Genomic DNA, 250,893 nt, shown 5'->3' with positions numbered 1-250,893 from the left:
TGGATCGCGGCCCGAGAAAATCCGACGACCCCGAGGCGAGGTTCGATCGCAGTCGCAGACCTCGCAGGTCTCGAGCAAACAGGGCGAGTCGAGGAACAACAACCCCTTGCAGCTCGGACACACCTTATCTCCGCTTTAATACCGTCGCGAGGAAACGCGATACACGAGCGGGCACGGCGGAGCTGCTTACACGGCAGAGGAAGAGGGCTCGTCTGTAAAAATCGCGTAATTCCGAGTGGTCGAACTGGGCGAGGGGACGTGAGAAGTCATCCGAGGGGCAAGGGGGTTGTCGTGGACCTGATGAAAAAATGGAAAAACTCCGAGGCAGACGTTGTTCTGCGGAAACCCTGTAGAACCGGTCGATCGCCGAGGAGAGAGAGCTCCTCCGGTCCCTCCTGACGCAGAAGATCCGAAAAGAAGAAGACCCTTAACGTCCCTCCGCGCTCTACGCGCTGGCGACTTCGCGAACCAACCCTCGAAGAGATCCGGAGATCCGCTCATCCGTTCGGAGAAATAAATTTGCACGCGAGTAAATATTACGAGCTTTGTCGCGGCTCGCCGCGATATTTCTATTTACCATTCACGCGTTTGTTCTAATAAAAGGGACGAATAAAATGGCGGTTACATAAAAGTGATTGTCGTTAGAAAGTCGAGCGCCCGTGGAGGCCTTGGCAATTCTCACTGCCTTCTTTTCCGCTCGCCCTACCCCGGCAGCCTAACGATCCGCGATTTGTTAGAGCTCCACTTTGTTCCACAATTTACACAGCGGGTTAGCATAGTACGCAATCATTCATACGAGGATCTTGCGTACATGTGGAGCACTTGTCGATCCTTAAATGGCCGGCTGCCATTTGTCGGACTGCTTCGAATTGGCAAATGCATCGGGACTTTTTCTTGCGATTTTAGATGAATTTTCTTCCGTTCGGGTTTTTCGATTGGCATTATAAATCGATGCTTGGCTCTTTAGGAGCGGAGATTTTCTAGAAATACCGAAAGCATGTTCCTCGGTGACCTAAAGTTCAATTAAATTTATATTTCTTTGTTGTAATAAATCAGCCATTGATATTTGAGCCGTTTATTTTGAAAGTGGCATAAGTCACTTTGTTTTTAAGTCGATATATTTAAGGGTTTGCGTTTGAACACGTTTAAAAATATGGATGCTAACTTTCGAGAAGATTTGTTATCTCAGGATACTGATATTTTTCTCAGTATAAATAATTTCGTATAAACATTAAAAAATCGCCACTTTTCATTACGGTAAAGTGACTTATGCCACTTTCAAAATAAACGGCTCATTTAGCGAGACGTAGAATAGCTAGGAGATGAAAAGAGGGAGATTGGAGGATTCAGCCTTGTTTTGAAATCTGCTTCGTCGTCTATCTAGATTCACATCCCTTCGCTACAATAAATAATCTGCCACTCGGTACGCTATAGAAGAAAATTGGATGATTTTAGCTGCGTCCGCATCGGAATTCGCTCGTGCATCGATGAAAGACACGGGCGACGGGGCGCGACGAAGCGTCGGCCATAAATCGTAGAATCGAAAAACGCGTGACTCGGCGGTTAGTTCAGGTTTACGATCATGCGCGCGTTCCAGGAGCTGGTTCGTTTAAGGTCGACGAAAAGGGGCTCGTTGCTCGTGCCGGCTCGGTCCACTTTCACGCGGACTACGCTCGCGAAACCGGGAATACTCCCGATACAATAATTTCACGGTGCTGCGTCGTTGCGCAAGCCTCTCCTTTTCTAAAGTTCATCGCGGCGATCCTCGCCCGCGATCTTACGAAAAAGCCGCGCTAATTAGCCGCGGGCCGCGTGCCGGCGACGATTGTGCAGCGGGAGGGTGAGAAAAATCGGCGGGACAAAGAGGTGCGTGCGTGATTCCGGTACGCGTCCGGATTCATTGTTCCGATATACCACGGATTCGCAGACTGTTTTCGCGGGTTCGTTAAAACGGTGGGTAAATGTTCTGGCACAATAGCAACGAATTAGACGAGTTTATAATCGAGTTTCGCAAACCGGAAGTTGGAGGGACGATTTGGCAAGATGCTACCTGCGGAACAGCTGCCGAATGTCATCGAGATATCTTCAACCGATCGACCTCTTTGACGCAGGATCGAGAGTCGATTAGATCATCGTGGACCATCGAAACTGCCCGAATGTCTTTATAATTTCACGCTTGAACTGTTCGCTTTTTTTAACGAATTGTTTTCCACTTTGCCTATCATCCTCGACTCGCGATTTTATACTCTTTTCTCCGACTACGAACATTCCTGCATCGTTCCTGTTCCCAAATCATGCGCGAATCCGTGATCCAACAACGGCAGATCTGCTCGCATTTCATATTGCAACAGCTTCGCATAAATTTCCAAGGAATCGTTTCGCACGAACATCGTCGAATAGGCGTGTAGAAATCGCCGAACGAAGCGAACGCGCGACGCATATTTATCGGAGTTGCACGGGGGACACACCTGCGGCTAGCAATTTGTTTCTTCGACGGCCGTGCTCGCTTTGTTGGTCGGCGTCACCCTGCACCGATTCCGTTCGTTCATTTTTTCTGTTTCGCGGCGCGGCGTTGCACCGGTGTCCTGCGTGCACCTTGCGCCGCGTCGCACTGCACCCAGGTGACCCGCAGGTATCCGACTATTCGATCGAAAACACGGGACGAGGTCGTCGACCGTTTACCGGGTTTCGTGCCGACGCGACGAGCAAGAGCTTTTGCTCGGATCGTCGACGGACCGCGGTGCCTTTCGTCGCTGCCGATCAGGTTCTCGCTTCTCGCGTTACGTCGATCGCGTCCTGCGCGCGGTTCCACGTCGTCGGGTGCGCAAGAAACGCGGGTAATCGAGTGACCGACCTTGATGGGCGCGGGTACTCGCAGAACAGGTACGACGAACAGTGCGTTTCGCGTTGCACCGGCCGTTCAGCTCTGAAAACGAAACGTTGTCGTACCACGGGATTTCAGATAAAGATACGATAATCGAGTCGTATCGATTACTTCGATTCGGCCTTCTTAATTTCTACGGACGTTGCACCGGATGTCGAGCATGCCGGAACAAAATTTCGAGTGCGCCGAGAAGCGCAGCGTTTCGAAGCGATCGTCGCGCAGTCGCGAGGTCGCGGGCAGCCTTGCAGGCGATGTCCGGCCGAAAGTAAAACGCGGCCGGGAAGCCTGGTCGAACGACGGCTAATCCGTAATACCATCGACGATCGTATTAGCCATAATCGGCGGTGGGGGCGAAGCGATTGCGACATCGGCGAGCGAAACGCAACGGTGGCAACGGAAACAGAATGTTCGCCGGCCCGTGGAAAAAGCCCCGTGCCCGGGCACACCGTGCTTTTAGAGTGTATCGATCCGGTGCATAAGCGACGCGATGCACTCCCTGAAATACGATACCACTGCAGCGGCACGCGATTCCAGCTTCGAGCGTCGTACAAACACCGGCGATTTACACGCGAGCTAAGAACCGACGAATTCATTCGACGCTAAGTTGTCGCAAGATTTATTCGCGACGGGGTAATGATCAACTTCGAATCGGAGTTTCGTTTGCAACGCGTTCGCGCCATCTGACGGCTCCGTGGTCTTTGCATTGCAGGCACGAGGATCCAGACACGCGTCGCCTATAGTGCATTCGCGTTGCATAGAGGACGGAGTTACTTGCAAGGTATCGGCACGGACGAGGTATACCTCGCCGACTGTTCCATTTAGGCGGAGAGTACAAGCATAAACGAAGTATCGGAATAGGCCGGACACCATAGGGGCACGAATATGGGGCTCCATGTCGCGTGTTCCGAAATACCGACGACGCTGGAAACCTTGCGAAGCTTCCTCGCGCCCTCTGCTGAAACAGAACAGAGAACCACGTAAGCCTGCAGCGCAGAAATTTCGTTTCTATTTTACAGCGGTGTTCGTTATAAAAATATGTACAATGTTGCAGCGCGAGCTCGAGACTCTCCGGGTCGCCGAATCGCCGACGGGGGCAAAGTTTCTAGCCGAAAATTCGGAAGAGATATCGCAGATCACGGAAGAGACTGCGCGACAGATATCGTATGTATAATTATTTGTAAAATAACAGTATGTTTTACATCTCGGAATCTCGTTCGAAAAGCAGAGCTATGCAATTTTGCATCGTTGTTCTCTGAAACCGTTTTCTTGCCGACTCTACTCCCATACCTCGTTCGCGAATTTAGCGTCGATCCTCGGCAACGTCGGTATCTCATCGAGGTACAGTCCAACATCGTCTACTTTATCCACGATATCGATCCTAAAAGATCGGAGATTTCTCTACCCTCCAGCGAGGGCGACACTGGCCACCTATACCGCAACTTTAAATTAAAAGGCCACCCTCGATCGAGAAAGCGGACATAATTTTTCTACGAAAACGTGCGCGATGATGTTTTCTAAAAAGTATCGAAATACGTAGCTCGGAGCTCGAAGAAAGCCGTTTCAATTTCTTTCGCGTTCGGCGCTTCTTTCTCGACCACCCCCGAATTCCACCCTCGTATGAATTTCGCAACTCCCTAATTTCCCAGCGAAATAATGCCGGCGTTGATTAATGCGGGGATTCCAGCGAGATTCTCCCGTCTAATTTCTGAATAACTCGCGCCAGACATTGTTTCCGCAGAGAGGAGATCGATCTACAAAGCCGGGGCCGGCTCTCCCGTTCGTCTTAGACGGTAATTAAACGGGGTAATTAACCAGCGTTTCCGGCGAAAAGAAAAGAGAGTCGAACTTCGTTCGATGCTCGTCGATCCGCAAGAACCTCGCGGTACAGTAAATTCTCCTTAATTCGCGCTCGGATCGCGGACAAAACTGGACAATTTGGGAAGAGAAGATGCGATTATTCGAGCCTCGCGACTCGTTATTACAGTTACCGATTGTCAATAATTATAAAAACGAGCCGCAAGGCTCGAACAATCGCGTCGCCTCTTCCCGAATTGAGAATTTACCGTACATTTTCCCCGGCCGTGGGGCACCGATGACGCGTTTCGGACGCATAACGATGGTCCGGAACTCCCCGCGCTCCACCGAAACCGCATAAATAACCGCTAGGTTCGCGTTGCATAAGCCGATGCATCGAGCACTGGAAGTCCGTGACGATGTCGCCCGGACTTCCGGCCGAGCGGGAAAGGGGCGACGCGACGGGACACCGGAAGCCACGGAAGACCGTCCCCGAAACGAAAATTACAAGCATACCTTTTATAAGCAGGTCCGACCGATATAGTGGGGGTGGCGCAATGCGGCTGGCCTGCCTCGCATCCCTAAGAGCCGGGCAAACACGTCGACGGAGAGAGATCTCTGTGACGGGGGACGGGACTTGTCGCGCGTCGCCGGGAATGCGTCCTCCGACATTCCTGCGAGACTGTCCCGGACATGTGTAAATATGCGCACATGCGCCAGCAATCGCGGCGATGCAATCGAAGCCAGCCGATCGGGGACCCGAAAGACACCCTCTGGCAACCCCCGCCCGACGCGGCTCCGCCGCGAACAATCCCTTGTCGGAGACGGATTTCCAGAAGTTCAACGAGAGATTTACAGCTTGGCATGCTTCTAACACGGCGACTCGTGGCTCAGCCGAGTTCTGAAGAACCGTGCATCCGCATCGTGCCGCCGTTAAAGCTACAGCGATGTCTCTCTAATCGACGCTCGGATCGTCCACAAGAATGGACAATTTGGGAAGAGGAGATACGATTATTCTATTATCCTCGCGGTTCATTTTTATAGTTACGAATTGTCGACAACTATAAAAATGAGCTGCGAGGCTCGAATAATATATAATATATACATACAAAAATAGTATAGTATAATATATATAATAATAGTATCTCCCCTTCCCAAATTGTCCATTATTCTGCACAATCCAAGGGTCAATTAGAGAGATATTACCTTATCGGAAGATTTCTCAAGAGAAGCTCGATAATTTCCTTTCGAATAATAATTTCCAAAAAGCTTGTCGGATTAACGTGGTTCTCGAATGATTTTTTTGTAAAATTCATAACCGTTGGTCTTCGATTCGAGAAGAACCATCGGGAAATCTTCTGGTAGACAGCGGACAGGGCCGGCGAGTCGAGCGCCGAAGAGGACGCTCGAAGTTAGCCGTCCTCGGGCGGAGGCGCGCGATGAAAGGGGCCGCGGGTATTCCGCCTCGGTGGGCCAGCCTTTCGGGGCCACTTCGACGCAGGCGAGGCTCGCTCGGAACGCGGAATCGTCTCCGCGTCCGCGAGCCTCTTCGGGGCTCGGTATCCACTCGACGTTGCATCTGGCCTCTTCTTCACGCTCCGGTATCGCGCGACTCGCTCGAGCCGCTCCGCTTTCCACTTGCACGTGCTTCCGCTTCTGCTTCTGCTTCTGCGAGCCACGAACGGCAACTCGCATTGATTTATCGCGGTCAACTCTTCCTGGAGGAATAACCTCGAGGGACTGTTGACAAGGCGTCCGGAACACCCCCGACTCCCGACCGATGTCAGCCCCTTGCCACGGTTAGACGACGTCCCAGAAACATCCCGGCGAATCTCGAATGCCAAACTCGATTATTTTCTAGCACATTTCGATAGACGATTACGATCCTAGAAATTCTCATATCGAACTCGTTCGATTCGTGTATAATCGAAACTAGAGAATTGAGATTAACATGGCAAGTATTAAGTTAACCCTTTTGAAATAAAAATGAATTAGAAAAACTATGTCACTATAGCGACGCTAATTAGAAATTAGCGTCACTCGGCATTGATTTCAAAGAAATAGGAAGGTCCAAAAATAGTCGGGGAAAATAGTATTGAAGGATTTAATCGAATGCAGCCATTGCTGCCATAAGATCGCCGATAGCATTCCATCAACCGAGGATAAAATTGCAAGGCAATGGGTTAAGCGGTCGGGAATCCCGTGAAAAATGACCAGCACGTCGGAGTCCTTGGGAGACGAAAGGGTGGAGAGAAGGGCGGCGAAGTTGGCCCTCGCGAGAACTCCTAAAAGGGGCTCATTTAGTCCTCAATCAACGGAGCCCGTGTGTATTTTGACCCCGGTTTGCAGAGCCTCGTCCGTTGCGCGGCTCATGGGGGCTAACTATAGCTGCCTGCTCCTTTGTGTGCTCCAGGGTTGCTAAGAAACATCTCCGAGGAGGTCGCATACGTCGCGTCGGCTCGCGCTTAGAAAATTGATGAAGAACAGTCTGAATGGAGTAGACGTCATCTTCTCTAGGTGGCTGGGTTAGGTCCATAGAAAGGTCTTTCGGCGCACTTTGATCGTCGCTGGCTCGATAACCGGTCTTACGAGAACCGCGTCTGCACGAGCATCGTTTTGCTCGAGATCGTTCGCAACGCCGGCAAGTCGTTTCCATCGTTGCAATTTAGCGCGGCGATGCTCCATTGTTCCATCCTCCTCTTTGTAACCGGCGAAGTCCTTTATCGCGCGATCTTTTTTTTCTGTTTTATTAACGTCGATTGTTTCGAACCCTTTTGAACGTCGCGCGTACGCATTTTATCGAGCGTCGAAGAAGAAACTGGGTTACGGAGGATTAGACAATAAAAATAGTGAAAAATCCCGGAAAGCCGAAGCGGCTGCGAAGTTTCGCGAAAGGCCGGCGACACCGAACATTCCAGAAAAGCTAAACACTGAAAATCGATGGAAGCTGCACATGGAAATCGGATCGGCGGATCCGTGGCAACCGAATAAAAGGCGGCAAGGCGGTGCTTTCGCGTTCGCAGGACGATCACCTGATTAATTGCGCGAGGCCGGGCCGAGCGCGGAGGCGGAGTCGGGGATCCCCGTTCCGAGGTTTATTTATAGCGGCGAAAAAGTGAGATTTTGATGTTTTATGGCGAAACTGAATGCCAAGTAGCCCCGGCGCGGCGGTGGGGCCAAAATACGTCAGCCTAGTTCTTTGATACAGGACGAGAGAGTGTGCTAGTGGCATTCACTTGCAACGGCGTGAAAAGTCTCTCGTTCCACGCTGCCTCCCTCTCTCCGTCGTTTCCACCCCCGCTGTCCCCGGCCCGCCCCGTAAACCCCTCGCCGACAAAGCCCCTCGAACCCCCTCGACCCCCTCGCCGAGCCGCGGCCGATGCTACAGAACCTCGTTCCACGTTTCCTCCCTGCCGGGGTCGTGCTCTTCTTTGCTCTCGTCTCTCGGTGAACCAGCCCCCACCACCGGATCGCGGTGTATCGAACGGGCTATGACGTCATTGAACTTTCTGTGACGTCATGCCAGTGACGCTCAGCCGACGGCGACCGGACGCGACGCGACGCGACGCGACCCACGAACCGTGTCATCGACCAACTTCTTCGAAAAGCCCTTCGAGGGTCACCGACGGATTCGCCTAATTCGGATCGCCCTGTCCCCTCGAAGCGAGGTCATTTTTCTCGAGATCCGTCCATCCTTTCGTCCTTCGTCAACCCCTTCAAAATCCGTGCCTATCGCGGTTCTAATAACTACCCTTGGTAGCATGATCGTTGATATTTCAGAACTGGGAACGTCTTGGGCTTCGAAATCATTTTTCAACATCTGTGTCAAGGATTCTGCTCTGGAATGAATTGCAGCATTTCGAATGTCCCGTGATCGGTAGGCCGTAGTTCCTCGGAGAATTGATAGCTGCGTATCGAAGCCAGCCGAATTAGATTTTCATGGGACGATCGAGATCTTGAACGACGAAGTTCGTAGTCAATTTCTAGGGGTAAATAAATCATCGCGACCGGTGCTCGCTCCGTTTAATAAACGCGACTAGCTACCCTGACCGATATCGCGCCTCGAATTATCATACTTTTCCGACGAAGAACAAACCGCGGATCGAGTAACTCGGACAAATAATTCGTCGCAGCCTCTTCCTACAACATCGAATATGTTCCCAGGATCATCCAGGACGTCCTAAACTTTTCGACCACCGCGAAAACACGTCCGGCCGAACGTGCGAAAAATCTCGAGATGCGACCGCGGCTGAAAGAACGCACGCGGCGAAAGAGGCGCGAGCAGTTCGACAAAGGAGCCGTTCCCGTTTCCGAGCGGTTGCCAACCAGCGTCTATTTTCCGTGCGTCGACGGCGAGTTAGCGAAGAGGCTGGCAGAGCCGTGGAAACTGATTAGAGCTTATCTCGAGGCGGCTGATGGAGCCATTGTACGGTTCGTGTCCTCGGTGATTAGATTGCGGTTGGTGTCCCGCCGACTCCGAGCCGGGATATTCGCGGAAGTCTCGAGGGTTTCTAGACCGGAGTCCGCAGTTGTTTTCGCGGGGGTGGTCGCGGTCGTTGCTGGTCGCTGGTTGCTGGTTGCTGGTGACTGGTGTGCGCACGTGCTCCAGCCGTTTGTACGTAGGGCAGTGTGCAGCCGGAGAGAAGGCAGCGTGCCGGCAACCCCCGGGGACCATTGATCTGACGTTCCCCGCGGTGACGTCACGACCGCCGGAACAGAAGCGGGTCAAACGTCACGAAAAATGGCTCTGCTCGGGGGTCTCTCTGCTGGCTGCGATTCAAGGATGTATTGTATTTCACTCTCATAAATCGATCGTTCAACGTCGTGCCGCCGGTAGACAGTCGGCGGTGGCATCGCGTTTGCATCCGAAATCACGGGAGCCGATCGATCCGCGAGACCAGTCACGGTCCTGCTCGCTGAAAAAAGACCCCGCGGGACTGTGCGGGAGCACGCGAACCCTTTAGCGTCGCGATAGCGAAGGTCCAACCCCCTTCGAACGTCGCCGAACCCTGGATCTCGGCGTTGCCAGGATTTCTGAAGCGCCGATTATAATCGATCCGTGCGTCGTGTTCCGACACGATCCCGCGATTTCGTCGACTTCGAACCGACGGAAACACGATCATCGTCACAGGCCGGTCGCGTTCGAGCCTGCGAAAGTTTCGCGAGCCGGCGTTGCTCGGGCTTCGATCGACGCCGCCGTTATCTATCGGATCCGTCGAATTGAAACTGTAAACGCGATGGGGATTGCGTTATTTACGTGAACGCAGGTCGATTCCGATGGAAAAGGTCGGAGCACGGACGACCGTCGGCCCTCGCGTGAACGGTCCGGTCATTCGATACCGTCGCAAATCGTTTCGGCATTTACCCCGGAACAGGCGAGATCGCGATCGCGGCCGACACGGATGTCGCGAGCCGTCCCCGCGGATCGACGAAAACCCGGCGCGGTTTAGACGAGAATCTGCGTGGGAAGGAAGAATCGAGCGACGGAATAATGAGCGGAAGATAATGGGCGCGTTACGAGCCGGCCAAGGATCCATCCGGGCCGGGCCGGGCCGCCGGAGCTGGCTTGTGTGTCGCCCGCGCGTTCAATGCATGCTTGTAACGAGTGCGAGTTTCTGAGGTCCCCTCGAAATAACGAGGCCTCCGAACAAAAGTGCAGAGCTTCTCGCGCGCCAGCATGGACCACGCGGCCGGGAGTGCGGCCGTTACGTAATAATATCTCGGAAAATTCAACGTGTTATTACTCCCTGGCACGAGGGCGCCAGAAACAGGCAATTGAATCCCCTCGAGCGCGAGGACCTCTCCACAGTGCATTCCTTCATCTTTCCGCTCTGTCTCTAGCCGCGGACCTAGGACCCTCCGTTGTCGCGATACTTTCGCGAGCTCGTTAACGGAGATGGCCCATTCGCGAGCGTTCTACCGGCTCCGAAAAGTATTTGCTCCAATCTCGCGGAACGGAATCGTGCAGCAGGTATCCGCCTTCGCGACCCATCGTTCGTTCTTTTCGGTTCGCACAACGATGCAGACAACGATAGCAGACGTCGCAGAACTTTCCGTTGTCACCGTCGTGTCCACTTAAAGACAAATCATGGACCGACGAGGCCAATCAAGACCGCCCAAGGACCACCCAAGGATCAAGTTCACAACTCGGACAATTTTCGAGAAAAAGAAAGGCGGCAGATCGGAGGCAGCGGAGGAGTCGAAGGAGATTGGAATCACAGCCTCCATTTAGCCGACGTCGTCCGCGCTCTGAAAGGAGACATCCGTTCATCCGTGTCGTCCTCGAAGTTCACTAACCCTAATATCGTCCCGGCCGGAGTCCCAGGAGAGACGAGAGACGGCGGTGCCTCGGGACGCGCGGATAGACCTAGGAGCAGATAGAGAGAGAGAGAGAGAGAGAGAGAGAGAGAGAGAGAGAGAGAGAGCCAGAAGCAGGTGGAGAAAGAGAGGGCGAGAAGAAAGGGTAAAAAAGGAACGAGGAGATAGGCGGAGAAAGAGGAAACGCGGGACGAGGTTCCAGGTGCGGAAGGGGAACCAGAGAATAGACCGGCATCAGCGGGATCCGCCAAACAGTCATGCGTTGCGGGCGAGAGAGGAGAGTGTGCCCAGAGAGGAAACGGGGGGAGGGAGGGAAGAGGGAGGAGGGAAAAGGGGTGAGTTGGAAGAGAGGGTGAGGGCGCGGATTCCCTCGTTTCTTCCCGGGTGGTTCTATCCCTCCTCCGTTTATCGATCGCGGTCCGGCCGCGGCGGCGGCGGCAGTAGCGCAGCATCGTCGGCAGAAATCACCAACGGTGGTCCGTACAAGCTCAGTGGGCACCCGGCCACAACGCCGGCAGAACTGCTTCGATCGGTGGTTGTACGATGCTTCTCCACGCATTGCGTCACGCAGTTACCGCCAGCTGCACGAGTGCAACCACGGATGATCAGTCCCGAGAGCCCTTCACGGCGATGCATGCCGCCCGAATGATTGACGTTTGCAGGAAACATTAACCTCCTGCGCTGCGAACTGTTTCGATCCCCGAAGCAGGACGCGCGCGGATCCTCGGAATGCGAGGACGTCGTTGTTCTCAGGCTCCTGTCGGAAACACGGTTCTCTTTTTCTGCTCTGGTAATTTTTAGAATCGAAATCGCAGGCGGTGCAGCAAATTCTCCCTAATCGACGCTCGGATCGTGCAGAAAAATGGACAATTTGGAAAGAGGAGATACGATTATTCGAGTCTTGCGGTTTATTTTTATAGCTGTCGACAATCGGTAACTATAATAAACGAGATGCAAAGCTCTAAAAATTGCATCTCCTCTTCCCAAATTGTCCATTTTTCTGCACAATCCGAGCGTCGGTTAGGGAGACATTACTGTAGTCTGAAAAATTAACGCTTTTCATAAATTAAGATACAAATTCGGTGGACCGTCGATTATTAAACAGCAAGAAACAGAGCATTTTCAGCAGTTGCCGAATGGCACAAGTATTTTGGCTACTTCGTCTGCCAAAGGTTGGCCTTCGTTTGCCACTTTCGGTAACGGGTGTACAGAAGATCCTGGGACATTTCACCTGTTTCTGCTCCAAACTTTGAAGCAACAGATTCCATGGAGAGCGTATGCCTACTCCGGTCCGAGGAACGTATACGATTTGTTTCGAACCGTGTCATGATACTTCTAAAACGACGAGCAGAGACCCTTCCTGACAGAACATATTCAACGGACAGCATGCTCGCCTCACCATCAGTTTTGATCCTCTGTCTACGATGTAATTCCAGGGCTAGGAAGTTTCAAAAATTTTGAAATATATCTTCCGGGATCAAAGGATCATCGCCTGCAAGGAGGATCGTCCGCCAACAGGAGCATCGATCAGGATCACAGCGAAGTGTATCTCCGCGACGAAGGGTTTATGGCATCGCGGCGGAATAAAATCGGAGGAAGATTTGGAACGTGAAACTTGGACCTACGAAGCGTCTAGCAGGGCTGGCGACTAATAGGTGCGATTTTTTTAAAGCCTTCGGGGCGGTCGGGTCCCTGAAGTAGGTGCAGGAGTATTGGACGGTTGAAATCAATGGTCCCTTCTGAATTGGATCGCTTCGACGCTGTCCGGTAAACGTACTTGCGCTTTCTACGGTCGATCGAGGTTGCTTTCGCGAGTCATTCGAGGGAAAACGATCGCCGGAACCTGGAAAATCGGGGAGCCATGGATTGACGAATTCTGTCCACCATGGATCCAAGAGGATCTTCTTGCCCGAAGAAGATCTCGTGAAGATCGTCTCGCGAACGGCTCGCCAGGAAATCGAACATTTCGGCCGACAGTGTCGCCGAATGAAATCCGAGGGCGAAGGGATGAAACTTCGGGGTCCTCTGGACGGGTCCCCTCGTAGCTACAACCCTGTCGGCGCGTGTGCGCGCTGGCTGGCGGCGCAGCAATCCCTAGCGAATGCTAGTCCTAGTCTGCGCCAATGGTGTGCGCGCCAGTGGCGTCCCGTATACCGCCAAAAAGCATCGAGGTCGAGCGGGTGGCGGCGATCGTGGTCGACAGGGGCCGGAGATAGTCGGCGACGGCCGAACAGCCGCGAATCAGGGCTCGTGCGCGGTTTGCCTAGCTGCAGGCGCGCAGTGCAGCCGCCGGTACTCCGCCAGGACAGTCGCGGCTCGGCGATGTTTCAGCCGAAGCTGAGCTGAGCACACGAGGGACGCTCGTGTCGCCGGCGCAGGCGGTTTTTCTTCGTAACTTTCTCTGTCGCCCTCGGTTACCCCCGGTTCTCTCTCTCTCTCTTTCTCTCTCCCTCTCTCTCTCTCTCTCTCGGTCGTGAATCTGTGGTTAGCTTGTCAGCGGGACCAGCACGCGACCACCGCTCCAACAGCTCCGCCAGCCAGCCAGCCAGCGACTACGTAAGTGCTCCGTGACGATCGTAGTATCGTTAGAACCTAGATCCGAGTGGCAGGTTTCAGGATCCACGGCTGAAACAGGTGGAAACCGTCGGAGACGTCGCGAACGCTTCACTGTGTCGATTAGGTTGGTCGCGTCGGTGCGACGAGACGCGACGCGACGTTCCGTTTGGCGTCTACGACGAGCTCTATCCTGCTCGGTGATATTCCGGAGGTACCGATCGGCTGTGCCCTATTTCGTGGAACCGTGATAGCGTGATCGGGAGAGCTGCACTGCAGCCTCAATATCATCTCCGACGTTCCCGCGGCGATTGATCAATGCGATGTCCGGTGGCACCGCGTCGAGAGCGGGTTAATTGCTTCGAGTTCTCCTGGAATCCAATAAAACGTCTCGATTTAAAATACGGAACGGCGGAATACGGTGACAACGCGCGATCCGCGACGTGCGACGACTGGTTCTTCGAAGAAATCGTTTGGAAATCTGTGACATCGATCCCGGGGGATCGAGCTGATTCGATCGCGATGCCTCCAATTTGATATCGCTCGGCGATATGTGTAATATTATTAGGCCTCGATTACAACGGTTTCATTATTCACGAGGTGCTCCTGGTCGATCCGTTGCTTCCTTGAATTTTTAAGCACAGTCCGTTTAAAGGTCTCGCTCGATTATTATTAAATCAGCCAATTAGCCGCTGGGATTTCGATCGGGCAGCTGACAGAGAGAGAGAGAGAGAGAGAGAGATCGACCGGGAGAAGGATTTTCAACGTAGACGCAATGCGGGGGCTTTTGTTTGTACAGGATACAGGATACCATGCACTCTTTCGACGCGTAAATCATCGAACGATTTTCTAAAAATACGGCAACGCCTGGAAAGGATTAAATTGTTTTAAATTAATTCGAGTACCACGGCGGTACCGTGCCGAATATATTCTCGTCGAAGCTAAGTTCGAAAATGACGGAATTACTTTTAGCTGTCCCGGGGACTATTTTAAAAGCTAATGGAACCGAACAAATTGCAGCGGAATTATTTCCGGTCGCTCGTACGTTGTTCGGACGATTCCTAGAGCCGGATTCCGTAAACAATCCGTAGAATTTGCGACCTGGATTCGAAATCTTTCGGAAGGATTCGCGATCGAAGCAACCGAGTTCGGGTTCGCCCGGACGTTCTATTGAAAATTTGAGCAGCGTGCTTTAGTTTGACGGCGGCGTCGGGTTTCGCGCGGCGTCACGTGAGGATGAGGAACGTGTGCGGCCAGATCGATCCTAATCGCGCAACACGGCAATCGAACGTTACTGAACAGCACAGAAAACAGAGCGTAAAAATAGAAGGCGACAGGACGTGTACTTGGCCGTAGCCTATCCGGCACGATGTTATCCTGCCGCGGCGCGGCTGGCGGGTGTCCTTGTTCTTGCGACCGCCATTGCGACATGTCAAGGCGAAACGCATACGTACGTGTAATATTAGATCGGTACGATAGCCCTTGCCGGCAACAACGTAATAATTTCTCCGAACACCCGACGACGTACGTTCGACCGTATTCTCTCTCTCTCTCTCTCTCTCTCTCTCTGTCTCTTTTGCTCTCTCGCCCTCTCGCTCTCTCTCTCTCTCTCTCTCTCTCTCTCTCTCTGTCTCTGTATCTATCTACTGGTCCAGTCTTATTGGCTGCGGTTCTCACGTGATTCCCTCTCGCTTTCCCACAGGACTCCGGAGCGTTATCCTTCCGCCACCTGTCCCAATTTCGCAGATGCGCCGCCCGCGTTTCTAGAATTTCAATGGATGCTGCGAGTTCGGTTCCGATGGAATGGTTCCACTGTCGATTGTTGGGCTATGTCCATTGAAAATCGTTGATCCTACCTGCGACGGTCCGAGGATCTTCGAGCAGCTAGTATCAATTTCTAGTCCGGTCGAAGTCTTGCGATTTAGATCGTTTGCTTTCGCTGTTCAAACATCGAGGATTCCTGATCAGTGTTCTCGTTTGAACTGGGTAGGAATAGGTTCCATAAATTGCATAGATTACGAGGAAACATTCGAGGACGCGTTATTTATGTATCCAGAATTCTTGTTGCAACGTGTTCCCGGTTGTAGATTAGCCACTGGTAAGACGAGGAAGCTAATTACAGTAATGTCTCTCTTACCGACGCTCAGATTGTCCACTAAAATGGATCATTTGGGAAGAGAAGATGCAATTTTTAGAGCTTCGCACCTCGTTTATCATAGTTACCGATTGTCGACAGCTGTAAAATCGAGCCGCGAGGCTCGAATAATCGTATCTCCTCTTCCCAAATTGTCCATTTTTGTGGCCAATCTCGGCGTCAATTAAAGAGACATTACTGTATTACGTTGTCTGTCTTACGCTGCCTGTCCGATTCTACTTTCTCGCACCTGTTTACGATGCTGTCGACAATGGCGCAACGCAAATTGCTTCTCCGTCTCTTTACCGTCTACAGAGAGAGCTACATGCTCGCCGCGTTTCTACGTTTCGTGGAAAAATAACTCGTTCGTGCCTGCGAGTGTACAGCATCTCCTCTAAAATTACCTTCGCGTTCAACATCCTGGTCCGCTATTAATATCCTCGATAGAATCGGATATCGCCTGTGTACCCAGCATCCGGTGCAGAAGAGTTCCCCGATCGAGTTGTCGAAAATGTGCAAGATCATGCGAACGCGTAACAAGCATGCAAATACGGGAGATCCGCGGCAGACGCGCGGCAAACGAGATCGAACAAAGGCCGATCGGGAAGAATCGTGTCCTTGGGGGACCGAGCCCGCGTATCCGCCTAATGAAAAGTACGACTGGTCCTGCTCGGTTCTCCGAAGAGTTCCGGAGAACCTAAAAGCGTGCAGCCGACCTTGCCCTTGCCGTGAACGCAACGAATCCCCGAGGTGGCGTACGTTTTCATAGCGTCGGCCACGGGCCGTGCAACAACCAGTCGATATATCGATTCATTTCCGATAATATATTACCTCCCAAGGTGATAACAAGTGCACGGGTCTGTGTGCGTATGCGTGCATCGTTCACGCACTGTGCCAGCCTACCGCCGATGTCTTCCAGGCTATCGGATTTTCCCGTTGATCGTCCGAACAAAGCCGTCGTTCCGACGCCGTTTCGAACCGACGAATCCGCTCGCCGACGGCAATTAAACGTTTCCCGAGACGTCCGATTCGACTGATCGGCTGCCACGAGCCCGACAGAGTCCTCCGGCAAGGAGAATTCCGAATCGTGTTAAGGGCTGCGGCATCGTCTTGACCGCGATCCGCGGTAATTACGCGACGAAAGAGTGAAATTTACAATGCAGATTCGATCGACGCGGATACAACGGCGCGAACAGCCGGGATGTTTGCTCTGCGAGACGATAGGCACATGGTGATAAGGACTCCTGCCCTTATTGTCGGCCCTGCCGGACTCCGCGGGCCAGCACGAACGAATCTCCATTCGGTTTCTTTGGCTCCAGGCGGCAACGGGATTATTGTTCGGCTCGTGATGTTTTCGGCATTGTTCCCTTGGCAAGCCAATCCTGCAGCCTAATTACCACACACCGCCGCCAGCTCGTCTCTATTCCGGGCAGCTCCGAGTTCCGGACACGCCCGAAGATCCTCCGCATTGTCCGACAATATTTTTAACAACGAATTTCGAGATGACTGCTATTCGTCGAACGAATCGCGAACAGTTGGTGTAAATATTCCGAAGTCGGTCCAGTCGAAAATTGCTGAAATCGCTCGGACAGAAATTCAGACGTTTCGCTTGCAAATTATTCTATCGTTTTCTTATTCCGTTATTGTCTCAAGATCTGCTGAATCGCTGACGTAATAACATCGACGAAATTTCTGTCGCTCGGCGAACGCCGAATCTAATTAATTTCGAAATCTCGTCCCTTGTCGTCGCGATAACGCGTACACCGATATCCAGGTTGACTCCATTTCTCGTTGAATCGATCTGTCGCTGAAACGATGGCGAATCGAAGGATCGTTCCTTGGATTTCAATCGGGGAACTAGGCTGTCGCCGTGTCCGCGAAAAACACGGGAAATTCCGCCGGTTTGACGGCAATTAACGATATTACATGGCCCCGGGAAGCGATACGCGTCCCGGCCGATCCATATCGCTGCAGACAGCGGCTGTAATCGGATCAAGCCTGTCACCGGTTTTGCAATGTGCAACGCGGTGGCGCGGCGCATCTCCGTGCGAACCGCGACGAGCGAAGGGTGCACGAACCCGGCCGCGATATAGAGCGGGCCGCGGGTATTTCTAGAGCAGCCCGGTTAAGAATAGAACGGCAAATAGACGGCTGAATTAAATATAGCCGGTGAACGACCCCCAAGTAGATTACGAAATTTCATTGAAGTCACGGAAGTCCGGAGTAGTAACCCGCCTCTGTCCGAGGTCTTCGTATCGGAGCCGATTCTGGCCACCGAGGGTTCAGCTGGCCTTATCCGACGACGATAAGCTCGGGGACCATCGGGTCCAATCGTCCCGAGTCCCCATCGAATTTTTCTTCTCCCTCGTTCTTCTCTCTCTCCTTCTTCTCCCTCGGATTGTCCATAGAAATAGACAATTTGGGGAGAGGAGATACGATTATTCGAGCCTTGCAGCTCGTTTTTATAGTTGTCGACAGTCGGTAATTAATTATAGTTATAAATTGTCCACAATTATAGAAACGAGCCGCAAGGCTCGAATAATCGTATCTCCTCTTCCCAAATTATCCAATTTAGTGGACAATCTGAGCGTCAGTAAGGGACAGTAATGTCTCTCTAATTGACGCTCAGATTGTCCACAGAAATAGACAATTTGGGAAGAAGAGATACGATTCTCAAATTTTTGTGCACAATTTCGGCGTCGATTAGGGAGACATTACTGTATGGCCTGGTTTATTTTTGCTACCAATGATTGGTAAAATAGATCGGTCGAGTAACTCTTCTCGTCGCGGCTAAAATACTCGAAATTGTGTACAATTTTCATTGGAAGCTCGGGTTTCAATTCGGTTTCCGAATAATAATCGTTCCCCAAGATAAACCGGTATTTCTCGATCTTCCAACGAAAGCTCTAAGTCTTGACCCAAGCTGCTAAATCGTTGATTCGTTCCTTTTCCTACAGAAAGACTGCCGATGACCCAGCATCTCCGGTTTCCCTGAAACGTAAAGAATGAAAAAAAGAAAGCAGAGCTCTCCGGGTCCTTTGACGAAAGCTGATTCCGACCGTAATCGCAGGTGTTAAATTGTAAATCTGAGGTTTCTCCGACCCAAAGCAGCGGACGATACGGTGGTCGCCGGTATCCGTGGAACGTAAAATTGCACAAAGACGGAGTTCTTGTCGGCTTTCGATCGAGAGCTCGGGTCCAAATTCTCAAAGGTGAAATCGGCGAATCTCGGCGGACCTCTGCGGCGGACTTCTGAAAAAGCGGAAGCTAAATCGGAACCTCCGCAGCCGGGGGTTCCGCGAGATAAAAAGCCGCGGTTGACCGTTGAATATTCTGATAACGAACCTACGTCCTTCCGACGCGTCGGGACGAAGAGAAAAATGAATTCCGTGGACTGAAAGGAGCGGGTTCCCCGAGGCCGGAGGTACCAGGCTCATCAGCTAAATGCGGTGTCCCCAGGTACGTTTGTCAGCCGGACGGCTCTACGCTCTTGCTCCGGAAGAGCCCGTATCTTTCATTTATGGGCAGCGGGTCGTCGCTGGCAGAAATATCCCGGAATAATTGGCAGCTGGTAAAAAGCCTCGCCGGTAGCGGGCCGAGTCATCTGCAACGGAAAGCCATTTCGTCGCAGACGTTTCCTCGGGTCGACGTTAACGAGGATTATAAATATCGAGAAAAACGAGGGGGGCCAAACGCTCGCGCGTCCGCGCGAGTCTTTCTTGCCCGCGAGTCGCGGGAACGAGGGAGGAGAGAGAGAAAAAAAAAGAAAACACGATTCGATGGAAATCCAATAGCCAATAGAGTCGTCCGACGGTGACCTAAAATTCGCTCGTTCACCTGAACTCCGTCAGAAAACGGGGAATCAAACGCGCGCCACCGAGCAAACGGCCGGCCACGTTTTCCGCGCGTATCCGCGCTACGCTCGCCTCGCGCTCGAGAACACCTGGAAAGCTCGTCGCTACGTCGACGATCGTTCAGCCGGCTGTGAACCAAGCCGACGAACGTTCGCGACACTCCTCGAACCGGTGAGCCGACGCATCGTCGACGTTTTTGCCGTTGCTTCGGATTTCGCCTTCTTCGCTCGCGAAATTCACTGTCGCCGCGCGCTCGAGTCGCGATCTTGGCGATAACTGGCCTGTGGGATATTAAGGAGGGTGCAGACTACAGACAGTGAACTTTTCGTCCGCAATCTGTAACCGAACGGACTTAAAATTGATCGATACAGTAATGTCTCCCTTACCGACGCTCAGATTGTCCACAAAAATGGACAATTTTGGAAGAGAAGATACGATTGTTCGAGCCTTATCTCCTCTTCCCAAATAGTCCATTTCTGTGCGCAACCTGAGCGTCGGTAAGGGAGACATTACTATACCTCGGATCCTACGAGGTGTATAGAATCGAATAGAAACTGAAATTTAATTCGGTGCTCGACGATGCTTATTAGGAACCCCTCGGTTACCAATTTTGAAAATCACGCGTTTATAGCAGCAATTTTCTCATTGCGTCTCATCGAGCAACTACAGATTCAATTTCTGTCGCTGCGAATCGAACAATTGGATAATTCGCGATGCTGGAACAGAGTCCAGCATTGTTCGTTGTAAAGCTGAAATTGTACAGGTTTTCCAGCAGCAATTTGGAAAGATCGGAAACGAATAATTCTCGCATTCCAAATGAAAATGGATCGACGCGTTCCGATTAAAATCCGATGCGATTAACGCTGCTCGATCGAATTAGAATCGCGCGTCGTCGCGCTGAATTCCGCGATGACGTTCGAACGGTGCCGCCGGTGCAGCAAATCCTTCGGCTTCGATTTTATTAGACAGGTTCGACGATCCAGGGTAGTCGGAAGTTTGAAAAATTAACAACCGACGGACACTCTCGTTCCGCCGGGGTCGTGAAAGCGACGTACGATAACGTGTGCTCGCCATTCAGCCGAACGGCTGCTCAATTATTTATTCTTTGAAAGAATCGTGGAAGATCCCCTCAATGCTGATTAAGTAATGACACCGTATCCGATTCTCGTCGGGCCAGACAATGGTCTATAGCTGTGCATTGTGCCTCGTTCGGAATATTGAAACAACCGGCGCTGTTGCAGTTCCTATTACTCGGGACGCGTCTCTGACATAGAAACGCGGCCGCGCCATGGATCATTTGTTCCTGACAATTAATCAACCGTTGCGCCGCGATGCCAGGACGCTCTGGTACTTTAGCTGCCGACTGATCTCCCTTACAACTAGGGACTGTCGCGAATCGTTATTGCATTACCATTTTATTATTATTGCATTATTATTTCATTATTATTTCATATTTGCTCATAATGTTCAAGTTATGACACTCGAGTAATGTTTCTTGCAATAAATCTCGCGAGTGAAACGTTCAAAAGACAAAAGAATAGAGAATTCGATTACTTTCCTACAACAGTAATCTCTCTCTAACTGACGCTCAGATTGGACAGAAAAATGGACAATTTGGGAAGCGAAGATACGATTATTCGAGCCTCGCAGCTCGTTTTTTTTATAATTGTTGACAATTGGTAACTATAAGAACGAGTTGCAAGGCTCGAATAATCGTCCCTTCTCTTCCTAAATTGTCTATTTCTGTGGACAATCTGTGCGTCAATTAGAGAGACATTACCGAATATACGAAACGAGAGCAAATAATTATTTCTAATCTCTGCACCACGTTGCATCGAATTTCGAATAATTTGAATATATTTATCGGTTACATTTTCACGGTATATTGAATTTCTGTCGCAGGTGATCGAAAATGCCGGCCGTACCAGCAGTGGCGGAGGCGGCAGGGCAGCTGGAGGACCTGGAGGAGCCTCCGGAGCCCCGGGTCCGCGGTGCCAGCGGTAGAGCGGGCCTGATGAGGCCCCTGGTCGTCCTGGCGCTTCCCGGCATGTACCTCTTCTACAAGTACAGCCAGTACAGGCGGGAGCAACGGGAGCTGTCCCGTAGAAGGGTCACCGAGAGGGAGCTCCAGCATCTTCGTCACAAGATCGTGAGTAGCAGTAGCCAGAGAGTCCAATAGCCGACGGCGATATCCGGCGTTCCGTGTCTGTTTGAGTTTCACGCGCGGCTCGGCTCGGCTCGGCTCGGCGCGGCGAGTCCCCCCGTTCTGGAAACTGGTGTTTGCGTTACTTGGCACCGAAGAGGCCATGACACCGCCGGCGATCTTGCTTGTCCCACCTGTTGTGCCCTTCCGGGCCGCTCTATATTTACGGACAGATCAGTCCGATTTATTCCGAACGGAATCCAATCGGAGCCCATTATAATTTCATCGGGCCGACCCGCGCGTCTTCGCTCCGATTCGAGAGAGCCGGTCGATCGTCGCTTCGCTTTCCAGGGAAAGTGGAAACCTGCCGAATGCTCGTAAACGGACCCCCGGTAACGAATCCGTTCGAAGACAGGACAGACTTCCGGATACGAGAAGTCGAATCGCGCTAATTCCGGCGCGACGATATTCGCGGGAGCGTTTCGTTTGCCGGTGTGCAGGGCGCAGGATCGGGGGCCGAGGGTCGGAGCCAGGGCGTCGAGAAGCGAGCGAGGGTGGGCTAAGAAGTTTAATCGGCGGCAGATTTTGAATGGCGGCCTTTTGTGCTCGAGGAACGAACGAGATCTTGTCGGATCGGTGCTCGCGAGCTCCTCGGGCGCGCCGATGACTACGATTATCTAGGGACGATAGCTAGGATGAGCCTTCAGACACGATATCCAGGGAGATGAGGAAGGATGAGGAAAGTTCGGGATGGAAAGACCTGCCGCGACGGCGGGGCTAGGAGGGGTTCGATTACCCGAGGTTAACGCGATCAACGCTCGTTGGGAAAGACGCTGCATCGCCTGCCGAAAGCTAACTCCATTTGCCAGTTTGCGTGCGCGACTTTGTCGTAGATCCACGCTCGAGGTTCGTTACCGGTCTATCTCCTTTTTGCCGAGAAATTGATTGTTCTTCGCACAGATTCGGGACGAGCCGGATCATCGATGTAGACGATGATCGATAAGAGATCCGCGCGCTCGACGATCAGAACGAAGAGAAATTTCTCCGGCGAATCGAAAGGTTTAGCTCCGCGGGTCGCGGTACAATGCAAATGTCACGATTTCGTATTTCATGAAGGAGTTCCAGAAACGGACGCGAAGCTCCACGGTCCACTCTCTAAACGTTGGTTAAAGGTAGGAAGCAATTGAAGATCGAATAAGTAGCTCGGCTTGCGATAATGTCAAGAGTCCATCGAATCGATTGTTCGAAATGGGATTATTTTACTCCGGTAACAAACTATTCATACTCGAGAAGGTCTTACCGTTGCTCCGCGGTAACAACGTTCGTTCTTGTTACTACGAAGTTGGGTGAAAATGTTTCCGAGACGAACACGAGGCGTGGATCCAGATTTTCACGGAAAGACTGTGATTAAACGTCGGTCGAACGCGGGAAGCGATTAAAGCGACCGGGGAGACCGTTCCCCGATAATGTCGGCGGCTAATTGAACCCGTTCTTTAAACCGGAATTATATGAACGACGGTACGTCTTTCCACGGAGTTGCCGGCGCCGAAGATTTATGTGCAGAGACTCTGAATGCCTATTGATTTCCGTGGCCCGGGACGATGTAGCAGCTGACTTAGCCCGGGCCCCATTAGCGAGACGCTCTCGAATCGTATATCGATGGCGTAGAAATTCAATATCGCTGGTCTGTCGGGGGAAATAAGGAACAATCGGTCGTTTCGCGTCGCCGTGGAGGTACCCACCGTTCCGCCATCCAATTTACAGCATCGCGTCGTTCCGATCCCCCGAAGCTCCGTCGATAAACAGCTCGGGAAACTTCGGAGACCTGTCCCACTATGCTTCGGAGTCTACGTCTGAAAACCGTTCGCTCGACGTTTTTACCAGCGTTTTCAGAGAGAGAGAAAAAGAGAAGCCGAAAGTACAAGTTTAGAAATTATCTCGGGGGCACAGAATTTTCATTTCGTGCAAATAGAGGAATCGAGACCAGTCTACGATCCTCCAAGACCATCTTCTCGAGTGCTAAATCGTTGAGAAACGTTCGGTCCGTGTCGCGAGTCTCGGTTCGGCGGCAAAACGGGACGATTAGCACAACCGACACGAGATGCAAATGCGACCGACGCGGACTCCGCAGCGGCAGAAGCGATTGCAGTGGCAGCGTAGGGTCACCTTGGACGGTTCAGTAGGTCAGCAGGCAGATTTGGCCGAGTCCGGGGAAAACGAAACCGAAAAAACAGCGGCTGTCAGGGCGTCTGCCAAGGAGCCAGTATTCACGGCCGTCGGATCGACGATCGGATAGCCGGGATACTCGGGAGAGCAGTTAGTATGACCAACATTCGCTTCCCGCCAACTGGAATCCCACCGATCCATTTAGCTTGTTGTCTCGCTCCTCTGATTTACGGTGCCGCCGCACCGAGCCGCGCCGACGAATCGAGGGCCCTATCGCCGACCGGCAACTAGGGATATCATAGGAATATCGTCGCTGTCCTGCCCGTTCGATCACCACTTACCGCGAATTCGATTCCGGCCGTCGTAATTCGCATGATTTAGGGGGCCGCGAAATGGGAGATCCTCCTTGCTCGATTACCCTAACTGGCTCGGCTCGCTGACCCCGGCCTAGGTTTTGCCTTTAAACAACCCCGGAAAATGGGATCCTTAAATGGAAGACCATCGTTTCCGTCGGAGGTTCGGTAAAAAGTACATTGGGAGAAGGAGGATCGTTTATTTTGATCGTTGGAACTGATAATTGGAAAAAGAGAGAGAGAGAGAAATAGAGAGCCGAACTTCGGCTCCGTGATTTGGAAGAAACGAAATCGATTTCAGGAACTTTTTGGTACGTTCGTTAGGCGTGCCTTCGATAGAAACTCGTTATTAATTAGCTGTGAATCGTGAAGGAACGGCCGGGAGAAAAGTGGGAATTTTTACTTGACAAAGAATCATTTCTTTCGGTTAGGATTGCAACATATTTTATAGGAAAATCGACACGCGACATAGTGAAATTTAGGGAAACTGTAGAACTGTGAGAATCGCGAAAGTGAGAAGAATTGGAAAAATTCTAAAAATTGAAGAAATTGTGTAGAATCGAATTGGACCACGCTGTCGAAACGTCTCCTAATGTACTGCACCGGGCGCAGCATTATACTCGTCGATCCGCGGGAGCATTCTCTAAGTCGTCGCTAAACGTATAGCTCTTTCTATAAAACTGCTGTTCTCTCTTTGATCTTCTTTGTGAAGCCTCTACAAGGATGCTTCGTGACCCGGCCGATAGAATCAGATTTCTGACGATAATGCTCTAACCTTTATCGGAATCCGTTTATCTAGTCCGTCACCCCAGCATTATGAATCAGCAATCGTTCCCAAGAGCCGCTAATCAAGCTCAATCAACATCGAACGATCGACGCTCGATGCTGCTTCATAATTTCCTTCCTTTGATCCCCTTTGTCAAATCCTTCGATTGCGTACTTCGTGGCATCTCGCGAGTGATCATATTCTAATTTACATCGGAATCAGATTGCCAAATCCGGAGCTCGAATGATCCGGTTAATTTCTCGCAGTTCCTCGAACATTTTTCAATAAAATCGGTAACAGAAAATTTCAGTCATTCATTGCTTGACCAAAGTGGACTATTCGATGATACGTAAAAGAAAGAATAAGGGTGTCCTTTCCTCGTGGATCTGGTAGCGAAAATTATTCATACGATAAATATGGAAACATTTTTATCAATATGTATTAGCGAAGCATTTAAATAGAAAGGCGGAATATTCATATTTTGCTTTATTATATCCTCGAGTTTTCATCCCCACGATCTCGCTTAATCACCGTTTTGAACACAGTTCCAAACGAAGTCATCGAAGAGATTATCGACGAATATCGAAGCATTTCCATCGATCTTTGCTGTTCGAACAGTTTATTGTGTCTTGAATTTCTTTTATCGTTCATTTTTATCTAAGCGCGGTCGTTTCGCGAATCGCGTTACGCCGATGGACCGTCGGAAAATCTACACCCGTCGAATCTCTGCGGATAAAATCCCTCGTCTCGCGAGAATCCGAACGTCGTCGATCAAACGATCGTTTCCAGGAGCCGTCTCTCGTCGAGGATTATTCCATCGGGTTCGCCGATCACGAAACTCGAGCGTCGAATCGGGAACCGTGGACCGTAGATTCGCGTGCCGTTAAACGTCAAGCAAAGCCTTGGAATTCGTCGACGTTATCGTGGCCCCCAGTCGATCGCGACCTTAATAACGAGCACGGGGCTCATTAACGACTGCAGCGGATCGCTGGATTATCGAGGATATCGTTAGCGATCCCGACTTCCTGCTTTCGAAAAATTTCATAAACGTTCTCGCGTGCCACTAAACGCTGTTTCAGAAAACGCCGTCTTTGTCGGATCGCAGCGCTCGACTTTGCTTTCAGGTGTCCGGCAATTTGCACTCGGCTTTTGATCGAATCCGCGATTTATTTACCGCACACTGGGAATATTTAACGTTCGTTATTCTTTAGGTTACTTTTTTCAGTTTTATTCTAGATCTTTATTCTATAGCAATCCTTTGCTCGAAGCGCTCAAGGTTAGATTTCACTGCGACGCTATTAATCATTTCGCTCGTGACTTTGTTCCTGAAGCAAGATATTCTCCGGACATAAATCTGAGATATTTCGAAAATGTTATCTTTCTCGTTGAATAATAATAGAGAAATATTTCCGAATATTCAGTTCCCACGGAAAAGCATCGGATACGAATGATCGTCTATGTAGGTGAGTTGCTTGGTCTCGAGTCTTGAGATCCTTTGTTTTCAACCCCTTAACCGGTCACGTACTGTCTATGAGACTGCTTCGTCGGTAAATTCTTCGGCAACTCTCGCGCGCCTTAAGAAAAATCAGCACCTCTTAACCCGTCGACTCGACAGAATAAATATTTCGCAACAGCTTGCACCGAACTCTGCCAGCGTTCCCGGTCGAACGTCGATTAAATTTCTCTCGCCTACAAATTACGGACAGGCTTTCTTCCCCGAATTGCTGGACAGCTTTCGTAGTTTTCTCGGATCCGTCGGTTTCAATTCCGATTCGATTCGCCCCGAACATTTCTGGGAGAAATTACCGTATTTTCCTTCGGCGACGGGGAAAAGCCAACCTTGGCGGCAAACGTGCGTGGAAAGGGTCGAGAGCTGCCACTGGGGAAAGTCGAGCCTTTTTTCTTGGCCGGCGCGAAGGACTCCGTGAGTTAACGTTACCGTAGACGTGGCCAATGTTAAGGTAGATAAGGTGCACGCCAACTCCGCGTTAAGATCGCGATCGGCCGGCGCGGCGTACGTGGACCTTAAGCGAGGCCCGTCTGGGCTCCCTCGAATGCCACCAGAAGGGATTCATCGACCCACGAACCTCGACGCCCCAAGGAAAATACGCTGCCCTTGCATCAACCCTTGCATCGAAGACTCGTTCGCTTCGAAATGCCGCGAGACATTCAATTCGACGTATAAAAGACATTGCAGCTTCCATCGAATTTCGTTTCGCACCTTCGTTCGATTAACTCTTGCGATTCTCATTACAATTCCTCCGATAATTATTCGAATCTTGAAAATTACTTACACATCGTTACGGCGACTTGTCCAAATCAAGTCGCTGTAATGTGAAACTGCCCTGTTGTGAGCGGCTCCTTAAAAAATAATGGAAGATAGGGTTGCCACGGAAGAGTGTTACCAATAGACAATCGAGGAGTCGATATCGGAAGGATCAACGTTTCAAATTCTAATATAATTGAATTGAGTTGTATTATAGTTTATATTCTTTATTGTAAATAAAATGCCGCGACGCGAGGGAAACAGAGTGATTCGCAAGAATATTTTCTTACGAACGAGCATCGAACGCGAGGTTCAAATCAAGGAAACACCGCAAAGTTGCAATTGCGATAGAGAAGCAAAAGATTTAAGCGCGCGGAGGTCAACGAATGGGTGAATTGTCTGCGAAGCGCGGTTCGCCGAAGTATGAACTTCTGTACAACTATTTCGGCGGACGGCGCGGGATTTAATGAAAGCCACGAGGCTCGGCGAAATATTCGAAACGGTGGAAATCTTAATTCCGGGTGTCCAACGCGAGGCTTTCGGGTTAAGAAGCCGTAATCCCTTCGTAAGTTTGATTCTTGCCCGAGAAAATTACGCTTCCGTTCGGTTTGCGTTTCCGGTCACGTCAGCCGTCCCCGACGCGATCTCCCCGAGCATTATTCTACTCCCCCCCGAAACCCGAGACCAGGGTGGAGAAAGTTTCTCTTTTTGATGGACGCCCGGATAGAGGGGAGACTCGATTGTGTCGGGGACTTAATAGGGTCACGTGAACTCGTTCAAGTATCGTCCGCCCGAGGCATTTCGGATGGACTTATCTCTTTGTTTCGGTTCCTTGCATAAATCCGATTTTTCTGTACGCTTTAAACAATTTCGCGACGGGCGATTCCGGTCGGAAGGAAATCGACGGGGAATTTTAGGGGCTGCGGAAGTAATCTTTGGGGTCTGACAGCTCTTATATTAATCGCGGAAACGAATACTGTAACAAAATATTCGCTTTATTCCATGCGGAACTTCTCTCGAATCGACGAGTAAAATTCCTGGTGAAATAAACGTTTGAAGAAAAATGTAACGATATAATATTCGATAATTGGCAGATCATCGACGTATTAAAAGCGTCATAGCACACTGGTAAAGTCCATTGATCGTCGCGTAACGTGTCGCAGAGAATTAGGAGAGATCGATCAAGACCGAAACATAGGGGATGAAATCGTAAAATAATTTTTGCGGCGACACATGGCAACGTTTCCAGCAAATTTGTTAGTTCTTTCGTCGGTTCGCGGGCTCGTGTCGGTGTTAATTGTCCGAAAGCCGCAGCCGCGCGGCCTCGTCGTCCATAATGGACACCACGTGGACGATGAACTCGCTTTATGACAATGAACCGACATAACCCGATACACACGGTCGCGACATGTTTAGCTCGCGTTTGCTTTAATATTCCTGAATGAAACGGAATTAATTAGGAGAAACGAAGTGGATCGCGTGGAACACAATGGCCGCGTCGAGTCTGGTCGCCGACCCCGCATCGGATCCGGCAATAAGGGTTGATAATGCCATTAGTTCAACCGCATCAACCCCCATATAATGCGCAGACCTTAGAAATGCCGATCGATGCGGCTTTCCGCGTTCGTTGGATTACGCGAAGCTTGTCCACTTCTCGGAGACATAGGCTCGCGAGGATTATCTGTATAATCGGTCGATGCCGCGGGTTCTTCTTTTTTTTTCTTGGGAAAAACGTTCTTCGCGGAATTTTTACCAACGAGGACTAAAATTTCTTTAAAATCTCGAGCCTTGCCGGCGGCGAATGCGTTTGCGATTTCTCTCGATCTTCTCGATCGTCTCGGCGGCGATCCTTGTACAGTTTCTTGAGAACTGCTCGTCTAGCTTGAAAATTAGAGTCCGACGTATGTTTTAGCATAGAAACGATTCGCATCGATAATAATTTTCATTCATGAAAAGTAGAAACAAGTTTAGACACGAGAATCCGATGTTTCCTATTTTGTAGACGTCAATGGTTCGCTTTAAATTATTTCTGTATACTTTCGCCCAACTATTTCAACGAGAAAAGTAGCGCAGTTCGAAGAGGAGAGTTCAAGCTATAATTTAACGTAAAAATTGTTCGAAAACAATTAATATCGTTGAGAATTTTCATTCTTGAAAATTTTCGAGTGAAAGGTTCGATCGGGAATTCGAATGTCCATTAAGAAAAATTATCCGTGAAACTGTAGACACTTCGGCACATCGGCAGAACTTTCGGAAGGTATCGATATCCTTGGAAAGACCTCGGCCGGAAATTGTCCCTTAGCGTCGCCCTTCGTCTCCTCGGTCGCCATTATTTCGAAGCGAGGATGAAGATCGATTCGCTTTTTCTCGCAGCCTCCTGCTCCCCGACAGAAGAACAGTAATATATAACGCTGGGAGATGATCGCAGCTGAAGCGAGAATCTTCGCCCGAACGAGCTCCCGATTCGCGAATAATGAAATTGATGATGATCGAGTCTCGCAATCTAAAACTCGACGGAACATCGAGGGACAAAATTATTTTTCGTTCGTTAGACACCACGTTCCACGTTCGCCGATCGCGATTGATCGATGCCTCTCACGTTCTGTAGAATTCAATTTACGAAAAGATTTCGATTCTCCCTTCGGCCAATTAGGGGCCGAACGTAACCTTGACATAACCTGGATTTCTGAATTTCTAGAATTTTTCGGTGCAAGTATCGTAAGAGAAAGAAGCGCGACAGCGAACGAATTTTGAACATAAAAATAATCCGAACGGCGAGCGGGGTTGATGCAACGAACGCTCGTTTATCAGGGTATTCGACGTTTGTGCAGGAAACGATAAGAGTGGTTTAGCGATCGTTGCTACCCATAATGGTCGTCAAAACGCCATTATTCCCGGTACCCGTAGCCATTGGATGCTGCGGGCTTCCCTTCCTCGCTCGCAGAAACATCCAGTTAACCGTTTAGATATTTAAATCGTACGGTCCCCGGCAAAGGGATGCCGAAGAAATTTCATTTTCAAGCCGGCCAGACCGCCATTTCGTACTTAATCAATGGAACGCTCAACCTAATTTCATTCCGAGAAGAACGTTCGGCTGAAGAGCAGCATTACTTCAACGGAGTGCTGTAAATGTCTGAGGATATTTGGGGCACTCGTTGAACCACTGTTTGGTGGTCTTTGTTGTTTAATTGGATAGGATCATTGTATCGGGGAAATAATTAGCTTGGACCGTGGCCAAGGATTTTCTAGCCGAACCGAGATATCGATGTTGTGTCGATGATATATTGGCTAGCATAGCAGAAGATTAAACGTTGAAACAAACGGAAATAAACGGGGAATTTCGAATGGATCGACCGTCTTACAGAACTCCGCAATAATTGCGTGTAGCAACCGATGCACTTTTTTTTCTCCCGATTGCAATTTTGTTTCTCACATTCCAAAGGAAGCTAGAAAACAAGTGTTTTAGATCCGGCGCGCTAATTAAAGGTTTCGTTGGTTTTTCTCGCCGATCTCCGTTCCTAATCGCGGAGTCGCCGACGAGGCGCAGCTCGTTTTACAATTTCCACGTGCATGGAAACGATCGCGAACCGCTTACGACGCCCACGAAATCGGATTATTAGGTTGAAAGCCTTGCTCGTTCCGAACGTACCGACAAACATTCCCACGCTTCTTGCGTAACAACGCGACCCGTTTAAAATAGTTTTCGTTGCACAACCTCCCGAGAACCGCCCCCTCCCGTCCTTGCTGCAGAATTTTTAACGCGGTCCAGGAACTGTTTTCGAACGCTTCGCGCGATAAACGTTCGGCACCGTAAACATCTAAATCGGATATATAAACGCGCGACGCGAGCAACGCGGAAGCCGAAAAAACCGCAACAGAATTCAAGCTTTGTCCATTGTTAAAGTTCGCAGTGGCTCGACGCGAACGTCGAGTCGCCGAGACCCTAAAAAAATTCTGGCACCAGAAAATAAAGTTCGGTTCAACCGTGGTCGATCCTCGAAAGTGACAATTTGCAGAGAAATCTGCGGTTTAATCGCCGCGCGTGCATTGTCAGCCGGTTTCAAACCGTCGACGGATAAATACGACGTCGGCCATTACGTCGGACGCATTCGCGCGGCCGGATCGCCGGAAGGGCTGAAGGAGCATCGCGGATTAGAATTTTTCCTCTTTCTTCGCGACCATTTGTTCGCGGTCGCGGCCGATTCCAGAGCGGCGCGACGCGTTCGTTCTCCCTCGTTTCGTTCCATTACGGGAAATTATACGCGCTACAGTTCTCATCCGCGACGTATAGCCGAGCCAGACAATGGTCTTCGCGGATCCGCTCTCCGGCTCGCTGATACCGGCGCGGCGAAGAGGGGACCGTTAATGGCGGCGCGGCTGCGAGAGCAGCGTCCCACGGAACCACCGAATTATGCCCTCCAGCCGGAATGAACCTCCATTGTGCGACGCGTTCCGCTTTATCGGGCCCCGCTTAAAATCTTCAGCTCCCGCTACCTCGATTTTTTTCTGTTCCGCAACTTCGTTTCGCCGGCATCCATTCGAATGGCATCGCGGCCACCGAAACTTCTGCGACTCGAACTATACTGCACCATTTATACGTAAAACTAAGTTCACGGACTTTTCGAAGTCATTCTTTGCGAACGCGAACCACGGCCTCTCGGCGAAGCGTCAACTTTCGGATCTTTTTCTACCGCAACCGGAAAAGGCACCCGAACGAATCTTACGTAGAACGATTCTGCAGACTCTCCGGAACACGGTGGTATATATTTTTACGATCGCGACCTTTTGAACGTGTTTAAAAAATTTTCGAAGGAAGAGATGCTGCCAACTCTCTTCGGAAATAAATTATTCATCCCTTCCACCGAGGGAATTATTCGGAACAGCGATAAATATCGCGAATTCTCGCTGCAAAAAATTGGTAAAAAATCGTCTAGAATTCCCGTTAAAGAAAACAATCGCGAAGGGCCATTTTATTTAGAGTATGACGACATCGGAGGCCGTCCAACGTCGAAGCCAGGCGGCGGACGTTGTCGTCGGGGTGCGCGAAGGCAAACAGTATCTGTTCGAGGCAAACATGTCAACGCTGAAGGATTAACCGCGGACGAAATCGATGCGCCGAGCGTTTGAAATCGAAGCTCCGCCGGTGTCGAATTTACTTCCTGTGTTCGACGGTTCTCGGTGTCCCGAAACGGGGGCAGAAGCGGAATGGGAAGAGCGCGGGGGCGTAGGACGTGTCGCGGGTCGCGACGGCCCGGCGAACAAAGGGCTTAATTACCTGGGGGCGAGATTCTAGACAAACTGCGGAATGCTGCAAAAATAGAATGGCCGTGATACTTCGGGGCTATCTTCGTGGCTTAATGAGGTTCCCGGCAGAATGAACGGCTGGGGAGACGCGGCTTTCGCGTACGGTCAGTGATGCTGGGTGTCCATCAATGGGCTGCCGTTTCGTGCCAGTCAATGCAACCGTTTTCAACCGCTTCTCGAAACGCACACTTTGTCTCGGCGATCTTTATTCACCGCTGCGCAAAACGAGTCGGCGGAAAAGTAATTGTTCCGCGCGTTTATTGTCGGTCGCGAGGTGAAATCGGTTTTTTTGGTATCGTTCTCTCGACGGAATCCGATCTGCAGCGTTAAAAAAGAAGGCTCTATATTATTTTAGTTGATTAGCAGTGGAACGCGACGTTGTTTTCGTTCTAAAAATTTATTTCTACTTTCATAGTTACTTTTCCATCGAATCCGAGGCACGGGGTGCGAATATAATCGTTTCGAGTTTCAGAAGGGCCTCCGTTTCGACTCGGTTCCATTCCGATTCGTTTCCATTTCTTTGGACTTTTATTCGATCCATAAAATCCGGAAAAATGTCGCGCGAAAGTTGAACACGACACCCGTTACATTCGAGAGCAGACGTCTCCCGTAAATACCCAGCATCGTATATTCCGGAACATTGTCCTTCGGCAAACGATCCCAATTTAAACCTTGCCGGCAGTTTGAAAGTTTCAGGAACGCGACCGTCTACCGGAGTAGACACCGCCGCTTAAACATATTTTACCACTTGCCTCGTGCGCCATAAATTTCGTCGGTCTAATGAAACCAGGAGCGAACGGATTCTTAATCGTTCTATCGTACAAACGAAACCGCGATCGAATATCCTTTCTCGTTTCTCGGAATTGCCATCGATGGAAGAAACTCTGCGGAAGCTGGTACATTCGAAGCTGTTTCTCGCTGAAATTAATTATGCGCGCGAGATTCGCGATTTCACGTAATCCGGAGACGGATCATTTTTGATCATTTCACGGAGCCGAGGTATTAGACTCGCGTAGAAGACCGTCGGCGCTGGTTTAATCTTCCGAAATTGCTGGAAGAAGCGTAGAAAAAGCCGTCGCGCGACTAAAAGCCGATTCAATCGAGGTTTCTTTGCGCGAAGCCCCGTTTTTTGCAGAAACGGACGCCCGGGAATTGAACGGTAATAGCAACCGCGACTCCCACGGACAGAGAATCGTCGTCGTCGTCGAATACGGTCTCCGGTGACGTCGCATGATTATCTCGACGAAGGGAAAAGCTCGCACGCGGCCCGAAGTGACGCTCGAGGCATTAACGCCTCATTAACGCTCTCCGCAAATGACGCGATCCTTCATCACGCGCCGCCACTCTCGTCTCCGCGTCCACCCCGCGCTCTTTAGTCTCTGTTTCTCTTGTCGTTATCCGGTCGCGGTCGGTTCCTTCTTCGTCTGTCCTCGGCGGTGCTTTCCGCGCCTTCGGAAACCTACGAACTCGCCTACGCGAACCTACGCGAACCTGTCCTCGAAAATTCACCGCCGGAGTCCATGCCCGATGCACGCTCGTACGAGCGAAATCAGCCTAACTCTGCTCGCCGCTGACATTTACTGGTACTCCGCACGCTAGAGGCCTTGGGGACTTGTTAAGGATCATCGGGGACCTGTTTTCCCCTCCTCGGAGACCATTACGCCCGGTTTTCTTCCGCGTCGGCTCGCCGAAAGCGAACCTCGAAAACTAATTTCGTATTTCATGGAGAAACCAACGGTTTTTCTTATTCCAATTTCGTGGGTTTATCCGTTGGATCTCTCTTATCGTCGACGCGCGTTCCTCTTTCATTTTTATCGCCCGTGCGATAAAATTGAAACATTTTCTTCGGGAAGAAATATACTTGAGATATTTCGTAGACGAAAGTAAGTAGCTTTTTTTTAAGATTAAATTTATGGCTGACGCGGGGTTGTAATATACTTTTAACGACTACAGAATTTACATAATCGACTGGGGTGACTCGGAGGAAATTTGAAACAGTTTACAGTTGTTACACATTGTTCATGGTGTCGAGGATTCGGTGTCGGTCGTAAAGTGCGTTCATTAATTATTTAAAGCGGTGGACCGCGTTCCGCAACCGCCCGGTTCTTCGTCTTCTAAACTGCCCCCGACGGTTCGAGTGTCCATTCCACCCCCGATGGCGTGCAACACGCCAGGTAACCGTTGCGAATCGAGCTGGAACAGGGGAGAACAACCCTTCGTCCCGACCTTTTCCAAGAACGACCCTGCACACGCACAAAATATCGTGCATACCTCTCTCCCCCAAAGGTCTGTGGCGTCGGTGCTCCGTCGGTTCGTAGTCTGCGCTGTTCGGAACTTTATTATTGGAACGGAGCTTACCTAAATTTGCCGTCGAAGTACCCTAATAAACGCGGCTAATTTTAACGTACGACATCCGAGCAACAGATTATTTTAAATTAACTCGCGCGAGTCGCACGATCCAATCGATAAAGCGGCGCAATAATCTCCATCCGAACTCCTCTCGCGCTTTCGAGTTCGTTGTTCCGTTTAATTGTTCCGCCCCTAATTTCGATTATCGCAAGATATTTTTTCAAACGTTAGAAACCCTACCCTCCGGCGTAAAAATTGCAGCAAGGTCGCGAAAGGTTGAAACAAAAGCAGCAGTCGGCGCTTTCGGCCGTGTGAAATTACAGCTTTCGTTATCTGATTCTATCCCGAAGCGAGCGTTCGGCTTCGCAATGTTTGAAGTTGCCGGGCGGTACACGCGCGCGGAACATTTTGTCGGAGTATAAACGATACACGGTTGACCCAACCCTAACGCAGACGGGTCTGCCGGTGGTTGAAAGGGAAGTTTAGGACACGAAGCCGTGGCCTGACGTGACCATAATAATCCGAGCCGGCTGGAACAAAGGGGAATCGATAAGCGGAGTCAAGCAGAAGGCTCGGCGAGTGTCGGACATTTCGTGTTTCGTTTCCTATTTCCGGCGGGGACAATGCACCGGCACCGGCACCGACACCGACACCGACACGGGATCGAAATTCTCGGTACGCGACTGCATTTGAATGCAACCGGCCCACCCCGGACCAGACGGTGCACGGTCCCATCGATTTTATCATCGACGACAACGATGATGCTGCTAATATCGCAACGGAGCATCATCTCGTCCACTATCTGTCGTCCCATTTCTCTCGCGATTCGTACCAGTCTCCCCTCTTCTTCCCGATTTTTGAGAAACTTCGAAATTAATTTCAAATTCGTCGAGCGTCTTTCATCGATCGTATTAAACCACTTTTATCGGTCTTGGTAATTGGAAGTTTCGTTCAACGATTTTTTGTTAACCTCGCCGGACGAGAACGAAGGACATAGATTTTTATTAGCGTTCCTGGAAACTTTAGACTCGATTAAAAATTTTTAATGGATCGGTACCGGTCCTGTTAGCCTCGTGTTTAATTTACAGCTTCGTCGAGCGATCTTTACCGGTCCCTCTAACTTTGCATTCAACTTTAGAAACAACAAAAAAAAGAAATTGTTTAATTTAACATTGTCTTTGTCCAGTTGAAAGGATGCGTACACGGACGTTTGTTTCTACGTTTCGTAGAATAATTATTTTAGTTCATCAGGGGGTTGGTTGCATACTTTTCAATCATTCTTTGATGAACACCCGGCGGACCTCTGGAGGCCTCTGTTAGTTTTCGAGGTAGCGGAAAAGTTCGATTGAAATTCCAGTAGGGTTCGGAGAGGGGAATTCGGAGGAAGGAGAGTTTGAACGGTGCGGGAGTCCGTTTCTCTGCTTTGAGATGGAACACGAGCCACCGATGATATTTATAGGAAGGTTTGACGGGTTAAACGTCGCTGGAATCAGAGCAAGGATCCTCCGGTGGTTTCCGTGCTCTCGGCTCACGCTTCATCACGATATGATACACTTCGTTTTCTCTTGGCCGAGGTATTCCCTCGGCGTGCAACCCGATGCACCCATTTGATTCACGTTTAATCTCGCGGCAATTTCATTTCCACCGTTTCGACGTCTCCCTTTGCGTCCTCCGCCTCTTTGTGTACCACTCTGGATCGGCTCTGACCCGTCCAGAAACGCTAACTTTTGCAATACCGCCGCAAACTATTCGACATTAAAAAATGCTACTAGAAACTTTTTGCGTTTGCTTTCAACCGCTAAAGTAGGTCGCAATGCGGTCAAAAAATTGTTAAAGATTCTTTGACAACCGTGCCGTGGCTGGAAGAAGCTCCATCATTTTTTCGCTAAATATTTATTCATAAAGAAATCATCGATCCCAGGGCTGCTCGAGACGTTTTTACAGTTTTCGTAATTCATGAAACGACGAGACAAATTATGTACGCGATTATTTTGTCGCGAATTTCTCGATCCGCTCGTCATTTTGCACGGACGGTCTCCGGATCTTGGCAAATCGATGAGTGGTTTTTTGTGGTCCAGCCTCCTTTGTTTTCTCGCGAAGAAGAATGTGTTATTCTCAGAGAACTGCTCGGGGTTGAAGCACAGCTCGGGCCACTCGAGCGCGTTTTAGACATCGCGACGCCGCGCCGGGCCAAGCAAAATGCCGGCAAAACCGGGCTTCGCGAAAACATAGCAGCCGTCTCGAGCCACCGAACACCTGATCGATCGAAGGAGAATGGAAATTTCGGAGGACGGAGAGAGAGAGGTTATCTCAAATAATGTTATCTCCGGGCGGATTTTCCTTTCCACAGACTCAAATTAGACTTTCAAAAATCTTCCCTCTATAAAACGTACCTTCGCGATTGTTTATACGAACTTCCGGTCGTTCGACGCAAAAATTGCCTAGAATTATCAACTAATTTTCCTTCGCAGCAATCCGAGACCACGCGGCCGTTCTTTTTAAAGTCTATAGAAATTCTAGGCGACGATTACACCAAGGAAAATGTAAATGCCGAACCGTTAACGATCCGCGGGCTTAATTGAGCCGCTATCGCGACTGTCGGAAAGGCCATTCGGCACGAGGAATTGCGTTCGGCGGGTTTTCAGTGCTGGTCACGACACCCGGTTGATTTTCTGGGGGTAAGAAAAATGTGGTCGAACGCGCGCGGCGTGGCGCGTACTACACGCTTAGGCCTTTAGAATCCCGCGGTCTTTCAAGACTAGGGTCATCTATAACCCCGGCCATAGGTCGTCGATCGTTATCGACCTGTCGCTGTTGAATTTTTTAGCGAAAGTGCCGAGTTGACTGACCGGGAGCCCCGAAGCTCTCTCGCCGAGATTGCGACAACCTCTGGCGAAAGCTCGTAAGCTTTCTCCTCTCCCAGTCGCGCGGCATCGATCATTCCCATCGCTCCGCGGAATTACGTTCCCAAGATTAAACGCACCGCGTGTCGAGAAATCTCGTTTCTTCCAAACTGCACGAACATCTTTCATCGGCGCACCGATCAAAAACGAAAAAATGAAACAGCGTGTGTCGCAAAGAAGCGTATTGAAGAATTCGATGCAAGGAGATTCAAGGGTTAGATCGCGTTCAGCAAACGCTGAAAAGCTCTTCTTTTTCAGAATCTTGCAAATAGCGCGACTCGTTGGAAAGTCGAATGGAAATTTGTCGATCTCCGAGCCTTCGTTGACACGACGAAAAAGAACGGCTCCCGAAAAAACGAACGGTGCTTCGCGCAACCGATTGACCGTCCTCCTCCGCACGGTCCATAATTAATCGGAGCCGAGGAAGGGCACGGGGAAACGCGTTTAACTCCTCGGGGATCCCCTATCGGCGCTCGGTCAGACGAACTTCGACGAGACAAGTTTTCACGGAGCTCCGAACGAATTATTCATCCGAGTTGCATCATACTTCCTGGCTTCTATTGCTATCGACTTCTCGAGGGTTCTCTAGCAGCCACTCGAGCCAGCCTCGGATTCTTTCCAAGATCTATCAGACGTTCATCGATTCCATGCATTCGCGTGCAAATATTGGAGGCAAACACTCATAACGCGAGTCTCGCAGCCTCGGAACAGTTGTTTTTCAAAGCCGATACAGAGAGAAGAGGGTGCGGGAGAACGGGAACGAGAACGAGGAGGATCGGAGTAGCGAGGGGAGGGTGGGGGAGATGGCTGTCGAGCTTTTTCGGATGAAATGGTGCACACGGTGTCTACGGAAATGCCGGATATGGAAAAAGCCAGCGAAGGAGACGAAGAAGACGGAGCAGGGGGATGGGCTGGCATTGTCTCGACTAGGATGCCCGTCCGAGCGTTATGGATTGGAAAGTATCCGCGGCAAAGGGAGACAAAAGGGACAAGGAAAATGGTAGCCCCGGCTTCGCGGATGTCTTTGTTGCCACGACGGATTGGAAACGCCACGGAGTTCGTTGCGGATCCGATCTTTCGAAATGTTTTCGCGATACGCGCGACAAATTCTCGACGATTCGTCCGGACCCCAACGATTTGGACGTACAGTCCATTTTTGTGGACAATCTGAGCGTCGATTAGAGAGACCATACTGTACTATTTTTGTATGAGAATGCCTGATGCTCTTCTTTATTCCTTAAAGTCAAAAGCCTTTGCACTCGAAGTCATTTTAAATCTAAATCCAAAATGAAAATTTTTAGAATTATGCGACGATTTGGTAATGAACGTTTGACGGTAAACATCTTGCTCGGCGCAGTGAATTTCGCAGTGAATACAGTGATCAGACTATAGCGATCAGATGCCATAAATATATTAATAAAATGCTTCCAAGTACTACCACATCGACGAAGCATATTAGCACAATCGAATGCCGAGCAGTGCGTAAAACACTGGCGGATTTAATTCTCTGAAAAACTTATCGCACGTTCGTCCGAACGGCCCTCCGTATAAAATTCACTGGCCAAAGTATTGTCCGATGTTCTTGACTATGCGTTTCGCGGTTCGAAAACAAAAGAATCACCCCGCCGAAGTAGAACGGTGCTTTGGATGAAATTCACGTCGAATTCAATGCTCCGATATGACCGGCCAAAAATGTTCTATTATTTCTGTGGGAACCGTGCATTTACGGGATAACAAAAGAAAAGAGAAATCCGGTTTTTCCGCATGAAATTTCAAGTGTCCCGGAACCTCGATTCCCGCCGTGCAAACACGCCGAGGAATTTGCCGAATTCACAACGAGCCGCCGTAAAATAAGAGCATCAGGAGCTATTGGAGATCGGCCAGCCTCGAACTCTTACATTTTTTACTCCCCGGCCTGAAAAATTTTCATTCTCGCCGGTGCCAGGCACCGGAGGCTTATAAATTGTTTAACCGGTCGTGCTCGGTTCGCTCTATGGAAAAATAACCCCGACGCATGCGAATTTTTCCCCTGGAAATTGACGGGTACTATTCCCTTTTTTTTAAAACTCGTAGCAGTTTTTTCGACGAGAAAGATCTGAAAATATCGCCGCGAAATTGTGGCAAAGCGTCGAACAATTTTGACAGTCTAGTTCGTCCGCTAATTGTCTATAAATCGGTAAACAAAATCGTTCGTTCGCACTCTTGAAACAATATTCTGGACCACTGGCAATTATTCCCACCGGTTTGTTTTCTCAAGGAATTTGCGTTCACCCTCGCGGCCAATGGTCCGTTCCGAAAGCAAACTGTGGAACCTGAATCCGGGGTGATTGCTTAGAAACCAGTTTGCTTTAGCAATAGATAGATGGATAGATAGAATTCTTCTTCGTTACTGCACGGTCAGCCCGATATTTCTGTGTCGAGAATTCATTCCTCCGTGGTACATTCTTTTATCGATACAGTAATTAGATTAACCAGAATATCTCGACGAATATTTTTAGGTTCACAGAATTGATTAATTCCCATTTTATTGAGTCGAATCCTAAGGTTCGAACGAAAGTCTAACGTGGACAGTAAACCCTTCGCATTCGTTTATACGTAAAATGGTCCGACTATATATCGATACAGTAATTAGATTAGCCAGAATATCTCGACGAATATTTTTAGGTTCACAGAATTAATGAATTCTCATTTTATCGAGTCGAATCCTAAGGTTTGAACGAAAATCTAACGTGGACGGTAGGCCCTTCGCATTCGTTTATACGTAAAATGGTCCGACTACAGTCTTGCTCTATTGCGGCTGTTAAAAGTTTCCACTTCGGTAATAAATATCCTGCTTCACGATTATTGGTCTCCTAGAAGTCGTCTAGGAGAAAGAGTACTGTGAAAACGAACTCCGAGCTCGAACTTTCTGCGTCTTCCACAAGGGAGAGCCAGGCGAAGCTCGGAGGGTTGGTTCTATGGTGGTTGGCGGTGAGATCGATGCTGCTGGTCTGGTTCATCCAAACTCAATCCCCCGATGATCACTTGAACCCATACCCGGTTGTGTTTCTAGCGAAAGGCGCGTCCGCGTTCGTTCTTAAGTAGAACTTTCCCCTGACCCGGGAGTTCACCGCGAATCCCATCAGGACGTCCGGTGTCCACATACAGTTCGCTCGAACCGTAGGATGCCATTTTGGACAGCTGCTCGCTGGGAAACCGAAAGGGTTCGTCACCGATTCCGCGTACAGCATCCAGGCTCGATTGTGGCCGCAGACGACTGGAAATGGAAACACGAATCTTTTACTGTTTTTGCAAAACGACCGAGTTGAATAATTAACCCTGGATACCCCGAAGTGCGAGCTAGAGACCACGATAAAAATTATCTACTGGCTCGCGTCGGATTGTAAATGCATTTATTCGTATTGTATAGAACAGTAAATAATATATTTAATTCTGAAATATTTTCGGAAATATTTTCTGCAAAAACGAAACATCGATTTAGAATTTTTTTAACAGCAGGCTCGAGAAGTTACATTTTTATCATGCGAGATATTAAATAATATTTTGGCAATTCGTCGATCGGGAAAGGAGCATCCCCAGCCGAGAGATTCGTAGCTTCGGGGAGCCCGCACTTCAGGAGTTCCAAGGTTAAACAACAAGGACCATACCGTACTCATTGATCAATCGTGATATGGTCCTGCGAATCACGCTGCGCAAATTGCAACCGGGTTGTATCGGTCTACCACCGTTTGGATAGAAGTCTACGTGACCCAGCGGTTGAGCAAACCCAAAGTTTCCACCATCCGTGTGGATCACGTCTACAAACATAGCGTCCGCTGCTGTTAGGTGTCCCTCGCTACCAGCATTCATGTACAGAGGATAGGCAGCGTCCAATCCTGTAATTCGTCCGACCTGGACAGACCGTTTCTACTAAAAATGCAAACCCTTTATTCTCGACACACTTGCCTACCAGAACACTGACAATCGAGTCTCTTCGTGACCTTCTTTCACTCGAGAATAGCCTGGCAATTTAAAAAAAAATGATATTCTTCGGTAACGGCTTCGAGCTTTTGTACCGCGTTAATCGATGATAAAATAATCGGTAACTCGATGAATCGATTAATATTTCAATCGTTGTTTAGAAATCGTTCGACAACTATTTCTCTCTAATTGACGCTCAGATTCTGCGCAAAACTGGACAATGTTGGAAGAGGAGATGCGATTATTCGATCCTTGCAGCTCATTTTTATAATTACGAATTGTCAACGACTATAAAAAACGAGCGACAAGGCTCGAACAATCGTATCTCCTCTCTCCAAATTGTCCATTTCTGTGCCCAATCCGAGCGTCGATTAGAGAGATATTACGATTGGAAAATATCGAAGGATCTTTCGAATTTGAAAATTGATAATACCGCTGCCGAAAAATCTATAAAGCGGTCACTGACAGGTAAGGAACGATAGCCAAAAAACTGTTCGAAAATTTACTTTCTGCGGCGACAGGGCTTTCCCCATAAAACCAGCGACCTCAGCACCCAGACTGAAACCAATCACATGCAAGCTAGCCACAGGCACCGCTCCCATGACGTGCAACCAGCGGACTAGTTTGGCAACCTGGGTCCCCACTATCTTAGTATTTCGGACCGCTGTCACGTACCATGGCAGGCCTGCCAATTTCGCCCATTCCACCAGGATCACGTTGTACTCGCCTCGCTTCAGGTAAACTGGAACGAAACGGGACTTCTATGAGTGCGGTCGAAGGATCGATTCGACAAAGTTTTTCTTCTGTTTTCGTTCGGCTAAAAAGTTTCCCGCCGACGCGGACCCCATTCTGCCAGCCAGTCCTCTTCCGAGTGTTTGCCGAGACTCCCGGGCGGAGGTTTCAATGATTTCGCCTCTCGCAATAAGCTTCCCCTCGATTTGTTGACACTCCCTGGAGCCGTTTAGCAAAATAATTCGGGGGCCACTTCTTTCTATTTGTTGTCATTGCCTCTTTGTTTCAAGCTTTCGCCGGCTTTGTCTTGTAGAAAAACATTTTGGAACTCGTTCTCTTTAGAAATTTCGATCTGTTCTACAGGTTTGTGTCTTCTTCTTTCCTTGTAAAATTTGCTACACAGATCGAACAATTGCCCTTGCAATTTTTGACGATAATGAAAAAAGTGGCATTTCTAACGTTCGTATTTTTTATACAAGATTAACGAACTCGTAGAGCATCTTATTTGCCCGGAAGTTATGACGCGAGCTTGAAAATCCCGAACCAAATAATGGTACAATTTCGACAGGGAAATTAAGAATGGGTGTCTAGGATGCCGAGTTATTGCAAATTCATCGAAGCCATCGGAGCCCGGAAACTGCTGTCCACGCGGCCGCGTTAACATTCCGCGAATCGACAGACCCTGGAACGCGTGTCGGATCCGAATATGGATCCCGCCTGAATGCCGAAGTTTCCACAGCGACGAGAAGTTCATGCAGGCCCGCGATTCGTCATACTGTCAGAATGTTTTAGACTAGCTTGGTGATTCTTGCGTCCGCCGATGTCCCCAGCCCCCAGTTCCATCAATTTCTGTCGGGTACCTCTTATAAATTGTAACCGGGAGCTCTGGGAATCACTGTCGTTCTCATAGAAACTTCGGAAAGCTCTCACAAATTTTTCGACGGCTGAACAAATTGATAGCGGAGGCCGCGAGGGGTTAGGGTTGCTCGAAATAGCGAACGTACCGTCTCTCATCGCGACGGCGCTTCCGGACGTCGAGCTCTCGCTGTAGCCGTGGATGTAGACGACTGTCGGGTAACGATCATCGAAATTGCTCGCACCCAATGACGACGTGTCCGCCGGGTCTAACTTCGTTCCGCATGTCGGGTTCCGCCTGCCGTGAAACCGCAAAGAAAAAGCGTATTTCAAGCACCGTTCGTCCAAGAATAACCTAATGAATATTACAGTAACGTCTCTCCAACCGACGCTCGGATTGTCCACAAAGAGGAGATACGATTATTTGAGCCTTGCGGCTCGTTTTTACAGTTATCGACACTCGGTAATTATACAAAACGAGCCGCGAGGCTCGAATAATCGCGTCTCCTCTTCCCAAATTGACTAATGCTACTTGAAACTGCAAAGCCTTGACAAAGCGACATGAAATTAAATTAAAAAAAAGAAATCGTGTCGCTATTGGACTTCCGATCCGAATCGCTCTCCATTTCGTGGAGGTTTCGGCAGCATCTTCCGAATCCTCCGAGAAAGGAGCGTCGATCGATGTCGCTCGACGTACCTGGTGTACAGCTGATACTCGATATCGCTGTCGACGTTGATGGGACAGCAATAAGCACAGGTACCTGCCGGCAGCGGCGTGACATGCAACGGATTCACACCTGCCGGCAGAAAGGAAACAGAGTTGGTCTCTCTCTTTCTCTCGATTCGCCGTCGAATGGCGACGTTCGTGGCCTCGGCCAATCGTCGCGGTCGTCGTCATTGAACCTGGGGGACCGACACGTGATATCGCGTGCGTGGCCGATCGACGTTCACCGCTAGACTGCCAGCGAGAGAGATACGCATCGTTCGTATCGGGTTATGCGTTTTTCCTGATCCGCGAGAAACGACCGCGAAATAAAACGCCGCGGCGCGCGTCGGCCGCCGCACTCGACCGCTTTTCCCAGACCTTTCTCCTCGGTCTTGGAACGATCTCTTGCGAGCGCCTGCGAGCGCCTCTATAGCAAATTATAGTAAATGTGGAGCAAGAGTTTTATCGGTCCAGGAGAATAGGCATGGTCGTTTTCGTGGAACGAAATTCGATCGTTCTCGGCGGAATTTAAATTGGGAAAGAGCCGCGATGATGAAATCGAGCCGCGCGGCGTGGTTTCGTTAGAGATCTTTGGCCAATTAGGCTGAAAAAGCGTGTCCGTCGAGCGATTTCTTCGGATGAATTTGAAACGATTGTTGAATTCAATGGGGACTCGTTTTGAACGGTTCTGGAACGACTTTCGAAAACTGTGAAGGATTTAATAAGATTAGGAAGACAAGACACTGGCACAAAATGGCACTGACATTAACATTTCTTCTATTTTTTGCCAAAGTATTGGACATTCTTCCAGCATTTGTATTGCGCGATTTAGAATTGATGCCCAAATTGCGCACAAAAATGGACAATTTGGGAAGAAGAGATACGATTGTTCGAGCCTTGCAGCTCGATTTTATAGCTGTCGACGATCGGTAACTATAATAAACGAGGTGCAAAGCTCTAAAAATTGCATCTTCTCTTCCCAAATTATCCATTTTAGTGGACAATCTGGCCGTCGGTAAGGGAGACATTACTGTACAGCAGAGCCGAAAGAGACTATCGTTCCCGAGGAATTTTTCAGGAGCGTCTAGAACCGTTTTAGCCGTCGCTGAAGTTTAAGACGGCTATCGATTGGTCGGCCGGCCGAAGCAGCGGGCGTAAGTTAGGGTTCGACTGGTGCTCGCATATCGATTCCGAAACGAGACACCGCCGGTTTATGTCCGAGCCGGGGGCAAACATGATCGGCCGGGTACATAGCTCCGCGACACAAAGCTCCCATAAAAGTTTAATCGCGAGGCGGGTCGTCGCGTATCTACGCGCGGATCACGCGACTCCGTTTTTCCCGGGAAAAAGAAAAAAACGGTGCCTCGTCGTCGTTGATCGTCGTGGTCGTGTACCGTCGGCCTCCCTTGGAAAATTACAAACTGCCGACGACGGTCAAATGGCACCCGGCGAAAATTTAGCAGGCCCATAAACGTTTCCCTCTGATTTACGTTACTCCGGCGCGTTCTATTCCGCTCCCGGACGCTTTGCGGAGGTCGCCGCGTTTACGGCCGCCTTTGAACTATTAAACCGCATTGCACCTGACACGTCCGCGTGGGCGGTGTCACGATTGCTACCTCCGACGTCCGGCGAAAGCCTGTACAGAACGTTACGGCCGACTCGGTGACAGGGAATGGCTATCGGCCCCGGAAAATGCAACTTTCGGACCCAAGAAATTTTGCATTTGCGCTCGTCCGCTAATAATTATCCTAGCGACGGCGAGCCGCGTTTACGGCACTCGTGGACCTCTCTAATTCGTCGTCGTTTCGCGTGCTCGTATTTTTCTGGCACTTCGATCGATTCTCCGTAATTACTAAGGATTTATTAAGCGAGGATTATTAAGCGATCATCGAGACTCGGTTTCCACGTAAATCGCGTTCAGCGACTATTTTTACAAATCTTGCCTCGAGTTTCGACGCGAGTCTTGGTCGACATGGTGCTTGATTCTCGATTGAAACATCGTCTGCCTCGCGTGACGCCCAAATGGAACCGTAATGGACCCCCGATAATCTCTGCCGAATCAGGACCATTAGCAATTCATTTCGAAAGCTCTGCGAAACCAGAAACTATTTGTTCCCAATTAGCTATTTCTCGGTCGAAGCGCCGTCTGTCTTTTAGTCCCCGATCGGGACCACGATTGTCCCGAAAATGGCCCCATCGATGGATCGTTGCGATCGCGCGAGGGAGAAAGAACGTTTCATTGGTGCAATTAGTTATTCGATCTCTGCCGCGGAACGACCGCGTTCGTCCGTCGATTCGGGGCACGGTGGGGGAAACACTGGAATCGGAGAAAGTGCAGGGTCGTTAGTTGTTGTTAATCAACCGAGCCGGGCACCGTTGTCGCGGGACCATGAGCGGAGGTGTGAAAAGGCGAGCGGAACAACCTCTGGTGCTCGGAACTCGGAACAGCCGGGCTCTCGCAATATCGATCAGCCGGACTGCTCTTAGCGTAATGTAACGGCTAGGCTGTGCTCGATCGCAGTGATTTCGCAGCAAGGTAATCATTCCTCGTGACCGTGAACGCATTCTATAATCGGCATTAATCTGCCCGAGGGTGGTTTTCGATCGCGGACGTCTCTGGCCGGCGCTGCGAACGTTCTAATGAGAATCTTAACGAACAATAAATTGCGCTTTAATGCGCCTCGCGGTAATCGGTAATTGCCTGCGATAGCAATTCCGTTACGACCGATTGTGTAATTTCAATTTTATTGGGCGAGGCGCGTAATCGGCATAATTCGCGAGAGAAACGACGAACCTTGTTGAAACAATTAGCTCTGCGAACAAAGGGAGAAAAGAGAAGAAGCATTGGATAACAAATTTGACGAATAAATGTAGAATCGTAATACGTGGAAGAAAAAGAATCGTCGCAAAATAAATAAATGTTAAATGGTCTGCCTTCGACGGGTTGAAACTGACTCGGCTTCAGCTATCTGTCGCTAGCTTAGCGAGAACAGCGCGATCGCGCCGCGAATTAAAGTGTAAAATGTTTAAATCGCTTTAATCCATTCGGTGTGCGAAAAATTGATTAGGCGATCGGAACGAGGAAAATCAATCGACGACTCATCGGACTCGTCTTCCTGCCAGCGAACTGTGTCTTTATGCAACGATTAAGTAGCACGTGGTCGAGGTTAATTAAACCGTGCCGCGAGAGGTGTATAAACAAGGTTTTTATCGGTCGCACTTGGGAAAGCTGGCATGCACCAATTAATGCGCTCGATTTATGGTAATGGATTTTGCGCTCCATACTATGCCGGCCCCGTTCACTCGGTCTCGCGCCGAAGTTTCCAGTGAAAGTATGACTACTATTCCGATGCTCGACTAGCCGCAACTTTAATCGCAGCTAACAACGCAGTCTGTTGCAGCAGACATCGGCGACGCGAACGAGCCTCCGTCGATGCACCGAAACCGACTGATTTATCCGAGCTCGAGCCCCCTCGATTTCGACGATTAAAATCGCCAGAAGGACAACGATTCTTCCAAGATTATCGGAAAGTTGACAATCGGTCCGCCGAAGTTCAAGCGACGCTGTTATTCTCTGCAACGCGTGCGCATGCACGAGCAACGCTTTTTAATTAACGAAAGAACATTCGGAAGCTTCCCTAGCCGCTTTGTCGCGCAATTTCGACCTCGCCCACTCGGGAATCGCGCTTAAAACAGTTGCTGCGGATTTACGCGATCGCGGAGAGATACCGATCGCGACGATTGTGATTTCTGTGCGGAAAATTGCGTGCACAGGTGCCGCGGTCGTCGTTAGGAAAGTCGATTACCCTCGCGAATATGCTGTAGATTTAATCCTTTCGCAGTCTCGCGACTCGAATGCTCGCGCCGTAGAATCTGCTGGATAATATTTTATCGGACACTCGCGCTGTACAGACGCGGCAGTGGAAACGATCTCGAGCCGCTCGTTATCCCCGAGAAATTCCGATAAGGCGTCCGAATTGATAGCCGAACGAATGGAACGTTGCACTTTTAGAAAATCCACTTTTACGATCGACGATTGTGCTACGTTACCTCTTCTGACGACGACTATGCGGCACAGCACCGAGACAAGAAACTGCGGCACGACCATCTCTCGCAAACAAAGCAGCAGAACGAAAGAACAGGATCCTTGGCAACGATAGGTGCGGGAGCAAACTGACAGAAATCGAGAGCGAGGGATCAGCATGCTCCAGGTTCGAGGATCTCGAGCATGACGCCAGGCGTTACCAGGCACTCTTTCCGCGAACCTGGGAATTGTCTACGGTGAAATGGTCCTCTGTCGTTGAAATCGACTGGTTCGAAACGGAAAGTGACCATTGACCGAGCATTGGGCGATCGAAGGAGAGACTCTCCTCGATCCTTCGCGATTCAGTCTGCTCGCTTTGGAATTCCTAACGACGAATGCCTTTTCACGAATCGTAATTCGAGATCGAATCTCTACCGTGATTTTAGTTTTTTAGTTCCATTTCTTCTTTAGTTCCATTTTTAGTTTCATTTCTTTAAATGGAACGTTACGCGTGGTCAATGATTTCCAAACATCGGAATCAATTTACTTGAAAAGCAGAAGATTAAAAATTAACATCGTTCTGTTAATTCCTTCGTTACGCAATTTTTTACAGGGAAATTAAGAATTGACTTTCACTCTCTCTCTCTCTCTCTCTCTCTCTCTCTCTCTCTCTCTCTCTCTCTCTCTCTCTCTTTGCGAAAACGGAAAGGAACAGTTTCAGCAGAGAGGGTTATAAATCGCGAATAAAAATCCGCGAATAATTCTCTCGGTCTAAAATCGATGGAGAAAGGCGCTGACATAAAAGAAAAAGATACATTTCCATAGATCGAATCGAAAAATGTTCTGCATCGTTGCTTCTCCGCCAAAAAGTAACGTTCGACCTCCGATCGAGAACTCCAATACTCCGAGAAACAAAGTTGCGGCGAAGACTGGTCGCGCCAAAAATTGAATCGCGTCGAGATCCTCTTTCTCTCGGTCGTTTTTGCCGGTCCGGAAGGGGATTGCGACACCCGGACATCCAGTGACGATCAAATCCTTCGTCCGGAAACAAGCTTTCTAAAAATGGAGAAGTCCGAGGCCCGGGGAGAGTACACGTAGACCGGTTCTCGTCGCGGCCGTCGGCCGTCTTCGCGGATCCTTCGCAGAGATTACGTTCCGATAACCGAATAAATGGAACGAAAGCTGCCGGATGGACCGTCAAATAGAAACTACAATTAGCCGGAGAATTGAACGGGCGCATCGACGGACTAATCGGGTGGCTGATGGGCTCCTTGGCATCGACAGGAACGTCGGCGGATTCATCGAATGGAAATTGCACAATTTCCACGCGGTAATTCCATTAATCCGTGGCGCGCGGGATTTTCAAGAGTTTATAATCGGCCACGGTTTTACACGGTGTACAACGCCGGGAATTATTCATGTCGCGCGCCGCAAATAGGGGAACAACGTCCGTTCCCATTATATCTATCTTCATAATACGTTCGCGGTGAACGTACTTGCCTCCGAGATCGTACGAAAAAGAAAATTGATAGTTTATGCTCCCATTTTCCTACCCGCTTCTATTCTCACGACCGTTTTATTATTCCACCGATTCCTCGACTATGCGGCCACGCTTTATGCTTACTTTGCTCGATTTTTCTTTCTCCAACGATATCGAACATTATGGTCGACGTCGGTGCGCAGAAGTTCCCATTTTTATTTAGCCGCAATTTTTGTTGCCACTTTATTTTCCGATCGTCGTCGTTCGACCGATGAAACGTAACTTCCATTCGATATCGTAAGATGGATTCAATTCGTTATTCGCATTATTTGCAAAATGCTTTCCTAAACGGCTGCGGTCGTTTAAGTATTATAGTTCGAATAACGGAAATGGACTTTCCGCTCGGTGTTAATTCATTTTTCCACAGCTCCGTGGCTCGTTGAAAATTCGAGACGAACGAACGTACACGGGTTCCGAGCCGCGACGCGATTGTTACGGCTGTTGTTTAAGGGATTCGGTTGAAGGCGAAAGTTATGGTTTCCTATTCGCTGCGTAAGGGACTGTAAAGTTGTTCGACCAGTTCGGAAAGTCGGCGGCGCGGCGTCGAGGGCGGTTTAATATTTCATGTAATTCTAAAGAGTGTGTTCTCTCTCGCGGCCATTGTTTTCGGGGAAATGAAACGCGAGTGTTGTCTAAGTGCGCGTGCACTCGTGTGCAGCCGTAGATGCTCGAGCAGCACTGTACTCGAGTGCACGCGCACTCGGCGAGTCGATACACAACTTCCATTTACGCGAAAACGAAGTCCTCCAGCGAAGTACGCTGCTGGCAAAAAATCTTTCTCCTGTTTTACGGTTAAACACGCTCCGCTGTCTACGATCCGGATGAAATACGAACGTGCCCATGATAGAGACCGTTTCTCAAAAACATTTTGACCAAAGCCTTGCACCAGGAACGATCTCCAAAAATGTTTCGATGGACGACCAGGCGATAATTACGATTGAAAAGGAGCGTACGACACGAATTTTTAAAAACGAGGCGAATAAGAGTGGCCAGTGATCAAGATAAGAAAATTATTTGCATCAAAGATGGACGACAGATAAGACGTGAAAAAAATATTATCTTGGAAATGGATAACTTAAAGCAGTCTAGAAAATGTGTACAATTTTATACTGGACAATAAAGAAAACTTGGAAGGAACGTTGCTGAAAAATTCATACTAAACTAGACGATAAAGCACGCGTGATCTTAAATAGGCCGCTAAACGATCTAAAAAGATACGTACATCGAGAATGAGCGATAAACAAGACAAAAGGGCGTGTGGAACTTGAAAATGGATCGCGATTAAGGTTAAAATAAAGAAATATTTGGCACCTGTTGAAACCAATCGCGACCAATGCGACGATTGATACGGACGGGAAAGGAGGTTGTTTGCGAGTTCGAGCGATCCCACCGCCATTTTGGTTCCCGGACATAAACCACGGCGAGAGATCAGGGTGACTTTCACATCCGCGGTTCCTCCCGCCGGCCGAGCGTCCGGTTTTCTGTTCCACGCGTACGCGTGTATCTGGGTCAGGGTGCTTTCCAGATATTAGGGGGATGATGCGCAAAATATCCCCACCACGGTGTGCGGTACCAGCAACTTTTGCACCCCCGACGTGACGCGACGCGAGACGAGGCGAGGCGACTCGACGCACAGTCCGTGGACCACGTCGAATCGCAGCCAGCCAATTTTCCATTTGCACTCGAGAACAACCACCGATCATCGTCCCTGCCCACCTCGAGTCGTCCATTGTCTCCTCGAGCCCGCGCCCCTGCCAAGAACGTGACGGGAAATTCGTTTCCCAACCCCCGAGAGCGAGAGGCGTCGCAATTTGGCGACGGTTCTCGACGGGACGTTTCGATTTAATGAATCGCGACGGGACACCCAGGAAAATCGTCGGGCAAACTCGCGTTAATTCTGCGGCCTCCCGGAAGAGATTTCGGGGGTGCTCGCCCCTTTGTCTTCGCGGGACGCGCCGCGAGGGGCCCTGAAACGGAGCCAGAAATCTGGCCTGGGAAAGTTCTTTGGCGACCTCGAGTTTAACTACCCTCCATTTTATCTTTCTTCAACGAGCAAGTTCCTACGCGGTTGTCGCGAGACCGTATTTCATGCACAGTTTCTTATCCCGGAAGGGGGTAGCATAATTCAGCATGATCAAAGAACGCCGGAGTTGATTTTCGCGACCGTATTCTCCTCGCGCGAATCCAGCTGGGCGTTTATTATTAATCTTCATGGACACCAGAATTTTTTTACAGAAATTATAGATATATCACGTCGGAAGCTCGAGAGAATTTTTATTTAAATAACGCATTTATTTATCGAACCCTTCGCCTCGTTCTAATTTAATCTCTGCGCGGTTTACGATTTTTATTTTATATGGTTTACGCGGTTTACAATTTATCCTGATCTTATAGGAAATTTTTATCAGCGAAAATATACAAATAATTTCGATTCAGTTGCTTCGTTCATCGAATTTTCCCTGCGAATCCACGATCGATTCGCTAAAAAGAAAAAAGTTCGAAGAAAAGAGCAATTCGCGTTTGCTTTCGGTGTATCCAAGCCGATGCCCCTCGTCGTTTGCTATACCAGGGGGTGTCGTGCGGGGGTGGATTCGAGTTGGCACGGCCGGAGATCGCGTGGCAACGGGCAAAAAGTGGCGAAAAACAACGGAACCGGCGGAAAGAAATAACATATCGATCGATCACGGGTGCGCTGACTACGTGTACACGCCGCGCCGCAAGAATACACGGCGGCGAAGTATATGTATTATTATATATCGCTATGATTCAGCCTTCCGCGAAAAAACGATCGAGCTTTAAACCCGAGCTACCCCGCGGAAAATGGGATCGATCGCTTCATCGCGTTTCGGAGAGATTGTTTGTAGGACGTTACCCGTTACGCAGCCGGTTTTCATGGGAGACGTGTTTCGCTGTTGCAGGATAAATTGCTGACGAAGCTGGAGGAGAACGAGCCTGAGCTGGCATCCTCGCAGGAGGACGAGGTGAGTGCCGTAATCTCACATTTTATATCTTGACGCTGCCCATTTGCGATCGGACGATCGTAATAAATACAAGAATTTCGGGGAGGGCGAGGCGAACCATTGGGAACGTAATTTAGAGTACAAACTGCGAAATGAGAAAAGTAGGCTTAAATATAAAAATTGAGAATTAACTGTTGCGAGCAAAATACAAGAAATTGAAGGAACAAACGATTGGAAACAGAATTAATGCCAAAAACAAAGGTGTAGAAGTTGAATGAAAAAATTACGAGCAATTGGTCCAAGCGTTTATTGTAAATTCGATTGTTGGAGCTCGCGGCAAAGTTGGGGCGGTCCCGATGAATAGTAACGCGGGGTAGGTTTCATCTAATCCCCGCAGCGGATGAAAGAAAATCCCTGGGGCAAGTTCGAGTGGCCTCCGATCCAATTAACACCGCGACGGGGCTGAGACTTTCTCCGGCGGGTAAGGTCAGCCGCATCCCCGCGGTGTGTCCTCCTCCATTTTTCTCCCCGAGGTTCCTCTCGAAGTAACCTCGTTACTTTCTCCTTCGTCGTGGTCAGGACAAGACGTAATCAAGCCTAATTCGTAATTTCACCGGGACAGGAGACCGACCAGAGGCGGGGGGAATGAGATTTCCAGCCCCGGAGCCGCGCCACCCCCCTGCAAAGTGCTTCGGAATAAAAGAAACCTCTTGACGTCATTGAAAGATTCCTCGAATCAATCGTGTTCGCTGGATCGGGAAAGTGTCTTGCGGGTTTCACCCTCGAGAAATTGTTTTTTAATGCCTCCGGCGACCTACCCCGTGCAAGCCTGCGAGGGCGGAAGATGGATCTTTTAGAAAACGACGCTGCGCGAAGTAGATTTCTTGCACGTTGTTTATTCGCTGAGCGGTATTACTCCATGCGCGGTAATGTTCGTTGGATATTTCGATCGAATATTTGTTGAATGCTTTTGGAAGGTATGTTTGAAAAATTCGGCACTATGCGATGGAGTAATAATACCGATCGGAATAATTGACAAAGTTAAGGAGAGGACAATTGTATAGTAATGTCTCTCCAATTGACGCCCAGATTGCGCACAAAAATGGACAATTTTGGAAGAGGAGATACGATTGTTCGAGCCTTGCGGTTTATTATGATAGTTATAAATTGTCCACAATTATAAAAATGAGTCGCGAGGCTCGAATAATCGTATCTCCTCTTCCCAAATTATATATCGACCAGTGGTCAGGAAATAAGACTTATCTCGTTAAGCCACGGGGAAATATTAATTGAAGCTCGCATTCTAAACGATATCAGGAAAGAAGTAGCTAACCAAAGACCGGGAAATTGAACGCGTGCTGCACGATCGTATATATAAAAAGGATGCACATTCCGGTTACAGAATTTTCCGCGAAGCATTTATTTCTTTGTTCGAAACCAGCAATTGCGTTATCATTAAAATCTCGTCGAGCAGTATTCCTCCTCCTCCTTTCACGGGGCACAAAGGTACAAAGCGATCGTCGCGACGGTTGTATCAGCGAAAGAATAATCTACGGAACGATGCTTCGAGTGTAATAAACCAGCTGTAAACAGATCTTTGGAACAGACCCCGGCGAATTAACGAAATTAACAAGTCTATTTCCATGTAGAGGGAGTATTTCGGTGACGAGAAATTCCCAAAAAAAGGAAGTCTCTCTCTGACCCAGAAAGTTGCGCCGGTGTTATTAATACAGGTTCCAGTGGGTGGCCACGGTTGCAGAGAAAATATTCAGCCGGACGTTGCATAGAGAGGACTGTGTCACGACGGAAAGACAGCCTGTCGTCCGGAAAAGTTGCAATTTCCGGTCGAGCGGCTCGCTCAATGGCTCACGAAAGTCGATTAACGAGCCTGACAAAGCGCTCGCCCGGCGACCCTGCGACTCCTGACGTGTTCGTCCACCGTTGAGCTATTAATATTTCGATCAAGCCGACGCCTAATTCGGTTAGATCAATTACGATCTCCTAAGGTTGCACGGTAAACAGACTCGTCAAACCGGCGCGGCATGGCGCAGCCGGCCGATCGTACGCGACAAGATCGACGATCTGCAACAACGACGACGGCTTCCGGATCGCGTCGTTAATGAGGTGGACGCTCTTCGTTAATCGTCGTATAGCCGGCATAAACTTTGCTTCGATTTGGCCTCGACGAATCGTCGCGTACAGACATCTTGCGCAAGAATAATTTTGGTTAATTCTTGAAAGATGGTTTCGATCGTTGCTGAATTGGACAAGGAGGGGAGATGATGGAACAAGAAGAATACCGCTGATTTTGATGGAGACGATAAATCGGAAACGTCTGATCATGGCTGACGGATTCAAAGTTGGACAATTTGGGAAGACGAGATACGATTATTCGAGCCTTGCAACTCATTTTTATAGTTACCGATTGTCAACAATTATAAAAGCTAGGTGCAGCGCTCGAACAATCGTATCTCCTCTTCCCAAATTGTCCATTTTTCTGCACAATCTGAGCGTCGGTTAGGGAGACAAAAAGGTTCCTAAAGACGATCCTATTGGAGACAAAGAGTCTCGTGGACGTTCATTTTCCTATGAAATTTTTATTCCGCAATCGCAGATACGACAACGATCGATTTCGAATAAATTTCACGAGATTTCCAGAGATTTGTGAAACAGATTTATTTATCAACTACAAATAGAGATCCTTAGTCAGGACAGCGTGTCTCTACTACCTCTAATTATGCCCTTTGGAAACAGTTCAACCTTCCTAAAATAAAATGGATCACAAGTACATCGCTATACTCGAGGTGCATCTCTTAGATAAATTGGTTTAGGTCGTAGAAATGATCATGTTCGAGACCTTTCCCATGTTGCCGTTGTGAAGCATCCATCCTGGTACACTCCCGACTGGTGGTATATCTTCGTCGTCCGGGCTGCCACCGACTATGTCTCCACCGGACGCTGGATTTTGCGCGAACCTCTTCTTCCTCTGGGTGCTCATGTCCGGTGGAGGACCGCAAGGAGGTGGTCCATTGGGTGGAGGTCCTGAGGGTGGAGGGCCGTCCGGAGGCGGGGGACAGTCCGCCGAGGAAGTTTGTGGACTGCGTTTCGCTCTGGGAGGCATCGTGGTCATGTCTCTTGGCTCGCCATGAGGACTGCGTTTTTCTCTGGGAACCATCGTGGTCGTCATGTCCCCTGGACCACCATGAGGACTGCGTTTTCCTCTGGGACCCATCGTGGTCATGTCCCTTGGGTCACCCTGAGGACTGCGCTTTTCTCTGTGCTCCCTTGGCTCGTCCCTTGGAGGTTCGTCCCTTGGAGGCTCCTCTTTTGGGGGCTCAGCCTTCGCGAGGGCCTTCGACGACACCCCAGTCACCTAGAATTCAGTAGGAACTTTGGTTAGCTGGCCTCCAATTAGGATGCAAATCCTTCGATCGTTCTCGAGAGGTGTCTCGCGGAATTTGCATAAAAGAATGTTACTGCATAAATTTCGGAAACATGCTTTCTATTTCATTTCGATCGTTTCCAATGCGTCGCTTTAAAAGGTAAATGGAAGATCGGATAAAATGTTATCTCATTCTTCGTCGACATTTCCAATTCCGCGAGTTGGAAATAAACAACAACTGCATCCGCGTTTTATTCGCTCTTGTGTATCGCGATTCTTTATAAGTTATCCGGTGCAAATGCGTGAAAATTCACAGCTCAATAATTCTCATATGTACAATGTTAAACCAGTCGCGCGTGTCTATGAACCGTGGAGTGTAATCAACCAACGAACCGTAATTGCTGTTAATCTTATTGCTGGTTATTTGTACCATACGTTCGCTTTTAATGGACGCGTACAAAAATTGGTTACGCAAAAGGACCTAATATTAGAGCAGCGGTCTAATAAAAATCCCCGAGACACCGGACCCTCTCGAATCCAACCGAAATACAGTAATGTCTCCCTAACTCACGCTCAGATTGTGCAGAAAAATGGACAATTTGGGAAGTGGAGATACGATTGTCCGAGCGCTGCACCTAGTTTTTATAATTGTTGATAATCGGTGACTATGAAAATGAGTCGCAAGACTCGAATAATCGTATCTCCTCTTCCCGAATTGTCCAATTTTGTGGACAATCCGAGCGTCGATTAGAGAGACATTACTGTACCCCGATACAAAATCGCTCTTACCGCTAGCACCAAAATGGCAGCTGCGGCAGCAACTACGAGATGCTTCATGGTGGCTGTTCCGCGACGCTCGACACTGTGCCACCTGTTCCCGAGACACGGCAATAAATAGCGTCCCGACAAGAACAGGAAAGAGGATCGAAACAAGGAAAAAGGCGAGACAGAGACGGGACAGTCACGCGCGAAAACTGTGTCGCCGTGGAAGAAAATGATCCTGGACGATCATTATCGGCCCGGCCATTGTTCAATCGCGTCGCGTTTGATTTCGTTGTCACGAACCGCGACGGAAATGACGGACTCTCCCGGAGACACCAGGCCACTCGAAAACATTCCCAGTGTTCGCGGCAAGAAAAACAAACTCGGCCTCGCCGTTGACGAGCGAGGTCCGCTGATTGCGCTGAATCTTATCGCCCTTCCGATCGTTCCTCTAATTTCAGTTTAATAATTGCGATGCTTGTCGCCGCGCGGAACCAATTTGCTCCGCGACAGTAATCCGCGGCGATTATGGAATTACATAATTTCCGACCGGCCCGATACATACTTTGTCCGGCATCAATTACCTTTATCAGCGGGCATTTCGTTCAATTATTTTGCGTTTTGCTGCGAGGCAGCTGCGCGTCAGTCTACTCGAGATTATATCGTATAATTAACACTCGCGGGAATCGGTTGCACAAGAGGATCACGGATCACGCGTCGATCGCGTTTTCTCCGTGCTTCGAATCAATGTCCCCTTGCGAAATTTTATGGCTTGTAGAAACAACGAGCTTTTTAGAGGCTGCGTCGATTAATTATTGGACGACAGAAGTTTCCGGGTGATTATGAGCGAAGCTCGTCCGTGGACTCTCTAAATCCGGAAACCTGCTGATCGTCCAAAAATCCCCAGAGCACAGAGCAAACGCAACTTTCTAGGAAATTCATCGGGAAGATGAAACTCCCTTGTAATCAGGACGAAAACTGAAGTACCGTTTTCTCGTTTACAGTGCGTGATATGTGTGAACGCCAGGGCCACGATGCAGACGGCTCCCTGCGGCCACCGTGTGGTTTGCAAGTAAAATACTAAGTTTTATTATCAGTAAATGCAATTGTTACTTAGAATTAGTCGACGAATAGTCGAAGCTTGTTCGATCGATAAGATATTCGCAATGTCGATTAAATCTCGATTCGCTCTCGTTGCAGACGCTGTTTCGTCAAGACGGTACAAATGGCAGTCTCGCAGAGGCTGTTGCCATTGCGCTGCGTCATTTGCAGAGCGAAGATCCTGCGTCTCAAGCAGACCCTAATCCCGCGGGACGTAAGTATCGCTGACTATCAAACGTATCGAATAATTAATAAACCGCAGCTCGTTTAAACTCAAAACTCTCGCACTCGAGTGTACAGTGAACCGGCTATAATTTCGTAAAAAAGAGTCGCAAGACGATAAACTTGGACTCGTTTTAAAGCTGGAAGCTCCTACTTTTGCTACGCTTTGTTCTTTTCTTTGTAACAAAGTCCTGAAGCATAATGTACCAGATGGAACAGTAGAGAGACGTGCACTTCCTTGAAAATGTTACGGCTTGAAACGTTTGTAAATATGTACATTGGAAAATTTTCTTCGCTACCAAGTCTGATACGTATTCGAAGAGCGAAGTCTCCTCTTTACAATGACCCCTTAAACTTTGGCGTACCATTTTTCTTAGTCGCTTTATCGCGCTCCGAAGTTAGCAGTAATCCAAGGTATGCGAGGGCTTCGCGCGATCGGACCTATGCCTCGTTTTCGTTCCATAACGCGACTAAAAAAAATCGTACGCCAAGTTTCGAGGAGTCGTTTCAAAGGAGAAGCTTCGATCTTCGAATCCACGGTAAACTCGTTCGCGAGAAAAATTTTCCTACGTTTTCGTGGACGTTGCAATTTGTAGTATATTTCGAGTCTTCGATCGTCCGACTGTTGGAGAGAAATGACCGAAGCAAACGGCGTGTTCCTTCGGTCGAATTCTCGCGCCCGAAAAATTCCTATGAAAAAGAAGTCGGGCCAGTGACGTCAAGGCTTTTTGTGCAGCCGCCGCTATCGTGTATATCACATGTCCGATCACAATTGCCCCAGAAATTCGTGTTTGTTTCGTATCGCGAGGCCGAGCCGGGCCGACGATTGGTCGATCCGATTCCGAGGCGGCGTAAAATCGCGGCTAATTGGAGCGGACTCGAAAAGCTCTCTCGTCGCCTTTCAGCGAGGCCGAATTCAGCGGGGGAGAAGGGAGAGGGCCGGCTACTCGCGACGTATGACCATTCCGTTCGGGAAGCTTTCCATAAATACCGACCGGCCTGAATGCTCGGCCCACCCTCTTCCCTTGCTCCCCCCTCTATTCTTCTCCTTCCTTTTTTTTTCATTTCGCTGCAATTAATCGAAATTTCCGGCGCGTACGCGAGAAACGAGCCGCGAGTAATTCGTTCGGGCCGAACGTTTCGTTTTTTTCGATAAATAAACGATCCCTTTCTCGCCGAAGGATCGAACTCGATATAACGACCGGTCGCGATATTTTTCTCGAATTTCCATTCACGTTGCTCGGTCCGTTATTCTTTGTCTTTTATTCCGCCAGGCTTCTCGTTTTTATTTGCCCCCCTATTCCTCTCGCTACCGCGCATTGTTACGCGGCGACTCTTTGAGAGATTCCGCGGATTTGCCGTCGAGGGCACTCGATTCGGCTCTCCTTTCATCGGGGAAATATTAATTAACCGCGGAATGTATACGCGGAGCACTGTTTTCGCTGTGCCGTTGGAACCGCGGGGACGTCGCCTCGATGCATTTCTCTCCGATATTTAATTCGTCGATCGGAACGGTGTTGGTCGATTGACGTTGTTCGATGTTTCGCGTTCCACAGTATTCGATGTCAGGAAAGTCCTGGGTCCTGCCACAGAGCTCGTCGGAGTACAATATGAGCACGGGAGGGGCCGGAGGGGTGACCGGACCTGGTGGCAGATGGGTGGCCGGCAGCGTGCCCGCCTCCGCGTCCCTCTACTCGATGGCCAGCGGCTCATCCTCTATTTCTGGTCAGTGGTAATCCTGAATAATTCTCCGGAACAGAACGAAAATCGTTTACACGTTGCGAAATTAATACTTAATCGAGCTCTTCGAGAAACTATTTCGGTCCGCGCTCGCGTCTTCGGAACCGACGTCCGGATATTAATTCCAGAGAAACGAGACGAAACCTGGCAATCCGAAATTTTGCTCGCGTGTTCGAGGCAACGGCTGAAATTCGTGTAAACCGTTCCATCGAGAATCGTAAGACTTATAACGATAAAATGAACCGATATCTTCTTTATCCGCAGGAGTGTCTTCCGTATCATCATCGAGCTCGTCTTCGGCGTGTAGCACAGGAAGCTCGAACCTGGGCAAACCGACGAGGGTGAGGCAACCTTCCGGCGAGATCCTGAGACGCTCGCAGACGCAGTCGATGAAGATGAGGATTCAGGTCAGTCCTGGACGCGCGAACGGGCCGGAGTACCGCGTTCCGCGTTTAATATCGAGCCCGGGCTAACTCTGTCCGTTTTACGGACGTGTCGCAGGAGTACCAGGATCCTGTTCCTCAAGTTAACGAGGAGGAAGAGGCCATGAGGGAGAACCGGGAACGTAGATTGCCGCCGATCAAGGAATTCCAGAGGGACTTTCGCGCGGGAAAGGCCTCCACTAGGATACGGTAAATCGATCCTGCGTTTTATTTTATTCCCTGTGCTCCTCCGGAAGTATAAACATTCGCGAAACTCTAAGATCGTATCGCTATGAAGCGGACCAAACGTTCAGGCTCCGAACTACTTTACTTGGTCGAGGTTAAATAACAAATTCGGCCCTTCTTCTCTATGAGAAGTTTATGAAAAGAATACGAAAGTTTCGATTCTCGGGACTCGCACATCCTCGGCCTCCAGGCCAAGAATCCAGCCCAGAATCCACCGATCCTTGCACCAGTCCAAAAGTTCGGATCCAGAAGCACCGAACCTTAGTCTCCGCGCCAAGACCAGATCCGCCGAACAAGAAGTCACAGATCCAAACCCAGACTCGTTGAAAGTAGCCAGCAGAAGTCCGCAACGCGTGTCGTTACCGTTTTGGTTCGCAGATGCGCGCAGAAGATCGTGACTCAGCTGGAGACATCGCCGAGTCCCAGGGTGTTGACGAGCGTTGTCGGCGTGACGCCGACGTCCTCGACGACCACGAGATCGATGACGAAGAGGCCGCCGACGGCGCCGAAATCCTCGATCGTGGTGCAGGAGGTGCAGAGGTCGAAGAAGGAGAAGGAGCGGGAGAAGGAGCGGGAGAAAGCGGAGAAAGCACGGCAGAAGGAGGAGGAGAAGGCGGAGAAGAGCAGGCAGAAGGAGGCGAAGAAGCTGGCGAAGGAGGAGAAGAAGAGGGCCAAGAAGGAGGCGAAGGCGAGGCGGAAGGAGGCGGAGGAGGCCCTGATCAGGGAGGAAAAGTAGTCTTCTGTCGATTAGAAAGAGGCGTGCAACCTTATTATAGATGCGTTTCGTTGCGCGGCGAGAGATCAGGTGTTCGAAAAGCCTGGACGACGAAGCTCTCGACGAAGGATTTTCTCGACGCTCGCGAGAAGGACACCCGAGATCTTTCGGGACACCCGTTCAAGGCGCCGCGAACGATCCTCGAATCGAAACCGCGTCTTTTGTAAGTCACCGTAGCGTTTTCTTCCCGTGGCAAACATCGTTTCTTCGTAGCCTTCGAGACCCGCTGACGTCCCCCTCGACGGCGGGTCGAGGCCTCGTCTCCTCGACGAGACTCGATTAGTCGAGGTGGACGAGTTTATTCGACGAGCCCGTACCGTCTATTCGAGTCGACGAACTTCGATCGAACGGGTATTCTAGCCTGGGGCGGTGTTCTTTAGATTTTCACATTTTTTTATAGACGAACCACGCAAGTTTTTGCTATCGTACTTCGACGGACGTTTTTGTAGCAGTTTCGAGGAGGCGCGCGAATTTCTTAAAGAGATCGAACGTCGAAATTTATAGCTGGCTGTGAGCGATCGGAGAGATCGCGAGAAGACGAGGGTGGAAATTGGGGTTACTCGGACTTTGGGATTTTTTATCGTGAAACCGGCGAACGCTTTCGTTGTTGGATTTTTTTGGACGGGTGTCGGGAATGTACAGGAATTGTTCGATCCGCGGGAGAATGAACATCGAGCGAGAATCCTGTTTCAGACTTTCCGCTGTAGAACGAGAAACGATGTTGGCATAATTGTCGCAGTGGAAAGTATAGTAACAGGTGTGCACCGAAAGTGCTGGTGAAAAATATCGTGGCAGCCGATCGTTCGAACGAGGGGACAAGGGGTTGATTTTGCTAGCTTCTGGAGCTGGAATATCGACTTTCGAGTTCGAGAATCGACGGTGCCTGTTCGCGGCGCATCTTGAACATTCTCTGATCCCGGGAGGGCAGGGGTATAGCGAGCGTTCTAGCGTCGGTAGAAGAAGTATACCTAAGAAAACCTAGAAGCGGCCAAACTTAGCAACCCGTCATATCGAGTTATCGTGGACTAATAATTACTAATCGATAGGAAGACTCGAGAGCGTAGCGCTGCGTTGCTATTATTTGATTAATCGCGTAATCTCTACCACGAAGAGAAAAGAAACCAACCAACATGAAACCATCGTCCCGAGCATCCACCGAACACCATATAGGACCCCGTGAAAACGAGAAAGACGATAAATTTCATTGGTCCCTTCTCATTGGTCCCGGAACGTTTCCGTTTTAGGGAGAGTTGACCGAACGCGGGACATCGTCGTTACTTTTTTACTAGCTCGTACGTCGTCCCCCCCTTCCCCTCCACCCATTGTGTGCCGGTTCGTCGGTGTGTCTGTCGTTTCAACGGTGAAGGAACGACGGCGATCCTTGAGTCCTATTTTTCAAGCTCTGCTTCACAGACAATATTCCGAGGACGTAGCTTGTCCCGCGCGAGCCGAGCTCTCGGCCGCTACGGATCCTCGCTTAGATCGCGATCGACGATCGCCTGTTCCTCCAGTCGACTCGAACTAGCCACATCCATCATCGATCCTACCTAACATCCTCCCTCATCGATCGTCGGACGATCGGGCGGAAACGAACGGAGTTCAACTTTTAATTGCTTACCCGACGACTCCGAGTCGGTCCAAGAAATCTCCGTTCGATCCTCGAATCGGAATCGCTTTTCTCAAATCGATCCGAACGACTCGAGCATTTCCGACGTGTCGAAAAAAGATAAATACGACCACGTTTTCTGAGAAAATTGCAGGTGCGGTGCGTCGAAATCGGTCGACGCGTAAATTAATTGAAAGTACTGACAAGAACCTTGCGAGAACCTTTGGACCGTTGAAAATCCGCAGGATATATTTTTCGAACCTCGATCGAAGGCCCAGGCTCGACTCGTTCGGAGGAATTCCGGAGAAGCTTTCGCGTCTGTAAAAGTTTAGACGGAGACTTCTTTGACGGACCGTCGATTTTAACCGCGAACGTGTACATAAGTAGAGAGAAGCCGAAGTCGGTGTGACGGACAACTGCATTCGTTTTTTATAAGCGAACCGTTCCGACCCGGTCGCCGACGTCCGTGCAATCAGGAAACGGGTCTGCCGCGTTGCGCTCGGTGCAGGAAGAACTGGGAAAAGAATGAAACACGATGTTCCCAGGGAGATCGTAGGGTGGTTCCGCCGAATGGACAACGCGGCGACGTTTCTTTTCGCTTTCATCCCTCCCGGCGTCACGATCGATCCTCCTTCCATCGATTGATTTCACCCATCTCGATATACACATAGAGTTCGTTCCACTCGGGGAGCCAACGGAAGTACACCGGAGTTAGCCTAATCGGAGAGACTGCATCGCGGAACCGCAACGCGTATGTGTTTCCCTTTCGACGAAGATAAAAAAAAACAGTTTTAAAGTCATAGTACAATACGATAGGTAAAATGACAATGCAGAGTTTCGAGTGCAGCGCGTGTCTCGTTACTGACCCCGTGATTTACCGTAGTTGCGTAGGGCGTTTCGCGAACCGATTCGTTTATATACCTTCTCTATATATCTAACTATCTATCTATCGCTCATCTCTCTCTCCTCTCTCTCTCTCTCTCTCTCTCTCTCTATCTCTTTTCTCTGTCTCCCTCTCTCGACGCTGCTCGAGACACTCGACTCACAGCAATCGACTACTTGCGAAGCTGTCGTTACTCTTGGGCAAAGCAGCGCAGATGAATCTCGAGAGCTGTTTTTCGTTGCTCGTTTCCTAGCTAATTAGGACTCGTTCGGCGCTCGTTTCTGTATTCGAGACGTTGCTTCATCGATCCACGCTCGATTCGGTTCGATCCTCGATAGTTTAGTACTCCATTGTGACCCGTTTGCTACACGTTCCGCATTCATTTATTCTCCGGCTTCGCTGTCTCCCTTACTGACGCTCAGATTGTCCACAGAAATGGACAATTTGGGAGGAGGAGACACGATTGTTCGAACCTCGCGACTCGTTTTTATAGTTGTTGACAATCGATAATCACAAAAAACGAGCAACAAGGCTCGTATCTTTTCTTCCAAAATTTATCCATTTTTGTGGACAACCTGAGCGTCAGTAAGGGAGACATTATTGTACTCGTTTGTTACTCGCTCTCGTAACTGTATTTCATTCGTTCTCCTCTGTGCATGTTCCTTGCGCTCGAGCATTTTCTTCTTATCGATCATCTTCCTATAACCGTACGTTCTCCATTGTCTACTTATACGTTCTAGTTCTTCTTCTATTAAAAAAGAATCTTTGTTCTCTATTCACGCTGTCTACTCACGGGTGCTGTTTTTCCTGTTGCATTCTCAAGATCGTCTACGTGTTCCGCTGCGTTCGAATGAATTTTTCCTCGAAACTATCTGCTCTGCTTTGCCATCGAACGCATTCTCCCTTTACCTGAGATACTGTTCAAGATACCGTGAGACCCCATGACTGGCCGAGTTAGTTCTATCTACACATTTCTCCGTAAACCGTTGAAAACTCTATAGAGAGTTTTTTTAGAGTGAGTTTTCTTTTTTAGATATAGTAGAGACGGCTCTGTGGCAGAGGCTGGGACCTCGGCTCCGACAGCGTGGCACGCAAATGATCACGTTCACGAGAAGAACGGTAACTGGACTGTGGATGTTCGCACGAGTTCCCATTCTTCATTAATTATTTTATAAAATAGAAATCAATGAAAAAATCATACTTCATCAGCCAAGACGTTCGCGAAGCCGCGACAGAAACGTCGACGAAACATTCGTCAATCTTTCTATTTCGTTTCAGAAATCCGCGAACAACATGAACGTATAAATGCATAAATGTCCACGGTCTAGATGACCTGAAATCATGATCTCGCATAATGTTTCCAAAGATACAAGCAACTAGATGTGCTCGAAAACCCAGAGACCAATGTTTCTACTAAAAACCGTGCGCTAATTACCCATGTAGCAATTTCTAATAATTCATCGAGGCCGAGTCGAGGCCGCTTCTCCCACTCCCAGCGTTGATCACGCCCGTTGGGAGACCACGCCTACGATTTCGAGACGGTAGAGAGAGGAACAGACTGCTGACAGAGCCGTTAGACCATAGAAATTTCGTTTGAACCAGTGATAGGGTCACGGTTGGCGACAAATGCGAGAGAAAACGCGTACAAGTGTATTAAATCTATGTATAGATATGCAATGGTCGCGCGAGCAAAGAGAGCTATTTAAAAAAAAAGAAGAAAAAAGAAGGCGAAGAAGGGAAGAAAGCAATTGGCTCGAATATCACGAGTATACGATTAACGATTACGAGATTAGTCCGCGGCTAGACCTCTTTGAAACAGTTCACCCTCCGCCCGCATCCCCTCCCCAACCCCTCCTTTGCGTCCCCTTTTCTTCGATGCTTCGGTGCCGTGAGCGACGCTGGATAAAATAATACTCGGTAGAATTAATAATGTTTGATCGATATTTTATATTATTAGACGGAACCGGCGATACTTCGCCTCTTTTTTCGAGGAACGGTTTCCTTTTCGATCGGCGCGGATAATAAGCGCGGTGCCCGAGTAGCCAAAAATCAAAAGCAATTTTTTTACAGCGCGACCGACGACGAACTACGGCGACGACGACGGCGACGACGACCTTAGAAACCGTAAAACAAAATGGCGCGATATCAAAATGGAGAACTATGGACGAGGAACGGGAGTTGCTGCAGGCGCGAAACGTGACATCGCGAGGCGAGCATCGTTCGGCGAACGACAATCTCGTATACGGAGAGCTAAATTTCTCGTTTCCCTTTCCCCGTTGATTGCGTTTACGTTCATTCCGTCGCTGCCCTACCTCCTTTGACGCCCCCTTCACCACGCTCTCGCCCCGTGCGTCTGTTACTTCGAACGTTACCGCCTTTTGCCATCCTTGAACTTGACCTAATTTACGCACTGCCGCTAACTTTATTTTTTATTCGAAGATACGAAGGGAGAGTTACGTCATCGAAGGGCGTCGCGTTTCCTCGCGGGCGATCCCTCGTTAGCAGCCAATCGAGATTCGCGACCCACCCTCGGTAATTGTCGCCCGGCGAGATTCTAACGAGGGCACGCTCCAAGTATCCAGCGGTCTGCGGTCCTGCTTCGCGCGATCGTTATCAACGCAGGAGACGTTCCGTTCGAACATTCCAACGGAGTAACTGTCGCTTGAATATTCGTGCGTATTCTCGAAGTCTCTTGGGAGATCTGGACAAAGTGATTATCAGGGTCGAGCAACAATTTGCTTCTTTCGACAGAGATCCGAAAATAAAGCAGCCGGTGTCCCAAGTTTCGTTGAAAAGTTCCATCGAATGTTCAAGATCGGGAATAAATTGTCGCGAGAGGATGTAGTTGGTATTTTGGCGAAGCATGGCTGTCGGACGGCGGAAGGTCTCTTCAAGTTCTCAGGCCTGTCGCGCCGCCATTTTCCGAGGATCCGTTTGCGGGGGTGGACGCTTCGATCGGACGGAACGCGACGAAGGAACTCGACAGGCGATCTCTGTCGTGTCCGAGGAGAGCCATCGCGCACATATCAGTAGTGATTAGTACGTTTTAATTAGCGTCGTCGCCTGAACTTGGTCCTCGCGGGACGATCGCGCCGAGAAGAAGCGGATTCTCGATCCCCCGATGGGATCGAGCGCGAGATCCGCGGCGGCGGCGACGACGACGACGAAGTTCAACCAACGATGCTGCCAATTAGCGAGTAATGTAGACTGTCAATTATTACCTGTTACATCAGTTTCATCTGTAACGAGTTCTCGGCGTTGTCGGCGTTTCGCGAGATCGGCGATCTTCGATGAACACTCGACGGAGAGAGTTTACGATTGTTTCGATAACGACAAAACAGAAAAACGAAGAATAATAATAAAACTACGATATACTGCATTACCATTGCATTCTCGACTTGTTCTGTCATCGTGCGAACACCGCGTTTTAGTAGCGAGAATCTGCGAAACATCTGCCTACTTGTACAGAGAATCAAGGAGAACGAGCTCGCGCGAAGAGGTTTCAGGCGCCTACGGACTTAGTCGACGGGGTGGTGTTCCGTGCTCGTTTCCGCCATGGAGACCCCCATGAAACGTCGAGAGATGCTTCGAGCTGCCACAGGGTTTCCAATCGACCACGGTGACTCGCGGATCGTTGTTCGAACGAAACCGTAAGCGCGATCGTCGAACGAATTTGTTTGCACGCGTTCGTTCGAGTAGGATCGTACCGTCGGTCGTACGAGTTTACACAAGACTGCTTTCGATTTTTTGGCTGTATTTGTATCTCATTATATTTATTTCCGATGAATCCGCAAAATCGCTCGATCGAGACCGGCGCACCTGAGACGCGGGCTCTGTAAATCATTTTTCTAGGTTGCCATTAACGCGGATCGACGAGTCACCGTGGATCAGAGCGTTCCGTAACCGAGCGAGGAGAGTTTTGCCGAGCGAGGAGAGTTTTGCCGAGCGGAGGATAGCTCGCCGAGAGCGTTTAGGGTGCGGGAAAGATGTCGAGTCGATTCTACGGCGTGTGCACTGGTGCGGATGGCCGGGAGAACTCGGCGAGAAGAGGGAAGGAAGAGCGGGTTGAGAAGGAAACGACAGGATTGTTCGGCGTCTCGTTTCGAGGCGTTCACGGCCGATGTAACTACCATTATCGCGGCCTGACAGCGAGGAACTGGCCGCGCAAGGTCTGCGTTCTGTTTAGCACACTTCCAATAGACTACCACGACCTACCGCAACTCTCGTCTCGTGCCATACGGCCGTGTGACACGCGCGGTGCACCGGCGAAGCCGCGTGTCCACTTCGGAGTCGCTTATCCGCCGCGATAATTGCTTTGTCCAGCAACTGCGACTATCTCGCATCGCTGTCCAGAAATGCCGAGGTTATTTCTGTTCGGTCGAATTCGAAGATTCGTTCCTATCGCGTCGCGACACGCGTCCGATCAAATTAATTACCGAATAAATTCTGCAGACTGTCGGAGGTGGAAATCGGCCACTGCCAAAACATGCCACGTTCCCGGATTTTTTTTCAGAGATAACGACCGAATGGAAGACTCTAACTTGTTCGAGATATCAAAATGCGACTCTTAGCTTCGTGTTAGAATTTTTGTTTGACACCCGGCAGCACGTTGGAAGTCCAAGTACGTGCGTCGTTCGAAGCGTACACGCGGCTAAAGGCGACGGACAGCGTTTGAAGCGCTACAGGCGGACTCCGGCGGCGAATTTCTCGCGACCTGGTTATAGTTTGCGCTTCCGGATGTTATTTGTGTCTGTGGGCAACGCTACGACCGCGTCCCGATGGCTCGCGGTTGGCGTCATCGGGGTTTAACGATGAGAACCGACACGTTGGCGTCTATGGCACCAGGTGTCTGACCAGTCAGGGATATTCTACTTCTTCACCAGGTCAGTTAAAAATAGGGAAACGGTCGGAAATTGGTCGGAATAGTTTCCTTTGAACGACGGACGACGCTTTAAAAGGTGTGCTGTGTCTGTTAGGCGAACTGTAAAGCGACAATTCAGGTGAACAAACCTTGAAACCCTCCGATCAATTCGTCTCGCGTTGGAAAGAGAAAAATAGTCCATATGGCAGCAAGGCTTTTCACAGTTCCGAATTTATCAATGAAGCATCTATTTGGTTTCTTGTACGACTCACACAAAGTGGAACTATAATTGAAAGGAGCATAATCGAGAGGGAGAAATAAAAAATTGAAAGATTTCGTTATTCTGTTCAGAGTTCAGAGCTCGCTGCAGCTTTCTCGATTTTGAGAAGTTTAGAGCGTTTCCGCAGGATGTTGCATGGAAGATTGGCAATTTTTCGAACGAGGAAAACCGACGAGGATGTAATTTGCACCGGAAGTGGCAGACAGGTAGCGGTGGTCGCGCGAAAACGGAGGAGTGTGCTGAAAAGCTCGGGCGATTCGGCGGAGAGGTTCGTCGCCGATGGGACGCGTATAAAACACGGTGAACTGTTGGCTATAATGCGCGACTTAGGCGACAAGAGTGTGAGTAGCTGAAGCGGGAGAACGATCGAGCGGCGTCTGTAATCGATACGGCGTGTTATATCGCGTGTATCGTGCGACGGAGGACAACTTTATTGTACTTTTATCGTGTAAGAGAGATTTGTAGAGAGTTTATAATTAGGCCAATTGTCACAGCGAGAGTTCTATGATAGCGATGTTTTTTTTCCTAAACTAAGGGCCGCGGCCGACTGTTCGATATGCTCGGACCTCCTCCAAAATCCGGCTTGCTTTCTCTCGCTGCGAAGAAGACGATCGCGATCGATCGGAACAGTTGTCCGAACTTGTACTTTCGTTTACAATAATTCTTCCATTCGAACGGAGAAACAAGAAGTTGAAAACGAAACGACGATCCTAATCCAGCAAAACAGCCGATTCGCTCAGATTTTCATTCGCTCGGGACCGATCAGGATTTCATTTTTATTCTCCCATTTTTCTGATCGATGACGATGACTCGACGAACGCCGAAGGGTGAGCCGATCCAACGCGAAGCACCGATCGCTTCTTCGATAGGTCAACTCGATCGGCTCGTCCCGCCACGAATAATGGAGAAAAAGTGGGAAAACCATGGAACGGACGTCGGAACCGTGATCGATCGAGGATATTAGGGTTCGAGGAGCAAGTTCGGTTGGCCGCGGCAGCAGACACGAGAGATCGTGTCGCGTTCCAGCGTAATACTCGCGTAACGATTGCCGTGGTGATGATGATGATGATGAGAGTTCAACGTTTGTACGATCGTTTGAGGAGCCTCGGGTGCTGTCGAAGAGCATGCTCTTACTTTGTTGCGCACGATCAAATTCGTCGTAGCGAGGTACGTACCCTCCAGACGTTCGCCGGAACTTGGAACCATGCTGACGCCTAATATTTTTTTAAACGAACGAACTCGACGCTTTCGTTGGTAGACGGTAGTCGAAAGTCGAATTTTGGCCAAAGAACGACGGCGATGGTCTTCAAAGGATCGCGCGGTAGGGTGTCGCGTGCGCGAGAATCAAAATTTACCATCGACGTTGTCGACGGATCGAAAGGGATCGGAAGTCGATCGGAAGACGCGATCGTCGCGAATCCTTTGAGGAACACGGTGTCGTCGGAACCGCGGGGAGTCGGAACGAAAGAAAATCGGAGAAACGAGGAACGTTCCTCCTGGGTTTTCTGCTTGGGACGCGCGAGCGAGACAGCGACGATCAGACGAGCGTGGAAAGGACTTGAACGGTTGATTTTATCGAGTCTATTTTTAGTAGTTTTGTTTAAAAACGTGTCGAACAAACGAGAGGAGGAGAGACAATTCTTCTACGAAAATTGTATTACGCGATGTGTTACGATCTGTACGAACAGACAGTGAATATGAACAAAAATCAAATAAAACGTTACAATGAATGTTAGACGAACACGTACGATACCTTCGCCACGCCCCGACGCTCTCTGCTCCGCCAGAAAATATTTTCGTGCATCGAACAACCGGGATCTTCGCTCGTCGATTCGTTCGTTTTCAAGAGAATAGACGAGATTAGGTCACGTCCGTTTGCTTCGCTGTACACGGCTCAATGTCCAATCTCCTAAAACCTGTTTCCACGTCGCTCAAACGCTTAGAATTTTACTCGAACTGTATTCTTTCCCAGCGTTTCCATCCCTCGATATCCCGAAAATACGAACGATTAGGCCACGCCCATTAGTTTCACCAGTTCCCGAATATTTATTACAATATTTTCGCGTTCGATAGAACAGGAATCTTTTTGTTCGGAAACAATTTCCCTGCTCGGATTTTGTTTTTCCGTTTCCGTGACAATATAGACGACCAGACCCAGCCCATTCGATCCAACTCGGTTGGTATCTTCGAGGAAACCTAGCTTATCAACGCAACTCGGCAGACAGTAGAGAGCGTGATTAGTCTATATCAGTATTTGTCGGCGCAAGACGATTCCTTTCAGTCGTGCACTAATCGAGCGGTAATCAACGTCGTCGTGGCGATCAGGATCCAGCGGATATAGCGCACGAAACATTTTGAAAAAAAGATGAAGTCGGACGTCCTGCGAGTTATCCTCGTTTTCCTTGGAGCAGCTAACGCTATCGAAGGTATACCTAATTCATAGAATCGCGCGTATCGCGTAGTCGTCCAGCTTAGATTTGTCGCATCGATATCGGATATCTTTCGCGAACATCAGCTCGTTGCCAAATCGAATCGTCCAATATCGTTGCTCCGATTTCAAAGCCTGTTCCACTCGTTCGATCGTTAGAATCTAACAACGCGGCCACCTGCGACGATCGATGCCAATCAACGATCTCGGACGATAATGCAGACGTGGTCGATCATTCGCTCGACACGTGGCCGTCGCTTCCCAACGATTCCATCCGGTTCGAATGAAATTATCGAGAGGCGATGCTCGGCTGCACCTGAAGACAGGCCGCTTCTGTGCTCCGTCTGCCGCTTCGCTGATACAGAAACTGTCTGGCCACTTTTTTATCTCCAGTCATTTCCATACGCTCCATTTGCTTATCGTTAGATTGCGAGGACTCGAGCAAATCCGTAATTTCACGCCGGAATTTATGAGAAAGATAACCGAGCGGGCATTTTATGCTCCGCGGTGTTTTATTCTTCGCGGCGCAGATCTTATCTCCATGGAAAATATTTGCGTAGTGTCACGTTTTATCAAGCTTGCCATGTGTCGCGAAGGTGTTCGCGAATCACTGACTAATGGGTTTTACGTGTCCGCGTGATCGGCGAACCGCAGAGTTGTAATTCGCAGGCTGCAGATCTTGCGAATCGTTCGCCAAAATGCAACGGAAATGAATTTGAGGGTCTCTGGTTTGTTACAATTATTAAGAGAAGGAATCGATTTCCATTCGACTCCGGTACAATTTTTGTTTCGGCCGAAGATCCCCGGAGCTAGCGATAATTATTAGCGAACGAGCACAGCTAATTCGGACGTCTTCGTTACGCAGACTCTAGACACTGGCGTAAATTAGCCATGGACGAGCTGGAGGAGGCTCTGTCTTACAAGTGGAACACGAACCGTGCGAAAAACGTGATCCTGTTCGTGGGCGATGGGATGAGCCCTGACACCATCACCGCCAGCAGGATCTACAGGGCGGGCGAGACGAGCCACCTCGCTTGGGAAAAGTTTCCTCATATCGGACTGCTAAAGGTTCCAGATTTCCGTATTTTCTCAGCTCGGATACTCCTTCGTCCATTACACTTTCGATTACACATTTATAATCTCCAAAGTCTGCTAGATCCAACGATATATTTCATTTGAAACGCGCTCACGCGACTCTAACGAAGAAAATGAATATTACTATCGATTCCTAAACTTTACCAAATGAAAATTTTCCAATTTATTTAAACTGCCTGGATATCTGCTACTGTCAAAAATATTAAAAATATACATCGAACGACGCAGACTTACAACACGAACAAACAAGTGCCGGATTCGGCGTCAACGGCCACAGCGATGTTCGGCGGCGTGAAGACAAATTACGAGGTGGTCGGCGTCGACTCGAATGTACCGCTTGGCGATTGTGCAGCGTCCATGAATGCCAGCTATCACGTGGAATCGATCGTGTCGTGGGCTCAGAAGGCCGGCAAATCCACAGGTCAGCGATCGAGACACCGACCCGAGGTACAACGGAACCCTCCATTGACCCTTGACACGCTGTTTACAGGATTCGTCACGACCACCAGGGTCACCCACGCCACCCCAGCACCATTGTACGCGCACACCGCCGACAGGAGATGGGAATGCGAGTCCAAGATACCGAAAGCTGCGTCGAAGTGCAAGGATATCGCCAGACAGCTTGTCGAAGACCTTCCTGGCAGGAATATCCAGGCAAGGATTTCTCTTTTTACAGTTTTCCTGCCGTTTCTCTTTTACAGGGTATTTTTACTTTGCATTCGCGTCGTCTCGTTCACTCTGGCCACCCTATAGATCTGTTCTTCTAGATAAAGGCATCGTAAAATAGCGAGTAAATTGCGTACTTTTTTGCATTTGTGTCAATTAGTGTTACTAGACAAACGCATTTCCGCAAAATGCGTTAAAAGAAAAATAGTTCATCGGCTCGAAAGAACCTGGATCAATTTTGTATATTTCTTTTCCCTGGGTAGGTGATCATGGGAGGCGGCAGACAGGTGCTGAAGACCAACGCGACGGGCACAGAATTCGATCCGATAGACACGTGGGCCGGTTCCCGGCAAGATGGCCGGGACCTGATCGAAGAATGGCGGAAGGAGAAGACCGCGAGAAATGTGCCCTTCGCCGTTGTCCAGAACAACGAAGAGCTCTTCAAATTGAACACCGACAAAGTGGACTACGTGTTGGGTATCTTCGCGAATGGTCACATCAGTATGGACTGGAAGAGGGAGAAGGGTCCCAAGGGTCAGCCGAGTCTGGAGGAGATGACTGTAGCTGCTCTGAAGATCCTACGGAGATCGAAGAAGGGTTACTTGCTAGTGGTATTGATCCCGGATCGAGATTATCGGAAGAAATAATTCTTTCCGATGATGTGCATCGAGCGCTGTTTCCAGGTGGAGGGAGGATTGATCGATTTTGCTCACCATAGAGGACACGCGGCGCAGGCCTTGCTGGAGACCGTTAGGTTCTCCGACGCGATCGATGCGACCATGAAGATGATCGACACGAAGGAGACGTTGGTCGTCGTGACCAGCGATCATAGTCACTCTATGAGCTTCAACGGATACAGCAACAGGGGCAACAACATTCTAGGTACATTTCTTCCTCTAACGGTACACTAAGATTGCTATTTAACTGGAGGAATTGTGCTGAAGCAGCTGTCGAGAATCGCTCGGCCTGGATTTATGGGTAGGGGGCTTATGGGGGTTTTACGATCGAGTTAAGCTTGCCGGACCATCTAAACGTCCTATCGTTGGGACTAGCGAATTGTGAATCATCGCAGTTCTTAGTCAACATCGTGTAGGCAATTTATCTTTGGACGGTGACCCTTTTTGGCGAGGCGACCAATACCCGCTACAAATATCGTGAGGGTAGCGGACAGCTCATTAACGACGGGCCCCGGACGGTTAGAAAATGACCGGTAGATAGGATTTTCCTCGATGGAAAGGCCCGTTAGGGTAGCTCGCAAACGGACGCGAATGACCTGGCTCTCTATAGATAAATAACTATTATTACCTTATTACTCGAGGCCTCTTCGCAAATTCTTCATTTCTGTTTACAAGCTGAGGGACAATCGGATAGAATTTCCTGTTCTACGGTGAAAGTACAGGATAAGAGACACCATGAGTCATAAAAATCCGTAAACTAACTGCATCAACAATTTCAGGAATCGCTCAAAGGTCGAGAACCGACGGAATACCCTACACAACGCTGACTTACAGCACCGGAGGGCCGAACAACGCGGCCTATATCGTGAAAAAAAACAACGAGACAGTCAGGTCAGATCCTTCGACGCAAGACACTACCAGCTTTAATTACAGTCAGCAGGCCGGTATCCTAACGGACGAGGCCTATCACGGAGGCAGTGACGTAGCCGTGTACGCGACAGGTGGGTCGACTCGCGAGAAGATTCTTCAACCTAGCACAACCGCTGCGATAATCATTGTTATCGAATTTTCATGGCGCAGGTCCGATGGCACATCTGTTCCACAGCGTGCACGAGCAGAGTTACGTTGCCCGGGTCGTGATGCATGCGGCCGGCATCAGCAGCGGTGGAAAAATCGGTTCCGGCATTTTGCTGTTCGTCCTTGTCCAGTATAGTCTGTTCCTGGCGACTTAGCTAAGTATTGGTTAACGAGAAACCGTCACGTGGCATCTTGAGAGACGAATTTTTATGTCGGACCGGACGTTCGTTGCGCTATTTATAGGATTCGTTTATCGATAGTTATGCATTAGGATGATCGAGGATATGTAAGCAATTAGTTTCGGCTAGGCGAGATTGGTGCTTGTTAGTTTAAAGCGATTAGGATGAGGTCGTTATCTATTTCGAGGGACTTTATCCTCGGGAAACTGGAGATATTTTTGTGGAACACTTTTATACTCGTAAGATTTATGGATCGCAGGCGATTATGTCTGCGGGCGTGCAGAATTCATTACACCGTGAGCTCCGTTCTGTAATTAACGTATATTTAAAAAAAAAAGAAACGGTTGGCGACGTTACACACATGTATCCTTAACGTACTTAAGTAAGTGGAGCACCGAGTGGCCATTGAAAATACACTCGGCTCCACTACATCACAGATTAGCCTAACTCGCCCGACGGACGCACCAAGTCTGTCTCACAAATGGCGCTCGAAGAGGACTCTGTGCCTGTGTTTTGTGTCTTTGTATACGTGTCTGCACGCGTGTGCAATCGTATGTGCATGTTTCTCGGTGTACATGCGCGTGAGCGTGTGAAGATGATGCACATAGAGAGAGAAATGATCGTCTCCCCTCGTGTCTCGTATACCTAACACGAATATTACAATATTTTACGTAGACGCGTCTTTCGTCCATATACGCGCGGGTTTCGATCTTTCACTCGTTCCCTATCATTATGTACAAAAAAAAAACATAAAGAAAAACAAGTTTAAAACGAATTCTCAGTCTTCTGCTGCAGAGGATACGATGCGAGATAGCGATCCCTCGTTCGGGCAACTTCCGAAAGTCGCGACACCCTTTGTACTCTTGTAATTCTCGCGGAATTACAGCGGAGGAAACCCGACGAGAACGGAAAACGAAACGCAAGGAAATCCGGCGAACTGCCAACAGCTCCGAGAAGTTGGTAGCCGGTCGATTTTCAATCGCACGTGTCGCGACGAACGATTCGGTGTACCTTGTTCTCCTGTCCAAAAATCTTGTGCATCATAAATTATATATTGTGAATATAAATATGATACATGTACACGCGAATTTCTCCCCGAGACTGCGCCGCTAAAAATGCTTGAATTCTTCTCGAGTTCGGGTTTCATCGGTGCGAAAACTGCAGTCAGCGTTTCGTCCTACGCTTTTTCGTTCATTTTTCAAATTCTGTCAGTCAAAACGTTAAGGTCAGAGTCAAGGTACGCCGACACGTTCGCCAGCAAGCTTCATCAGAAATGAATCGATATATCATACTTAAGATTATTATCGAGTACGAGGAAAAATATGTTCAGCGACCTGCATAGTGGGTTGTTCGTTCGAGGCGCGGTGCAAGTAAAACAATGCATTCTCCGCTGTTGTTAATCCATTCAGAAAAGTTTCAGTCAAATTCAGCCATTTCGTACGTATTCATGCCAATTCCGGATCAGGGAATATTTCCACGGCGAGACCATTCTATCGAAAACGAACAGCTGAATCTGGCTAAGAAAGATTTGTGCGCACGCTCGGCGATAAACGCGCATTAATCGCGGCGAACAATAAATTGGATCACTTGCAATATACATCTAAAAATAATTGCCGGAAATGTAATCGATTCGTGAGAGCCGACTACCACCTTCCCCGCTGCGAACAGCGCGTCCGCTCGCAATCGCTCATCGATCCTCTAAGGGGTACGGTCGCGTTGGGGTCAGAAGCTCTAACCCCCATCGTTAGCGTACCCGCGACGCCGCACGGTTCGCACAAGAGAACAACGAAGGAAAATCGGAAAGAGGAACGAACGGGGACCAGGCGGGCCCGGCATACGCTAACTACGAAGCTGGTAACACCGATAAAATGATCGTTCGAGAGCGTCGAAGCGGTGAACGAAGCCGGAAAGAACAGCAGCCTGGTCCGCCCGGTGGAGAGCCGAATGGATCATTGTGGGAGATGAGAATGGGCATATGGGCATGGACGTGGACATGAGCATGGAATGTACGCGAGCTAACACGATCATAGCACTTTGTTCTTCTGGCGTCTGGCCGGCCGTGGCACGGTCTCGTGGAAGAAGACCTTGAGGGAGATGCAGCCGAGAAAGAGGAGCGCGGAGGTCAGGAACATGAAGCCCGGCGTGCATTTCGCGATCTCCATGAGGCCCAGCAGGCCCACCAACTGGAAGAGAAGCAGCAACGGGGCCAGGTAGACCGCCAGGGTCAGGTAGAGCGGCGTCTGCTTGCGCTTTCGTCGTGGTATGCTGTCGAATTTCACCGCGAGCCTGCAAGCGTCGAGCTCCGATCTCGGTCCCTCCGGCTCCTGGCTTGTCCTGAGCTCCTTCGAGGTCTGTATCTCTTGGAGCAAGGTTTGCCGGAACTGCTGGTACAGGCAGAGCAGCCTGGCCGTCACCACCTGCAGCAGCTGGTCGAAGCAGAGGTGCACCTTGCGGGCGATCGGGTGCGACTTCGAGTTGTCGAACGAGTACAACAGATACGGCAACAGGTTCAAATTCTGGCAGCAATGCCGGATCTTCTGCATCGACGCGTGTCTGGACAGCAACGGCGCGGGCGGCCCGCTGTAGTTGTCGTCTGTGGAGTTCGGAACGTTTCTTCTCTTAGTTTCGAGAGCTCGCACATTATCGGGGTTAGCTACGCAGAGGTCACCGGGTTATCGGACTCTCTTACCTTTCACCATGTTGAACATCCGGCGCACGAGTGCCTGCTTCCCGACGACGGCCTCGGGCTCCATTGTTCCGGACACGTTCGACATCCTGACCGTTGCGGGAGGTTCGACTGCCTTGGGCGACGAGAAACTCGTTCTCCTGGTAACTCTGATCTTGACCGTGGGTGATCGATCGGGGGACGGTGGCTATTGGCGATTCCTTCTGGAAATTAATTTTTCGTGTTAGATCCGTTGCTGTTGGTCGGACAACAAATTGTTCGTTATCATTGGAGGATCGTTCGTGACAGAATGTGCTAAGAATATTGTATTTCTGGTTATCGCTGGCAGCGATGGATTTTTATCAAATAATTTCTTTGCTTTGCTAGATCTGTTGGTATAATTTATATATAATTGTAATAAAAATAATCGTTAAATCAAGATGGATACCGATGGATCCAACTTTAAAGCAACCCTAGACAGCCTAAGACACCACCATCGATAAATCAATCTTTTCCTCGGTGAATTTACCCTCGATAATTGATCTCGATTTGTTCACCAGTTATCGCTCCTATTCTCTATTAAACTAACTCCTGCATCGTTCCAAAATGAAACGTGGTCCTCGAACAGTGATCTCAAAATCAATCTCGATCTACCTCGAACCATCGAGAAATATTCTAACAATAAGAACGTATCCACAGACTTCGCGAGTGTTTCGAAACGCTGAACCAGAAGAGCCTGCGTTGCTACAACCACGATCCAGCAGACCTACCTAAACGTGGACGGAGCCATCGACGATATCCCGAGGATCACGAGGAAACGTTTCGACCAGCACTGAACACAGACCTTCGACTTTTGCGTTGCCGAAGCTGCACAATAAAAAAGAACCGCAAAGTGACCGGTGATAGCCCTGCTGACCCGAGATTGCAACTTCAACAGCAATTTCAATCCAATCTCAGCAACGAATCGCGTTTTCTCGAAGCGTCGAAGTTGTCCCGACTATCGACCGCTAATCCATCGACTCCTAGATCCCGGCAGATCGGACCGACGAACAGAGCTGGTTCACAATCGACGAAGCCTTCCAGAAAATAGTTCACCGATGTACGAGCACTCGCGAACCGTTAACGACGAGCTCCAGATGCTAGAGCAGCCTAGGAACAACGTTGGCCAATCGAGAGATCGCGAACGAGCGGAGACTGCGACCGTTTCGCAACGACACCAGCTTTATGACACACTCGAGGACCGGTTCGGCTGATCGTAATATACTCTGCGTCCCGTGCCCCTTCTTATCGTCGCGAATTAGTCGATGTAGCCGCCGCGCCGCGCGGCGGAGGAGGCAACCATGTGCGCGCACCAGCTGGAACAGGAATAGCAAACTTCCTGGGAACCTTGCTCTCTTCGTCGTGTTCTTCATCGTCGACTCGGTACCAGAGACCGGTCGCTAAAAACCCGAAACAGGGCTCTTCTGCCTTATCCGATCGACGGCCTCCTCTGCGGCCAGGTCGCCCGGCAATTAATGCCGTTTAAGGGCGCGCGAGTTTGTGGAAACACCGGCAGAAAGAAGACTCGTTCGCCGTCTAGCCCCTCGGACTACTAACTCGGTGATCGTCGAGTGCACCGCTGTATTTGGCGAAGCTTCTTTTCGGTATCGTGGTACTTGCGATCTGCTGGATCCTGGAGTTTATAGAACAGGGAGGTTTTTTTGGACCACCGGAGCGAGTTTCTTCGATCGTTGGTCTTTATCGGTTCTTGGGATGGACGCGCGAGAGCGTCGGTATATCGTCGAGAACAGGTGCTAAGCGATTTTTAAGTTTATGATGTAGCAAAGGAAACTTCGATTTTTCTTCTCATTTTTTTGGATCTGTTGCACGATGAGATCGTGAAAGGGACGGATATTATAGAGCAGGAAATGGGAGAGAACTTGGAGCATTTAACAATTGGAGATGGGAAATTATGAAGATCGTAGATTTAGTAGAGCGATGATTTTTACAGAGCCGTGTGAAGGATGATCGTTTTTGGAGCATGAAATATAGAAGGGAACAGTGAGTCTTTTTATAAGTGAACTATTGGTTTCTATTAATTTTGTGGTAGCTAAAATGGAGACAATTACGCGAGCTGGGTCGCTAAAATTCGATCGATCGATTATAGTCGTTACATAATGCGGTAGACCTTTGACCCTAGGTTATACCAAATCGATCTCCAAGCTGTTCTTTTCCTACGATCTTCGATTCGTCGACGAGACCATCGCGAGATCGTGTTTTAATAATAATAATAATTACTCGTAGATATATCGAGCATTGCTATAATAACGGAATACGTATGTATAATTGTTTAGTACGATCGTTTCCTTTGTTCTGAATGAACCTATCTTTCGTTCATTTTAATAAAGCCGTCAATCAGCTTATTTTTCAATAACAACTACAATATTATTTTTGTCTTCGACCCTCGTTTATACTGAATGAATCGTTCGATTTTTCTCTTTTTCATTATTTGATCTTGCTACAAAATAGCCGATTATCTTTTGTTTAAATAACAATGATTATTAAACATATATTGGAAGGAGGGAACACAGATTATTCAATAAAACGATTACTCCAAGAAATTACGCAATCGAACGTTGTATTTCATTTATTCGCTGCGCAAAGAGCTCGCGGCTCGAAGAGAGCAATTAAAATTCGACGCTCGAACGGAATTCCGAATATCACTTTTGATCACCAAAATCACCGTTTCCGAAAAAAACGAACTACTATGCGTTTATCCTGGAGAAAAGATGAATATTTATATAACGTTACGAATCACTCATGAATTACAAATCGGTTCCAATCCTTTCGCATTTCTTCGAAAAGAAAACTGGTAACACGAATTACCCATCGATTATGGGTAATCGAGCACATGGGTAAAAGCAGCACAAACGCTTGTATTAATTGCCTGAGTACCCTCGCTTCATTACAAGGGGTCATTATTGAGGGTCTTTTATGAGAAACGTTAAACCACTATTTTAGTTGCAAAAGGAAATATTCGCAATATTCCGAACGATGACAATCGTCTATAAACGATAAGCTTGGTCTGACAATTAGTGGAAGTTACGATCTTTTCTCTACTCGATCGCTAGAACAGAATTAAATCAGTAAAATGCCGGTAACGATGATTCGCGTTCCTCGAGGCTCTAATAGAACTCTTAATTGATCGGAGAACTTCCGAAACTCCAACTATATATATATATATTATTCCGCAAACAAATATCCCGATTTCAACCATCAAGCATCGAACCATAAACATAATAAACTCATGTCATCCTGGTCGAAAACAAACAAGCACCGAGCCAAAGTTCCAAAAACAAAATTCACGCATCCAGAGGACAAAGTTCGCCGTGGCGTCGAACTTATGCTAATCAACCGAAGTATCGCAACCGCGAACGAATGCAACCGTCGTTCATCATGGACATTCTGGGATTCCCAATTACACCATGACAGGACCAAATCTATCGGTGAATTTCAATTTAAACCTTTAAAGAATTGCTGCGCCTTTGGTTCGTTCTCGGGCATAATTAATTTCATACTTATCTAATAAGTCATATTCGATACTTATTTATGATTTCATTTTGTTCATTTCTGAATAAAAAAAATATGTAATATGTCTCATTCGATATATACGAATCGAATCATGCCCGAAAACAAACGAAAGGCGTAGCAATAATCGACCAGCCCACAGTAACCGACTCACAACCCTAAGCAAACACGAAATATTGAAAATATCAAGATCGAATTGTTGTTCGCGATTCCGCAGCGTTACCACCAGATCACTTGTCGGTAGCTGCTCGATCGAGGAACGACCGGGAAAACACGGCGAGGGCTTTGCCCCGCACCCCAAACGCGCGCACCGCGCCGCGTCGGTCAATTACGAGGGCGGAAGCGCCGCGACCCCCCGTTAAGAGATCAATCATAGGGACGTTCGCCGAAAGATTGATCTCTGGAACGTTCTCGAACGTGGACTTACCAATGCGTAACTCTGCGAGGGATTCCGCGTCCAATTGGCCACGCAAAATCCAGCGAACAACCGGCGAACCGCTTTCGTCCCGACGCTGTGCGACTTCTTCCACTGGCCTAACTATACTTCTTGTAGAGGTTGAACACGATAGGAAACTCGCGGAAAATGCCCATACTTCGGGGAGATACGATGGACCGTGTCGCAGAGCTGACTGGGTGGCCTGAGACTGGCTTCGAGGGCTGCGAATGAACGACGAGCTGGTTCGATCGAACGCTAAACAACGACTGAGCCCGGCACTGCGGCGTTCCACGCTCCAAGCAGCTCGAGTGGCGACCTCGCAACTGCAGCCGAGAACCTAACCGCAACTAGTCCATTGGTCCCTCGTAGGACCTAGCCCAGTCCATTGGCCGATGGACCTCGGCTCCAAGGGTAGCCAGCCAATTGCCACGCGCGAGGATGCGGAGCTCCAAAGCGTAGAACGACGCGACGAGAACCCGAGGTTCGAGCGCGAGCGAAGGGTCGTGGCAATAGTCACGTAGGTCAACACGAGGGCAAAGCGTGATCTGTCGAAACCCTTAGCTGACCTATTTCAGCCAGATGCTGCGGAGACGCGGCCTAGGCGTGGGCATGCCGCCGTATTGACGCGGCCTTGAAACTGGGGTTAAATTGATGTTGTCGTCGATGCCACGCTGCAGAGCCGAGGAAAATTTGAAAAAAGAGGATTTTTCTGTTTGCTAGAATCTATCGGACTTAGGCGCGTTAGCGTTTGGCTGGTTTGATACCAGAGGAGAGTTCGAACGAATGCGGAAATTCAGAAATCGTTCGACTGAACTAAAAGTTTCGTCCGAACTGTGCGAAACTGTGGCGAACGGCGCCGCAAAGTTAAACGAACACGCTAAATATTATTAATATTATACTCATTTTTAAGAGCCAAATCTCTAGTTTTCTTTACCCCGGAACTTCTGGGTCTAAGATATAGGGGCTCGAGGGTCTAGCATTTCTCTGTCATACTTTCTTGGAGCAGCTCGGAATGTAACGTTCGCGGAACCAGATCGACCGTTCGTCCACGCGAATGTCGCGGGCTGAATTCTAACAGGACACGCGATCGTGGCATCGAATTCAATGTCCGAAGACACCAGCGGGATTCCTAATCGAAAAGCATTTGGGTCCAAGGTTCCACGAAAGAATTTGCAGACAAAATATTGGGATTAAACGGCTGCAGCCTTGGACGGCGGCGCTGGATTTCTCTATGCGTCATCGGTGTAATTTCGTGTCGTACCTTTCGTTCGAATTAGCGTCACGTTCTCCGAGCGGGTAGCTCGATTGTCACCGAGAATCGCAGGTAGCAAACACGACTCTCGCCAGGTACCTGAGCCGTTCTTTTCGGAGCGTGACTCAGACTTCCGTGGCCCGGAGTGGGTCGTTTTGATAAACAAAATCCCGCAGGCGGACATTGTTATCTGGAGATCCCCGATCGAATGAGTCATTCGACGTCAAGACGACGAAGTCCGAGATAGATCGTCTAACTAGATAAATATGGATCATAGATGGATTCTACGGTCTGACAGAGGCGCGAGACCGTAAAGAGAGTAAAATTTGTATTTTTGAAGCCTGAAGACAAAGCAGCTAAAATGAATTTTATCCGAAGTTTAGGCTAGTCTTGATTTGTTTTCTACATTCGGAGAAGCAAAAGTGAATTATGGTTCGACTCTGGTTTCATCGAATTGCTTCGCACACTTTTTATTGCATATTTACAGATTGCTCGACTCTGGTATGAATTTGCGTCTTTTCGCAAGCCGCGGTGATCGTTGTCCATTACATATATAGTTTTGCGCGATATAATACTTTTTTGCGATCAAGCCTTGCTCCAATTTTAGAAACACGGCGGAAATAAAAGTTTGGCCGACACGAGTGGACGAGACAATGTTCGACGAGGGAAGCGATAACGGGAAAGATCGAGACCATTTGGGACATCCTATCGAACGATTGGCTCCCAGACGAGCACTCGAGGATCTATTAATAGTTCGAGGATCGCAGTGTCGAAGATCGACGGTATCGATCGATCGACGGACCTCGTGGCGTCGATCCACGCTGCGCGGAAGTAGGTATTATGCAACGATTCATTGATCCCCGATGTAACCGAGGACCAGACTTTAGACTTTGGAGACGGCAAACCGAGGGGAAAAGGGCGCGTATCGAATCGCGGATCGATTTTTCTATGCGCGACGGATCTATCGCGACCTTCGCGCGAAGCGGGCGTGATCGAGCGGCGTGAACGGTCGGAAAACTTGCGGCGGCGATCTTTTTTAATTTCCTACGTAGAGACATCGCGATGGACGTTGGTCCAGACGATGATTAGCGGTTCCGCTGATACCTCTGCGCTTGTCTTATCGACCCGTTTTTTCAACGTAGGCGAGCCACCGTTCGCGTCAATAGCCTCCGCAGACGTTTACAGTAATTTGCGAACGATAAACATTCGTTTCCCATGCTTTCTTTCCAGACGCGGTGATTTCGTGCGACCTAACGATGCGTTCGAAATGAGCGATTTAATTCGAAGCGATTGATGCTTCGTTACAAAAACGCTGCTCACAAAAATGATTCGCATTTCAAGAGAACCATTGTTACTCGTTTTAAGAGAACACAAAGCTTTGGAGAACGTTCTTTTATCATTTTGGAAACTGGAAGTGTCTCCATTTTGTCATAAATAAATATCCCCATGGGAAAGCTAATTAATCGCGAAGTCGTCAGATGAACAATTCCAGTTTATATTCGGAATGATCCTGTTCATCGACGAATTAAACAGTTTAAATGCGCGCGAATGTCGGCTAGACTCGGCAATTTGCAACCGAAGAGTACTCTATTTTCGCGTACGTGTGTACGTATTTGAGAATGCTGGAAGAAAAACGTCGGATGTTATTCGCGTGTTGTTCGGCTCGAGCCAAATCAACGGTTCCGTTAACGTATTTAACTTGTAGGACTTCTGCGGGCACTATTACGTTTGCTCGCGTCTCGTCGGTGTGAGGAACTTTGCTCTGTTGTGTTATGGTATGGAGTCGTCGCGAGACCGGCAATCCGCCGAAGGCAAACACGACCGAAACCGCCGCGTGAAATTAAATACGTGCCTTCCTGAATTTGCAACCAACGCGCATTCTATGGTCTCGCGAATGAATAATGGAAACGGGAACCGCAGGTGCCTGCTATTTCGTCGTTCTAATTCTCGGAGTCGCGTCCATGCTAAAAAATTCTACATTCAACGATCTCGAATCGTTTTATTCGTCGGGAATATCCGTTGATCCAGCAGCAAGATCGCTATCGTTCGAAAACTATTAGATTGGAAACCATGAAACGGGCGTTGAACGATGTAAATCGCGTTTTGTTTCCATCTGGTTTCGGAAAAAAATGGGATACAAACACGACAAAAATTTTACGAAATGAGCAAGAAGAATACAGTCGCATACGAATACAATGAACACAGGCTAAACGCAGCCGAACACAGGCTAAACAAAAACGTCCGTTCCATAGTTTCCAACCAAATATTTTGACGCTGGAACAACGAGTCTATCAAAAAACCAGAAGAATCGCGTAACAAGCTCGACGCTCCAAAAGTCGCCTAAACGATGAATCAATCGTTCGCCCTGAAAGAAGCATCGTCGTCAACGTGCCCAAGCTAAATTTGGCGATCCCAGTCTAACCAAAACCAAATGTACAACGACGACGTTTCCCGTCTAATCGTCTCGTCTTCTTCGCCCCATTATTCTCAATTAATCCACATTTTCCTCTCCGCGAGGTTCCATTGTCGATCCACTGTCCGGCTTACGACACAAGTGGCTTCATTCTCCGGCAATCATTCTGCTCCGTCGTCCGCACTAAAGACTCCGTCATCATCGTCATCGAATCGTTCCCGCGGAAAACGTCCTGCACCGGATCGAGACAAAAGAAAATCCACTGTACCTTCGAAATGGCGAGCGTCTCTGTCGGGATACGACGATCCTAGGCGAAGTCGAGGATCCTGTTCCGCCCGGCGTTGATCGTGTCGTAATTCGGTGTTAGTTCGCGGCTTAATATCGCTTAGCGCGCCGATCCAACAGTCGGGATCATCTATCCTCTATGGGCTAATTGGAACGCGCACGCCGCACCGTCTCCGAGAGCTGGACTGTTCGCGATAGGTTCGCGCGGAGACTAAACAAGAGGACCGACGCGCGCGATAAAGAGCCCTCGAGGTGGCAAGGGACGCGGGAACAGGCCGGGGAAACCATAATCCGCGTGCAAGCCGGCGAAACGGGTATCGAGCGGAACACAGTCGAGGTATCCAGCGATTTGCCATTGACATCTTTTTTCGACCGAAATCGCAATCCCGGCTTCGCTTGTTTAGACGGTATTGCACAATCGTGGGCGAGTTCGGAGCCGGCCGACCTTGAACGACGCCCGGATAACCCTGAGACGAGCCAGACGCGATTCGTGGATTGTGTCATGAACCATGGACTTTCAGGAATCTTTGTTTAGGCTGCGCTTTTGCCGATTTTAACGGTGTTTTGGACGGTCTTCGCCGCGGCGAGGTGAATCTGTGATCTCGAGGGCGCGTCTGGGTATCTTCCGATCGCAGATATTTTCATTGTTATTTGTCGATTGGTTCGAGATCGTGGCAATTGCATTTGTACTCGAAGAGAGCGGTGCTTCGTTTGTGCGAATCGGGAAGAATTTTCAGGCATTCGTTTGTTGCAGTTGAGTTTTTAAGAGTCGTTGCACGCGATCGGACTTGGCGTTGCAGAAATGACAGCTTGACGAGTAACCATGGTTTCGATCATCTTCCTGTTGAGTTTCGAAAGAATTAGCACGCGATCTCGAGGAGCTTTGATTGGACAGTATTTATAGCAATCTAATCGCGCGTGTTAACTGATTTTTAACAATTTTTAATTCCTCCATTTGCTCTTAATTCGCTGCCGATCGATACGTTTACGTAAGACTCGGATGAACGAAGTCGCAATGACACGAAGTTCACGTTAGTTCAATTTTTACTGCTCGGTCAGCTTGTATGATCAGCTGCACGAACGTGAGAGGCGCTATTCTTTCGAATCTATCAATGAATCTGTTTTTTATGTTGCCTATCAAACGTTGACCCAGGTCATCACCGAGATTTATAAAGCCGAAGAGATAGCATTAATTATATTTTAGAGCGCAATAAATGCGGATATTCGGAATAGCTCCGATTCGAATAGTTCATCCAATCGCTGGTAACTGCGTGTAATTAAACGTGCCCATAAATCGAAAAATACTGCGACAGCGAAATTTTTTCATAATTCGTATCAAATTATAGAAGTCTTATCTGCAGAAACGTTGCGATAGAATTCGTAGGCCATGCGATTATGAGTTTTCTGAAACCGTGGATAAATCGCGATAAGGTCGTTTATTTGCGTTTCCCATCGACTGCGATATTCCAGCGATTTTTGCACGACCGACGAGGATATTTTTCCTCGAAGATCAAGCTTTTTCTCGTTAAAACTAATTAGAGATTGATCGTTACACGGTGCAATAGGTGAACAAATGCGGCGAATGCTGCGTAGATACCGAGGAAGCAGGTTCTTCTAGAAGGTACGATCGTTTCAATTGACTAGCCGTGCCATAGTAATTGATAGGTAACGTGGGAGTTGTGCGGATACAAGGTTATTGTCTTTATTAGGGGAATTGAGCAGGCAATTTTATTTATTGGCCAGGAAGATCCGTCGGTTCGATGTAATTGCCGTGCGGTATTCGCGAAGCTTCGCGACATCCGAAAACATTTTTGAACAGGGAATAAATTAACGCGACGATTTTAGCAAATTTCGATCTCGAGAAAAAGATCGACCGGCGATGCGCATTTCTTGTTTCCAGATCTGCCATGCTTCTTGCGTCATTTTTTTGGCACGTGTTGAGCCGATTATACACAAACCGATGTCTGCTCCCAAGAAAGAATATTATCGCTTGTTTAATTAATTGCGTTCTTGCCATTTCCCACTTCTATCTGACTTACTGTCGCTCCTGCTTCGATGGAAACAAGAGAGAGAGTTCGCATCGCCGCTGAAATATTCGTTGGAATAATTAATAAACAAACAGCAGAATATTTCGGCAATTTCGAATTCGATTCTAGGAATCACAATTAAATCGCAGAATCCATTCTCCGAACACGAAATTAAATACAACGATATGCTACACTTCGAATCAGCAATCGAACTCCGCATTTAAAATCTCGTTCGAACTAACGCAATCCTAATCTATCTCGTGTACCCATCGTGCAACGCGATTATCCAAGCATGCTGGTGACTCACATTCCGTGAACTCATAAATGATTCATCAGCCATTTATGATTAAGCGATCGATGTCAAATAATTCGAGCAGATTCGTCCACTTAGCGAAAAAACGATTTAGCTCGAAACAGACCTGCCCGTACATCGTACTCGACGCACATTATTAGTAATCTCGAGTTTCTTTCGTTCACGCGTCCGATTTCTGTTAATTGTTTTAACGATAAAACGCCACTCGCGCGCGCCGCCCGGCTCGGCGCGGCTCGGCGTTTCTTTCACCTTTCCTCTCGCGTTACAGCCGCAGAGGGAAACGTCTATTCTCGTATGCAGAAATTTTCCTCGGCTCTCCCATTGCACGGATCCGCAACCAGGTCGGTGAACTGCAAACGCACTCGCGTCCCCGTGTCCGCAGACAATTTTTTCGAATTGTTTATTGCTCGGCTCGTTCCGTGGGATCTCGGTTTCGCGGTCGCCTGCACTTGTTTCGAAACCAAGACGTTCCTCTTATCAAATCGACCTGCGACGAAACGAACGACTTCCACGGATAACGAGATACGCTAATTCGCCGATTCGATTGTCCGATAACGGGATTCGTTAACAGAAATCGTTCGCGACGATTCTTACGGATGCACGGGCCGATTATCGCGACGATGAAATTCTCCGCATTTAGACGCGCCGATCTAGATCGAATTCGTGGATCGTTTGTTTGGTAGATAACAGATTGTTAGACGTCTCGGGGCTGTCATGTTACGACGACTGTCAAATCACCGTCTCAATTGATAGCGCTAGGCCACGGTAACATTTGATGATCTCGTGCTGGTCTACGATCGTAAACAGACCTTGGAGCTTCCCTGAATTTCACAATCTATTCGCTGGAAGACTTCGAGATAAAAAGGCAATCGCAAATAGACCTCCAGACACAACATTCGTGTAATTATGCTCATTGTTTCCAACTGCAATTTACTGATCGATGGGACGCGAAACCGTCGGCGATCTTCGCGCAGTCTTTATGCTTATTACAACTCTGTGCAATCCCGTCGAACAGCGCATCATTCTAGATAAAATTAAATCAAAGGCAACTATTATTATTTACAGCCGGAAACTAATATAAAAATCGGATCGATATTAAACTCTCTAATGAAAACTCCTTCGCCATAAAATGCTCGCGACATTGAGCTAGGATAAAAATAAAATCAACGGCTTCCAAGCTCGATGAGAGTCTCGATCTCGATCTGTCGATCCGTGCACGCGTTTTGCGGCTCTTTAGCGCAAGTCTCGTGCCAGTGGCGGAACGTAAACAGACCTCGTGGCGTTCCTAAACTTCGTCATATCGATCTTGAATAAAATAACGACGGGAGGGACGAGGGGCGAGTGCCGAGAGGAGACGAGAACCGCGGCCGAATGCTCGACGATGGCTGCCACGCGCTCTCGATGGAAAGTTTGTTGAAACGCAGAGACGAGAGTGCGAGGGTGTACAGCTGTTTTCGGGCTGGATCACTGTCTCTGCACGTGATCTAACCCCTCCAGTCGGCCAATCGGAGCTCGGGCCACGCGAGGATCACGTGCCGCGCGCGGGCCACGATCTATGGGAGCACGTGGACAGAGCCAGGCCAGGCCAGGTATTCTGTTTATGCCGGCGCACAGGCTTCGAGCCGTTTCAGTTGCTCGTGGAACACGCTGGGCCATGCCAGCCGAGTTTCCCAAACCGTCTGCATCGAGAAAAATGCCGGCCAAGGCTGATAGAACCGGATTCAACTGCGCCGGAGCTCGAACTCGGGACTTTCGTGGTGGGGCACCAAGGATTCGCGGTTCCGCGATCGATGTCCCCTTTGTTTCGGGCCATCTGGCATTGGGATATCCTTTTCCGGACGGCAATTGCTTCTGGAATGACCCATCGGTGCCGATTGTTCTTCGAGGCAATGGAATTTGATGAGAGTGGAGAGGATATCGATCTATTTTTAATTTTTATAGTTCCTTACGACTTAGGATAGATCACGGATCGAATCATAGATTAATTGTATCTTGTTAATTGTCCGAGTGAAGCACGTGGAAACAGCGACCGTGATTTCGAAGGGGGAGCATTGTATTAACTGTTTCTATGTATTTTTGTTTGTCAAACGTTACGCAAGATTACCTGTCAATTGCAGATTTCGCGGCATGCGGAGCAGATGGACTAAAATTAGATTTAAATATCGATTCCACAGAACTCGTGGATAGAGTCTGTATAATTGGTTTGCAGATTGTCTCAATGCGTTTATGGCATATGCAAGTTCACAAAAAGCAAGGATGCGTGCGTTTTTTTTCAGAGATTTCATAATACGCGTGTCGTAAGTTAATTATATATTTTGTAACGCTTGCTTTTGCAGCAAAGACATCCGAACGAATGTTATCTCATCGATTGCATTTGTTTTATTCTTATGCAAGATCAATCCGTTCGCCGGAGATAGAAGCTAGATCGCCGTGTTTCGATCGATCGATGACTCAAATAGGAAGCTTCGTGTGGTAATTAAAATCTCGAAGGCCTTGTTGCGCGATAAGCCGACCTACCGATAAACCAATAGCGAAAAACATAGATAAAAAATTAACTCTTTATTTGTTCTGAACCTATCTTTCAACGTAACTTTCCGATGCTCCATCCGAGTTAGTTCGTTTTCAATCGCGCGCAACAGATCGAACGGGATATATCGATACGGAAACATCTGGTCGAACGCGAAGAAATAAACTTTTCGCGCGGATCACGCGTTTAATCGATGCTTCTGCTTGACACTACGAAAAACGAATCGGTATAAAAACCAGCGTCGATTCGTGTCCGGCCGACGATAATGCCGTATCTCCGTTCAATAATTAACGACGACACTATATGCACGGCTTCAAATACCGCGAACCGATAAAACGCTCGATTTCGGTCTACCCATTCTCTCGGTTTTTCCGATCGAGCAACCAATCGCAGAAACGCAACATTTCAACGGTTCAGAGAATCGACGATATTGCATCATCTGTCGCATTTCGATGTTTCTCCTTTCCAAACGGATTCGCAGAGGCAATTAATTTGTATATTTTAATATTAATTTTTGTATTTTCATTATTGCTCGTAAAGCAATCGTGCGAAACGTTTAAATAGAATACCAAATTATGCATTGTATCTTCAATTGGACAACGCTCGCAATGCAAGAATGGATAATTACGCGTGCATCGGTCCACAAAAATGTCTGACATTTCCACAATTTCGTAGCATTTGGAAAACGATTTAACCGGGAGCTCGGGGATTCAAACGTTTCCGTCAATTTCTGGTTTTCCAGTTGACCCAGTATAATTATCGAGTGAAAGGCCGCGCGATAAAACGAATAACGATTAATCGCATTCGGCCAGTTTTCGTCAGCCTCCATTTTTCTTTTTATCGTCGGAATGATGGCGAACAGACCGAGCCGGCTACCGTTGGTAATCGGAAGCTAAATATAAAAATACCCGCACAAGTAACTACTCGACGAACGAATGCGTGACGACGCTGAATAACGAAGCCGCTTCTGCGGCCGCTCTTTCTACAAAGCCGTGTCTTTAACGACAAGGGAGAACAACAACCATAACCATCGCGCGAATTCTCTTTCTTCTCTTGAAGATTTCCTGACTCGTTTATACTACCGTAAATACCTCGGGATAAAAACAGTTGACGTCTTGTTCACCTTTCGATGGAACGTACGTGTCGCATACTAAATGGACTTTGGTCCTGTCGCATATTTTAAATCGAACTACAATCGAAATCTGTCGAGACGATTTTTTAATTCGGCCTCTATCGAAACCAGAAAAGAAATGACCAGAACACGTTCGGTTGCTATAAATATTTTTAATCTTTACTTGTTCGAAAGCAAAATCACAGCTACATACGAAGTGTGGTTCCGGATACTCATTCATAATAATAATAATAATATAATAATAATATAATAATAATAATAATAATAATAATAGAGCATATTAATCAATAATTAATAATAATAATAATAATAGATAAAATTATATAATAGTTTTTTTCTTTTCTCTTACATCCATACAGCAGGTATTTTAATACTAATGACCGTACGATAGATTCTCTCTAAACTTCTTCAAATAATAGTACGACTTCTACTGGTATACATCTCTCGTCCCTTACGCATATCCACACCCGCACGCATACATAAAACATACACGGATCCCATTCGCTCGTTCTCGCACGCATACTTTCAATACGTATCTCGATCGTGTATCAAACGATCTCGCAATATTTCCACATTTATATATACTATATATACCTTTTGTTCTCATATATATATATATAATATAGGCTCGATAGTTATAAGGCAACCTCAGTTCACCGTCGCTCCTCGAAACACGTCTCAAAACCGTTTCCGTTTCCCATCGGTGTCTCCGCTCCCTCCTTATCGATCCTCCACGGGCCCTGTTGAGGGGCCCGTCAGAGTTTGGTTCGCTGTACTTCCGGTTTAGATTGCGCCGACCCCCACTCGTGGGTCGAGGCTCGACGAACCTTTTGATTCGTCGAGGAAATAAATTATTTTACAGGTCCTCTCCATCCCCTCTCTCTCTCTCTCTCTCTCTCGCTCTCTCCTGGCAGTTTCAGGTTCGAGAAAGAGACCGATCCCTTACTATCGCGGTTTATGGCACTCGTTTCAATCATGGCTGGCCCACCTGCGCCGCATCTTCCTCTCTTTCTCTCTCTCTCTCTCTCTCCCTTCCTTCCTCTTTCTCTTTCTTTTCGATTTCCCTCGATCCCCAGGATTTTTCTGATCGCGTTTCTCCGCGGTGTCCGCTTTCGTCTGGAGACACCGGACACCCCGGAATAGGCTCCTCGATCTCTCCATCCGAGTTTTTTGCGGGCAACGAATCAATCGCTATAGTCCGAGCGGAGAGAATCGTCGCTCGAGGTCACGTCCCACCACCTCAACAATCCTGAGCGTGGGAGGAGCCTGAGTGACAGAGAGAGAGAGAGAGAGAGAGAGAGAGAGAGAAAGAGAGAAAGAAAGGAGAAAGAGCGGAGTGGGGGCGGCTCCTCCCACTGACCTTGAGAGAATATTCAGTACGATGCGATATCAGTCGGTTTTCATGGGTTTCGTTGGCTTTCATATGTTTGTAGACCATGGTGGAGGCATTTGTTGAACTGATCGTTATGCTGAGAATGAAGGAAAGTAGATCGATTTGTAAAATCAATGTGACAATGTATAAAGATGATTTTAGGTTTCGAATAATTGGAAGAATTCTGGGTGGTTCAGCAACACCTTCTCCATCGTCCAATAATCGTTGAATCAATTCAAACGGAACACCGAAGCTCGTCCTGGCTGATCTCAGAGGATCGGTTGTATCGATTTCCAACCAAATTTTTAAAAAGCGAATCTAAAAAATCTGAATCTTTATGACGGTACGACTGTCAATAATTGTGAAAAGTAAATTGAAAAAGTAATCGCGAAAAGCGTATATTTGATAATAGAGCAATAGCAAAATCAAAGAATCGTTCCAATAATTAAATTCACGATCTCTGCCTTGTTCTGTTAGGAATAGTGCTCGTATCCTGGCAATTAAAAACCGCGAGTATCGATCGTCAATGGAACGCGGACGATAAAACCGTCGGGCAGGGTTGTTAAAGCCACAAGTTTCTCGGCTTCTGCTCGAAGAAGAAAAACCACTTCGAAAAGTAAACTTAAACTGTTAATTAAACTTGCGTTCAAAACTCCACCAAGAACCATTCGTCGCGATGGATAGCTGTGCTCCGATAACGACGAAGGAAAAGAACAGGACGAACTTCGTTTCCACAATTACAGTCGTCCGAAGACGCTTTTAGACTACGCTTTATCGGTCGAGCAGGGTTCGGTTTGCACGAAGAAAATGATCTCCTCGAAGAGTAACGTTCTCGAAGCTTCTAATAAATTCGCTAGGAAGATTTCTCCCTCTGTTTTCTAGGCTACTACCCCAGTGTCGCCGTTTCCCTTTCGAATTTCTGTTTTAAGGCACTAACTATATCTATACTCGTCTATGTTGCTTATTGTTCGGTTTCTGAAGAGGATTCGCAGACAATGCTGCGATTTTGTCGGAGCTAAGGCACGGTCCTACAAGTCCGGGAGGAACTCTAAAGGCACCCTAGCGTTTCTCACGCTGCCACGCTATCGTCGCGCGCGTACTCGCTCCCTAATTTTCGGAGGAAGAGCACACGACAGACTTTACTATCTGCTACGTGGTACATCGTTATCGTCGATTCTATACGCGTATCTTCCGGCTTCCCTTACTTCTTACATTCTCGTCTAGAAGGCTTTAAAATTAATTTGAGAAAATTCTGTCGGACGAGTGGCATAGCGTAACCCTAAATTCAGTTAGGTACTTCGATACTTTTCGGACGATATAAAAATCTAGCCGGTTCTAGTGATAATCGTGGATGGTATTCAAAGTCTATAGAATTCTTCGACAAATGACGAATGGACGCACGATGTCCGAACCGAAGTCTTCGAGCTTCCGAATATCGAAGCCCAGTCGATATATAAAAATCTAGCTAGCTCCTGATTGAATCGTGAATGAAACGAAGCTTGTTCGCGATGAACGACAGGTGCGATCGTAAAAGGGGATGAGTTTTCGGGGAGGTGAAAGTCTCGGATGAACCGAATCCTCGCGGACAGAGATGGTCCCCTTTCCCGACAAGACGCAATCGTCGTCGAGTGCCTAAGCATCGAACCTATAAAATTCGAGCGCAACAGTTCCGAAGATTCTCGCAAACGTTACCATAAACTTATTGTTCTTAAAACCCACCATCTCTGAAACCGTGTAAACGGGGAAGTAGTACCGCATGGTCGTTGAGCATCCCCGAAGGCCGATGGTTGCGAGAACCTTGAATCGCGTTCTCTCGTAGAACTAGGACACGCAAGCGTCGACGACCTATTTATCGTAGATGCATCGAATTCTCGTTCCATCGACGAGCACTCGAACTTCGATCGTCGACCAAAAGCTTAATAAAAAGAGTACCGCTTAAATAAAATCTCGTCCATCCGTGTCCGAGGCTCGCGCTGTTTACGGGTATACCTCGCGTATACTTTCCACTGTACAGTTCGCAAATATACAATATATGTATACTCTTTAGTTTCAAGAAAACGTCTCGGCGTCTTCGTTACTCGGAACCGCTTCCGGTTCCGTTCGCCATGTTCCGTTCACTTGCTCTCAAGTTCTCTGCTCTGTCGCGTCTCCGGCTGGCAGTCTTTTTGTTAACTCTCGGTTTAGCAATACTGTTCGTAAAATACGATTAACGTGAACGGGTACCCTCCCGGCCGCGGCACGTGTTCCCCGAGGAAGCGTATAATCTTTAGTACGATTCGATTGACTCTGTCAAACAATACGGCGGTCGGAAGACGGCGCAAGCTCGATAAATCTCGCCCGAGATCGTTTGTGTCACACGGATATCAGAGTCGGCGCTGGTTTTGCGGACGATTTAATTTTTGACGGCGATACGCAGGGTGCTGCGTTTAAAACAGGCCACTCGCGATACGCGAGAAATCGCGGTAGAACCTCGATTATCCGAGCTAATCGAGGAAACGGATGTTCAGACGCTGGAACGGTTACTTAATTAAAGTGCTAAATTAAGTCTTGTACCGAGTGATCTAGTCTTGACTGGTATGTACAATATGCAGAGATGTGTGTGCAGATCCCTTCGGATCTATTTACATGAACAACGTGCTTGACTAATAAGGAATACAGACATCGAATAATCGAGCTTCTACCGCGTTGAATTTCGAGTACGGAATCGAATTAAAAAATGTATCAAAGAAATAAGATTTCAACCGATCTACGAACGATCGAAGTGAAAACTTGAAGCTATAATAGACGATGCTGTGGCCTGTTTCGCGTGAAACACTCCGCGTACCTCGCTCTGTTCGTTGTTCTCGTTTCGAGAGACGAGCGAACGCCATTTTCCGCCGCCGTGAAAAGCTAACGAAACGGAAGCTGTGACCGAGACAGCAACAAAAGAGAATTTAGCAGTCGCCGACGGCGAAAGGATCGTTGCGCCGTCCACGACAGACCACTCTGTCGTTCCACTGAACCATCGATCGATCGACAGACAATCGTTCTCAGAGAAAAACACCGATGCGATGGTGCGATGGACTAGACGCGACGCCATGTCGAAAAAGGAATTGCTTGGCTCGCTAGCGCATACCGATCCTGTCAACGGTTCCCACTGTCGCCACAAAAATCGTCGATCTTTCCGCTGGATCCTCCAGAACCCACTCTCGCACACGCTCTCCCGCTCTCTCTCTCTCTCTCTCTCTCTCTCTCATTTTATATATTAACTATCTACTCTAGGACCTAAGTCGCCGCTGCACCACGCGGAGGGTACGCGCTACTAAAAAAAGAGAGAAAAGTAAACGACAAAAAACGAAAAAGTAGTCGAAGTAGTAGAAGTAGAAGGAAGAAGTAGAAGTAGAAGTAGAAACAAAAGAAAAGAAAAATGTACAGGGTCTTTTGCTATTAAATATTACAGTTTGTCTTTTTCTTCGCGCTAAAGCTATTTTATACGGTAGACTCGCGTCGTCGTCGTCGTCGTTTATTGTCTACGGTTTTCCGTGTACCATACGTTTCTAACCAACGAAAAACACCTCTCTGTTTCTTCGAACGTGTCTCACGATCCCGGATGAATCTCGGAAGAATCTCTCTCGGGTTCTGCTTTCGAACTCGGCGCCACGGGACGAAGGTGATGGAACCGCTTCCAGCTGGTATCCGTGCCCGATGGCGGGTAAAACGGCCGAGGTTTCCCGACGGTCGGTAAAATAAATATCCTCGTAAGTACGAAGAACGATCGAGGGGGGGGAGAGAAGAAGATCTCTCGATCGTCGACCGACGGTCCCGTGGATCCCTCGTCGACGGTTGACCGATCACGCGATCACTGACTAGGTCGGGCTGCCCCTGATCATCATCATGCGGATCACCGCGAGGACTCTGGTTCTCGGATCACTCTGGTCGCTCCGCGGGGAATGTCTACGGGGATACGAGTACGGTTGTGTCAATTTTTACCGTCCCGGTGCTTGATCCAGGATCGACGGTCCCTCGATCCAGCCGACGGCCCCGTTGGGAAGGTCCGCCACGGGGACCGGCCAAGCTCGGTTCACCGTCTTCGTTGAGCCTCCTCCGGCGAACAGCCGCTCGACCAGGCGTCGTTATGTGTCCATGTGTCTGTACTTGTGGGCGGACATCTGGGCCAGGCCCAGCACCGCGTACTGACACTGCAGACAATGGTAATGGGTCTGCTTCCCCGAGTGCTGGCACTGCACGCCCCCGCAGGGTTGGCTCGGGGTGAACTTCTGGAAGCCGGCCGCCGCGATGCTGTCCAGCTTCGCGTGCTGGCGACGATGCGCGACCACTTTGTTCGTGTCCGTGCACACGAAGTCGCACTTCAGACAGTGGAAGTGCGAGGCCTTGTTCTGCATCGAGCCCAGCGACGACGTGTACGCGCACTGCGCCCTCCCGCAGGGCACGTTCGCCCTGTATTGCTGAAAGTCGCCGCCCATCAGCGTGTCGAGCCGTTCGTGGCGGGCCGTGTGCTGGACGAACCGGGTCTTGTCGCAGAACGAGTAGCCGCAGTCCTGGCGCATGCAGTGGAAGTGCGTCTGGTGCTCCCGGTACCCGCAGTGGGGGTACCTGCAGTCCTCGTTGAAGCGGAACCTGAAATTCCAAGGAATTCGTTAGGCGAAACGGACTTTTCTCGCACCGCCGAGTGGTCCGTTTCCGGCCGCGTTGTTCAACGCGTGTTTCGTTGGCCCTGCGGTCCCTGGTTCCCGAGATATCGCGGGAAACCGAGATATCCCGAGATATCGCGGTTCCTCTACCAACCTGACGTATCCTTCTGGCACCGGCTCGTCCTTCAGCATCCTCATCGAATGATGCAGCCTCTGCTTCTTGGCTTCGGGGGAATTGCTGTCGGACGGGGACAAGGACCTCTTGTTCAGGTTCAGGTTGGCCGCCAACGAGGCCAAGGGGTTCTCGTCTCTGGTAGGAGGTAGAAAGTTCGTCGGTGGTAGTCCGGGAGCGAACATGAGTCCCGGCGCGCCCGTGTACATGCCGCCGTGTTGCAGGAAAGGCGGCAGAGCCTGGTTCATCAGGGCGATCTGTTGATTCATGGCGGCCATCACCGCGGGGCTCGGGAAGTGGAATCCGTGGCTGAGGTCCAGCTCGAAGCTGGTCGGGACCGGTGATTGTTGAACGCTGGGCGGCAAACTTGGCTGGGACAACTGTCCGTTCTCGTTCGCGTCCATCACCGAGTTGTTGGCCTCGTCCCTGTTGATCTCGCTCGGTTCCCTCTTCACGCTAGGAACGTTTTGCACGCCGACGTCCGCGCCGCATCTCGCCGGCTCCATCTTCACCTCCTTCAGCTGATTCTGCTGGTTCATCTGGCCGAGGGTCTGCTGCATCTGACGCTGCATCTGGTTCTGGAAGTTCTGAATGTTCTGCGCCATCTGAGCGTTCTGCGCCATGAAGTCGTGCTTCTGGGACAGCTGGGCCAGGTACTCGTGCTGCAGCTGATTCGGCACCTGGTTCGCCAGGTCGTGCTGTTGCTGGCTCAATATGGCGCCCGTCGAGTGCTTCGCTATGTGAGCCACCAGTCGGTCCAGCTCGGAGAAGGCCTGATTGCACGCGTTGCAGTGGTAATGATTCTTCCGCTTCAGCTTGCAGAACGGACGGCTGCAGCTCTGCTCCGGACCGTAGAGCGTGTGCGGCGACGAGGAGCTGGTCGATGGGAGAACCGGAGACTCTGCAATAGTAATAGCGAATCGTTTAGACAGAGATACCGAGGGTGGTCGCGGGATCTTGACACTGCTGGCAGACGAGGCGCAGGCAAACCCAATACGCAGGGGGGACTTTTGCATCGCGTATGTACAGTTTGATCTCTTGCTGCAACCAGTTTACTTCGATCGGTGCTCGCTCTTGGCTCCACGTTCGTTAGATCGGCGATCGCGAATCTTTCTAGTTCTATTCTCGGCGTCGGTCGGATAGGATACGTCGATCCTCGGAGCTCCGGGCCAAGATGGACCCGATCACCATAGTCCAAGGGTTAAGGAACCAAAGCACGCGGATTTACATGTATGTACATCTCTCTCTTTCTCTCTCTCTCTCTACGCGACGTTACCTCGAAGCTTCCGAACGAAAGTGATTTTCCCGTCGATCGCATGAATGTTCGACGACGTTTCTTTCTGGGCACGACGGCGCGACGTATTAGGTTTGCTATGCTCCTCGGCTGATTCTATGCTAAGAGAACACGTTTTCAAGGCAAGAAAATCTGTCGTCGATAGAGACACGAACCTTGATGCACGGAAGTTCGCATGGATAGCACGACGCCCGGAAGTGCAGGTTCACTCGGCGGTCCACTGACCGGATAATAGGTGCCTGCCGCCCTCACCACTAGCAACAATCAACCAAACAACCAACACTTCAAATATACCTCCCACTAGAATTACAACCACCTTGTACAATAGATACATCAGACGCAAAAAAAAAATGATGTACAAACGCAACGACGAAAAAAAAAGAAACAGGCGATGGGACGTCTACTCGACAATCTCTACGAATCTTTGCATCATTGTCTTGGTTTGGTAATTTGTTCGCGAGCCGCCAAAAGCGACTACCGAACTGTGGATCTTTGTCGTTGAAAACGTTTTATAATTCAGGACTTTTCAACTTAATTGCAATTTGCTGTATCAACTTTTGGCGCAAAAATCCACGGTCCAGAAATGAATCAAGATCGTCTCATCCCGTCGCAAAGATTTGTAAAGGTTCTCCAGACCGTCGCAAAATAAGGTAGCAAAACGCAACAGCAACTACGCTCTTCCTAAAAAAAAAACGGTTACGCGTCGCTAGCAAAAAGAATAAAAAAAAGAAAACGGCAACGCGGACGTCCTCTCGCCAAGCATGGATCCACACCGAGAACTCTCGAGAGGTGGGGTGGTGCTGATGTGTTCGAATATACATTGTGGTGCGTGTACGTGCAGAAAAAAAAGGACAAAAGACATGCAGTCGACCGACTCTGACATCGGGTGTCGCTACCAAACTCGGAACTCTTATAAAACAACAGTACTGTACAGGTGTGCACTGGGTTCGTGTCCGACGATCGTTCGCCACTTACCGGTGGTCTTGCTGGCGTCCGGGCTGGGTATCTCGGCCTCCTTGTCCTCCATCATCGACCTGTTCTCCAGATCGGAGGTATTCAGACAGTCCTCGGGTTTCTCGATCAGTTCGGCGGGATTCTTCACTTGGATCCTGGGCTTCGTCTCGTGGACGAGCTGCTGAGAAGACGGATGATGACCGTCGTGGATCGAGGTCTCCTGATTGGCGGGCTCGTTCTGGCCGGCGTGCTGCTTCTCGTGGAGAACCATGGTGGAGTATCTGACGAAGGAGTATCCGCAGTTCGGCCTGGTGCAGTGGAAGTGTCTGTTCACTCTGTTGCTGTGGCAGCCGGCTAGCCGGCAGTCGACCATCTTGTCGAAGAACGCGAAGCCGGCCGGTATGTCGACGTTGTCGTGGAAGTCCTTGCTGTGCATGAGCAACTGGTCCGGCCTGTCGGTGGAGAAGTGGCACCTTGCCTGGGAGCAGTGATGGTGTCTGGTGGACCTGAGGACGCAGGCGGGATCGGGGCAGCCGTCGGAATTGTACGTGGAGAAGCCCTCGGGCTCCCCTAGACTGTTCGAAGGGGAGACGCTGCCCTCGCGATCCTCCATCAGAGGATTCGCCGTCAGGCTGGGCGTCTGCGGTTTCGGCAGCTTGAAGCTGGTGAATATGGCTTGGGGAGAGTCGTGGGTGTGGGTCGCGGGGTCGCCTCCGGACCAGATCTCGATCACCCGGTTCTTCGGCGGCCTGCCTCGCTTCCGCCTGAACATGGCGTCGATGTTGGTCAGGTGGGTCAAGGTCACGTCCGAGGAGAGCGCGTGGGAGGAGCAGGAGAGGTTCAGCTGCCTGCTGTACTCGTGGATCTTGTAGTGCTGCAGCCTGCGGAACGGCTTGTCCGTCGAGAGGATCACCTCCCGGCAGTTCTCCCAGTTGCAATGGTAGTGCTTCTCCTTGTCGGCGTACGGGCACCCCTCGTCGCAGCCGCCCTCCTCGAAGAACGCGTCCGTGATGCGTTCCTGGGTCTCGTGCTCCCTCAGGTGCTCCCTGACCTCGCGAGGGTCCCTCAGCGCGGCTCCGCATCTGTCCAGACCGCAGTGATGATGCTCCCTGCCGAGGTGGCAAGGACAGTCCGCGTTCCCAGGCACCAGGTACGCCAACTCGGTCGCCGTCAGCTGACTCGGCTGCTGCTGTTGTTGTTGTTGCGGTTGCTGCTGTTGTTGCTGTTGATGCTGGTCGATCGTCATCGTCGAACTTCCGCTGGCCGAGACGGTAGTCGTTGGCGCGGTCAGGTCCATCGCCAGGTCGCTTCCGCTCTGGAAGGAGTCGTCCAAAGAGTAGTACGAGGGCGATCCTCGATCCTCGTTCGAGCTCTCGCCGTTCAGGCTCAAGGACAAGCTCTGGCCGCTCAGGTCGTCCGGAGGCCACGACCCCGGAGGCCTCGAGCCGCCTACGGAGCTGATCTGCTTGTACTTCCGGTAAGCCAGCTCCGACTCGTGGCGCTCGTGTTTCCGCTTGTGGGAGTACAGTTGGCCGGCGGAGTGCAGCACGTAGCTGCAGTGCGGCCGGATGCAGTGGATGTGATTGCAGACCCGGGAGAAACGGCACTGCTCGAACGAGCACGCCTCGGACTTCATGAACTTCTTGAAGCCGTCGCGCGAGAGCTGCTCGTCCTTGATGTGGTACGATTTGTGCTTGTCTGGAAGAAGGAGGATCTGATCAGCGATGCTAGCGAGATTGTGTCAAGGTTATGTCAAGGTTTTGTTAAGATTATGTCAAGATTTTGTCAAGATTATGTCAAGGTTCGATCGAACGACTGGCACGAGCGTTACGGGGGAGTTTAAGGTACACACAGAAAGGTACGGTAAAGAATTTTCAACTCTATCGAGAATAATGATTCCAAATGGTTTTCCGGGGCGAACCTGTTCTAGCAGATATTCCCGGACTGGGACTACAAAGGCGCATTTCTGTTGCAGGTGAAGCAGAACCTGACGGTAGCAAGAGAAGAAGACAACATCTCGCGCATAAAAAGGTAAATTGAAGACAGTGGCGAGTACAATTAAATCGTCGTCTAGTTGCTCGATTCTTGACGATTAAATAAAATAAATTGAGATGCCACGCTAGGAAAGATAGAAAGTATCTTCGGAAAAATTGATGACCGAACATGGGATAAACGCGATAAACGTGATCTATCGTTGTAGGCGTAGAAACGATCCGCCGTCCAAGGAATCGAATAAGGAGCAGAACAAGATCGTTCTTACCCATGTCAGCCTTGTTCTTGAACGTGAACCTGCATCCGGGTCTGCGACAATGGAAATGCGTGGTCCTCTGGCCGACGAAGGTGCAGTGTTCGGTGGCGCAGCTCTCGGTAGCTCGAAATCTCTGGAAGCCCTCTTGTATGATGGCCGAGTCCTTGCGATGGTAATTAGCGTGCATCTGCACGTCGGACGTGGATATGTAAACCTTGTCGCAGTTCTCGTGGATGCAGTGGTAGTGGGTCTGTTTGCGATTGTGCGGACACGCACGGCCCGGATGCCTCTCCGAGCAGTCGTCGGTCGGCGAGTACCTCATGAAACCGTGCTGCAAAGATTCGTCCCTCTTTTTGTGCCACTTGAAATGCCTGATCATCTCCTCCTTTTTCACAAACACCCTACCACTGCAGTCCAGACAGTGAAAATGCTCTCGGCAGCCCAGCTCCTTGCAGTAGGAACTGCCGCACTCTTGGCCGGACGTGTACCGCCTCACGTAACGAGAGTAATCGATTATGGGTTGGGACACCGAGCTTTTCGAGCTACCGATCAGCGTGTCCGCGACCGGAGACATGCTTTGTCTCAGCAGAGCTGAAATCAGAAAATTACGGATTTTTAAACGTTCGAACGTTTTGAATTCGTCGCGCCGCGCCGTGTCGTCTCGAACAGGTTTCTATGTGGTCGATCGAAGGTGCAAGGGGAGACAGGGTACCTTCGAGCGCGAAGGTAGATTCTCTGTCTCGTCGGAATGCAGCTGGCAAAGTAGAAACGCATTGCTATGGAAGGTTACAAAGTTATCGGCCCTGCTGCACCAGCTGTTTTATCTACCGGGCTTGATGCAGTTTCAACGTGCATAACAGAGCAGCTACCGATGCACTTATGATGCACTGCAAGCAGTTCGATCGCGTGTTGTTCGACGCAGCTGTGACAATGGGAGGAGAGCCTATTGCTTCTTTTTTTAGGAAACGCTTCCAAGAATTAGCGATACACGCGAGCAATTGATAAATTAACTTTAGGGGTTGTTTGCACCGATGCATATTTTTTTTCTCGCCATTTCTTCGATCATTTTAAAAGTACGCGATGATCGCAAAGCGAACTGTACTAGTTTCAATCGTACTATTTAGTCGATAAATCATTGCAGATCGGAAATGGAGCTAATAAAGCCTCGAATGAACGTATAATAATGACTAAATGAGAATCATTAGAATACACAGATGACGGAGGAAAGGATACAAAATATTGCGATTCTTTCCCTAGTATAAAAAAAAATAGAATCGATGCGAATTAAAAGCTGGAAATTTCTAGGAACAAACTACAGCGATCGGAGATTAATTTAACATCAACGAACGAATAAATCGTAATCGAGGACAACGTCGAACCCCGAAACGCTGAAAATCCTCCGTTTAATTTCGTAGGAACACGATTCCCACCGGTCCCAGGAATCCCGCGAATAACCGCGAAATATGTAACCGAGGGGGGAGAATATACAGCGTGTCCCCCGCCCCCTTTTCGCCGGAAACCGCGAGCCAAGCCCGGCGTGCCCCTTGCGAGGGCCCGGGCCGATTCCGAGAAATTCCTACTTGCCGACTGCGAACGAGCGCGCGTTTGAATGCGTTCAGAAACGAGTTTAAAAATTGTCGAATATTTCTCTTAGGGGTCCCCCTGGTTCTCGCTCGGTTTCTGCGGGGATGGGTATAGTATAGGCCGTGGGTTTTATGCGCACGTGTGTACGCGAACGGAGAGAGAGAGAGAAAGAGTGAGAGAGAGAGAGAGAGAGAGAGAGAGGGAGAGAGAGTGGAAGGGTTCCCCCCGGCTCGCGTCTCGACGGCCGAAACGAAAGAAAAACGAACAGCCAGAAAGGAGACGAAATGGTAAAGGTTGCGAGGGAGAGGCCCCGAGCATTATGCTCCGGCATTATGTTCCGCAAACTATCGGGAACCCGCGAGGAACACCCGGATGCTTCTCCGAATCAACTGTTGCGCGATGCACCGGCCCTGATCGTCATCCAACAATTTATTCCGTTGCAAATAACGCAGAAAACTGAACGATCTAATCTCGAACGTCCTCGGGACTTTCGACAGGAAAGGGTTAAACTTCCGGAAACTTTGAACTTACTTCGCTGAACAAAGTAGCAGGCTGATTTAACAAAAGTGACACGGTACAGTCTACGACGCGCCTGACGTTTCAAAAATAATTTCGTCGCGAAGACACGACTGCAAATGTCACGGAAGCGACGCGTTCGTTGCGTTGGAACGATCTGGAGCTTCCGGACGCTGCGACGGACAGTTTCAAGAGACGAGGAGCTGAGAAATCGATCCGGGAACGGCCGATTAACGAAATAATATGCACCGTTGTGGCTTTTAACGAGTTCCAAGGCCAGGTTCCGTTCGACAGTCGGTACCGCGGCCGTTTTGGCACGCTTCCTGCGACGCGGTCCGCATAATTAGGCGTCAACAAAATGTCTGACGTTCCCGGATACGAGAGAGAGAGAGACGAATCATGGGCCGTCTCTCGCGTTTATTCTTAATTAATACCAACCGATCGAGCCTTGACCCCCAAGCTATCTCCTTCTCTCTCTCTCTCTCTCTCTCTCTCTCTCTCTTCCTCTTTTTCTCTTCCCTTTTTCCCATCCGTCGTTTCGCTTTCGGTCTCGTCGTGACAAGAAACGCGGCTGTAAATTCACGCGGATCAGAATTTCCTCGCGAATGCACGGAAGAAGGTGGCTCTAACGAGCCGCACAAAACACGCAGCTGCGTTACATAATTACCGTACGCCGGAGGATAGATTAATAGCCATAACCGAACGTTGCGTAATAATACGCGAGACCGTTCCCGGTTCCACCGAATCGGATTATTAATTTAAACGGCATGGAGGAACCGCGAATTCGGCACGCGGCGATAGACTCGCACGATCCGTCGACGATGTTTTAACGCTTCCGATTCGAAATCGAGGTCATAGAGCATCGATAATCGACGTCAGAATTTTGAAACGTTCCCGAGACTCGAGAGTTTCACTTTTATTTTTATCCATGGCTCATTTGGATTCGAGAGAATAGATACAATTTTTCTGGATAGAGCAGAGGATCCTGCGATATTCGAAAACATCGAGATTTTATTTGCGAGCGCGTTTTAAAGCGTGCACGCGAGCGCTCGAATCGGTGGATCCTGCGCGCGGAGGCAGACACGAGGGATTAATGTCCCCCCATTGTGATCGGATCGCAAGTTTCGGCTACAAGTTGCTATAGAAAGTAGTTCTAAGGGCGCCTGGCGAGATCATGCCACCCACACGGCGCGAGTCTCAAAAACGCCGGTCCGGTTTTTTCCTACCGGGTCGAATAATAAGAGAAACGTGACACGGCTTAAGGGGGCAAATCTTAAAAAATATGAGAAACTCGGGGGACGACACGCACCAGGCCGCCGTGCTGCCCCCTCCACGCCCCTTTTCCTACCCTTAACGCGAGATCCACCTTTCAAGCAGAACCCTTTCTATTCGTGGTTCTTGAAACTCGCGACGAGAGAGCGAGAGAGAGAGAGAGAGAAAGGGAGGGGGGAGACAGAAAGGTCGGAAGGCCCCGGTAGCTTGAAATTTTCAAAAAGCCCGATCCTGAAAAGCAGGCCCCGTATTTTAACTCTCTCTCTCTCTCCCTCTCATCGTGCTCCTCTCTTTTTCTCTCCCTCTCCTGTTTTCTCCTCCTTTTTTTAATCATTTAATCCGCGTGGCCTCGACGAGCGTAACCCTTTATGCGAGCCTGACCTGCGTGCACCCGAAATCCTCGAGGACGCACGACCCACACGCACCCGGACCGCTATAGACACGATTTCATCGAATGGAGAATTCAATGAAACTGTTCCCGCGTTGCCCCGATACGTTGAAATCTCCCAACTGAAAATCTTGTCCCTTGGAATTAAAAGAGCTCGTTGTTCGGTTCGTCCGGGGGAGATTTTACTTTTATCAAATTTATCGTGCACGTTGCTGTGCGGCAAATATTTTTTTGGCACGTCAGCCTAGATCTACGAAGCTCTGACTACGAGGAGAACAATTGTCTAGTTTGTGGGAGCAATGAATATCGCAAAAATGTATTTCGAATTTAGAGGGATAATTCTAATTTTTATTCTGTAACAAATATATCCTTGGTACGGCAATTTATTTAATCGGAGGTCTGGGCGTTGAACAAATACTTGTCGAGATTGTCAGAGGATTATAAAGGATAAGGATGTATTTTATATATTCTTTTTTTTCAATATTGTAACAGCAGAGAATAATTCTCGGGGGATCTGAATAACAACTATATAATCGATTGTTGTCTGTCCAAAGGGGTTGCAGCCGCTAAGAACGCGTTCTGGATATTTCTAAAGGCGTGCTTCATTTATCGCACCAATATTCAGTAAACATTTCCCCGTGCGAGAAACTACAACGCTATCAGAGAATAATTCCAAACGATCTGACCAACCCCCACGAGGGTAAAAATAATAATAATATTTCAGAGAGTGTAAAGGGGCGCTTCTCGATCAATAACATGCATTCGGTTGATTCTAAAAATTATTGTAATATCGAAGTAGCTCCCGGTCCCGACGAATAATTAGCAGTGGACCCTCTCAGAGGGTGAAAAGAGGTCTCGAGCGCCAAAATACTCGGGGGGATGATTCCAACTAGGAAAAAAGATCGGCCCAAGTAATTATACTCTAACAATTCTTCGCGGAAGCAATTTCGTCGGTCGACCCTGCGAATAATTGACTGTCAACGGTTCAAGGGGGCAGAAGGGGGGCGGTGCGTTCACCTAACCCACAAAATCGCGTGTTTGGATAATGCGTCAAGTGCCCGCTGCGTCGCAAGTCCGTTCTCTCCTTGCGAAGGGGCCCATTCAGCCCTTTTCCTTCCTTTCTCTGTCTCTCTCTCTCTCTCTCTCTCTCTCTTTCTCTCTTCTGAAGGAGAGGGCCTAAATATCGACAAAAAAAACTCCCAACGGGCAGCCGCGCCTCTCCACCCCCCCCTCTCGCCTAGTACCCCTTTTTCGACGGCCCTCGTCACAACATTGTTTCCGGAAAAACGGCTCCGGCAAAGGAGTAACCGGCCAGATGCGATTTAATGAGCCAGAATAGAGACTGCGTTGATTCCGGGGGCGCCGAGAGGGGCGGCGGGATGAAACGCGCGGCTGGTGGGAATATTGTGACGGTGAGTTTTAATATTTTTGATGAAGCTGTGCAAGGGTTCCGACGAACCAACGGAAGCGATCAACCGCGAGATGCTGTTTCAACCCCCAAATATTAACTTCTGTTTCACTGACTTCCATTTTTCATCGAGCCTCCTCTGCTCCGGGTTTTATTGCCGTGGATTTGTTGGCTTCGTTGAATTCGTCTCTGACGTTTATGGCTGCTGAAATGCTGTTGACGTAATGTTCTTTTCAATTTGATTGCCTTGCACATGGGGTTTCTAAGGAAACATGCCATTATTCATTTTACTGGTATCTAAAGTCGTTATCTAAACTTTATTTAATACACGCGTACACTGTTTTCGTGGCTGAATCAAATTTTGTTTGGGAATAATTTGTCTTTCGATGGATTACGGATTAATCGTTGTCGCGGGCATACAGTTGAAGATAATTAATTAACAAAATAATTAATTTTCAGAATATTGAAACCGATTTCCGAACTGCATCGATCACAATTTTCCAGAGTATGTATATATACTTGTTCTCTAACTTTTCCGTAGAAAATTACTTCTACTATGGTAGAGCGGACTCGTTCGATCGAAAGTTGCGTACTGAAAATCGCGCTAGTTTTTGCTGGCAACGAAAGCGAATCGGCCAAAGGCGAACCGAGGCCGTAGAAAAATGCGCAAACGGCGGCGTTCCTGGGAACGCGGTCGAATCCACGGATATCGCGAGTGCCGGCGCTATAAATACCGTTCATAAATCTCGCTAGTGGACGGTCGAGTAATAATTAGGAAGGAGCAGGGTAGACAAAGGCGTGAATAATTCTATCGGCAGGGAGGACCAGGGTGGCGGAGATCGTAAATTCCCGTAGTCGGAAGGAGGCAGCCCGAGAGAGAGACGCGTTCGGCGCGGTCTCCTCTGGCCGTCTCTGGAGGCTTCTTCCCTAAAGAAGGAAACGACGTTAATTATAATGATGGTGCGCGCTTGGCCACGTTTATTTCTGGTCCGATTCCATGAGCCGCGGCCGGCCAAAGAGAGAGAAATTCGGGAAGAACGAACGAACGAACGAACGGAGGAAGAAGGTGCTAAACGGATAGCGCTCGGAGAAACGGGACAGTAGAATGGCGACCATAACGTAATTTTGACAGAAATAACGCCGTCGTTGCTCTCGCTGAGGGACAATAAGTCCGCGACACTCTCTCGCGGAGGATCTTAGAATAGTTTTAGTGTCCGCCTTACGCGCGGTTTCTCGCTTTCTCCTTTCCACGTCCGCGCTTCTCTCCTCCTCTCTTCCTCTCTCGTCAGCCTTCGCCCCCTCTTCGGCCCCACCTTCAACTTTCCCGTTTCAGCTCGCTTTCGGGTGACCCTACTGGCGCCACGATTTTCACGGGTGCGCGAGAATTTATACTCCGCTTGTTCCGGCAGAATTCCCAGGAATCGAGCTTTCCTTCGGGAGCGATCTACGAATTCGATTGAAAATCCACCGAGTTCTACACGAAGACACGAACCACTTGTGCCGCACGGGTGACGTTACGACTAGCAAACCTTCGTTCAAATTCTTTAGTTCGGAGTCGTTGAAATTGCAAAGGCGCTGTGGACAATTATTATAATGTATATTCAGGCTTATTTTATAGCAACGACCGTGCAATGTGACTCGATAAATACGGTCTTGTTCCTTGTAAAAAGCAACGCGAATTGACCACTTCGACGCGCTTATTATCAGACCGCGAATTTTATGGAGGCGTGGTCGAAACGAAAAGTTGAACTAAACGCAGAAAAAGAGCACAAGACAAGAAGCAGTCTTCTACTTAAAGCTTCGTACACGAACTGTTGTACAAATCTTTTTAACAGACAATGTTGACTGCCGGGCCGTGGGAAGGTTAGAAAAGATGTCGATTTTATGCACGATTCGATGAAAAAATAATGGACGAGGAGACGGCGGGCTAAAGAATCGCTGAAAAAAGGGGAAAGCTCTCAACCCCCCTTGGTTCGGTAGAATGATTAGGTCTCGCGAGGAGTCATTCATCCCGAAGGCAAGATCGCGGAAGGGTTTTCTTCCGAGTCCAGGGGGCGAGTTTCGTTCGTTTCGTTCCCTTTGATCAGCGGGGCCTCGAGTGTCAGGGCCGAATCCCGATGCACCGAAAACGGGATTATTCATCGTCGTCGATTATTCAGTGGCTCGAGTCCATCGTCGAAGCCTTTCGCGAGGAGTGCGGAGAGAGTTTCGGAGAGAGAGAGAGAAAGAGAGAGAGAGAAGGAGAGAAAGAGAGAGCGGTGTGCGTGAACGAGCGAACGCGCGCGCGTACAAACGGTCGTTAAAGCAATCGAGCCACGTGCTACGCGCGTCTCCGTCCTTCTCCTCTCCGCTCGCCGCGTCGTGCCGCACCGCGCTGCACCGCACCGCACCGCACCGCGCCGGTTTCTAAAGGCGCATTCATTAATGTCGCGTATGTAGCTGGTATCGTTTTACCCCTCCGGCGAGGCGCGGAATTTTTTTTTCTTTCTTCGCCCCTCACCAACCCCCTTCGTTTTTTCATTATAATCTAGCTGCCCTTCGGACGTATGGATTTTTCGGGCCACTGTTACACGGACATGCTACTTAGTGTCAACCCCCTCCACCAACCGTGGTCGTTCTTTTCACGGAGCCGTGGCGGCTATGTGCAACCCGCCCCCCTCTCTCTCCCTCTTCGCGCTATACGTACTTCGTTTCTCCCTTGGTCATGGCGGCCGTGTTAAATTTAAACGGGGGGAGGCCGGTCAGGGGAACAATCGTTTCCGGAATTATTGACCGAGTGGACCCGAACTGGGTTAATCGTTGTTCTCGCGTTACCAACTAAGACGGAACGGAGAAATCTATTTAAATATCGTCCGGGGGGATGGTAGAGGCAGGGGCACGGCGAACTATCGTGCCCAAAAATTGCCGAGCATTGCGGATATTTCATTCGAAAGTACTGGGTCGAATATCGTAGGCGTCGTGGAACGAGTGGCAAGTGTATGCGGTGAAATGAAAATTTATTAATCACAGGGTGGCTCGAACTTGTCGAAATAGAAGCGAGTGGGTCTAGACAAAATTCCCAATCGCAAAACCACGCCGTTTCAACGCATTTTCAATTTTAAACCGAAGACCAAACAGGCCCAAACCTTCCCCATCGCAATCGACGTTTCTCTCGCCGTTGCCACCCCTCGGCGAAACGATGAAATTGCTCCAAGATCGTCCCAGTACGTAGGAGAAAGAGCCCCGAAAGCTTCCATGGCCGATAACCGCGCAGAATAATTGTTATTTAACTCGAAAGCGAGGGGGTTGAAAGCACGATCCGGGCGCTCGAAGCAGCGCACGAAGGGGGCTACTGTTTTAAATTTCGAACAACCGGGGGCACGGACGCGAAAGCCACGGCTTCTGGCGCGAGGGGTTTAAATTTTAAAGGAAGAGGGGCACGCGGACTTTCCACGACCCCTAAAATCCGACTGCCCCCCCGGCCCCCGGCCCCCGCGTGTCGGATAAAGATTTCTCGTTTCAAAGGAAAGGCCACCCTTTCGCCGGTGTTTCCAGCGTTACGGGGGTAAATTGAGTTGGAGCGAAAACACGCGTACTACTTATCGCGGGCGCAGCCCCCTGTCTCAGCCCCGTCGCCGCGCCATGCCGCGCCACCCCAATTCGGCCGAGCTCTTACGTGGGACGTAAACTTTTCACGAGGGTGAGAGTAATATCGGCCATTCACGTGCGAGCTTCTCCTCCCACCCGTTTCCTCGTGGCACACGCGCCTGCATGCGGCCCCCCTTGCCACCCTCTGCCACCCCCTGCTTCCCGAAAATAAACAGAATCGAACCCTTTCTGCGAATTCAAACAGCCAGAAGAGGGAGCCAGCCTACTCGCTCGCGCGCGCGCGCACCCCCTTTGTTCGACTTTCGAAAACTTTATTTCTGGTGCCGATATCCCGATGCCGCGGAAGGATTCTGACGGTGATCGGAGGGGGGTTCTCCGGAGTAAAAAGAGAGAGTAGCCACGGATCGTCGATCCGCTGTCAAAACACGAAATTCGACGCCCGGTAATCGGGGCCTGGCCTGATTTTTCATTCAACGAATTTTCCGGGGATCCGAAAGGGGTGCGAAAATGGATCGGCAATAAAACACGGCGATCGATCGCCCTCTGTTTACCGGAAACACGATACCGTTGAAACGATCCTGAAGGGATCGGATGATTAATCAGACCCCGGGATAATTAAGGGAAGACCGAGCGTACCGCGCGTTTCCGAGAGGACTATCGATGATTTTAATTGCTTCGCGTGGCGGGGAGAGAGTTTTTCTGGTAATTTGCGTGGAGGGCCTTCGACCCTCTCTCTGTTTACTCCCGGTGACGATTTCAAACGAATTTTTCGAACGGCGTAGCTGTAACTGGAGAAGATTACGCTTTCGTTTGTTCCTGCTCGTTTTCTTTATTTTTTAACGTTGGGAGCAAACGATTTAGAGGGCTCGACAATTTTGTCTGCAATTCTTGCGCTTCGTGCATGAAGCGGAAAGAAGATTTCGACCGTGTAACAAACGATTGGTTCGAAAAATATTTGTCGCTTTCGTAGAAACAGGAAATTAAATCTACAGTAATGTCTCCCTAATTGTCACCCAAATTGTGCACTAAAATAGGCAATTTGGGAAGTGGTGTCGCGATTATTCGAGCCTCGCGGCTTGTTTTTTATAATTACCGATTGTCAATATCTATAAAAACGAGCCGCAAGGCTCGAACAATTGTATCTCCTCTTCCAAAATTGTCCATTTTTGTGGACAATCCGAGCGTCAATTAGGGAGACATTACTGTAGTCGTATACGCTGTAGACTTTTTACGGTTTATCGGCCTAGGATTTTTGTTCACGAAATTCGAATGTTCCAAGGATCGGCGATCCAGCGTTTCGCGAATATAACGAGCGAGAGCTCGAATCTGAATCGGCGAAAAGGGATCGCAGAAAATCGAGCGATGGAAGATTCTTCCGGGTGAGAAAATGGCGCGGTTTGCGGTTGGAGTTCGCGAAGGGAAATCCACGACAAATCGTCGATGCTATTCGTGCTTCGGTGGCTGGTGGCGAGCGTATTTCAAAGTTCCACAATGTCCCATAACGCGCGCTGATTTACGAGATCGCGTGTCCGATAACTTTCGAATATTCCCCGAGAGCGAGTGGCTGTTAGCCTTAACAAGGCAGTTCGACGAGTGCGTAACGAGCGAGGACTATTATTAAGTGCGCCGCCACGCTCTATCGATGCCCGGTGGCGTTTCCGTCTGCGTTCGAGCACCGATTGGACGTCGGACGGGATCCACCCTTCTCGTCTGCTCGCATTTTTCCGGAAAACCTCGCCCGTCTCGGTCCTCCCTGCCATTATCCTCGCCTCGGGTAATTAGAACGTGGCCCGGCCTCCGCGAAATTACCATCCTCGGGTATTTAGCGCGCCTCGCGATGTAAAGCAGATAACGCGCGATTCGACCGTCGAATTACTGTCTCGAATTAAACGTCTTGTTTCGTTACGAGACCGTGCAGAATTATTTCGTTTTTTTTTACTCGGTACCGAGTACGATCGAAACGACAGCGAAATTGCTACTTACATGCAACGTGCAACTGTGTATCGCATTGTCTTGACCGATCGTAGTTTCGCTATTGTCGTCGCGAATGATTAGAGCAAACGATCGAAACCCTAGAATTATTGCGTTCCCGTCTTAAAAGTGATTAGAATTAAAGTGACAACAGAATTGGCACCTGCGACGATCCGTGCGCGTGTATCTGTGTATTCTAAGGTCTCGATCGATCACAATTTGTGCCTGCACGGAGCTGCCAATTTTTCTGCGACCGTATCGAGGCGCGAATCGTTCTAGAATCGTTTAATTTGTAGTTTCCGAAACGATTGCAACTGCGGCTTAAAATACCGTACTTAGGATTTTCAGTGTGCGCTTTAAAATCGAGAGTTCGATCGTCCGATGAAAAATTGTCGAAAAGTAATTTCATCATTTTTTTTCATCGGTTTCTCGTTGCAGGAGGTTTTTAAATTTCCGCGAAAAACGTCGACGGTCGTCTCGATTGAGCGGCTCGAACGCATGGACGTGTCTCGATGACCGAGCTATCGAGTGAAATATGGAGTCGGGGAATTGATTCGACGTCGGATCAGCGTGGGAAAGAGAGATTGAAATTGGGGCTCTCGTTGACCTCTTCATTGCCCAGTCCGCCTTATTCTTTGTGCTCGCTTTTTAGCGCGACCGTGAAAGGACATTTGTTTCGTCGCCGATTCTCTCTGCCCACGACACGCATCGGAATTACTCGTGTCTCTCTCTCCTCGACGAGAATTGGTCCGAGGGAACTACGATGTACGATTTGAAAGAAGAAGAAAAAAAGCAAACCAGAATAATCGAACCCGCAAATAAATTCAATTCGCAAACCTCCGTTAAGACTGTCGTTCCAAAATATTAGTTTAGCAAATATTTTCCCAGCAATATAAATATATTACATAATAAAATCGTCGAGAATAACCGCCAAACTCCATTACCCCTTTATTCCGTTTCTCATTGACCGGGAAGGCTTCGTAAACAATTATATCGTCGGATAAGATGAAGCTCGATTTAATAGTTCCGTTTAAACGAGCCGAGCTTGCGCTGCAAAAATGTTCTAACTAAAGGAATTAACAAGTGTCTTGAAATCGGTGTACACAACAATAAAGATCCCGGGTCTATGAATCACTGTAGCACCGAATAAACACCGCAAGTGCACAAATAGAGATCGCCCCGCAACAATCCTCCGGGCGAAGGGATTAATTGAAAAAGTACGATTATGGACGCCGAAAGGTCACGGTCTTAAAGGATGTTCTCCAAGGAACGAATTTTTAAATTGCCGCGCGAATTTGTCGATTGGTTCCGTGAACGTTCTCTTTGAAGTCCGAAGGTTTTCTTTAGAACTCCCTTTCCCCTCCGATGAATTATTCGACGTCGATGGGGTTAAGAGGTTCGACTCGTACACACTGAAAGAGTGAGAGAGAGAGAGAGAGAGAGAGAGAGAGAGAGAGAGAGAGAGAGAGGAAGACGAAGAGGAACAGAGGGGGAGAGAGAGAGCGAGAGAGAGAAATCGTTTCTCTCGTGTTTCCCCTTTTTTAAGCGATGCAAATGCCACCCCGCTAGAGGCTCGACGGGCACACACGGTTCGTCGATCGGCTATTTTTCAACCAGCCATTGGCAGCTCGGACGATTTCGAAAGACCGAGGGTCGCCGGGGTAATTAAATTTAGAATATTTTTTAAATTTCTCCGATTCCGCTCGCATGATTTGGCACACGTCGTTCGTTGTCGCCGCTGTCGGCGTTCACCAGAACGAGCAGAAAGACAGAGGGACTGACAACAGAAAAGGCGGGGGAAAATGCGAGGGAAAAAATAGCGATTCTTCGCGAACGTCTTTGCAAAACTTCCCAGTACCGTAATCCACCGCGAACCCTGCGCAAACCCATTCCCATTTTCATCCCGGGACAGTCTAAAATCGTCGCCAGACCACGGATCGTGCCACGAGGCAATCATTTTCTGCATCGTTCGCAGCGAACGGATCTGCGTTGAAATTATTCTTCTCGACGATAATTTAAATATCGTCGACGTCGACGTCCCGGCATTTTTACATATGTTACCCCGTTTTCCGTTTCGTCCGTTCAGTTTCTGCTATTAATTTTGCTCGGATCGATCGACGCGGTTCCGTAACAGAAGACTTAAATAAACAGGCGAACTGGGTCAACTTTATTCGACCGAAAGAGATCGGGGACGATTTTAGCTAGACGAGACGTATAAATCTCGAAAGATCTGCGTTTTCCGAATCTCCGAATCTTTTGTTATGGCCCGAGACATTGATGACGATAAACCAGTGCCAGGTTCTCTGAATTTGAATCTGTTAACCCCGGCAGGGCACTTGTCCAACAATTGTGATCGCGCGGAAACAACGAAAATACTTTTTTCCCAAAATTATGAAACATTGCGCAACCGTGCTCGCTCGCGAACAGTTTCCTGCTATTCGTATCGCCGAAGCTAAAACGATTTAATAATCCTTCGTGCTCTAATTGCTTCGAAGCAATTTTTACTGTAATCGATAGATTGCTAGAAATTTAATTATGCGATGCGAAGGAATTCTTGCTTGGAACGCATTTTATAAAATTAATTTTATAAAATGGCACACCTTGCCTGGGAGCCTGATTGTTGCTTTCGCGCTCGATTCGAGCGTTAAAAACGCCGGAGAAACGTTCGACGAGCGATCGATGTTGAAAATTCAGGGATCCCACACGACGAACGAAAGATCCGGAGCGGCTCGGAGGCGGGATACCACGCGAAAACGAAATTTCCGCGTGTCTGGGCCACGGTTTACGATCGTCGGCGCATCTCCCGCGCCCCTGCAACCCCCCTCGCGCACGGCCCTGACCCTCCGGAGTTCTCCGGCCGTTTTAGTTTGGCCTAGGGCTAAAACAATCGGCGGTTCGTGGTCTTGGTCTTGGTCTCGGTCCTCTCTTCTCTCGGTCGTTTCCACCGACGGTGCGACGACGCGTTCTCTTCCTTTTTCTCGATTTTCGCCAAGCGCGAAATAACAGAGGCGCAGAGGGAGAGAGGAGCGCGGCGAAGGGAGAAAGAGAGAGGGAAAGAGAGAGAGAGAGAATGAGAGAGTGGAAGAGAGAGGGGAGGACGAGGGGGCACAGGCTGAACAGCTAACTCGAATTACTAAAGCGCCGAAGAGCAACGGCTTTAAGCGACTTATGGCGAACCGGAGGAACGACGCGGGATAAACCCGGGAAGAAAGCTCGATTTATTAGCGACACGGCGCTGCCACACTCTCTTTCTCTCTCTCTCTCTCTCTCTCTCTCTCTCTCGCTCTCTTTCTCTCTCTTTGGAGCTCTTTCTCTCTGTGATTTTACCGAACCGGCACGGAGAAATTGATTTACGGGGTCGCTTCCGAGAACGCGCGCCCTCGGACCGGAAACTCGCGGCTCTTGTGGAACCAGTCGCGGGTCTGACCGTTTATACTCGGTTTGCCACCATCGACAGTCGTCTAATTTCTCCTGCTGTGTGGAATCGCGGAGCAACTCGACCAGAATGCGTTGCGAATTTTTAACGCTTCCATCGAATCGTTGATTTCAGAGGTCTGGCGATATTAATCGGATGTTTGCGTCTCGAATCCTTTTGTTCGGACAACTGAACGAAACATTGCGAATGAAAGTACGTCGACGTCCGATGCATTTTTCGGTGAACAACAGCTTCTCGAGACGATCGGAAAAAATTATGGAATATTGAAAAAATGACAATTATCGCGGCAGTCGGAACAGTGCCAAAGCGAATCGAATTCGTCGGTGCCATTGGTGTCGTTGCGTAGCTTATTACGAACGAAACGAGCCATTACGTGGTAGAGAAACGCCGGTTCGTACTCGAAGCGCATTTTGCGATCGCCCCGCGGCCCCTTTTCCACTCGTTTCGCGATTATATTCTCGAAATAGTCAACCGGATGCCGGCCGACAGCACGCTCGCGGATATTCCGTATATTTCTGGCGACCCTTTTTCCGACGAAAAGATCAAGGCGCGATCCAGAAATCTCCGACAGAAAAATCCTTCGTCGAAAAACACAGCGGAAAGTGGAATTTCGAAGCGTTGCAACGTTCGCTTTGCGATGGAACTGTACCGATTCCGAACAGTTTATCGAATACGGAAGGAACAACGTTCAACAAACACAAAGGGTTGAATTGACGGTGCAAGGTCCGTTTGGTTAATGACGCAGCAACAGTGTTTGTTTGTTGCAAACCGAGTATGCGCACAAATTTGCATCGTATTATGGTGTATTTGTGTTGCAGATATTTTATAATAGAGAATTGACGGCGGGACCTTGCATTTATAAAAGTGCGGGGTCATTTGTGCGTCGCGTCGAGGAGGAAACACTGCTCCATTTTTCAATGTGACCCGAGTTGTTATTTTCCAGTGGAATATTTTTAATTGTTTCTAATGCGAATAACAAATATACGTTGAATCGAGAGAACAGAGTCTGCCGACTGGATGTTTCGTAAAAATTCGATTTCAACGATCGAACATCTTTCTAAATTGGTTCTAAAACGGTCGATGGAACGTTGCTAGCATCCGTTGTTCAGGCTTGTTTTTCTCAGACGACACAATTTTATCGTCGGTTAGTAGCACAGGTGCGGCAATTCGACTAAAAATTGTAAATTAAAATCCCGAAACCCGTAAGCGTTCCCCTACGACCCAGCCGGCCGCGGGTCACATCACGTTTCATGCGGTTTAACGTGTGCAAAACTGTTCGAAGGGTTTCGGATTAAGCGCTTTCCGCGTGGCTGGACGAGCATGGCGTCTGAATTACTTCGTGAAAATCGATAATACACTGCTCTCTCGTACACTCTCTCTCTCTCTCTCTCCTTCTTTCTTTCTTTCTTCTCTCCTCTCCATAATGCTGTCGGCGTGCGGCAGCTGTTAAAGTGTTTGACAAATCGCCCTTTCAAACGAATCCACCTAGATCGTTGCTCTCGGTGTATTTAACTTCGATCTCCCCCGAACTGGGAAAAAAAGAGCCCAAACCCCCGAAAAAACTCGAGAGACTTCGATTGGTCTCGATTACTTTAGCCAGAAAAAAAGTTCTGATCACACGAGCTTAGAATGTTCTCGGAAAGACACGTGTGCCATTCAGATTTTTGGTGCTTTATCTCTGAGCAATGTCTCTCTAATCGACGCTTAGGTTGTGCAGAAAAATAGACAATTTGGGAAGAGAATTGTTGACAATCGGTAACCATGGAAAACGAGCCACAAGGCTCGAATAGTCGCATCTTCTCCTCTTCCCAAATTGTCCATTTTAGCATGTGGCGCCATGCGTTAAGATCTTCATCGATCCACAGTCCTGTTGTTTCCGATTCATTGAGAAACTCCTAACATCGACGAGACCACGCGATCTCGTTTAAAATCACAAATTCGATTTACCTATGTAGTTTTTGGACCTCGCATAATTTTGATTCCCTGCGACGCGAACAAACTAAAGACAAATTCAGAGCCGATCAAGGATTCGTCACCACGGTCTGCCGCATTTGTCCGCTAAAGTTCGCCAGTGAACTATCGTTGAATAGAAAAATGATAAAAATACTCCGAAGGCTGAAAGAGTAGCTCGATCGCTCTAAGAACGGCTTCCTTGGAGCGGCCATTAACAGACGGATGGCGGATTGCCGGACAATCAGACAAAAGGCGGAGCATGTTCGTTTCCACCCCGTAATAGAATTTACAGTCTCTACATTAAAGGCTAATTAATGGGCCCGCCACGATTTCCTTCACCCTTCATCCTTCACCCTTCACCCGGCAAACGCAGCGTATCCGCCTTTCGCCGGGCAAAAAATCCCCTAGCACTAGTTTCCTACCCTAATAGAATTAGCACTGTACCCTATATCCTCGGCGAACTCGGCTAGGTCCCAGAACCGTACTTCCGCTGGCAGCCGATCGACAGACGTATCATTACGCTCGCGTTCCTCGTTTTGCCGACGCATCCTCAGCCGCCGCGTTTAATTGCATACTTAAATATTTATACGCGCGGGAATATAAATCGAATCGATTCATAAAAGGCGAGCCAGCGGCCAGGGAAACAAGACCATCGCCGTGGAAGGACCCCGCGATCCTCGGGATCCTCGGGATCTCGCAAAAAAGGGCGAAAACGAGAGAGACGGAGATATCGGGCCCCTTCTCTCTATTCCACCTCCGTCTCTACCTCTTTCTCTCTCTTTCTCTCTCTCTCTCTCTCTCTCTCCCTCTCCCTCTCTCTTCCGTCTCTCTTCTTCTTCGGTTCCCCGTCTCCGTTCGTTCTGGTCCCCTCGTTCCTCCCCTGTGCCCCCGGCTGCTCTATTAATTAGCTCGCGGCAGCTCGGTCTCTCTCCGCTCTGTTAATTTACTCTCGAGGAGGGCGCATTTTATTTTTCGTTAGGGCCCTGCGAGCGTCGTCGATCCTCTCTCCGCCTTGGCCTCCTCAATCCGGCTCTATTAATTAGCCGGGACCCTTTTTTCCCCGCGGCCCGGACCCGCAAGACCCGTCGAACCCCGTCGAACCCCGTCGAACACCGTCCAACACCGTCCAACACCGTCCAACACCGTCCAACACCGTCAGGAAAAAGGCGAACGAACCGGAGAATCGGGCCCCGAAAAAAAAGGAATGCGCGGACTCCGCGTCTCGGATTCCAGAATCACCGGAAAGGGAGAAGAAATATTCCGGTTTCGAGCAAAACGAGCCACCGCGATACTTGCCCCCCTCCTCGCGGCTCCCGAACCCTCTCTCCGGCCCTCTTCGGGGCCCGATCCACCGAGCCCTGGCACTCTGGAACGCAAACGATTCGCGACGATTGTTATGCGGGCGGTTTCGTAACGCGATACCCTCGGGCCCCGAGTCCTTCATCCAACCCGGGCAAGTGGGACCGCTTTCTTCAAGAATTCGGACCACTTTCCTAGGGAATAGCGATTTTATCTGGGCCCTGGGCGCCGCTGAGAATATTTGCTAAACTAGAAAGATGCGGCACACGGCTTCGGGATTCGTTCCAACTGGGCTTCAGATTTCATGCGATTCGCGATACTTTCTTTGCGAATGGATATTGTTCTTTTTAAGACGCGCCCAGGTAGATTGTCGTATTTAAACTTGTCGGTGAACGGGACTCCAATATTATCAGTAAATGCGAGGAACGTCACGATCGCCGATACCAATTGGATCCGCCGATCCTATTTTCTCGTCGACCGATTCCGAAAGAGATCGGAGCCGATCCCGAGCCTAGAAACAAATTGTCGTACGTCGATCTTGATCTTTGATCAAATTTACCACGGCTTGGCTCGCGGATGGCCGAAGATCTAAAGCGGCCCGGATCAAGGAGGCAGTCGATGGCTCCGTGGATCGAGGCGATCGGATCTCGATTAGTTAATCGGGCGCCGCGATAAAGTCGTATTCTTGGCGGACGAAAAATCGCGAAACGTCCGCCAGGAAAAAACGGGGACGAGAGCGGTTCTCGAAGCGATCCGAAGCGGCGTGAAGCGCGTGACACGAGAGAGGTTGTGTCCGCTGAAATACACTCGTCGCAAGAGAAGTCGGCGAGTAACAGAGACGAAGAGAGAGCGAGAGAGAAAGAGAGAGAGGGGAGGGAGAGCGGGTGGTGGGCGCGTGTATCGTTTCGTTTCGATCTAGCAACGATGGATTCCTGAGTTTCGAGGACGGCATGCGATTGCCAATCGCTGTTTCCCGATACAAAGGCGATCGGGGCCAATCGCGCGGCCAACAAACATTGCGGCATTCGCAGCTTCGTTTCGCAATTCCCTTTTTCGAACTCGCCACTTTTATTGCCAGATATTCTAGCCCCCGTTCGCACTCGCAACCCTCTGCTCCGCCTCTTCCCGAGATCTCTGTCTCTCTCTCTCACTCTCTTTCTTTCTCTTTCTCGCTCTCTCTTCTTCTAGACATCATCTCTCGGCTCTGTTGGTCTCTCCTCGCTGGCCCGGTCTCGCGTTAATTATAGCGGACGGAGAGAACACTGGGAAAAAATATAAAACGACGTTCCCTCTTCGCCGCGCTAGGTGGCGGGACACCGATTCGTCATCCCCTGCTTCGGGAATCACGATCGATGCGTGTCGATCACTGTACTCGAGCCTAGCTACGAAATTTATTACCGGATGGCAGTAATTATTTCATAATAGCGAAATTTCTTTGTGTTTCATAATGTCAATATCTTTTTCGAGGCTTTCTAGACTAGCAGATTTTTCGCAAGATTTCTAGTCATTAATGCCAGCGTTTTACAAATACACGATCAAGTAGTTATTCTCTGATTGAACTGTTATTTAAAATGCGGGATTCGCGGATTTAATGTTAGTCAAGCGCAGTATAAATACCACTGCAGCAGCAGCTGCTGCAGTATTTGTTGCAAGTAGAAACAGTCAGCCATGAACAGGCACAATATTAAGATTTATATAGAACGAAGTAACGTGCGCCCGATAAGTCCCTAATTTAATCCTGAACATACGAAGTTCCTAATGCAGCAGTTCTTTTTTCTCCCTACCTACATTCGTTCGCAAATCTTCAGAAAGTTCGCGAAATATTTAGCAAAATAAAATTCGGCACGTGGCAATTAAAAACAGCTTTCCATTCTGAAAATGTCCCCCTTAAAATGAGTCAGAATCGGTCTTAATAGGTCGCAAATCTCCATCGGGGGCCGGTCACCGAGTGAAAAATCCCTCGGAGTCGCAGCCACGGAATTTTCAACCAGGTCTCTTTTTGCGGGGGTGGAGGGTCCGGTCTGCGGCGATGAGAGCGATGAGAGCGATGGGGGCAAGAGGGGTGGGCGCCAGCAGCCGCGGCAGTTTGCGGAAAAATGCGTTTCTTCTGTCGGTGCCGATAGCATCGATGGGGCCCCGAGGATCCCCGTCCTCGTCCTCATCCTCATCCTGAGCGGGCGCCTCGCCGCTCCTCGCCTCGCCTCGCCTCGCCTCGCCTCGCCTCGCCTCGCATCGCCTCGCCTCGCCTCGCCTCGCCTTGCCTCGCCGCGTGCTTAAAAGAACAACAGGAGGACACGTCCGAGAGGATATTCGCCGCGGAGGGCACCGAAAGGCGTGGGGGGTTCCGTGCGGAGGGAACGGGACCTACGGGGACCTACGGGGCCCCGCTCGCGAGGACCGGGAACGAGGGGAGGGAGGAGGGCCCGGCTGGAGAAGAGCGAAAAATTAGGGACGGCATTCCGTCTGTGTACCGATGCATTTCGGTGACCGCTGAACGGCCGTGGACCGTTCCCTTTTAATGCGATCGCGATTCCGCGAGCGGTAAGAAATTAATAAAAAGTTGAGGAACGATAAATTAGACCGGCGACGACGAGACGGCGCGAGAACCGGGCCCGGCGCGGCCCGGCGGAATAGGATCCGGCAAGGGGGACCCGTAGAAACGCCGCGGAAAGAATACACGCGGGACCCACGGGCCCCTGGGCCTCGCTCCGGGCGATAATAAATTTCAAATATAAATAATAAAATTTCGAATCGCCCCGGCCTTCGACCGGCTTTTTACGAGGTTGGCGGACTCGATGCCATGGCTGCCGGACCCCCTAGGCGCACCCTTTTCGGTCCCTCTTCTGCCCCGGTTCACCGTTTGCTCCCTCCGTTCTCTGAAAATTATAGCGGATTCTTCCAACGCTGATTTCTTGCGAAAATCTCAGGCGATCCGGTTATTGCAAAATCAATCGATGCGTTTCTTCACATTTTTAGGAAACATTCGAAGCGTGTCTAATTGTTTATCGCGGCACTCTTTTTCAGGCAGTGGTCTTTTAATCCATTTTGCCGATTATTTTAGAAGAAAGCGAAAACTTTAGGCACGGTCGATTTTCCCAGTCGCTGAATAAGAATCGAACGTATCTTTTAATTTCGAGAGCGCTCCGAGAGCTGAGAAATATTTCACGAAGGACAGAATTGCGAAGGAAGGCGGCGCGCGTGCGGCGTTTCCGAAATAATTACGGCGTTTTCAATCAGCCCGGAATGGCTCGGGGATATCGGCGAAATTAGAAACACAATCGTTACCGGGGCCCGGAGCTAGAAAAAGAGAACGAACACGCGTGTCGTAAGAGTTTAATGTTTATGCATGGGGCCGCGGAACGAGCCCGGCTCGAAGAATAATGCATCTGTAACCAATTATGCGAACAGCCGCGGCCGAGAAAGCCGAGGCGAGAAGGAAAATCGCGAACGATGAATCGAAGATCCGGCTGTCAAATATTTATTTAGCTGTTCATTCGACGAACTCGCCGCAGCCTCTAGCCTCGAATCGTCTTCGAACTTAAAACGCTTTTTAATCGACCGTGAAATTCGCTCTTCCTCTCGTTCCCACACCTTCTCGCGTGTCTATTCCACACGCGCGTTTTGTAGCCCCTCCTCGCAGACTCGAGAACTATTCCTTCGAAATTGACGCGGTCTTTCCTGATTATTTGCTCGCGGTCGTCGGTGGACAGCGACGCCATCGGAAAAATTTCAGAATTCCGTTTCGTCGTTGGTACATTATTGAAATTGTTAGAAGCGACGAACCGATTTTATCTTTCTTTTTCGGGACTCGTGCCAGCTGCTGGAGCAAGCGTTACCATAAGATGGATATTATATTTTATTATCAATATCAGAGAGTTCTCCGAACCTCGCGAAGACGTGCAGAGGGTAAAAAGCAACGAGCAGACTTCGCAGCCGCAAACACAGCCAAATATCTTCGCGGCCGAAACAGACTCTGAACATGGAGGATGGCCTACCTGCCCCCGGGTAAGTCGAAAAATCCTTCCACGGCCGAATCAATCTCCCTGGACGAACGAATAAGAAGAAAGAGGATTCGCCGATTCCCGAAAAAATGCCCGAGGAGGCCGGCCCGGAGAGAGGAAAAAAGTCGAGGAAGCACAAAAGCCGATCTCCGGCGATCCCCCAAATCCGTTTTCACGGCAACCGCATAAGTCAGGAGCGATTTTTCTCAAAGCCCGGCTCCCTTCGCGTCCGCGTTGTGACATATATATGGACCTTAAAGGGGGCTCCTATGGTGGGGGCGTACGAACGCGTCGGTGGTTCTCGGGAGAGCGGAGAGAGGAGAGAGAGGAGTGAGAGCGGGGACAGGGACCCCGAAGGGCCCCGTGGCTCTCTCGGAGCGCATATGCAGAGAACGCGGTGCACCAGTTATTTATTGTAGCTCCCGTTTATGCTTTATTTGTTATTTGCCTGGCCGACTGGCTCTCCGCCTGACTGCCAGCCCACGTAGGTGTACGGCGTGCCTACGAGAGGGTACCTTATCTACCTGCGAGACATGCGTTACACCGGCCTTGCTCGCCGAGATGAGCCAGATTCGCATAATTGGCCGCTTAATACGAAGCATTCTCTTCGAGCGAACCCCCTCGCCGACCCCCCCGGTCCTCCAATCGCGTTTCTCTCTCCTCGAGAACGCGATCGAACACCTTCTGCTCACCTCGACGAGACCACGATTTCGGAAATATTTCCGCAAATTCTGCGAGTTCGATGAACCTCGGCAATCCTCTCAAACGTTGGGACACCATTTTCGGCCCGTGTTTAAAAGAGACCGAATTTAGAACGACTGAGAAGAAGAATTGTTCTCTGCGGAAATGCTGGAAAGAGAGCATGTTTTTCTGTGAAACTATAGTAGTTTGCGAGTGAGTTCGATTGTCCGAGTTTCCCGGAGAATAAATTCGTCTCGAAGCGAAACGAAACGATAATCGGTGACCCCGGTCAGCCTTTGCTTCTCGATCGTCGATCGAGCCGGGATCGAAGCGACGGCCCGGCCCGGCCCGGCTCGGCTCGGCTCGGTCCGGCCAGAGCCGACCGGCCGGGCTTTAACAATTACAAGCAATTTACGACTTTAACAATTACCGTCGTCGTTCGCGGAGGACCGACGTCTGGCCGGGGCTGCACCTGTTCGACATTCATTTACGGCGCGGCCTTAACCGTCTCGTTGATACGCCACGGTCGTTAATTCACTTTAAATACAATTTAATTAACAGTCTACGCGGCTCCGTGTCGCATTAATATTCGACGGCCCGCCGAAAATTGTCTATTACGCTCGATTGCCGCGCGATAAACCTTAATTGAGCCCGCAACCGGACCGCGCGCGGCCCGATGTTACTTTACGAGCTTTGGAACTTTGCTGCCGCCGGTTCGCTCACATTTCCGAACACCGGAGTCGAGCACCGCCGTCTCCATTACTCTACATCAGGAAATCCGAAGGCAGATTGTATCGATGGAAATGTAATTTCGCTCCTTCGAATTCGGCTTTAATTGACCGGCCACGGCGGCGCTTCCGTTCCCCTGTCTCGCTCCATGCCCGGCTCAATTTTTCTCGGAAGCAAGGACAATTAAGCGAAGCAATTTCCTTTGACGCCACCGCTTTGACGCCAGTCCTTTCCTCGCGTGTTGTTCGTTCCACGCAACATTTATTCGTTTATTCGTAAACGTTGCCAGTAAACCGATCGATCAACTATCTCCTAAAGCCGAATCAAACTTCTCCAAACCAGTTCCAACGATCTCTGCGAGCCGCCAGGCTTCGAATCTAGCTCTCCAGGCAGCCAAGAATGAGTATCTCACGGTTCCAAAATCGCTGGAAAAGGGCTGGATCGTGTCGATCGTGATCGACGGAAGCGGCGGAAAACTCAAAACGGCATTTTCCTGCATCCTCGCCGAATCAAACATCTCCAAACCAGTTCCAACGATCTCTGCGAGCCGACAGGCTTCCGATCTGGCTCTCCAGGCGGCCAAAAATGAATATCCTATGGTTCCAAAATCGCTGGAAGAGGGCCGGATCGCGTCGGTCGTGATCGACGGAAGCGCCGGCAACGCGCGCTCTGCGGCGCGCCGCGCCGCGCCGCATCACGCCGGTCCCGCGAGGATTAATCCGTGATGCGCGATGCGTGGTGGCCTGCAGTTAAGTCATCCGTGTCGTAACGGCGCTGTTCTCGAGAGCGCAGCCCTCTCGGCTCTCGACGGTGCAAGGTGGCCGGCGCGCGGCGGTAACGCGGTAACGCGGTAACGTGTCCGTGTCAAACAACGCGGCCGAGTCAGAGGGCAGAGCGCGAAAACGGCGATGCGGTCGATAGTGGGGAGTTCCCTGCGAGACGAGGATGCAAAAGGCGAGGCAGACAAGGAGGAGGTGATGGCGGAGGAGGCGGAGGGAACGGAGCAGAGGATGCGGAGAAGAAAGAAGTTCGAAAGAGGGTGCCCCGTGGCTGTCCGAAGACGAGTGGAGAACCAGGGCGGTAAACGGGGGGGAGGGCAGGAGGGGGAGGGGAACAAGGAGGAACCGGAGAGAGCCGAAGACACCGCGAGAAAGAGAGAATAATGCGTTAAAGCAGCAAGCAGCAACTACTCTAATTGGCCACTTTGTCCATTTATTCGATTTATTTAAATTATGGGACAATTGACAGTAGGCATTCTATTTTTTAAATCTCCCCGGCCAACCGGCTGATTGGGCGAGATTGGCGTGAGACACTGGCCCCACAGATTCCCCAGTTGTGGGCTTAATCAGCTTTGATTGCTGTCCTCTCTCTCTCTCTCTCTTGCTCTCTCTCTCTCTCCCTCTCGCTCTCTCTCTCTTTCTCTTTCTCTCTTCTTCTGCGCTGCTCCTCTGTTCCACGTTTCTCTGTCTTTCTTTCTGTTCTCGCGTTATTTTCTTCTTTCTCGCTCGTGCTCTCGCGCGCACAGCCAACCGAGAGCCTCTCTTCTCTCACTCCCTCTCTCCTTCTCTTTTTATTGTATGTCGGCGAACGGCAGCGCTACACACGACACAGGCAACGCACAATTTTATTTTATTCCGTTTCAGCGCGGATCTCGCGACGGCGAGCTTAATATCGTCCGGGAGTGCGAGACGTTGATTGGACGATCCGAAATTGTGGGAATGTGTCTCTGGATTACAGAGACACCGAGAGAGGCCGCCCACTCTTCTCTCTCTCGCTCTCTCTTTCTCTCTCTTTCTTGCTCTTTCCGTCTCTCACGTTTCCCCCTCCGGCCCTGCCATCCTTTGTCAACCGATTACCGTAATTTCCGCTGTCACTGCTGATTCGTTTCTTCGTTTTCAACTGAAAATCCTCTCGCTCCACCGTCGAGCTCTTTTAACCGGACCCGCGTGCCTCGTTGCCTCATCGAACATCGATTAACCCGTTTATTAACTTCGTTTATCTCCTCGTCTGTACAGGCTTCCGAAAAAAACGGGAGACCGATGCTTCAGGATTTTCGAAAAAATTAACGCGCTAACGCCGACTTTTTTATCGGCAGCCAACAAACGCCGGAGATATCGACGATCGAGAACAAAACTCTAATGGAAACGTCCTTCCTGTTGTCTCGGATCGGTTTAACAAACTTGTACGCGATCGAATTTTTAGATCAGAGTCGAACGAGTTAAACGAGTTTCGATAAACGAATAACAACCGTTTAAATTTCGGTAAAACGATCGACGGTACGATCGATCCGGAGCGGTCGCGTCAATTTCCGGAGGACTTCCGAAATTATTTAAATTCGCGCACAATGGTCCCGCATCTCTCAATTATCAATTCCCACGGTCGCACGGCGTCGGATCGGTAAATCTCGTTCAACGAAGGACACGAGCGTGTGCGCGCTCTAAACGCGAGCGCTGTGGCGGGCTCGATCCGTCCCATCTTCTCTATTTATTCGATTGAATCGGTGCAGGCTGGTGAAACGCGTGCAACCTGACGAAACGAGTCGTGTCCCATGCTTTCAGCGTTTTGTGGCCGGGGGCTCTTCCCCCTTTATTGGAATATCCGCCCACAGCATTATGGGAATTATCAAGGAAATGGGATGAGCGCAAAGTGGGTCCCACGAGGGGGCTGAGGGGGGCTTTGCTCCGAGTCGCCGCTGCCGCCGAGAGCCGCGGACGATCGGGAAAGAGAGGAAGAACGGGCCGCGTGGAAACGGATTCATGCAGGTCCCCCATACGCACCCCCATCCCCCCGTGTCTCTTCGGAAAAAATTGTGTCTCCGATGGGGTAATTACGACGCTTCGTCGCCGCTCGTATCGTCGTTCTATAACGCCGCGGATAATACCAATCCAAGGTCCCCGTTCGTAGATACTATTTTTCGAGACGGACCAAACGATTCGTGCACGCTAAATGGAAAAAGTGTTCGAGTTTAACGGTCGGAAATATTCGCCGGAAATATTCTCCGGGTCGTGGAACTTTGCAAACACCTGTTGCACCCCCATCGCTGTCACGGCGAATCTGTCGTTTCAAGCTCGGATTAAAATTCGACCGGAGAACGCGTCGAACGAGATAAGCAGCTCTTAACAGCTTTCGACGGTAGAAGCGTCGCTAAGTTGCTTCGCGATCCCGAGCAAACGCGATCGATGAGAATTCGTTCCGGAAAAATGAAATTGACTTCCTGTTTAAACCAGTGCTTTATTTAGAAGTACATTCGGCACGGTCTCCGGTTATTTTATCGCGGCAAAATCTCAAAAAAGGCCAAAGCGGTACAGCCCTTTGTCCACAACACGGAAAAAAGTTGACGAAGATTCTGTTAACAATTTATTTTGTTCGATGGATGAACGAAACACCTTTGCAGAGAATTGTCTTCCCAAAAAATGACAGCAACGCGATCGAATCGTCTTTTATGAATTAAAACATGTTTTCATTCAAGAAGGAACTACTCGTTCACCCACTCCTTCGTTCACGTGCTAGTTAAAATCAACGTTTCCCCAAAGAGATGCAGTTACTCGGACATTTTTAAAAATCCTGCAGCAACGAAATTGCTGCGAACTCTTCCATGTGCGCGCTATCGAGTAAGCTAGCCGTTTCAGAAAAAGATCCACTAGATTCTCCAGAAAAAATTCTCAGAAGCACCTACCTACTTCGGAGCATCGCTTAGCGTTGCGCCTCGAACGGTCGAGCGAAATTTATTCGATAACTTTATTTCTCCGGGCACGCTTCGCAACGACGCGTCGTTCTAATCGCAAACCTAGCGCGAGAAATGCGTCCGCTAAATCGAGGCTGAGGAATTAAGTCCGGAGAGTATGAAGGAGCGTCTCTCGCGCCGAATCTGATCGAACCAGATCATCGTTCGTCCAGACGCCCACGCTCCCCGATCCCCGATCCCTCCGCGCCGATTTTTTCCCTTTATCATTCTTTGTTTCTCGTGGCCTCCCTTCCCGAGGAGAGGCGCGCGCGCAGGGTCGTCGAACGCCGGGGACTCGATTTGAATCTAATTACGATCCCGATAATTCCGTAAGGAGGAGGAAATAGTAACTCACCGGAAACCTTCGGGTCAGCTGCCTCCACCTTCATCGCCGCCAGGCTCGCTATTGTCGGCGGTACCTAAAAGAAAATACATTACGATGTACAATGCACCAGCATGCTCAGGGCCGGCTCGCGACGGGGACGAAAGGGGACCCGCCGGTCGCTGGTCGCCGGCCGCGCCCACGCAGGGGCCCTGGGGGACGGACCGAACGATTCTATGATGCTAGCGACTCGCGACACGTGTCACGCGTCGTCGAAAAACCCGCCAAATTATCCGGGCCCTGGGGCGCGATCTTTTCTCCGAGCCTTGTCCCCTCCTTATCCCGCGATCTATACATTTTCGAAAACCACCTCCGACCGTTCGCTTCCAATAATTACCGACGCGTTCCTTTTGCGATCGAACTCTCTGTGCGACGACGCGGTCCAGCGATTCGATTTATTCGAGGCTTTAGAGACATTCTCCACCCTTGTCGAACGATTGAACCATTGAAACGAGCAAAATTTGTCGAAAGTTCTGATAGCATCAAATTTGGTAGATTTGGTCCGTGAACTCTTCAAACGTAGACTTTGGATATCGTAATATGAATCGCTAACGATCTGCATAAAGACATACTTATCATCTGTTTAAATCTTATCGAACGAATAGTAGAGGCTTGGAAGTAAATTACTAATGTCACAGTTCTCTATTAAAGTTATCATTTCTATATCGAACATTACCAACGATCGAAAATTGGAAATATTTCTTTCAGAAATTTGCGAGCGCCACGATCGCGCAGGAAGAATCGCGCGAAATTCTTTGGATCGAGGTAGCTACGATCCTGCGAAGAATTCGTGTCGTCAACCTTTGCTCCCTCGTTGGATTTTCACTGCGGCGGGGATCGCGCCTTTATCGTTACGACATCCTCCGGGGGACGTTAGGTGAAGCGGAAACGGCTTCCGGTTCCTCGAAAACGTCCAGGAATCGGAATACCGAGTCGTTTCAACCAGGTCGACGACCTCGCCGATGCAAGCGCGTCGCATCGATCCAATTTCTGCTGGATAACGCTTCTACAAACAATTGCTTCTACGCTGTACTCTGGCCGATAAATCATCCACGAAACGTACCGCGAACGTGAAATCGATAGATTTGCACAACAGCGAAACATTCGGGCGAACGCTCGTCGCGGAGAAACCCTGGAACGAGAACGTGCTGAAATATGCTTGTGCAGTTAGCAACGACGTCGCTGATCGAGAAACAAAATCGTGGAAAAACAGAGCATGGCTGAGATGGCGTTTCTCGAGAAGCAGCGGGAATCGACGAATGCGCTAATTGGTGGGTCCGGTGGTCGAACGAAACGAGAGAAAACCGTAGAAGCGGAGGCACGGAAGAGTCGCCGGTTGCCGGAAGCCCCATCGCGGTGCAAATTATTCGAATCCTGTACGATTTCCGAAGCCGTATTCTGCGATGCGTCGTTGAATTTATGAAGCGATTGCCACATCGTTCGTTTCGTCCGTCCTCAACCGTCGCCTCCTACCCCCTTCGTCGTCGCCGACGCCGCCGACGACGCTGACAACGACGGTTCGTTTCCATTTTCTAATCGAACGTGCGCGTCGACGATTTTCTCGATCCGCGTCTCTCCGGAGAGAGAGAGGATCGAACACGCGTCTCACGTGCACGGCAATCGCGTTCCATCGATCCCCCGTTCGGCCGCCGATCGGCCATTTATATTCCGCGCTCATAATTATCGTCGACCTTCGATGCCCAATATTACGGATCGGCGTGCGGATCGCATGGCAATGCGCCGGAAAGAATGTGCCGTCGACGTTTCCGCGGGAAATCGGTCGGGACTCCGTCGAAGTCCTGCGGAGATCTCTCGTTCTTCTATTTTGTGAACGATCGGCGGATCCGCGAAGCCTAAGTTTCGCGATCGTTTCGTTGCCAGAAATGGTTGTACGGTGATTCCACTTGGGGAAATAACACGATTATGTAACTCGATTAAGATCGAGACGAGTTTTGAACGCTTGTCGACGATGTTCCGATGTTATTTGAGTCGCAGAGATACCATAGATTGCTTCCGGACGAAGAGAATCGCTGATCGATACTGGAAAAATGTCACCCAGAAGACGCAGTAGCCTGTCTAAAGCTTGATAAAACACTTGCCGATGATGTCAACGAATAAATCGAGCCCGCGTTAAATTAGCATTGTTGCCGGCAGCTCCGTTCCAGCCAGGAACATAATGCGAAGCAAGGAAACTCAGCCGAAGATCGCGAGGTATCGGTCCACACCCATAAACGCTTCTCTAAGCCGCCTAAATCTTTCGACAGTCCTCGTTTATCACTCCCAACGATCTCAATTTCTGGCACACACACACACACGCACGTACACGGACCTAGCGCCGCATTCCTACAAGCTCATTTAATCCGAGACGTCGCTGTAAAAGGAAGAATCAATTAAAAAAATACCGCGCACTCATTCGAAACGATTCCCTGTGAAAGAGGATCGTCCTAGTCATCGTGAAACTTTCCGGAAACAATGGGCGCCTTCGCAATCGCTCTTCCAACTGTTCCATATACAAGAAATATATAAAGTCGCGTTTATGGCACTTGTGGACCTCTCTAATTTGTCGTCGTTGCGTGTGCTCGTATTTTTCTGGCACTCTTCGATCGATTCTCCGTAATTACTAATCAGCGAGAATTATTAAGCGATCGTCGAGATTCGGTTTCCATGTAAATCGCGTTCAGCGACTAGAGGAATGTCTCCCTAATTGGCGCCCAAATTGTACAGAAAAATGGACGATTTGGGAAGAGGAGATACGGTTATTCGAGCCTTGCGGTTCGTTTCCATAGTTATGAATTGTCAAGAACTATAAAAACAAGCTGCAAGGCTCGAGTAATCGTATCCCCTCTCCCCAAATTGTCCACTTTTGTGCACAATCCGAGCGTCAATTAGGGAGGCTTTACTGTAAATCCTATCTGATCGAGTCGAGTGCCATCGAACCGTTTTACAAGTTCCAATTGTTGGAAACGATTTAACAGTTTCGCGAGCTCGTTGCAACTGGAGCCAGAATGAATACGGTCTGTTCCACGAGTTTGTTACGTGAAAACCATAAGTTTGTACTACCTTCAAGAAACGACCTACCGAAGCTTCGAGTGTGCTTTCCCATCGGTAACTCTAAGTGTCCCGAGAGGCCCGAGTTGGTGCCGTTTTGCAAATACTAACTGCGCGGCCCGGAGCACAAAGTTGCAGCTCGCGAGTGCGCGCACAGAGAGAGAGAGAGAGAGAGAGAGAGAGAGAGAGTGTAAATGCAGCAGGATGCTCCGCAAAGCGGATTTCGATTGTAGAGTAGCCCGCGCGGGTCCCACAGTTCGAAGCTGGCCGACAAAAGCGCAGAAACCCAAGAAGAAGAAGAGAAGAAGGTGCAGAAGAAGTAGAGAGTCGCGGAGGAAGGAAACGGCTATCATAGAAACAAATAGAAAATACCATAGCCTGTGTACGCTGCCGAGAGGACAACGACGAGGACGAGGACGACTACGACTAAGAAGAAGAAGAAGAAGAAGATCGAGCATGAGAAGGAAGAACACGTTGCGAGAGAGAAAGAGAGAGGGAGAGGAGAGGATGGAAAGAAGAATCGGTCGAAAGAGAGAGAGGGAGAGAGGGGGGGCGCAGAAAGAGGTAGAAGGGAGAGAAGACGGTGAGTAAAAGCGAGAAAGAGAGAAGAAGAGCGGAGGATAGCAAAGGGGCGGGGAAGAGGGGGAGGGAGGAGAGGGCAAAGAGGGAACCGGGAGAGTATAGAGGTATATGAGAAAACAATAGAGCTGATTTGCAAACAATAGAATAACGTTAAGAGTCGAGTATTATACGCCGTTGTTACTTCTTGTGCCATAACGCCGGAGAGCATATGCCCATTAATATTCAAAGGCGAAAATAATGTAAACGACACGACAAAAATCGGGGGAATAATTTCAATTCTCCCCGTATGGGATTCCAGCACAGCGTGGCGATACACAGAGTCGAGAGAGCCGAGAGAGCCGAGAGAGCCGAGAGAGCCTCCCGGGCCCGGGCCCGGGCCATTTCGTGTCTCCTCGGAGACGACAGAGACGACAGAGAGCCGACCGGTACAAGCGCGTACCCGCGAGCAGAGACGGTCCTGGCATCGGGCCTCGTCGTCGCGCGTCGTCCCCCATCGCGGACACTCGCGTGGTTTCCCATGGATTTCCCATTCGGGTCCCATTTTCGTCTCCACTTGCACCACGCTACTAATTCGCTGACAATTCAATTTGCTGTTTGCAATCGATGTAGTGTTTTAAATTATTCGTATAGATATCGAAGACGAGAAGATATTTCTAAATGTTATACAGTAATGTCTCCCTAATTGACGCTCGGATTGTCCACAAAAATGGACAATTCGGGAAGAGGAGATACGATGAATCGAGCCTCGCGGCTCGTTTCTATAATTAAGAATTCTCATCAACTATAAAAACGAGCCGCAACGAGCTCGAATAATCGTATCTCCTCTCCCCAAATTGTCCATTTTAGTGGACAATCCGAGCGTCAGTAAGGGAGGCATTACTGTAGTCGATAGAAGAATAAACTGGTTGGAAAATTGCCGTAGTAGGAATTTTGGAGCACAGCCGACAGAAACCGATGGGAATTCGAGGGCACCGTTCGTTCGGTGAATCACTGGCGCGTTTTGATGACTCGATGATGAGTCGTCGACAGTCGGTAAAGAATCATGCGCCGCGCAGCAGCGTTAGAATAATTCAAGGGTTCGTGGAACCGCGGACAATAATTCGCCGCGATATCCGTTGCTGTAATCTGCCGCGTCGAAAGAGTCCCTTGATTCTTGACCTTAATTCGTTCAGACGTGGTTCCCATAAAATAAACGAGAACAATGATTCCTTTCCCCTCGATTCGCGTCGCGATAAAATAACCGTGAGAGGAACGATCGCCGGCGTGGGCAATAAAGTTTCCCCGTGAAATTTGGACAGTATCGGACCGTTTATCTTATCGTTGGCAACGCGTCTGCTTCCATCAACTGTTACAATGAATCTGCTACAGCAATTCCCAGCAAATATCACTCGCGGACAACTGTATGTCGGAGAATTTATGTCCACGGACAAATTTTAAACGCCGACGATCGCTTCCAGAAGAATCGAAAGCTACGAGAATGGTATCAGAAAAAAAAAATGTTCGATTCGACGATAAAAAATATTCTCTTCATCGATAGATACAGTTCTCGTCATCGATTTCGATTTCGATCCGTGAAGTGGAGAAAATGAGAAGTGGAAGATCGAAGTACGGAACTAATTGATGTTTCGTGGAAAAAAAAGGAAGTTAATCATGGTAGAAAAATGGATGGATCTGATAACCGTCGTAGATTTCACGTTCTCGTGAATTTCAATTAGTCCATTAGTCCATTAACCCTTCCCGACACCGCGGACGCCTATTAACCCCAACGTGGTCTTGTGTCGCAACGCGAGTATCGAACGTATTTATCTCTAGTTATGGCGTTTAATTGCGATAATCGGCTTCGCCGCGGCGAGACTGGTTCGAACTTCGCTTTCTACGAAGTCGAGCGAATACCGTCGGATAAGGAGAAGCAAATTTTTACGGTTCGATATTACTGGAACCTGCTGAAATAGAAAAAAAGAGAAAGAAAAAACAGCAAAACTATTCTCGCGTCGATTTTCCAGAAGTTCATTGTTCTTCGGCTGCAGTTTGGAAGCGAAGCGTGAACGTTTCGCGCCGCGAAACGCTGAATTAGCGACTATATTTTCGAGAAGATTGCGTCAGACCTTGAGGAATTAACTTTCTAAACGAACAATTTACATTCCGCGCCGTCCTCCGACACACCCTTCGGTAACATCATTCGATACGCGATTATGTGCATATTATTGCAGTAAATACGAGCGCGATTGGCTGCAAATCGCCTGTAACGTTTAACCAAACGAAGCATCGGCCGTCGAAAATCGCGCGCGGAGAGATTAATATCGATCCGCATTCTCGCGCTCGCCGCACGCAATCAACAACAGATTGCTCGAAACGAGAACGATCTCTGCGAGATAAAACTTCTTCCGCTGAAAAGCGACGGTCGTCGCTTTCGACGAAGAGACGACGTTTCGCGACAACGCGAATGCATCATCGAGTCATCGATTCTGTACTACACGTTGCCGTTGGCTGCGGTTCAATTCCTCTGAAAAAGATCGACGAGCTCGAATTTGTTAGTCTCCCTAAACGCGGAACGATTTAGCGCTATTTTTACCTCTCTTCGGGAAAGGAGAGATCGCGCGGCGAAAACGACCGTCGTCGAACGATCCGATAAGTGAAAGGGACGGTTAATGAGCAGGATAATAAGAGCATTAATCAAAATTTCGACTGCGGGACACGCGCTGCTCTCCGGCTAACGATCGCTAAGAATCTAATTATTTAATAAATGCTTCGAAAAGCGACCGGCGATATTTCACTCGAGATTATTCGCTGGTTTACGATACTGCGAGTCGCCAATAAAACGGGACAATTATTTTCATATAATTGGCTGGTCGCGCGCGCCAGCGTCATGGCATGGCCTCTTGGCGTTGATCGTTAAAGTGGAAACAAGTTGAACGAAATCCAACCGCTGTAGCAGCAGATGCTCGCCGGCATGTTGACAATCCGGTGTCACGTCATCATCAACCGCGAGGCCCGACGACCGTAATCGATCTACGTCCTCGACTCGCGAATCGAGCCTCCATTTGCACCATCAAGCCCTCTCGGACCTCGACAGCCAAAAAAGCCCATTTTTCTGCCCTTGATCAGTCACCTGCCTCATGCAGATTCTTCGCCATCTTTTTTCGAATCTTTCGGGACCCTTTCGAGCCGATCGAAAATTCTTTCTTTCCCATCTTCCGGCAGCTTGGCGCCTTCTTCGAATCAATCAGCGATCGAGATAATTTATAGGAAAATCGATTAATGCGAAAGACGATCGATCAGCTTCGTTTAATCGATCTCGTTGACTCGATGCTCAGTTTTATAACGAAACGATAAGCAAAAAGATTTATTCTCAATGGTTGGCACGCTGTACTTCGAATTTTTTAACGGACAGCACACGCTCTAGATACGGAAAAGATCTTGAATTATTCGATAAAGCACAATTTAGGATTCGTTAATCCAAAGGTACGATTTTTGTATTCAAATTCATGCTACACGACAAAGAATGTCTCTAAAACCAATAGAATCCGCTCCACCCCGGAACAATCAGCGAAAACAATAAACTGGCTTCGATGTGCACACGTGTGCATCCACCCTAACAGCGAAACTCCACTTTCCCCGCTAAAAAGATTCCACTGTCGACACGCGGCTCCACGGTCGCCCTCGCCTAATCGAGTCAAGGGATCGCAAAAAAAACGCGAGAGAAGAGAGAAAAAAAACTCGAAACAGTCGATTTCCATGGCGAGAGAACGATAAAAACCGAGGCGAGGCGAGGGCGTGCGAGCCGGGCCCCCGTCGCCTCGCCTCGCCTCGCGTCGCGTCGGGGGATGAAAGGCAGCACCCCTCGCCTCGTCTAATTAATTTGTTCGAGTGACTCACCCTCGACTCTTCTGGTTCCTCCCTCCGGACGTTCTGGAAGAGGACGCTGCCCATCTGAACCTGAAGATTCTGCTGCAACAGTTGCGCCAGCTGAGGATTCTGCGAGAGTATCGCAGGGTTCTGCTGCAACAGTTGAGCCAGCGCTGGGTTTTGCACCAAGATTTGACTTAGGGGTGAATTCGCCATCGCGTGAAGGGACTGCTGTTGCTGATGCTGTTGTTCCTGGTTGTGCGGTTGTTGTTGCTGCTGCTGCTGCTGCTGTTGCTGTTGTTGCTGGTGGTGTTGTTGCTGGTGGTGGTGCTGGTGCTGTTGCTGGAGGCTCGGAGAGTTCGCGTTCGATGTTTGACAGGACTGAGACAGGTTGCTCGGGGGTGGATTGTGTCGGGGTGGGCTCTGGGGGGTGTGCGGCGGCGTGGGTGGGCTTCCTGGCGCCATCGACGACGCATCCTTTTCCTCTTTCACTTTCACCTTGCCTGCAATCAGAAAGAAAGCGGTGGCTTCAGCCAAACATGTTCGGAACCTTCGTCTTCTATTTTATTGTTAAATTATTCACGAGACGGGAGACTTTTGTTCTCTCAAAATGAGAATATATTATCGCGAATGGCTATTGTGGAGATTGCACAAAATTTCGCCAATATTTAGAAACGTTACAAGCAAAAAGTACAAATTGCAGATGTTCATAAAATCGCCTAATATTTGACGGTACGAAACGCGGTAAATTAAATATTTCCAGAATAAAATTTTCCTTCGCGTTGCAAGGGCTTGCAAAGAAATTGAACGTCCGATTAACGTCGAGCCCGCCAAATTTAAGCTCGAATCGAGCTTAAATGGACGTTATTTATCGTGCTTCCAATGGACTTGGATCATCATCGCCACGACCGTTCGTCGGTGACCAACCCTTCGGAACTTTCCCACCTACCGCACATTTTCGCGGCAAGCTGCCGGACCACCTCCTCGCAAGGGTGCCTCGGCGAGACTGACTACCCTTCGACGATTTTCCAAGATTTCGGAAAGCCTCGGGAAAAATGGTGGGGACCGGGACCGCGTTTATTGGTCGGGCGCCTCGGTAGCGATCGACGAATAGCAGCGGAGCGACTTCGTGCCGGAAAAAAACTGACTGAGGGTGAGTTTTTGCCGGTTGGAGGACTAGACACGTGAAATTGAGACGTCTCGATCCAGAAAAAGCCGCAATCGACTGCGAGCAGGTACATCTGCCCGGGGTCACCGTGCCCCGAAGCCGAGGATTTCCGTCGCCCCTTTCTTTTTTTTCTTCGCCAACTATCGCACGAGGACTAGCCACGAGAAGGATAAATTTAGAACCCGGATCTACGATTATTGTTCCGCCAGCTAACTATTCTCTGGAGGCAGGAAACCATCTTTAAACAAATTTTCTAGCATAGCAAATTATGACAAATATTCCTCGTAGATTATATCACTCTCAGAATATATCTGAAATTATTTCTGCTTTCCTTGAAATCTATTCATCGTAGATATTCTGCTTCTGGAATTCATTTTATTCTAATTATCGTTCAGGGTTATTTTTACGCCCCTAAGTTATATAGAATATAACTTACAATATTATATAATAATAATAATAATAATAATAATAAAATAATAATAATAAGTTATATTATAATATAATATTATATAGAATTCGACTTCGAATATTCTTCCAAATAAATTCTAAACCCTTCCATTTTCGAAGTTAACGTGATTTTTCTATCTTCGGGTAAAGGTTCCAGGTGTAAACCTGTTAATCGAAGCATCTCGAAGCTCCGTCAGTTCGGGAAGATTGATAAATCTGTCGTGAGCGACGAGAAATTTAATTTTCCGAAAATGAGCGCCGCCGGCCCAGTTTATGGGACTCATAAATTCCAACAATCCACGACTGTCCGAACGAGTTCAATTAAAAACTCCGACAGCCGGTCCCGAGAACCGGGGCCCATGGAATAGAGAACGGTTTCCCACAAGATCGGTCTCCTAAATTACCTCGGAGGATAGTCATTTTTCATCGTCGACGCGGTATCCGTCTCGTTAAACGACGCCCTCGGAGAGGAAAAAGGAAAATCCCGTAATGGCAACGGGAAACGGGAAACAGGAAACGTGGAAGGGATCGGAGGAACGCGCGCCGTAGGTAAAAGCGACGCCTAAGGGGTTGCGTAATTTCGATAGACGCCGCCGAGGCCCAAGGTGGGGTCCCCCTTTCATCCCTTTCCCAATTTTCCGAATCCGCCTTTTCATCTCTGTCTCGCGGCCACGGAATCGACTGGCCAGGTCGTCGACGCAGGTACGAAGAACCCGAGATCGGGTTTTGATGTTCTCATGGATCCTCCGCGCGAATAAATCCTGATACACAGATCTACCTGAGATCCCCGGGGGACATTAACAACGGCTCGGCACCTTCCTAGAGCCTTATACCCCCGGTCTTTAAAAAATAGGGGATGCTTCTCGGTATGGTCGTTGCGGTTCCAACTGTCGGAGATCACCGGCGAAATCATTAGTTACTCGAGAAAATTGTAAACATGATTACAGAAGTTACACAGTTCCGAAAGCGCGAAGGTAGATTTTTAATAGAGCCAGCCAGATGGGTTTTTCAACGACCACAATAACCAAAATGTATCGTCTCGATGCATTTTCTCGAAGAGACAACAATTTCTCGAATGTCCGCATTTACTTCGATGTTAAATTATTAATATCAGAGGAACAGAATTTTATATGAGTTTGAAATAAAATGGTGAGCATATCCTAATCGTTGGTACATTTCTACGCGAGAACAGAAGCGTACATTATTGTATGCCTGCGCGAATTAAAATTGCCAGACGTCGACAACAGATTTTTCAACCGGATAAAATAAAATGCGATTCGAAAATCGCTTCTACGAAGTTTCGCGAACTCGTAGGGCCCGAAGCAATTGCAATAAATTGCAGAGGCTGGTCCGAGTTAACGTACGATTCTCCGAGAATTTTGAAAATGCGTGGGAGTGAGGTATTTGCGAGCAGAGCCGAATAAATAAGGGTCGAAGGAGTCGAAAGGGCCGCAAAAGGTGACTTGAAATGATTTCGTACACGTTTCAGCGTTAAATGGATTCCGCGGCAGATATTCCTGAGGGATCGCATGCAGGCCCGGCGTTATGCTTGCTATATCCCGGGCCGGATCCTTAAATCGACTCGATTTTTAAGGTCCGACCCCGTGGAGGAGGCCTCGCCACGGGGATCCTGTGTTTCTCTTGCTCTCGGCGACGTTCTCCGTTTCATCTTTGCTCCACATCGGTCCGCCTCGTACCCGCGAGAGACGATTGATAAAAATCAAGAACCGAGAAAACGCGGCAAGAAATGCCGCGCCGTTAAATCCAGCGGGATCGCTGGTTGCCCGTTGAAATCGAAACGCCTGGGAAAATAATCGTTATGCCCCGGGAACACGCGTTTTCATCGTGACTCGTCACCGAAATCCTCCTCGCGGTTTCGTCTTCCTGGATTTTCTGGCAGCTCGACAGCGTCGGAACGATCGAGACTCTCTGGATCTAGATCCTTTCCGTGCTATTTCCACGATTAATTGCCTCGGAACGGACATCTGTGCAACTGGTTCTTAATAGGAAAATTTTGATCCTCTTTAAGCACTTTGATCCTACTAAATATGCATGCTATTTGCTTCTTCGAAATGGAAATAAAATCCAATGTTCCCGGTGTCGATGTTCGGCATAACAATTACTGCATACGCTATATAAATATACGCTGAACATAAATTTTCCCTCTCGCGCAGGAATTTCAACGAAAGAAAGCGCGATGCAAGAGTTTGATTGTTGGAAATATTATCTAAAAATAGTTTCGCGCGAGCAACGGTACAATTAGTTTGACTTTAACGACTTCGTGAAATAAAATGCCATAGAATCCTTGAAACATTGAATATCCGCAACATCGAAACTCGAATTTTTTCTCGCAAGAATACCAACACCGTGTACTCTACAGGCAGTAAATACAACTTTGTAAATTTCTCGCCTGCGACAAAACAAATGTTCCGATCTCAACATTCATTGAAACGGTGTAGAAACCTAAGATTTCTCCGCGGAAAAATGCATTTATTGTTAAGCTTCGCAGCCGCGAGTTTCGATTTTAACGACTGATTAAGACGGTCCTCGTTCGGGCTCTACCGAAGAATTTTACGAAGACATTGATCGCTGTCCGACACGGAAAAGTGAGCGCCGTAAAAAAAATTCATTTATCGTCAGCTTTGCATACCTCGAATTTTAAAGAGACACAAATCTACTCGCCGCGGAACGTCCGCGCGGCTGTATACGCACTTACTAAGTATCGGCGGATCTTTATACGCCATCAAGTTAGCCGATTCGATTCTCCGACCACCAATCAACCCGTTAATCGATGTTTAATCACTTCGGACAAGCATTCCATCGCGAGCCAACAAAACAAACGATAAAATCCGCTTCGAACGTCCGCTGAAACAATTCTTCGTCGAATCGTTCCTCGAAAATTATATCAATTTCTTGCCACTTAGAGGAGTTGAAAGATCCGAATCGATCGCGTAACGAAGATCCGTGACGACACCCGACCCGAGTTGCTTCGAAAAAAAAGGAGAAAAAAAAATTCGCCGACCCCATTTTTACGAGATACTTAAGCGTTTAAATGGTCCCCGGGTTCTCGGATTTCGAAAAATCTTCGCCGTGGAAATCGGTTAACCCCCGGTTGTCGACACAGCCGGTCCAGGGGGGGTTGCGCGATTTTTCTCAGGGGTTAAATCGACCGTGGCCCCCGAAAACTCGCGTATTTTTTTATTTTTCACTCGCTCCACGCAGGTAGCCGGAGCTACCTGCACGCGCGAGATTCTCCTCCGGTAACCCGGAAAACGAAAGGTGGCTGCCGGGAATCGAATAAAAAAGAAAAGCAACCCCCGGGGTCGCGGGGATAGAAAAGGTGAGATTACGCAAGAAACCTCGAGAAAGGGGGAAGAAAAACACGGTGCGCGGCTCGCCCCTGGTTTTCGATTCTCCCTCCTCCTCTGGAATTCTCCGTCTCGCCCCCTCCGGTGCGCCTGGGGGTAAGAAAACAGGGTAAAAGTGAGTTAATAGTCGGTAAAACGGTATTCACCCGGTGACCCGCCGGGGTTGCCGGCTTCTTTAGGGCCGCCGAGCCCTTTCTCTGCCTCTTCCTCTTCCGGAAGGGGTCGAATCGGTTCTTAGAGGGGTGGAAAGGGATCATCGTTTCCCATTCGACGCGCTACGGGGATGGAAAACCGAGACACGAGACACTCCTTTCGCTGAGAAATTTGAGTAATCGTTCCGGGATCGTCGAGTACCTTCGCTACCCCTGGATCCACGGTTTTTTAGGCCCAATCGAAGGGTCGAAGCTCGGGTGTCGGCGTGAGAGAGCTACGGCACGGCTGAATTCGCGAATCATCCCTTAACTCGAGGGAAGCTTGCAGTCGATAGGAAATCGACGGGAAATGATTTTTATTATTTTTCCTAGATCGCTGTACGTTCAAAAATCATCCCCTGATTTCTAGATACTTTTTAAATCGTAACCGAGCTGAGATGTTTAGATGTTTATCGGTGCCGAGTATAAAATATTACACGAAAACATTCTACAAAGGTGACACCGTAAGAATGATATTTTTCGAACGTGGCAGATCATTTTAGAAATTACGCAAATCGTTGCATATCGTTAGAAAAATCCAGAATAAAAAATTTAACAATATTATGGAAACACAAGGATTGTATCGCTTATAAAATATGAAGAAAACTGCGTGGATAAGAATAGAGAAGAAAACAGAAATCGTATAAGAAAACAACGAAATCAGGATGATTTTCAGGATCGCGGAAATTGTTTATCATTATTTCAATTCGTCGGTCGAAGAGAAACGACGAGAAAAGCGGTTTGGTCGATCGTTATTTATATGAACAGCGGCAAAGATTAGAACGCCACCTTTATAATAAACTCATCCCCGTACGAACGTAGTAAAATAAATGCACGCGAGGAAGATATTCTTAAATCCAGTGGCCGAGAAATTACGGCGGGATTAACGGTGTCGTAAAAATCAATCGTTAGCGTTCGCTTTAAAACGGCGAAGCCGTAAAAGCGGGCTTCTAGATCAAAATATGAAATCCTATATTTTGACGTAAGGGACGGAAACGCTTGGATCGCCGTCGCGTAGAGCTAAACGCGAGCGTGGAATTTTATAGGATCCCGTTGGCGCGCAAGGCATATAAAGGGTGCGGGCGCGGGGGCGCGGCCGCGGGAATCGTCCTTGTTTCGATGGCTCGCGCGAAAAACGATCGTTGCCCGCACCGTAATATCGCAATTAGCGATAAGTCCCGTGGGCTCTCGGGTCGGCGTCGGGGCCCAGTCCACTCCGCTTTTACGAGGAATCGCGTCGTTATTCGTGATTTAGGTATTTGAAACGCGCCGGGACTTCGGATTACGAGTCGCTCCGGGTCTCGGCTTTCTTGTTTCCCATTAGAATCGAATTTCGTGCGTATCGTCGTGTAATGAAACACGCGAGCGTTTATAGTATTCCTCGCGTTACGCATGCCTAACGTGCATACGTGGAAATCGAAACATTGGATTTCGCGATCGGCGAACAAACGAGACCTGGACACCACGTGTTCCCACGGGACGATTCGATTCGGCTCGGCTCCGCTCGGCACCGCACGGCACGGCTCGGCACGGCTCGGCCTTCTTTTGTTTGCACGCGCGAGACACCGTAATTCGACGCCCTAATCAACGGTTTACACGAGCCTTGTTTCATGTTGGACGAGATAAAACGGGTCCGCCGATCTTCCAACCGAATTCCAGGGGACGTCGAACAATTTTAGGCGGCTCGATAAGTCGCTAAACAGATTTTTTAACGAAACTTTCTCGCTTTCTCCGGGCTTTCCTCGACCGTTTCCTTGCTGCTAAGAGGAAATTATTACAATTTACATTTTTATGCGAAATCAGTTTCGTTTCGAAGTTATTTAGACTCTTTTGTGTACTAATTCGGTCGACTATTTGATACGTTTTATTCCAAGTATCATCCTTTCTTCCGCTTTGAAAAATCGTGCCAGCAAAGTTTTCGAATAGAACTTCGATGAAACACGAAGAACAATCGGTCCGCAAATTATACGATAAGAGGTCGAAAGCATACATCGAAAGCGATACGGAGCAATACACGCGAGACCGGCGCATCTCGCAATGGCAGCCGGAGCCCCACAAGGCGCAATTAGTGAAAGCAGCGAATTAAAAAATTAGCGATTCCAAGGGTGTGCTCGCTCCACTTTCCGCAAAGGCCTCGCCAAATTGGTATCGCGCAAATATCCGCGTGAAAAAGTCCGCTCACGTTCCCGGTTCCGTCGTCGAATTCAGAGGACGGGGCGTCGTAGAAAAAAAAGGGGGGGGGGTGAAGAACGAGCATGGTTCAGAGGACGAGCCTAACGGCGAGAGAGAGAGAAAGAGAGCGAGAGAGGCCAGAGACAGTGCCCGTGAAAAACGTCCATCCGACTCGAAACGCCTTAATGGCGGTCGATTTGTTAGGCGAGACCGGCGGGCGTAATCGAATAATTTCGTGGGAGCCGGAAAAATGGAAATCAATTGGTGTGGCCGAGGAGCACCGACACCTGTCGAGGGTTCAAGGTCGCGAGATAAAAGACCCGATCGATCAAAAGAGCGGGAGAAGAAGATCCGCCGATGGAAAACTCGGCCTCGGACGAATCCCTCTGTAATAAATCCTCGATTCTCCATCGACTCGTCATCGCCGACGACGATATATCGACCGCGGCGAATCGACTCGCGTCATTAAAGCTACACGGCCGGTTTTCTGCGTTCAGCGTTCCAAAGTGCGCGCCGTGACGGAAAGACCGCCCCGGGCACGGTTTGCCGCATGTCGGACCGAAAAACGAGTTGATACGGTAAAGTGCTCGTTTACGCGTTCCGTCGGTCAATCTCTCTAACGTTATTTGTAGGAAACGCCGAAGGCAACGGGAAAGAGAGGCGCCTAGGGTGGCGACTCCTTCGAGAAAACTGCGTGAAACGACGCAGTTTTTCTTTCGAGAAGAAATTGTTATCGCTAGAAATATCTCCGCGAATCGACAGCGATCGCAGGAATATTTGCAACGGTTCTCCGTTCCTTTTCGATATCAATTTCCGCAGGCGTTTCTCGCGTTTAATTTTGATGCACTGCTGCTGCTGGTAGGACGACGTTTCGTGGCCGGGACGATTTCGACTGGTTTTCAAGGGGGGAATGGACTGGTGCCGGTTGATTCACGATTTTTCGAGGCGTTTCGGTAGATACGGCCGATAATCGACGAGTCCGGGACACTCGGGGTTCTCGGGTTCGCGTAGATCCGGATCTCTCGCAGAAAAATCGCCACGGGGAGCGAGCGGGTCCGGGGCCCGCGCTCGAATTAATGAGCCATCTGCGTAATTTTTCAGCGGGCCCCGGAGCGGGCCCTGCTCGAAACGAGAATTCATCGAGCCGGGTGTAACGTTTCCAAATTTTAATATTTGACCGTGGAGAAAAGGAGAGAGCGGGAGAGAGCGAGAGCGAGAGAGAGAGAGAGAGAGAGAGAGTAAGAGGGATGGAGAGACAGGTCGAGAAAAAAATTCGAGGGGGGACAGGCAACGTAGAGAGGTAATGAAGCTCTGGGGGACAGGAGATCCGAAGAGAGAGAGAGAGAGAGAGAGAGAGAGAGAGAGAGAAAGAGAGAAGGGATCGATGGAGAACGGAGCGGGGCAAGGGGAGAGGGGAGAGGGGAGAGCGGAGGGTGGAGACTGGCGCGAGATAAAGACCGAAGGGCCCCGCGGGGCCCATTTTTAACACCTAACAGAAGTCAAGATGCCCGGCCGTGATTAGCGTTCCGCCGGGGCCACGATGGGGCCCCGGACATTATCCTGTGAGAAATTGGCGGCCGTTCGTTCCTTTGTTCCAGGCGATTTTTTATTGACTCAAATTCTGGAAAAAAGACCCTCTGGAAATCATCGTACAGGGCGAGAGGAGGGGGCGGCGAGCGAGAAGAGGGCGACGCGAGGCGACGCGACGCGGCACGACGCGACGGTTAGGATCCCGCGGTGCCACTCGGTGTGGGAGGCGATGTCGAGCGGATGAACCGGGAAGATAGAGGGAATGGGAAACAACCGGAGAGAAATATAAAGACGGAAAGACACGGAGAGCAAAGAGGAGAGACGGGACAAACAGGGGGGGGAGTGCGGTTTCGCCGCGAACCGGAGAGAGAGAGAGAGAGAGTACGAGAGAGCGAGAGAGGGCAGAGGCGGGGAAAAGGGGCAGCGAACAACTGGCCACGGTCGAAGCCAGAGCTGAGCTCATTTTTTCTCGCGACCGAACCCGAAAACCCTTTTATGCCCACCCAAGATTAATTATCCACCGTACTCGAAAAATGAAACGGCCGCGAACAAAGAACGGCCGCTCCGATCCGCCGGGAAACGCTCTCTCTCCTTTTCTCTTCATGTCTCTTTCTCTCTCTCTCTCTCTCTCTCTCTCTCTGTCTCTCTCTCTCTTGCTCGCTCGCTCGCTCTGTTTGCTGTCGAACAGCCAGGTACAACTTGCTTTTAACGTTCGCACGAAAAGATACGGATTTTTCAAGCAGCGGGCTCGTTGGAGGCTCGAACTGGGGTTGAAATTGTTAATGGGGGTGGTGATCGGCAATTGTGAACGCGTCTTTGTAGTCTAATTCTACTTGGATGTCCGGTGACGTTCGGACTTATTCCAGAAGTATTTAGCTCTCGGGGAAAATCCTCGAAGGGTGCAATTTAAAGACAGAGCTGGACACGACTAAGAGTTTGAAATGCAAAGTCCAAGAGTCCAAAGTCCAAGTCCAAAGACAATACTTCGATGATCGATAGACTGCGGATTTTTGTGGAATTTCTTATTTTCTAACTAACATTAGTGTCGTTGATTTGCGATAATACGAATGCATGTTCGTATTCACGAGGACCGCTGAACGCGCGGAGTGAGAATGCGAGCAGTGGCCGGGGGGTTTAATTAGTATCGGGGCAGGTCTGCGAGGTGGTTAATCAGAGCGGGGTCCGAAAAACGGGGCCCGGGCGAGGCTCGAATACCGCGGGATTATTCGCAAAAATTTCTAAACTGGCATTCCGCTTGGTCGACGTATCCGCTCTCTCTCTCTCTCTCTCTCTCTCTCTCTCTCGAAACGACTGGCTCCCTTATCTCGAGGAAAAAGTAGAAGAACGGGTCCTCCGTCGAACGCCTAGGGTTTCTGCGTTTTAAATCCCTCTTAAAGGATCGCAACGCGTCGTTTCTCTGTCGGGAGCCGAGACCGGAGAAAGAGGAGAGAGAAAAGAAAGGGGCGTACGGGGGTGGGGGCCCCCGGAGAAGAGGAGAGAAGCGAAGAGAAGAGAAGAGAAGAGGAGAGAAGAGAAGAGAAGAGAAGAGAAGAGAAGGGTACACGGGGGCAGGGGGGAGAGGGGCTGTGGTCGAGGCGGCGGCTTATTGCCTCAACACGTTTTCCATACGCGAAACAGCTTTATGGGGGTCGCCACGAAATTTCGGGGCCCCCATTACTGCGTCGCGAGGGGGGCCCACCGAGTCGAATTTCCGGCATTAATTCGACATTATGCGATATTCAAATCGGGGCCCAGCTTGGAATTTTTCGGGTCTAACGAGCTCTGCTCTCCTACCCCCTTTTCCTCAACCCCCGCCGACCTGATCCCGCCCCCTTCGGCTTTTTACTCGTACACGGAGCCGAGGATGCCGAGGCGAACTTTTCGTCCCGCTGGACGGATCCGCGTTCTTTTCTACGAGATACCTGCGCGAGGCCTTCGGCCTCGGCTTTTCAAGAACGTGCTACTTTTATCTCGTGTGAGTCATCGCGCGCGTCGCGGTTAATTCGTAGTTAATCTCGCACGTGTCGCCGCGTTTTTCTTGCTGTCAGCTTAATTGAGTCGCCCTTAAACGTTCCACGTCGCTTCACACCGGCGAACAATTTTTGTTCAACGCTAAACCCATCCTGCCGTTCGAACGGTCGAAGCTGCGGACCCTCCTCTTTCATGGGAAACGATGGAGTTTCTTAGAATTAATTTAAACCAACAGTTCGGCGTAAATTCAGCCTTGTCGTTGCGTCAAGTAGACCGCGGATCTTTGCGCAAAATAGATAATGCTAAATAGAAAGCTTTTTAGTACGCGGTACGTTCGGTATCAATTGATTGTAATAATATTGTATTCGGAAGATCGTTCGAAAGCCAAAGTAAACAACAGGTGTCTCGAAAACAGACTTCGAAATTAATCTGGCCGCGCGTGGTTCGTCGAAAGGAAGGGAAGGGCCAGGGAGCGCGATTACGGTGGTCGCTTTCGATTTCCGACCACCGATTTTGCTAATATGCGATATTTCTGCGTTAAGATCGTCCTTCCTTAATTCCCCGGCGCGCTCGTTCTCGGCCGACAGAGGCTTTTCTGCCTTTTTCTGGAGCACCTCCGAGAAAGAGAGAGAAAGAGAGGAGGCGGGAGGGCCCGCTCGCTCTCTTCTTATTTTATCCGAGGTCGGGTCCCATCCGCGCGTCCTTTCTTTTTGCTTGACATAATTTAAAATTTATGAGTTCGAGAATCGGTTATGCGCGCGGGCCCCGCTCCGCTCGCTCTCGGCTCACTTTTACCGGTCCCCTCCCACTCTCGCCACCCCCGTCGGGCCCCACGGCACGGGTTTTGCCGGAGAATTTGAATATTAAGATTAGGCCAGCTTTAATGCTCCGTTCTCCTCCACGTATTCCCTGGCTCGCCGATACCACGTCCTGCCACGAAAATTCCCCGCGAAACGTTTTCATAAACTATGCGCCCCCGTTACTCTCTTTCCTCGTTCCCCGCTCCTCTTTCCTCCTTCCTCTGTCCCCCGTACGTTCGAGCATCCCCTCTGCATCGACCGCGTGCCCTTTGTTTCCGCGCACGCTTTCGATTCGTATGCAGAAACCCGCCTTCGTTTCGATATAGTTGTAGGAATAACAGTGGGATCTACTCTTTGGTGGTCCGACTCGGCTCGGTCGGGGCCCCGAGGACCCCCTGACTACCGAATCGCGGGCCCTGACAGCCTAGGATCGAGCCGGGTTTCGGTACGTCGGACTTATACGCGATAGAGCTTCGCGTATCGCCGGGCTCCTCGATTTTTCTTCTATATGCAAAATTCGTTGCCTCGAAGAATTCGAATCATTTCGAATGCACTGTTTTTGCAACTCTGTCTACCAAAATGGAAGCTGGCATAAATTAATCCACAGTTTCGATTGCTATCATTTCGATGCAAATCGAATTTCGTTGCTCTCGCGATTGAAACATTTAGCAGCTTCCTCCGACAGGGATTTCTTTGATCGGTAAATTAATTATGAGAACGATCGATAGGTTTAGGGTTGTGGTCGGATAGAGAGAGGGAGAGAGAGAGAGAAAAATTTCTAGACCGATAAAATCGTCGCCGAGGCGTTCTTTTTTACTTGGCGATCGCACAACAAAATCCCGCCAGGCATTTGCCAACTATTTAGCATAGGCAATTGGCAAATTAGCGGTCACGCGACACGGTTTTAAAATCGAACGGAAACAATGGGATCACCGATTATATTTAAAGCGGCGCGTTTTTACCGTGACCGACGACGCTACTCCCCGATCGTTTCTATATTATTTGCTAGCGACGACTATTATTGGATCGGGACGCGCAAACGATGCAATCGGAAGGTCGGTAAAATGCCTCTGCAATTTTGTTTGCTGCTATAATTATCGTGGTCGAATGCGATCCACATTGTTTCGATCGACAACCTACACTCGGCGTTTCGGAAACGTTCCTCGCCTCTGCAGTTTTTGCTCCGATTTCGCATGAAAATTCGTTGAGAAAAATTACATGCATTTCTTTAATTCTTTAAATTTCTTGCGTCGCGATCTCTTTCTTGCGCAGATCTTCGTTCCATCGAATTTCGGACGAACCTAAGAATTGTATTAACATTATTTCTTCTTGAACATTTCGTTGCAGCACAGTCTCGATTTTATTTTGCACTATTTTAGTTGTTCCACGCGCGTAAATACACCTTCTTCCTTTCGTAAATAATTGTGTCCACGAATGTTTGAAAAATACAGGAACTCGGAAAGTGTTTTCGCACGAGTCCCAGTGCTAATTAACGAGAACCACGGGCATCGTGGACCGCGGGGAAGGGGACTGGGAAAGAAAATCGAAAAATTGGTTGCCGTTCCCGGGTCGTTCGTCTCGCCGCGGCAGGGTTCGTAATCGAAAATCGTCGGAAACCGTGTGGACCTTAGAGAAATCTCTCGCGTGGCCCCGAGGGCGACATCGCCAAATAAAGGGTTAAGGGCCATGCCGAATCCCAGGGCTCTTTTATCCGAGCCCGATGCGCGCCGGATGATTCAGGGGAGAGAAAAGACCCGCGAAAACCAGTTTGTCCGACCTAATACGGTGCCCGTGGCTTCGACGATCTTAATGAACTTCTCTCTTTCCGTGGCCCCTCTTGGCCTCCCCCCTTGCTCCCACCGTTCTCTCCGCCAATCCCATGCTGTTCGCTAATCTCCGTTTTAAAAACCATCGGCTCGCTTTTCTACGAATCCGCGACTCGTTGACTAATTAACGCGTTCGGACGATCCGGTCGTCGGTCGCCGCTCGCGGCGAGAAACTGGCGCCTGCGAATCGACGTGCGTGGGTGGCTCCGACCTTCTGCCAATTTTTCATCATTTTTTCGAATTATTTTCAAATTAATCGATCGACGCTTTCGCAAATTTTGCGAGTCGGCAAGCTTCGACGACGCCTGCGATACATTTCGTCCCGTCGAGATAATTAACGAGTACTGACAAAAATACTACGAGACGGATGACAAATTTTATACGTTTCTTTTTTTAAATGTACAGCATACCGTGGTGTCAGGGGATTTAAAAAAGAGCAAACATTTAATTCTGTATACGCAGTTGTTGCTTTATACGTTCTTCAAATAAACAACGTCACCGGATACGAAAACGATGTTATCGGCGAATGAATGACCGGTACTGATTCCGAGATGAATTATGGCTCAGATAAAAAGATTCTAGAGAAAACGAATCACCGTTTCCAAGAGGACTGTACCGAGCCATGTGTTTTCGAAACGAGCACTCCCACGAGACAAGTCCGCGTTCTTTATTCCTTCCCATTCGGTCCGTATTCGAGGATTTCCCGGAGTAAGACGCGCTTCGATCCCGAGTGATTCGTAATTACCGGGTCGTGTCAACAAACAGAGAGATCCAGAGATTTTATCGTTCGAACGACTTTCCTCGGGACTCTGGAATAATATACAAAGCCTTTGCTCTTTGTCGCGTTCCTTGGGAAGTCATAGGGGGAACGAGAAGCAACTTTTAATCGATTCTCGATCTTTATTATTATCCTCGCGATTTCCCACTTTCTACTTCCTTCTTGGTAGTTTTCAATATAACTTTCCTTCCTAAACGAAACTCTGCAGCAGTCAAAACTTATACTTGTAGTTATTTAGTACATTTTCTGTGTATGCATTTAAAAGAACGAACTACGGCCATTGAAAGCGAAGGCTTCGAGCTTCAAAACGATATCAGACTCGGTATCCTAGGATTCGTCTTTGCGAAACTATGAAGGTTTAAAAATCGCATAGACAATTTCTCGAAAATCGCAAGAATTTGGTGTTTTCAGGGCCACTGTATACGTTGCGGGGGGGTCCATTCGGGGGTCAACCGGATTCATAACCGATAGAAGCAGTCTAAGAGAGGAAGAGAGGAAGAGAGCAAGAGACAGAGAGGGGGGAGCGGGTGTCCATTAGCGTTTCCACGGAGGGCCCTGCTCGGGGCTCGATTAATTTTTCAAACAATCCCACTCGAGACTCATCGATTCGAGATACGGCGCGTGGGGAGGGGGGTCTGGACACGTCCCTCGTGGTCCGGGGAGAGGGCCCATTAGGCCCCGCGGCGCGGAGGCCCCCGATGCCCCTTGTCAGTCTCCGAAAACCAGAAAGTCAGCTTGTCAAATTAATCACGGATGACCAATCCATCAGCGGGCATTCCTAGCCGAGGTGGATCTCTGGGTCCTCCTGGTTCCCTCCTGTTCCCTCCGGTCCCCTCCCGGTCCCTTCCGTTCCCATCTCTCTCTCCGACGTTCCCCGGGCCCTTCGGGCCCCTCGTCCTTCGAGGACAACGACAGGGATCAACGACGTTAGCTTCTGCCCCCTTTTTTTCGGGGAAACGTTATGGTATGCCTGCGTATTGGGGAACCTGACGCTTCTTCTTCTCCTCCTCCTCCTTCTTCTACTTCTTCTTCTTCTTTTCCTTCGTCCTCTTCCTCCTCCTCATCCTCTTCTTTATCCTTCGGCTCCCTTCTCCGCTGATTCCTCAGGCTTGATAGATAATGCTAATGCAGGGGAAGATGACGATGCTTTCGCCTGAGTAATGGTAACTCCCCGACGCGTTTTATTACGGTCGCGCGAGATTGATCGCGTCTAACAAGATGCAAAAGTTTCCAGGTGAGCGTCGGGGACTCGTCGCCGCGGATTTCACACCTTTTTGCGGCGATCTACCTTCTTCTGCCGCGTACGCGCCGTACACCTGGAAATCTTCCCGAGCAACGAATTACGAAGTGTAACGAATGGCGAAACGAGACGGACGGTTTCGATTCTCGCGCGGATCGCTCGGTGTCCCATCGGTCGATTCGGTCGCGACTCGCGACCGCGCGCCAGTCGATAAAATATCACGGGTCGACGACGGAACCACGGGAAATGCCGCCACGAAATTGGCCACGGCGAACGTTTATCGCGTCGTTCGAATATTAAACCACGGAGCTAAGCAGTTTCGGAGCTGTTACCATTCGTAGCGGCGAATTAGCCGAGTTTTTACTGGAAACGAGATCGTTCGGACGCGTACCAGTTTCTTCTGGCGATATCGATACTGTAATTGGCTAGTTTGCGGTGCTATTTATTAGCCGTTGGACACCCGAGTTTGTTTTAACGGCGTTTAGATGATACTTAAGATTCGATAGGGGATATATCGGGCAGTTTCAGCGACGTTTCGGAAGGACGACGATTGGAATCTGTTGGTCCCGGGGGAACGAGATTATTGGGAAACGCGGCAAATCAGTTTCTTTCGATGATATTGATATAGCTATTTCGTAAATTTCTTATTAACCCATTGACAGTGTATCCCGTGACGGTCACGGGCAGAGCGTCAAGTACCAAACGGTTTGTCCCGTGCCACGCACGGGCAGGGTAAGACGTTCAAATTGTTTAGTCTACCAAAGATATCTCTAAGACTATGGCTAGGTTTTCTTTGCTTCCTCTGTTTTCTAAGATTATTTTAAGCACGAATAAACTAGACATTTCTTGGACCAGAATTCGTAATTTTACCACACTGTGAAAGGGTTAATAACGTAATTGAAGTAAGCCGAAGAAGACGATGTACAAAGTGGGAATCGTCGTTGATCGTTTTCCCGCGATCGCGATCCCGATCGGTTCGCAGGTTTCGCAGTCCGTGGATCGCCGAAGCACGGCGGACAGGTTGTTCCCCAGATCGAAGATACACATATAGATCGTTCGAGGATAATCCGTTGCCAGGTTTTCGCGCGAAACGCGTTTCTCAGCGTCGGACAGCTCGCGATGCTTATCGGTTCGCGCGCCGCGCCGCGCCATCGAGGATGATCGACCATCGATGATTATGTTATCAACGCGATTCGAGGAAACGTGAACTCGCGTCCTGGCTCCCGACACGTGGTTATTATCGATCGCGACGGGGGGAAAGCATTTCGGGGCACGGACCGACGCGACGCCACGAGCAGAACGGAGCGGAGCGGAGCGGAGGAGCGGCTTTCTCGGTTCGCGCAAAAGAAACCGGTATTCGTAAAAATAAAATCGTCGAGCCGAGCGGCTCGGCTACCCCGATCAATACAGGACACGACAGCCTGCAGGATCCCGCGAACAGCCGCAGCTGTAAAATCCGCAGCGAGGAAACACGCGGGAATAAAGCAATCAAGCGAGTTTTCCTTTGCCGCGCGCGGACACCGGCGACGAAGAAATTCGCGAGATTTCGATCCAGGGGAATTCATCTAAACTGAAGTTTCTTTTCTTTTCTTTTTTTACGTCGGAAGGTCACTCGTCCGTTCTACAGGATTTTTCGATCGGCTTAGAATCGACAGTCGACAAAAAGCCCTGATAAGAAATTTAACGATCGCTTTGATTTATCGTCGCTCGAACCCTATCTCGAAGAAGTAATTTCCTGTTTAACACCTGGCTTGGTAAATTACTTCGGAAGGAAAGGATTTAGCATACGGGCTAAAGCCGCAGTTGTTCGTTGCGATTCATTATTATTGTTCACGGATTCGATGGGGATGTGATAAATTGCGTTTCTTATCGAGCGCGCAGGGCCCGAGCTCTATCTCGATGCAGAACCAGCCGCGCTTAGGATGTAATTGCACTTTCGAAAAATTAATTGACTGTTTCTAAAACGAATCGTTAAAGGAACAAACGAGAGGAAGCTTTAAAAGAGATTACAAAAACTGGCTTCAATGAACTATGACAGCCTCAATCATTTAGCTAGTTCATCTAATTGTAAGAATAATCTGCTTCCTACATTAATCAAAATGAGCGGAGAAACGATAGCAGAACACGATGTTATGCGATGATACCGGGAACAATAGCCGGGAACGCGTACTTCCCACCGAACCGGTAATTAAAAATAAATTATGCAGGATTGATGAAGATTTCGTCGAATCAGTCATCTGCTGGCTACGGGCGTTTATGCTAATCCACATTTTTGTAAATTGCTTTATAAGTGCAGATAAAGCCGCAAATATATTTTCCAAATGCTGGACTGCGAATTTATATGCGCAATAAAGATCGTCCGCGCCGATTGCAGCTTCCTGAAGCGAATTAAAAATTCCCAAGGGTTTAAATTAATACTTCGAAATAATTACAAAATTGTACCTCGAGTAAAACATTGTCACGAATACTACAGGAAACGTATGTATGCATGATCGTAATATTCTTTGGAGATCCTAATTCGATTCTCGAATGATGGAATTTCTTCGACTCACAGGACATTTCAAGAAATCATCGTTCCGCTACAGCGAGTTCAATAAACGACGGTCGGCAAAAAAGAACTACGCCATGGAAGCATAAAATCCACGCCGCGATCGTCGCCCCAATTAAAAGGGTGGAAGCCACCCCCGCGTTCGAGGAAGCGGGGCGCCTCTCGCGCCTCGTTCCACGACAAACCCTTTACAGACTATCGCAAAAGACGAACAAAACCAACATATGTATGCATGTAGTCCGAAAATCACGGCTCGTTCGTAGCAATAAAAATATTTACATCGCGTTTCGAGTGACATCTGCTCGCGCTCGTTCGCTCGCTCCGACTCGCTCCGACTCCCTCGCTCTCTAGCTCGCGCGAGCAAGCCGAACGGTGGGAAGAGGGCGAAAGGGAGGCGGAATTAAACAAATAATCTCGGGGGGCCCGCGCGAGGGAATCCGTGAAGGCAGGAAAGTGCGCCCGGTAAAAGGATCCCATTGAATTCTAAATTTGAAACGAATGTCCGAGTGTCAGCGGGCTGACGGGCAAAATAAACAAGATGCCGGGCCAGTGGAGTGCGCCGAGAACCAAAAGGAACCAAGAAAAACCGAACGAACGGTGAACGAAGGGACGAGGGAAGGGATATATCGTGGATAGAAACCTTTTTTCGTTTCCATCGTTCGTTACGGGATGCTCGTTGACCTCGATCCTCGCGCGTTAATAACCGAACACCAGGATGAAAAACACCGTTTACACACCGCGTTGCACCGTTCTTCACTGAATCATCGCGTCGGGATTCCCTGTTTCCACAGACTTTTTCGCTTTTCGGTCGTCCCTGGTCGGCCGACGCGACGGATCGATCCCGGCCGACCGTAATCGGCCAAATTGACCGCTAATTGGAGATGATTCGACCTCCGGATTAATTTCAAGCTGTACGCTCGGCCGATTAATTGCAGACCTTCGGTCGTTTCGTTGGTCAAATGATTTTCGAAGTGTTCCGATGCTCGAAGATATACAGGTACAGTAATGTCTCTCTAACCGGCGCTCAGTTTGTCCACAAAAATGGACAATTTGGGAAGAGGAGATACGATTATCCGAGCCTTGCGGTTCGTTTTTATAGTTACGAACTGTCAACAATTGTTAAAAGCCTAACAGTATGCATAAAATGCACTTTGCCACTAAAATGGAAATACCATAAGTCAGAAAAGTTAATTTAAATTTTCCAGTTAATATGGCTTCGAGTGCAAAGGGTTAATTTCCCAAAAACGATCAAATAACCCTTCGAGTGATCGGTGCAGGTAACTCGGGAAACCAATGTACATATTTAGAAAGCCAATGATCCAACACTCGGGAAAGGGACGCCAGAACGATGGGTGCAGAGAAGGGAGCGACTCCGTAGCAGGATGCAGCATCAATAAGGCGATTCTGACTCACGGAGCTAAATTGACGAACGAAAAAACGTAGCTCCAATTGACCCGGAAGTGGACACACGTCTTCACGAGACAACTGGTTCTCGAGTCTGGGAAATTGAAAACGAGTCTTGTGGCAGCTCCCGCGAGCGATTAGGTTGAGCGAACCCCTAGTAGTATAAATTTCGACGACTGATAAAGGAAACACGGCGATGCAAATATGTACACGAAGAAGACGAAGAGAAGGAAGAAGAACGACGACGGGAGGCGGTGAGGAGAAGCGAGGAGAGTGGAGAGGAGAGGAGAGGAGAGAGAAGGAGCCGCGAAGAAGACCGTCACGTGTTCAGCAGAAGCAGGCCCTAGTTCGGGACGCGGCTCGTAAAGGCTTTCATAAAAGCTTTCATAAAACGTTCCACGATTCCAGCGAGCGGTGGCTGGTTTCTCTCTCTCTCTCTCTCCCTCCCTCTCCATCTCTTTCTCTCTCTCCCGGTGTCCTCGTGAATTCCTCGATTTTCTTCGAGTCCGACGCCGCGACGGGGGAATAATAATTGTTCCCCTCGCGCGGAGACATTCCACGACGACGCGTTCGGTTTTATTGTCGCCGCGTTTCGAGCTGAAACGTTTAACCCCTTCGTCATGGAAAGCCGGTGTAATAGCTCCACGCGAGGCTCTAAACCCGCCTCCCGGCTATGATTTACAAGAAGGACACCAGTTCTTCATTGATTCGCCGCGCGATTCTTGCTGCTCCTGCTGCCCTTCGCTAAATGCCCTCTCTCTCTCTGTCTCTCTCTCTCGCAGTTCCCGAATAACATTAAATCGATGCGAGAGCCGCTTTTCGGGCACCGATCGTATCCATAAACGCGCCGTAATTAACTTTCGCCCCCACCATCCTTGCGATTCCGTTGTTTCCCTCCTTAAATCCTTTCTTCGCACTGTTCTTCGTCCGTTTTCCTAATTCTGCTTGCTCCGAATTCATGCTCGAGCATTATTCTGCTTCTTCGGGCTTTGAACGGCGAGAGGAACCACCGGCATTTCTCTTTCCGAGTATAAAGAGTAGGCGTGGCTTCGGTGCTCCCAGACCGTTCTCTAGCGTGGATTTTTGGATCTTTGATCTTTATCGTAGCGAAAAATCTTTTTAAAAAGATCCTAAATCCTTTCGATCTCTTGAAATTAATTTTCCACCGAGTTCTCCCTTATTCTGCAACCTTCCTAAATTACAGTGGGCTAAAAAACGATGCTTAATGGTACTGGGCGAAGGGAGGAAGAATTGAAATTAAAAAAAAAGACAGTTTCTTTAGAGAGACTTTGGTGGCCGCCAGCCCGGGTGCGCTAATCGGGGGGATCCGGAACCGAGCTTTTATGTCTCCACGTGTATATCCCACTCGAGCACGTAGGTAGTAGGTACGCGAGTACCTACGACGGACGTAGGTCTCAGGCGAAAGAGAGAGAGAGAGAGAGAGAGAGAGAGAAAGAGAGAAAGAGATCGAAATCGGAGCTGCTTCTGCACGCAGTCGGGAGACAAAAGGGCCTCCGGGTCCGGATGACAGGAGGTGTCGGGCTGAACCTTTCTCGGATCGGCGACCTGTTGAATCCCCGGCTCTCATAACCTCCAACGAATTCTGAGTTTATTGTGAAAGAAGAAAAACGAGAGGCGAGGACGTGGCCGTGAGGGGAGAGAAAGAAGCCGAAATACGTTAACCCTTATCTGCGTTTCACAAAAAGGACGCCGGCACGATCAACGGAGTGCCCCATGCGGCCCATTTTATTCCTCCCCGAAATCGTAGCGTACGAGTTAAATAAATTGATTTTATATAATCTCAGTTGTCGGACGAAATGTCTAAAACCAGGTTTACAAATATCGAAGGAGCTTAAATTATAGATTGGAAGGGTTAAAAAAAAATGGTCGGAACCGTCGAGCTTCCGAAGCGCCGCAGCATTCGTCCGACCGCAACAAAGTCTTGGCAATCGAGAATTAAAATCCTTCGGATTAACATACAGCTGTTTAAAGAACGAGTAAGAAAAATGATAATACCCAGGCGAAAATATAGCGATTCTATCTGCTAAAGAGACCTTGAGAGAGCTCGGGCGACAATGGCCCCCTTCGAATCTGCATAATCAGTCGATTTCACGGGTCCAACTCGCGATCGAGGCGCGATTTCGACGGGGTGCGATCCGAGAGAAGGATCCAGGTTGGATCGAGTTCTAGGGTGCCGCTGGAGGCTGCGAGGAGAGGTCGAGGACGAGGACGAGGGCGAGGGCGAGAGCGAGGGGAGTAATCCATCGCGAAGAAAAGCAGAAAAGCCGAGTGCGTGTTGCGTAGCAGGCGGGATGGAGGACAGCGATGCCTCCGTGAACCCATTAATCATTCGAGGCCGGATAAAGGGCAGCAAGGATGAAAAGAGAAGACGGACAGTCGGTCGGACGTCGGGCAGGCATGCAGGCGGCAGAAGAAGAGAGAAAAATCCACTCCTTTCTTTCCCTCTGTCGCTGTTTCTGCTCTCCTCTCCCTCTTGCCCTCCTCTCCTTGCTCCGTCTACCAGGAGGATCATTTTTTATTTTCTCCTTTTCGAAATTCGTCGGAGGCCCTCTATTGTCGGGGCCCGGGCCCACGAGAGACTCTCCGGAGTATCTCGGAGCCCCGAGACACGGTCTTTTCGACGGGTAGGAGATTCATTAACTGATAACGCGACTCTTTCTTCGGACTTCGCTTCTCCAAAGTGATAGCCGACGAACGAAGTTCTGGACACCTGTTGAGAGCATACTGGAATTTTGGAATCGAAGCGTATACAGCGATCTCTCTTCGTAGAGTCGGAGGTGGTCGGAGGGTTTGCCATTCGACGAGTGGCAGAATTTTAGTTCCATTTTTATTCGGAGGACCGTGGAACACGTAGATACGAGGATCCGTGATTGATCGCAGAGTGGTCCCTGATTGATACGGTGCAGTACGCCTTTGGAAATTATGATTGAGGACTGCGAGGGTCAATGGGGGGAATGCGCGGAACAAGTCCTGCAGCCGTAATCGTCTTAAAATGGTCGGTAACGAATGTAAGCGGAAATAAAAAAAGGAATTATAATTCTTCGCGATCGTTGTACGATAATCTGAAATAACGATCGAAGAACCAAAAAAGAAATCACAAGATCGTAAAGGAAGCAGCAATCGCGCAGCAACCTACGTCAGAAAATTAAATAAATCCTAAAGATACAGTAATGTCTCCCTTACCGACGCTCAGATTGTGCAGAAAAATGGACAATTTGGGAAGAGGAGATACGATTGTTCGAGCCTTGCAACTCGTTCTTATAATTGTTGACAATCGATAACCATAAAATACGAGCCACAAGGCTCGAACAATCGTGTCTCTTTTTCCAAAATTGTCCATTTTCGTGGACAATCTGAGCGTCGGTAAGGGAGACGTTACCGTATATCGAAATCCAACTTCGAACTCCTGCAACTTTGCGTGAACGGAACGCTGAAAATTCTGCTCGCTCGGATCGTCTAGAGTCGAGTCCCAAGGTTCCTCGCAAAATATTTCAAGATTTGTCTCGCTCGGCGTTCCTCTAATTTCGCCGGGTTGATTTCCAGATCGATCCAGGTAACGTATTCGTGTCGGAAGAGCCGTGTAGTCAGTGTATTTGTCCGTCCAGGTACCCGTCAAGGTTCATAGAAGTCCCCGGACATCTGAAGAGGCAGGAGAAGAGAGGCATCCTCTTCCTTTTACCATCTTCCCGGCCCTCTCCCCTCGGGAACCTCTCTCCGACCCGTCAGAGAGGATCCAACGATTCATCGGCGACGCGCGGTTTCTGTTTGTGCCGCGCGCTTTTACATGATAAATTATGCGCGATTTTTTCCCCCGTATCAATCCCGACGAGAGGTAGTCTTTTGTTCCAGGCATCGGCTCTCTCGTACGTATGTAGGTGGCCGAGGCCCCGGGTGGGAGCGGAACACGCGCGTAACAAAACGAACACAGAGAAAACCGTCTCTCTCTCTCGCACACACACACCACACACACACTCACACACACACACACACTCTCCCTCTCTTTCTGTCTCTCGTCTCGCTTCCTCCTCGCGGCCGGACGTGTTTCGCGCGCGTTTTCGCCGAGTGGAAAAAGAGAAAAAAAAACGCGGCGCGTCGTCACTTTGGCTCGGGGGCCAGGGGACCGGGCCCAGGGACCCTGACCGCTCTAATGAAACCGATTCCGGGTCAGCGACACGTTAATAAACACCTTTGGCTACCTCGTTGGTCGCATAAGCGCGACACGGTGCTACCACCGTCTTCGAGAATGAATTTTCGTAGGGTCGCGATTGTGGGAAGTCGATTCACGTTCGGGATCCGAGAGGCAATTACGTACTCCGATAAGGTTAATCTCCGCAGCTGCGACACCGCGTATTCGTACAACGTATCGAACGCAGCGGCAAGTCATACTCTTTCCTAACGGCAACTAGAACCACCGCAAGTTTTGGCAGGTGTCTGAGAAAGGTGTCTGTGCCGCGGCGTATAAATTGCTGTCGCCGCGCGTTCGATCGCGACGTCGATTGCGGCCTTTGAAAGCAACGATAAAAATTTCGGTTTCTCGAACGTTGAATTGGACCAGAGAATTGCGCGTTTCTTATCGGAAAGACTGTCCGTAAAATTGCTCGGGTTCGAGCCGTGCGACAACGACTTTCGAGGAATCGAATTTCGAAATTTGGAGGCCGGACGACGGCGTGACGCGATCGTCTCCGGTCCCGGAGCACGATGATCGATGACAGAGAGCAAGCCCGACGGAAATTGTTTCGTCTTTTCTGCTCCCTTCGAGCGGAGCCTCGATCTCTAATCTTGTCGTTGACCTTTGACGATGAAATATCATGCTAATGCGTAACAGTACTTCCCAAGCCGTCGGAAAGTTTCAAGCGCAGAGACAACAGAGCGACGCGACGGTTTCGCCGGCGAATGTGTGTCAGCAAGATTCCCAATTCTTGACGAAAAGGGAGGATAGAGAGAGAGAGAGAGAGAGAGAGAGAGAGAGAGAGAGAAAGAGAGAAACGGCGACGACAGGGATAGAAGGGGACGGAGGGAGAACGTTACGAGGCATGTCGCATTCAATTTCACGCGGTCAGTTTTCTGGTAATTGGCAGGATGGCGGCGCTGCCTCGGCGCGGCCCGGAGCGGTGCGGAGCGGCGCGGAGCGGCGAGCAGCGTGTGCCGAGGATAGTCAGCCCCGGTTCGACAGTGTGAGTTTAATCGAATCCGAAAGAGATTACTCTCCGGCCGGACGCGACAAAGACCGTTTCTCGGTGGACAAAGTGCGGCCACCGCCGAAAGACTCAATCGAGTAACAATGGACCGCGGTGCCACCGATGCCCGTTAGGGTCCTTTTACGTCGACGTAAGGTTAACTTACATAATGTATGAATATTGAGCGAGCAACGAGGGAACCGACGATGAGTCACGGACAGGGAATCTCTGTCGGCGCGTGGTAGAATACGGTAACCCGTCGCTTTTTATCCTATTTTCGTTTTTTCGCGCGCCGCCGTCGCTCTTTGCTTCGGCTGGCCGATTTCGCGCTTTGTTGTCCAATTTCTCGGAGAAATTTTTCGGCGTTGTTCCGTTCCAAATTCGTCGAAGACGATGCGCGGAACTTTCGATGCAGACCGAATATCTAGGGAAACGGTTCGAAGACGTCGGTGCAAGTATTTCTAAAAAATACCAGGAAAAAGCAGAGTCGTCCGTATTCTCGATTTTTGTAAAAGTTGCCAGGCATTGCGAACGTGACTCTCGTTACGTTCGAGTTCATTAGAGACGCGTAGAATACATTTCCGAGAACGGGTTCTCTTCTTCCACGTAATCGATCTACGTAAACGTCCAAAGTGATCGCACAAATAAAATCGTTGGAGAACCGAATTGCGGAGGACGATCCTCGTCGACGCGATCGCCAGCCGCCGAAGAGTTCCGGAGGATAGACAAACGTAGAAAGTTAATAAGCCATAGATCGATTCGGGGAGGCAGCAGCTTCTCAGGCTCTGTTATCACGCGTGTCTATCGCGCCCGCTTTCTTTCTGCCTCATCGAAATCCTGATCTACGTGTGCTCTCAATTTTGGACGGGCAACATTTGGAGCTGCCACTTTGAGAAAGTGGCACGCGTATCTATTTATACTTTGCTTCCATCCATTATCAGATTTGTATTCTGCCTATCTCCTTTCGTCGACTCGAACATCGAAGCGGAATTAAAAGCGGAGAAAGAACGCCCGAGAACCTGGCAAATACCAGCGATCGCTCGGAAATTGCTGGCCGGCGATTTTCAATTATCGTTCGACTCCTGCTCGACTCGACTTGCAGCTTAAATTTCGAGATAGAAAGCTGCGCGGCGAGATCCTGAAGCCGATGGAAGGACCTTCCTCTTTATCGAATCGTTCGGTCCTAAAACTCGCAGTTGTCGCAAATATCAGCAGTTTTGTTGCTTCCGAGCAATCGGCAGCTTCCAAGATCCAACGAAATCGTGTTCTAAAATTGATTTTGATCTCCCGATGGAAGATATCGAGCCGAAAAGCACGCGTATCCGGGAAACTCGTTCGGGCGCGATCCGAGGACGAGGTAAGAAGCGGTCGAAAAGGCATAATTGCCGGGAGAGGACGGTCGACGCTCGACGGAGCCACGGCTTCGGCTATGAATCAATCAGACCTGGCAGAAGGCAATTCAAAAACTCGACGGCGAGTATCTCTCCGAGGCAAAGGGGAACGAGGAATAGTGAAATTGACTCGTTAGTCGCGTGCGCGCGAGCGCGCGTTCGGTCGAGGTGTAAGGGCGTCCGTACAGGACGCACAATGTAGAGAACACACGGAGAACGGGTTACGTGTATGCAGCCGGCGAGGAATTCGTGAGAGTGTCAACCCACGCGGGACGCTCGACAACGGGAAACGATGACGCTGGCTGATCTCAAAGGCATCCATCGATCGCGAGCCAGTCAACGGATCGCGCAGCCCGACCGACTTTATGAGTTATAAGTCGGCCATCTTGCGAGAGCCATCACATATTCACGTGCGCGCATATGCGATGCACTGGCAATATGCAAGTGCCACATTCTGCTCTGGTGCACGCGTACAGTCTAATCTAAAAATTACGCGACCGACCGCTCTTCTTTCCCGATCGTTCCCGCTGACGAGCGAACCGTGTCTCTACCTTCTTTACAAACGTGGTAACGTCGTTGCTACGAGCTGCCAACTCTTTTCTCTTTGCAATTCTCCCCAAAATTCCCGAATTCGTTCGACGAATTCAGAGGTACAGCAATGTCTCCCTTACCGACGCTCGGATTGTCTACAAAACTGGACGACTTGGGGAGAGGCGATACGATTGTTCGAGCTCGTTGCGGCTCGTTTTTGTAATTGATGAGAATTCTTAACTATAAAAACGAGCCGCGAGGCTTGAATAATCGCATCTCCTCTTCCCAAATTGTCCATTTCTGTACACAACCTGAGCGTCAGTAAGGGAGACATTACTGTATTAAGTTTATTCCTCGAAACGACTGGAGCGGGGATTTTCGATTAAATTGCGAATATAAAATTGTCCTTTTCTGCTCGTCGAATGTTGACGAATGTTGAATCGTCTATGAATTTCTGATGCGAAGAAAGATCGTCGAATCGATTAAATGCATTCGAAATACGTATGTTTATCGGTGAGACGAATCGAACGAATGCTCGAATTAAATCGCGCGAATGAAATTATCCAGTTCTCATCTGCTCGTTAAATAATAGACACGCTTTAAACTCGGTGATTTTCTACTCGCGGAGAAAAATTTCCGTATTATACCGCATTGCCCGTATCCGTGACGCGTGTATTTTCAGCTCGCATTCGCGTAACCGATTGGAACGAACGTTTCAATTATTGTGCGATATAAATTTATTATAGATAACTTCCGTGGCTCGCATCTAGCAACGCGAACGATTAAATTAAGCGTTCGAATCGCGCGAGGAACGACGACAGTGTCCTCGAACGATTCGGTTCACAGTTAACTTCCTCCGATCTCCGGCGATTTTTCGAACTCGTCGAGCAAGAAGCGAAAATTATTGATGAGACGAGCATGATCGCACGACAGGCGTTTCATTAACGCAGATCTGGACCGTTCGATCCAGTCAATGGACGTTCACCGGCTTCCTGACCGAGAAACTATTAATCCCGATCGCTAATTCCGCTTTCACGGTACGTTTGACGCTGCCTGCTCTCCAAAGAGTTTATCGACGCTCGTTTTCAATAGGCATTAACATCGGCCCGATAACGGAAACAATGAAATCCCGGTGAAAAAAATTCACTTCCCACGGTTGTTTCGACGTTTTCAGATAAGGTCGATCTCGGGCGGTCGCTTGGAAATTGATTTTTCGCCAAGGAACGGCTCGCGCTGCCAGCCAGCGACGATCGTCAATTGCTCCCAGGCCCAGCCCCGAATTCAATGCCAGCCAATCGTCGGACAGTCCCATTGTTGGCTCGGGTAACCATTTCGACGAAGGCGAACACCGAGCGCCTCTAATTTTCTGTTCGGCAAACGAGTCCTGCCGCGAATACGTAACAACGATCCGAGAAACGGGACGCGATCGATCGCTTCTGTCGTCGCAAGATCCTCGTGGATCCTCGGAAAAATCGGGGACCGAGGCGAGCAGAGTTTCTGGGCCGAGCCCGCCTGCGCTGCTCCCGCGAATCGAAAGTTGAAGCAACGTTGCTAGAAACGCAGCCCCGGATGCTTATTAACGATCGTTAGCCGAGACCGGTCTAATTAGTCTATGTAGATCTCGGCTGGCTGTATGTGGATCACAGGGAATTTGGGTCCGATCGACGGGATCTGTTGTGTCTCTATCGCCAGACTTTTTCCACGACGCGTGTACGGTAATGTCTTCCTAATTGACGCCGAAATTCTGCACAAAAATGGACAATTTGGGAAGAGGAGGTATCATTATTCGAGCCTTGCAGCTCGTTTTTATAGTCGTTGACTATAAAATAATAATCGTTTCTCTTCTCCCTAAATTGTCATTTTTTGTGGACAATCTGTGCGTCGATTAGAGAGACATTACCGTATCGACGTCTGTTGTTCCAATTGCTTCAATCGTTGCTATCTTTCTCGTCCGAATCTTAGAGAAAAACTATTCTTCGACCAACAGCATCTTCGAAATGGAAAATCCTTAATCTATTTATCGCATCCATCGACCCCGAGTCCTGAAAAACTCGAGCCGACATAAAGATTACGCGTATCAATTACCATTTTTCGAAAGCGCCAATGCGTCCGAGTGCTGGGAGAAGGGTTCCCCGGCAGTCTGGCCAGGTACAAGCGTGGATCAAAGTAGCAAGGAGCAACACGAGTACTCACCGTGAGGCTGTTGGCCGGTTGCAGGGTTCAGAAAGGTCGGCGGTAGCTGTCTGCTGACTGACTTAGCCAGCTCTCCACCCGCCAGACCATAGATCGCCAGCAGCTCTGCCATGGTCGACTCGGCGTACTCCCTCATGCCCTCGAAGGGCTTCCTCTCCTCGCACTCGTTCTCGCCGTCAGCGTCCTGGGCCCGATCGTCCTCGAAAGGCGTGTCGTCCAAACGGCCCGATTCCGCGTCCAGGCCGCCGCTGTCGCTCTTCGACGAGTCCGAGTTCGGACTTCTTGCCTGTCGAGCAGAAACCCACCCATTCGGTTCGCATCATTTCGCCGAAAGCATTCGAGGGAACGCGGCCCCCGCTTGAACCTAGTCGTCGTAATTTATCGTGCGTCAACGAGGATCCGAGAAGTACAGGACCATTCGGTGAACGCGTAATCGTCGGCCGATAAAATTATAGGAGACTCGTAAAGTTAAGAGAGAGAAGGCCCGAGAAAATACATTAAGATCGACAAGATTAAATCGAACGAACTTCATCCTCGTCTGCAAACAGTTTTATGATCCGCCGCGCATTAGCATAATTCGACCGGCTAAAATTGTCGAACGACGGCAATCCGAAGGTGGTATGATTTTTCGGTTACCTCGGTGCCAGGCGAGTAGAGCTTCTGCGACCTCAGCTGCTCGAGGATGAACTTGTGCCTGAGCGAGTCCCCGCTATCGTCGTCGGCCTCGGAGGAAGGCGGCCTGGTGGCCACGGACAGGTCCATGGGACTGACCTCGTTGTTGTTCAGTCTTTGCTTGGACCTGTCCTCGGCGGGCAACAGCATGGTCTTCCTCTCGTACTCGAGAACCTCGCTGGAGCTCTCCTCCATCGTCTCGAGCTCCTCGTCCTCTTTCTCCGACTCATCGGACACCTCCACCATGCGGCTGCTTATCGGCTTGAAGTTCTTCCGTTTGTTGCGCGGTTTCTGGATGCTATTGATCTGCAGCTGGGTCTGAGACTCGTACTGGGAGTCGCTGTCCTGATCGGCGGTGCCCCGCCGGGTCGTCGCGTAGTTGTACACCGAGTCGGAAAGCATTTCCGCTGATTAACAAACAGAATCTCTCGTCAATCGGCTGGGACCGATGAATTTTCGACCGTCGTCTCGTCGGCGGGTGCTGCCTTTGGCCATGCGATCAGGAACTTATCGAATTCTCTTTAAACGTGAACCGTCTCTCATTTTTTCTTTTTCTTTTTTTTTCAAATGGCCAGAGGCTGCGTTTTTAGGGCATCGATCGCTGGAACGCGCGAACCCCCGGAGATCTCTTTGCTTTCTACGAGACGGAAGAAACGTCGCGACGTGTCTTTTTTTCAATTTGCCGAGGGCCCGGACGAAATCGGCGGAGTTAGGGTAACCATCGTGGACGAGCCACGTCGACTAGGATTGATGGATTCGGGCCGGCACTTGCGCAACCACGAAGGCCGCTCGCTTCCCGCGAATCAAATTTTAACATTAATTAGAATTCAGCCGAGGCGCACGTTAATTGAACGTTCTCGGAATCGTTAGAGCACTCGCGCCGGCTATTAGGATTCGGTAAAATGGAGGGATACGTGATCGAAAGCAACGCGCGGCCTCTGGCTCGTTGCTCGAGCAATGGCCGCTCGGAGATCGTGCCTAGAAGAGGAAGTGGCTTACTGGGGCCATACGGGCTGGTTACCGCGGACATCTCGAAACTCCTGGACTGGCCGACTCTTCAAAGCATTCTGGAACAACAGAGAAAAAACGACAGTATCAGTACCGATCGACTCTATCAAAACTATTTTAATCGAATCAACAGCATTTATCCGTCAACGATACCCTAAACGAACGCTGCTGTTTCTTCCAGGAAAAAGATAAAAGCCAAAGGCGCGTCAAGCTACTCTACTCGTCGAGGCGATACTCTATCAGGAATTCGACCCGACTATTTCGGATTTCGCTGGAAAACTGGGCGAATGAATTTTCATCGAGGTCTTCGAGGTTTATCGCGAAGGTTCACCCCCGTTCCTGGGGGTTCGGGCGATCCCCTATCAGGATTCTAACCCGGTTATTTCAGATTCCGATAGTAAAACGGATCGAACGATTTTCAGTCGAGATCTGCGAGGATTCCTCGACGATTTTAGGGGAGTTCCCGTTAGACGTAGCGATCGGGGCCCGACTTCCTGGGTCCCTTGGCTCGCCGAGAAACGAATTGTCCCTCGTTCCTCGTTATCGCGGGTCCGTCTACTCGGCTGACCGAGCAGCGCTCGTATATCAGCGTAGCTTTTGTTACGGCGACGTGCCTTTGTTTTCGCCCTGTTCTCGCGTCTCGTTCCAGTGGCGCAAACGTGGACGGTTCTCGCTCGTTCGGCAGCGTGACGGGCCCGTCCGGGGATTTCGCTGAACTTGCCGTAACCCACTTTCGCACTGACACAGAAATAGATAACCCCGGAGGATTTCTTTCCCCGTTCCGGTGCCCGATTCGGCTGTTCGAAGAACCGCGATTTTTCGCCGACCGTCGTTCCCTCGAACTCGGAGAATCTCAACTGCAGAAATCATCCCTGAGAATCGTGGCGCGTGGTTAAGGACTGGCGAACCTTTGACCTCTTTCAGAAATGATGGAGGATGACGCTGGATCGTCCGAACCGATTTGAGAAATGAAAATCGAGGATCGATGATAATAGAAAATTTCTCATTCTTTCCAGAGATAAATTTAAACTTGCAGAAATATGGAACGTCCCTTGCAGCTATGAAATTGCAATAATTACTCGGCGTCCCATCGGGCTCGAAACGGAGCTGTTCAGATACGGAACATCGACATCGGTCAGCCCGCTTAATGGAAAACGTTTTTTTCCCAGGAGAAACCGCGCGTCGCGCCGACAGAAACGGGAAATACCGATCCGACGAGGTTCGAGGAAACTGTCGACGGCGAAACGGAAATGATTCCGTCGGCGGCGGCGGCGACGGAATTTCGAAGGGACGTCGGGGGAAAAATAATTTCTTGCCGCGAGTGAACCGGTGCGTCGCCATATTCGTCGGGTGGCCTTAATGGGCCAGTTTTAGTGCGGAAATAAATAACCGATAATGAACCGGACAAAAACGGAACTAACGATTCCGAGGCCGAATTAGGCGGCGTGTTTCGGATGCCTCCGCTCCAAGTTATCCAAATCGATTTCTCGACGAGAGGGCAAAAGGAAGCTGCTGGCGCTGCCGGGCTCTCGACTCTCGGCCGAGACGCGATGATTCGAGCAATCAACAGCCCGAAATAAATGACTGCTGATGAGCCAGCAGCCGGCTGATCGAAAGAAACGAAAAGTTTCGGGGCTAAGTAGATTCCTGCGGGCTGTTCGACAGTGTTCGCGCGCCACCGATGGGAACTGGTCCATTTTTCCGTTGGTTTCTTTGCAAGAGAACGCTACCTAGATGCGCGGCAACACCGATTAATCAGCCCCCCCCCCTCAAGGTAAATAGCGGTCATTAAATTTCCTAGAATTTTAATAACGTGTCGTACGTTATTAATATGCCACAGACTCGTTAAGCGATTACCATTGACCGCCGTTTTCCTGCACGCACAAATCGTATCTTCAATTATTCTTAATTAATTGAAAAGCTGTAACCGGCGATATTCGTCTCCGATCTCCGACACCCGAAAATCTTCGCAATTGTAGCAACGTCACTCCGATGTCATCGTCGTCGGGGAGAAGCAAAAAGAAAGGGCTGTAATTAGCGTCGTAAATACGGCTAATGATTATTAACGCGGTCCTAACTACCTCGTCCAACCGCTCGGAACAGTCGCCAACACCGGCAAAAAGTTCCCGATCCGCCGTCAAATTAAAAGCATCGCCGAAAAATGATCGTCGATTTCCGAAACCTCGCGTACACCGTGTTACCACCTCGATTAAGAATTCTGGAATCGAGATCTTTTTTTCAATGCCTCGATTACCGGCTGACAAATTGCGCTTGGGGCAGGCTCGAAGCGCGGCGAAATTATAGAATAGTGCCAAACGACCTTGACGATAAATTCACGACACTTCCAAAGAAATCACAATCCTTCGTCCAGCTTGCCACTTTAACGCTGGTTCACCGTCCACTTCGCGGCACAAAACAAATTTGAAGTACCAAGTGGCTATCGACGAATTAAGCGGTAATAACAATCATCGAGCTTCTCGCATAATCTCACCGGAATCCGTAGGCCGTGCATGTTTCCCCGTTAGTCACCCCTCCGGCATCCGAACCGCTGCAGCGGTCATGCAGAAGTCAAGGAGGTCATGGGATCTTGCGAGTCACGAGTTAGGAGGATCGATTAGGCCTCGGGGTGGCTAAAGGACGAGGAGAGTACGAGAGAATCGTAGAGCGAGAGCGAGAGAGAGAGAGAGAGAGAGGGAGAGAGGGAGAGGGGGTTCGGTTGCATCGAGTTGACAAGTCGACAGGACTCGAGGAGACCTCCAGATAGGTTCGAGAGAGAATTTCCCTAGCGGCCTAGCGGTTTCGCCGGAAGTGAAACGCGATTGGGCCTCGTGGGCACTAGGCGGGCCACGTGGAGAGCCCGCTCGCGAGGACAACGAGGCAACAAACAAGGAGACCTCCTCGACCGACGGGGATGCAGAAGAGCAGAGCGGACGATATGTCGGGCCGGGGCCGGGGCCGGGGCGCTCTTTTTTTGCCGGCTGTACACAGAAGGGATAATTAACATCTGTTACAGTACGCGGGCCGAGGCGGGCCGAGGCGGGCCGCCCCGTTTCACCCCCACCATCTAGCAACGGGGCGGACCTTGAATACATTATCACCCTGTTTGCACATGAACGTGCACCGTACGCCGGCCGGTCGAATCGGAGTGCAGCAAAGATCGACCCTGAACAATGGGACTGGAAGAAAACCTCTTTGTTGCTCCGCCGTTCGAGACGGAGACGCTTCTTTTGGACGGCGAACCCGACAGGCCGTCGACGAGTTTCTTGTTTTTCGAGAAGTTCCGCTTTGGTGCCGGCTTTGGTGTCGATGAAAAATTCAATCCGGCTGCTCTCTGATTGCCGAGTACTCTTTCTCGGGAATTTATTTGCACACCTTTCCCGGCCGTGCACCCTTTCTCTGTCTCATTTGCATCATAATATTCTTTTCCGACGGTTGTTTCTACGTTCTCTTCGATCGTGATTCTATGCGTAATTAAAACCATTGTGGCTCCGCGGCTCCGTTTTGCCGACGTAGACAAGGGGAGGATATCCTTTGGCCGCTCGTTTTTTTCTATTTTTTTTTTTTTTTTTTTTTTGTTAGCTGACTGCGCGATATAACCGAATCCGAGGATATAACCGACCGTGTTGGACGTAGAAACGCCGATGATTTTCTAAAGAGGCGTTTAACGGCAGGAAATTGGCTGTGGCAACGCGACGCGGGGACACCGAGGAAATCGTGGAAAATACGACGGCGGAGTTTCTGCGGAATGTCCGGTCAGAACCAGGTTTCCCGATCTATCCTAGTCCCTGGCTCGGTTCCCTCGGCGGAAGGGGTTAGTTCTTTCCTCACGGATTCGAGAAAAAGAGAGATTCCCGGGCCGGCTGGCCTAGATTCTTGGGGCGCCGGTCTCGAACTTACCGAGAATAAAGACGGGACAGAGAGCGGCGGAGCAGCGGCCGCGGAAACTAGCCGGGGAACGGGAAACCTTGGGATTCTTCGGGCTATTATTCGAAACCCGTAAAAAGCGACGCTCCTAATGATTCAATTCGTGCGGTAGGAGGAGGTCGGACGATTAGAAAAACCGGCGGCGAGCTCCCCTGTCACGGCTCGCCGATGATGAATTCAGTCGCTGAAAAAGGAACTGAACTGCTGAAAAGGGGAAATTGAGACGTTTTCCTCGGACTGCTTGTCAGCCGGACTCGCCGCGCTCTGGGAATCCTCCTTTTGCGATTTTATAGCGCGATTTTCATCAAAAATTCTCGATATCGAAAGTTCGTCGACGGTCTTTCTCGATCGGAGGCTCGATCATTTAATCGCTTGCTAAATATATGGACGAATTTAACTTCGAACGACGATTTTACTTGCCGCGTTTCTGCAAGTTATGCTTCGAGCGAACCTGATAATGCTCGCAGATGAACGTGCTCCGCCAGGTATCCTTATATCGAAGACAATGAGACCATTGCTAGCTTTAGACAATGACGTGCCTCGAAAAAATCCTCTCGTGTTCCTCGTTCGTGCATAAAACGCGCGACGGTTCTTCGCGAACGACAAAAGTGTTTTCCACGATTCTTCAGGGCCCAATATCCAGGTCTCCGATCGTCGAATAAAAATTCTTTCAACTTTCGACCGAAACGAAGCAAATTTAATCGAAGAACCGAGAGACGATCCTGTTTCGAACGGCGTGAGTACCGAAACGCGTTACCTTTTGCCAGGCAACGTCACTTTTCGGGTAACGGATCGTCGAAGCATGGACCAGACGACGTCGGCGAGTGAAAATCGAACGAACGATCGTCCAGGGTGTTCCCTTGCGCCCGGAAGCGACGAAAGGTCAACGTTCCGGGACAAAAGGATCATTAAGAAGGAGAAACGATCGGGCACGGATTCTGGCAACCAGTACGAACCCCGAAGAGACAGCAGTTGGTCCGTGAGAGGCAGCGCCGGCCTGCCACTCGACATAGCTCGACGCTGATGCCGATACCAGAAGCGGGAAAACAAAAAAGCAGGCGACGTAACGCGTTCGCTCGCTCGAATCTCTCTCTCTCTCTGCTTCTTTCTCTCTCCTTTTCTTTCTCCCTTTCTCTTTCTCTTTCTCTCGTTTGCCGGTTCGTTCGTCAAACACTTGAATGTAATGTTGCCAGGCCTGGGGGCTGCTGGGGCCTCGCGTGGCTGTTCAAGTGTCTGCTGGAATACCGGTGGATTATTCAAATTCGCCAGGCTTCGGATCTATGTATACGTTCCTCGAGATACGCAACGTTTCTCCTCTGAAGAGTCTGTTCGAGACTTTTTCGGATTCGGCTGTGATCGACGGTTTCTTCGGATACGAAATCGGGAGCGGAGATCGCGAAGATTCTGGACGGAGACGTCGTTTTGCGGGCAGCTCGATCGTTCGAGATATAGGGGGGTAGATTTTTAATTGCCGAACATTTTTCGTTGATCCGAGAGCTCGAGGAACTTTGTCCTTTTAGAACCCGAGGACAGAAACAACGAATCACCCGCGAGTTCCGCGTATCGGACGAGTTAGGAACTTTCGAAACTCCGGCGAGGATATCCAAGGAAATGGAAGATTCTCGAGGAACGGGGTCTCGAAGAGGTCTCTTCGACTATACGAAGTCACTGTCCAAATACCGAGGAATCTCGTAAACGGGGAATTTCCAGGTCGATTCTCGAGACACCGAATCGCTGTTTGCTCTGGCCGGAGCTAGAATCGCCGGCTTAAAGAATTCCGGGGGCATCGAGAACCGAAAGTCTCCTAGGTCCTCGAAGCAACCTGAAACGATCAAAGCAACTCCGGAGAGTGCACGGTTATCTCAGCGTTCCTGAAGTCACTGTACCGGCGCGGAGCGGAGCGGCGCGGCGCGTCGCTGTTCAAAGCTACCATATCGCTAAACTGCTGACATCAATCATCTCTCCATTACCGGGCCGCGTTCAAACGGTATTCAAAGCTGTCTGAACACCGTCAGCCGCTGTCTCGACGAGGTGGACAGGCTCGAGGCAAGTGCAACACTCTCCCCCGCGAAAATCTTCCTCGAGATGCCTAGAGACGCGTCGAGCCGCGCGCGGAAGGAGAGAATCACCGTTGAGAATCACTGCTGAACGATTCGATCGTCGCCTCGACCGTTCCTTTTCTGAAATTTTAACCCATTCGCATTCTATTGGCTATCGAAATTGTTCGAGGAAGACAACAACTTTCTATTCGATTAATTTTGCTCGCTATACAACAACGGAGCAGTCGTTCGCATCTCCTTTCGCCCAGACGTTTGACCGTTCGAGTCCCAGGGATTATTCAGAAAACACGGTCGAAAAGTGGCGAACAGCGTAACAGCGCTTGTCTTAATTGATTGCGAAGAGAACCAAGTGAAAAAAAAGTGAAAAAGCAGCTATGCTCTCGGCAGAAATTGCAATTTGCTGAAACATTCGCGGGGCAATTAATTTCAGAGGCAGAAGAAGAAGAGGAAGAACTACTACGGCACCTTCGCACGAGGCTGACAGAGCCTCCAGAGCGCGTTAAAAATAATCCGGCAGATAGCATAAATTCTAGAATAACAAACGGTGGGGGTGGAAGCCGGCGCTGGCTATCGAAAGGTGCATTCTACGCGCGGTTGCAACGCGAGGCGGCTAGGATCGCGAAGCCGGGAACTAGAAAGAGGGAGCCAGCGTGTGTTCATAAGATATGGTGTGAAACACGAGAGGGGCCCGAGATTAAAGAATGAAAAACATAGATTTCTGAGAACTGGTTGAAGTCATAATATTCGTAATTTCAAGCTGCGCCTTGTGGCGACCGTCTTCTGCGCCGTTCAAATTAATGTGAGCGGAAATAAAATTCCCTGTTCCCCCCGCCGTTGCCCCGTTCTCCCACACTCTTATTCTCTCTCTCTCTCTCTCTCTCTCTCTCTCTCTCTCCCTTCCCGTTCCTTATCCTTCTCCTCTCCTCTTTCTTCTCCTGCCGCGTACACGAGGTCCGTTCCTCTTGTTCCAGCAAGCTTTCCTCCCGGGCGCACGACAAGTGGAGAACGTTTAACGGTCGAGCGGCGTGCAAATAAATTCCGTGGCCGGGAGGAACGATGTTTGCCGCCAATATTTGGCTTTCGAGGATGCCGGGGAAAAGTTGTTGGTGGTACCGGCGGGTGGGCGACGTTTCGGGGCACGTTTTCGAGGCGCTTTTTCGCGCGGGACGATCGAAATTGCACGCCGAAGGTGACAAACGAGATCGCCGCCGTTTCTCGGATTTCCCGACAGCCGCGACATTTCTCGAAAGGAGAACATGCTTTCGAGATCGTTCGCGTTAAGGACGAAACGCTCTAGGTGACGAGACAAATTTGTCTTACGTGCTGATACTTGTAAAATAATTTATAAAGACGAAACGCTCGTGGATAATAAATGCAGAACTTTGTCGACCGTTTAAATTGCCAGGAAGAAAAAAAAACGTAGAGAGACAATAGCGAAATACATACAATGAAAGGGACCACGCATGGCCAAAGTGCAACGCGATCGAGCCGTTCGCCGCACCGCTCCCCGCTGCTACTCGCCGCTACTCGCCGCGCCGGCCCCCGCGAGTAATCTCTATGCAAATGGCCGTCTTCGATCAAAACCCGTCAGAGTATAGCGAAACAGAATTCGCGGCGCAGAAGGGACAGGGGGGTTCGGAGGGGGGTTCAGAAAAGAAGGGCAACGTTTCGAGAAGGACGTGTCTCGTTTACGGGGATTAGGATAAAGCTTCTCCCGGTGGGATCTCCCCCCCCATCTCTCCTCCCCCTTCGGCCTGTCCTCCTTTTCTCTCTTTGGCCGGCTTTTTATCTGGCCTAGCCTCTTTCCCTCTGTTTCGCCGTGGCGTCCTCTTGTCCTGGGTCTCCGCGCAAAACGCCTCGGATGCCGATGCAGCGCGGCGAGGCTCGCCGAGGCGGCGCGCCGTTAAAAATAGAGCACGCAACGACTTACTAATCTGGTTAGGGCTACTTAGCGTAACTCCAACTATTTAGACCTGGATACGGTTACGGTAGTTAGGCCGCCTCTATCGGCTCTAAGTAGACCCACCGGGTCCAGTCTTCGCCTCTTCCTCCTTTTCTTCTTGTTCCTCCGATTCTTTTTTACTCGCCTTCGTTTCACGAAACCCGCTAAAACGTCTTAATGGGGCCTGGCCAGTCGCGCGGAAAAACGACGCTTCTTCTTGCCGGCTCGTTTTCTGGGCCCGCGATTGCTCCCAGTGGAACCGCCGATCCTACATATTCTCGCGAATTTTCTTCCTACGGGTATTTTATTTTTCTTTCCCGGTCGTTCTAGTCTTTTTCGTGGGCCACTGCAAATATACAAATAATTTGCTTAGGATTTTGTTCACGATTTTCGGATGGCGAAACGCGAATCCAGGAGCTTTTGCTTTCGTAGTCCGACAAAGTGAACACGGAAGGTTCGTTCGGTATAGAAAAAGTGCACAGGGCAGGCTCCCGTTGCTGTATTTTAATAACAAATTGAAAAAATGTCCGCGCTTCGTTTCTGAACTGTGGACATTTCAGGCTTCGGATCATGTTCCATCGAAGTGAATTATAATCGAGAATATTTAGACCGTATGCCGACTCTGGAAAGGTGTCGCAACTGAAATACACGTTTCTGTAAATTTTTAACGCTTCCGGACCGATATAAATGGCACAGCGAATAGAATTCTCAACATAATTTCCATCAAAGTTTGATTTCCGATTAAATCGACGAAGAACGATGTTTTCGGTCAGCGTTTGGAAGATTCTAGCAGCAGATTTCAAGGAGATGGAAGTAGATCGACAGCGAAGCGTGAAATCCCTGAAAGGCACCGTCCCTAATTCAATTCTCCAACGAAACCGCACAAAGCGACGCTGTTATCTTTCTCGAGATCGGTTATGTTTAATTGAGGCGTTGTCGTGGCTGTTGATTCGACTCCTACGGGGAGATGCACGTTGGCAACCTCCAAGGCTAATTAACGAGCGTGCGCCGAGTAATTAATCGAGTCCTCCTGTCCGCGGACAGACGTGCTGACAGAGGACGCTTCCTCTTGGACGGCCCACGAGCGGATCGATTTTTCTGACCGACGCAAAGCGACTCGACGCGACGCAAAGCGACGCTCCGCTCGCGAGGAAACTTGGAACCGTTCGGAGAAATTTAGAACCTCTGCTACTCCTCGCCCGTGAATCTCGTGACGCATAAATCATCGTACCAGCGAGGATAAATCAGACCCCGCGGAAATCCTACCGGACTTTTTCGTTCCGCGTCTGTCGAACCACGAAACAACATTGTTTCGTAAAACAACGAACATTTCTCAAAAAAAAATCCTTCGCTACGAACCATGAGCATAGAGACGATGAAATAGAATTACAGTAATGTCTCTCTAATTGACGCATAGATTGTCCATAAATATGGACAATTTAGGGAGAAGAGAGACGATTATTCGATCCTTGCGGTACATTTTCATAGTCACGAATTCTATAAATAACTATAAAAACGAGCTCGAAGGGGCTCGAACAATCGTATCTCCTTTTCCCAAATTGTCCATTTTTCTGCACAATCCGAGCGTCGATTAGGGGAGACATCGCCGTAATTTGAAAAGCACAGAGTTCCAAGCGAAATCGAATCTCGTGGCAGGCGACTGTGTAATTTTCGCGCTAATTCAAGAACGAGTGGTTTCGTGATGCCACGGCCCCGTTAGGGTACGCCGAAGAGTACGGTCACACGGAACGGAATGAAACGGAACGGAACGGAACGGAAAATTTCCGTGTCGAAATACGGCGGCACGTGGTCGCGCAGCCGTCGCGCGTTGCGTCGCGTCGCGACCCCGTCGAAAACGAGATTTCGAAAATCCGTTATTTAAATAAGCCGGGGCGAGGGTCCCGGGGGTACGCGTTAGTAGGATCAGAGAGGACTATAAAAAAGAAGGAGAGGGAAAGCTAGGAGAGACGACAAGAAGATGGAACGGGGACGCAGAGAAAGCGGTCCCGGAATGATTTTATAAAATTAATAGTAAAGGGTAGCTGCTCTCTCTCCGCGTCCGCTATTATGCGCGTATGCAAATACGGCGGAAGGGGTGGACCCGGGGACACACGGATGGATTCGTGGATCGAACGAGGGGGTCGTGGGGCACGCCGCGCCATGGAACAGAGAAAGAGAGAGAGAGAGGGGACAGGGTGGTTTCGGTGACGAGCGAGCCGAAGGGGAATATATATGCATGCGTGTACATACGTAGAAAGAGTATATGCAGGCTGCGTGGCATTAAAACTTCCGAGATTTATAGTGGCACGGACTGGTCTGGCCTCGTTCGATTCGGGGTTGCTTCCACTAAAAAAGGGGGCCATATTGCTGGTAACGAGCTAAGAAGGGGCGGACCGTCGGGGATGCGTAATATTACGTCCGAAGGTCTTTAATGCGCGAGCACTCGTCCTTCGAATTATCCTCGTAGATCTCGGCGCCCTCGGACATCGGTTTGTAAAATAAGCTTCGAATAAAAGCGCGAAAGAAATTGGACTTTTCCATCGGAATATATGCGACGTAAATCCAAGGCAACGCGATACGTACGTGCTTGTACAAGGTGCAACGAACTTTTAGAAAGCCCGAAGCAACGTTGGCATTCCAGACATTTGCATTGCAATCGTATAGAGCGTATGCGTGACAAACAATCGAAGCACGTGCGATAATTAAAAATAATGACACAGAGGGTATCGAGTTTTCAAAGCGGACGAGGCTCGATAGAAAATGTCGGAACGAAAAATTACTAATTGTTGGCGGGCATATAATATAAAGGGCCGCGAGTTTTGCCAAAAGATCGAAGCGAGGATAAAGAGACGCGTGTTCGGAAGAAGACGGACAAACGAATAAATTGCTGTCGGAAGCCGGCATATCGCAATGAAATCCCGGCGTTCGAATAAACGCGGAGGTGCAAAGTACGTCGACGCGGAATAATCGTAGAAGCGGAATCGCCGGAGCGACTTTGTAGATAGGAGGAATAATTGTCGAGATTTGACTAATCTCGGGAAGGGCGACGCCGAAGGGATCGAGAAGCCAGCAGGATACGGCGAGGGAACGCCGGTATCTCGCGTTCCCATCTTTTCCATGTTTCATTGGCGTTCATCAGCCTCGAACACCAATTAGAGGCAGCCTGTAAACGTTACACTTGCCAAGCGAAACGATTGGCGCTTCCAGCGGGGTCTCTTTTTATGGACGAAACGTCTCCTCCGGTGGAAGAAACGCCGCGTACAGGCTGAATGCTCGCTTTCTTCGGCAACTGGCAACACGATCGTTCGACTCGCGAGCCACTCTGGTGTCAGGCCGGCCATATTTCAGCTGCCTCGTCCCGGGAGCTCGCGATTCCACTGAATTTCCGTCGAGCGACGGGACTCGCGACTTTGTACTCTCTCGTAAACGCCGTGAAACCGTCCCGGGAAACGCCTCGAATAAATTTCACAACGATTTTTCTCCCTGCTTTTATTGCCCGCAGCGCTACGACCGCTGGACCGCCTCGTTACTTGTCTCGCGATTTATTATCAGTTAATTCTACCGTTCGGTTGGATCAACAGCGGTTCCAAGTACTTCGAGGAACCGTTCGGCTCGATCATTTTCGACTTGGAGGCTTGTTCCTGAAATTCCCCTTCTGGTCGACTCAAAATTCGAGGGAATGGACTGGACAATCGCAGTTTATTTAAGCTTCTCGGATTCAAATTCCTATCGAAGAATTGCGATTAGACGTTCACCTGGCCGAGAAATATTGAAATCGACGAATCAACGGTCATCCAGCGAAGCACCAGCGCGGTCAGCGCATCGGCGAATCTAAATGTACAAAACAATTATTCGCGAAAAATACCCGAATATCGTTGACTCGCGCGCGAAACGACTCTGTTCCGTGGCTCGAACGCTCGTTTTTACAGGTCCGACCGATCGAAACGTATCGCACGGACCTCGAAGAATCGTCGAGGAGTCGACGTACGACCTCGGTTCCCTGGAGCCGAACGTTCGCGTTCTTACCGGACGTTCTCGACTGTCAGCCGAGCACCGATATCTCGATGCCTGATTGATTCCTAATAGCACGACCGGCAAGAAACCAATCGGGATGTGACAGTCGTCTCCGGGTTAATGAATAATGGAAAAATCTGGTCCCTTTTCGGGCCTCGCCGGATCATCCGGGCCGAGTTTTCTGGATTACGCGGGCCCGCGGTCCCGTTAGACCTCCTCGGGCTTCGATTTTTCGTTTGCTTTCTTTCGCTCGGAAACCGGAGAACCGTATCGACGGAGAATTCTGCGGGCACGCGTAATTTCGCGGGCTCCGGGAACTCGCCGGGCTACGGAGCCGATCGGTTTTGTCAGCTGGGAAACATTTATTTTCGGACTTTCTCCGTGTGGGAATCGAGTCGATCGGATGCTGAAAATTAGTTCGACGATTTTGCTGGTCGCAAAATCTTCCACGGAACATTTTCGTCGATCGTACCGATACCAACGATACGCGATCCTGTGTAGGAACTCGATTATAAATATCTCTCGAACGAAGATTGCCCAGTTCGCAACCACCTAACGAAAGAAGCGTCCGCTCGCGCGACGCGAGCGTAAAAATACCTCCGCCAAACGGTTCAGAACCTTGCAGAATCGAATGTCCAGGTTCGGCTAGAAGCGTCTAGCTCCGAGGAAGGTCGATTAAACCCGAAAAAGCATGGTGCCCCGAAACCCAGAGGCCGCTGCAGCCGTAGATCGGCAGAACCTCTTAATCCAGATTGAAAATATGTAAATAAATCCACTCGCGGCTCGGCAGGCCGGATGCCCACTCTGTATTCCCCGTCGAAAAAGTATTTTAATAGAAACGATTCATCATTCCGCGGAGCCCCCTCCCCCCTGGGATCTTTTTCATCGTCGAGAGCAAGAAGAAGAGGAGCAGGAGGAGGAGGAGGAGGCGGCGGAGGCGGAGGAGGAGGAGGAGGAGGAGGGAGCATCTCCGGTGCCCCTTGGGCAGCGTGTGTTCTGTTCCAAAGGCGAACACCGTCGCGCTCGAATTCCCTTCTTTCCACCTCTGGTTCCAACGTCCTTTGTCCGCCCACCTCTCCGCCTCCCCGTTCCCCTCTTCTGCCAATTTTTACCGGATTTCGCGGAATTTCGGCCGAACGGTTTTCGCTTTATCTCGGAACCCGTGGTCCCCCCTTTTTGCCCGGCCTCGAATTATACGAGGATACGCGCGGCGCGGCGCGGATTTCGCGGAATTTCTACGGTTCCCGTCGCCTCCTCGCATAATTTCTCTCCCGGGCCCACGGCCCCCGCGGGCCCCACCAGGCCCCTCCCTGCGCCTCCTTTCAAACGATCTTCACGATCTCTTTGTGGCCGCGGACGCGATCTCGCGGCTCCCCTTTGTTTCCTCCGTTCCGATCGCGATCGGGACCCCGGTTTCGCGGCTCCGCCGAGACGCGAGGAGGGGGACCGATGTCCACGGGCCCCGGGCCCGGGCCCCACCGGTTTTTCTGAGCGTTCTTCTTCGGTTTCTTCGGAGCAGCGGACCGCGGCACCGGCGAGTTCGATGTCTCATTATGTCAGAGCCGCACGGGTTTCGAGGGAATTCCGATCGCAGCCGATGCGATGGACTGGACGGGCCCGTGCGCTTTCGATTTCTTCTTACTCCCTGCTCCAGGACACTCGCTTTCGGGCCTCCGGTTCTTTCTCCGGTTCTTCTTGCTCGCGTTTCTCCCCTCCGCACGGTCTCCACGGTTTTGCGCCGCTAGTCGCCGAGCGTCGAAACGCTCCGCGAGAAAATTTGTCTCTTTGTTCGTGGATCGTTTGGAACGTTCTGGAACTATTCTCGAATCCGAATGTCTGCGGGACGTTGAATTTCGACCTCCAATTGGAAAGAGAAGACAACGAATCTTCGTTGGAGATCGAACTAAATTATCAACGGAAACGCGTTGCTTCGTCCTCCGAATAATTCGAGTTCGATGCTATTGAACGACCGGAAAGTATCGTCGATGGAAAGAAAATGAATTGCGAGAACAAGCGCAAAGAAATCTCGCGGCGGAGACTTCGTTTGTTTGAAAGCGTCGGGGCGAGAGAAACCGACAGAAATCGAAATCATTCGAGCACACATATATTTACCGGCGCAGCATCGGCTTGCAAATGTAAAGCGGTTAATTTTGGAGGCAATAATAGCGTCGACGGTTTATCGCGCGACTCGCCGAGAGAAATCGTCAGGATCGATCACGCGAAATGGATTTTGCACGAAAGAAATCCGAGAGACACAGCGCCGAGGAGGCTCATCCTTCGAGCGTCTTCTCAGATTCCAAGACTCAATTCAGATTCTAATAGGTCCCTTTCATAAAGTACACCATTCTTACGATCGGCTTCGCTTTGCGAAACGATACGCAACCGGGTTTCAACACCGTTGCCGATCCTCATTCACGCCGGGCATATTCCATCACTCTTCCGAGGAGCTTCAATACCCATTTAGAAAATTGAATCAATCCTCCGAGATTAATTTCGCCGGTGCCTTAAACACCCGCGGCTTCGATTTCTCGGCGAAACCATTTACATAATTCCGTCGACGGGCGTCTCGGTTGCAAAACCGAACAAACACCTGACAAACATCGATCAAACTATCTCAAATAACGCCGCGAACGCGAGGTGTCTCCACGATCTGTACGAACTATTTCGTAAAAGATTCGGCAACGGTGCGATATTTTTATTCCGATTGCTTTGTTCATTTAAATTCGTATCGGCTTGCCGGCGACGCTAATTTGCACACGCATGCATTATGCAATCGCGCGCTATCGTTACTTAATTAGAAATCTATTATTTATCGGACAGCCGTCCGTAACACGCAGAAGTCGCCTACGAAAAATGATCGCACAGGTAATGATCCGTGTAATTAACGCGAATCGTCTAATTTAACGTTGACCGGAGAGAGGCTCTTCGGACCACCCTGTGTCGTTAACGTTTTTCGTTTTCTTCTCAAGAGACAACTATTACCTCGACGAAGTCCGTTTCGTCTCCTTTCATCGGGGCCGACCATATGTTACCGTTTACGCCAGCGGTACGCGTTGACAAGCATCGCGGCGAAGACATTAGCAATAACAATGAGACGGAGATGGATGTCGCGGCGAGCAAAAAGAATCGCGACGCTAATGAAATCTCGTAGGTGATCGGAAACTCGATGCGAGCTCTTGCGACAACAACGACGGACGGCGTATCCCGGATCCCGGGCCTCGGCCTCGCGCGTCCTAAACGCGCCTAAATTTATTTGGAGCTTTCCCTGACAAATTCGAGGCGCCTCGAAGCCGCAGACGGAAGCCGAATTCCGCCGCGATGATGGAGACACTTTAGGTGACTGTGAACGATGCGCACGCTTGCTCCGCTGTCCGCCGAACGACGTCTCCGTTCAACGATACTCCCATACTTTCTAGAATACAAGCTTTAACGACGCTTCGTCCAACGGAAGACTATCGGGAAATCCGGTTGCTTTCGTCGCGGATCTCGTAGCGAAGAGGATTTCGCTCTTCCAGCAAGAAAACCTTCGCAGTTCGTCGAAGCGGTATAGCAAAGTCTGCTCCGGGCAACGCGCGTAAAAATCGGTCGCGCGGATAAAAATATGGAAAGCAGCGAGCGAGCGAGCGGAAAAACGCGGCGTTTCTAGCGATTCGATCGGATTTCTCTGCTCGTACGGCGCGTCGGCCGGCTGTCAGCGATCGATTTCAGCGGCCACCGGAAGTACTTTCGCCGCTGAAGTGTGGAAAATGAGAGGGAATCGGTCCCCGATCGCCTCCGCGCGCCGTTTTACTCTCCGCCCGGACGTCGCTTCGTGGGACACCCGAGGATCCGTTTAATTGAGATTCGCTTCTTCTGCAGCCTTTTAAGTAGCGGCAATCAGGCTGATAGGTATTCCCTGTTTTCTTTGCTATTTGAAGAACTGGTTGCGCGATCGTTGATTCGATTAACATTTAATTGGAGGTGTCAGCGAGACTTGTCTTTCGATTAACATCGACGCGCGCGGAGAGATTGCGACTTCCTCCGAACGGGCTCGATTCCGTTCCCAGACGAGATACCGGCCCGATATCGGCCCGATACCGGCCGCTGCTCGGGCTTAGACGCTGCCGGGACTCGCCGGAATTGAATATTAACTAGCTACGGATAGAAACGTCGCGCGTCCCGCGTCGTTCCTTATACTGAATTTATTGAATTCATATTACGCAGGAGTTAATTGAATGCTTGGCGTTAAGACGACTCAAAGTATCATCGATCTTTGCTAGGACTACGAACGTTAATAGAAACGTTCGTTCCGATCGCGAAGGATAATGCGAAATCGTAGAAAATGATTCATGACGTACGTGCGCGTAAAACAAATCGCGAGCATCCGTTTCTTGTCGACTTTGGTCGATGCCTCGACGTAAAAATACGTTGAAAATATACACGAAAACTAATTATATATTTGTAGCATTATTAGCGATGTTTTCGTTGTTGTAAAATTATTTCCAAAATTGCTTCGACGATTTAAGCATTTGCTAAAATTACGATTTTATCTTCTCGCGAGATCCGGACCGGCGATCCAGATTGAAGCATCGATCGCGGACCGTTGAAGATTTCCGGCCCAATATTTAACACCTCGTTTACGTAGGCGAAAAGACCGGAACTCGCCGGAAGTGGCTTCGCCGGAGGGCACGGAGCCGCGGGGCCCCGACGATTTCGCCCGTTCGCATAAGATTCGCTTGGCCGGTTGATTAATTGGCCCTCATTAACATCGCGTCGAGCGGCCGCTTCTTGAGTACGCGCATTGTCGCCGCTTGGAAACCGCCAGGTCTGTCCGTGTGCGTGGCAGAACGGCCTGTGGCCTCTTCAGAGCTCATTAAACGTGCTCCAGCATTCGGTGGACAGGAATTAGAGTGGTCGCGGCCGCAAACATTCCACGGGTCCCTCGACCATAATCGATACGCTATCCCCGTCCTCGCGCGACGCGCGACGACCCGCTCCCAAATTTTATGCATCGTGCCGCAAAATTGTTTCGGACACCGAATCCAGTTCTTTGTTGCGTGCGATATAATATGCAGGAGACGCAGCTGCCACTTTAGATCGATATCAAAATGTCTGGACAATGTCGAAGTTTGTAGAACGTTCTCCGTAGAGACTGCCTTCGGTTGAACGAAGGACCCGAGAATATGCTTCGGTCGAAACGAATACTTTTTCGAGGATTCAACCTTGCAACCTTTCATCGTTAAATAAAAAATATAAATACAAAATGTAGGATTACGAAACACTGAAATCGAAGAATGAAGATATTCGAGAGACTTTCTACGAATATCTTTCATCGTCGCCGATAGCTCCATCGCGTTCGATGAAGACGATTCAACAGATTTTCTCTATTCTCGACAAATTGAATTTGTTCACCGACGACCGAAGCAACGGACACGGAGACGCGTCGTATGTGGGAATAATCCATCGGAAAGCGTACACGGGCATATCTATGAAGAATGTCGTTTGAAATCGCGAAGGAGCCAAGTTGTCTCGGATTCTCTGGTTCCCGTCAGCAGTCGGCAAGCCACGGATTGTTTGGCCGGTTGTTTCAATCGAACAACTGCTCGCGGGCCGAGAGGGGGTCGAGAGGAGAAGATGCTTCTTCGTCTCTCGGGGGATTAACGCCTTGACGTCTACACGTGTTCCAGCGTCATCCGCCCGTGCTTTCCTCGGCTGCGGCTGGGCCGGGCCGGGCCGGGCCGAGCAGCGCCGAGACGCGCCGAGACGCGCCGGGCTGGCTGCGAGCCGATGACGAACGAGCTCCGCTTCGCTTTCTGATGCTTCGTTTTAGTTGCGCCGGAAAACTCGACATTTTCTCTTGTCTCGGCCCCTCTTTAACCCCACCTCTCGGTACGTTAGAACCCGAAGAATCGCGTCGGAGCGTTCTGCGTTTAGCATTTCAGAAGGATTTCAAGACCCGTGCCTGTCCCACGCTGCGCTTTTGTTACGCGTCGCTCGGAGACCGGCGCGGACATTGTTTTTTGCGAACTTCCATCAAAGAGCAAAGATATTCGCTGTGGCGGCCTGCCCCGCGAAATATCGCGGACTATAAATCACGGCTCGTTGGCTAGGGAACGAAGCTGCGGAAGGTTCCATTTCCAAAATCGAGTACACGGCCCACCTTTCGGAGAACGACTGCTCGATCTCCCGCGAGGAAACGAGCAAAAAGGAGGGGCCCGCGTCTGGCCCGATGGTAGGGACATTATCTCTGGGACCGGTCAGTGCCATTATCCATCGTCCATTTGAATTTTCAGCTCTCGTAATAACGACTAATACGAGACAAATGAACCGCGGCTGAAAGAAAGGGTGTAGGAGGGGGGCGGCGGAGAGCGACGGATCGGGGCCCCAGACGGGGGACCGTGGCGGGCCCGCAGAGAGAAAGAGAGAGAGAGGAGAGAGAGAGGAGAGAGAGAGAGCGAGAGAGGGCGGAGGAGGTGGAAAGAGGAGCCGTGATTAATGGAGTCTCCGCGGCGAGCGAGAGCCCCGTCGGATAAGATCTCCGATGGAATTCCCGTGGCTTTTATATTGGATTTCTTTTAAATTCGTTACTTTATCCGGCACTATGTTAATAGCGGCCCGATATGAGAGCTCGCGGTTAAGAGGAGTTCATTTATCATTCGACCGGCCCCGCGAGAACATGATGAAGAGACGGGGGCGGAGAGGGTGTGGAGGGCGGAGAGGAGGAGACCCGTCGAAAACCGGGGACCGCGAACGAAATTTCTTGGAGGGCCCGCGCCCCTCTTTCGGCCCGAAGCATTTCCTCTCGCGGGACCCCCGTCGGCGAATTTCTGTCTTTGAACCTACGGGGAACCGGTTCCTGCCTTTCGCGTTCTTTCCACGGGATTTCACAGGGACTGGAAGTTGCTCGCCGGACCAAATGGAAAAATGGGAAATGATTCTGCGAGCAACGGCGAATTATTTATCAATCGCTTCTCGAACGTTTAATAAACCAAGGAAACTTGATCTACGATTTTTTTGTACTGTTTTGTGCAACAAAATCGAGGAACAAGTTCGGTCACGATGTACCGTATTAGTACCGCGAAATCTGTTGGCGCACCCTTCGCTCGAAGCTGGATAAATCGGCCAAAAAAAATCGTACTGCAAAATTTGATAGCTCGCTGCAAAGAGGAAGCTTCGATCTTCGAATTCGTGGCAAGCCAGCCCCCGACAAAAATTTTCCAACGCTTTCGCAGCCGTTTCAATCTGTACCATTTGTTAAGCAACGAGGACCTCGAGTTTCCTCCCGATCTTGTCGTGCACAAATGTCCCAGCCAGAATCAACGAACGGAATAAAAAAATATATGCCTCGAGCCTCTGAACGAGCCCAATTTCATCGTCGTCCGATAATTTTTCGCAAAGTTGCGACATTTCGAAGATCGAGAATTTTCGGTAAAATCGTGCGTTGGAATTTTTTGACGGGGGGACCGTAACTCTTTGGCAAAACAGTGCGAAATACAATCGAAGCAACGGGATACGTGCTTCGACAAACCTATGGAGCCTGGTGGGGGATCGGGAGGGGGGCAGTAGGGCCAGATTTACGGCGTCGAAACGATCGTCCTAGCGGGCCCCTGGATACCGGTGTAGGAGCGATCGAAATCGATCGCGGATCCGGGAAGAGACGGGCTTCACCTTCTTCGTGCTCGTCGACTCGTTAGCGGCATTGTAAATTCCGACCGTGGTTTTATTGAAATCTTTCCGGAACGCGTCGATTCGTAATTGCGCTACGGGGCTCGGCGCGTCGCTCGTAAATTACGCGCGGAACGAGTTTTTCTGCGCGTCGAATATGATCGAACGGGCCGCGATACCGCGTCCCCCTGATCGCTGAAATTTATCGTTATTTGGAAAGCCACCCTAACGACGCTGCCGCACCGTGTCGTCGAGAATCCCATCGTTCGTAGTTTTCTGTAGGACAAGGATCGTAGGGCCGATCTAGATTTGTTTTCGAGAGATTCTAGATCGTCGGAGAACGGTGCAGATTTTTCGAAACCCTACAGATCGGGCTGCGAACTGTTTTTGAATTTACAACGTGGTAAATCGGTAATTAGAGTCTGAATTCCCGGTAGGTTGAAAATGGCTCGTTAAAGTTTCATAAGCAATTAGCGTTTAAGATTTCCGTATTATAGGGAATCGTCGATCTCCAACACGGGGACATGGAAATTGCGCTGTAAAATGTTTATTACTTTACAAGGTAATAAATAACAAACTAAAGCTTCCCCGACAGATCGTGAAATTATAGGATAAGTAACAGTTGTATCGCAAAAATCTGGATTTCCATCGATTTGTAGGCCATCCACGATCGTTAGAAAATACTCGAATTATCCGGCGTATTGCGCTATCAACTATTTATAAATCGTAAATCAAAAATCTTGAACTCCTACAGAATTTAGAACCTATTAGAAATCGTACGAATAGTTGTAAGGATCGCGGACGACTCGCAATTAACCGAGATCACTATAAACCCCCTTGGAAACGATATTCCGGAAAGATCGAGCTCGCCAAAAATTTATAAATAAAAAAAATTGACGCAACCAATACATGTCGTTAAATCGAAGATATCGAATTAACGTGAAACGAGTTCCGATCGCACCGGGACACAGCGACTGCCCGAGAAGACTGTGAACCACTTTAGAACGAATTTTTGGCGATGATCAGGCTTGCCAAAGATTCCCCGAAAAAATTCCGGGAGCGGATAACGCGATATTAATCGGACGTTAGCATGAAACGCGTCAGCGTGAAAGAAGTTCTGCCGGTATTGAGACATTATGGCCGCCGAGAAACGGCGGTAGAACCAGACCCGAGCACAATAGAAACTGTAGGAGCGTGGAATTCCGTGTTCGATCGAGTCGGCTCGCGATTATTGCTTCTGAATTCCTCATATCGGCCGCGACCGACTCATTGACATTTTCGTCGGGTTCCACTCGTTGGAATTCCACCTCTGTGCCCACGTCGCAGCGTTTCTCGTGCACACAATGAAAACACGCGCGCAATACGTATCTCCCATACATCGGCGCCTCTATGCAACCGTACGACGTTGAAGAGTGCCCGGATCATCTGGATCCGACGCCGCCATGGATCATCGATCCTACCTAGCATCCTCGAACGGTTACAACCGACTCTCCTTGCTCTGTCACTCAAATATTACAGTCTCGGCCCAACCCTTCGTTCCGCCGTTCCCTGCTTCTCGGCTTAGAACTTCGAAGATCAGGAAACTCGCGAACACTATATTTAGCTTTATGCAAATTCGCATTTTTGTTGTCCGACGCCCAGATTCTTCGACGAAGTGGATCGCAATTTCCTGCTCCGCTGGGTTCCTGTGATTCTCGATACCGGAAAATCTACGGACAACGTTTCTTTCGTACAGCTGATAAGATGCGGATAATTAGATTCTCGGGAGGATGTGATTTTGAAAACGTTTTTGCAGATATTTCTGGAAGGAGCTTGTTGGATACATACAAGATACATACTTCTCGGAAATATGTATGTTTAGGAAGTATTTTTCAGGAGACAATCTTTACGCTACAGCTAATTAAAATATAGCTGCTTGAACTGGCCGTTGTAAATTGTTCGTTTCGGTGGACAATTAACAATTTATTCTCGGGAGAATTAAGATCCTCGTAATCTAACGAACAGCTCCAGAACTTCGGAGAGAAGGAGCAAAGGAAAGAAGCTGGTCTCATCTCGCGACATTAATGAATTAATTTCGACGGGGCGATGCGGGGTCGCGGTTCGATTGAATCGCGAATAATTTGCTCGCGACGAGCGATCGCCGGACAGAAAAATAAGAGGACAGTGGCGTCGGATTACGGAGTAGAAAACTGACAGAAGATTCAGCGGACATTCCAGGGTTTCGTGGCGAAACTCGGTCAAGCCTCGAGCCTCGAGCCCGTTCCCTCCGTGGAAATCGGCGAACACGCGCCGCTTGACAAGCGTAACACCGTGCCCCCCTCCGGACTATTCGAATCGATAGTCGTCGGTCTTGGACTTGGTGGCACGCCACGCGAATCCAAGAATCTCGATAGGATCGGCTTCGGATCCGCTGGTCGCATCGGTCCGGGTGTCCGCTCGTCGGTCTCGAAAAAGAACATCGCCGCGCGGAGAAGCAGAAACTCGAATCGCCAGGAAGTGGCCGTGGCATTAGTATTATAATTATTGCTCCGGCTGCTAATAATAGTCGTGTCGCGGCTAGTTGCGAAGCCGGGTTCCCTGCTCGCGACAGTTTTATTGCTAATGGTGCCATTAACCGGTAAAAAGTTATCAAATGAACGGCGCTGCCGCGATTACCGACACTATCCGCCGTATCCACCCGAAGATAGCTGTACTCTTGCATCGCAGACGAGATAACAGCAACGGTTAATTAATTGTTAATGCATCAGGATCCCCGTTTTTTTTACGGGGATCGCGTACGTCTCGCCCCCGAGCGATCGACGAATGGGCCAATTCAGAGATTTACACGCGCGTTTACAGTCGGTGCTGTTGTCGTTTCGAATACAGCGATGTCTCCCTAACTGACGCTCGGATTGCGCACAAAAGTGGACAATTTGGGAAGAGGAGATACGATTGTTCGAGCCTTGTGGCTCGTTTGGTACGATTATCGATTGTCAACCGCTGTAAGGACGAGCTGTAGGGCTCGAATAATCTTATCTTCTCTTCCCAAATTGTCCACTTTTGTGGACAATCCGAGCGTCGATTAGAGAGAAATTACTGTAGTCGGAGTTGGCCCTCGACAGAGATCTGGTCGGAGCCGACGAGAAGTAAAACCTATCGCGTTTAAGTTGATACGTCTGGTCGACTTGCGATGTCAACGCCATAGGAAAATGATAAACCGCTGACATGCCGAGGAAAGATACCGTGTAGTACCGGTAGCACGAAGTCGGGTGTACCGAGGGAAAAAGGATCAAATTGGAGGAGACTCGTCGGTGTGGTGCTTCCGGAATGAAAATGGAAGCAACGAGGACGCCGGCAACTAACTGGTTTCAGAGAGCATCATTAATATCCGGGGCCAGAAGAGCATCTAGAGACAAGTCAAACCGTGTTTCACAACTGGAACAAAACACTGTCACGTTACCGAGGGAACAGCTTCCTAATTGAAGTAAATCGTTTCGCGGAAATAGATTGACGGAATTCGAAATAGAATCAATTTTTCGTTGCGAATTCTCTTGCGCGCCTAAATGGGTCGGTCGTAACCTACATTTACAGTAATGTCTCCCATACCGACGCTCGGATTGTCCACTAAAATGGACAATTTGGCAAGTGGAGATACGATTGTTCGAGCCTTGTTTTTATAATTGTGGACAATTTATAACTGTAACAATAAACCGCAAGGCTCGAATCATCGCATCTCCTCTTCCCAAATTGTCCATTTTTGTGGTCGATCTGGGCGTCAATTAGAGAGACATTACTGTACGTTCTCTAATCTACAGTTGGGCCCCGAGAAGTTCGCCGATTCTTCCGGCAATCGATAGTAAATCGATCGATTTAAACACTGTATTTAGAAGAGCCATTCTTTCTCTTCAAGTCGTCCTAGGATTTATCGATTTTTCGTCAAGATCTCGAAGTTCTCTTCGAGCCAAATTAAATCTATCGTAAACTACGATCTTCAGGCTTTCATTCGAACCCTTAAAAGTTCAAAACTTCTCACGGAAATACGCTCTGAAAGTTGCCTCGAAGTTGCCCCTCGAAATGAAAGTTGGCAATTAAATTCGATTAAAATCAGAAGACGAATAATCGAGCAACGGTAGCCCAAATCTACCAAACGCCCTAACGCGTGGATTCGTCCAACTGGAACCATCCAGTCTTCCACCGAAGAAAGTTTTCAAAATGAAAACTCTGCACTCGGAACCGAACTTGCGGATCTCGCTGCGTTATCAAACATCCTCGAGCAGCTGGTGACAAACCCAGGAAGTTGCGAAACAGGCAGCCACCGTTTCCTGCTCGATTCTCTCGAAATAAAAATAAACGTCGAAGTCCTCGGCCTTGATCGAAATAAAGCTCGAATTGCCTGAAAGTACCTCATCGACAGGCAACATCTGCCGAAGAAAATCACGAAGCATCGAAGCGTGCCGCGCAGCCTGGGCCCGTGTCGCCGATCGATGAGCGCAAGAAAAATGGCTAACCGAGCAAAGTCTCGCATTAAAGCGAAATTGTCGTGCCGGATACGCGAGCAGCTGTTCTCGCGGCTGCTCATTGACAGTATCGTCGAGTTCCGAAGCTCGCGGCGCGGCGGAACCGTCGCGCGCGTCGCGCGTCGAGCGTCGAGCGTCGCGCACGCTGGCGTCGGCACCGCACGATCGCTATATACGCGACGTTTTACCCCGGGTCCGGCAAAAATGCGCGTCCGGCGTCCGGTAGCAATTGCACCGCAGCGCAGGTCCGCTCGGCTGGGCTCGCCTCGACTCGGCTCGGCTCGGCACGGCTCGGCTCGGTTTGCGTTCCCGTTCGTTTAATAAGCATCGCGAGCGAGCAAGCGATCCGTATCCCGGTTGCGTCGGCCGGCCGCGGCCGTCCGGCCGAAAAAGGCGGTTCGCGAAACGCGAGAGACAATGGAACGCACGAAAAAGGCGCGAAATCCAGAATGTCAGAGCCGGTTCGTGAACGGAGGGGGGCCACGGGGGGGGCCTTGCGGGGCCTCGGGGGGCCTCGGGGGGCTGAACCGTGGACGGAGGGCAACGAGAGGAGAGACCCCTGGACGCGATTGCGAAGGTGGGACACGTTCGGCGCGCAACGTCTCACAAATAAATTATCGACCGCTCTACGGCATTCGCTGCGGAATCGGCGATTCCATATGACCGGTTGGCGGATGAATATGCTGCGGACACGCGGAACATGCCAAGCGTGCGCGATATGGCCTCCTACGCTACGTTCGCCCGTTTTCACGGTGCTCGGTTGCTCGGTTGCTCGCTTGCGAATGTCGATCTCGACGATCGGTTCCCCTACGACGGTTTTTCGCATTTGCTCCTATACAGTAATGCCTCCCTAATCGACGCTCGGTTTGGGAACAAAAATGGACAATTTGGGAAGAGGAGATACGATTATTTGCGCCATGCGGCTCGTTTTTACAGTTGCCGATCGTCAACTATTATAAAAACATGGTGCAAAGCCGGAATAATCGTATCTCCTGTTCCCAAATTGTCCACATTTGTGTACAATCTAAGCGTCAGTTAGGGAGACATTACTGTATCGGAGGGTCGTTTCCTAGAGGACTCGCGAGAGAAGCCTGAAGAGCAACGTTTACGAGATAATTCTCCGAGCAATGGACGTTTCTCGACCGTTTCTCGCGGTTGCTCGCGACACTCTCTCGCTATTTCGTCTCCGAAAATAGTCCGGGGCAGTCTAGAACCCGTCGCAGACAACCCTGATTGCACCAAGATAAGAGAAAGTTCGAAATTTTCAACGCATTTCCTGCCACGCCTGTCCGTACGCGTGCCGCATCCTTTGTCCGCCTTCGAAAATCAATTTATCCTCGCAACGCGTGCGACGGTGGCTCCAGAAGTGGATCGGGAATCCTGCCAAAAGAGGACTCGACGAGTGGCAACGATGTCCACGCAGCGTGATTCCTGGAGAGAGAGAGGGTTGAAAAGCGGGAGAGGAAGTGGAAGCAGAACCGATTCTTTCCGGACACGTCTCGTACCGGTCGCGGGGTGACTTTGACCGATAGCCTTAACCGGGTGCCGAGCCACGCGGTTATCTTAATGCACGCGGTCGGGAAAGAACTACGGAGCAGCTAGAAGCGGCGAACCGACGGAGTAATTAAAAAAAGAAAAAAAAACGGAACGGAGGAACAGGCTCGAACGGGGGTAAATCGTTCTCGAGCGGTAAAAGGGGGACGCGGAGAAACGTGCGAGAGGGAGGAAGAGAGGCGAAGAAGAAGGGGGACAGAGTGGCAGCCGGAGGAACAAATGGACTACGACTTTTCTGTGACAAACGAGCGCCCCCGAAATGTCAATCAAACCGGGCTCGCCGGCATACCGAGCCGTCCACCTGATTTGGTTAGACGTTCGGATATCGAGCAGCTGCGGCCGCAAGCGCCCCGCGCAACATGGTCGACGAATCGCTGTTATCGCGGAGGTTATGTTCGTCCGACGTCGGTGTGCGACCACGTGGGACGGTCGTTCGAAGCATTCGACGCTTTTTGCCGATCTTTTTCATCGTTCCGACGAGATTCTGCATAATTTAGCTCGTCCACCGGCAATATTTCACGCAATCGCGTAAGCGTGCTGCCGGCGGACGCCATTTTCGGGACTTCCGTGGGCTGCGGACTTCCGGAAAAAATTGATCGGTCTTACTTCCGCGATCGACGAACGCGTATTTTTGCGTGCAGGAATTTTCTCAAGCGGTGGTCGTATCGAAGAACCGATCTTTCCGATCGTGGAACAGACTCTGACGCATCGAAGGAAACCAGCCTCGAAGTAATTTATTTAACGACACGATCAACGCGCCTGTCGTTTTCGCGTCGATCGACGCGTTGCGATGAAAATTCATTTTACCGGTCGGACATAGTTTCTACAGCCTGCGCTCGCACGACCGTCGTTTCCATCGCGGTCGATAGCGCGAAAAGACTATGAATGGTCGATGCTGACTCTCTTTTAATTAGCTTCTTCGTGCCTACCGTCCTATCGAGCCGGTTAATCGAGGAACTATTGTATACGGAATTCGAGATGTGGTTCACGGAGGAAAGTAGAGAGACTCGTAGGTGGAGCTAAAGGGAATTAGGTCTTTGACTGGCAGCCAACCAATTATATTCTGTTGATCGCAACGTCGTCGCCGGTGAGGTATTAACCTTGGCCGAAGACTCGCGACGCGGCTCTTTGCAACGATGGTGGGTGTCGCGTGCACCTGTTTTTCTCTATTCGATTCAGTCCACTCTATGGTGTCCCATGAACCACTCCTTGCACCGATTATCGACGAAATTGATTTCCAAGCGGGCGTACGAAATTATTCCTGCCAACAAATTATCAAAAACCACGATTCTCGAAAGGTTGCCGTTGCTCGCAACGATCGAAAAATCTTTCTGCTTCCGGCAAACGATCAAAAATTAATTCGAAACCCGCTGCGGACTCTGGCAATTTTCGTAAAATATTTTCTCCTCTAGCAAACGATCGAAACCTGGCACAATTGGAACCGTCGATTTACGGTTGAAAAACAATTTTTGCTCCAGACCGCTAATTTCGTTTCCAGATCGAAAATACGCGAGTGTCCGCACGGATCGTGATCTCTTAGCGGCACAGCTCGCAACGCTCGTGTTCGGTGGATCGTCTCAATCAGTATTTGTCTGGTCGGTGGCTTCCGCGAGGCGTTTTCGCCGTGAAAGCGATAATTTTACCCCGGCATCGGGTCAAGGTGCGTCGGCAGCGCTCGACCACTTTAGAAAGTCGAGTTAGCTGGCAGCCCGACGATCCAACGCTCTCCGATATATAAATATTAATAACTACAATATCGTAATTTCAGAAACAATGCGCGACAACAACGGCCACACCCGAACACCGCGGCCTAGTTACATGCGAGACGCGCCATTAGCAGCCGTTCCACGAGATCCCTCGCGTCTTATTCCACGCCTACTCGCTGTCCTCGCCTGATTTTTGGCCTGGCAGTAGCGATTTTTGACTCGCGGATGATCCAGGCGATCTCGGAAACTGGTTTGCGCGATCGAATCGCGAGCTCCGAATCCGGAAATCAATTATCTCTAGCCTCTACGATCGTCTAGCTACGATTTATGCAACATTGCGGCATCCTGCAATTTTTCCCAATTAAAACCGAACATAATTTGCAATAATTCAAAGATTCAGGAGCACCAGAAACCAATTAGTTCGATCTTCGAGGCGATGGTAGAACCGGAAAAGCGAGTGTTTCTAACGTGAAATTAAAACGGCGAAGGATCTTTTTTATCTCATGGTTTAATGGACGGTAGGATTCTTTGCTGACCGAGAGGCGACGATTCACCCCCATGGAAACGGAAGAAAATTTTTCGGTCGAGGAAATACGGTCGCAGCGAAGACCGAGGAAGAACTGTTGCAAAACGAGACATAGTAAATCGCAAAACACCTTTTTGCGAGTTCGAGCGCGACTCGTAACGACGAGACGCCGCCTTTTTTTGTCTTGCTGGCGAGTTTTTTTCCCGACCCAGATGCGCGGCAAACCCGTCGTCCCGAGTCGGATATTATTTCACAGTCCTGGAAAGTTATTGCAACGCGGAAAATAGGCACGACTTAATTCCGATCTTGTGATAAGAACCGCGGGGAATGCATCAGGTGCCTAAGGTCGCGTTCGCAATCGCATGCAAATTTGCCACCTATGAACGCTTGCTTGCTTGCTTCAGCGCTCGAACCCGGAGTGACTTCGCTGAAAAAAGGAACGTAACCCAGAAGCCACTGCAACGAGACCATATAGTTCGTAGTAAAATCTGTAATTTTTTACAAACTCTCGGTCGTCTCGTATTTACGAGAACGACGCCCTCTTGGTTCGTTGCAAGGGACGAATTGAAACGATTGCAGAAGCGCTGTTGTAGCGCGGAAAATCATCGTCATCTTTTCTCTAGATAGATTCCAATTGGAAGTAATTTAATTTTTATGCCCCTGCCGGGCTGGTGTACGACCGTAACAAATTCAGACAATATCGGTGACACGACGACGACAAGTTAAAGATTCAAAGACAATTAACAGGCGCAGCAGAAAATTCTTGCACGGGACAAATCGTGATTTTTTCGCGCAGATTCGGAGTTCAATGATTTAACTTTCGTGGCACTGTTGGCTGCGATAGAACGATAAGAAACTCCGTCGACATAAATTTTAGCATCTCGCCGATCATGCTAATCTTTAACGTCTGAATATTTTTTCCTTAACGAGGCCCGCGCAACAACGAAGGGAGACTGGCTGTCGGCGGGCGCAATAAGAAATCGCGAGAACGAGCCGGTTAACGGCGAAATTACAAAACGAGTCGTTTCCGAGCGTTCCACGGGGGGTTTGTGCAAAAACGATCGTTCGAGAAATTGCCTGAATTTCCGATAAAGAAACCGCAGAGGCCGATAAGAGCACGACGAACCGCGGCTGATTAGTGTCACGGTGCTAGGGAATTCCGGTGAAAAATATGTCGCGCATAAATACCGAATCAAGAAGCTAAATTCCGTCCCAGCGATTAGGCGAGGAAGTCGACTTCCGTGCGTGGGTGGCTGTGTATCGAACAATTAACGCCACCGGCCGCAGATAAGCGACTAAGAACGGCTTAACCGCGGCCCTGGTCCCCCGAGAGAAATGTTTTCCTACTCGGCCGAGAAAAAACGCGCGATCGACGATTAAAACCGCTCCTCCGCGCCTTCGCCGATCGCCGATTACCTCGAGACCTCGCGTCGCCTCGCGTCGCGCTGGAATTCAAATCGAGAAGAAATATTCGGAACCGGGTTATCTCTCGCGCGTCCCCTGCAAATTTATCCGCGACTCGAGACACCTTTTTTCATTAGATTTTTTCATCCAACCGACTCTACTCCAATTACTCATTCTGTTCCTGGGATTCGATTGCAGACGATCTAGACGAATTTATGCAGCGCTAAGTCTTCCCCCGATTTGCACGATAAAATATCGACAGGCGACAGTGGTCCTCTATTTTTCAGCGGTCCTCTATTTTTCTGAGCGGTACTGTGATGTCAAGGTTATATTTAGAGGGTCTATTTTCCGATGCAAAAATATTAGCGAGCGCGAACAGAGGACGGGACGCGGCGGATAAGGGATGAAGGGATGAATTGGTGCGTGGCGGCACGGGCACCAAGAGCACGGCGCTCTTTTGCTCTCTTTCTCTCTCTCTCGCTCTTTTCTTCTGCGAGCGAGGAATACGCGAAAAAAAGATCGAAACGATGACAAATTGCGTCGTGACGCTTCGCCTCCTTGCTATTTTCACGTTAAACCCGAGGCACGTGAGACTTGAGCGAGCTCCATCGTCGGCCGTCCCCTCGAAATACCAGTCATTTGTTGGCGCGAGGCGTGCGTATACTTAAATTAAATTAAATCAAGTATATACGGCAACGCGGCCACCGTGTCCACGGACGATTAAGAGGTGTTCCACTAAATTCTTGGTGAATCGCGGCCGAATGCAAATCGCCTGCTAATTTCCAAAGAAAAAACCATAAACGTCGTTGCCGGGCTAAGAATACGAGGACGAACGTCTGCGAGTGCGGGGGTGGTTTCCTCGGAGGTTGATCTATCCTCTCTACGAAAGCTCCAACTAATTATCACGTCGATCAATAATAGATTCAATTTTCTCACAGCTTTGGTGAAGGCTTTATTATCCATGCGTTAGTATTTTATGCACTTACGACAATATTTATCGCAAAAACGTGTAGGTACAATTTGGAATATTAAAAGGACCAGATGAATGTATTTATTAAAATTATGCGAGCAAAGAAACAGAAATTTCGATCCGGCTTCTGTTTTTTGTCGCGAAGACAGCAAGGTCTTGCTCGCACAGAGATCCGCGATCTAATCGACGCAACTGTGAAAAAAAAGAACCGTAGCGCAAAAGGTGAATCTACAGTTTCCGTTTGAACGTTTCGCCCAGCGAAAGAAGCTCGACAGAAATAATTAAATTATTTCGCAGTCGACGACTCGTCGGATTCATAATTGAAACACGCTTTGAAACACTCCGAACGAAACGAAGAAATCCTTTCAGCCGCGAATCGAGCGCAACTGGAATTCAATTTACATACTCCCCGAAACGAAGAGCATCGAAAGCCTAACGAGCGATCGGCTCTTCGAAATCTCCGCTGCACAATTAAAAGCGTAGTAAAACCGTTTCGAATCGCGCGACGATAAAGAGGGTCCGTGACCGAGGAATTCCAGAGAGAGAGAGAGAGAGGGGGGGTGGCGGGACTTCCGGCGCGGAGGCCGGTAAGGGGGTCTGCGACGTATGCCGCGATTTCGGGAAAAGATCAGAGGAGATCCTCCGCGAAATGAAGACGAGCGGCCGCGGAGACAAGCGCGACGGGCCGGGGAGTAAATCGTAAATTTAAATTTAGCGAGGCTGACGCGGCAACGCTCGCGCGCGCGCGCGCGCGCTTATTCCGCTCCCTGGTCCCCTCGGCCACCTTCGGGCCACCTATCGGCCACCTCTCGGAGCGGTGTTTGTCGGAGGAGAGATCGCGAGAGGGACACGCCGTCGGAAAAAGCGGCGATGGGGCCCCCGGGCCCCTCGATTTGAATTTCAGAATGCAGCGCGGATTGGCCGGGTTTTGTCGTAAATTGTCGTGGGCCAGCGACGGAAAAAGTTGTTTCGATTTTGAAGTCGGACGCCGCGGACCCGGGCCCCCAATCGTCCGAGGCCCTCGTCGACTCGGTCTGGTCTCAATAAGGAGACGAATAGGACCTCGGCTCCCGGCTCCTCCCGGTTCGCGCGCAAGAAAGCGCCGTGCGATCGCCTCCGGCCACTTCCCCGATTCCTCCGCGTTTTTTCCGCGGCAGCGTTGCGGTTTCTTTCGCCCGGACACCCCTTTGCCTCGACCGGGCCTCGCTACTTTTGCGGAGAATTATCGCTTTCGGAATATTCGGCAGAAATTTCGTCGAGATTTTCGAGCTACACTAATGTCTCCCTAACTGACGCTCAGATTCTCCACAAAACTGGACAATTTCGGAAGAGGAGATACGATTGTTCGAGCCCTGCAGCTGGTTCTTGTAATTATTGACGATCGATGATCATAAAAAACGAGTCACAATCTGAGCGTCAGTTAGGGAGACATCATAGTACCACTTCTTCGAAAACTTCCGAGCGTTTCCAAAGCTTCTGTGAATTTGTGAATTTCATCGTTTCATCTACGAATTCTGACTTTACAGATCAGGGTAATCGTGGAGTCTCAATTGTCTCAATTGTTTGCGTCATTATCTCAAGATTATCTAGGAAAAAACCAACCCCTTTCGTTTTCGATAGATCGACCGATAAAAATAGGAAATTAGAGAAGTTGATGTATTTGTAATCCAGGGAAATTGCTAACGAAATCTAAACGGAGTAATAAAATATTCCGTCTCTTCATTGCTCGCACGAAATAATTGTCGGTATTCGAGAAACCGGAGAATCGACCGGAACCGGAAATTAATTGCTTGCACGGCAATCGATTTGCCGGTTACATAGCCCGCGAAAGCGATTATCGCTGACGCGCGAAAGTCATCGTCCGCTAATTATCGATATTTCGTCGAATAATTTTTCTGCGCATCCAAGCCAAGCGTTATTCGACACACCCGAGTCCGAGTCCGAGCCCGACGCTCGACGGCTCGACTAATTCTCGTGTCGAATTTCTAAATTGCGACGATTCGAGTCACATGGCCGACAGGATCCTCCTTTTGATCAGGATACGCAACACTGTCTCTTCTACCAAACGATAACATACGATTTCGTGCATCTTATGTGATGAACGTTTATTAAATACTATCGCGAAAGAGTAACAGAATTCTGTGCGTCCTTGTTGAACGGTTGCGGACGAACGAAACAGTAGAGACATATTATTTGTAGTACATTTTTTGCAAGCAGTAGAGGTCGGGTCGCGCGATAACGACGAACGATATATAATCGCGACCGCGCGCCGCGATCGCGAGATATCGATTAAACGGCAGAAAATCCGGCAGGGCGTTGCGTCGCTTCGCGTCGCGTCGGTTCCGCGCGAGGAAATCGGCCGATTTCGCGGAGATAAAAGCCTAAGAGCCGTGCAACGAGAGAATCCAGCTGACCTACTTGCGAGTTGCATTCTTCCGTTGCCAGTGTCTCCGCGATATCGTCGTCCGCGCAGGTACAGTCAGGTACACGCACGATAGCGCGTACCGAGGCTCGTTCTCTCCTCTGTTCCGTTCTGTTCCGTTCCGTTCCGTATCGCGTGTCTCGCGTTTTACGATCCGTGCACGACCGACCAAAAAGTCCGTTTCAGGAAAACTGGATACAGAAACGCCGCGTTGTCCGACAGAACCGGGAGACCGTGCTACCACAGGCCTCTATTCTCGATGGATCGATAAAACACCTATCCACCTTTTTCTTCCTTTTATCGCGCGGACGACTTCGCCGGACCGCTTACTCTTTATTACGAATTCCATTCTTATTCCATTCTTATTCCTGCCCGTTTGTTCCTTTACATTTCTTCGTACCGTTGTTACAGGAGTTTCGGCAGCTCGGTTCGCGCGAGGCTGCTCCCGATTCTGGCACGATTTTCACCACTTTTTTTATTTTACTTAATTGTTTTATTTTATATACCATTATCGTTGGTTTATTTTTGCTTGCAATTGCACCGCGCGTCTCTATGCATTTGCGGCATATCGATCTTAACGAGAAGCGTTCGATATTATAATTAAGAAGCTTTCACGAAGGACATTCGTCTTTGATTCTTATTAAGTTGTACTTCTCTCGTGCCTGTGTTTAGAATGCGTAAATCTGTACCAACCATAAATGCATCGACTTAATTTAACCTTCGTTTGCGAGACGATTTTACAGCAATTCCACGTTCTCGAAAATAAGTGTACATTCGAACGAACTGTTTCCGAACGTTTCTTCGTATAAATTGCCAATAATTCCTGCAGCATTGAATCGTGGATTGCTCGAAAGGGCGGGAATAAATAAAACGATGAAGAATCGATGGTCCCTTTCTAAAACTCGAATGCGGGCCCACGAGAGAGTCCACGCTCCCATATTCCAGAAGTCGTTTCTCCGGCTACCTCGGCAACATATAGCAACAGAGTGCTAATTTTTATGGGATACCGGCTCCGAATCTCGCCGAATATTATCCCCCGACTATTTATTCGAATTCGGGTGCAGAAAGGAGGAGGACCACCAATAATTTCGACGGGAATTTCCGTTTCGTGCGTTCCCCTGACCGCGAGGACCAATAACTTCCCTCCTAATTGCTTGCTTAAACTCAGCCTCGAACGAAACGCGTTAGTATTTTAATTCCTAATTAGTTCCTCGAATATCGGAGTCCCCGCGGGAGCGGAGCGTGGCTGGCTAGTGTTCGTAATAAAAGTTTTCGAGCCATAAATAGCAGGACCTCGTCGTCGAACGCCGGTAATATTCTTAAACTCGGAAAGCCACTCGCGATTTTTACATTCTCTTTTAATTCCTCGTATTCATTAGGGGCTGTAAGCAATTCTTCGAAATTATTACGTATCCCACCGACATAAACCGGGGATATTTCACCATTGAAATTTAATACCGTCTTAATCCGTGTGTCCTTATCTTACAAAAAAAAAGAAAAGGAAAAAAGACAAGCTGCAATATAATCTCGATTTCCGCGAAACTCTATCGATAACAAATATAAACGAACGATATTCGATATCGTCGAATATTTCGACGAGAAGAGAATGCTCTCGAAAGAGTGTACAGATCGACGTGAAATTTTAGCGATCCGGATGGCACGAATCGCCGAACAAGATCGAGCTGTCAGCGTTTAAGCCAGAGATTAATATTCCCGGATCTAGATCCATCGGACGGATCTGGGCAGCGTATCGCGTCCAGTTTTAAGGCGCCATTAGTCTCGCGATTTCCGTCTTTCCATCTGGAATTGATCAATGTCCGGATCGATTTCGATCCGTGGCGCGCGCGATCGGTAGTTTCTAAATTTTCCTTTAGAGAAGGGTCAGATCGATCCATCATCCGGTTTCCGCGGCCAACAGACGCGTGTTTCGAAATCTCTCGTTGACGAATCATCGGTCGCGTGGGAGTCCAAAGAAGATGATAGAGGCGGATAGGGGTCTCGGGGTGGGAGGGGAGAACGGATTAGAAAGTCGATTCTCGCGAATCCAAATTCGAGGCGGTTCGACTCGATCCGATACGATCCGATCCGATCCGATCCGATTCGAGACCGGCAAGAAGGAATTCCGTCCGGCGCGGCGGTCTTTGCACCCGGAGGATTCCAGCGGCGTCATTTATGGAACGGACAAGACACGCCATTAGATTTATGATTATGCAGCACGAGGTTGATATTTATGAAAGCCACCAACACTAACGCGCCGGCCCGGAGATGTGACGTTAATCCGATTGCCGGTAGAAACCTCCCGCGGGACGCGGGACCGACCGGTCCCCGATTCGGATCACCTGATTTACAAATTTATCGTCGGAGGTTCGCCGGAGGTTCGCCGGAGGTTCGCCGTTCGCTGTCGTTAACCAACGGAGGACCGTTGAATCCTGAGAATCCGAAATCGTCTGATTTTCATTTGAAAAGTCGCCCGGAACTGTTCTCCGACCAGCCCTTTCTCCTTTTCTCCTAGTCGATTCTCAAGGACTCGCCGAGGAGGATTTATCGGCCCCGCGCGTAGAACTCTTCGGGCCCTATTGTCGTCGGAAATTCTTCTCGGTCGGTTTGGACTCCTCGTGTTGGATTTCCATCCTCGAAACTAGAAACGCCGGGTCCCCAGGAAACCTCCTGTAGGAAGTAGCTGGCTGCTCCGCTACGAGAGGACACCGTCGACCGGTTCTCGGGCGTTTTCATCGTCCGAGCGGCCACCGGTCGTGTCGCGCGCGGGTTCGACCGTTATTCAGGAATTAATTCATAATTAGAGCGGCCCACCTATGGGGAGCCTAACCCACATTCCAGCCGCCACAGCTGTCCCGGGCAGCCTCGTTTCCAGCTTTTCTTTTCCTTTCTTCTCTTTTTTCCCCGGTCGCGTTGCGTCGCGGTCTCCCTCTTTCTCCCGCACGCGAGCGCGCGCGCGCGCGCGCGCCTCCTCTCTTCGCACCTATCTCCCCCTGCGTGTCCCCCATTTGCTTTGTGCCCGGTCTCCCTTCGTGGCTCACCTACACGCGTTATTTTGCATCGAGGCTGGTTCGCACTCTGTCGAGAGGGAACTGGTCCCGCAGTGGATCAGCTGATTGCTCCTCGAATTGCCACCGACGCGACGCGACGCGACTCGCCGGCGATCTTCTCATTGTTCTTAAGCGGATTTCCGAGCGCCATCCCGCCTTCCTCTCCCAGTGATCGATCCTCTTATCTTTGGTCAAGGATGTCCCCTCGCCGGAGACGTCGCATTTTTCCTGGCTGGGGGTGCAGACCGTTGGAATGCGGTCGACGATCGAGATTGCGAATCGGCAACTGCGATCGAACGGTTTCGAGACCGCATCGGTGGTCCAGATCGGGGAGGAAGATCCCCGGAGACCCGGAGAACTTCTAAATCCAGAGGACATCTAAATCTAGAGCGTTTCTGGATCCGAAGAATCTGCTGCTCGGTTCGATAAAGTCTCTACGAATCGTTTCTCGCGAGGTTTTTGGCACGGTGAGAACGATTGGTACCGTTGCAAGCTTTTCGTGACAGATGAGATTCGGTGAAATTAATCTGCGAACATCGTGGAACATGCAAGTCTTTTGTAATTGTCGCAGCAAGGGTTCGAAGATATCGACGAAGTATACGCGGTGCAGAATCTACATTGTACACGATACTTTCACTTTGTTATGCTCACGTGCTTCTAAAGCCAGTTATATATAGGAGCAGCTACCACGTAGTCTGTCCTAATTAATGATCCATCGCATGTCCGTGCTAATTAAAGTTCTATTAAAATCGACGTATCTTTAAGAACGCTTTAATCAAGAATTCGATGAGAATACTAGACTCGACAAATTCTTAAATTAACGCGTTTCCACGGAAGCGTCTTATTAACGATTATACGGAATATCCTCTCATCTTCGTAACGAGTTTCCTCTTCTGAAAGCAATAAATAATAATCGATAAAGTTAATGGCGCAAACGGAAGAAAATCGGCGGAAAAAACGAGCACGGCGATCGACAATTAATTCCTAGCGTCTCGTAAGGCGAAAAAAGAGAAGAGCCGCTGGTAGGCGTTTCCAGAATCCACGGTCGGAGCGGTAAACATCCATACGGGTTGCCTGATTAACCCACAACCGAACACCATTCCCAACCATTAACATCTGTTTCAGGAATCTCGAGCCGCGAGCCAGTGTCTTCTTTATCTTCATTCCTCTCGGAGAGAAACGGGAGGAGAGAGCGAGAGAGGGGGAGAGAGAGAGAGAGAGAGAGAGAGAGAGAGAGAGAGAGAGGATGATTCGTGCGCTGTTCTCTCCAGGACCGTGAACTTCTACCGGGGAAGCGATCTGGAACTCGTCCGGAGGCGTTATCAGCTGTTATCGGCCGGCTTAATTGCGCGGTGTAAAAGCGTGCGAAGAGGGCCACCGCGAGGCATCTCGATCCTTGTCGAGAAATTCAACAATCTCCCTCGGATCGTGAAAAAAAACAGCTCGGGACTCGGTATCTAATTACGGCAGCAAACCGACGATCTTTAAAAAAATCGCCCGCTAATTAAAAATAAAGGAGACCGCCGGGTGGAGCCGAGGAACGACACCGTAACTCATTTCCTTCTTTTTCCAGGCGCCTCCGTCTTTTTTCCTCTCCTGGTTCTTTGCCAAATACAGCATTCGCGGAGCACTTGTTCCAAGACCATCTTCGTTCAATTCAATTAGAAATCGCGATTAGGAAAGTATTACGAATTTATTGTTTATCGTGCTAGGAATTTTTATTTCATTCTTTATTCTGTATTACTCAAAATTAACGATCAAATGCAATTTATTGGATCGAACAATTTTTGGGCGTGAAAAAAAATTAATCTACATCGATTGCAAACGGTACGACTCGAATAAAAAAGTATTTGCATCGTTAACAATTTTTCCACGTTGCAAGAAGTATTTTCCCTGTTTTCTGCTCCATCCGATTGCTTCGATTCGAATGTATTCGAATGTACGGAATCTGCGATTTAATAATAATTACGTTACCCCAGGGAAAGCAGAACAATAGAACGTTTAGAGGTTCGTCTCGAAGAAAGGAAATGCAATTCATTTAATTCGTTAGGTTCGCCGTTCTCGCTTTGACTTATTTTTTTTTCTCCAGCTGGCAGGTTAAGTATTCAAAAGTGCAACGCAGCGTGTTATCTAATCACAATTTCGCTGCACACTCGGCTCCTCTCGCCCCCGACACCGCTGAACTAATTAAAATCCAGTTTGCTATCGTCTCTGCATCAGCGAAAAAATCCCCCCAGCGAAATCACATCATTATTACTCTCATTTAGAACGCAACAACAAACCGCGGCAAACACGAAGTCAAACGAACTCCGAAACACTCCACTGCTTTCCGTGGACAAGAAAAATAATGATGATCGTTAAACGCGGCCGTAATTTACCGTCGCCATCAATATCAGTCTTCCTGAACAGAAAAATCCTCCCGGCATTCTTCGGAACAGTTCTTTAACCGAGAAAAATAACGTTTCAACAACAACGCGATTAGAATGTCGTTCGACTGGATCGATCCAAGGAGCAAACACACATAATATTCGGAGCATAACTTCCTCCCGACGCCGACTATACCGCCCCGCACCGCTCCGCACCGAAATATGTATCAATAACGGCCGTTAGGAGGGGCTACTTACCGGTTAATTAAGATCCCGCGTGATAAATCTAGACCGGGCACAGTTACACGTGAATTAATGATTTCCATCGATCACGTGGCGAACGCCGATCAATAATGCGCCAGCCGCTCTCTCTCTCTCTCTCTCTCTCGCTCTCTATCTTTGTCGTGTAATCAGCCGCGATATCGATTTAAATAATTCCTAATTCGCAGCGAGACCGACGTCCACGTCGATACCAATCGAGCTCGAGCTCGATATTGTCTCGAACCCGGCACGATTCTCTTCGAAAGCACGAAACCAGTTGGAACACGTTTAATTACCGATCGGAAGACCGGCGTATCGAGGATCGTTTGTCACGATGATCCTCCGACGAGTCAATGCCACGCTCGAGAGTCGAAGAAATCATTCATCACCGCGATCCGCGGTGTCTCGAGCGATTATTCGCGGGATCCACGCTGCACGACTATCTTCGCCATGCAGAGATCGTTAGAACAACCACTCGGATCGAGGGAATCGGCCCGCCAAATTCAAGCTTCGCGTTATTTTTCATACGACGCACTTCTTCAAGATACCTGAATAAATTTCGAGCCTTCGAACTTTCATTGATATTTTCTAGAAATTTCACGACACTTTTTTCGCAGTCTCGTTGTTATCGCGAAACGGAAGCAAGGCGATGTAATTTCTCCTCGCAAAAATTCGATCGAACATTGCCCCCGCGAAAATGACAGTTTCTCGAGGGTTGGTTCGAGGAAAGGGAAAAATGGAAGGGACAGGCTGGATGTCGGACAAAGGGCCCAGAAGGACTGGACTGGCTATCGCGCCGATCTCCGAATCGAAAGGGAAAAGGAGGAACGAAGAAGAAAGGCCGAAGAGCGAAGATCGAACCTCGCGGCGCGTTCCGTAATTTCAGATAGAGTCGGTGCCGGGTGTTATTAAACCCGATAGGCCAGCGAATGTTTCTCCCTCGCGGGTGTTCCCCGACTTCAATTTAAATCGGTGACTTTGCTCTTCTGTCTCCCCCTTCCCACCTCTGCCTCCTGTTTCCTCGCCACGATCGCGTGTGTTGCTCCGCGCACATATATCTGTCCTTCCAGCCAGGAATCCCTTCGGGATCCGGCGAACCGAACGGAGAGGATCGAGATCTATGGGAAAACGCGGGACCACCGTCCTGCCCCCAGTAATTATCGCTTTGGTTATTCAGCGACCGAGTGTCGAGCCTCCGAAGATTTCGACCCTTCGCCCTGGAACTTCTCGTTCTTCCACGATTCTCTGGAAGGTGCGATCTTCTAATTTTCGCAACATTTCGAACGGTGCAACTTGGGAATGCGAAGCACGTTTCAACGAACTCGGACAGAAATTTGCGATTCGTTTCGCAAAGGGTCAATGGAGAAATTGAAGCTCGAAGTGCAGAAAAAAGGGGTCCGAATTTTCGAGCGAGCAAAAGAATTCATTCGACCCGATCGCGCGGTGCGATTGATCATCGATTCGCCGAAGTCGCTTCCCTGCTGGATAGGTGCTCGGACGAGCCAGCGAATTTGGAAGAAGGAACACTGCTGCTCGAATGCACCGCTTAGACATTAAAGTCTCCAGCATGATTATCAATTCATCGGCACGTAGGTCGCTAATTTCATGACGAATACAGAATCGTTGACTGACTGGAAATTTGAATAATGAAACAGATCGTTGACGTCAGTCGCCGCAGCTTTTCACAGTCCGAAAGTCCAAGCGTTTAGAACCAGAACCAGAAGAAGAAGAAGAAGAAGCAGAGGGGTTCGAAGAGGTGGAAGCGTCGATTGTGATCGACTGAAAAGCAGGAGAACGGTGATCGTCCTGGTTTTCCGTGATAGATGGATCGCGGCACGGAAATAATAGGAAGATCGGCGTCGATCCATGACTCGATCATCGGCGCGTATATTAGCCGAGCATTAGTTTCGAAAAATTTGCGCTCTCCGTGGGAGCTACAACGTTTCTCCTCCATATTTATAAGCCTCGTATTACTGAATTCTCGCTTCGACGATAATTGAAAACCTGCTGAATTAGCTATTAATTCTTACGGTTTAATTTATGCGAAACGAGCCATAACTATTCATAGACACGGCCGATACTCCATTACAGTCCGGCTAAAAACTACAATCCGTATTCTCCTCGTTTCTCCTCCTCTTTTTCTCTTTTCCCCTCTGTCTGTCTCTCTCTCTCTCTCTCTCTCTCCTCTTCTCTCCTCTCCACCCTGCCCCTTCCGACCTATTCCCTCATCCCGCCTCCTTCTCGTTCCTCTTTGTTCCGCTCTTTCCCGTTTGGTCCGCGAGGACCATTTGCATATCCGCGTTGTAACAATCATCGAGAGCCAACGCGAACAAACGAGACGTCTTCCAGCCAGAACATGCTCCCGATAGCGAAATTAAAAGTATAATGAACGGGCTATCCTTTTCTCGCTTTGTACGAGAAAATTGGAGCAACGCGAAGTTTCTTCGCGCCGAAAAAATTTAAGAGTCATGGATTAAACGTGTAATTATTGTTTTTTCGAGGATACTGCGATGTTTTTCACAGCAAGTTTGGAGCCGTAGTTCGGCGAAGGGTTGCTTGAAATTTGTTCAAACAATTTCCTACACCTGTCTTCGACGCGAGATGTTTTGGGACCGAAAGAAAACGACTGAACAAGTTTTAGGTAAATATTTGAGGATCCGAGCGCGAGCAGAGAAACTGGAAAAAGAAGCAGAACAAGTAAAGATGGAGCCAACGATTTGCTTGGAATCATTCGGAGCACGGATCTTGAGAAATTCTTTTTGAGAAGATAGCTGCTCCCATTCTTGAGCAAAAATAATTTGCTCGGTCCCTCGAGAAAATGTCTTCGGCTCTTCTTTGCCAACGGGAAAAATGCCTGAATTCGCGAGCAAAAGAAAATTGCCAAGTTGCTAAACAATTACAGAAAAATCTAGTTCTCTCAGGAGTTCTCCTCGGCAAGAAGAAGATAAGAGAAACTTCTTATAAAAATAAGAAATATCGCCTCGATTCTCATACAAGAAAATTGCCAAGCGATTAACAAGCTGCAAGATGGCTGCTCCGTCGAGCAAAGAAAATTGTCCGAGCCAACGGAAAACCTGCAGAAGAATTCGCAACAGCCGAGAGTTTGACGTTAATCGCCCCAAGAAAGCCATGAAAGGAGGAAACTGCAGTCCGCAGTCGGCCAAGCGTCGCCAGACCGGCCGACGTGCGTTCTTCATGGCGGAGAGTCTCTTGAAGAAGAATAGACGCTGGTCGGGCACATGTGGCCGTCATTAGTCATTCGAAATTCTTCTGTCTTCGCTTTTTAATTCGTTGCATCGAGATCGCGCGGTTTCACGGCCGCGTCGAACCAGCCGGAGGGCAGCAAAAGAAGAAGAAGAAGAAGAAGAAGCAGCAGAAGAGAAAGAGGAGAAGGAGGAGGAGGACGACGTCGTCGACGACGAAGAAGAAGAATAAGGAGAAGAAGAAATAGGAGAATGGTTGTAAAGGGAGGTGAAGAAGTGCACATTCGGACTGGATGTTCCTCGTAGGGTGGGGGAATGAGAGAAAATCACGCGTGGTTCGTCATAAGAGGAATTCCTTTAGCGATACTGGGCCCTCCATCTCCTCCACCTCCTCATCCTCCGCTTCTTCTACTCCTTCTTCTTCTTCTTCTTCGTCTTCTTCTTCCCTTGTCCCGGCCGTTCTTTCGTCTGCCCTCGTCCTCCCTTCTGGCCCAGAGACCCCGTGCTTTTTTACTGGTTTATGGGATTTTTTTCACGCGGACCGCCGAGTCGTACATCAGAGAAGGTCTGAGACTGAGGTCTTTCTCTCGTTTGGCTCGTTTCCTTCTCTCTTGTAACAGCGTGCTCGAGCACCGTTCTCTTTCGTTTCTCTGTTCGCCGTTCGAACGAAGGGTCGTGTGCGTGTTGCTGTTGCTGCCGCGAGGGAGAAGGAAAGAGGAGACGAACAATAAAAAAGAGCAAATGCCAGCCGCCATAAAAACAACTGAAAGTATTAAAAACTTTAGGCCTTTTACTGCCCGAGCTGCCTTCTTCTCCGGGGAAGGTACAGTCGGACGTGGACGAACGACCGGCTCGCTTCTCCTCCTCCTTCTTCTTCTTCTACTTCTTCTTCTCTTTCTTCGTCCACGTCCTCTGGTTCTCAATGTTCTCTCGTTGCCTCGACGAATCGCTGATCGAACCGTGGCAATTGAATTTGGGACTCGCGAGACTTTGCGGATCCCCTCGCGATCGACGTCAACTCGGGGCACGGAATCGTTCTTCCAACGATTCTCTGCAACCGTTCGCTGGAATACTTTTAGACAGACGGTGATCGGCAAAGTGTCCGTTCGGTGATGAAAAAAAAAGTTAAGCGTCCAGCGTAGAATGCAATGACGCGCTGTTTTCTTAAACCGGCGACTCCGGCGCCGAACGTCGACGTAACAATAATCACGGCTCGCGCACAGAAGCAATAACTTCGAGCGGGATAAAATATGAACGGATTCGAGGCAAGAAACGGCGCAGCCACGATCGGTCGGAAAGTCATTTTTACCTGACAAAGTGACACTCTGTTCACGATCCTTCTAAGAAGACTAATAATCACTATTAAAATTCTCCGTTTCTCCGCTCGCGCATAAGAATATCGGTTTCAGCTCGATGAATATCGGTTTCTCAGCTTCTCACATAATCAGCATAAATTACCTCTTTGCATACACCGGGGAGAATAAAAAGCTGGAACACGCGTTTCATAGATTTTGCTCGATAAAATTCTTTTTTACGCTCGTCTGAAAAATTTATTCGCCGACCGGCAAGCTCTCTCTCTCTCTCTCTCTCTCTCTCCCTCTCTCTCTCTCTCTCTCTCTGCCCATTCGGAGCAATTCGACAATTTTGTGGACAGCTTGTTTCGCGCTGTTGCGCTCCGATTAATTCGATTTTCTGTGCGTTGCCAGGCGACGCGTCGATCGTCGTGTATCTTCGCGATAGCCTTTTCCATCTCGCCGAGTAATGTGTCATCTAAATAGCTTTCGGGGCCGCTGGAAATTATCGAGGATCGTCGCGTCGCGCCGGCAGGCTAATTCCCGCGGGCCGTTGATTGCGAGCAGCAAATTCCACGGGCCTCGAACGGCGCGAGAACGGAACGGCGAGCCGAGAAACCCGATCCAGAAGGTGGATCCCTTGAAAACCGTGAAACAGAGGAAAAGGGAAGCCGCCTGGGTGGCGGATTGGTGGAACCGGGACGAGAAAAAGGACGAGGACGAGGAGGAGGAGGACGAGGAGGAGAGGAGACCGGTGGATCAGGGGGGAGGACTCGTAAAATTATCGTACTTTAATAAAACGTGTCGTGCAAAACGCGAGGATAACGAGAAAATATAGGGTTCGAAAGACTCGTGAAATTTATAGAGCGATCGCCGAAGATGTAGGAGACGGAGACCGACGGAGAAAGAGACGAAAGGGAGCACGAGCGAGAGAGATCGAGAGAAAAAGAGAGAGAGTAGAGGGGGAGCCACTTTTTGGGATGGCCAGGTCGGGTTTAGTTCGGAAGCACAATAAGATACCGAATAAATCAGCCGAGTACCGTGCGCATCGAGTTGAAAAGTCGATGGTTTACGAGCGTGAGAGAGAGAGAGAAAGAGGGAGCCGGGAGAGGAAACGGCGTTTATTACAAATCCGAGAAAATCGGCGATTTTCCGATCGGAAAATACGGAAATCGACGAGCGGACGAGGTATCGCGTTGCACAGCGGCGATCGCAATCATCGGTCTCGATAAACATTTCCACCGAGATTCCTGGAACTCCTGCGGATTCATTAGCTCATTTTTACGAGCGTGAAAATAAAAACGCCGGCGTTAAATCGGTTTATATCTGCTCGGAGACATTAATAAACACGCCGGCAGCGGCTCTCAGCCGGTCCCCCGAGATTCCACGGGATTTTTGCCATGGTCCAATTCTCCGGGCTCTTTCATCCCTCGGATTTTTACTGCTCGGACAATTCACGACCGCGATTCGAGGTGGAACACTCGGAAATAAAATTTCATTTCGAACGGGCTCGCGGAATTATCCGGCTCGGGTTCCGCACTTTCCGTAATCTCTGCTAACTGCTGTCCGAATCGGTCTGCGAAATTATCGGAAATTCGTGCAAGATGAGACGCTTTATGAAATTGTACGTTGTATAAAATCGTACGCGAGACCAAGATTCGAAACGTTCGTTTTGTCCGAAGCCGGTACACCGTGCGATATGTAAGGAAATGCTGTTTTGCAACTGTGAATAGCTGGTCTCGCGTGAAGTATTTGCATGAAGTTTGCAATTATTAACCTTTTGCACTCTGCTGCTGCAGCCGCGGAGACGATTCGAATGTGCTCTACAAGTTACCATACCAATGGCGACGATATCGTCTGCGACACCAACTCCAGAAACGTTCCTCGTCTTTCCTCCCCGAAATTTTCAGAGCGAAATATTATAATACAACGACTCGAAGATTCAATTGCCAATTAAGTTCGCACGAATTTTCGCCGCTAAAAGTTAAACATATGTAAAAACCTCATCTTTTAGCAGTTACGAGTCATCTACCCCTTGCTCTTAGCCCTTCGATTCTCCAACAACCTTAATCGGAGCAACCTCGCAGCATGAAACATTCTCAGCGGATTCGACTCTAAAATCGATGGAAACTGGAGCGGTAAAAAATTCAAATCTCTCTAAATTCGAACTCCGATTCGTCAGGAGTCTCGATCGAAACGCATCCCGAGGTTCCCGAACATCGAAAACATTCGAAATTAGAATGTCCGATCGAACCTTAAGCCGAACGAATCCAATTGCCCACCGGTATCGGTTCCCAAGCATCCCTCCACCTTCGTAAAAACCAGAATCGAAGAGCTTCCAATTCGGAAAGCACCTCGAACTGGAGCAGCGGAAACTTTTAATCGTTCGCCGCGCTAATTCAAACACGGCTAATCTTCGCGGCAGATTACGATAAGTTGGCCGCGGCGCGGGGTGGTTCTGCGGCGGTCGCGAGATAGATACACATTGGGAAGAAGCGGCTCGCGAGGAAAAGAAGAAGCGAGGAGGAGAAGAGCAGGAAGAGGAGCGGCAGCGCGTGCACGGGATTCGGTAGCGGGGACCGAGATCGTGTCGTGACTTTCCTGATTCTCTAATCTGGGCAAACCACCCCCCGACGCCCCCCGCAGCCGAGCTCCGGCCCGTGTCCCCGTGTCCCCGTGTGCCCCCGGAGGGCACCACGGCCACGTTGTACCGCACTGCGGAGGCCCCCGGCCGCAGTAAATCTCGCGGACAAACAATCATAATTTTCGAAGAGCTAACAAAAAGCAAGAGACTCTTTAAAGGGAGCCGATGCCAGCCAACATGAAATGCGGCCGCCTCCGCGCCTCCAATTGTTTCGAGGTTTTCTTCCTCCCCCTTTCGCCTCTCCACCCCGTCCACCTCGTTCGTTTCCCCCTCCTCCTTCTCTTTCTCTTTCTTCGTCTCCTTCTACCGTCGCCCCTCTTCGTCCCGTCCGTGTATTCTCGTTCTTTCCTCCTTTCTCGAGAGATTCGACCGTGTATCAACAAGCATACTTCCCCGGTACACGTTTTTCCCATGATTTCTTCATTTCTTCTTCTTCTTCTTCTTCGTCGTCTTCTTGCTCTCCACCGGCAACCCTCCCCTCGTTCTCCACCTTCCTTCCTTCCAGGCGGTTGTGTTCGTCTCGTCTCGTTTCGTTTCGTTTGGTCTCATTTCCTTTCGTTTCGTTCTCGTCGGACTCGTTTTTTCTTAAATGCTTGTTTATGGCTCGTCTCGTTACTTGATTTGCCTCCGCTGCGGTTTTGCTCCGGTTTTTCGGACGGAGATTTCGATGCGCGGAGACGGAACCGGGACTGATCGATATCTGGACAAGCTGCTGATGTCTGTATCCACCGACTGCCGTTCGCTTTCTGTTCTGCGATTTATTTGCTCGGGACGAGCCGGCTTTGACGCCATGCTTCCTCCAATCACCGGCTTCCGAGATTCATTGTCTCGCAATTATCGAGGTCATAGAAATATTCCTCTGAAATAATTGTTGGCAAGATCTCTGCTCGAGCTCGAAATCTAAGCAAATCGGCTACAGTTTAGCTTGCCTTCAGGAATATCTGTCGTAATCGATCAAGATCTCTTCGATAAAAATGTTCAAGCAAGATGAATACCATTGCTTCTCTAGATTTGGAATGGACGAATATAAAAAACGAGCATCCAGCTGTCAGCGAAAAAAACTGGCGAATCCACTTTATCAGAATCGTTCGTGGAACATCGGAAACGTTTTCTCGAACCAATCGAGAAACAAGAACGACGCCGAACGAAGCGAATCCTACTCGCGCACGCTCTAAACTATAAAACAGCGTGGTGGAGGCAGATTAAAAGTGCTCCGTAAAAATCGTCGATCAAGACACGTAAACCGTATAACCGAATGCCATCAATTAGGTAAAACTCGCGGCAACTTCCACGACAAACCGAGTCGATGGGAAACAATAACGCTTAGCTGCTCCATTCGCAGAAAGCCGGTATTAGAGAGCCCGAGTATCGTTCGCTGATTACAAAGGAGCGGGAACATTTGAGAATTCACGGTGGCTGCGCGAAAAGAACGGCGCGGTTCTACGGCAGAAACACTCGGCGTTATCGTGGCCCGCGATTCTGATTACAGGCTGCTCTCGAGCCGGAGCTCGAGCTCGAGGCGGAGGGCCGCGGATCGCCATAAAAATCCAGCCCGTGGCTGGCCACCCCCGCGTTCTATCGCGTGTCTTTCCGCGCGGCTCTCGCCTCGAAAATCTCCCTTCTCCCTTCTCCCTTCCGCGGCCGATACGATCGGAGCGCGGTCGCGCGAACCAGAAAAATTATTGGCGCGGAGCGTTTCTCGCGGTTATTTCCAGGTGCTGCCGGGGCGAGCAACGCTAATTTTCCGGTCCGACCGAACGCCGCCAGGAGGAGAGAAGGTCCGAGAAAGGTTGAAGAAGGTTGTAGAAGGGCGGAGGATGCGTTTTCCTCGGCCTTCGAGCGCGGACCGAGCCGGCCAATTACTCGTTTCGCGCGGCCGATAGAAAGCGAGACGAGCCGCGCCGCGGATCTCGCCCAGCGCGTTTCGCTTTTCAGAACACAATTTGCACGGTCCCGCAGTTTTTCCCCGGCGTTCGACGCGGTCGCGGGAGTAATTCGAACAATAACGCGGCCCGTCGATGCTAAATCCGTCTTCCCTGGGCTCGAGGAATCCCGGAGCCGGCTAAGTGGCTGCCAACTGACTTTACAGCCGCCCCATCGCAATAACCCATCGCACTTCCCTGACATAATTTGAACACTTTGTTGCCGCGCGTGCCGCCTCCTATAAATTATAAATAAACCCGCCGGATTTTCGCGGCTTCCCGATTACCAACCCATTCGCCTATACCTGGGAATTCGAGGCCATCTCGTCGATGTTTGCCATCGTCAACGTCTGCGGTCTGCTCGATTTAGTGGCTCGTTTTTAGATCGTTTCTTTGGGACATCGCGATTCTAGTTCCTTAAAATTAGATTGCAATAATAATCTTCGTCTGTAAAACAACGAGATGTACGTTCATCCTCTGACAGAATGGCGCGAAGAATATTTACCGCAGAACAGTTCGAGAGCAGAGCAACGACATAATAACGATAACAAACATTGTCCGACAGTCGACTGTTTAATTATCCCGACAGCTTCGGGAACAGCGATCGTTCGTGTATCCAGCAAAGAGATTCGAGACGATCGATATTCATCGAATGAAAATTACTGAATTACCACGGAATCGTTTGTACGCGTATGATAATCGCGGCATCGCGGAAACGAACGGATTCGCGCGAAGCCGCCATTTTCCCGGCGATATGGAAAATCCGTCGAATACATGAATGTCGATCGTCGATTTATCTCTCGTGGATCTAACGAAGGAGTCGAGAGAGGCTCGTGCGAACATTGTAGGCGCAATTAGGGCTAATTACGTGTAAATTAATCTCGGTTCTTCCAACGCGCGCGGTCGTGTCTCGCGAAAAAAACGAAAGGAAGAAATGCTCGAGCTACAGAGGCAATCGAGACATCAACACTTTTTCCAGACTGCGAAAAAATCTATCCATCCACGATCTTTAAAAACCTTCCTAACCTCGTGACTAGACAGATTCGTGACGTCAGCGTCGAAGTATCCATCTGGCTGGTGTCAACGTCGCCGGCGAACTGAAAATCTAGCGGTACGGAGGCAAAATTCCTGATGTCAGTGGCGTGTGACTGCCAGATCCTTCGGTATCTCCTAAAACACCGTTCGCGCGTCGTCGCCAAGGCAAAGCGAAAAGAATCTAGGGGTCTCGTGGAAAAATTCCCGGCAACGGTATCGATCGTCTACGCGACTCGCTAGACCAGTCGCAACCATCCCCTAGCACCGGTCGACGTCTCAGACAGACCGAAAATCCGCGGGCATCGCGAACAAGGACGCTTACCTCGTGTTATCTCAGCGATTGTCCTCTTCGCGGCTCTCCCCGGACAGCATAGTCCTCGAGGAGCCCCCCGATACCCCCTGAGGAAGAGTACAATGTCCCAGGACGGTCTATTCTTCCCCGATCCTCGCGTCACCCTGTCTCATCGCACTCACTCGCGACAGTCTACCGGCGACAATGTCCAGGTCCTCGGGGCGGGTCGCTCTGTCGTCGAGCCACCCTCTGGGTCAACGTGCCATCGGAAACCAACGAGAAATCGACACCGTCCGGAGAGGGGTTGGTCTTCGATCACACTGATCACGGTATTGGTAGCAATCACTCGGCCAATCACACCGTCCACGATGAACAAAAATAATAATAATAATAATAATAATAATAATCAATCACTGGTTCTGTTTCCCGTTTCCAAGTCGACGTCGCACTGCGTGTCATCGAAGAACCGTAGCCGGCCGACCTCGCACGATTTCGTACCGCGGCGCGAAACTGCGTCGAGTGCCAGCCACCCTCTCGGCGCGGTCCAACAAACCGGAAATTCGGCACCACCACCGATCATCCACCGGGTAGAAGTCGATAGACGCGCGATGCGATGCCACTGTCCTCTCGCTCTCCGAGAGCCCGCGAGCCGCGTCTCCGAGTGGCCCGGGGGCGGCGGGGGAGGGGCTCCGTTCCCGAACTGGTGGTGGCAGAGCTCCCCGAGGGGTGGGGCGTTTGCGCGTTCGCTCGTGTGCGCTTGTGCGCGCGTGCACGGCGCGCCGATCGCGAGATCCAAGCCCCGAGAGACGCGCAAATCTCCGCGGGAGGGAGAAAAGCGAGCGGAAAGGTAGCACTTTTGCGAAACCACGGTCCGAAGGGGATGATCTCGAGCAGGATCACTGGGTCTCCACGGAGGACACTCGCCGCTGTTCCGCTCGGAGCTGCTTCCTACCACCTGGTGGGGCTCGCCGGTCCACGAAGTGGGGGTGTTCCGCGGTTTCCATCGGTAGGGGGTGGTGCTTGCGACCTCCCGCGAGCGTCTGCGAGCGTCTTGCGACCGTTTGCGAGTCTCCGCGTGCGCGGACGATGCTGTCTGCGAGGATCGAGACGTCGACGACGACGACAACGACGACGACGACGACGACGATTTCAACCCCTCGGTCGACAGGGGTGGAGGAAGACCGTGGCCGCGCGTGTGCAGCGGAACGCAACGTGCGATTGCTGAGAGAGAGTCTTTCCCCGAGCCCAGAATCTGAGGCAAGCGAGTGCGCGTGGCTCGGCTGGCGCGAGATGACTGAACCCCTCCGAGGGGCGAGAGAGAGACAGAGAGGTGGGGAGCGGAGCTCTCAGCCCCCTCCCTTCGGCCCGAGCTGCGCCACGGTTCGCGGTCCCCACCGCCGTCTCTGGAACGATGCCCCACCCCGTCGAACGGAAAGACAAGCAACCGTTCTCCCCGCCCTCGTCTCCTCCTAGTCTCAAACGTCGCTCGCCCCCACCACCACCCTCTCTCTCCCTCTTTCTCTCTCTCTCCCACGCTCCCTCTCTCCCTCTCTCTCAACCCTCTCTGTCGCGACGGGTACGACGGGTCCTCCGATTGCTGAGACCACAGCCACGAGGAGCCAGAGCGGGACCACGCATACGCTTCTGCCACCGTCCAACGGAGCTCTTCTTCTGATCTTCGTCTTCGTCTTCGTCTACTGTCGCGTACTCGTCCACCGGCTGGCGAGCGCGGCGTGCTGCGCCCTCCGGCTCTGTCTCTATTTCTCTCTGTACCTCTCTACCTCTCTGTCTTTCTTCGTCTCTCTCTCCCTCTCTCTCTCTCTCTCTCTCTCTCTCTCTCTCTTTGCCCGTCTCTCTTCCTCCCAGAGAGACCACGTCCACGTGCTTCTGCTTCTTGTCGCCGATGCACCCCGCACCTGGTGGGGGTGATTGTGGGAGGGTCTCCGAGCACGATGCTTGATGCTGATCGATGAGGATGCTGCGCGCCGACTTAGGACCGACTCGGCATGATGAATTCGAGCGGGACCGGGTGACCCGCGATGCCACGGGGCTCCGGGCGGTCTGCGGATTTTTTCGAAAAATTGATGAGCTTTGGAAGTGGTTCTGGGTCTACGCGGTTGGAGGAATTTCGGGATGGCCCGGTAACGGGGGTTGGAACGGCGACCATGCTTTCGATAAAATTTCTCACGATTTTGGAGGGGCTCGTGGGATATTATGCTTTTTTTCTATGCGTTACCTTGACGTAGCATAGTTTAATTGAATTGGCACTAATGGACGTGTCTGATTTTTCGTGATGGTATTTCAGAAGGACGCTCGGAGTGCGGGAAATTCGGAACGGTGCTTCGCGCAGTCGGTGTTTAATCTAGAATCTAATAAGGGCGGAGACTTTGGCAATTTTTCTTCGAGGCATGCATTGCACCCTGAAGAAACTACAATCTTCCGGAGTAATCTTCCGTTTCCAGGGGGTTCGGCGTTCAACCACCCTTGCGCAGAATCGCCGGTATCAGCCAATGACGTCACCCGACTCCCCCGAGCCACCCTGTTTAGGACCCTCCTACTTTTCACCCCCGAAAACGAGATGTTCATCGTCGCCGCTTATCGATGATGCGATTAGCTGGGGTAACCACCCCGATATCCTTTCAACCCGTTGCTAATTGAGTCGATCAGGAGGATCCTCGAGATACAGAGGGTGCCGATAATGGTTTCGACGTTCTCGATGTCCCGAAACTTGAATTTCTCGCAAGCTCCTGAACGTTATTTAAGATAGAACCGTACCAACCCCCAAAATCACGAATTGCAACGAAGCGGCCATGGAAACCCGTTCGGAATCGAATTGTGCAGCACCCTCCGCGTTACAAAGAGATCGTTCTACCCCTGTTTACGAGTATTCAGCGAAACTAGCCTTCCCGAGGCGAGTGGTTGCATCGCCGGCTTTCCATCGCTTTCCATAGTTACAGTCGCGGAAACAAAAGGGCGCAGGCTCGACGTGGCGCGGCGCGGCGCGGCGTCCGGGGGAAGCAGAGGCCGAGGGTAGCTCCGGTCCAATAATGTCGAGAGTTTCGCCACCCTCCGTACGTTCTCGAGACCCTCCCCCTTTAGCGTCGCCACGAGTCCCGTATGGACTTTGGCTGGATTCTCCCGCGGAGGTCGACTCGTAGACATAATGGAGTAACAATGTGCCGAATTAGCCGAGGCGGCCTGGCTGAAACAATGCCGCGAACGATCGAATTAAACCGATCCCCAAAGTGGTTCCCATAGACGGGACCCGAGCGCGGCAGCTCGTGGCTTTCGCTTCGGCCTTCGGTGCAGGCCAATTCATCCTCCCTTCCAGCTTTTAGATTGACATTTCCGAGCTATTTACATCGTGCGGGTAGTTTATGGCCGCGGATTAAGGATGATTAAAGCTGAAAAGAGTCATGAACGAAAATGGGCCTGATTCACGGGCCGGTCGGCTTGTGAACCACTCTCTTTCTCTCTCTGTCTCTCTCTCTCTCTCTCTCTCTCTCTGCCTCTTTTCGATTCACCGGTGTGATTCGACATCCTCATTTGTCACGATTATGCTCTCTGTAAACGAGACGAGCCTCTCGTGGATCGAGCCGCGGGTCTTCTACGGGGACATTGTCGGCCCCGGACCAGATGAATCTGGAACAATGCGGTCACGATCGGCGATTAGGCTTTCGGACACCTTTCTCTTGCAGCCCGACCCGTGTGCATCGTCCACGCTCATTTCTCGTTCGAGTGGATTAGAGCTGCTTCTTGTGTGTCGGTAATAATCTTGAACATTGCATGAATGGCACTCAATTGGATCTTCGAGCGATTCTTAGCCGAGATTTTATGGGGATACATACTCTGTGGGCTTCGTTCTTCGCACAGCCGTGTATCCTCCTTGCTGTATCGAGATCGTATTCCCGTTGCGAGAATTAAAGTTGAATCTTGCGAAAGAAATGGTTAACATTATTGTTTTCGGTGCTGTTTCGACTTCGATTTTTCTCCGACGATTTCCGCAACTCGATTCGATAGACAGAGATCGCGAAACGTATCCCACGAAAGTATATTCGAAATGCGCGAACCGGATCGTAAGTCCAGGCCCAGCATCGGAATGGAAACAAGCCCCGGACGGTACGAAAATTAGTCTGGAAAAAGGCATCGTCGAAGGGACGATCGTATTAACCATTCTAACCAGCTGCGAACAAAGAAATTGAAAGGGGATGCAAATGCCCCGAGCACGGATTCGGTGAGAAGCGATCGATGCCAGAAAATTAATTTTCTCTAGCCTGTTGCGTCACCTGCACTGCGAGGAGGGGATCGTTTAATTCGTAGCCGCTTTTTTCACCCCGTTCGAAATCAGGTAGCTGCTGTTTCGTGGAAAGTAGAATGTGGGAAAAAACGAGCGTCGGCCCGTTAGGTCCCGTTGGCGAAAGGGTTGCCGCCGCGTGTTACCCTTCCTCGAAATGGGTCAGGATATACCGGTCCCGGATCGCTTCCTTAAAGACCCGTTTAGAAGGTCCCGGATCGAAAATATCGTGTTCCCTCGAATCGAGATTCGCTCGATTTTTCCGTGGAACTAATGCACTTAGGCGTAACTCAACCCGTTCGACGCGCCCCGTTCATTTACGTAAGGAATCGATTATGTTACTGCCATCGGAACGCTTCGGAATAGTCTGGGAATTTTTCTGGGACTTTTCGAGACCGGTAACCTGAATCCGAGGTACAGTTGTTCGACGAAACTCCGAAGATATCGACCGTTGAAATACTTTCGCTTGTTTCCACCAATTTTACATTAGAATAATATTTATATAATCGTCGTTTGACTTCGGTAGAGAAGAATGTTGATAGAATGTAAAGAAGTCGAGGCAACGTTTCGTAATTTATTCCAATTAGGAGTGAATTTAATTAAAATCAGGAGGATTCAGATCGTATCTGTACGCACTATTTTGTAAATTTCAGACACATTGAAATGATAAAGAAACCCGTGGAAGTTGGAGAAACACCTGATTTGTGTGTTACTCCAATTAATTCAGGGTTTAATTACGGTGAGGAGACGATCTTGATGTTCCTTTTCTTTAACGCTGATTTCAAATTGAAATCAGGCGATCCTACCGCCAAGAGAAGTTGCGATATACATTTAAATGGATGTGTGGAATATTAAATCTCGCTTTCAGGAACATCTACATCCCTTTCATTTTTAATTGCAAATTTTGTTTTTTCTATGAGAATACTGCAAAACGCGATTTCTTGTTTTTAACGAATCTTGTTGTATTCGATATTTTACGGTTGTTAAAACCTCTAGCTTCGATTCGAAGGATAGAGAGCTTGAGCAGTGGATTGTACGGTGAAGAGAACGCGTGTTAATTAAACAAAAGTATGTTCTAATAATTCGATAAAAGAATACAATAGAAAGTAACAGAATAATCGACGCGAGGAACGTACAATGCAGAGAGACGAGTGCACGAGATTCGATGTTAGAATTGTTCGAAGGATGGTCCGGGCGACAAGTACACCGTGACGGTATGAACATATGCAGCCGTTCGGTGTGTAATTATTGCCGGTCGTTCACCTGGACAGGCGTCGAGCTCGATCAGCTGTGCTCGACGCCTTGTAAAAATACTATCGTCGCGGGAGCGTTCTTGTACGCAGATCCACAGATAACAAGAGCAAGAAATGCTTTCGCAGAGATTCCGAGTTAAGAGATAAATCTATTCAAATTTTCAACAACGGTTATTAAAATATCGTCGTCGGAAGAACTTTTTATGGGACGTCGAGGAACGCGAAGATGGTTCAATGACTCCAAAAGTTCTCGGAGGCCGAAGTCACGGTTTTTTTCTTACCATGGAGCGTATCTCGTTAGCTTTTCCATGGGGTTTCGAATATCAGGAAAGAAGGGGTTTGTACCGTTCCGGCGTCCGTGTGAGAAAACCATTAGCCAAAAAAGGAACCTTTAAATAACGGGCCGCCGGCTCAGCCGTCGCGTCGTTTGCCGGAGGGGTGGATATCCCGGGAGAAAAAAATCGGTACTTTCGATTCCAGGTAGCCCGGCATCCGATGGAAATATCTTTCCACGTTATAGGATAGCGCCAAGGGGTGGGGGACATTAGAAGACACCTGGAGTTCTCTCGAGGAGGCGACGAAAAAATCCAAATTTCATTCGTCATTCCTGGTCCGTTCGACGAACGAAGTCGACAAGGTGTTTACTTTGTAGCAGATAAAAATTGGAATTTTTCAGTCGGCAATTGTCTCCGAAGAGATTCGGAATACGGTAATGTCTCCCTTACTGACGCTCAGATCGTCCACTAAATTTAGGAAGGGGAGATACGATTATTCGAGCCTTGCGGCTCGTTTTTATAATTATGGACAATTTATAACTATAAAAATAAACTGGAAGGCTCGAATAATCGTATCTCCTTTTCCTAAATTGCCCATTTGTGTGGACAACCTGAACGTCAATTAGAGAGACATTACTGTAGTCACCGATTAATTTGAGAGTCGCGAGTCTAGGACGAATCGCTCGAAGCTCGGAACCCGATCCTAGGAGAGGAGTCGCCGAGTTTACGAGAAAGTCACGAAAGAGTCGGCCCGAAAGCCGGAAAGTTGAACGTTCTCTCGGCGCGGCTGAAAGTTTAAAAATACCGCGGAGCCTCCGGCCCTTCGGCCTGGTGGAAATATGAATTTTTTATCTGCTCCCTCCGCGGACCATATGGCCGGTGCTCATCTTCGGAGGGGTGAAAAGACAAAAAAGCTGCGCCAGAAAGAAAGAACGCACCGGAAAAAAGCCGCGCGACTACGGTATTTTTAGAAATAGAATTTCCAAGGTGGTTTCCGTGGTCCCGCGCGACAGTCGGGAAAGAGGAAAGGGTTGCAGAGCATCCTTCTCCGTCCTTTTCCATCCATTTCCACTTCGTCCGCGGCATTTCCTCTTTTTACGGGGCCGACACCCCGCCGTTTCCGCGTCGAAATTCTTCTCACCCTTTCCCCCAGCGCCCGGAGACCCTCTATTTTCCTTTTGAGGCTCGAGGATCCTTCAGCTGGCACTGCGGACTGTTCCTGGTTCCTTCGATCCACGATCATTCTCGCCGCCGATTACCGGAACCATGCGCGACACGTGCAATCGAAAAGTTATTCCATCGAAAACGCGTTTTCGTTATCCTCGCGCGCAGAAGCGCGATCTCATGGCGTTCGATTTCATAGAAAAACGGCAGATCAAACGCGATCGTTTTCAAGAGATCCTTTTTCGAATCGTTCCGACAGGAGCAATCGTTATTGGACGATCTTGGACAAGTTTTAAGAATGTCGGTGAACAGGGTTCAAATTTTTATGCATTTAGGGAGTCAGCAGATCGTACAAAAGCCCATAAAAAAAGATCTCTAGTCCTTATAATCTCGAATGTTATTTTGATAAAATACAGCGTGTGCTAAAAACAATGTTGAACAGATCGCGGAAAGGTCTCAAAGAAAAAGATCGTCCAGTACTTCGAATAAAAAAAAAAAGAGAAAAAGAAAATGCCAGAGACGAGCGAAGAAACGATACCCCGATGTCCCCTTAAATCTGCGGGCAGGTCTGCGGAAAACGCAATCAGCCCGAAAGAATTTGTAGCCATAGCGAGCGAGGCATAAGGGACAGGGTAGGGGGGAGGGCAGGTTAGATATACGAGCACGAAGATCGTAGTCGTCTGGTCGCGAAGCGAGGCGAGGCGAGGCGAGGCGAGGCAAGGCGAAGCGAGACGTGGCGCGGCGAGGCGAGGCGAGGCGAGGCGAGGCGACTCGCGAGGGTTTCGCGGTGCTTGTGTCGTCGTCGTATCTACGAGCGTTGTACTTGAAGGCAATGCATTGAGCAGCGCGTACATACTCGTCCGACATGGAATGTGGTCCGGTTGCCGGGCGTGCGCGCACACGCCGCGGCCCGCCGCTATACTTCCCGTTTTTTATCGGCCCGTAATGCATTAGCCATAATAGCCGCACGCACTTAATGGACTGTAGCCTCGTTACAGTATGCCACGTCGTGGGTGGATACGCTGCCTGACCGCTTCTCGCTCGCCGGTTTCTGCCTGTAATACGCGCGTACACGAGCGCACGCGTGCAACGCGTACACGCGTCGCCGATATACGGATTTCCAACGAACCCGCAGCCTCACCCCCTTCCTTCGTCACCGTAACACACGTCGATTAATTCCGGGAATTTCGTATTCCCGGAAACGGAGGATTGGCTTATGTTTCCGAGTTTGATCGGTCGCGCTTCGGTATGCCGCTCGCTGAACTTTTATCCTCTCTCGTCTATGAACGCTATAGCTGCCATTGTCCTCTGGAATGCGCCATCGGGTTTCTCTGGAAATTTAAGTAGGAGTTTTGTTTTACGGGCTTCTCTATGTTCCACGGCGGTTCGTTCGGAGGCTGGTGGGAGCACCGATCGATCAGGTGGTTGGCGGGATGCTGATTGCTGCGAGAGAGAATGATTTAGGTGAGCAGATAGCGGAGCTAGATCGTTCCGTATCCGACTAAAGAAATGTGTGTCGAGGACTCTCTGGTCAGCCGATCCTGTACATTCGAGCGTATTCCAAAATTCGACGACGATGGCAACGGAGTACGTATGTGTATTGTACAGTAATGTCTCTCTAATCGACGCTCGGATTGTCCAGAAAAATGGACAATTTGGGAAGAGGAGATACGATTATTCGAGCCTCGCGGTTCATGTTTATAGTCACGAATTGTCAACAACACGAGCTGCAGGGCTCGAATAATCGTATCTCCTCTTCCCAAATTGTCCACTTTTGAACACATCTGCACAATCTGAGCGTCAATTACAGAGGCATTACTGTAATGGGTTTTGGAGCGTTGATTACGACGGAGAGCTCGACGAGAAGGTTGGGCGAGTGGAACGCGAAGTGTTGAAAGGATTGACGGATTGCTTGTCGGTTGATGGTCCGCTGGAGCCGATAGCGGCGACAAAGAAATGATTTAGGCGAGTCGATAATGGATCTAGACCGGATTTGCATACTCTGGAAGCCGAAGCCGGGTCCGTGGATAAATCCTTGGGAATCGAAGAGAATCCTGAATCTGTATTTCGTCGCATCTCGTTGAAATAGTTGGCGAAGAAACTAGATATGTAAGCGTGACAAGAGCAAGGCGAACGAAACGTTTCCGGTAAAAGCCTCGATAGGCGAATCGAAGAGGATGCAACAGACAGATCTAATAGAAACACGGAAAGAAGAAAGTTAAGTAGAAACGTTATTAATGCGAACATGGACAAGCGTAGTAAATAGAGCAATTTAAGATAGCAACAGCGTAACATGCGCGACAAATAGAGCAGAACTATCGGTTGTAGTATCATTAAGGTAAATTGAAACAAGTATTACAGTCGAACTGGTGTGCCTGTACCGGCCATGTTTTCTGATTTATTTAAACTCGGACATTGTACGAGAGCTAACGCTCGAACTGCTCTATTCTTAGCGACTCGACAGTCTTCTTTAGACGGAACTAAATTCTTTTTAGACGCGCCACAGATACACCATTAATAGACTACATTACGAGGCCAGAGATTTTCCCTTCTATTTGATTTATCACGGTTCGATTTTACGAATCGTACGGTCGACGCGTTGCAGCTAGATTCGCTCAACATTTTTCATCCAATAAAACACGATCTTTCCTTCGAAAGAAATAAATTATAGCGGATGGAATACCTTGTCATTGCGCGAAGAACGATGTTCCAGAAGAGCGTCGATTTATAATTAAGAAAAGAGAAAGAAGCTTGTTACACGCTTTCGATCTCGCGATCGAGATCCGCGAAACGATCCGACAAATTTCCAACGCGTTCACAAAAGTGTCGAACGCGTCGATGAATTTTTGCTCTCGGGCGTAACGAATTTTCTGCAGCTCCAACGGTACAAGCAACGTGGAAAGAATATTTCTCGGAGTCGGATCTCGATCCAGCAGTGTTACGGACCGATGGATAGACGGTCCGATCCGTCTCCAGGAATATTGAGTTTCCACGGCAGCGTATCGTTCCCCGGTTCTCCGGTCTTCTCACGATAGCCGGGATAGAGGAACCTAATCTGGCAGTAAGAGCAGGCCCACGGTTGCAACGTTGTTGGCCGTTGCCTTTGCCGCGATCGTGATTATCGACCGATAGGATTCACGACTCGGGGCTCCGGAGGATGATTGTTTTCGCGGATAATGGAGAGTAACGCGTGGGGTAATGGGTTCCACGGATTGCACGAACCTAAACTATTTTCGCTAACGCGGCGGCCCCGGCCTCGGGTCGCGGATCTCCGTCGTTGTTGTCCATCAAACACGGATGCCATTGTGGCGGCATGGCATGGCATGGTATGGCATGGCATGGCATGGCAGGGAAGCCTGCCAGTTGGCTTGTAGCACATGAAACGAGGCAATAATGACAATGCGCTCCGCTCCGAATGGACTTATTCATTATCGGCCGTGTATCGAAAGAAAGCTTCCGCTCTAGCCTCTCAATGGCGCTCGGAGTCAATTAAAAATTCCTCGCAGCAGCTTCTTCGCCGCCCTTTCAATTTCAATGCGGAAAGACAGAAGTCTTGGTGCACGTTCGATGTACCCTAGCTCCCGCGTCTCGAGTCTTAAAGAGGCGAACGTCGTTGAGATGATAAGGCGTTTTATTCGCGGCACCGGTGAATTTAAGTACATAAATTTCCATCGGGGAGCGGGCTCGGCATCGATTAAGAAAAAAAGAATCGATTGTTGCAGCTTGTTAGGGCTAGTCAGCGGGCAAAGGTAGAAGGCTGATAGAACATTGGAGGTTGTCTAGATCCTGCGTTTATGTCGATTCTTTCGGGTAAATACGGATGACGAGGCGTTTTCGCGCGCTATAGAGGTTTGCGTGCTGCGGGATTCGCGAGGAAGATTCTATTGCAGCCGCCGGGGCCCGGGATGTAATTCTATTAAAAGTTGTTAATGAGCGACGATGACGGTGTGATAAGCAGTCCGATTCACGCGCGGCGGAATCTATTTATTTCTCCACGCTCGGCTCCTGAAGAATTAATCCCAAAGAAAACATCCGATCGGTGCGATTAATTTTTCCGCGGACTCCTTCGGTTCCCTCGGTGCATCGAAACGAATCTCGATGAACGCTGCACATACGTGCTTCCAACCTGCGTTGCCTCCGAGCGAAGAGAATAGGGATCCGCCGGTGAGATAGCTAATTTGCCAGCCACCCGGTGGATCCCAGCAGTCGTCGATCGGCCCGGTAGAGAGTCGGAAAGTCCGCGGATCGAGCGTGATTCATGTCGTTGGACGAATCCAATGCGATCGCGGGAGTTCACGGTTCGAAAAGCGCCGTGAGCCGGTCTCCGACTCGAGAACGAGATCGAAGATAATTGGTAGGAAAGCAATAGGTCGGCGTCGTGTACGCACATTTCTGCGTGCGTGGCCATCTGTAACAGAGGCATACGAGAGGACAGAGGAGAAAACCGTGTACGGTTCTCTACATAGAAAACGGTCTCTCTCCGCGGAAGAAAGAAACAGAGAGAGCGAGAGAGAGAGAGAGAGAGAGAGAGCGAGGGAGGGGAGAACGAGAGAGAAAGCGAGAGAGTAAGAGAGAGAGGTCCCTCGAGCGAGAACGAGGCGGATGTGGCGCTGAAAGACAGCGGCTTGTTACTTAATTCCATGCGCTCGCTTAAATAGAACGACTTAGACTTAAGGTAGTCTGCAAAAATCGGAGACACGCCGTTGTGGAGAGGCAGCGGCGACTCGTGCGTACACGCCGATGCAAGATACTCATACAGGAGAGCAGCGTCGTGTACGTATAAGACACGCGGACACCGTGCAACGTGTGTATTTGATCGTGCAATGTCGGGGGTGCCTACTGGTTTTGATATACGAGCACACCAATACACGATCGAACGGTGTTACACGCGTGAGTCATATTGAAAACCAGTCCTAGCGATTGCTCGAGAGCACACGCGCGAGCGCGAGCGCGAGCGCGAGCCTCTAAAGTGCCCGAGACTTCTGAATATCGAGACCGTCGACGAGCAGCCGACTTTCTTCTCTCCGTTCCACGTCTTTACGTATAGGCTATTATACGTAGACTCCCTTTATTCCCACTTTTGTCACGCGATTTTCACAATAAGCGATTCGGCTCGATCATTTATTTGTTTGCTTAAAATCATTTTTAAACGTGGCTTGAAAGGCATTTCGCGTGAAAGACTCGAAGAGACATTTTTTTTCTCACACCAAAATTGCTGGGAGATATATTTATCGATATCGTTAAAATCTTTTACACAATTTTCATATAATACCTAAAGTCTCGTGGAGATATTCGGTGCAAAACGCTAGTTTATAAAATACAATAAATATTTCCTAAATTACGAAACAACGAACCGTTCGAATCCGGTTTCATTTAAGACACATAAAAGTTAGGATACAATGTCAGCACCTCGAAGCAGCAGCCTCTAAATTTGTCTAAGCCTCGTTCCCATCTCGAAAGAAGGGATAATTATTTTCTGAACTTCCTGGTACGAGCAGGACGGAAGACGTAACCGGAGAAAGAGAGAGCGAGCCTGTCACGAGGCAGTTCGAAACTAATTAAATTCTTTGAGCGAACGCGACCAGGCGAAGTCTGGTCATTCGATCCTCCTGTTGGAAAAAGCGAACGAATTTCAGTATTTTTGCCCCGCAGTCACGATCGCCGTTAGAAGCGTTCTTGGATCGCGAATTTCGATCGGATTTTTTGCGATCGTTAAACGCTCCTGCCGCTAATGTTCCGTCGTCGCGAAGGAGAACGTGATTATTAATTCACCATTCCTGCTCAGGAAACATTGATCCTTTACTTCGTCGATCGTCGAGGTCGCTTCGGATGACGTCTACAAGATTCGTGGGCCCGGTCAAAGCGGTAGAGAACACCGGAACCGCGATGTTTATTCCTTCTCCCATCGATACGTTTGGGACTGTATCTTGTCGGCGTTTCTTCGACAAATTGTTTTATCAGACCAGAGATGTTCTCGGAAGACAGCTTTGTTTCATCTTTCGCGGAATACGGAACGCATAGTTTCGATCGATACGAAAATTTAAAACGTACAGTAATGTCTCCCTAACCGACGCTCAGATTGTGACGCACAAAAAAATGGACAATTTGGGAAGAGGAGATACGATTAGTCGAGCCCCGAAGCTCGTTCTTATAGTTGTTGACAATTCGTAACTATAAAAACGAAACGGAAGGCTCGAATAATCGTATTTTCTCTCTTCCCAATTTCGATATTAACCATACGTTAAAATTGCTCGAGCCGACTTCTTTCGTTTCAGCAATTTTTTGATCCAGCAAATTAGTAGGCTCGCAATCGGCAGACTGCACGATTCGGGACGAGAAATGAGTTGCCGTGTTTGAATTCGGTGGACAAGCGAAAATGTAATTTCTTTCGTGAGAACGATAGTTTCGATGAAACGATAGGAAAATGAGCGCTGAATCAGCAAGTTCTAACCGACTGTCGAAGAACTCGTTTCCTATCGATGCCGATGCCGGGGCCGGTGCCGATGGGTAGCTATCTTGACGTAGGAATCGTCGATCGGCGTGGCTCGTCGAAGCGGTTTCATAGTAATCGGAGAGCTGGCGCGGCAATTACAACCCCCGTGCGTTTCCCACCCCGTTCTCCGGCGGGCATAAACGTCCCGATATTATTAATTATCCGGCTCCTCTCGGACCGTGGCCGGTGTGCTCGAAAGAAACTTTGAGGCGGACTGTAACGACGCTCCCCGCCGAATAAGACTATAAATTCGTCTGTGTAAATCACGTGGGAGGGTAACGACAAGAGCGGTAAGGCCATTTTTTCTCTCTGTCTCTCTTTTTCTCTGCCCCCCTCTCTCTCTCACTCTCGCACTTCTCTCGGTTCTCTCTGTTCTCTCTCTCTCTCTCTCTCTCTCTCTGGGCGCGTACCAAGTGTACGCGCGCGATCTCCGCACGCTCGTGGAAGATGTTATTGGTGGCAGGTACACGTGTGTTCCCGAAGGGAAGCACGGACGTGGCCGAAGGGACAGGAAAGTACAAGTGTTTCAAGGAACGCGTAATTTATATTCGAGGCCCGTCGACGCGCGCTGCGCGCACGGTTTTATGTGCCTTTCGGGAAACAACGTTACGAGGCAATTAATTTTTCGAAAATCCACCGATTAACCACCCCGGCCTGCCCCCCGGTTAACCGTTCGCACGGACGTTGTATCCCGCAAATGTTGAACGCATTGTAATAAAACTGACCCGTCTTGCCGCGTCTCTCTTCCCTTCTCTCTTTCTCTCTCTATCTTTCTCTCTAACTCTCGCTGTCCCTCTCGCTCTCTTTCTTTCTCTTCGAATCTTTCGCTGTGTTTCGCACCAGAGCGAGAACGGCTTTTATCGTTCGACTCGACTCGCTCTGAAATTTATCGGCGTCGTTCCCCCGGCGAATTTGTTGCTCCGACGACTATCGGACGAGGAAGGAATTTTTGGAATAATTGATAACGTTACGCCTCGATGGCGAACGCCGGCTACGGGATGTGCGGGGGTGAGATACCGGTCGATCCGTTCCTCGGCTCGTTCGTCTTCCTACGATTTTTCGTTCCTTCCGAATCGATCGAACGGGCGAGGAACTTTCAAAATATCGCAGCGAAAAATGACCGACAGAAGTCGGTCGATCGGCGTTGCTCGTCGAAGAAGAATGAAATTCATTGACCGGAAGGCATGAATGGAGGTCCCAGAGCGCGAAAGGTTTACCAGAGAGGAAGTCGGATGCAGCTCGAGGGAGCGCGTGGGTTACAGGCTACGGTGCCCCGAAGAAATCGGTGTAACCTCGTCGGTATGCAAGTATTATGTGTCTCGAGGAAACGGGATATCCCCGACCTGACTCGGCAAACAATCGATACCAGAGTAAAGGAGTCGATACTCGAGCGTACGCGACGCCCGCACACCGATTCCATGATTGCACATCTACCAGCGAAAAAATCGTACGCGGCTCGAAGTGTGCGCGCTGTCTTCCCCGCGAGCGACGCGACGTTTAATCGATTCCCACGATGCACCCAAGTCGATCTTATCAGCTTATCGAATTACTCGCCGGAGTCGATTTGGTGCGTTAATGGATCGTTAACAGCGTGAGAAACGCGCTCGTTGCATTCCGAACCGGAGTATTGCTTTCTGCGATTTTGTCGGGGAATTTCGCAACTCCTGGGTCGGCGACGAATTTTTTCATCCGTATTTTTCCGGGACGATCGGTGGACTTTTCGACGATTCTTCATCCGAATATATTTCTGAGACATTCGGCGAATTTTCGGCGAAGTTTCCAGCTAAATACGATTGAGACGTTTAGTACACATCTTCCGCTTGGATACATTTAGTTATCTGGCAAAGATTTCCCACATCGAAGGTTTCAAAATCTGCGACCAATTTTACAATCTGTAAAATTCGTTCCTGGTCTTCCAGTTAAAAATAGCCTCTCTCCAATGTTTTCCCTCGAGATATCGAAGATTTCCAACCGATTTTCTATCCGAAGAAGTCTAGGATCTGCCAAAGAATTTCCCACCCGAGTCTTGGAAAATGATCAACTTTCCCATCCCTTTCAACTTCGCCACCTTTCCCCGTGGAAAATGATCGATGAACCATCGAACGTTTAGGAAAATTATCTAAAGAATCGTGCCTAATTTGTCGCGGATAAAATATGAAGAAAACCGATCGACCGTAGAGGCCCGACAAACCGTGAACGTTGCTACGTCAGACAGAAAATATAGAACGTCCGTAGCCAGCACTCGGCCAGCGTCCATGGCACGGGCACGGGCACGGGCACGAAAGGGAACAATGCGAGCAATATTTCAAAGACAGCCGTCCGACTGGCCAGATATTAATATCGCGACATACAAGTAACTCGTTAACCGGCACGTCGTCGGCCGGCGACGAGTCAAGGAAAATTCTCTATCTATTAAGGAAATCTCCCCGGTCTATTTCAGGACGCCGGGTCCCCAAGGTTTTCGATTTCAAAGCGCGGCGGTGCCTCGCCACCAAACGATCTTGTACGTCAGTCAGAGACCTTCTAAACAAACCGGTACACCCTGTGTAGCAAGTCGTCTACACGACAACACAACAACACCACAAATCACACCGGCGAACAATAAAATACCAGTAGCTCACACCCACCACGTGTCTCTCTGCCTACGTCGCACACACGGAGAGACCAACCAGCGGCTCTCTGTCTTTCCTCCGTTAACGTTCCCTTTCCTTTATCGTTGACCATCTCTTTCTCTCTCTGTCTCTCGCTCCGTCTCTCTCTCTCTCTCTTTCTCTCTCTTTCTCTGTTTCTCTCGCTCGATCGTTCAGCCACCTTCTTTCTCTGCCTTTCTCTAGAAATTCCTTCCCGTTTTTAAATTCCCGGAATCGCGTGCTCGCCCATTCACGGGTTCACGAGTGGAGACCGAGACGGAGGAACGGGTGAAAAGGAGACGGAGAGAAACGGGAAGAGGATGAATCGAGGAACTCCGTGGGGCACACGGTGAGGTTGCGAGGCGGCAGGGGGGGAAGAAGGGGGCACACGTGGCCGGCTGCGTATAGGGCATTTAATTGGGAAGTCGAGGAAACAATGGCAGCTCGATAAGAATGCAACTCGCGACTCGCGACGCATGGCGTGTCCTGTCGATCGCACTCGGAATTCATTCGACGCCTTTTTTCGCCCCGCTTCCGTGGAATATTAAAAAATCGAATTTTTATATCGATGCTGCCGCGATGGGAAAGCTCTCGTGCAATTTATTCGTCTTATTTGTTCGACGATGCACATGTTTCTTTGCTATAATTTTCTGTGGAATGTATTCGACTTGGAATTGTCGTCGAACGCCAACTGTGTCGAATCAGAAGGCAGAAAATGGCTTTGAAACTTTTAAAAAGCGTCTGGTTAAATTTTGCAAGGTCTCGAAAAGTGTCTTACGAGATTTAATCTCGATAATGAACAGGAGAATAGTTTGCAAAGCACGAACGTGTCTTTTCTTAATTAACGTTCTACCAATTTGCGCGAATATTCGATGTCCTTGTGCGATTCGAAGTAAAAAAATTTGCTCGAGCAGTTCCGCGTAGAAACGGTGCAGCCCGAATTCATTGATTTTGCAACGTTAGAAGTCCCCGGCAATTATTACGAGTCTGCAAGAAATCGTATTGTGCCATTATCGCGGAACATCGGAATGCAATAAAATTTGAAAGACACGAAAGAGAATGAACGCGCGCTCGCCGAACGGGGAATGCAATTAAAATGTTTCCGTGCGAATCCGGTGTCATCGTGTTGGTAAAACAATCGCAATTGACGGAGCCGTGACGGGCGCAAATAGAAAGCGCAATTATCGGAAGAGCGGACAAAAGGCTCCCACTTAGCGAATTCCAGGCTGGAACCGGGGAATAACGATTACGATGCGAAAACGTTTGTCGTTGAATGTGAAAGTTCACGCGACATCGGTATGTAACTAAACTCTAAACGGAGCCCGGCTTCGCCGTGCGCAGCTTTTAATGTAACGTTTTACCTGTTGCAACAAACCACGGGCTCGTTTGAACTTGTTAGCCGGACGTTTAGCACGTTGTCGCTAGTTGATCTGGGATTGCATACAATGCGTGTGTAAACCGTGAAATATCGCCTGTTTCGCTCTCGGCTAGACTTTTCTATACCGCGGTGAATACGCGTTGCAGTTCCTCGAAACCTTTGCCCTTTGGGACGGTCGCTGTCCTCGTGGCGTTGATACGCGAATAAAAATTCATTGCAAAATATCTTAATTAATTGCGCAACGAACGTATTTTATCGTCCAGCGATGTTTTTCGTCGAGCCGTTTGGCGGTTGAGCATCGATAGAAATTATTTGAAATTTTCTAATCGACGCGGGTGGTCAATTTAAAAATTGGCAGAAAGTTTGGAACGATTTGAAACGAGTTTGTTAACGATGCAGAAAGTGCTGAGATCTTTCTGTCGTCGGGTAAAAAATTCCAAAGAGAAAATGGTCTTAATTATTCGACTATGGTCGATGGAAAGAACTATCCTTGGCAGAAAATATTCGGCGCGTATTTCGAAGTGGCTTAAAATGAAATTCCGACTTTAGAACTAACGTTCCGATACGAGATTGCGATTCTAAAGTAATTGTTCGGCTATTAATCAAGCTGCTGAAATATTACCGAAATCTCCACGTCCTCGACTTTTTCTCCTGCGATCAAAAAAATTCCAAGACCCCAATTTCCCATCCAAAAATACTCTCGACCCCGCTGCAACCCAAATAAAAATTCCGAAAAAAGCTACGTTAATCACTGCCTAACCGAAGATGTCCTACAGCCACCCCAAGGAACATCTTCATCAAAATTGTCGAAAAAAACGTGGTCGCGGGAATCCATTCCGATAAAAAAAACAGCTCGCTGTCTTCTCCCGTATCATCGCCACTTTTTTCACGCAATATATTATAAGATCTGGCAATTTTCGCACGGTTAGAAAAGACCATAAATTGCTGCGGTGATGGCTACTTACGACGGACGTGGTCCACCGGTTTTTTCGCCGGCTTTTTTGCGGCCATTATGCGAGCTCGACCGCTGTGAAATGTCGGTTCCCCGGTTCGTGAAATCTTCGCACCCCTGTCGAAGCTTCAAATTGGCCGGTTCGAAGTCACTCGAGGGTCAGAGAGAAAGAGAGAGAGCAAGAAAAAAAGGTGAGAGAGAGAGAGAGAGAGAGAAAGAGGTCGAAGGAGATCGTCGATCGAAACCTGTCAAAATATTTTGGAGCCGAGCAGTGGACGCCGACGTAGCCATTGTCAGTCGATTTTCCGGGGATTCGACGGCCACCAGGGGGGTCCTTGAACAGGGTCAGTGTTCCCTGGACTCTCTCAGGATCGAGTGGGGGGCGACGGTCAGGTATTAACGGCTCAATTTCACAGGCGGACCCCTGCTAAATTCCCCGAGGAATTTTCTCGTTCCACCGGGCAGGTGTTATTGTGTCCTTTTTTCCGATCGAATCAATAAGCGGCCCGAGGAACTCCGTTGCCACACGTTCTCCGACGAATCCAACACTGAGAACCCATTACTTTAAATTCTAACTCGCATGCTCGTTCGTGAAATTGAATTTTTGCTCGCCGGCTCGAGAAAAACGATCATTTTGCCAAGTCCAACGTTTTCAATGCGCAGCTTTATAAAATCGTATCGGAAATCGACTGGAAGATACAAGTATCGTTTTACTACCTAGAAATTCAATTCGTACTTTAGCGTTTCGAGCTTTCGATCTGTCCTTGTGAATTTTATTCGAGGACGCCGATCCGTTAACGTGCACAGTACTCTTAAACAATATTTCTATGCTAAAATATCTGATACAGATATTTGATAAAGTGGCGCATCTTGTAGAACTCGTTCATCTTAGAGTTGATCCGTTTACAAACTGCTCTCGTCCCAAAACCGATTCTAAGAACGAATCTGCATTATCGGAATCTCGTCGGATACGTGAGCTACGATGTCCCAGTTCTCCGTTCGAGTAAATAAGTCGTTCAACCCGCAGACAGATCCATTACAAACTGCCCAGGATCCCAGCTTTCCCAGACACGTTTTCCTAAAGTGGCCGCCGACCGGAGAAAAGGTCCCACAAAAAAAAGGGTCAGGCCCATATCTCGCTCAATTTTCACCGAAGAAGCACTCGAAAAACTCGAGAAAAAGGACGAGAAGCTGTCTACACAATTCCGCCAGAGAATCGATGCGTCGTCCGTGGAGAGAAAAAACTTGTGTTTACAGTATCGCATCGTTAATGGGGACGTTAATAGGTGAAATATTCATCGTAAAAATCGTGTCCACGGCTTTTCATCGACGATATCGCGGCGAGAATCGATCGTCTTGCACGCGCTGGGAACGCGCGGCTACTGGCTCGAGGAAATTACGAGGGATTAAAGTGATAAGGAGCCGCCCAATAAAAGGTCGTTGACGTCCCGATGATGCGTCGCGCACTGGCTGCATCTCATCAAATCGCGCAAACACTCGCGAACACAGATGCACCATGCGGCCAGTAATTACGTTCAAGCAAGTCGAACGATCCCGCGAATATTTCGACGTACAGTAGACTCTGCAAATTCGTTTCCTCGCAGTTTTTTTCTCGATCTTTCGCCTCCCGAAACTGGCCCGCCGCGTTGCGGAAGGATCAAATTGGGCTCTAGGTTCTCGCTCAAGATTTTCTTCGTTCGTAGGTCACCGGAAACAATTTTTAAATCGATGGTCCTGTTGGGTATACTGTAATGTCTCTCTAATCGACGCTCAGATTGTGCACAGAAGTGTTCAATTTTTATGGCTCGTTTTTTATGGTTATCGATTGTCAACAACTATAAGAACGAGCCGCAAGGCTCGAATAATCGTTTCTCCTCTTCCTCAATTGTCCATTTTCGTGGACAATCTGCGCGTCAATTAGGGAGACATCACTGTACTCTCGAGTATACGTGCGAAGAATAAAATTATTTAGTTTCCTGGATTTTTTTTATAGCAAAGAAGTGGGCCGGAACGTCTAAATGTATAGCAGCCTCATCGATCCTAACGTTGTCTCAAGAATACCACGAAGCGATGCAGAAGATAATTTTCGTTTATTTATCGGATAAATCGCCGGAATGCAGATTCGTTCGAAGGAGAAAATCGAACGATGGAAGAGAAGCAGCGAAACTCCGTGTTAAATCCTGAGGGTAAATTGTTTCTGTAATTCCGTTAAAAGAACAGCCATTACCATCGACAATTTCACGAACAATAGTCCGAGATGATGTAGCCGGGAGAAAAATCGGCGGAGAGACTTTCGTCGGAACGCAATCAAGCTTCTAACCCGGGATCGAAGAAAGGGGCACAGTCGCGCCGAACAGAATGAAGAAGAGAGAGAAACATTAACAATCCAGTCGGTACACGTTGCGAACGTGTGTAATGAAACCGATTTTTCCATAGTTCTCGAGTCTCGCCCCGAGCGAAACGATATACAGTATACAGAGGTCGTACCGTCCGCGCCAAAAGCCGGCCGCTGCCGCGAGATCGGCGCGGCGGATCGATCGCCGATATCTCGGCGATCCGCGGCTCGATCGCGAACGAGAAACCGTCGATCGACGCCGGGGATCGCGACGGATCGAAGAAACCCTGGCTCGTACGGCTCGTATCGACCGAAAATCGACGAAAACTTCGCGAAGCCGGCCCGACCCCGGCCCGGTCCGGCCCGTCTGGCTCCGGCCCATAAAGTGTCGGGCGTAAATCACTTGGTTTTATGGTGGTGCACGTTTGCCAACCTTTAGCTGATGAATTCCTCGGCCGGGCAAACTCGCGGCAGAGGCGAAACACACGCGCCGAACATCCTCGACGGCTTTGCCAGCTCTTCGGCGAAAAAACGATCGACGGGTTCCGTTTCGAAATTCCTTCCGTCGATCCCCGGCCCGACAAACCAATCTCTCGAACGATGCTCGGAGGAATCTGCCGAGTCTCGGAATTTTCGCAATTATTCCCAAGTCCTACTGTCCTTGGTGTTTAATATATTATAAAAATTACAAGACTGCGAAACGGTAGAAATGAATTTTTTTAGAAAGCAAGTTTTTGCTACATTTTCTGCGATTAACTGCGAAATTTAAGATGTACATAAAGAACGATTCGACGAACATCCTCGCATAAAATTGGACTAATTTTAATACGAAGCCGCAAAGACGCGAATAAAAATTCGACGCGAGTAGCTGCTTCGATTCGTAAACGATGGGTGTACAAATTCGTCAGCCGCGTCCACGGTGGGATCGCAACGCGAGGTGCGGGAGAAGGGTCGGAAGAAGCCGGAAGGAATCTTTTTCTGTCGATTAGAGAGAAGCGATGGAACGAGGGGCCAAAGGTGTCGGCGACAGGCTCCGCCGTTTTCTGGATCCGCCCTAACGGCGTTCCGATTATACAGATATTCAAATGAGCCCGTCCCCGCTGTCTCTGGCCGCAACAGTTACGTATCATCGAATTATTCTAATTTCCGGCGGCAAAACAACAGCCGAGTTTGCCGGAGTTCGCGGACCGACAGAAAGCCTTCCTACTTTGCTCGTTGTCGTCGTCGTCGTCGTCGTCGTCGTGGTGGTTCGCGCATTTGCTCAGGGAAAAAGGAATCGGCGACACGCCCCCTGCCGAGGGTGTCACGGGGGTTGGCTGGCCTTTATCAACCCCCTCGCTGTCGCGTTCAACCCTTCTCGAGTGCTTCGAGTGGGGGCGAAAACGGTTTCCAGGTTCTGCGGGGCGGACGATGCAACCTTTCGCGCAAAATCCGACATCCCCTTGCCCATTCGTGGAATAGCGCGATCCAGGGATGGGTTTGCGAGGGACGATCATGCGCAGAAAAAAATGGAGGCCGGTGGTACGCCAGAGGCAATATTTCTGGAAACGCTGCAATCTCTCTAGACCCTTTCTTAATCGTTGCACGCTCCCTGAAACATACTCCATCGATTTTTTTTAGTAAATTTTCGAGCGTGCATTTTTATTTTGCGTAATTCGTGTTGCTTTCGTAATTTTTGCAGCTCGATGGAGTGCATTAGATCGTGGTGCAACGAGAGAGACTAAAAGTTGCTCACATTTCATCGATCGATTCATCGTTCTGTACTCATTAATTAGTCTGTCCACCGTGTAATCAAAATACCAGACAATTTGGGAAGAGGGGTCTTGCGCTCTTCCGAAATTTTCCATTTTTGTGGACAATCCGAGCGTCGATTAGGGAGACATTACTGTACAAAATTTCTGACACTCCAGATCGAGCCTCTAAAATCGAAAGAATGCAACCGGAGACGAAGAACGCGTTTGCAGGTGACTCGTATGCACCGTGCGTGCTTTCTTAAGAATTTCTAGGTGCGAGAGTGTTTCATACGGAACAGTTCGCTGCAATGCCACCCTCTGCTAAATGCGAAATAAGGAAGTCGGCGAGGGAAGCGGAGAATCGGAGATTTTCCCGCGAATCGCGAGGAGTGCCGGTCGGGGAGGCGATGTCGATAGGAACGGAGAATCGTCGCGCGACCATATGAGCAACAAGAAGTTCATCGGTGGAATATAGCTCGTATGACGTCACGTACACGGCCGGATGCCGTGGACGTGTCACACGGCCCGCGGGGCCCCACGGAATAATAAAGAAAATCGAAACGAGAGGAGCCCCGAGGGGCCGGAGGAGGGAAAACGCGGTGAAAAAGGAGAACCGGGTTCCTCTCCTCGATTCCGAAGGGAGCTGGCCGATCGTTCGGCCACGTACCGGCAACCGGGACACGTGTCCACCTGACCGAAGTATACAGGGTGTTCGGCTGTCCACTTCTGCGGCAAATTCATCCCGAGGAATCGCTCTGCCGGCCGATTCTAGGCGAACGTCCGACGACGATGGTCTTTCATGTTTTTAAAGAACGATTTCGACACTCTCAAATCCATAGATTATTCGCAATTTATGAAATGCGCGAGTACCCTGTCATTTAAAATATTGTCGTTAGATTTAAATAGATATTTTGGAGCTGTTTTTGTGCAACACGATGACTATTTCTTTTTGGTAATAAACGAAACACGACCAATAATAGCACGATTCAAAATAACTTAAACTGTTGCTGAAGCTACTGCACACGGTATCGTTGAAGTTATTAAGAATAGTTAGAAGAATCGGACGTTTTTCAGCAAAGCTATTAGGACGGTCAGTTGCGATATTTGATATTCGAGTAGTCGTCCACCCTGTATATCGTATACCGATTTATTCGGAAATCACGACAGTCGCCGATAGAAACTGCAGCGAACCGTTACGTTTCCTTTAAAGTCTAATGAAACTGGAACAACGGAGCAGATGAACGAAACGAAAGTTCGCCGCTCGCGATAATTATCCGTTCTAATGATGATGGATGTCTTTATCCGTGGGCTTGGCGCGATTAGGACGATTAATGGCTCGCAACAGGTCGAACGGCGGATTTCTGCGGAGGATCGATACCGACTAAAAGACCCGAAGAAGATCGGGGATGCGGAGGGCTGCGAGGTCCTTGTCGAGGAACAACTTGCAAAGTGTTGTTTCAATTCGGCCACACCTTGCAGAAATATCTAGCAGACAACGATCTTGCTAGATTCCTTAGAATTTTACAGACACGACGAGTTCGTTCGAGTTTGAAAAATTGGAGCGCAACGGGCGAGAAATGCTCAGGAGTCGATCAATCCTTCGAACGAGCTCGTAAGATCTTAGTAGTTCAACCGAACAATTTCTTTTCCAGATCCTAATTAATCCTTCGTGATGGCTCGCCTTTGCGAGCCGAAAGATAGCCGTGGAAACTATCGGAAAGTCCAAATCATCGTCGGCGATCGGCACGGGAAGAAATCGACGATCGAGCATCGTTCTCGATCGGGTTGAAAGAGGACATTCGAGCTGTCGTTAACAGAGTCATCGAAGATCCTTCCGGTAGGTAAATTGTTAAAAACAGCCGCGACTTTGGTGGCAAATCGTGGGCCGAAAAGACGGTCGGTTCGCGGAATCGTCTGTTCGGAAACGGAAGAAAAAAGAGTCGATGGGGCCCCGAAAAGATCTCTTCGTGGTTCCATTTAACCGTGGACGGAGAAAGAGCGAAGCAGAAGAAGAAGAAGAAGAAGAAGAAGAAGAAGAAATAGAAGGAGGTAGAGGTGGACGCGAAAACGATATGGAAGAAGAAGAGATTTTCGTGGCTGGACCCTTTGTGCTTACGGGGCCCAGCCACGTTTTATGCACAAAAGACGCGGCGTGGAAGGGAGAGAAAGAGAAGCTGAAACGAGGAGCAGAAGAAGAAGGAGGCGGCGGAGGACGCGGAGGAGGAGGAGGCGGAGTGGCTTGGCGAGGAGAGGAGAGGAGAGGAGGAGGAGGAGGAGGACCAAGGAGCAGAGGAGCGGCGGTTCGTTATGCCCGGTTCGCGAGGACAATTAATTATCTCCTGATTCCTTCTAAGAAACCAGTCCAAGTACAGTCGAGCGAACCAGCGAGCGAGAGCGCGTTTACGCTCGCACACGGACGAGCACCTACACGGTGCCGCGGCAGCGCGCTGTTTTATAGACACATATGATGGAACACTCTCAGGCCGATCGTGTTTCAAACCACAGAGAGACTTAACTGAGAAACGACACACGTTGCTGCCCGGAGAGACCGGACTTCGACTCTCTTCGGCCCTCCTCTCTTCTGGCTCCTCTCTGCGGTCCTGATTTTGCATTGTCTCTGGAATTTCGACGAGCCACCCTGTCATTACCAGAAAGATGCCCGCGCGTCTCCGGTCGAGATACAAATCCCCGAAGCCAGTCGCGACACGCTCGAAAATGCCGCAACGATATTAACAACGATACTCGTCCGACGATTGCATTAATCACACAGCTCCGAGATGCAGAAAATTCGCAGCCTGTCGATAAATACAATGGCGAGGCGTACAACCGCGACGAATGTTGCATCGCTTCGGGCAACAAAAGCTGAAGCATGTTCCATTAACTCGGGCTCCGTAATTGCAACGAAATCTTCGGAATCTATGGATCCGACGACGATCTCCTTGGAAAATTTCAAGACGGCTGCTACATTTTCGCGAGCAGCAGAGAAGACGGAATCAGGATAAATCTAGCTAATCCTCGTTCCAACGGGAACAAGGACCCGCAGAACCAGTAGGTCTATCGGCGTCGAATAATCTGAAAGCGGCCTCGCGTCTGTTGCAACTTGCGACCGATTTCCTGGCTCTACGGCGCGGCAAAGCCGATAGCCGATTGCTTTTTGGCGGACGGGTATTCCAGTTTTCTCTATCGTCGAGCGTCGAGCGTCGGCGACGACGCATAGATCTAGATTTCACGGTGCTTTCCGACGGACAAACCTGATCCGGGGACATAAGCGGCGCGAGCCCGCTCCGTTCAGAGGCGTAAATTCTGTTCCACGAGGTTTCTAGATTATCGAAATACCAGCGACCGGGTGGAATCAGGTTCCGTGCTCCAGATTACCGGGTTCGAACCGTGCGCGCGAAGCTATCGGTCGCCATGACCATTTCAGGATTATTAATCTTGGTCACTGTGTTGTGCCTCTGTTCGCGCGAGCCGCGAGATAAAGTCGCGCACGAGAGAGAGAGAGGGAGAGACGCATGGTGTAAGAGAGACGGAGAGACTACGCTCGCGCGAGCTCGCGCCGGAAAAATAAATCCTCCGCGAGCGAGCGAGCGAGCGAGCGAGCAAGCGAGCGAGCAAACAAGCAAGCGAGCCGAGGGCCGAGACTCGAGTCCCGTACGCTTCGAGGTCGCCGTACGTGCTTCGAACTAGACTACGATACCTCGAATTTCCCGAACGACCGGTTTCCTACGAAATTTTATCGGCGCCGATCCTTCTACTTCGGTTTTCTCCGAACGACGGCTTTGCAGGATCGCTTGGCCAAGTGGAACCGGCGGCCCGAAGTCCTCGAGGATCCGAAACGCTCCGGAGTGGGCCAAAAATCGCGTTCCGACGCGGAGCATTGCGCAACGTTCGATCAGGGACACTTTTAATATCGTCTCGTTTCGATTATCGTGGATTTTGCGACGCTCGACGCTGGACGAACCAGTTCGCGTTGGTCTAAAATCGATCTAAAGTCGAAGTAGGTCGAACGATAGAACGATTACTTAATTACAGCATCGGACTAAATGATTATCGAGTCATGCTGGTAAATAGTTTTCCACTCGGACCGAGCATGGCAGAGAATCCCGGCGATGGAGGTCCGATCGAGCTTCGCCGTGGTTCGCGAGATTTTTCGCGGAGTGTCTCGGAATTCGTGAGTGGCTCGATCAAACCCTGAGACACGGACTCTGAGAGGAATGTCAAGGATCGGGCGGCTGGTTCCCGAGTATCCTATTGCTCCTGATACTAAGGCGGCCGTGGCGATCGCGGTGTACGATCGATCGACGCGGCTCGGCGCGGCTCGGCTGCTGGCCGCTCGATATCTGCCGCGTATTCCGGCTCGTGGCCGGTCACGATAGCCTCGAAATTCGCGGTAGTCGTCGTAAATCTGCGGATCTAAGCGCTCCCACCGGCACGATCCGGCCGATCTAACAAGTTGCGCGAATAACGGGCCATTAAGACCGATACCGAAACACGGATCGCTGCCGATACACGGTCTCTCGGTCTCCCGGTCTCCCTCGGTCTTTCCGTCTCTCGCGTGGAAATCGCGACAATCGCTTTTGTACACAGCCGGCAATTAACAGCCGCAGCGGCACCAGCGCCGAGAGGAACGCGTGCTCGTCAACGCGATTTAATAATTCTCTGCCGGCTGATCGCGATCGGCCGAGCCGAACGCGTTATTCGGATACCATTTTTTTCCGCCGGCTTGTCTTTCCCCATTATGCTCGCGCCGGCACTCGAGATTCCGCGAATGCTTCACACGGAATTACTCACGCCGCGCCGGTATCGAAAAATCGATCTTTTCAGCTCCAGATAGCGAAACTTGCTCAACGACTTTGTACGGTTTACGCTCGCGTTATTGCCAGGCTTCGTTGCTGGATATCGCGCGCTGACGGCGGCTCCGATGCATTTGGAAAATGCATCGGAGATCCGGAGCTTAACGTTAAACAGAGACTACGGTAGCCGATGCATCGATACAACGATTTAAAACACGACGGAGCACGTCGCGAATGCGCGCAGAATCGGGCGCGATCTTAATACAATCTTTCGAACGAAACGATCCACCGAAGAAACAAAATTTCGCGACGCACTTCGACCATTCGCGCTGCACAATTTCTCCGGTTTCATCGTCGCTTGCCATTTATACCGGCCATTTTCGTTGACAAGAATCGGCCGAACGGGGCGGGGGAGGACGGTGAAACAACGAGCCGTCGATTCGCGATAGCCCGTTTCTCAGGGTAGCGAGGATGCATTCCCTGGAAGCGGTGCACCGGTGTGTCGGTGCTCGCACGCATGGCCGGAATGATGAAATTATTCGTTCGCCGTGCGGCTCGTCGAGGCTCGGCACTCGGCCTCTATGTTATACGTTATACGTTATATGTATACATACCGCGGCGATTTTACTGCTGAGGCCGTTCCTCGAGACACCGGATTAGGGCCTCGAAAGCGTGGAGAACCGAGAAATGCTGGAAACTGGATATCCAGTTTGTCCAGGGCACAGCAATACCCGTGGAGAGATATTGCTGTCGAGCCACGGTGTGCTCCACTTTGCATCCGCGCGCTCCGAGCCACGGTTAGATAAATCGACGGATAAAACGACCGATAATACGGAATCGATCGTTTCACCGGTCGATCCCCGACACCCCCACCTCGCCACGGGGTTCGTCTCTCTCTCTCTCCCTCTTTCTCTCTTTCTCTCTCTCTCGCCGTCCGTTTGTTCCATGCCGAGCAAGAGACCCCCGCGCGCCTCGCAGCTGAATTATTTTACGACCGCGACGTCGCGCGACCGCCGCGCCGCCGATCTATCGTGCCAGATACGTCGCGGAACAACCGCATAGAGATCCCGAACGCGGAACTGCCGAATGATTTAGTTGATGCGGTGAGACAACTGATTAGCCCCGATCTTCTGTTTCACCAAATGATCGCGACCCGGCTTCGGTTTCCCATCCACGGCCGCTCCGAACGATTCTTTCGAGCAGCGATCGCGATCGTTTGCCCGGCTACGTCGACGACGATCGCCACACCCGCTATCGAGGAACACGGTTCTCCGTCGTTACGATTACGCGGATGCGTCGTTCGGAGTTTTATCGGTGGAAACATTTTGCCGGATGGCTGGCAAAGTGGGAAAGCGAGAGCTCGAGGAGAGATATTCGCAGGATTTTTGTCGGTCGCGCGGTTTCCTCGGCGAGAAGATGGTTCGTTCGACGGAGAACTTGTCTCCGATTTTAATTGGAATAATTTATGAAGATGTTATTTGTTGCCCACGGCTCGGCGAAGTTTGCTAAACCGTTCACCGAACGCCAAGACCACCTAGCAATCGAATAATTTCGACCGCCTGCCAATAATAAGTATCGAGACGCTGCAAGATTTTTCTCACGAAATACAAGCGAATGAATATGAAAAATGACAGACACCGCGTGCAAACTCGATCGAGGAAAAAGAACAAGTTCCCATTTATTGTTCCAGGACTCCGGTTCAGGTGCTGAGATGGCTTTTCAAGATCCGTTAGGAACGTCTCCAGATGTTTCCGGTAAACGTGGCTGCATGGAAGGCAATCCGAAGTAATATCGGAGTTTATAGGACGCGTAGAGAGCCAGCCTAATGCCGGTATTAGGTGTTAGGTTCTTGACCGTTCTCCTCGCGTCTCGTAGCCCCGGGCTGGCGAAACCAGAGCTCTGCCGAGGCTCTGCACCCCGCAACCCCCTCTCGACCCCTCTGCGTATGCACCGTGCACGTGCATGCACGCACACGCTCGCGAGCGCACGCATATTCGCAACACGAATCGGCGCTCGTGTCGCGATTCGCGATTCGATTCGATCCGATCCGAGGTGCACGCACTTCCTGCACACGTCCGAAACGATGGAATGCACGTGCTTCCTCCATGGAAGAGCCCTAATCGCGAAGGAAAAAAATCCGTAGTCCCGTCGAAATGTTTCGACGTTCATCGGAAAGGATTAATCGTCTCGCTTGGAATGCCCCGTGAAACGCTGGAAGAGGAAGTCGTAGATTCGTACACATTTTCCGAGGGAAATTGCGAGATTAGAAACTTGCGGATCTACCTAGAATCGTTTGATATTTCTTTTTCCGGTCGATTCGGAAGCAATGAAATAGACGAACATCGACGAATAAGAGACCGCGAAGCGAGCGCGCTCGGTTCTAATAAATATAGAAACGTCGAGACCCTGCCTCGCCGACAAATTGGCAGGAAAACGTTGCAACGATTTCCGCGACCGTGCCGATTCCAGTTTTACGGTGCGCGAACGTAACCTGTCGTCTAGCCGTCTCGATCGCGGGCTAATTAAAGGATAAAGGCGGCGAGGCAGAGCTTTATTAGGCGTTGCAGGGAAATTTTCGAAAGCGTCGCGGCCCGTCGACATTTCTTCCTCGATTTGCGCGTGACTGAATGCGCGAGCCGGCGCAGCTCGACAGAACTCGACGCGACGTATATATACGTTATTTCCTGGCGGTCACGCAGTCCCGTGAAAACGTGTCGCGAGTCGCGAGACGCGAGGCGCGAGGCAAGCGTGTGCCGTAATGGTACGGACGAGCCTGCTAGCGGTGGAACGAAACGGAGTGTGTCGAAAGCGCGTACAAAGTATCTCTAATCGTCCCATTGTATCGTTTCTCCTTTGTCCGTTCTCGCGGGTGAAAGCTTCGTTAAAACCCGATCGCTAATGCTCCGTTTGTTTTTTCGCGAAATCAGAACCGGACCGCCGCCGCGCCGCGCCGCTCCGCTCGGCGCCGCAGATAACGACACAATGAATTGCTCCTCCGATCTATCGGCCGTTCCATTTCCTCTTTCCACTATCATTAGCAATTTTTTACGTTGTTCTGCTCATTCTTCGCTCGGTTCTTGTAAATAGATCCGCCTAGGAGGCAGTTAAGGCTTTTAGTGCATCGAATGTAACACTTCGATGATCTATAATTCTTTAAATTATTCTTGCTATTTTAAATTGTTAATATCCACGGTCTCGTTCGAACTCTTTTTTAGTTCCTTTCAATATCGAACAGCTTCGTTCGTGCTTCTTCGGCGGTCCGCGGATCCTCGTGTCCGAAATAAAGATCGTCCGTATTCCTTTCCTCTGGTTCGATGATTTGATTTTGTTACTCGTACACGTAGATCTTCGTACAACGTCTACGAAAGAATCCCAGCTCTTTCGAGGGGAATGCGCAGAAATATAATCGTCGCGGTCCATTGTACGAAGACGGGAGCAACACGTGTAATTACGAAATTGAGAAACAGTTTGATCGCGCCCAACAAGAAAACCAAGCTACCGAAAAATCGTCCAAATTCCGTGTTCGGTGATTGCGGTAAATTCCGCAGGCCGATTCCTGAGCTCGGTTTAATTCGGAGCTCGATAAGAATGTTCAATTAAAATCGAACCGGGAAGAAGCCCGAGGAGAAGAAGAATCGCGGAATTCCTCGAGCGATCGAAATTCCAGGGATCCCTCGGAAACCGGTATCGGAAGAGCAGCTCGCTCTTAATCCTCGGGGCCATTAATAATCTTCGAATCCGTCGCGCGACGTTTTCCGCAGCGTGCGCATCGTGAGAAACCTTTCTCGAAACCTTTCCCTTTGCCGTGCAACGTTTCCGCGAGACTGCTCTGGAAACGCGAAAAAGGGACAAAGAGAGCGCAACGAGAGAACGAAAGGGAAAAGGAGAAACGAGCGTCTCTTCCTCTCTCGCTGTCTTCTCGCTGTCTGTCTCCCCCTCTCTCTCTCTCTCTCTCTCTCTCCGTCTCTCTCCTCGCTTTCTGCGTTGGTGAGTTCTCATGGTAGACCGATAGGAGAGCATGATTTCCGAGAATCGCGTATCTGATTCCTCTAGAGCGATCGCGCGACTGCTTCCACCGGGGGATTCTTCAAAACGAATTACGCTCTCATTAGCACCTGGCCGTCTTGTTTTCACGCAAATGCAATTTGCGGGCCCGGGCATTCATCACGCTTGATAATCTGCGCCCCGGGAGAACGGAACAACTCCTCGGGCTCGGCTTATAACGCTCAAAACTTACGACCATAGTGCACTCTAAACTCTTTCCCGACGATTTATCAACGTGACGCGGGCTTTTCAAAACTGCACGCGACGGTGCCAACCGGCGGCTACGTTTTTGCAATGAAAAAGGCTATTTGCCTGTGTTCAAAGAATCGGTCGGAGAGCAAAGCTTTCGTAGAAATCCGTGCAATCGATATTATATTCCTCGCCGCGAGGGATCGCGCCAATCTCGTCGAGAATTCTGCTCCGAGTTACAATGCGATGCGCTTGAAATAGCGCGCTCGTAATTTCGGCCCAAAAGTCCAACGCTCGACAAATCGCGTTCGGACTTCGACTAATACAAGATGCGGAAGGTCTCCACGTTGTCTGTCGATGAAAACGCGAAGGAAACGATACAGCGCGACGATGCAACGAACGGCGAAATCTCCGGTGGCAACGGTCAAGAGTCTCGTCGAGGTGTAGAAGGAGAACTCGCGAGGCTCGAAGTCACAAAAATAAACCATGCAACCGGCAGAATGCAGAAGAACACGGGGCACGCCTCGGCGGGGATCGGGGGGGAGGGAGAAGTTTTGAGGAAGAAAAAGGCGGGAGAGCCTTAAAATGTGTTCGGTCCGGTGGCGATGTGACGAGCACGTCGAGGCTCCTTCCTGTCGTCACTCGCCAGGTTAAATATAGCCGGTGGCTCGCTCATTTCCGCAGCCGCGCATGATTTCTTCGTGAATGGAAGCGCGCACGTCTTACTCCGCCGGCATATAGATCGATCGGATCGCGGGTCGATACGCGATCTACCCTAATCGACGCTCGTATTGTGCCCAAAAAATGGACAATTTTGGAAGAGAAGATGCAATTTTTAGAACTTCGCGCCTGGTTTATTATAATTATCGATTGTCAACAATTATAAGAACGAACCGCGAGTCTCGGATAACCTCGTGAAATCGAAACGTTAACCTTTTTTGCTCGAGCCACTCGGTCGATCGCTCTCGCGTCAACAATAATTCCGAGAAAACGACGGAGATCTAAACGAAAAATCGAAGAACGATGCATCATAGTTTCGCAACGCGGCACATTGTTTTCACCGGAGCCGACTTACTAAAAGCTGATTTCCAGCAGACGCTGGAAATGAGCGCAGCTGGCACCGGCTGTCGCAATTAGTATTATGCTGATTAATCTGGTGCAATGAACGAGAGGAATGTCTGGCTCCTGGAAATGAGGGAGGACACCTCCTTCTTAGCGACGGTGTACCTTTAACCGCGCGCGGGATTAACGAAAGACGAAAGACGAATTAGCCGGCGTGTGTAGTATGTTTGCGCCGCGGATCACATGCAAATGCGGCCATAATGAGACGCCGCGGCACGCAGCGCGGTGCCGCGCCGGGTGGCGCGTTCTCATTTTCGTGAACGTGAAATTGCTAATAGCCGCAGTGCCGGAGGCCACGTGGAGCAGATATTAATTCCTGATTACCAGTTTACCGATGCAGAAGGCCACCGAATGCGGAAGATTAAAGGCTCAGTGTCCGGAGGAATTTGAAATTCAATCGACAATGTTTCAGCGGGAACTGAAGCGAGACGTTCGCCTCTCGACAATTCAACCATTTATGGACCGTTGTTAATGTAGGCTAATTGCCTGACACAGAATTTCTTAATCGCCCGAATCGTCTGTTTATTTAAAACAGTTTTCGGCAACTTGTCTCCAATCGACCTACAACATCTCTTTCCTTATATCGTCGGGGAACTATTTGTCTTTAGATTGCTTCGTAAATATTTATTTCGATCAAGCCCGAGTCTCTCGGATCTGTAGGTCTCGATAGATCCAATTTCCTCGACCAATACTACGTTATCGTAAATGTCTAAATCATCCCCTAATCGGTCGCGATCGACTCGCGAACGAGCCCGTGTCTCCCCCGGTCCTTAAATCACGGAATTCTTCGATTCGACGGTTCGAAAGAGCGATAAAATATCGATTTTCTCGTTAAATAGACACGATCGAGTCACCGATCGATCAGCAGCGTAGGAACGGTGTTTTCTTAGGCAGCAATGAATTTTCGTGGCGAGAATTGGCGCGTGTCGGCCAATTGAAATGCGCGGTACCTCACCTCGGTTCCAGTACGGCGAGAAATTCTTAAATGGCCGGCCCGTTGCTGCCCAGGAATGTATGGAAATGTTACGTACCACCTCTGTCCTTTATTGTCCTACATGGTGACTGGTGGCGGGTTAGGTAGATATATGGACTGGTGCGCGCGCGACCGTGTACACACGCACCACCGTCGGCTCTGTGCGCTCGTAACGCGCGCGCAAGTGTGAAAAGATAGATGAACGCGCGTATGTGTGTGACGCGTGACACGTGTTAATCGTGCCTGTGAGGTCCCAACCCTCCCCCACTCGGCCTGGCCAGGTACACACCGTGTACGCATAAGTATAACTCCTATAAGCCTGTTGCCTTAAGCCTATTGCACACTTGCTGCCAGCAAATTACCCCATTCGAGCATCGACAAATAATTAACGTCGCTCGAACTCGTTTCTCGACGAGTTTGCAGAATCTGAACGTTCTTCGTCCCTTTCCAAATTGGATAAAATACCTTTAAACGAAGAAAGAATTGCTAGGGATATTGCGCTAGGCATAATTATTTCAGGGGATGATGATCCCTCGAGGATTATTTCGGTTTATAAAATATAGAAAATGCTCTGTCTCCTACGAGGCAAAAGAAAGTACTTTTCATTGTAGTAAAATTATATATAATTATATATTAATTACTATATATTATTATAATTAATTAATTATTATAATAATTATATTATAATTATTATATATATATAATAAAGCAGTACACTGGTTACAAATGACTCTTATTTGAAAGAAACTGTTCGCCGAGAAAGGAGAAATAATTAACGGACAAAGGGTCGATGTTCCTTTCTCGCAGACTCGATTACCATTGGCAAAAAGGCGAGACCGTCGACGACCGATTATAATTCTCGAGAAACTATCCCTTGGGAAAGAATGAACTGTCTGCGACACCGTGTAATCTTCGATGGCTTATTTGCATACAGTTGTTTCGCCGTTTGAACGATGTCGATGGCCGAAGGTGTTCCAGGAACAGGTCAAGCAAGGTAGCAACGATTCCGGCAGGTGGGGACGGGGCTTAAGGGTCGACGAGCTACCGCGGACTGATCTCGGGACTGCTTTTTAATTTACGACTCCCGATTTTCTCTCGATGGCGCGTGGTTAATGAAATTGATGCGACCACGGCCGGCCGTGCATCAGATTAGACCCTGGTAAACGGTGATTTAGTGAATTAGCGATATTTAAGATTACCGTCCGTGGCACCGATGGTGCCGGTGGCACGGGCCACGTGGAAACGTGTGCCGGGATTCCTTCGTGACTTACGACGCGTGATCGGACGAATTAATGGAATTAGTAGGACACCGACGGCCATAAGTAGCTTGACGCTACCTTCCCGAAAAGATACAAAACGTCCTCTATCAGCTATATGTTCTAAACCTGTTCGGCCGAACCGCGCCCTCCGCGTTTAAAAAGCGAGCTTTACGCTATTGTTTCC

The 250,893-nt window shown here is 49.6% G+C and overlaps 6 protein-coding genes across 10 annotated transcripts; 2 read left to right on the top strand and 4 right to left on the bottom strand.

Annotated features, from left to right (window-relative positions):
* Positions 1 to 13,198: 13,198 nt before the first annotated feature.
* Positions 13,199 to 70,579, top strand: LOC117226081 (uncharacterized). 2 transcript variants are annotated; one of them, XM_033480068.2, is made up of 9 exons: positions 13,199 to 13,552; positions 21,440 to 21,686; positions 52,523 to 52,585; positions 57,713 to 57,780; positions 57,909 to 58,023; positions 59,588 to 59,756; positions 60,036 to 60,178; positions 60,273 to 60,403; positions 60,818 to 70,579. In XM_033480068.2, the coding sequence occupies exons 2-9, from the start codon at positions 21,450 to 21,452 to the stop codon at positions 61,173 to 61,175; spliced, it is 1,284 nt and encodes a 427-aa protein (XP_033335959.1). In that variant the 5' UTR covers positions 13,199 to 13,552; positions 21,440 to 21,449; the 3' UTR covers positions 61,176 to 70,579. The 2 variants fall into 2 exon arrangements, with proteins under 2 accessions (XP_033335959.1, XP_033335960.1); XM_033480069.2 differs by lacking the exon at positions 13,199 to 13,552 and adding an exon at positions 20,645 to 20,884.
* On the bottom strand, positions 40,277 to 43,618 carry LOC117226083 (endothelial lipase). Its single transcript, XM_076525456.1, has 4 exons — positions 43,484 to 43,618; positions 42,254 to 42,489; positions 41,435 to 41,678; positions 40,277 to 41,043 (listed from the first exon to the last, which is right to left on the bottom strand). Exons 1-4 carry the CDS (start codon positions 43,491 to 43,493, stop codon positions 40,808 to 40,810), a joined length of 726 nt encoding a protein of 241 aa, XP_076381571.1. The 5' UTR covers positions 43,494 to 43,618; the 3' UTR covers positions 40,277 to 40,807.
* Positions 55,216 to 56,894, bottom strand: LOC117226082 (uncharacterized). 2 transcript variants are annotated; one of them, XM_033480071.2, is made up of 3 exons: positions 56,736 to 56,894; positions 55,422 to 55,937; positions 55,216 to 55,328 (listed from the first exon to the last, which is right to left on the bottom strand). In XM_033480071.2, the coding sequence occupies exons 1-3, from the start codon at positions 56,781 to 56,783 to the stop codon at positions 55,320 to 55,322; spliced, it is 573 nt and encodes a 190-aa protein (XP_033335962.2). In that variant the 5' UTR covers positions 56,784 to 56,894; the 3' UTR covers positions 55,216 to 55,319. The 2 variants fall into 2 exon arrangements, with proteins under 2 accessions (XP_033335962.2, XP_033335961.2); XM_033480070.2 differs by having other exon boundaries at positions 55,216 to 55,937.
* Positions 70,580 to 71,068: 489 nt separating the features above from the next.
* LOC117226468 (Alkaline phosphatase 12) lies at positions 71,069 to 78,070 on the top strand. The gene is made up of 8 exons (XM_033480802.2): positions 71,069 to 71,270; positions 72,138 to 72,340; positions 72,596 to 72,788; positions 72,858 to 73,021; positions 73,297 to 73,644; positions 73,717 to 73,915; positions 74,490 to 74,711; positions 74,791 to 78,070. The coding sequence occupies exons 1-8, from the start codon at positions 71,210 to 71,212 to the stop codon at positions 74,940 to 74,942; spliced, it is 1,542 nt and encodes a 513-aa protein (XP_033336693.2). The 5' UTR covers positions 71,069 to 71,209; the 3' UTR covers positions 74,943 to 78,070.
* Positions 75,269 to 77,790, bottom strand: LOC117226469 (uncharacterized). The gene is made up of 2 exons (XM_076525457.1): positions 77,656 to 77,790; positions 75,269 to 77,559 (listed from the first exon to the last, which is right to left on the bottom strand). Exons 1-2 carry the CDS (start codon positions 77,738 to 77,740, stop codon positions 76,991 to 76,993), a joined length of 654 nt encoding a protein of 217 aa, XP_076381572.1. The 5' UTR covers positions 77,741 to 77,790; the 3' UTR covers positions 75,269 to 76,990.
* A 13,650-nt stretch (positions 78,071 to 91,720) lies between the features above and the next one.
* LOC117225913 (zinc finger protein castor homolog 1) lies at positions 91,721 to 217,118 on the bottom strand. 3 transcript variants are annotated; one of them, XM_033479754.2, is made up of 11 exons: positions 215,853 to 217,118; positions 167,090 to 167,157; positions 166,055 to 166,497; positions 165,419 to 165,704; positions 136,693 to 137,165; positions 129,160 to 129,223; positions 102,267 to 102,845; positions 100,028 to 101,704; positions 99,208 to 99,306; positions 97,741 to 98,659; positions 91,721 to 97,572 (listed from the first exon to the last, which is right to left on the bottom strand). In XM_033479754.2, the coding sequence occupies exons 2-11, from the start codon at positions 167,118 to 167,120 to the stop codon at positions 97,068 to 97,070; spliced, it is 5,076 nt and encodes a 1,691-aa protein (XP_033335645.2). In that variant the 5' UTR covers positions 167,121 to 167,157; positions 215,853 to 217,118; the 3' UTR covers positions 91,721 to 97,067. The 3 variants fall into 3 exon arrangements, with proteins under 3 accessions (XP_033335645.2, XP_033335648.2, XP_033335646.2); XM_033479757.2 differs by lacking the exon at positions 99,208 to 99,306; XM_033479755.2 differs by lacking the exon at positions 167,090 to 167,157.
* Positions 217,119 to 250,893: the final 33,775 nt, after the last annotated feature.

This window comes from Megalopta genalis, chromosome 11 (assembly GCF_051020955.1).
Source record: "Megalopta genalis isolate 19385.01 chromosome 11, iyMegGena1_principal, whole genome shotgun sequence".
In the NCBI taxonomy this organism is placed as follows: domain Eukaryota; kingdom Metazoa; phylum Arthropoda; class Insecta; order Hymenoptera; family Halictidae; genus Megalopta; species Megalopta genalis.
Note: the sequence above shows the minus strand (reverse complement) of the source record. Positions and strands in the feature narration are given on the sequence as shown.

What these genes read in the sequence shown, in the direction of transcription:
- LOC117226082 (XM_033480070.2), bottom strand. Translation starts at nt 56,783, where the DNA reads ATGAAGCATCTCGTAGTTGCTGCCGCAGCTGCCATTTTGGTGCTAGCG. An exon ending in CTGCCATTTTGGTGCTAGCG is followed by an intron (nt 55,938 to 56,735) that starts GTAAGAGCGATT and finishes ACTGAATTCTAG; the next exon opens with GTGACTGGGGTGTCGTCGAA.
- LOC117226083 (XM_076525456.1), bottom strand. An exon ending in AAGCCCTGTCGCCGCAGAAA is followed by an intron (nt 41,679 to 42,253) that starts GTAAATTTTCGA and finishes CGGTCTGTCCAG; the next exon opens with GTCGGACGAATTACAGGATT. An exon ending in ACGATTGATCAATGAGTACG is followed by an intron (nt 41,044 to 41,434) that starts GTATGGTCCTTG and finishes TTCCATTTCCAG; the next exon opens with TCGTCTGCGGCCACAATCGA.
- LOC117226469 (XM_076525457.1), bottom strand. Translation starts at nt 77,740, where the DNA reads ATGTCGAACGTGTCCGGAACAATGGAGCCCGAGGCCGTCGTCGGGAAG. An exon ending in GATGTTCAACATGGTGAAAG is followed by an intron (nt 77,560 to 77,655) that starts GTAAGAGAGTCC and finishes CGAACTCCACAG; the next exon opens with ACGACAACTACAGCGGGCCG.
- LOC117226468 (XM_033480802.2), top strand. Translation starts at nt 71,210, where the DNA reads ATGAAGTCGGACGTCCTGCGAGTTATCCTCGTTTTCCTTGGAGCAGCT. An exon ending in CTCATATCGGACTGCTAAAG is followed by an intron (nt 72,341 to 72,595) that starts GTTCCAGATTTC and finishes CGAACGACGCAG; the next exon opens with ACTTACAACACGAACAAACA. An exon ending in GAAGGCCGGCAAATCCACAG is followed by an intron (nt 72,789 to 72,857) that starts GTCAGCGATCGA and finishes CGCTGTTTACAG; the next exon opens with GATTCGTCACGACCACCAGG.
- LOC117225913 (XM_033479754.2), bottom strand. Translation starts at nt 167,120, where the DNA reads ATGTCCGCGGTAACCAGCCCGTATGGCCCCA. An exon ending in CAAGAACAAGGCTGACATGG is followed by an intron (nt 101,705 to 102,266) that starts GTAAGAACGATC and finishes TCCTTCTTCCAG; the next exon opens with ACAAGCACAAATCGTACCAC. An exon ending in GCGAACTTCCGTGCATCAAG is followed by an intron (nt 98,660 to 99,207) that starts GTTCGTGTCTCT and finishes TTACTATTGCAG; the next exon opens with AGTCTCCGGTTCTCCCATCG.
- LOC117226081 (XM_033480068.2), top strand. Translation starts at nt 21,450, where the DNA reads ATGCCGGCCGTACCAGCAGTGGCGGAGGCGGCAGGGCAGCTGGAGGAC. An exon ending in AGCATCTTCGTCACAAGATC is followed by an intron (nt 21,687 to 52,522) that starts GTGAGTAGCAGT and finishes TCGCTGTTGCAG; the next exon opens with GATAAATTGCTGACGAAGCT. An exon ending in CGGCTCATCCTCTATTTCTG is followed by an intron (nt 59,757 to 60,035) that starts GTCAGTGGTAAT and finishes CTTTATCCGCAG; the next exon opens with GAGTGTCTTCCGTATCATCA.